The following is a 288,358-nucleotide window of genomic DNA, read 5'->3' as shown; positions in this document are numbered from 1 at the left end:
TGGAGACCACAATGGAAGCCACTGGAAAACTCTAGAAAATACACTAGAAAACACAGGGGATGTGGATGCTAGCATGTGGATGTGTTGCTCGAGCTCTGAGCAACCCACATGCTAGTCATGTAAGACGGAACACCCCCACTGTCACTGGCTGGAAGCTGGAAGCTGGCAGCTGCACACAGAGGCAAGACCCAGTGCTGGAGCATCGAACAGGTACATGTGACAAAGGCTCTTATGAGGGATATGATTGGAATATACAAATCTTTCAATGGTGGCTGCAGTATTTTGAGAAATTTGTGTAATCTAAGGTCTCTGAAGGAGACACGCTACCACACAATGAAATTGAATAAGAAGTGGTTTGGTCATAAAAAGGGTTATTTAAACTCCCTTCCACAGTATGTGGTAGCAGCAGAGAGAATAAATAATAAAAAAAACCTATTGCTCAGTGAACACAATATACAGGGATGTGGAAATTCATGGTCAAATACACACACACATATAGGTTGAACTGGATGGACCTGTGTCTTTCGTCAACCTTGCTAACTATGTAAATATGTAAGGCTGGACATGTCCTTGTTTCAGTAACTGAGATTTGCTATATGTAGTTAGATATATTCAACTACACTTGTTCTGTTATGATGAAGATGTTTCACCACTTGTCCAAGCAGATTCCTCGGTTCCATACAGAACTTAGAACTATAGATCTTAGAACTTCGAACTGAGGAAGTTGCTTGGATGAGCGGTGAAACATCTTCATCATAACAGAACAAGTCCAGTTGAATGTGAAATGTGACTACTACCCATACCATGATCTGTGTAAATGAGAACCTGTAAATGAGCATAATGACTGAATCCTCACATTTCTTTTCACCTGTTCTGTCTAGATTAATACTACTTTGGAAAAATATTGGATCCATGTAAGCTCAGATGGATGCAGACTAGCACTGATCTGGAAATATGGAGGCATTTATATGGACTCAGACATCATTTCAATACGGCCTATACCCCTTATGGACTTTCTAGCAGGTGAATCACATCAGTATTCCAGCAATGGTGTTTTTGGATTTTCTCCCCAGCATAACTTTACCTGGACGTGCTTGGAAAATTTTGCTAAGAATTATAATGGAAACTCATGGGGAAATCAAGGGCCTCATCTCTTTACTCGTGTTTTGAAAACGGTATGTGCTTTACCACGTTTCAACAATACAGAGGATATCATGTGTGGCAACATTTCCTTTTTAAATCCTCAAAGATTTTATCCCATTAAGTACCCGGCTTGGGGAAAGTTCTATGAGGTCTGGACCAAGTTGCCAACTTTCAATGAATCCTATGCTTTGCACCTTTGGAATTATATGAATCATAACCATAAAGCTATGATACCAGGGAGCAACACTTTGGTGGAACATCTCTATGAACAGCATTGCCCTTCTACATATGCAACACTTCAGAGGAATGAAAGTATTTATACCTAGTGATGGCAATGAAGAGAAAGTACAATGCTATCTGTGCTAACTTTGTTTTAAAGTATGTTTTAAAGCGTATACATTCTTGAACTGCTATTTTATATCACTTTTTAATAGTTTATCTTATTTTTCCCTTTTCCAATAAACACAAAAATGCATTAAATGCAGTTTGAGTGTTGGTAGCTTCAACCAAACTGGCCAGGGACACCTCCTATCGTCTCCATGCTGAGGAACTAAAGCTGGCCATCCATGGAATTAAATTCAGTAAGGACACTGTCACGTACCTGATTGGAGACTGAAATGATGAGGTCGGCCTCACTTGTGTCACTAGCCCTGACCCCACTGGAAGTGGAACAGAGGGTGTCTAGGGACCGGGGGGACAAGAGTGCCAGCAGATGTTGTTTGCAGCTCTTGCAGTTGGAGACTTTGGAAGGCTTATGAACCTCTGATTCAGGTACCGTAGTAATATGCAGAGCTGGTATGGTAGATCGCCAGGTGTGCACCAGAGCAAGGCAGGAAGCAGGGATGGGAGACAGGAGCAGTGTCAAAGAAATAGCCAGGGTCATCAACGGGCGGACAGCGAGGTACCAAATCATAAGCAAGCCAAAGTCAGGAGCAGAGCCGAAGTCAGGAACCAGTACCAAGCAGGGGAGTAATCAGAGTCAGGTCAGGATCAAGCCGGGTCAGCAACAAGGAAATCACACACAGGAAATAGCAGGAAAAGGGAGCAACTGAAGACCAGTCAGCACTCAGTACAGGCAAAGGCACCTTTTAAATAGTCCGTCTGGCGCCAATCTTTACCGTGCCTGCGCACGTGCGTGTGCGTGCATTTCTGTGCACATGCGCACGTCTATTCACCAACCATCTCACAAGAATTCCCTTACATTGCCCCCCCCTTAGGGGCAGCCTCTGGATGCCCACTAAGGCTCGTTTTTCAGGGTGAAGATGGAGATAGGCTCGAACTAACCGTGGAGTATGGACATTAGCGAATGGTTCCCAGGAATTATCCTCTGGACCGTAGCCTTTCCATTTGATGAGAAATTGGGTATGACCTCCCCTCTTTCTACAATCCAGTATAGCCTCCACCTCGTATTCTTCATTACCGTTGACTAGCAGTGGAGCAGGAGTCTCTGGATCTCGATTTGGAAATCCACTTGGAATATGTGGTTTTAACAGGGAGATATGGAATACCGGATGAATCATATTTTTAGGTAGTATTAACTCGAAAGCCACAGGGTTAATTTTTCTCTTAATAGTAAATGGTCCCAGGTACCTTGGACCAAGCTTCTTTGAAGGACAGTTCAATTTTAGGTTTGTCTTAGATAACCAGACTTTATCTCCTGGTTTCAGATTTAGGTTGCCCCTTCTTTTTCTGTCAAAGAACTTTTTGTTACGCGCTCGAGCCTCTACAATAGTCTTTTGCATTATTTGACCGTTCCTACTGAGTAAATCCATCCTTTCTTGTACTGCCGGGACAGCGGGTTCCACTGGTATTTCAGGAAGGAGGGGTGATATCCATAGTTGGAGTAAAAAGGGGACTGTTTGGTAGCAGAGTGAATGGAGTTGTTGTATGCGAATTCCGCTAACGGAAGGAGAGACACCCAGTCATCCTGCGAATAAGATGAAAAACATCGGAGGTATTGTTCCAGAGTCTGGTTTGTCCTCTCCATTTGTCCATTTGTTTGTGGATGGTATGCAGAAGAGCAGCGAAGTTCAATTTCTAGTGCCTCACGCAGAGCTTTCCAGAACTTAGACGTAAACTGTACTCCCCGATCGGACACAATATTGTTAGGAATGCCATGCAATCTTACTATCTCTCTGATGAAAGCAGAAGCAGTTTCAGCGGCGGAAGGAGTCCCTTTCAAGGGAATGAAGTGAGCCATTTTTGATAGGCGGTCAATCACGACAAAAATAGTGGTGAATCCCTCAGGTGGGGGAAGCTCTACAATAAAATCCATAGAAATCAAAGATTCCAACAGGCCCCAGGTCTTGGCTTTATCAGACTTGTTTCGAAGACATACTGAGCAAGATCTAATATAGTTCTGGCAATCTTTCATTGAGTTTGGCCACCAGAAAGAACGGGAGACCAAATTTGAGGTCTTGTGAATCCCGAAGTGACCCGCTAAAGGATGATCATGACATCTTTTGAGGATGAGAGTCCTGAGTTGTTCTGGTATGAAAATTTGTTCCTTGTGAAGGTACAGACCATCTCTTAGCTGAAGATGCATCTCTAAGGGGGGTGGATGATCATCTACCACTCCTCTTATTTGCGCTACAAGGTCTGTTTGCAGAAGTAAAAAGTTCTTAGCTGGCAGAATCGTGTCAGGTTCAGATGGAACAATTGGATCGTGAAACATACGTGAGAGTGCATCCGGCTTACCATTCTTTGAAACTGGACGGTATATCAAATGAAAGACAAAGCGGGAGAAGAACAGTGCCCATCTTGCCTGTCGTGGCCTTAGATGTTTTGCCGTTCTCAAGTATTCTAGATTCTTGTGATCCGTAAAAATGAGGATAGGATGGGAAGCTCCCTCCAGCAAGTAGCGCTATTCCTCAAGTGCTGCCTTGATGGCTAACAGCTCTCTGTCTCCCACGTCATAATTCCTTTCAGAGGAATTTAGCTTTCTAGAGAAGAAAGCAACAGGGTGAAGAAGGGATTTGAGTCCCTGTCGTTGTGACAATATGGCTCCCACAACAAAGTCTTTAATTGTTCAAAGGCTGCTTGAGCCTCTGGAGTCCACCTGAAAGGAGCATGTTGCCTGGTTAGCTGTGTTACTGGTGCAATGATCTCTGAAAAGTTCTTAATGAATTTTCTGTAGAAGTTAGCAAATCCCACAAAACGTTGTACTGCTTTCCTGTCTCTTGGAACGGGCCATTCTAATACGCAGGTCACCTTTTGGGGATCCATAGCAATGCCATCGGGGGTGATCACAAGTCCAAGGAACTGAATAGTCTGTCTCTCGAACTCACATTTTTCAGCTTTGGCATAGAGGTGATGTTGGCGTAATCTATCCAGAATCTTCTTTACATGATCCCGGTGTCGTTCAATTGAGCTGGAAAAGACTAGGATGTCATCCAAGTAAACGATAATAAATAGATCCAGATAGTCCCGAAATATATCGTTCACAAAGTGTTGCAATGTTGCTGGGGCATTACAGAGACCAAATGGCATCACCAGGTATTCGAAATGCCCAAAGCGTGTTTGAAAGACTGTCTTCCATTCATCACCTTCGCGAATTCTAACTAAATTGTAGGCACCCCTCAGATCCAGTTTTGAAAAGACACATGCTCCTCGTAGCCTTTGGAATAATTCAGGAATTAGAGGAAGAGGATAGCGATTCTTGACAGTTATTTTATTCAGATCATGATAGTCAACACAAGGTCTGAAGGTATGATCCTTCTTTTTAACAAAGAAGATTCCAGCTCCCGCTGGTGATGTAGAAGGCCGAATAAACCCTTTTTCCAAGTTCTCATCAATATAACTCCGGAGGACCTCTAATTCCAATTCGGAGAGGGGGTAAATTCACCCTAAAGGAATTTCGGCACAGGGCAGAAGCTCAATAGGACAATCATAAGGGCGGTGTGGAGGAAGAGCTTTGGCACTCTTCTTGTTAAATACATCTAGGTAATCATGGTAAGCAATAGGAACCAGTTTCATTGTCTCAGAATCAGGATGAATACTAAGAAGAGGGGTTACTGTGCCTGGTTCCTCAGGAGTGCAGTGATTCAGACAATATTCGGAAGGGAAAAGGATCTCCCCAGATAACCAATTGATGGATGGGTGTGTGCTCTTAGCCAGGGCATGGCGAGAATGACCGGAAATATTGGAGAAGTTATGACATCCAGACATAGAAATTCCTGACAGTGAGGTACCAAATCATAAGCAAGCCAAAGTCAGGAGCAGAGCTGAAGTCAGGAACCAGTATCAAGCAGGGGAGTAATCAGAGTCAGGTCAGGAACAAGCCAGGTCAGCAACAAGGAAATCACACACAGGAACGAGCAGGAAACCGGGAACAGCTGAAGACCAGTCAGCACTCAGCACAGGCAAAGGCACCTTTTAAATAGTCCGTCTGGTGCCAATCTTCACTGTGCGTGTGCGTGATCATGCATTTCTGTGCACATGCGCACGTCTATTCACCAGCAGTCTCACGAGGAATTCCCTTACAGACACAAGAGTACTGACCTTCTGAAAAGTAGCAAGATAAAGACAGGAACAATACACACAATGATGTGTAGTCAGGAAGGGTACTAAACCCTCGATACACTGCAGAACTCCAAAAAGCTGTAGAAGATGATGCATGTCTTAGTAGACCTGACACATCTCCTCCACTCTCGGAACTAACAGAAAGTAGATAACCTTGTCAGCAGAGTGTTTAACTTTTAATGTATATTAATGTAGTGTTTTCTCTGCAGATGCTGCTCGGTAGATTGGGTTCTCTGTTCTTCTGCTTCGACTTTGACCTCAACAACCTCAGCCCCACTGACACATCAGGTTAAGCAAATTTATACTGCACTGCTACTGGGAACAAAAATATAGATACCCTGCACACAACTAAGGTTCATATCAGAAAGCAAATATCAGACCAGTTAGTAGTAAATGAACCCAACATATTGCCATGTGTTGCAGTAAATAGCAGTATGCACATAAATGAGTAAGTAAATGATTATGGATTCAGACTTAAGCAGCACTGGCATTAATAGGGTAAGGGGATAGCTCCTTGTTGGGTGAAAGTTTGATAAATAACCGCAATGGTGTTGCTAATAGTGGGGTGTCCTTTAGGGGTCAGGAATGTTTACCTGGTCAACAGAAAAAAGAAAAAATACTCTACGGCATATTGTGAATCATGAATTAAAAAGAGCTGCCTATCCTATGTGTATAAATACATTAAAAACAAAATAGGAAAAAACGGAGGCGTTATATGAAGAAAGTGCTTAACCTCTACCCAATACTATATACTAAAAACCAGTGTATAGTAGTGCAAGTATTCACATACAAATATGAAAACCAGTCCATGCAAAATAAAAATTAATCAAATACATATGTGCAAATATATAAATGCTTTCATGTAAACAGTCCTTGAATATAAATAACAGTTTCTTCCAGCCAGCGTTCATTGGTCTAAAGCTTCTTCCAATAATTTTCTTCCTCCATAAACATGCAAGTGTATCCGGTATAATCTAAGGGTAAATCACTCACAAGACCACCATAACCTCTTTAGTATTACGAAGGTCACTCAGTGCTTCTGTTTGAGATCCTTTGCACCCCAAGGGGGACATGGAATCTGTATCCAGTAGTTACTCCTGCCACTCCATCATTCTACCACAGAAAACTAGGGAAAAAACGCTAATATGCTGTAGTACCTTATTTGATAAAAAGTGGTAAAAAAAATATGTAGTACAAACTGCTCACATTAATAAGTGCAAAAACCAGAACTAAACAACCTGCCTGTGTATATTGTTGAGAGCGCTGCCACTCCACTCATGTCCTGAAGCCGCCGTGCGCTCCAACTACCGGACGGGTAGTTGGATGTTCCAGAATGGAAGTGATATAACTGGAAGTTCCGCCTCGCTGCGCATTTCGTTACTCATAATGTCATTCTTTGTTTTTGTTTTTTGCTTTGTTCATATTTAGTTTCTAAATTTTACAACCACTTTAATGGAAAAAAATTAAAGCATACCATACAAGGCTAATAACACATGCAGGGAGGAAAAATGGAGGATCATAAGCATAAGCAATGATCATATGTTCTGTAGTAGAAAGGGATAGTCCCTAACAGTCGCAGACTGACCATTCGAGCACTCGGGCACTGCCCGTGGGTCTGGGGTCAGTAGGGGGCCCCATGAAATGCCCCTGGTACCTTTTTTCTTGTTCAAACAATTTTATTAACAATAAATCAGAGTGGAACAAACAAAGAGACATTGCTAATGTACACTGGACATTGAAGTGGCAATAGGACTTAAAAAAAACAAACAATATGAATGAGGGTCATAGTACAATTGTCTATACATTACTAGCGGAAACAGGTAGGTAAAAGTTGACAACAAAAGACATTATTGTTCCAGCCAATCAAAGTGATGTCTCCCAAATGCATTAAAGAAATAGGGGGAAGTTTGAAGGGGGGTCAGACAGGGGTGGGAGGGGAGGGGAAGAGGAACAGCAACAATGACTCCATGAGCGTTCAGCAAGTGTACAATAACCCCTACATGTTGCGTACAAAGGGCTAATGACAATATCTTTATCGCATAGTACACAAATCAGGGGAGAAGGAGTGATTCGTCAAAATTAGGCGGGAGGAAGCGCTCTACCCAGGGGCTCCATATGCGCAAGAATTTAAGAATCGTGTCGAGAATTGTGGCTTCCACCTTTGCATGTATCATGGTTTGCGTTATTCTGGTTTTGATAGCCGCGACACTTAGGGTGGGAGATTTCCAGGATTTCGCTATAACCTGTTTAGCGCTGTCGTAACTTGCATGATGAGCTTAAATTGCGAATTGGAGATGCCAGGGGGGCATTGATCGGGTTGTAGGGTGATAGTGCTAAGTGTAGATATCATGGCGAAAATTTCATCCCAAAAGATTTGGGCTATTGGGCAGTTCCACCACATATGGTAATGTGTTCCTGGGTCTGTACAGCCTCTAAAACAGTTGGGCGAGTAATTAGGGGTGAATTTTGCGATTCTCGCCGGGACCAAGTACCAGCGGGTTAAGACTTTATAATTCGTTTCCAATGCTATAATGTTCTGTGAGGATGATTTTGTGTTGGCCCAAATGCGGTCCCATTCAGACAGAATTCCATACCCAAATCCACTTCCCACTTGTGGGTATACAGAGGGTGGGACGTGGTAATCGAGGTAGTGAAGAGTGAATATAAGCAGGAGATAAGCCCACGTCTATGAGGGTCTTTGCAGCATGCTCGTTCAAAGAGAGACATGGTGTCTGGCCGATTGGTTATTGTGGTGTAGGGGGCGTAAAAGCTGCAAGTATCGAAATATCTCGGAGGCTGTGAGGCCATGCGTTTCCTGCAGCGAGGCAAAGGATTTAAACTTATTCCTCTGTAGGAAATGACGTGTACGGAATAAATTAGCAGAGGACCAGGCTTTGAATAAAAGGTGTGTCTGCCAGGCCGGGGGAAAAGCTGGGTTTCGCAGGAACGAGAGCATAGGATTATGTGGAGATTGGAGGAGATAACGGGTTTTCAATTTGTCCCATAAGGATAGGAAGTGAGAAGTGATGGGGTTGGATATAGTGCGGCGGTCTATTGGCCTCAACCAGAGCAAGTTAGCTGTAGATAAGGGGTCACATTCTATCGATTCAAGCACAACCCATTGAGGGATTTCAAAAGTTGCATGATATTTAGGTAACTGGGCTAAATGCGCTGCTAGATATTTGCTAATATCGGGTAGGCCTAGACCACCACTGAGCTTACAGCGATAGAGGGTGGAGCGGGGCATACGAGGGCGAGTATTGCCCCAAACATAGGAAAAGATGCGACGCTGCAGTGTGTGGAGGTAATGAGGGGGGACTGGGACTGGGAGGACTCTAAACAGATATAGAATTTTTGGGAGGATGGACATCTTAATAACTGCTATTCTGCCTAGCCATGCGAGGGGAAGGGAAGACCATTTGGTCAGAAGGGCAGAAAGGTGGTTTAGCATTGGAAGATAATTAGCTGCGTAAAGGTCTGATAGCTTAGGAGTCAGTTTAATTCCCAAGAAAGGGATATGACACTGTGACCATGGGAATGGTAAAATCTGCTTCAACTGCGCCAATTCTATAGGGGGGAGAGAAATGTTGAGTGCTGTTGATTTATTGGGGTTTATTATTAGACCCGAGAGCTCTCCAAACTTCTCGAGAAGCCGGAGTAAGGAAGGAGAGGAAGTCAATGGAGATGTGAGAAAGAGCAAGACGTCATCCGCAAAGAGACATAATTTATGATGTGTGCCCCCTATTTCGAGTCCCCTAACATCCGGGTTAGCTCTGATTAAGAGGGCTAGGGGCTCTATAGCCAGGACAAAGAGCAGGGGGGACAGAGGACAGCCCTGTCTTGTGCCTCTAGAAATCGGGAACTGAGCTGACCTGTGCCCCAGATACAGTACCTAATTCTGACTGAAGGCTCTTGATACAGCGAGAAGATCCAGGTTAAGAAGCGTGGGCCAAAACCCCAACGATGCAAAATATAGTTGAGGTATGGCCATGAGACTGTATTGAATGCTTTCCGGATATCTAGGGAGAGGAAACAGGCAGGAATATTACGAGACCTGGCTAAGTTTGCTAAAAGAGATGCACGCCTGATGTTATCTCCCGCTTGTCTACTTGGGATAAAGCCCACTTGGTCGTTATGAATGAGAGAACTAATACACAAGTTATGACGTGAAGAGAGGATTTTTGCTAACAGTTTGATATCAATGTTGAGGAGAGAGATTGACCTATAATTGGACCACTGCGTGTCATCAGAATTCGGCTTTGGGATCACTGAAATGTTCGCTTGCACTGTTTCATGGTTGAAGGTTTGGCCAGATAGTAAAGCGTTAAAAGCATTAGTAAGGATGGGTGTGAGGAGATGAGCAAATTTCCTATAATAGGTAGCTGAGAAGCCATCTGGTCCTGGGCGTTTCCATAATTTTAGATTTTTAATAGCGTCTAAGGTTTCGGCAGGGGAGATGGGTCGCTCAAGCGCCGCTAACTGGCACTCTGAGAGTTTCGGGAAGGAAATGGAAGTTAGAAGGGTACCAGCTTGTGCGGGGTCAACAGGTGTGGAAGAAGAGTAAAGCTGTGACAAGTGTTTATGGAAGGTCTGTAGAATATGTTCTGGGTTACTAGTAAGGTTGCCAGAGGAGGTGCGAATCCGGATAGGTTTAGTGAGCTGGTCGAGCCTACAAAGTGAGAGGGCGAGGAATGTATTGGGTTTATTCGCCCTAGTATAATATTTATGTCTAGATCTACGAAGTGAGAGTTCTGCTTGATCTGTGAGAAAGAGATCTAGAGCCAATCTAGATCGCTCCAAGGCTTCACGATTGGCAGGCGTAGGAGCTGTCTGAAAGGTTTGATGGGAACGATCATAGGTTTGCTCCAGTGAGAGACGTTGTTGCCTTTTGGTGTTATTTAAGAATGATGCTTTGCTAATGCAGAACCCTCGCAATACCAGTTTATGCGCTTCCCATAACAGGAGAGGGGATATATCGGGCGACTGGTTAAGAGTGAAATAGTCTTTTAAGGCTGCTTCGATTTCTAGACAGTGAGCTGGGTTTGCAAGCAGGTTATCGTTAATGATCCAAGAGGATTCAGTGGGGGACGGGGCTAACGAGGCCATAGCCGTGAATACGGTGCAGTGGTCAGACCAAGGGATTGGAATTATTTCAGAGGTCAGAAGCCGAGGGGAAGAGGCGGTGGTAATGAAAATATGGTCTATCCTGGAGAATGACTGGTGGGGATGAGAATAGAAGGTGTATTGGAGTTTAGTCGGATTGAGTTCCTGCCATGTGTCTATCAAAGAATAACATTGTAGTATGGCTTGGAAAGTTTGTTTAGAGGCAGGGACGGGGGATGGTTGAGGAGATTTGTCGAGAAAGGGATATATTACACTGTTAGAGTCTCTGCTAACAATTAAAGTTCTGCGCTTATGGTGGTCTATAACCGATAGTATGTGGGAGAGGAATGGTAAGGGGTCTTGGTTTGGAGCATAGTATGCAACGATGGTAACATCTACATCTAGGAGTTTCCCTACTAACAGAAGGTAACGACCCTCCGGGTCTTTGATTTCGGTGCATAGCGTGAAAGGTGTTGTGCGGTGGAAGGCAATCAGTACCCCCCTGCGTTTGCTGGCGGCAGAGGCTGTATAGACCTGAGGATATCGAGGGCCAAAAAACATAGGAGTGGAGTTGGGAGTGAAGTGTGTTTCCTGTAAGCAGACCACGTGAGCTTTAAGTGTAGCAAAGGTTCGGAAAGCCTTATTCCGTTTCGGTGGAATATTGAGACCCTGTACATTCAGGGTAAGGATATTTAACGAGCCCATGGGTAAAGTGCATAGTGGTTTGAATAGTATGGCACTCCCGCTCGGGATGTAGCCTGACGATTACTGCAGAGGATGAGAGCATTACGGAGTGTGTTCCGCAAAGTCATGGAGTCATGTTGGAAGGAAGGAGGAGGGGTACGGTATGAGAAAGAAGGGGTGTAGAAGGCCATTAGTGGCCTAAGAGGTGGGTTCCCAAGGACACCCTGAATCAGGGTGGGCCAGGGAGCAATAGTAGCCCAAGAGTTAATAAATAACCAATAACACAGGGGCTAGGGTGGAGTGTGCAGGTACGCGGACCGCGAGGATGACAGCAATGTGATTAACAAACGGTGGCGAGGTCCTGGTAAAAAAAACAGGTACATAAAGAGAACATTCAAGAAAATCAAGGATCCTAGACTCAGACGGCACTAATAGTGCTGGTGAGACACCATCGGCGCAAGGGTGTGGCATCCCATGTCGCTGAAGTCCAGGATCCCAAATATAAACTACAATGTAGCCCAAGAGGGGGGGTGTAGAACAATCCCCAGGTAGTGGGGCAACCAAAATTCAACAGGTAGAGGGAGAAAGGATAACAACGGTATTAACCGCCCTTATAACCAAACGAGTACACCGTACGGTGTGTGTGGCAAAAAAAGGGAAAAGGAGGAATAAATGTAGGACAGTGTTCAGTCCATGGTATCTTGGGAAGATAGTCCGGGAGGTGAAAAATGCCCCCGCTTGTGGAAATTGAATTGACCTTCAGTTGCACGTGCGGGGAGGGACTTTCGCGGCGAGCAGGATGTGGACCTCCGCTTGGCGCTTTCTGAAGGCATCGCTGGGGGATATGGTTTCAGGACCCGTAGGGTATCTACAAGATCCTCCGGAGTTTTGCAGGTGAAATCTCGGGACTGGTATCGGAATCGCACTGCAAAAGGGAAGCTCCACCTATATTGTATAGCGTGTTGTTGAAGTACTTGTAGGTGGGGTTTCATAGCCCTGCGCTTGGAGATAGTTGTGGGGCATAGATCTTGGAATAAGTGGTAGGTATGACCTTCGAACTGTAGAGATTCCGCATTACGGGCAGCTTGTAGAAGTTGCTCCTTGGTACGGAAAAAGTGGAGCTTGGCTATAATGTCGCGTGGTGGACCATCCGCGCGTCGTGGCGCTAACGCCCTGTGAACTCTATCTAATTCCAATCTGTCGATTGGGATAGCTGGGGCAAGCTCTTGGAACAGAGCTGTTATCGTTGACTGGACATCAGCGATCGTTTCTGGAAGGCCACGGATACGTAGGTTTGAACGCCGCGCTCAGTTTTCAAAGTCCTCCAGTCGCGTTAATAGTGTTGCGTTTTCGCCAAGCAGAAGATCAAGGTCATCCGTGTGTGTCTGAAGCGAGGCGTCAAGACCATCTACCCTCTGTTCTAGGTCCGCTGTGCATTGTCCTAGCTCATGGATTCCCTAGATAGCGTGGCAGTGATGTGGTCTGAGGTTTGCTTCAGAACTTTGTGTAGCATTTTTTCAAAGCGTGATAATAGGTCAGGGGATATAAGGTCAGGCGTCAGGGCTTGTGCAGGGACATCTGTTTCAGTGTCAGACTCACCCTCAGACGTGCAGGGATGGCAGGGCTGCGGATCCTGCAGGGCTGCATATGCCCCTGCTGCTTGCTTGCTTCCACATGCTGGGGTGGTGGCCATTTTGGTGGAGGCCTTTGCCAGGGCCTCTTTTATGGTTTTGGTTGATGGGGGGACCTGGTGCCGGGGTGCCCCTTTAACCATTTTGCCGCTTGTCGGGGGGGGCTGTTATAATGAACTCAGCCCCCCCTGCTCTCTCCCTCTTCAGCCTCGGCGAGCTGTGTGCAATGGTGAGCTGTGTGTAGCAGTGGGCGGGCCTGCGCACAGCTCACAGCGGGGACCGAGTCCCCAGTCAGAGTTCTCTGACCTGTTGCGGAAGATCCGCCGCAGACCCGGGCGGATCAGACTCCGGGATGGTTGCCTTGGGGATCGGATCCCCTTAGAATGTATTACGGGCCGGGACCCACTGCTTCTGGGTGCCGTCACCCGACGGGAAAGCGGAGCCTCATCGGGACATGTCCGTCCTGCCGGCCGCGCATGCGCATGCGCACTCCCCTGGTACCTTTTTGACAGGCTTTTTTGAGTGTGGGCAAGGACACAGGGGCCCCATGATTCCCTATTGCCTGGGGGCCCCATGAGTTGTCAGTCCTCCCCTGATCCCTAAAAATTTGGGTCAAATCTCATCTTCCAAACAAGTGGTTCAAGGGTCAAGATAAAGATTATTGAGGACAACAGGCAGAATTTTAATGCAGAAGAAACATACTATGGAGGAGGAGATTTACTAAAATTAGACACTCAGGATCTGGTGCAGCTGTGCATAGTAGCCAATCAGCTTCTAACTTCAGCTTCTTCAACTAAACTCTGACAATAAAACCTGGAAGCTGATTGATTCCTATGCAGAGCTGTACCAGATTTTGCACCATACAGTTTTAGTAAATAACCCCCTATGTATCTCCTGCATTAAAATTCCATTTCTTGGCTGCATGCCTTTGCACTGGGCTTCATACGCATTACAGAGATGTGCAGCATATACACTTTAGGATAAATTTCCTATTGTACTGGGAACTACAATTTCTAAACTACTAGTCCCATGCATTGATTAATGTATTTTTCAGTTCATGGAAAATATTGTAACAGGATCTAACAGCTAGTTACAGGATTTAATCTTTCATGCATTGAGGTGTGTTGACAGCCCTTTTATAATGACTGCTTATAACCCAACCTGCTTCAATGTATAGAAAACTTGTTAGATAAAGTACATTGTGGGGTGAATTGGTTCTAACTAGATGACATTCAACTTAAATAAAACACTAAAACACTGTGTATCATAAAGATTTACAAAGTTTTTTTTCTTTCATCAAATTCTGTTTTAACTAGAAATACATGTGTTAATGTGTTATGGATTTTTCTGCTGGAGACACTAAACACAAAACTAAAAGTGCAATTGCAGAGAATAGGTAAAATAGATACAGACTGGGAAACAGATTCTGTCAAAGTATTGTACAGGACCCCACGGAAAGGTCCTAGACGAGTGCTATGTGTCACCAATATTTGGGTTGTGGTCCCTTTGACTACTTGTCCTCCTGAAGATTTACTCCCCTTCCTGACCAGGCCATTTTTTCCAATACAGCGCTGCATCACTTTAACTGACAATTGCGCAGCCATGCAACACTGCACCCAAGTGACTCGGTGATCACTGAGTGCCGGCAAGAAGTCACCGGTGATTGACAGCCGAGGCCGCGAATGGGGGCGTGGGTAGGGCGTGTGCACGGTGCACACGTGCCCCCTACCTGGAACTGCAAAATCACGTATATATACGTGATTTTGCGCACCTGTGCTGCCCTGCAGCAGTATTTCTGCTATAGGGCAGCATAGAAGCGGTCAAGGGAAAAGCTTTGTGTGCTCAAGGGCCTCGCCCATAATGGGTGAGACATTCCAGGATAGAGGAGTAGAGTAGAGGAGAGGACTGACTCGCAGTCCTCTTGGCATTGGTAAACGTTTATTTGGGAATATGAATTTTGCAGGTCCAGAGTGATATTCGGGGGAGAAAAGGACCTGCACTTCTTACTATGTAGACTCTGGTCCCTGGAGGTTTAAGCAGCCTCCAGGAAGCAGCACATAAAACTGTAAGCTCTCAGTGCTTGGTGTGGGGGTGTAGGAGTTCAGAGGAGACCTGGCTGTGTACTGAAAACTGACAAACATCTGAAGCTGAACACTGATAACTCCGGGGTAAAGCACATACTTGAACTTTGTGTATCTAATATTTTGGTCTGTGCTGAAGATAAGCAGACTTTTTTTGCTTTTTCTGAGGTTTTGTTTTGCTGCTGGAAACTATATTCTGTTTGCCTTAAAGATAAAACAAATAAAAACTTTTATGTTTAAAGCAGGGCTCCACCCAAAAGAGGAAGTTCCACTTGTTTGCACCCTCCACCTTCCATTGCCACATTTGACACTTTTTGAGGGGGCGGGGAGTGGGTACTTGGTTTTGACAGGTACCTGCTCCCACTTCCGGCTCAATTTGCCGCGGTGACACATCACAGGTCTCAGAAGAATATGGGACCATTCCCAAAATGCAGCTCAGTAGGAATCTGGCTGTGAAGCTACAATGCTTCACTTTTGGTTTCCCTAACTTGCTATGTTGGGGCTAGGAACCCAAAGGCTAGTAAAGAACTAGCCTGGGTGAGGGCGGAGCTGTACCCCTGGACAGGTAAGTGGCATTATATTAAAAGGCAACAGTATTTGTAGTTGCTGACTTTTGATTTTTTTAGGGGGAGCCTGGAGCTTCTCTTTAAGATAAACGCACAGTGGCTAAATGGTAGTACTTCCACCTGGCAGTACTAGGGTCATTGGTTCGAATCCCAGCCACAGCACCACCTGCCTGGAGTTTGCATGTTCTCCCTGTGCCTGCGTGGGTTTTCCCTGGGTAATCCGGTTTCCTCCACTCTATAAAGACATGCTGGTGAGTTAATTGGTTCCTGTCCAAATTGTCCCTAGTATGTGTATGTATGAATGTGCGTTAGGGACCTTAGACTGTACACCCCTTGAGGGTTAGGGATTGATGTGAATGTAATTATATATATTTACAGTATATATATATATATATATATGTAAAATGCTGCGTATATTGGCATCGCTATATAAGTACCTGTAATAAATAACATGATCCCAAGGTGCTACACCCCCCTGAACCTCAGGGGACACTAGATTGAATATCTAGTGCATCTTTTTATAAAACAACTTTTGTTGAATTGACAAATTTTCCACAATCCATTAAACTTGGTATTGTGAAAGTCATAAAATATTCTCCATTGCCTGGCTAGCAGACTGATATTTGTGACATCTGCATTTCTTCATTCAGCCTAATCTGGGTCAGATTTCAAGTCTCTTCAATTAGAATGTTCTAAAGTATGCATTAATCTGCTCAACTAACCAAAGAGCTAGCCAGATTTAAGACCCACCTAGTCCTAAACCTTCTGTTTTTGGTGGACACTGTAAGGCTGAATCATCTACTTGCTTTTATATTATATACTGTCAAGGGACTTCAGTGAAAAGCTATCCATGGTGGAGATCACATTTCTGCATCTCTATCACACTCATACCACTACCCTAACTATAAGGGAAATCCATTTTTCTTGAGGATTCTGCTGTATGACATGCTTTCGATCCAATGTTAGAGCTAGGAATTGATATGCGTAGCTCTTACCCTTGAAGAAGTCACCGTTTTTTAAGTTCCTCTGTTCCTAACACTATAAGCGGAACCCAGGGCTAATGCTACCACTAGGCAAACTAGGCAGCCACCTAGGGGGCATTGCTATCTAGGGTGCAGCCACAGCTGATTGTTTCCCTACTCTCCTCCATGGCTGGATCTAGGGGGTGCTGGGGTGGAGCTTACAGGTCAGGGGAACTGTAGACAATGAAAAGGGGGAGGGGTAACAATCATTTGTGTTGAGATTAATGGTTTGTGCAGGAGGGGGTTGGGGTCTATTTATGGTGGGAAGAGTAATGGGGATGATGGGGGATATGTGCTAGGAGGGAGGTTTGAGGGGGTGGGATTTGAGCTAAAATGGGGGTGGGGAGGAGTAAGTAAGGTGGAAGGATTTTATGCTGGGAGGGGTTTTAGCTAGGTTGAAGGAAGAGGATTGGTGCTGGGAGAGGGGACTGGTGGGATTTGTGCTAGGAGGGGGGGATTTGTGCTAGAAGAGGAGATTGGGAGGATTTGTTTTAGGAGAGGGGATGGGGGGTTTTGTGTTAGAAGGGGAATTTGTGTTAGTAGGGGGAATTGGGGGGGACCTGTACTAGGAAAGTGAAATTGGGAGAATTTATGCTAGGAGATGGGATTAAGGGGAGTTGTGCTAGGATGAAGGAATGCGGGGATTTGTACTAGGAGGGGGGATTGGGGTGGGTTGTGCTAGGAGGGGGGGATTTGAGGAGGGAATGTGTGCTAGGAGAGGGGATTGGGGGGAATGTGTGCTAGAAGAGGGGATGGGGGGATTTGTACTAGGAGAGTGGGATTGGGGGGGGATTTGTGTTGGAGTGATTGGAGGGAATTCTGCTAAGAGGGGGATCGGAAGGGGTTGTGCTAGGAGGGGGGATTTGGAAGGATTTGTGCTGGGAATGGTAATATTGAGGGGGTTGTGCTTGGAGGACGGATTGAGGGGAATTTATGCTAGGAGGTGGGATTTGTGGGGGAGGATTTGTGCTAGGGTGGAAAAATTGAGGGAAAAGAGTATGTGTGCTAGGAAGGGTGGAGTGGAGGTAAGGGTGAAGATTTTTTTTTTGGGGGGGGGAGAGGGGTGCAAGTAGCTGGTCTTGTCTAGGGCACTGGCCCTGGCAGCACCATACTTCTTGACACATCAAGGCTGAAGTAATATGTATACTGTGTATACATATATATATATATATATATATATATGTGTGTAAGTGTAGTCCCAGAACAAGGTCAGTCAGTGGTCAGAGCAAAGATAGCAAACTGTGCCCCTGCACACCACACCCTTGAAGACGCTGATTGGTGGAGAAACATGTCGAGCAGGGACTAGTTGATGATGTCACATGTATGTTGAGATCAGGATCTCGGCATTTGTATTTTATGTGCACTCTTGTATCTGCCGAATTTGTAAGTACCTGTCTGTTTTACTAAAAGCAAGTTTTAATGGTTTAACACTATTGCGGCTCCCTTGGCTTCTCTATGGTGGGATACTGGATTGTTGAGGCTGCGAGAGAACAAAGTTCACTTCTTACCTGGTGTATCATGGCTGTGAAATATTGGATGGCTAATGACAGCATAACCAGCATTGCTTAAAAGCATACATCTAAGTGCATATTGATCTTTGTGTTGGGATCAAGAGATCGGGTAAGAGGCTGAAAATTTGTGGTGGAGGAATCACTGGGAACACGTGTGTTGGGAGGCTTTCTTACAGGAGTCATTCAGATGTAGTATATGAACTGAGCACTTTTGCATTCATCATTGTCTCAGACTTCAGAATAATCTATTTTTACATTGGATTAATTGATGCACTTTACATTGAATATATTTCTGTCTGCACATGTTAAAAAAGCAATGTTTTGATGGTTTATATGCTGAGTAGTTTTACACTTAATGAACAATTAGTGTACTGCACTTACATATAGAACATACAGGGGGTGAAATGAGCCAGTGTATCAGTACTGATAAGTGAAAGTAACTTCCCAGGAAGAAAGGTAGAATGGCCCAGGAAGGAGATCAAGTTGACAGGAGTGAAGAGATCTTTGAGAAGGAGGAAAGGGATTATTGAGTTGCAGTCAGTATAAGAGCTGGGGAATCCAAACATCATGGGAAAATGACGTGTGTGTGTGTGTGCCAACCAGAAAAAATGGACACGGCAAAAACACCTCAAACTATATATATAAAAAAATAAAAAATTTAAAATAGTACAAATACAAAGTATGAAATACAGTTGTCAGACAAATATATCTAAAGTAGTAAATAGAGTATACAGTTGACAGTAAGCCAATGTTCCAGAGAATGACCCCTAAACCCTTTACTAGTGAGGGATCTGTTGAAGGAACATTGTTACAATAACAATCTGTCAATTTTTAATAACCCTATCCCTGCTGGCAAGCTTGTTGAGTCCCATATTCGATGTTACTGTGGAGTGCTCAAGATAAGTTCCTCCTAACCCGGGTATAAGCACCTGCATTGTGTCCCAAACAAACAATACTGTTGCTCTTTAATGGGGTGCAGTAGGGTTTGGCCAGTGGCCTCACACCAACTCCTAGGGTGAAAGATGGTCTCCCTCTATTCTTTTTTTGTGGGTTAGTGAAGTTAGTGGCAGCAGTGTTCTCCCCAATAAACAGGCAGGACCAGTCATTTACCAGGAGATGTCAACTACTCCCCCTTTCTGTGTCCCTGATGCAATTGCAAAATGTTATGTTAACAGCTTGTAGCACGGTCTGCCTCCCAATGTGTCCTCACCACATCTGTCTTGAACCCAGGAAAGACCTTTGTTCTCCTCTCCACAGAGCTCCAATCATGCTGGTATGTGTAATTCCATTACCAATCTGTAATACAGGCTCAGTCTATCTAAGAACTACATCTCCCACAAGTCATAGTTGTTCCCGGCAGGCTCTGTGCTTCCCACAACCCTCATCAGCTCAGTTTCATCTTCCTCTCTATGATCTCAGGAGGTGGGAAGGGTTTTCTTCTAGCTTTCTCTATGGCTGCATACAGTCCTTAGCAGCTTAAGAGGAGGGGAGGAAGCACAGTGCAGCAGCAGTGAAAGATCTCGCACAGCAATTTCAATTTAACTTATCAGTTGTGGGAGCGCCTAACATTTTACTTGAGTAAATCTCAAGGCAACAATTATTCAGTAAATGTTGATATTCTTGCTGGCTAAGCTGTTTAAAATGATATATGGTAATTGCATTGCCTACAGCTTTGAGAGAAAGGGACAAAAAACTTTTTTTTTTTTGCTCTGCTTTTCTATTACTTCCAAATAGAGGTACCCCTGTAGCAGACTAACTTAGGCAGAGCCTCCTTCTCCTCCCTAAAGGTGCACCAGAAGCCCGAACATCACCCTTGCAAGATCATTTTGAAATTATCAAAAGAGAAAAAGGGGCACATGAGCAGGGCAATATTCAAAACAATACAAAGGGGATCTCTAGCAAAAAAAAAAAAACATGCTGAAAACAAAGGTTTTTGTTGCATATATTCAAAAATGCATATTGAAGACACACTGCCACTCCAAGGCATATGGTTGTAACATATATTTAGAAATATGCGTCAGTACTAAAAAATTTCTCCCAGCTGTCAGTTGAATGGAGGTAAGCCAATGATAAGTCACACAGGATGCTCAGAGAGAAAGTTGCACAACAAGAACTAAATGTTGATATTCTTGCTGGCTAAGCTGTTTAAAATTATATATGGTGATTGCATTGCCTACAGCTTAGAAAGAAAGGGACAAAAAACTTTTTTTTTTTTGCTCTGCTTTTCTATTACTTCCAAACCAAGGTACCTCTGTAGCAGACTAACCTAGACAGAGCCTCCTTCTCCTCCCTAAAGGTGCACCAGAAGCCCACACATCACCCTTGCAAGATCATTTTGAATTTATCAAAAGGGAAAAAGGGGCACATGAGCAGGGCAATATTCAAAACAATACAAAGGGGATCTCCAGCAAAGAAAAAAATAACATGCTGAAAACATGCATATATTCAAAAATGCATATTGACACACTGCCACACCAAGGCATCCCTATAAAGTGTAGCTTCAAACATTATTTGAGACCCCAATTATGGGGCATATACTTTATAACAATGCACAAATTGAGAGAAAGCTCATCTGCAGGTAGCCCTCTACTCTGTAATGGTAGGGCAATATGCTAGAAACCCAAACATCCTCTTTGCATGGCAGTTGGGGATTTCCACACTTTACAGTGTTGCCTTGGCAAGATAGAGTGGTTGTAACATATATTTATAAATGTTCCATCAAACACCTCTGTGCTTGTTTTTATCTAGGCTATACCATAGTGCACTAATCTACTCCAACTTCCTTTATCAGTAAACTGCTGATGCCGAGAACACCTGCTTGCGATGCCGGAGAGCAATTCACAAACATGCCCTTTGTAGGTTCCTTGCTGCCTCTACCATAGAAAGTCTCATGTAAAACAAACGTTAGTACTAAACAATTTCTCCCAGCTGCCAGTTGGATGTAAGTAAGCCAATGATACGTCACACAGGATGCTCAGAGAGAAAGTTGTACAACAAGAACTAGAAAGAAAACACTTCCTGCATTCTTATGCGGTCATCAGGATTATCGAGAACCAACTTTATTGGAAATAGAGTGGACATTCCAATTTTTAACATAGTTCCAGTGTTTGCTAGATAGCATTAGTAGTTATTGGATTCAAGTGTTGCTTGTAACTGCTCTTTATAGTAAACTTGATACCAACTTGAGTGATTTAAACTAATTATACAGTATAATGAAAAAAAAGTGCAGAGGTCAGCTTTAGTAAAAATACAAATCAATATGTCCAGTGAATCCAGCCATATAGGCAACTAAAATGACATGTAATTCTCGTATTTAAGTTCAGCTCTACCTATGCCAGCTCCAAAGTCTACCTAATGGTCTTTTAATGTGATCAGTGATCGCACTGACCATATAGGGAGGCTTGGGGCATAGGAAGTAGGATTTAGGGAGAATAAAAGTGATCTTTACAGGAAAATAGACCTCTACTTCTATTTTTTATCTTTCTTTTTCATTTTATGTTCATTTCAAATTGCTCAGGTGTGTAATAGACTTAATTTAAAGAAAAATGTTTTAAATTGGCTGTGATCCATGAAGCCATCTTATAATGTGTTATTTTTAAATGTTTACTGTTTGATTCATATATTCTTCCTTGTCACTTTTTGAAAAGGATATGACCACAGGAACTAATGTTTCAATATTTGGATTGTTACAAGGATATGCATTCATCATATGATACACAAAGGCTTGTTAAAACAAACATAACAATTCCACAAGTCTTACACAATGTAAATAATCATCAATATACAAAAATTAAATAGGACTTTATAACATTCATCTATATTTTATGTAATCGGAATCACCGTTACTGAATTGTGCAGGCTTTAAATGCATTTTTATGGTTAACATTTCCTAAATGCAGTTCCCTTTTCTCATCACAAGATGGATAGACCTGCATTGGTAGCAGGATCTGTCAGTTCCAGAGAGCGGGGTGATCAGCTGAATACCATTGGACTAAGATAGAGGCAGGGTGCTACTGATTGCTGTGGTTGAGTTCTGTACTGAGGCCTATCGCTTGTGCTGTCAAGGAATAAGAAACACAGAATCCAGACTAGCTGCTGTTGCCGCTGCCACACAGGGCCCAACTGGAGACCGCTGCTGTGTCACAAAATCCCCCATTCATCTGATCACTGAAGCCTACCTGGAACCAACTTCATCTTAAAAGGCCCCCCCCCCCCCCTCTGTGGAAAGGAAGCCTGCTTCAACTAACACAATGGAGCTGGTGAGTGGGTTATTGACCATTAGTATTCCATTGTTTGACTGCCTTTTCACCTAGATAATTTATATTCTTTTACCTTTACTTACATCTCTTATCTGCTTGCTACTGAATACCATTAGTCCTGCTGGCCTGAGTATACACCTGTCATCATACTTCAGAGTCCTAACTCTATGGCCCCTCCCATGTCAGTGTGTTAAGGACTTCATTGCTTCCTAGAACTGGCTCACTGTTTGCAGGGATATTCCCCTTCCCCCCCAACAAGCACACCAATATCTTCAAGGGCCCCAACGTAGTTGACAGAAGACTAAGAGACTGTATATAGTTTACTTACTATTGAATGCAGTTCTCATCACATTACCAATTCTCTTTGCAAAGGCCTAGGCTTAGCTCACTTACTGTAATAGCCTATAGGCAAGTTAGCCATTATCTACTGTATGTCGGTACCAATTATATTGTTGCCATGTGCTGCTCATTTGTAAGGAGAGCTACAGTTTACACTGTTCAAGTTGGAATTCATGGTATTACCTGACTACATCAAGTGAGGCTTTGTTGTGTTATATACGGAAAAAAAATAATTTTAGCTGCAAATATTTGTTCATGTGAGCGTTATTTGATAATATACTTTGTTATTTGCTATAAGGTCTTGAGTCTCATTTCAGGGTGACCCTAAGGTATCAACAGAGAAAATTACTAAATTATCTCTAGTAATGTGTGTACATGAGATGTCAGTGGTGCTGAGGCATTTGCCAAGGTCAAAGGAACAAAGGACCCAACATAACCAGCAGCTCCTGCGGGGGTAGGAGGATTTTAAAGGGGTAAAGGATAAGTTCACCTTTCGTAACATGTTGCATTTTACACCCATATTATTATATATATTCAGGGTGTAACATGTAACCATTGGACAGGTCCCCGCACCCCCCCCCCCATCCCCATTGTGCCTGTCCAGCCGCATCACTCATTCACAGTGTTCTGTGAATGGGAAAACTACAAGTCCCAGCAGCCTTTGCGGCAGTCAGCTTGTAGTTTCAATGAACTACCATGGCATGCCACAGGGCTGTGGTAGTTCATTGAGCCTTCCTGTCAGTAAGTATCTGCTTGCCCACAAGGGATGTACGAGCAAGCAGATACACTGACAGGTCAGGGGGTGACCTGCATGGCACCTGTGATCTGCTGATCCACAACCTGGCTCCACAAACAAAAATAATGCACCTGCAAAAAAATGTGCATTTATTATTTTTTGTTAAAAGGTGAACTTATCCTTTAAGGAGTTTTGCTTTTGCTCTTTGAAGTAATAAAATAGAGCTTCGGTATGTTCAGAAAGGGAAAATACCTCCATCCTTTTGAAAAATTTTGGACACTTGTCCCAAGTTTGGAAACTCTTTGTATCCTTGCAGCTTGTAAGAAGCACCCTCAGAAGAAAAATGTTGCAGTGTAGGTAGCAAACCTCTCAGCCAGTATATTCCAAGTGACTAGGTACTGCTCTCTGTCTTCTATAAAATGACACACCTTCCCAACTTTACAGTCATTCATGTGCAGTCATACAGGATAGCAGCAAAGAGTGTACTGCTGCTATGGTCAAATGATTTGCCCTGATGTCATCAAGACTCAAGGCAGATTTTGTGAGGCTTTCCAGGTCACTGCCAAGACCTTTTGTCAATGTTAGGGCCTGAAAGGGGAATCACCTACGCTGCTTTAGCACACACAGGGGTTGATTTTCTGAAACTAGAGAATGCAAAATTTGGTGCAGTTCTGCATAGAAACCAATCAACTTCCAGATTTTATTTTCAAAGCCTAATTGAATGAACTGAAGTTAGAAGCTGATTGGCTATCATGCACAGCTGCACCAGCTTTTGCATTCTCCAGTTTTAGTAAATCAATCCCAGAGTGTCCATACTGCTTAGCTGACCTTTGCAAATGATCTAAAAGAAAGGGGGAGGCTAAAATAAGAAAATAAAGGCTGTCCAATTGCTTGCTTTGTCTATTGCTATGTTTTCTTTACATATTTGCATAAAATGTGTCTATATTTTCTTTTGCTTTGTTAATTTTTTTAAAGGTGCAACAAACCAATAAAGACTCCATGAAATAAAAAAAAAGATAATGAAAAAAAAAAAAAAAAAAAAAAAAAAAAAAAAAATATATATATATATATATATATATATATATATATATATATGTCATTTGTCCTTTGTTTGTTAGCCAACTTAAGTTGTTTTAAATACTTCATATATAATTTTCAAGACATACAGGAAAACTCAATCCAGGCAGCTTTGTAGAATGAAACACATTGCTTTCAAGAATCATTATGTAGATTTGGAAACCAGATACAAATTTTCTATGACAAGTCCAGCTAGCATGGAGGTAGTGATTGATCTAAGGTATGCAGCAGAGAGCAAGCACATCTGAATGTGCAACATTCAAGGCTCCAATGCAATATGGTTGAGAAGTTTTCAAACTAATCAAATAACAGAAAGAAAGAGGGAGGAAAAAAGGAGGGCTAATAAAAAGGGGTACGGGGACACGATGTGAATGAGACAGGGATTAGGCAAACCAGAAGCAGCTCAGAAAAATCCCTTGTACCATGCTAGGTTATGGCTTGTGGGTTCAAGCTTGACAGCCTAGAATATCACAATATTCAAAATCATGCAGGCTCCACCTCCGCAACATCTCCAAGATACGTACATTCCTCACCCCAGACACTACTAAACAACTCGTACACTCCCTCATCATCTCACGCCTGGACTACTGCAACTCCCTTCTCACTGGCCTACCCAAACAAATGCTATCCCCACTCCAGTCTATCCTGAACTCAGCAGCTAGACTCATCTGCCTCACCAGCCGCTCCACATCTGCCACCCCCCTCTGCCAATCCCTTCACTGGCTCCCGATTGCCCAGCGCATCAAATTCAAATTACTAACTCTGACCTACAAAGCCATTCACAACCCCGCCCCAAACTACCTAACTGACCTGATACCCAAATACCCCCCTAACCGTGCCCTTCGCTCCTCACAAGACCTCCTACTCTCTAGCTCCCTGGTTTCCTCCTCCCACGCCCGACTACAGGACTTCTCCCATCCTCTGGAACTCCCTACCCCAATCCATCAGACTGTCACCTACCCTCCTCACCTTCAGGCACACCCTGAAAACCCATCTCTTCAGAGAAGCCTACCCCACCCTCACCTAACAACCGATCTCCTCCACTCCTCCCACCACTCCATCCCCCACAGCCCCTTCCTCCCGTACCACTATCGCCTCCCTCCTAGATTGTAAGCTCGAAAGAGCAGGGCCCTCGAACCCCTCGTGTATTGTATTGTTACTATATTGTCTCATGTTCTGTCCCCCTCACTATTGTACAGCGTTGAGCAAACCCTTTGGCGCTATATAAATACTGTATAATAATAATAATAATCTGCAGAGTCAATAGCTAAAATGCAATGCAAAGTGTCGATGCAGTGGTGTAAAGCACGTTGCCACTGGACTCTAGAGCAGTGGAGATGTGTTCTTTGGAGTGACGAATCATGCTTCTCTGTCTGGCAATCTGATGGATGTGTCTAGGTTTGGTGGTTGCCAGGAGAACTGTACTAGCCTGACTGCATTGTGCCAAGTGTAAAGTTTGTTGGAGGGGGATTATGGTGTGGGGTTCTGTTTCAGGGGTTGGACTTGGCCCCTTAGTTTCAATGAAGGAAACTCTTAAGGTGTCAGCATACCAAGACATTTTGGACAATTTCATGCTCCCAACGTTGTGGGAACAGTTTGGGGGTGGCCCCTTCCTGTTCCAATATGACTGTGCACCAGTGCGCAAAACAAGGTCCATAAACTCCATGGATGGAGTTTGGGGTGGAGGAACTTTCCTGACCTCACAAATGCGCTTCTGGAAGAATAGTCAAACATTCCCATAGACACACTCCTAAACCTTGTGGACAGCCTTCCCAGAAGAGTTGAACTGTTATAGCTGCAAAGGGCAGGCCAACTCAATAATGAACCCTATGGACCAAGACTGGGATGCCATTAAAGTTCATGTGCATGTAGGCAGGCGTCGCAATACATTTGATATATGGTGTGTGTGTGTGTGTATATATATATTGTGAAGTGTGGCGATCTGTCACCCTGGATTCTCGACAAGGCAGGTTGAGGGGCTCCAGGGTAAAGGTTTGATATGGAGGAAAGTGGCTTTTCACTTTCCTCCTTTGTTTGTAAGGTCCATTTTGGGAGCTGGAGCCTAGAGATTTCGAAGCGATTTTGGAGGGATGAAATCTCCAATCCTGGGACCAGGTTTTGGGAATGGCCAGGAGACTGATTGCACAGGTGTGTGCGGGCCTTTTCATAGAGTCAGGACCAGGGTTCTGGGCTCCACCCCGGCAGATAGGAGTCACGAGGGCTCCACCTGGAAGACAGGAGTCAGGAGGGCTCCACCAAGGAGAGGTGGAAGCCAATAGCAGCAAGGGGCTGCTAGAGACTAGCTTTGTGCTAGTGGCCAGCTGTGTGCGAAAGCCATGTTTTGAAAGAGTCTGCAGGAGACAGACGTAAGCCCGAAGAGGAAGGCCAGTGGAAGAGTGTTTATATTTGAGAGAGCCAGGAGGCTGAATTGTTTGTGTATGTGGATGATCGATACCCCTGTGTGGGAAACTTCTGATGTTTTGAACTTTCATTTAAATAAAAGTGGGCTAAAAAGGCTTTAAAAAAGCAAGTGAGTTGCTGTGTGCGTTACAAAAGCTCTACCACTTTGAAGCGAGTTCCCACAATATATATATATATATATATATATATATATAAAATTATTATTATACAGGATTTATATAGCTCCAACAGTTTGCGTAGCGCTTTACAAAATGAAGGTAGACATTACAGTTACAATACAATTTGGTACAAAAGGAAACAGAGGGCCCTGCTCGTTAGAGCTTACAATCTATCAGGGGCGGACTGACCATTCAAGCACTCGGGCATTGCCCGAGGGCCCAGGGTCAGTAGGGGGCCCCATGAGATGCCCCTGGTACCTTTCATAGGCTTTTTGGGTGTGGTTTGAGTGTGGGCAAGGACACAGGGGCCCCATGATCCCCTAATGCCCGGGGGCCCCGTGATTTGTCAGTCCGCCCCTGCAATCTATATATATATATATATATATATATATATATATATATATATATATATATAAAAAACACCCTGCTAAAATTCAGACTGCAGGATGTTAAAAGAGACACAAGGTGTCTCACTGGGAAAAGAGACATCTCAGAGCTGAGGTTTTTGGGTAAATTCTGAATTGCAAGACATCCAGGACTAATTGAGATTTTTGTGGTGTATATTGATTTTTGTTTAAAATTACTAAGAATGATAACTGTTATTATTTGCACACCTATTAATTTAGGTTGCTTTACTGTGCTCACATTCAAATCCAATATAGACAAAATATTAGTTCACTCTAAACTGTGCATGAGTCTGTTTTCTGGTAATAATCATAGGGATTACACTGGCCAGAGGTGTATGGTGGTGTCAGCAGGGGGAGTGATGTCAAAAGAGCCAAGACGCCTCAGAATAATTCAGTGACTTCTGTGACGGACGTGAGATCGCTGCCACCAATATGTGACAATCCCACGATCGCTGTCCCTGACCTTCTCACCAAACTTGTGACTGAAGGACTGGCCAATCTGAAGCCACGATGTCATGTGCGTAACAATGCCACACCCAGCCGCACCCTGAACAACGATTTTCCAGCTAATGGACCACAATCGATGTACCGGCAGCCTGTGTCAGGGTCCGCCGCAGCATCGCGCCCGATGCATGCGCGGTCTTGTCAGCTCGTGCCGGGATACGGGCACTAGGTCCCGGCCGGCCGCGGCTGAGGGAGACTCGCGCATGCGCAGTAGGCGCCGCGAGTCCCTGCTGGGCGGCCAATGACAGCGCAGGGCGCGGTATTTAAAGATGCCCTGCGCTGTGATGAATTGCCGCAAGGTCTCTTCCTGTACCTGAGTTCCTGTGTTCCTGTGCCTGTACCATTATTGACCCGGATTGCCCTGACTACGCTGCCTTCTCCTGATATTGACCCGGATTGCCCTGACTAAGCTGCCTTCTCCTGATATTGACCCGGATTGCCCTGATTACGCTGCCTTCTCCTGTCCTGACCCCCGGCTTGTTTTGACTTCTCTGCGGACTGACCTTCCCTTACTGACCCTGCGTGTGACCTGACTATCCTTTGCCTGACGTTTCTGTACCTCGCTGCCCCCTCGGTGACAACTGGCTAGTTTGACCACGATCCGTCCCTCCATCCCTCCATCCATCCATCCTGCCTGGGCCTGCCGGCCTCCTCACATCTGGCTCTCCTCCTGTATCCATCCCCGGAGGTTCCCTCTGCCACGGGTGGGATTGCTCGGAGGTCGTGACCTGGTCCTGGCCTGCTTCAAGTCCATCCCCACCATCAGGGGCCCTGGTGAACATGCAGACCGGGACTTAGACTCCACGCTCTGGGTAATCCTGCCTAGTGGGCTGCCAGAGGCACCACCAGGCAGATTCGTAACAGCCTGATTCTTACTGGGTCAGGTTAACTACGCAATTAACCCTTCACACTGCCACCACCTCCTTTTTGTACAGAGAAAGAGGAAACTCTGCGATATCCGCAATCACACTATAATGGTTGAGGTAATCATCTGTATAACACGGTCACCGCAGGCCGGTTATACAGAGGGTTAAACAAACACAGTAGAGTTCTTTTTAGAGGCAGGAATTCGTAAATTGCAATTAAGAGCTATAGAAACTGTTCAACACTTTCATAAGGAAAGATTTATTACTTAAAAGTCAAAAAGGGGTGCAATAAAAATATTTACAGAACAAAGATGTAACCAATATATATAAAATATACAGAGAACAACAGCACAGCAAAGAAATAACAGAGAGAGGTTAAAGGGTTAAAGTACTTGCTAAAGTCCTGGGTTAGCAGATCAAGTTTCAGAGTGAAATGGTACAGGCAGGGGCAGACTGACAACTTATGGGGCCCCCAGGCAATAGGGGATCATGGGGCCCCTGTGTCCTTGCTCAAACTCAAAAAAGGTACCAGGGGCATCTCATGGGGCCCCCTACTGTCCCCGGGCCCTCAGGCAGTGCCCGCGTTTCTAAATGGTCAGTCCTCCCCTGGGTACGGGTCTCCCCAGGTGGTATTGATGTTAAATGGGAGAATTCTTCAACTTAACTCTCTTAGGCCTGACAGCCCATTTTGTATTCCCCCAGCAGGGGGTGTCTCTAATGCCAAGGACCAATGCCTCATTTAGGGAGGGGTGGTCTGGGTGGATACCTCAACTAGAGCCAAAATCTCTCATACTCATATTTTGGCTCATAACTTTCCATATGCATAAGTGACATTCCACCCGCGGGTAGATTATTATGCAGACACGTCTGAGGATTGATTAGATATGAATTATGAAATGATACACTGAATGGTTCCCAAGATCTACTTTTCTGCTTTCCTATGTATTCGAGACAAGGACAGTGATCCATTAAATTGTTCGTCTCCTCTTAGCCAATCTGACGATATGTCTTGTTTTTATGTAAGTCTCTCATATTCCAAGATATGAGACATAGGAGAAAAATGGATTTTGAAAAGTGTTTATCTGATTCGTGCTTCGTTGTAATGTCTTGAACTCCTGGGAAAGCTTGCCTTATCATATACGAGGTGTTATATGGTACAGCTCGCCCAGACAGCCAGGCACCTAGCTGAAAAATGTTTTATAGCTCTGGGGTTCCCTGCTGTGCCCTAGCCTGCCTGTGACCCTTCCAACACATATATGTCCCTGTGGATTAACAAAGAGGAAAGAGGGAAAAATGAGGGACAACATGGAGATTCTTAACAAAATGGAGGACTGCGTCTGTCTCCGGGTATACGCTTGTTACAACTCCTAAGGGGGCAGTGCTATATATACACACACACATATATATATATATATATATATATATCAGGGGCGGACTGACAACTCATGGGGCGGCCCCCGGACAATAGGGGATCTTGGAGCTTCTATGTCCTTGCCCACACTCAAAGCACATCCAAAAAACCTAAAAAAAAAAAAGGTACCAGGGGCATTTCATATATATAGTAAGTTTCAGAGTTGAGACGTGAGAAATTAATTATAAATTTGACCACTAGGTGTCTCTAATATCAAGCTATTAGTCTCATTACAAACTGAATATGGGGATTCAGAAACGTCTTTACTCCACTTTTTTTTGTATAAGTTGTGAGTCCCACTTTTCATACTAGGAATTTGGAGGTAATTAAAGAGGAATTACAGTTGTATGTATAAAAAATAATTGATAATAAACACGTGACGCTCCCTATATGCAACTCTATTCAATTCAATATATCCACTACATGTGCATAAATCACAAACATAAATCATATATCATATAATAAATCATATAATAAACCTCTGTGAATAATCATATAATCAAAACACATAAATGAACAGACTATTGTAATTCTCGTGATAATAAAAAGTACCAATCAAATTGCTGTGATATCAATATTAACATGATCTTCCTCAACTCAGTGATCCATTAGCTGCTGATTTTTAATGAACAAACACTCACCAGCCTAGACTTCTAGTGCTGTCTTCACCCAGGCCAGTTCTTCGCAGGTCTTTGGATCCCCAACACCACCATCTTAGCTGTGACTTACTGCAGTTTCACAGTCGACTCTCCACTGCACATGTGTAAGATTGCGCTGCACTATTAGATTGGTGCCACAGCCTCCTGGGACGTGTGACGTGTCCTGGAATGATGAGAGGCTGGTTGGGTCAGACTTCCATAATTCTCACCTAAACAAAAACAGTGGAAGTTGTAACCAGTATCTGTAAGGGATCGCCGCGGCGCTGGTCCCGGCGCAGGTGCAGTGCGCCGCCTTGCATAGGGATGCGGGCTCTAGGTCTGAGCCGGGCACGGCGACGGAACTCGCGAATGCGCACTAGGATCCATGGGTGCGCGCCTGGCACCAATGACAGCGCAGGGCGCAGTATTTAAATCCCCCTGAGCTGTCACTGGTTGCCGTTTGGTCTTTTTATGTTCCTGATCCTGTGTATACCTGAATTCTGATTGTTGCTGACCCGGGAGCCTCTGGCGTGCGCCTCTACCACTGGTGGGTGTACCCAGTAGTCGCAACCTGGTCTCGGTGCGCTCCAAGTCCATCCCCACCATCAGGGACCCTGGTGAACATGTGCTCCGGGACTTAGACTCCACGCTCTGGGGAAACCTGACCAGTGGAGTGCTAGAGGTACCGCCAGACGGTCCCTTACAGTACCAAACGGTCATGACTGAGCCTGGAGGAGGGTCCTCCCTGCTTGAAGACATATGCCGGCACTTGGCGGCCCTGACCCAGACCGTTTTGGCCCTACAAGACAAGTATACACATCTGGAAAATCGTTTCCAGACCTTAACGGTATCTGACACTACCTCACAGGCCCCAGTTTCTGCTTCCCCGTCTGGGGAAGCTCCTGGGCCAGCCACGGGGGCTTCTGCCACACTACCTATGGCCGAACCCCGTGTACCCCTGCTGGAACACTTCCGTGGAGACCGTACACGTTTCAGGGCCTTCCGGAACTCCTGTCTCCTATTTTTTAATTTACAACCATGCACATTCACGACAGAGTCGGTTAAGGTGGGGTTCATAATTTCGTTACTCCAGGACGAACCCCAGGACTGGGCCCATCGTTTAATGGAGAACCATGACCCACACCTTGAGACGGTAAAAGATTTGTTTGAGGCTATGGCCATTCTCTATGACGATCCGCAGCGGGCAGCTTCCGCCGAATCGGCGCTATACTCCCTTAGACAAGGCCGCCGGGCGGCGGAGGAATATGCTTCCGAGTTTAGACGATGGATGGGAGACACATGGTGGAACGATGCCACCCTACGCCACCAATTCCGCATTGGGCTCTATGAAGCTCTCAAGGATGAGCTTGCCCGAGTGGGCCTGCCTGAGTCCCTGGAAGATCTTATCGCCCTAGTAATCCAAATTGACCGTAGATTACGGGAGCGCAGGTTCGAGAGGTCCTGCCAGGGTCATGCAAGTACATGGGCTCCGGTCCAGGGTGCAGGCCAACCTACAGTAATGGATAACCGGACTCCAGCCCCTGTGGACACCCCGGAACCCATGCAGCTGGGCCTGGCTCGGCCTACGCTATCCCCCGAGGAACGCCAGCGGAGACGATCCAAGAACCTTTGCCTCTACTGTGGTGAAGCCGGTCACATGGTATGGTCCTGTCCTCTGAAAGCGAGTAAGTCTACTTCTTCCTTTTCTTCCTTGTCTGTTGGGGATGTTAGACAGTCCAGTTACTTAGCTGTACCCCTCTCCTTCCAGCTTCCAGGAAGAATCGTGGAGGTGACAGCCATAATTGACTCGGGGGCATGCAGTTGCTTTTTGGATCTAGACTACGTTCGCCAGCAGGAGATTCCCCTACAGCCCAGAAAAAGGGGTCTTAATATATTTCTGGCTAATGGTTCCCAGATTAGGTCAGGATTGGTTGATCAGGAGTCCTCCCTTATTCCCACTACAATAGCTGGCCAACATCGGGAACTCCTTCGTTTAGACGCCATCACGTCACCCCTTTTCCCAGTCATTTTGGGGCTCCCTTGGTTGCGGGCCCACAATCCCCAAATTGACTGGGAGACCGGGTCTGTTCTTTTTCGCTCATCATACTGTCAGGAACACTGTCGCGCTTCAGGCCCCGTGACTCCCCAAGTCCTCCTGTACTCTGAAGGGGACCCCAACTTAAAACAGGTCATTCCAGCGGCCTATCATGGCTATCTGGACGTTTTTAGCAAACGAGGGGCAGATTCCCTGCCTCCTCACTGCCAGTATGACTGTCCCATTGACTTATTACCCGGTTCTGAAATTCCATTCGGCCAAATTTTTCCGTTATCCGAATTAGAATTGGGGGTTCTCAAGGACTACATTGACGAGAGCCTCCAAAAAGGGTTCATCCGCCCCTCCACCTCTCCGGCAGGGGCTGGGATTTTCTTCGTAGAAAAGAAAGATAAATTCCTGAAACCCTGCATTGACTACCGCGATTTAAATAAGGTCACGATTAAGAATCGCTATCCTTTGCCCCTGGTCCCGGAAACACCCTCACTTGAGACTCATAGAGATCATGTGGCAAAGGTATTAGAGCGGTTGCGCCTACACGGGCTATATGCCAAGGCTGACAAGTGCAGTTTTGAACAGTGCAGTATTGTTTTTTTGGGACTGATCATCTCCACCACCAGGGTCGCGATGGACCCTCAGAAAGTCTCGGCAATTCTGGATTGGCCAATTCCCACAGATAAGAAGGGTGTCCAACGCTTTGTTGGATTCGCGAATTTTTACAGAATGTTTATTAGGAACTTCTCAGGTCTGGTCTCCCCCATAACGCAGTTGACCAAACAAGGAACCCGTTTTAGATGGACACCTGAGGCCCAGGAAGCCTTTGAGTCTCTGAAAAAGTTGTTCACCACGGCACCCATTCTCGGTCATCTGGACGCTTCTCTGTCTTATGTTCTGGAAGTGGAAAGGCACCAAGGAACTTCTGCACCCTGTGGCATTCTTTTCAAGGAAGCTTACTCCGGCAGAGAGGAACTATGACATTGGCGACTGAGAATTGTTGGCCATTAAAACGGCACTGGAGGAATGGAGATATCTATTGGAAGGAGCCACGCATCCGATCTTGATCTTCACCGACCATAAGAACTTAGAGTATCTGAGGATGGCAAAGCGCTTACGACCACGCCAGGCGAGATGGGCGCTCTTTTTCTCTCGATTTTCTTTTCACATAACGTACAGACCTGGTTCCAAGAACACGAAGCCCGACGCGCTCTCACGCATGTTTGAGGATCCCAAGGAAGAGCCTAGGCCTGATACCATCTTGTCTTCAGGGAACTTTCTGGCCCTCCAAACAGAGCTCTGTTCTAAATTACAGGACGCATCCATGGCGATGTCAGCCCCACCTGGGGTGTCCCTCCAGAACAAAGGAGGACTCTTATGGAAAGAGGGGTTAATCGCGGAGCCTGAAGAAGTCCGAACACTGGTCCTGGGACATTGCCACAATCATTCGATGGCGGGGCACTTCGGGCTGGCAAAGACTCTGGATCTTCTCAAACGCTCATTTTGATGGCCAAGCATGACCAAGGACTGCGAATGTTATGTCAAATCTTGTGCCATCTGTCAAAGAAACAAACCTCCTAGAAGCAAGGCCTGGGAGCTGCTACGCCCACTACCTATACCCGATCGGCCATGGCAAATGATCCCAATGGATTTCATAGTTTAACTTCCTCCGTCCCAGGGCCACACCGCGATTCTCGTAGTCATTGACCGTCTGTCAAAAATGGCCCTACCCCTGAAGAATACACTGTCGGCGTTTGAGACCGCACAAATCTTCATACGGGAAGTGGTAAGGTTACACGGAGTTCCGGAAGACATCTGCTCGGACCGAGGAGTTCAGTTCACCTCCAAATTTTGGAAAGCTTTAGCAAGGCATTGGGTATCAAATTGTCCCTCTCCTCCGTTTTTCACCCACAGACCAATGGGCAGACGGAAAGGACTAACCACTGGACACTGGAGCAGTATCTGAGATGCTACACGTCCTTCCTGCAGGATAATTGGCTGGCGCTTTTGCCTTTGGCAGACTTCGCCTACAATAATGCAAATCATTCAGCCACGGGGCAATCTCCGTTTTTTGCAAATTACGGGTTTCATACTATTTTTCTTCCCGATATGGTCACCGAGAGTTCAGTTCCAGCTACGCAAAGCACGCTCACCTTCTTCTCTACTAATAATAAGCTACTTCAGGAAGCTATCTCTAGAGCCCAGGAAGATAACAAAAGGGCCTTTGATAAGAAGCGAAGGGGGGAGCTGGTGTTGCAACCTGGGGACAAGGTCTGGTTGGCAACAACAAACCTAAAAATGTTGTGTCCTTCGAAGAAATTGGGACCGAAGTTTGTGGGTCCTTTCTGTGTGAAGCGAATGATCAACAAAGTGGCGTATGAGCTCATCCTTCCAGAGACCTTCAAGATTCACCTGGTATTCCATGTATCCCTGCTGAAACCAGTTATCCCGGATCGGGAGTCCAGACCCCCGGAAGCCATAACTATTGAAGAGCAGGAAGAATTTGAGGTAGAAGCGATCCCAAATTGCCGAAGGAGGGGGGGGGCCAGACCCAGTTCTTGATTAAATGGAAGGGCTATGGTCCGGAGGAAAATTCCTGGGAACCGGCCCAAAACGTTCATGCCCCTAGACTTGTCCGGGTGTTTTTTCGTGACCACCCACGGTGGAGAGATCGGTTGGGCATCTGGAGGTTGCCCGTGGGGGGGGGCAATGTCAGGGATCTCTGCAGCGCTGGTCCCGGCACAGGCGCAGTGCGCCGCCTTGCATAGGGATGCGGGCACTAGGTCCGGGCCGGCCGTGGCGACAGAACTCGCGCATGCGCACTAGGATCCACGGGTGCACACCTGGCACCAATGACAGCGCAGGGTGCAGTATTTAAATCCCCCTGAGCTTTCACTGGTTGCCGTTTGGTCTTTTTATGTTCCTGATCCTGTGTATACCTGAATTCTGATTGTTGCTGACCCGGATTGTCCTTGACTGTGCTGTACTCTCCTGCTCTGACCCTTGGCTTGCCTGACCTCTCTCCTGGATGCCACCTGTTGGATCTGATCTACTGTTGCTGACTTGGCGTGTGACCCAACTATTCTCTGCCCGCTGCTTTGTACCGCACCGACCCCACGGCTCCCGACTCGGCTTGTTTGACCCTGCATTTGCTCATCCATCCCGTCGGGATCTCCCGACCTCCTCATATCAGGCTCTTACCCTGCGGGAGCCTCTGGCGTGCGCCTCTACCACTGGTGGGTGTACCCAGTAGTCGCGACCTGGTCTCGGTGCGCTCCAAGTCCATCCCCACCATCAGGGGCCCTGGTGAACAAGTGCTCCGGGACTTAGACTCTGCGCTCTGGGGAAACCTGACCAGTGGAGTGCTAGAGGTACCGCCAGACGGTCCCTTACAGTATCTGTCAGAAAAAAGGTACCCGCTCCTAAAAAAATCCAGAACTTCCAAGTATGGTAGAGGAGAGAGGCAGGAGCCAGATTAGTGACACTTTCACTTTTAAAGTGATTTTAAAGGCTTTTGTTTTTTTTTAATAACAAACATATCAAACTTACCTTCTTTGTGCAGTGGTTGTGCACAGAGCAGCCTGGATCCTACTCTTCTTGGGTCCCCCGCCTTCGCTCCTGGCCCCTCCCTCCCGTTGGGTGCCCCCACTGCAAGCAGCTTGCTATGGGGGCACTTAAGCATGCACTCTCCCCAGCCACTGCTCCATGTGTACATTCACACAGGGAACTGTGGCTCGGCTCCACCCCCTCTCTCTTCTCATTGGCTGTGACAGACAGTAGCAGGAGCCATTGTCTCAGACAATAAGGAGAGGGAGTCCTGGGATAGCTGGGACTCCAGTGCACTTCACTGGATCAAGAGGGGGGCTTGGGTGATTATTACAGGAGGCTGGGGGGGGATGCTGCACAAAGGTTTTTCATATAATGCATGAAGGTAAAAAACCTTGAGCCTTTACAAGCACTTTAAGTGAAGGTCTGTTTCAAGAACAGCCTGGAGCTGTACTGCTTTTTCCACTTCACACCAGCATAACACATATATGTGGCCTCACTGGCTTGAGCTTTTTGCCGTGGGGCAACATATATGCATATTTGTCTTTGTGCTGGAAGCACGCCACACAATGTAGAGACCGAGCTGTTACCTAGAGTCCTGGGTCCTGTACTAACAATCGGGATACGGAACTCCCGATCTCAGGTCACCTGATCGCTGTGGTAGCCTCTGATTGACTACCATAGTGATCAGTCACTCTGAAATGAAGAGGAAAGATACATTGGGGTTGATTTACTAAAGGCAAATAGACTGTGCACTTTGCAAAGTGCAGTTGCACTCTGCAAGAGCAGTTCCTCCAGAGCTTAGTAAATGAACAGAAGCTCTACTGACTTCCATTGTCCAATTACATGCAAGCAAAAATGGTGTTTTTTTTATTTCCCCTGCATGTGTTTCGGTATTCTTTGAAAAGTGAAGCTGTACCTCATTTACTAATCTCTGGACACTGCAAAGTGCAGTGTTTATTTTCCTTTCGTAAATAAACCCCATTGCAACTTTCTCTCTCCTTGCAGAGAGAAAAAAAAAGTGTGTAAAAAAAATAAATAATGAAAAAAAAAATAAAAAATAAAAAAAAAATACCTAGATCAAGGTTTGATCTATGTCAGTGCCAGGGTTAATGTTTGGGTCAGTAAATTTTGGGCAGGATATTTTTTTATCACTGTCAGTTCATGTCAATGTGTTTTAAAGCGGAGCTCCACCCAAAAGGGGAAGTTCCACTTTAAGTACTGCTCCCCCGCTCCCCATTAGGGATTGGCACCTTTGGGGGGGGGGGGGGGAGCGGGTACCCGAATTTGACAGGCGATCGGAAACGGAAGGTATCCTCCCTCCCTCCCTGTAGTCTTTTGGGACACGTGACAGGTCCCAGAAGACTGCAGGACCATGCGCAGTGGGCACCCAGCTGTAAAACCACAAGCTATCACAGCGGGGTAACCACACTGAAGATGCCGGCCTCCTGGAATACAGGACGGCTGGTGAAACAAGCTGCGGGGAGGACACCATCAGACTGAGGGACAGGTGTCTGTTTTTTAAAAGTCAGCAGCTACAGTTTTTGATAGGTCGAGTGGAACTCCGCTTTAATTTGGACCAAAAAAATGCAAAATGCTCACTATTGTTTCTGGGCTGTACTACAGGCACAAACAACAAATAACATACACATATGTGGTACGAGGTGGTCTCAAAAAACTTGAGTTTTGTACCATGCCAACAAATGGCAGCACAAGGCTACTCACACAGTCACTGATGTTTCATCACGGACAGCACATTAGAGGAAAGAGCAAACGTAAAATACTGTGTGAAGCTCGTACACCCATGTTTCGTCACTGGTAATGATTCTTGGCATGAAGGAAGGGTCATCCAGGGCACGCTGGTGGTGTTCTTGGCAAACTTCAATGCGGTGTTCCTTCTGCTCCTGGGTCAGCAGCCTGGGGACGAACTTGACAGCAACATGGTGCATGTTCAAATCACACATGATGATTGCCTGGACTTTTCCGTATGACATACCGACAATGGCAGCAATGTTGTGGATTGTTCTTTGACGATCATCATGCATAAGTTTTGAAATGGTTTTGAAATTTTCAGTGGTTGAGCTCGCTGAAGGTCTTCCTAATCTCTTGTTGTCGTCTGGTAATATTCTTCCATTCTTGAAGCGCGAATGCCACTCAAAACACCTTGAACAACTCATTGCAGCATAAGCGTAACTTGCCAATTCAAGTCAAACGCCTCTGTAGCAGATTTGCCCAGAATTGCTGTCTATGATGAAACAGCAGATGTGGTACCTGGTCAGAATAGCACCAATTGCACAGTTCTCAAGTATACAGGACAATGGCACACTGACTTATGAAGGTTGGTTCTCCCCGTGACTGTGCATGCAGCCCTGTGCTGCCATCTGTTGGCGCGTTACAAAACTAGTCTTGAAACGTTTTGATACCACCTCATATTGTAGTGATTGTCAGGAGCAGGGAAATTTATTTTGGGTTGTTCTTTGGTGGTAGATTATGATAGTAACAAGAAATATACAGCAATATACAGCTAAATTTAATTTTTTTTTTCTTACTATTTTGGGCCAGCTTTCCTTTGATAATAAAAAAAATCAGGAGCTATCCATTACCATTTACCATCAGATAAATGCCCCTTCGTGACCAGGCTATTTTTTGTGATTTGGGACTGACAATAGCGCGGGCATGCAATCCTTCACCCAAATTACATTGATGTCCTTTTTTTCCTACAAATAGAGCTTTCTTTGAGTGGTTTTTGATAGCCTGTGCAGTTTTTATTTTTTGTATGACTCTGCTATGCAGAGCCATACAAAGTAGTGTGCAGGAGCTGACAGGGGAAAGATGTTTAGACATACAGGTCTCTCCCCCATCGGAAATCCTCGGAGATCGCCAGGTGCCGGTGGGGGAATCACCAGCCGGGACCTGGTGATTGACAGCTGAGAACAGCGCCCCCTACCTGGAACTGCAAAATCACGTATATACGGTCGGCAAGTGGTTAATTATCATGCTTGTTGGTTATGTGTTAGAGAAGACACTAGTAGCTTTTGATGAGGCAGAACTTGGTTTACTTGTGTGGCTTAAGTTGCAAACATACAAAACATTTCAGCAAACTGTAACAGCAGACATCTTGGTTATTAAGAGAGAGAAAGAAAAAAAAAAAGAACCAACATGTTTTACAGATATGCACAACTGGTAACCTTAGTGTACAGTGCCATCTACTGGTCAAGTGATATTAACACACAATACTGTATATAGTACATGCTGTTGCATCCACAACACCCCTTCTCAACGGCATGTGCATAATTATATGACATTTAGTCTCTTGTAGAAAACAGTGACGTTCCCTTGGCAAAGGTTTGGTGAGTGCATCTGCAGTACTGCAGTACTGGATGTCGATAACCCCTTGTTCTTGCATGTCTCTGAGCAGATGATATCTTACATCAATGTGCTTGGTTCTTGGGTTAATCTTCTCAGAGTGTGTAAGCTTTATGCATCCCTGATGGGCTTCAAAGATGGGTGTGGTTTGTGACATATTCAGTCCCATGTCTAGTAGAAGTTGATGAATCCTAATGGCTTCTTGACATGCATGTGCTGCTGCTATGTATTCTGCTTCAGTTGAAGAGAGTGCAACAGTCACTTGTTTCTGAATAGACCAGCTTATGGTTCCTTGTCCATACTGGAAGATGTAACCACTTGTAGATTTGCGATCAGTGGTGTCTCCTGCCCAATCGGCGTCCACATATCCAATCAGTTTTGGGAGTTGACGATGCTGGAAGTCGCAGCTTCATCCGATTTGTTCCCTTTAGGTACTGCATTACCCTCTTTACTGCATTCCATTCGCGTTGACACGGTGTTGCGACTTTCCTGCAAAGTATTCCCACTGCTACGGCGATGTCTGGTCTTGTCATGGTGGCAATGTATAGCAATTTTCCGATTGCCCTGCGGTAATAATCATTGTTAGGTAACAAGTTTTCTGTTCCATTGTTTTTTTGATAATCTGGTTCCATTGGTGTTTTCGCTTCCTTTGCATCTTGCATGTGAAACTGTTCTAACATTTCTATAATTTTCTGACTTTGGTTAAGAAGATAGCTTCCATCCTCTTCCCGCTCTATTTGAATTCCCAGGTAGTGAGTAATGTTCCCCAACTCTTTAATTTAAAAATTTTGTTTCAATTTGTGAACTATTTGGTCATAGTCCCCTTCTTGTTCAAAACACGTCAAGATGTCATCGACGTATATTAGGATGTATGTCCATTTGTTCTCTTGATTCTTTGAATACTTTTTGAGAACCCTTCTTTTCTGAGCATTTTGTTCACTTTTTCATTCCATGCTCTCGCCGCTTGCTTGAGCCCATAAATGCTCTTTTACAGTTTGCATACAAGGTTCTTTTCTTTCTCAAATCCTGGTGGCTGTTCCATGTACAGATCCTCCTTGATGTCTCCGTACAAAAAGGCAGTTTTGACGTCTAGGTGCTTTACTTGCATTCCCTTTCCGGCAGCAATACTAAGGAGTGTCCTTATGGTGGAATGTTTCACAACTGGAGCAAATGTCTAATCGTAATCTTCTCCATATTTCTGGGAGTATCCCTTGGCAACTAATCTTGCTTTGTATCTATAGATGTTTCCTTCTGTATCATATTTCAGTTTAAATGTCCAGATGCTTCCGATGGTTTTGCGACCAGGAGGAAGTTCTATTAGTGACCAAGTTTTATTTTCTTGAAGTGATTTTATTTCTTCTTCAGCTGCTTTTCTCCACTGATCGGCTTCCCTTCTCGGCAAAGTTTCTATGTCTTCCCAGGATGTTGGCTCCTGTGTTTGATGTGTTTTAGCAGCATATGATACCTGCGGAGTGGTATCCCTTTTGTCATTCCAGAGGATCTTCTGATTTCTTGTTGTTCAGTGGGTTCAATTGGCTCGTTGATTGTAAGTTCCACTTCTTGTTCTGGCTCTTGTCCTGCTTCGCATGGGTCAGTGTCTCTTGCCGATTTCAGCGCGTAAATCCTCTCTACATTTTTCAAGAATTGTATTATCTGGTGCTTCACTTTCATCAAAATAAACACTGCGGCTTACTGTGACCTTGTTGGTCTTTGGACAAAGGATTCTATATCCCTTACTCTGCTCACTGTAGCCCACCAGAATGCCTTCTATGGCTTTGTTCTCCAACTTGGAGCGTTTCTGACTTGGAATGTGGGCATATGCTTTACAGCCAAACACTCTGATGTGTCCTACATTAGGTTTTGATCCATTCCACATTTCATATGGTGTACTCTCAATAGCTTTTGATGGGAGCCTGTTTTGTAGGTATGTTGCAGTCATTATTGCTTCTCCCCAGTATTTGTTAGGTAAGGCAGCGTCCGAAATCATACATCTGGTCATTTCTACAAGAGTGTGATTCTTTCTTTCCGCTACGCCGTTTTGCTCAGGAGTGTATGGTACAGTTGTTTGGTGCATAATACCTTTTTTCTTTAGGTATGATTTCATCTCTTTATTCATATATTCCCCTCCATTGTCATTGCGTATTATTCCAGGTTTCCTTTGAAACTTGTTGCTTGTCATAGCTACAAACTCTTGAAGTTTTTCTAATGTCTCACTTTTGTGCTTCATTAGATACGTTATTGTGTACCTGGAATAATCGTCGATGAAAGTCAGTAAATATCTGTTCCCGGCAGGTGTGATGGTTTTCATTGGTCCGCACACATCACTGTGTATCAGTTCTATGGGTTTAATGGTTTTACTCTGACTGGTCTGTGGAAGAGGGGTTCGGGTGGCCTTTGCTTTGATGCAACACGCGCACTTGCTGAGTGTGTGGCAAGGCAATATTTTCATGTCTTCTGATAGACCTCTCTTTGCAAAGTCCTTTATAGCTTCTGGGTTTCGATGCCCCATTCTTCTATGCCACACGTGGATGCACTTGTCATGTGGGTTATGAATTGCCGCATTAGCCTTCTCACTTTCAGTGACGATTTTGTACAGATGTTCATTTAACCTTCCTCTTGCTAGAATTTGCTTTCCATTTTGAATTGTGCATTCATTAACTCTGAACTGGACAGTGAGTCCATTGCTTGAAAGAATTTTAACTGATAGGAGGCTTCCTTCTAGGCTTGGAACATATAGAACATTCTTTACAAGGATGCTCTGCTTGCTCCCTGATGGCGTTTTGCAGTTCAGAAATCCCTGACCATTACCTTCCGCTGTAATACTTTTCCCATTTGCTAGGAAGACTTTATCTTTTACACTAAAATCAATTTCTGTGAAGAATGTCTCGTCGCTTGTCATGTGACTTGTTGCCCCTGAATCAATGTACCATCCGTGTGAGGTACTATTCTGAGTCACTTTAAAAGTACCACTCCATGATGCACTTTCATTTTCTTTCGTGACCGCTTTAGCTCTTTCTCTTGTGGGTAGCTCCCGCTTTCGCTGCTCAGCTTTCCAGATTGAACAGTTCTTTTTCAGGTGACCAGCCTTTTTGCAGCGAAAACATACCCTGGTTTCTTTGCTTTGTCTTATGCCTTCATGCACCTTCAGAGCTGCCTCTGGTCTCTCGTTCTCTTCACTATGCAAATTTTCCTTTCTTCTGCTGTATTCATCAATTAATTTTCCCTTAACATATTCTAGCGTCAGTTCAGTTTCCGGTCTAGTTTCTAGAGCATTTATAAGGGCACTGTATGATTCTGGAAGGCTGCATAGCAGTAGTGCTACTACATGATTGTCTTTCATTTCTTCACCTATTGCACCCAGCTGGTCCACAATTTCTAGCATAGCATTTACATGTTCACCCATTTCCTGCCCTTTTTCCAGCCTCATCTTATACAGTTTGCGCAGCAGATATAGTTTACTGTTTAGGTTTGCACGTTCATGCAGTTTTTGTAATGCAGTCCACATACCTTTAGCTGTGTTTTCTTTCCTTATATGAATGAGTTGATCGTCCTTCACTAACAGGCTTATGACTGCTTTTGCTTGCCTGTTTTTTCTGTCCCATTCTTCCGGGTTGTCATTGGGTCTGTGCGTATCTAGTACCTGCCACAAGTCATCTTTGGATAACAGCATTTCAAGCTTAAACTTCCATAGCTGGTAGTTGGTATTTTTGAGCTTTGCTATTGTAAACTTCATATCTGATGCACTTGCCATTTTTCAGTGAACTGGATACAGCTCTTGTTTCCTCACACATGATTTGGTAGGATTGTAAATGCAGCACTTGCTTGTAGTTTTCCTTTTTCCAGTGTCTGGAGCTGGGCCCATAACCTGTTGGTTATGTGTTAGAGAAGACACTAGTAGCTTGTGATGAAGCAGAACTTGGTTTACTTGTGTGGCTTAAGTTGCAAACATACAAAACATATCAGCAAACTGTAACAGCAGACATCTTTGTTATTAAGAGAGAGAGAAAAAAAAAGAACCAACATGTTTTACAGATATGCACAACTGGTAACCTTAGTGTACAGTGCCATCTACTGGTCAAGTGATATTAACACACAATACTGTATATAGTACATGCTGTTGCATCCCCAACAATGCTATGCTACAATTAGCTTATACTGATAAAAGGAGCCTTCTTAGTTTCCAGCCTAAAGTTAAAGTGATTGTAAAGCTTTAATTTTTTTTTTTAGTAAAATAATAAAGATGTCATACTTACCTGCTCTGTGCAATAGCTTTGCACAGAGTGGCCCTGAACCTCCTCTTCTAGGGTCCCCCACCAGCGCTCATGGCTCCTCCCCCTGCCAAGTGCCCCTATAGGACCTCCATTACTAAGCCCCAAAAGGGCCATGACTGAAATTCCTTTCCTTGCTCTGCGGATTACATAGAGTCAGTGCAGACTCTAGCCTGACCTTCACCCTCAGTGGAATATACTGGATGGGGGACATAGATGCTGGAACAGAGACCCTGAAGTTGATTTATGCCCCCAAAGAAAGCTGCTTCCTATAAGGGCAGCCATACATGCTAGATCCCGAGCTAGGCTGCTCACATCTATTCAAACACACCGCTTGGCTCAGCCCCACACATTGCTCTCTGCTCACAGGTTTTGACTGACAGCAGCAGGAAGCAATGGCTCCCACTGCTCTTAGCCAACCCTGTGACAGCGGGGAGAGGGGAGAAGAACAGCTGCAAACATGCACAGTGCTGGATAACGATTGGACTCAGGAAAGCCATTGGTTCTAAGGTCCAAGGTTATTTACCTTAATGCATTCTATGTATTAAGGTAAAAAACGGTTGGCAAGCAGCTCCCCCCCCAGCCCCACCTTATACCTACCTTAGCCTGATCATGATCCAGCGATGTGCAGTGTCTCTCTCTCTTTAAATGTGTACCTTTAAAATCACTTTAAGTATAGTTAATTTAAGTATAACAGAAAAGTAGTGTGGGCACCACGTCCCTGTATTCATAAAAAAAACAACAGCAAAATATTGAATATCTAAGGTACCATAAAGCAACTAGATCAATAAATAAAATCACTAAAAAAAAGTCTGCATACCTTAAAGTGTATGTAAAACTACCAATAACATTCTCTTTGAAAGGGTATAATTACATCTGTTCAACAAGTGCAAATAAAACATGTGGTCATCCATCCCTTGTCATGGAGAATACAGGATGGTGTTAGGAAGTCTTAACACAGTACTATACACTCCTAGAAGTCCTGAAGAAAGAAGGACAGAGGGGATTTCAAATCCCTAGACCACTGAAACAGCTATCTGGGCAATGTCAGCTCAACAGTCCTGGAGGTAAGTACAGCAGGGATGGGGGTGGGGAGGGTGTCCAATGTTACTTCAACTTTGCATTTTTTTTTAAAAGTTAACATTTTTAGATATTTTACACAAAAATATAAAATCCAAATAGCAACTTTTAACATTTACCGCTGGTTCACACCATAGGAACGCAGTCCAGATGAGTTTTCACATGTGCGTTTTTGATGCATTGTTGGCGCATTCCAGTGTGTTTTGTATGCATTTTGTATGTGTTTTACAGCATTCCAGTACAGTTCTGTGTGGAAAAATGCGGCATGTTCTACTTTTTTTTCTGCAACTGGAACGCACTGGAACTGCAAATACTGATGTGAACTATGACATTGACAATCATATAACCTGTTTTCTGTGCGTTTTGGATACAAAAAAAAGTACACTGAAACACATGTAGTGTGAACTGGCCCTTAAAGAGACTTCAACAAAAGCATGCATCCAGTGTTAAAACTGCAAAAGTTGCTATTTCAACCCTTTATTTTTAGTGAACCTAAATGGTAGTAAATCGCAAATTATAAAACAAAAAAATCTCCCTACAAGTTAAGATCATAATGTGCTAGTATACATCCCATACTAGCACATTCTGAAAGACTTCCCTGAAAACGAAGCCCTCCAGTAAAGTGCTGTCACAACTCCGTGGGGCTTCCATCTTTACCTGGCCTTACTTCGCGGGTTGTGGCTGTTTGACTGGCTCAGCCGACATGATGTCACTCCCGTGCATGTCTGCAGGAGTCTCGGCTGCGGCAGGGCTCTCTCAATGAACAGCACGCCATTAACTGAGAGTGCAGTGAGAATGCGCAGATGACATCACCGGCGCTGCTAAAGTAAATATCTCCTAAATGGTGCACGTTTAGGAGATATTTGCTGTACCAACAGGCAAGCCTTTACCACCAGTTTAATGTATTAGCTACAAAATACTTATTCATTGCTAGGTGATCTGACATTAACAACCCATTGTTTCTCCCTAATCTGTGTATCTGCATACTCCTCTGTGATTATTATGCATGCTCTGCTTTTTGTTTTTTCCTCTGGCCAGTCCAGTACTATTTATAATTAGAGCAAGGAGACCAGCAGAAGTGGAGAACATGCAGCAGGAAAGTCCAACAAGGTCTTTGTTCACTTCCAAATTCACATGAAACCTTACTGGTAGACCCGGACCTGTGCAGCGATGCAGTTATACGCATATATATTACAATGCTGGCATTTAGGAATGTCCTTGATGTTCAAGTCGCACATAATTTCAACTCAAACATCGAGTGTTCATGTATTCTGTGAACACGCAAATGGTTAGGGCATTCGGTGGGCTATTAGCCAGCAGTGCCCCACAATGCACTACACTCTGACAGTGCATTGTTATTGGCCAAAGCAATGCACCGGACCACAGTTCAGGTGCAATGCTTTGGCCAATCACAGCACAGTGCACTGTGAGAGCAATGATTGGCCAAAGTCCATGCCTCCCACTATGTAAGGCTGCTTACATAGGAGCCTTGTGTAGTGTGTTGGAGTTAGTAGTGAGGTTAGTTACTTGTGTGTTAGGAGACAGTGTAGTGCAGTCAGTGACAGTGTAGTGTGGTGTTGAGAAGAGCAGTGTAGTGGTGTCATTGAAGTGTCAATGTTTTTACAGAACTTCTGCATCACCGCTGTTCCCATTTACTTTTTTTTTTTGTTAAAAAAGAAAATAATAAAAAAAAAATGTTTTTGCAGCATCAGGTTCTGTTGCCGCATCATTACTGTTCTCCCTGCTGTGTCGCAGGTGTACCTCCTTCTGCATCAGTAGTCTGTCTGCTTCACCCCATCCTCTTCCTCTATGGCCTCTTCTGCTGAATTGTCCTCTGAACTAGCAATGCTCCCTAAGCCTTTAAGGGGCTATGCAAGCAGTCAGGCTAAAAGATGCTATGTGGTGTTTGAGCTGGTCTGTCTAGGGGACAGGAGCCACACTGGGCCAGAGATTCTATCAGCTCTGCAGGGGAAGGCTCAGGGGTGGTTGGCACTACTGCAGCTTGAGCCAGGAATGGTTGTATGTGACAACGGTACCAACCTTCTCTTTGCTCTCTGACAGGGACACATGACACATATTCCATGATTGGCACATGTCCTGAATTTGGTGGTGCAGCATTTTTTGAACAGGTACCCAGGCTTACAAGATCTTCTGAGGCAGACAAGAAAAGTCTGTGGCCATTTTCGGCAGCCATACAAGGTCAGTGTTTAGCTGGCTGACATTCAGCGGGAATTCAACATGCCTACCAACCGACTCATTTGTGACAAGCCCACCAGGTGGAACTCAACATTTGCAATGCTGCAGCGGCTGCACATGCAGCAGAGGGCCACCAATGAGTACCCATGTGAGTATGGCACAAGGACAGGCCCAGGGGAGCTTAGTTTCTTAAGCCACGCCAGTGGCTGATGATAAAGGATGCATGCACTGTCATGTCACCATTTGAGGAGGCCACAAGGATGGTGAGCCTTGAAAATGCATGAATCAGTGATGCTATCCGTCTAGTCTTCATGCTGGAGCACATGCTACGTGGATTCATGGACAGGGCACTTGAGGCAGAACAGCGGGAGGAAGAGGAAGATTTTAAAAGTGCATGGGGTTCCCCCCAAAAGCCCTACCCTTTAGGCCTGGTAGGACTTTTAAGTGGAACCCCACCTCCCAAAAATGAGGGTAAATGTGTGGGTTTCCCCCTAAAAGCCATACCAGACCCCTGATCCGAGCACAGGCCTGGCAGGTAAGGAAAGAGGTGGGACGAATGAGCACCTCCCTTCCCTGTGGCTTTCCAGGCCACATAAGGGGTACCCCTACCCATTCACTAAACGGATAAATGTAATAAAAAATAAAGAGCCCAGTCTTTTGAAAAAATCCTGAACATTGAACAAAAAAAACTAAAGTTTTTGACAAGTCCTTTATAAAAAAGAAAAAAAAAATCGGGGTCCAGCATTGTCACAATGATGCTGACTGGCAGAAATTTTTTTTAGAAACCCGACACCCACTGACCTTTCCACACCCGCCAAGCACTCGCCGCATTTGACAGGTCTGACATTTGTGAGTCAGATGTAAACAATTGGGCAGAGCTAAATCCACCCAATTGTTTACATCTGACCAACAAATATCAGAGCTGTCAACAATTGGGTGGTGACATGACCGCACAATGGTTAATGATAGTTCTGACAGTTGTCCGTCAGATACAGCAAGTGCTCGGCGGGTGCGGAAGTGTTTTTTTAAATTTTTTCTCAAGTACATAATAATTAAAAAAAAAGAAAAAATTTGCAATTGCAATAATACTCCCAAGCTTATATAAAGTCACTTAAAATAGTTGTAAACTTTAGACGTGAAATATGAACTCTCAGTCTCACTGGTGGTAAGGGCCGTGTCCTTTCTGGTGTGGGCACAGACAACCCAATGGTGCACCTACACTCTCTGGTCCCCATTCTGCAAGAACTCTGGCACCTATCTTTACAGCTCTGCTTCCTTGCACAAAAGACCTAGATTTCTCCAGAATTGCCTGGCAAAGTCATATCTTTCCACATCTGTTATGCAGCCTCCTTTCACTTGCAATGAACTGTGCCCCTTTAAATACTCCATTTCCCAGAATCCATGGTAAATGCTGCATAGCAAGTCATTAGCAGAGCTTCTGCTGAATAGTCAGCGGTACACACAGACAGAAAGTCGGACGGTTCCTGCCGAACCAGTTGATTTTCAGTCTGTGTATACCCTGCTTAAATTAGAACTATATGCATTTTTTTATTTTGAATAAGGGAGTAAAAGGAAGGAAGTAACACCTGTCATATTTTTTTTTGCCATCTGTGTGCCATTGGGGAGATTTACCTTCATTTCCTGTCTCATAGCCAAAACAGGAAATGAGAAGGAATCCTTGCAAATTAGGGGATTCCCTTGGGGCTCCTTGGTTCACTAGATTGGAAGATTTCCCCTCTATTACTGTTCTGGGGATAACGCAAAATTTGGGATTTTATTTTTATTTTCACTTTTGGTGATAACTGTATACAGGACAAGTAGAGAAGGTGAATCTCATTAATGAAGGCATGGGTAGCAATAAAAAACCTAACCGCTTTATTAATCCCACTACAAAAAACGTTTTGCCTTTAGTTATACTTTCAAACGAAGAGAGCTTTCTTTTATAAAACATAGCCAATAAAATCAAATGTATTCATAAATTTAGGCCAAATAGTATTCTGCTACGTGTCTTTGATAAAAAAAATCCCAATAAATGTATATTAATTAGTTTCGGTTATAAAGATATAGCGTCTACAACCTATGGTATATATATTTGAAAATTGATCAGTCCTGATTGATGTACTATCTCATTTCTTGAGGCCCCTAAAAAGCTAGGACAAATACCCCCAAATGACCCATTTTAGGAAAGTTATTACAGCATGGCAAGTTTTTTGAAGTGGTAATTTTTTGTCACTTTTTTTTTAAATGAAGTCATTAAATAAAATATTTTCGTTTTCATATTTATTTTACATACTGTCACCAGTGCAGTACAGCATCATCATATGACTGGTGTGGTGGTGATCAGGATCACTGACTGGTGACGGTATGTAAACACAATTTTTTTTAACATATTTTCATCAGAGTAGTTCAGTATCACCCTAGTGACTCTGTACTACTCTGTGGGGATGAGCAGGGATTTTTTTTACTCTGTGATTGCTGTTATATTGATTAACACTGTAACAGCAACCATTTGAACTGTCAGAAATGGGTTTCCATTCATGGCACCTTGCTTTCTGTTGACATGCTGTGATTGGCTACAGCTAATCATATGGAACAGGGTGCTGTGATTGGCCGAGGTACCATATGATAGCTGTGGGACAATTGCAGCACCTCAACAGAAAGCACATCTATTATGAATGAAACTCATTCATAACAGTTGTGTACACATTGTGATCATGTGATCACCCACCAGCGTTAAGTACGTAGCACGCTGCGGTCATGTGCGATACAACTTATTCATACATTGCTAAGCCTGCCCGTGATGCCCGCCCACAGTAAAAGTACTGTGGGCGGCCTTAAGGTGGTTACGTTGGCCTCTGTTTACACTGGTTGCCTTGTTAGACCCTGACATGTCACCTGACAAAATATTTTAAGGCCTTATTTAAACAGGTTTTTAATATAATTATACCACCTCCCTACACTGTATGGCATGTATGGAGGTAGGGGGGTATATACATGTCACAGACATGATGCTTTGCACTGTGGCACATCAAAAACGATCGTCTTCAACACATTCAGCGGGCAGTACCACCCCTGAACATTAAAGTGCATGGGGCGACACCACAAATGGCGGTTGCAGCGTGGTGGTGTGGGCATTTTTTGGGTTAAAATAGGCGGTGAGGAGGCAATATAATATATCATCACCACATGTCAAATGCCCTCTTGAAAGCAATCCACTGCAGTTCGCTCTTCAGAGAGCTAATGTAAGCAGAAACAGCCCATGAGCCCTGGGGAAGGGTGTCAGCTGGGTTTCTCTTTGAAGAAGGTGAAGAGTGTAGGAGATCATTCGTTCTCTTATCACAAGGAGGATTTGTGAATATTAAAGATGTCTTGTGCTCTGTTACCTGCAACCACTCTTTTTTGTAGGAAAGAGCTGTGGTTAACCTCTTCCTGATACTAAAGGCATTATGTAAAAAAATGCACTTAGAAGAGAATAATGACAGAGCTCTAATGGAGAGAACACCATCAATTTACATACAAGTGCTGATACAGCTGATGTGAAAAAATAAAGTAAAGTACCACAAAAACACTTGGACCACAATATAAGTCCATAACAGGATGCATTTAAGATGGGAAAATGAGTCAGGCAGAAGCCAGTTTAATATGTTTGAAATATCCATACTTTGCTAAAGCTTTTATGTTTCAATTTGATGGCACAGAAAAAAAACGAGATTGCTAAACCACCAATATATACTACAGCATAATATATGGAAAGTCTGATCACTTATTTACATGGAAGGTTCAGAGAATAGATGGACACCTGCCCTTATGAAGAGACTGTCAGAAGGATCAGAGGCCTATTTATCTCCACTGAAGGCTTCATAGATTTTGGTGGTAAATTTGATATCCTCAGTGGTGTAAGTGATAACGCATCAAAATAAAACCACACAATAGGACATAATGATAGGGAATATAGGTCATGATGCAATAGATCACACAGGGCTAATGTGTAAGGTAAGGTCCAAGAGCTTGGAAAAATCTGTATGTAAATGAATAGAACACTGGCTAAAAGATCGTATTCAGAGAGTAGTGGTTAATGATTCATACTCTGCATGGTCTAGGGTTGTCAGTGGTGTACTCCAAGGTTCAGTGTTGGGACCCTTACTTTTTAATATATTTATAAACGATATAGGGTCTGGGATTAAAAATCCCATTTCAGTCTTTGCAGATGACACCAAGCTGTGCAGTGGAATAACGTCCTTACAGGATGTCTTCAATTTACAAGCCGACCTCAATGCACTGTTTAATTGGGCAACTATGTGGCAAATGAGGTTTAATGTTGATAAATGTAAGTTATGCACTTGGGGGCTAAGAATATGCATGCATCATACATACTAGGGGGAGTACAACTGGGGGAACCAATGGTGGAGAAGGATCTGGGGGTTCTGGTAGATCACAAGCTTAATAATGGCATGCAATGCCAAGCTGCAGTTTCTAAAGCAAACAAAATCCTCTCTTGTATTAAAGAGGTATAGACTCCAGAAAGAGAGATATCATTTTACCCCTGTACAAATCATTAGTAAGACCTCATCTGGAATATGCAGTTCAATTTTGGTCACCAATTCACAAAAAGAACATTGGGGACCTGGAGAAAATACAGAGAAGGGCAACCAAACTGATATAACTGGATACTAACATGTATAGGTAAAGTTGATCCAGGGAATATCCGATTGCCTCTCGGGGGGATCAGGAAGGAATTTTTTTCCCAGCAGAAGCAAATTGGATCATGCTTTGCTGGGGTTTTTTTGCCTTCCTATGGATCAACTGTGGGTATAGGATTATAACTTTTTTATTTATTTTTTTTTATGGTTGAACTGGATGGACTTTTGTCTTTTTTCAGCCAGACTAACTATGTAACTATGTAACTATGAGATCAGTCAGCTGGCGTTGTGAAGGCCTCTAGTACACCTCGTCATCTTAGATGCCGGAAATGGATGGTGTAATGTCACAGTCATTTGACCCTGGTCTCTGGAGGAACTGGACCACATGAGTAAGAATTTTTCAGAATCTGAGATGGGACATGCATGTGTATAAAGTAACACCTATTGTATATACAAGATAAAGCATCTAATGACTATTTACACTGCTTCATCATGGCAGATTTAAACTTTATGGTGAACCATTCCCCTAAACCCTATCAGTTTAAAACATTAAGGCTAGGGTAGACTTATTTATAATCTCCTTTATGGACTGCTGTGACCCCATTGTCATGTGAATTTCAGTGCAACTTTGCAGTGTGACTTTCATGCGACATTAGAGTTCATGGGACTTTAAGTCGCATTTAAGTTGCATCTAAGTAGTGCAAGAACCTCTTATGAAGTTGAGTCACATTGAATGGAACAGCTACATTTGCAATAAATGTGTTTTGACATTCAGAGTATCAGAGTAAAGGGAGCTGAATACAAATGCACGCCGCACTTTTGAGATATTTATTTGTAAAAAAATTTTGAAAACCATTTATCATTTTGCTTCCACTTTGGAAGGGAAATGATAAATGTGACACTTTGACCCTGATTTACTATTGTGCCTAGGCGCATTTCCGTGGGCTAACATCTACTTTTTAATAGCGACCGTCTACTTTTAGATGGCAAAGACATTTACTAAAGAAAGTGTCAACAAGTAAACGCCAAATTGAATTTACTAACCAGGCACAATCCAGGAATCAGACTCAAAAAGCAGACTTGCTAAGAAGTATGTCTAACACCCTGAAAAATCACTGCAGAGACATGTTCACATTGAAATTTGCTTTGCCAAATATCAGGACTTCACTTTAAACAATATCTGACATTAAAAAAAAAATTTTAAAATGTGTAAAAAATTGTTTTTTAAAAGCATGTCGTGACAGTGAAGAACGAGGCACTTTTCCAGCGTCTATGGCCGGATATAAATGCTCATGTGCAGAACACATTTTAGACATCTGCCGTGGGCGCTTTCTTTTTAGACGCTGTTCAATAGTAAATCTCTGTGTGGAGTCCACTGACAGTTGGCACTTGATCGTGTCTACTGTGTTTAACAAACAGCACTATTTGTAGCTAGGCATATCTTTTTGTATTCTAATTTGATTTCCTTAGTTCTATTGATTCTGTTTTTGTTTCTTATGCTTTATAATTATTTCTGTAATGATTTTACTTATTTCAAAGGTCTCGATAATATATATTTTGACAGCTGAATCTAAAAATAAATGTCTGCAATTAAAAGAAAAAAAAAAACTGCGTGTGGTCCCCACTCCCATCCATACCAAGCCCTTTGGGTCTGGTATGCATATTAAGGGGTAACTCCACGCCAAAATTAAAAAAGAAACGGTATGGGGTTCCCCCCAAAATCCATACCAGACCCTTATCCGAGCATGCAGACCGGCAGGTCAGGAAAGGGGGGGACGAGTAAGCGCCCCCCCTCCTGAACCATACCAGGCCACATGCCCTCAACATGGGGGGTGCTTTGGGGCAGGGGAGCTTCCCCCCCAAAGCACCTTGTTGTTGATGGGGACAAGGGCCTCTTCCCCACAACCCTGACCGGTGGTTGTGGCGGTCTGCGGGCGGGGGGCTTATCAGAATCTGATCCCGGCCCCCCCCCACGTGAATGAGTATGCGATACATGGTACCACTACTAATTCACAAAAAAACAAAAAGTGTAGTGTAAAAAACCACAAGACAGGGTCTTTGACAAGTCCTTTAATAAAAGAATGTCCCCCGAAGTAGATCCAACGTCAATCACGGTGTCAGGCTCCTGCGACCCAAAAAAAGAAAAAAAAAAACATTCCGCTTCCGACGGTGGCTGCCAGCCTTCTGCTGTGAGTCTCGCTGACAGCTCTTAAATATGTAAAGGGCAGGGCCAACCGGGGACATCATCCGAGTGACCCCACCCCATGTGACATCATTGATGTCACATGGGGTGGGATCACATGCTTGATATCCCCGGGTAGCCCCACCCCTTACATATATAAGAGCTGTCACCCAGGCTCACAGCAGCAGAAGGCTGGCAGCCACCGTCGGACGTGGAACCTTTTTTTTTTTCCGTTCGCTGGCGACGGGCTTCGTGATTGACGTTGGATCTACTTCGGGGGACATTCTTTTATTAAAGGACTTGTCAAAAATCATGTTCTGTTTTTTTACACTACACTTTGGCTTTCTTTGTGAATTAGTAGTGGTACCGTGTACCGCATACTCATTCATATGGGGGGGAGGGATCTGGGGGCCCCCTTTTAAAGGGGGTTCCAGATTCGCATACTCATTCACGTGGGGGGGGGCCGGGATCAGATTCTGATAAGCCCCCCGCCCGCAGACCGCCACAACCACCGGTCAGGGTTGTGGGGAAGAGGACCTTGTCCCCATCAACAAGGTGCTTTGGGGGGGAGCCCCCCTGCCCCAAAGCACCCCCCATGTTGAAGGCATGTGGCCTGGTATGGTTCAGGAGGGGGGGTGCTCACTCGTACCCCCCTTTTCTGACCTGCCGGGCTGCATGGTCGGATAAGGGTCTAGTATGGATTTTGGGGGGGACCCCACACCGTTTTTTTTTTTAAATTTTGGTGTGGAATTACCCCTTAATATCTATACCAGACCCGAAGGGCTTGGTATGGATGGGAGGGGGGACCCCACGCGAGTTTTTAAATTATTTATTTAATTTACGGAAATTATTTAACATTCAGCTGTCAGTGTGGAACCCGATGACAGCTGAAACATTAACACATCGTTGTTGCTACTAAAATCCTGCATGAGTTATTCTATCAACTCATGCAGCGTTTTAGTAGTGAAAACTAATGCAGCGTTCATGTATCAGCTGTCGGCGGAGTTCCCCACTGACAGCTGAATGTAAAAGCTTTGCAGGGAATTAAAAAAATAATTTAAAAAAAGGCGTGGGGTCCCCCCTCCCATCCACACCAAGCCCTTTGGGTCTGGTATGGATATTAAGGGGTCACTCTACGCCAAAATAAAAAATAAAAAAAACGGTGTGGCGTTACCCCCAAAATCCATACCAGATCCTTATCCGAGCATGCAGCCCGGCTGGTCAGGAAAGGGCAGGATGAGCGAGTGCCCCCCCCTGAACCATACCAGGCCACATCCCCTCAACATGGGGGGATGCTTTGGGGCAGGGGGGCTCCCCCCCCAAAGCATCTTGTCCCCATGTAGATAGGGACAAGGGGCTCTTCCCCACAACCCTGGCCGGTGTTTGTGGGGGTCTGCGGGCGGAGGGCTTATCAGAAACTGGAAGACCCCCACGTGAATGAGTATTGGGTACATGGTACCGCTACTAATTCACAAAAAAACTAAAAAGTGTAGTGTAAAAAAACACAGGACACGGTATTTGACAAGTCCTTTAATAAAAGAAAAATCTCAAAGAATGATTGTGTGTTTATTATCTTTGCATTGTAATCCTAACACATGTCAATTGCTCTGCTCTTCCAAGTTTGCTTTATTTAGACTGAAATGCAGTTTTCCAAAAAGAGCTCCTGGCTCATCTTCCACCTTTTTGCAGGCCCGAATCAAAAGGCTTTCAAACTACTTCAGAGAATTTCTCCTTTGGAAACAGTAACTTTGCCTGAGTTGTATCGAGGACTAATTGTAAGCACTCCAGATGTTCCAAGGTACCTGGTCCTACTTCAGTAGGTTCAGCAACCAAACCTTTCCAGGACCTGTATCGTCTGCTGGAAATTTTATGTCAGCTTCTAAGCCAATTCCTCCCTGAGGATAAGGTCATTCAAGTACTCCATAATGAGGATACCCTGGTTCCTTAATAACCTGAGAACCAGAGCCAACACCTTGGTAAACACCCCAGGGGCTGTGGACAGGCCTATAGCAAACACCACAAAACTGACACTGGCAATCCACTGCAAATTTCAGAAACCAGTAGTGAGGCTGGAAAATCTGGAGGTAGGTATCTTTGATATCCACTACTGCTAGGAAGTCCCTAGCAATCAACAATGAGGTGAATTCCGTCCTGAATTTCTAAACTTTAAGAAACATTTTAAAAACCCTGATGTCCAAAATAGGGCAGTCATCTCTGCTTGGCTTAGGAACTGTGAACAGGTTGGAGTAGAAACTGTGACACCTTTTTCTTTTGGGTATGGGAGTGATGACCTCTTGGGACAGCAGCCTTTCCCCAGCCCCCAAAAAACTGCTCTTTTGCTGTGGCTAAAAGGACACCCTTGAATGCATAATATGTGGAGGGGTAATCCGAGAAACTTCAGCTTATAGCCTCTGAAAACTCCGCTATAGACCCAGTCATCTGTGACTTCCAGGGTCCAGGCAGCCATGAAGGTCAGTAGATATCCCCCTACTTGTAGGAGTGGGATGCCCCTTCATTGTGAGGATTTGCCTCTGGAATCAGAGTACTCGAGGGTCCAGTTATTCTTACAGAAATGGGATGAAGGTTTTTTGCTTAGTGCCCGGGGATTTTTGCGTATGACCTCTTTCTGACCTGTCAACTAAGCCTTTTTCTTTAGAGGATGAAGGCTTCCAAGGATGGTCCAAACAAGCCCTCAAAGAGCAGCAGCTCAACCAACACTTGAGCAATAGGATCCCTCTCATGTAGATAGACATGGTGGCCACCCTTGAAAACTTCCATATGGAATCTTCCAAGGTATCTATGGTGAAACTCTAGGCGCTCAGAAAATCTTCCAGGAGCTGCCAAATGGCAGCATCCTCCAGGTCTTATTCTCTGGAATGGAGCATACACTTCCGCCCAGGCTTCAAAGGCCTGTTCACACTGTACAGATAGCTGCCAGAAAGTAAACTGCAGCAGTTACCTGTCTGACAGTTGTCTATTCCAACTATGGTAGGGGGCAATGTGGTGTGCAATTCAGTGCATTGCACGGCTTTTTTTTTGTACACTGAACTTTACTTGAAGTGTACACAAGTGTACACCAATGTACAGCAGTGTAATGCACTGCTATGTGCTGCTGTACAGTGACATGCAATTCTGTACAGTGTGCTACGATAAAATGCAACATGTTGGTATTTAATCACAGCTCACTGCAGCACAGTTCCAGGCTGGGTTGCAGTGTGAATAGGACAGAAAATTATTGTTTTACACTGCAGTAAAAATATTGTGATTTGGCCCTTAGGGCTTGGCAGGCTCCCATCACAGGCTACAGAGCTGCTCCTCCCTGAAAGAAGGAATCTTTAAGGAAGACTTAAAGAGGGTCTCTATCCTCCTTTCCTATGGTGTTTTTAAAGACCAGGACCTCATCCACTGGGAACATCAGGGCCTTTTCCAAGTAGGAAATGACCAGGTCAGCAGCTGGTGAATATGATTTCTTGCAAAATTCCTGCTCCATGGAGTACTGTTGAATAAAGGGCTTTGGCGATAAAAACACCTTCTCCAGGGGAGGTCAATCAACATAACTTCCTGCAAGCAAGGGTTCACTGAAAAGGATTTGATTTGTTTTGACCCAAAGCCGGCATCTACCAGTCAGTGCACACCCATCCACCAGGAAGCCCACCATGGTCTTTTGTGTCTGAAATATTTCCTAGCAGGTCTGCAATGGATTCCTGATCCTGGACAGCTACATCTTCATCCTCATCTTGAAGGATTAAATCCAAAGCCTCATCCTTTTGAAAAAGGGCAGGAGGGGAAGAAGAACACCCATGCTTGGTTCCAGGCATTCCAAACCAGTTAGAACCTCTGAGAGCTGATCAGGCAAACCCATAAAATGGCTACAGTAAACTCCCCACTTGGCATGATGGATGGAGGATTGTGTACCTGTGTAACAGTGGAAATAACAGATAAGAGCAGGGATTCAAATCTAATCTGAGCCTTCAGAAAGCCACTGCAGGACGAACTGTGCAGGGGTCCTCCCTAACTCATTGACAGATTTAGGAGCCTACCCTCCCTCACTCTGCTTGAATGAAGCAATGGCTTGGAGAGAGGTAATAAGTCTGTGAAACCCTGTAAGGGTGCAGCCACCCAGCTAAGAGGAGTGTCGGCTGAAGCCAGAACACCTCTATATAGGCAAGTTTAACAATACTTGATGAGCCTGGTGCCTATTGTAAAGGTTTCTTCAGCTACAGTAGTGTTTTGCTGACCTGCTGGAGTCATTCTATGTTGTGGTGTACCGAGAACCTGTGATTGCACGTGTTTCTGCTCCATGAAAACCAGTAAAATGGTGCCTGTAGGTGCACCGCTCCACAACTATTGAGCTATGCCACCGCTTTATAGTGTTCTGCATAGATATCTGCCCATATCGCCACCCACATAGGGAACCCTTCTTGGGGATAGACTGACATGTGCTCCACCATATCAGAGGCATTCACTACTCCTGCTGCAAGGCCAAAAGCATCAAACTTCACCCTTATGGAGGGTGTCCCCACGGGGGCCTTCAGGGACTTGTATTAAAGGTAGTTATTAAGAGGTTGTCAAATGAATTATCATGTCACCCAATATTTGGTCTCCATTCAGTAGCCAAAAGAGGCATTCAAAAAAAGGGGATTTGTGAAAAGAAATTCACAGAAAAAGCGGCTACATTATGAACAGAACGTGACACTCAGAAAAATTTCCAAAAATTATGCTTTATTACACATATATAAATATGACATATGGGCATTCGCCCTGGTTTACCATCACCTCAGTATGAGACAATACACACAGACCTAAAACCATATAAAATGACACCAAGACCGGTCTAAATGCATGTGCAACAGAAAAAATGACTGCAGGAGTCTAATGTCCCTGTAGCACAGACACATAGGTGAACACTTCCCAAAAGAGGTGTATCCAAAAATTATACCATAGGCATACCATAATATTGAATATTATAAATAGAACAATACCATTATGGTGAATCCCAATCAGGGAATCCAAAAATTGTACTATGGATATAAATATCACATGTATGCAATGCAGCAAGCACAATATGCGTCAAAAAGAGAACAACAAGCCTCAGGCCTGTATGGAGGGAGACATAAATGTCAAATATATGATGCAATACATTCCTGTGCCGGCACAAGTGGTTGGGGCCCATTCATCTGTAATATAAACAGCTGTATCCTAGAGCTCTTGAATGAAAATATGCCCCATTTATTCCCAGGGTGGAAGAAAAGATGCAAAAAGCAGCACTCTGCTTGAAATGGTATCTTCACCTATATATATAACCTATATATATTGGGAATACTAACAAAAGTATGGATGATCTTATGGTATGAGCTTCAATATAGCTCTAAAAAATGTAAAAGGATTGATTGTCTGGTTAATTGTCCCTTAGTACCTCCTCTTTTTGAATAATAACCACACCATAGGATGGTTGCCTGAGAATTGGGGTATTTTTGTTGTAATGACCCTTATGAGAACTCTCAGGTTATGTTGCCATCTTGTGGTGTCTTTTGGTAATTTACATTGTCTCCTAAAAAACCTGATTCAATGAATAGAATTGTTGATTCTCTGATTTATATCGCCATCTTCTGGTTAAAATGTGATAAAAGCGTTAATTGACTGGTATATTTAATTCATGATCTTTTGATCAATATATGCATTGTTAAAATTGCTAAGCCTCTCCCCTCTCTGTTGTCTCCAGCCGTCTGTCTTTTTAATTATATTCAACAAAGACCAGCAGCTGTGCTAAGTATTTAGCCCCCTTTTTTTTTCTTCCATTAGGAACAATTGCAGGTTAGCTTTTTTGCATAAATGGGTGGGTCTTTACCCACTATAAATAGGAAATTGAAATGCAGTTGTTTCATTGGTCCTGACGAAGCTGAGTGAGATACGCCCATCGGCGAAACGCGTTGACGTCATACGTCAGATACGTCACTTCCGGTCATGCGCATTAGGTGGAACGCACGCTGACCCATAAGGAGGAAGCCATCTTCACATGCCATGAGGCAAGTGTGAGCAGCACAAGCGCCAAGAAGGGGCTGGAACCCGCGGTATATCGGCGGATGTCAGCGGTGGTTCCTAGGCCTCTGTGGCCGTGTATGGCAGTACCCATGAAGGACATCTCTTTCATTCCTAATACCCACAGCACAGGTGGTGAGTGGACTGTTACAGGACATTAGATATATGGTCCTCTGAGATCTATATGACCTATATATCTTATTGAGTGTAAACTCTGTCAGTGACTTCCCACATATCATTTGTCTCACTACAGGATGGGGACATCATGGTGCTTTGTATAGGATACAGGATATACCACATATATCTCAACAGGCAGAAGATCTTTTGGGATATGTCCTGTTTTCCCTACGAAAGGTGGTGTGTAGTCCACATATAGTGGTGAAGATACCATTTCAAGCAGAGTGCTGCTTTTTGCATCTTTTCTTCCACCCTGGGAATAAATGGGGCATATTTTCATTCAAGAGCTCTAGGATACAGCTGTTTATATTACAGATGAATGGGCCCCAACCACTTGTGCCGGCACAGGAATGTATTGCATCATATATTTGACATTTATGTCTCCCTCCATACAGGCCTGAGGCTTGTTGTTCTCTTTTTGACGCATATTGTGCTTGCTGCATTGCATACATGTGATATTTATATCCATAGTACAATTTTTGGATTTCCTGATTGGGATTCACCATAATGGTATTGTTCTATTTATAATATTCAATATTATGGTATGCCTATGGTATAATTTTTGGATACACCTCTTTTGGGAAGTGTTCACCTATGTGTCTGTGCTACAGGGACATTAGACTCCTGCAGTCATTTTTTCTGTTGCACATGCATTTAGACCGGTCTTGGTGTCATTTTATATGGTTTTAGGTCTGTGTGTATTGTCTCATACTGAGGTGATGGTAAACCAGGGCGAATGCCCATATGTCATATTTATATATGTGTAATAAAGCATAATTTTTGGAAATTTTTCTGAGTGTCACGTTCTGTTCATAATGTAGCCGCTTTTTCTGTGAATTTCTTTTCACAAATCCCCTTTTTTTGAATGCCTCTTTTGGCTACTGAATGGAGACCAAATATTGGGTGACATGATAATTCATTTGACAACCTCTTAATAACTACCTTTAATACATGCGTCTTTTGGGTTCTTATGGACCTGTTCTTATAGAGGTTATTTGACTTTGGTAATTTGGTTTGCCATCACCCCAGTTTATGAGTGTTTTATTTATTAGACGGTTGGAGCACATTGAGTGGAGAGGCTTGTATTCATGGCATTTATACCGGGAGAGGAGGTAGAGTTGGAAATGCATCGAGCCTTTGTAGCAGAAGGCCCAAATCTATCCACTGAAGATGAGGATATTAAGATTAAGTTCAGGGAACATAAAAAGCTTGTTATTAAACGTCTTAATCGGAAATGGGATGTATGCTTCTTGGAAGCTTATATTAGACAGAGTATTATCCCACGTGGTTTGAGAAGTAAGGTAGTTCCAGCCGAACATTTACATAATGAAAGGTTTTTGGAGAAATGGAAAGTGCTGTGTATAGAACATGGGATTAATGGTATGAAACTCATTGTCGAGGAGGAAAAATTACAACTTGAAGAATTGGATCAGGCTATTAGTAAAAGTGCATTAGATTTAGATCCCTTCAAAAATCAGGAGAACTTTGAAAAATATAATGAACAACTGAAAAAGGAAGTTGAAAAAGTACAAAAAAATCTTAGAACTACTAAACAAACTAAATTTAGACGTGATCTAAAAGATTGGGAAACAGGTGAGATATTTGATCTCACTACAAAAAGAAGTAGAAGTCGATCTAAACGAAGAGTATTTCGTTCACATTCTAGATCAATGGGAGAAACCATGTCCAGTGAAAGTGATTCTGAAAATCTTGGAAAATCTGTCTCTTTTTTAGACCAACAAAATGGAGAACCTCCTCATATCCATCAATCACAGATGGGAAGAGGATCCAAAAAGAAAGTAGAGGAATCCTTAAAAAACAAACATCAGGAGGACAAGGGCAGAACAAGAAGTCAAAGGAGGTAGTAGAAGAGAATATCCATGACAATAAGGTAATCTTTGGCTAATTTTCCACTCAGAAGGGAACATATTTCTTTATTGAACAAAGGTATGTCCTTCTCACCAGTGACCCCCATGGACGAGTTCGAGGTATTTAAAGATGTTAACTTATTTCTAAGAAAAGTTTTCTTGAGAATGATACATGGTAATCCCACTATTTTGGAGGATATGGCCTCTGACCCGTCCATTGAGGACCGCAAGATGCTAGATATGTTGATATCTCTCATAGAGGAAAATGAGGATGGTGATGAGAGTGTAATAGACCTGGACAATTCCAATAATATAAATAGGAAGGTTGATCTGAATATTAGATCGACAAAAATGCCGAAAATTCGCTCCAATATGAGGATCTCGACATTTCTAGATTTTGTTGCTGATGACCTTAAAAATCTTGAGTGGAAAATGCCAATTGGTGATAATCTTACCAAAAAAGAAAGAAAAGCTCTTAAAGAACTAAAAGAGACCAAAGATATTGTTATTAAGAGAAGTGATAAAGGGGGTAATGTAGTGATTTTGAATGAACTAAACTATGTCAGGGAGGTGAAGCGCTTATTGAGTGATTCATCCACATATAGGAAAGTGACTGCGAATCCTTTCCATATGGTGGTAAAAAAACTAAATTCCATCTTAATACTAGGAAAAGAAGTGGGTTTGTTAACTAAAAAAGAATATGACTATCTGAGAACTGAAGAATTTAATCACCCTACTTTTTACATTATCCCTAAAATACATAAAAATCAAGAAAATCCTCCAGGTAGACCTATTGTTTCAGCCATTAATGGTCCCCTAGATAAAACAGGGAAATATATAGATTTGTTCCTTAAAGATATGGTTCCTAATCTCCCCTCCTATGTAAGGGACACTAAAGATGTGTTGGCTAAGATTGAAAACATGATCATTAATGATAACTCCATTCTAGTGGGAATAGATGTGGAATCACTTTACACCTCTATCCCACATGAATGTGGTGTGAGATCAGTCTCCTATTTTCTTGATAAAACATATCCTACTTTGGGAGGACAGAACGAATTTATTAGTGAGTTATTGGAGTTTGCATTAAAACATAACTTTTTTCAATTTAACAATACCTTTTATCAACAAACTAGAGGTACCAGTATGGGAGCACCGTGGGCTCCAGCCTACGCATGTCTCCACTTGGGGTTTTGGGAGGAGCAGGTTGTCTTCAGATCATCAAGATTTCTTGCTAATGTCCAGATCTGGTTAAGATATATAGATGATGTGTTCCTTGTGTGGCGAGGAACATCTGAGGAATTAAAACTATTTTTGGGAGAGTTAAATCAGAACTCCTTCAACATTGGACTCACGTATATATTTGATGAAAGATGTATTTCTTTTCTGGATCTGGAGATTAGACTTGAGAATGGAAGACTCCTTACAAAGACATATAGAAAACCTACTGCTGCCAACACCCTACTAGAGGCAAGAAGCTATCATCCACGTTCACTGATTTCAGGGATTCCAGTGGGACAGTTTTTGAGATGTCGGAGAAATTGCTCAAACATCAATGACTTTAGAATGGAGGCTCAGGACCTCTATAGAAGATTTAGAGAAAGGGGATATTCCCACTCCCAAATTAGAAATGCTCGGAGACGGGCATATCAAACTGACCGCGAGGACTTATTATCTCCTAAAAAGGATGTAAAGGCTAAACCGAGTGATCAACCTGTTAGAATGATAACCCAATTTGGAGCCCAATGGCAAGATGTAAAATTGATATTAGAAAAACATTGGAAGATTCTAACTCAATGCCCTAGGTTGAGTAAGATTGTAGGTGAGCGCCCCCAGATGGTAGCAAGAAGAGCACCAAATCTTGGTGACCTCCTTATTCATTCAGATTATCAACCATTAAAACAAACAACATGGTTAAAATCACGTACCAAGGGGATGTTTAAATGTGGAAAATGTCAAATCTGCAAATATGTGGATCGTACGGATTCCTTTTATGACTCAGGAAATAACACTCATTATAAGATTCAGAGTCTCATAAACTGCTCCACAGTGAGAGTATTATATATCTTAACTTGTCCCTGTAAAAAGATGTATGTTGGTAAGACTAAAAGACAACTCAAAGTACGAATAGGTGAACATCTTAGAGATATTAGATCAAATGACCCTGACAGTAATCTTGCCCAACATTACGCCAAATATCATGGAGGTAAACTGGACGGTACAAAAGTAAAAGGTTTCTATGCACTGCACTTCCCACAAAGGAGAGGTGATTTTGACAGAGAACTGCTTAAAAAGGAGAAACATTGGATATATAAACTTGATACACTGTACCCTAAGGGGTTAAATGTGGAATGTGACCTCCAAGTGTTTTTGGAAAAATAGGTTTATAGGACTATGTACCTGTTTATTGCCATGCGGTGGGCAATTTACGGCATTTTTTTGTCTTTATAAAGGGTTGGACTTTAGATTAAATAACCCCAAAATAAACCTATATATATTGGGAATACTAACAAAAGTATGGATGATCTTATGGTATGAGCTTCAATATAGCTCTAAAAAATGTAAAAGGATTGATTGTCTGGTTAATTGTCCCTTAGTACCTCCTCTTTTTGAATAATAACCACACCATAGGATGGTTGCCTGAGAATTGGGGTATTTTTGTTGTAATGACCCTTATGAGAACTCTCAGGTTATGTTGCCATCTTGTGGTGTCTTTTGGTAATTTACATTGTCTCCTAAAAAACCTGATTCAATGAATAGAATTGTTGATTCTCTGATTTATATCGCCATCTTCTGGTTAAAATGTGATAAAAGCGTTAATTGACTGGTATATTTAATTCATGATCTTTTGATCAATATATGCATTGTTAAAATTGCTAAGCCTCTCCCCTCTCTGTTGTCTCCAGCCGTCTGTCTTTTTAATTATATTCAACAAAGACCAGCAGCTGTGCTAAGTATTTAGCCCCCTTTTTTTTTCTTCCATTAGGAACAATTGCAGGTTAGCTTTTTTTGCATAAATGGGTGGGTCTTTACCCACTATAAATAGGAAATTGAAATGCAGTTGTTTCATTGGTCCTGACGAAGCTGAGTGAGATACGCCCATCGGCGAAACGCGTTGACGTCATACGTCAGATACGTCACTTCCGGTCATGCGCATTAGGTGGAACGCACGCTGACCCATAAGGAGGAAGCCATCTTCACATGCCATGAGGCAAGTGTGAGCAGCACAAGCGCCAAGAAGGGGCTGGAACCCGCGGTATATCGGCGGATGTCAGCGGTGGTTCCTAGGCCTCTGTGGCCGTGTATGGCAGTACCCATGAAGGACATCTCTTTCATTCCTAATACCCACAGCACAGGTGGTGAGTGGACTGTTACAGGACATTAGATATATGGTCCTCTGAGATCTATATGACCTATATATCTTATTGAGTGTAAACTCTGTCAGTGACTTCCCACATATCATTTGTCTCACTACAGGATGGGGACATCATGGTGCTTTGTATAGGATACAGGATATACCACATATATCTCAACAGGCAGAAGATCTTTTGGGATATGTCCTGTTTTCCCTACGAAAGGTGGTGTGTAGTCCACATATAGTGGTGAAGATACCATTTCAAGCAGAGTGCTGCTTTTTGCATCTTTTCTTCCACCCTGGGAATAAATGGGGCATATTTTCATTCAAGAGCTCTAGGATACAGCTGTTTATATTACAGATGAATGGGCCCCAACCACTTGTGCCGGCACAGGAATGTATTGCATCATATATTTGACATTTATGTCTCCCTCCATACAGGCCTGAGGCTTGTTGTTCTCTTTTTGACGCATATTGTGCTTGCTGCATTGCATACATGTGATATTTATATCCATAGTACAATTTTTGGATTCCCTGATTGGGATTCACCATAATGGTATTGTTCTATTTATAATATTCAATATTATGGTATGCCTATGGTATAATTTTTGGATACACCTCTTTTGGGAAGTGTTCACCTATGTGTCTGTGCTACAGGGACATTAGACTCCTGCAGTCATTTTTTCTGTTGCACATGCATTTAGACCGGTCTTGGTGTCATTTTATATGGTTTTAGGTCTGTGTGTATTGTCTCATACTGAGGTGATGGTAAACCAGGGCGAATGCCCATATGTCATATTTATATATGTGTAATAAAGCATAATTTTTGGAAATTTTTCTGAGTGTCACGTTCTGTTCATAATGTAGCCGCTTTTTCTGTGAATTTCTTTTCACAAATCCCCTTTTTTTGAATGCCTTCAAGGACTTGACTGCACTCCTGGGGGATCATTATCCTGGACCTCTTAAGCATCCTGCCAGCAAGGTCACCGAATACCTTATACCCCAAAGATCGCTGCCCGCAGGATCAAGCACAAAATGGCAACATTGCAGGCTGTCCCTGTTCTTGCATGCAGGGTTCAGTTACAGCACTTCTTAGCCATAAGGCCAAAGCAATAAATCCAGATTAAGACCTTCTTTACCCGAGTAAGGGTGTTAGGAGTAGGCTAGGAACTAAGCCCCCTGAAATGAGACCTTCCGAGAGACTCCTGTGGGCAAATCTGTCTCCAAAGGACATGAGCTAACAAATAAGGCCTAGTTGAGCTTGGAGGGTTATGTCAGGTCAGGTGGAGATTCATGCATTTTTTTGGCCAGTGCCCATGCAACTGAAGGTGACAGCATAACCCAGGTAGTCCTGTGGGTCTTGTAATATATATTATTATTTTTTTTTTCGACCCCATATTTCTGGCCAGGCCCGAACTAGCCATAGGGCACATGGGGCAATTGTCCGGTGTTACGGGGCTTAAGATGCCGCACCGTGGGAGGTAAGCGGCGACCGTAGTCTGGACGGGGCTAATACAGACCGCGACCGCTGCTCACCTCCCGTTGTGCGGCTATGCCCAAAGCAGGGCCGACAAGAGGAGCAGTAGTGATGGCTCCAGAAGAGAAGCAGGAAGCACGGCTGACACCTCAGGTGGCCACTGCACTGAAGAGAACGGCAGCCTCTCTTCTTCACCCACGGCCACCAGCACACTGTGACAGGTCTGTAGCAGCGGTGGATGGGGCTGTCTCTTTGCTGGATGGGCTGTCTCTTTAATGGACAGGCTGTCTCTTTACCCAGTTGGGTCCAGCAAAGAGACATCCCAATCCAGGAAAGAGACAGCCCAGTCCAAGAAGGGACATCCCCTTCCAGCAAAGAGACATCCCGTCTTTGCTGTATGAGGAATATCTCTTTGTTGGATGGGCTGTTTCTTTGCTGGACAGTGTCTCTTTGCTGGACTGAGCTGTCTCTTTGCCCAGTTAGGTCCAGCAAAGAGACATCCCAATCCAGCAGAGAGACAGCCCAGTCCAAGAAGGGACATCCCAATCCAGCAAACAGTCATCCCTGTCCATCAAAGAGACAGCCAAGTCCAAGAAGGGACATCCCCATCCAGCAGAGACATCCCTGTCCAGCAAAGAGACATCCTGTTTTTGCTATATGAGGATATCTCTTTGCTGGATTGGGCCATCTCTTTGAATATATAAGGGGCACTGTGATTACATCTCTAGGGGCACTGTGATATAAAGGGGACTGCACTGTAAAGGGGCACTGTAATCAATACAGTGCCCCTGTACAGTGCGGTCCACTTTATATCACAGTGCCCCTTTATATTACAGTTTGGAGGACCCCCACCCCCTAAAAATGGCTGCTCAGTCTAAAATGCCTGGGCCTATTTTTTGTTTCTGGCTGACTGTTTCTGGCTTTCACTTAGATGTACTGTACATACCCAACCCCACCCCATCTCTACTGCCTCCTGGGATACTGATGCCACGCATCCCAGGAGGATTTCAGTCATTCTCTACTGCACTGTGCATGTGCCAAGCAGTCCCTGTCATATTGTATACGTGCCTCTGTGATCATTGGGTGCTGGCTCAAAGAAACTGGAAGAGACAGCCACCTCCTTCAAGATATCAGAATATCAGAATACCCTAGATTGGCCAAGCATGTGAGTATATTTTTGGTGGACAACTTAGGTGACAAGGTAAGAGGTGAAAAAAGTAAAAGGGGAGTAAAGTTTCAATTTTGGCTAAATGCTTGAAATGTTAGGGGTTATAATTTGATGAATGAACTGATTGTCTGAAACATTCACAAGTGGAGTGAAATCACACTAGCACCTAGCCCGAGGGAATCACTCACTTGGTTTGTTTGCTCACAGTACTGCTACCCTATAAAGAAAAATACGTTTCATAAAATCAAACACATATGACTATATTAGCAATTTTTTTTCAGGCCTGTGTGTGGATATTTACAGTGCATAGAACAAGTACCAGTCTGTCGTTTAACCTCCCTGGAGGTATTCCCGAGCTCGGGGTAAAGTTTCAGCACCGCAAGCGATAACCCCGAGCTACACTCGGGAATACCATGCAGCGCTGCTCCGGGATCTGTTCTTCTCTTACCTTGTCCTGCGCTCCCATGATGTCCCTCCTGCAGTATCCCCTGCAATGTCCTCCGGCCGATGCCGGCATCTGTCTTCTGGGTTCCGTCCCCTGCGACGTCGGGACGTACAGGGGACGGAACTGGCGGGAAATTTGAAAGTTGTAAAAGTGACATTCACTAAATACACTAAAATCACACAGTAAAACATTACTGTATCAAACCATTTCACATACATTTTGTCCCGAGTGCTTTGTCCTGTGCCCTGCCTGCATTTTTACTGTTCTTTCTGCCTTGAAACTGAGAAACGTCCATGGCGTCCAAAAAGCGTCCCTTTAGGTCAAAAGCGGTTTTAGACCAGCTAGAGAACAGCGATAATAAATTAGAATCACTTGCAGAATTGAATGATAATGATTTGTGGGGAAATTTGTCATTGGACACTGAAAACGATTTTGCGACTTTGCTCAGTGATGTGCGAACTTGGCGCTATATTTAAAATTTCAGTGTTTTTGGTTTGATTATATTATTGAATTAAATTTATTATTTTTATATTATTATTTGTTTATGATTATTCATTAAATTATAATTTATGATTTTGTGTTTCAAATTTTAACATACCCGGGATGTTTACTAGACTCTTGTTCGGACAGATTTCAGTGAGTTATTCCTAAAAAGTACAGGCCTACAATAAAAAAAATACATATTTCCATGCAAAAAAATGTACCGCTTTGAGCACAGAAATATGGACATAATCAGACCGCTAGGGAGGCTACAGCAGCTAATTCAAATGAATGGGCAGCCAATGTCCAACACATAGCACATGCACCATTTCTGTGGGTGTGTTATCTTAGCATGTTAGGGGCCAATAGAATGTCACCTCAATGCTCTGACACATGTGCGTAAATTGTGCACTGCATTAACATATACAATACTTCACTGCAATAGTGGGAAAAGGCTGTTAAGGTTATACAGAACCTGTGCTTTGTCTATGCAGTATTAGCAATCAGTTGCTTGTTAAAAATCTAATGTTTACTGTATAGTAAGAGATTAGGAAATTAACTGATTTAAGGCAGATCTCCATGTTACAAAAATAATATCCAATATTGATAAATTTTTATAAGATTATGTTTTTTATTTCTGTACCTTCTTGGACTGTATTTTTACCTTTCCATTTTAGTGAAATCAAAAATAATACCACTTGCTGCATTTTTAGTGCAGTTTCCAGCACAGCCAACCATCCACAGGAATGAATGATAACTTACATAAAACCCAGCATACTGCAAAGTACTAACTACATGAACAATGCTGGGGTGTGAACAGAGCCTCACTGCTGTGCAACAGGTACAAATAAACTGTATATACACAATCAACAGAGCAAACACAGCCATAGGATATACTGTTGAGCCCAGTGGGGTAAAGTATAATATAATTTCATATGTAGTATGAAAACAGAGGCATAAAACAAACAAAAAAATGCATGCCAAAAGACTGATGGAAAATGGACAGAAAACAAATTTCAGCTTTATAGAACGACTTTTCTTACTTTTTTGGTCGGCTATTGAATCTTGTAAGTCAAAAAATATTGCTAGATGAACAAACCAAAAATTGCCCCCAAGGCTGCTATCTATTGTCTATGCACTGTTCGGTCTCATGTCTCTCATCTTTCTCTTGGCAATGCCCCACAGATTTTTTATGGGGTTCAGGTCAGGCGAGTTTGCTGGCCAATCAAGCACAGTAATCCCATGGTCATTGAACCAGGTTTTGGTGCTTTTGGCAGTGTGGGCAGGTGCCAAGTCCTGCTGGAAAATGAAGTCGGCATCCCCATAAAGCACATCTGTGGAAGGAAGCATGAAGTGCTCCAAAATCTCCTGGTAGACGGCTGTGTTGACTCTGGACTTAATGAAGCACAGTGGACCAACACCAGCAGATGACATGGCTCCCCAAATCAACACAGACTGTGGAAACTTCACACTGGACTTCAAGCATCTTGCAGTGTGTGCCTCTCCATTCTTCCTCCATACTCTGGGTCCTTGGTTTCCAAATGAGATGCAAAATTTGCGCTCATCAGAAAAGAGGACTTTGGACCACTGAGCAACAGACCAGGTCTGTTTTTTTTTAGCCCAGGTAAGACGCTTCTGATGTTGTTTGTTGTTCAGGAGCAGCTTGACAAGAGGAATACGACATTTGAAGCCCATGTCCAGGATCCGTCTGTGTGTGGTGGCTCTTGATGCACTGACTCCAGCCTCAGTCCACTCCTTGTGAAAGTCCCCAACACTTTTGAATGGCCTTTTCCTGACAATCCTCTCCAGGCTGCGGTCATCCCTGCTGCGTGTGCACTTTTTTCTTCCACACTTTTCCTTTCCACATAACTTTCTATTAATGTGTTTTGATGCAGCACTTTGGGAACATTCAACTTCTTTTGCAATTACATTTTGAGGCTTTCCCTCCTTATGGAGGGTGTCAATGATGGTTTTCTGCACAACTGTCAGGTCAGCAGTCTTTCCCATGATTGTGATTCCTACTGAATCAGACTGAGAGACCATTTAAAGGCTCAGGAACCCTTTGCAGGTGTTATGGCTTAATTAGCTGATTAGAGTGGGACACTTTGAGCCGAGAATATTGCACCTTTTCACAATATTCTAATTTTCTGAGTCTATGGATTTGGGGTTTTCATGAGCTGTAAGCCATAATCATCACAATTATGACAAATCATGGCTTGAACTATCTTACTTTGCATGTAATGAGTCTAACTCATATATTAGTTTCACCTTTTAAGTTGCATTACTGAAATAAATGAACTTTTGCACGATATTCTAATTTTTCGAGTTTCACCTGTATACATATATATATATACATACACACACACATATACACATACATACACATACATATAGATTATGTTGCCAAAAGTATACCTCCATGGCCAAAGGTGTATAAAATCAAGCACCTAGGCATGCAGACTGCTTTTACAAACATTTGTGAAAGAATGGGTCACTCTCAGCAGCTCAGTGAATTCAAACGTGGAAATGTGGTACCGTGATAGGTTGCCACCTGTGCAATAAATCCACCCATGAAATTTCCTTGCTACTAAATATTCCATGGTCAACTATTAGTGGTATTATAACAAAGTGGAAGCAAGTGGGAACAACCTCATGTCAGCCATGAAGTGGGAGGCCACGTAAAATTACAGAGCGGGGTCAGCGCATGATGAAGCGCACAGTGCTCAGAAGTCGCCAACTTTCTGCAAAGTCAAAAGCTAAAGACCTCCAAACTTTGTGTGGCCTTCAGATTAGCTCAACAACAGTGCGTACAGAGCTTCATGGAATGGGTTTCCATGGCTGAGCAGCTGCATACAAGCCTTACATCACCAAGTGCAATGCAAAGTGCCACTGGACTCTGGAGCAATGGAGACGTGTTCTCTGGAGTGACCAATCACACTTCTCTGTCTGGCAATTCAATGGATTTGTCTGGGTTTGGCGGTTGCCAAACAGTACTTGCCTGACTGCACTGTGCCAAGTGTAAAAGTTTGGTGGAGGGGGGATTATAGTGTGGGGTTGTTTTTCAGAGGTTGGGCTTGGCCCCTTAGTGCCAGTGAAGGGAACCCTTAAGGCATCAGCATACCAAGATATTTTGTGCAATTTCATGCTCCCAACTTTGTGGGAACAGTTTGGGGATGGCCCCTTCCTGTTCCAACCTGACTGCACACCAGTGCACAAAGCAAGGTCCATAAAGACATGGATGAGCGAATTGGTGGAGGAATCTCACAGTTCTTATTGGATACCTATATTCTGCACCCCAACACCTCTTTGTGACACAATTATTACTTGAACAGGAGATATATGATTGCCTCTTACGGGGATCAGGAAGGAATTTATTCCCCTGCTAGAGCAAATTGGATCAAGCTTTTTTTTTTGCCTTCCTCTGGATCAGCTGGGGGTATAAGATTGTGTATATAGGATTGTATAAATTTTTTTCCCTTTGGTTGAACTAGACGGATTTGTATCTTTTTTTCAACCAGACTATGTAACAAAAAGCACCATTGTACATTGTGTTTGCATTAAATTGTCACAGGTAGACATTAACCAAATATACACCTTAGTTACTCCTATCACATTATTATACTCACTTACCCCTCTTACATCACAAGTGCCACAAAACTCCATTCTCGTGGATTCATTCTGATTGCAGGTGGACAGACACTCCTCTCCTTTTAATACAGCCAGGTATTATAGATATATTGCATACACACCTGTAATTATGTAAATAACCACTAGGTGGCAGACAACATTCCCAGTAATATAGGTGGTACCTACATTTGTATGAAGGAGTACCCTCAGCTTCCAAATATAAGGGTATATAGAGTTCATCCTAACGGGAAAAACTGATCACCAATGCTGCTGTACAGGGAGACAATATCAATCCACAAACTTCAACTCCCAAAGACTATGAAGTCATCTATAAGTAGTGCTTTATTCACACCATGTACAGAGAGGTGCATTTTTCCTACTGTAGGACACAAAGAAAACAATTGTGTTCTACGTGTCCTATTCACACCACAACACTTGTGCTATGTGCATATATTTTCTGTAAAGGAATAGGCACCATGTATGCATTTTTTGCAATGTATGTCCTTGAAAAGACCTACATTAGGAAAAATGCACCTCTCTGTATATGGTGTGAACAAACCCAAAATATTCTATGCAAGTCAATTCAGTTTTTCCATTGGATTTTATGCACGTATAGTGTGAATGAGACCTCAAGGTCCTTCAATGCAGCATCATCTACCTGCCCTCCAATGCCATCTGTAGATACCCTAAGGACTTGTGAAGTCCAGCCACAACTTATTGCAACCGTTTCTTTTTTCTTTATTATTGATTGTAATTTTATGTTTTTTTCAAGTTTCATGCTCAACTTTTTCAACCTATAGGTGATTTTTTAACCTAATAAAAAGGTGTTTAATTTTATCTATTGTCTATGCATTTCTACTATACTTCTATTGTTATGGTGTGGTACCTTTAAAGCCCCACTAGCTTTTCTGGTTAGGGTTTTTTGAGCCATTTTCCTTAGGGGTATGGTACTAGTTAAATCAATATACAAGGTTCGGTAGAGTTGTTTTCTCTCCATCTCCTACCCTCTCCATATTCAGTCTATAATTACTTAAAGAGTTACTAAACCCAGGGCCCTGCATTCACTATATAATTTTCATTTTGCTCTAGGAGGATGCAGAACCCCTGACCTCTCTCTGGACAGTGCTGATGGGCCCTGTGCTGATCACATGCACTCTCCGAAGAGAAAAAAAACCCTCTCTAGCAATACACACCAAACATGGTATGTGCGGAGTGACTGCACACGATATGTCTTATCAGGAGATTAGAGGGGGGCACTGGAAGAAGGGGAGGATCAGAGAAGTCAGGATTAACCCCCTAGGTTTCACAGTGAGTATAACAAGCATGCTTTTCTGCATATACAGACTGATTTTACAGTGGTGTGTTTAGTAACACCTTAACAAGGCATCCCTCTAGACAACTAACAACAATTGTCTAGTTATATATCAAAATAATATTAATATGAGCAGCAATTGTATATCAACAACCCTGCTGTACATGGATCATATACTATAAACATATCAAGACTCTTAAATAACATTCCAATACAGAACTCCAGCCATACAGAGGGAGTAATAGGATGACATTTTACTAGGAAGGCACACAGGGGGTTATTTACTAAAGCTTGGGAGTGCAAAGCCTGTTGCAGCTTTGCATAGAAACCAGTCAGCTCCCAGGTTTTATTGCCAAAGCTTAATGGAACAAGCTGAAGTTAGACCTGACTGGCTACCACGCACAGCTTCACCAGATTGTGCAAATGTTTGTAACTCCAAATCAATTAACATATTATCATAACAATAACAGTTAAAGTTAAAGAACCACATTTTCCTGTTCTACAGTTTCGGTGAATAATCAGGAAAGCTTTCATTGAATCATCGTTAGTCTATAACCAACTATAGGAAAGAGTTAAAACTTATGGTTTCATTTAGACTAGGGGGAGAAGTGGCCTTTTACACATGAATTCAGGGTGTTTCTCTTTCCAGAACTCTTATCAAGGTTACCATTTGTCAGATTCTCATGTATCCTGTCTAGTGCCCTGCAACTGATAGAGCCAATGTCATAATTATGCAGCAGATCAACGTTTACTGATTGGAGCACACAATTTCCAGTTCTCAGTAAGTTACAGCTGATCATAAGTCCTCCGACCAAAGGGTTGTTTTGACGTCACATTATAAAATGACCCATATTTACAATACATTAAATAAATGGCCCTTTTGTTATTGCAGTCCACATGATGCCATGGTCTATGATGTATGCTGTTTGGTAGAATCACAAACTCATCTTGACATATCCATGGACAGTGATTACATGAGTCACACTTAAAGTTTCCTTTTCTCCTACATGGGCCCTCCAAGGGCCACTTAAATAGTGATTGCTTACTACCTGATCTCGAATGGATCATAATTTCTGATTACTACTTCCATGTAGTTCTTTACATATTTACTTAGAGTCATGTTGCTCGTAAAAAGATACCAGTATGTTTTGTAAAACGTCCCTCATTTCTGAGTGCTACCTGGAGCATACGGTGATAACTCTGACTATATTTTGTCCTTTGGTTATCTTTTTATTAAAGAGCTGTTCCTATCTTGGTTTAAGCCTGGCCTATTCAAGGTTTTTTCAACATGGTGCTGTAACCCCTGTATCAGAATGTCAACTTAAAAGCCTGCTCCTCCAGCAGAAAATTATCTTCACTCAGAAACAGCACTTTTGCTTGAGTCATGGGTATTGGCTGTACAGAATGCTTCATAGCAAAGGGTGAGGATATGGGTTTCTGGTATTAGGTGGTACCTAAGGTTCCATCACCCTAGACAACAATCTCCACATCCAGGAACATCACCCTTTCTTGACTGCATGACATTGTAAACCTCAAATTGAAGACACTGTTACTTATTAAAACATAACATCTGATAACTGTGCCACGGTACCCATCCCAAGCAGCAATATTGTCTATGTACTCAGCATACATGTTGTCCGAGAAAAGAACCTGTTCTCACCTCATAGATACAGGTTGGCATACAACGGATCACATGTGACCACTGCAATAAATAACTTTTCCAATATTCCTGAACCGACTCATCCTTATCTCCTTGTAATATAAGAGTTTCGTTATGCCACATTAAAGAAGATATATTACTGAAACAACCTGAGAAGGGAACTTTCATTCCTCTGACTGCATGAATATCAGTTACCATACACAGAGTTTGTGGGGCTGTTTCTACCATCATTTCAGAAGATATAGGTAGAATGGTCCATTTACATATATTTACAGTGTTCTGTAACAAACATGGCTCATATACAGAAGACTGTAACTTACAAATTTTCCCCTCAAGAGTATGATCACAAAATGAGAGATCATGAGTTTTGTTATTATTGTCTACATGGGTGCCATAAAACTCTGGACTCCAATAATGCTGGGCACCAGGTGCACCAATAATCAAAGGCATTACAACAAATTTACACATAATCTTGGTTTTAGTAATATTATACATTAATATCGTTCCAAAACAAGTAGTGTTGTTTCAGATCATTTTCTGAGCTTCTAAATGTATCCACATATTTACTGGGATACCTTTGTTAAATGTGGTCCTCCACACTAATTCATTTCCCGTCATTAACATAGCCTGCATATTAATTTTCTGTTGTTGCTCATATATGGTCTGCAATGTACAGTACATACCGTCCAATTAATAAACCTTGTAATGTTAGTATCAAAATCTGTTAAAAAATCATTTGAAGCATCTACTGAATGGAGTATCACATCATCTATTTCGGCAGCTATACTAGCCGGACGGAATATAGTAGGCATCCATTTAGCTTGCATAGTTAGAGCATCATTAATCTTACTCCCAGCATTAGACATTCTATTTCCTAGTGTAGATAATATCAAACCCATTTAAGGTTCCTGTTAGGGAGTCATAACCCCCAAGCAATGTATCATACCATGCTCTCTTTTTTTCGTTTCATACAGCTTTTTACAGTACTTGGGAATGTTATTTGAGCATGTATCACAGTTTTCTGTGCGTGTTGACCCACTTTTTCACATGTAGAAGGCACTCTTTTAATATGTCCGAGGTTGATATGAGTAGTGTTTGAATTTACAAAGATTAAGTACTGACCCCACCATGATCTTCCTTGGATTTCACTAGCGTTGGTACAAGTCATAATGATTGTCTCATTAAGAGCAAACTGAAAAACAGTACTTGGTTTAGTCTTAGCGGTACAGTTTTTTGTTACGGACCTCCTAAATGAAGCTTGCTTCCTGTTGGCAACAGCAAATGTTAACTTCAGAGCAGGGGTGGACTGACAACTCATGGGGCCCCCGGGCAACAGGGGATCATCGGGCCCCTGTGTCCTTGCCCAAACTCAAAAAAGCCTATGAAAAAGGTACCAGGGGCATCTCATGGGGCCCCCTACTGACCCTGGGCCCTCAGGCAGTGCCTGAGTTTCCAAATGGTCAGTCCGACCCTGCTTCAGAGGTTACATTTATCACACCTTCATTTCCATGAACCGTATATGTTGGCTTGTAACCCTCTATCGGTGCTCCTGTCCCTACAGTACCATTAAAGGTTAAATTTAGAATGGGGCAGGGCCGATTAGCTGGGTGTATAAAATCATCTTGAGTTCTATTTGTACTCATGCTTTTCCAACCCCAGCTCGCTCTGGCATTGCCGGTATCTGTTACTTTAACTCCCGGCGTCCACACTCCAACCTCTAATTCGAACAACCACACGATACCAAGGATTCCAAGACCGAAGGTAAGTACATCGTTGCTCTGTGAAAGACAATACAATGTGAATCATTCTTGCAAGAAACATTTTTCTTGTGGGACATATATCCAAAACCCAAATAGTCCAATATAGAACTGTGCCTCCTGCTTGGATTTTGGTGTCTGAAATTCAAGAATTTTTTTTTTCTCTTGCTTTGGGCAAGATCTCCCTGTGCCCCTTATTCCACTGTATCCCCAGGAATTTCACTACCTGAGACAGAGCTTGCATTTTGGCCGGATTGATTTCCCAGCTTTTATGTAAAATCTTCCAACCTTATTTGGCTCCTGGTTATGGAAGTGGGTTCCATAACACGCAGTCCCTGGGCATCTTCTACTGGTTGCCCTTGTACATCTTTTACCCTAGGTGGCCCGTCTTCTGTGGTCTGCTGTCTTCTACTTATAGGGTTAATACTTTTAGGTGGATCTGTTACAGAGTCTGGGCAATCCGGTCCTCCGGGGCAATCATCCCATTCATCGCTAGATGATGAATCCTACACATCAGCATCCCATCTATCTGGATCCAAATCAACTGTGGCTGCTACTATTGCCCGATAGACTTTTCCACACTTCACCCTTCCCCTTCTTTTCCTATACTTATTTTGGGCCACTTTTACTGCTGCTGTCTCGGCTATATTTTGATAGTGTTCTAATTTATCCTTCAATAATTTTTGCCCACATTGCAGAAGAACAATTTTACCTTCTTGTTCTATGGTCTTCTGCTCTAGTTGATGGTAATCCTTTATAACCTGATGTAATCTCTTATGAATCTTCCTGTATGTAGTTAGCAAAATCCAACTGCGTCTGCCTAAAGCTACTGCATCACCTGCCTTGGCAGGGACCCCCTCAAGTACATATACAGCATCAAGGGGTTTGATACCTTTAAACTTACTATCCCACGATTCTGCCAACCCTGCACCTGACAACTCCTGTGCTAAAATATCATATGGAGCCTCAGTCCAGCTGAGAATCTCCACTTTAACCTTGCGTTTTATCCTTATTTTTTTTTTAAACGTGTTAGGTTTGTTAGGATGCCAGGTATACAAAAATCTCCAAAACTTGGCAATCAGCCAAATAACCAAATTTTGCACAAAGATCCCCGGGCACTTGGGGATCAACCCCCCAAAATCAGTTTTTAGATATCACTTTCTTATCTTAAAATATATTATCTTCAAAAATGTGGCAAAATGCCAAATGGCAATATTTTATACAGAGGGTCCCCTATGCCTGAGGACCAATGTGTAAATATGACTTTTTCAAACAACCTTTCTTAATAAGAGGTATATCTACGTGGAATCCTGACGACTATGTCAAATTATGTTTTGCCTCAAAACAAAGTGTTTTTAACACTACTACAATCGCTCACTAACACACAGATTAGGCTTAATAAATATTAAAGCTAAACATGATTTATTGAATAAGTTCTGTTAGTATAATAACATAGGAATTGTCAGAATTGCAAATCATATTTAGATCGTATTATAGCAAGAATAAAGCATCAATACATCACCGGATATTGTAGCATCACCCATTGCCCACCGATTGGGGGACTTCAGCAATCAGCACGGGGAATCCAGGAAATCACCGCAAAAGTCATGTCTGCCACGTCTTCAGTAAGTCCCAAATTCCCCTAGAATCCCCCTTCTTTTATATACATATTTTGAAGTGTCATTATCTACTGCCATGCACAGTATCTCCTTGTTATATAACATCAAGTATGATTCTGCGTAGTAATTAGTGTCAAAGCGTGATAGGTTTGTGGTTTTATATTTATTTATGTGTATTTACATATTTTAATTAAATGTACATCTGGTGAATATGAGTCATAGCTCTGGTTTCAACTGGTTTTATCCAGTTTAATGTATACTTCCAACTTGTTGTTTTGAACTTCAGTTACCTCTCCAATGGTTATAATCGCTAGCATTATGACAGTTGAGTGTCAATCACTCCTCTTCCATACATCCTATATACTCGTGTCACATATGTATCACACCCCATTATCCATCATCACAACATTACCCCCACCATCAGAGGTTTTTATAACAATGTCCTTATTTGATTTTAAATTAGAGCCTTGTGTTATGCGTATTATAAATTCCTTGGGGAAGGTATCCTCTTTGATAACTGTTCTATTTCCTTTGTGGATTGCACTAGGAAATTCCCAGATTTTTTAAATACTTCGTAATGAAGCATTACCTATAACGCTACCACCTCCCCCTCTCTCCCCCTCTCTGTTGGGGTCCCCCAAGGCTCTGTCCTCGGGCCCCTTCTCTTCTCCATCTACACCTCCTCCCTCGGAAAACTGATACACTCCCACAGCTTCAACTATCACCTCTACGCCGATGACATGCAAATTTACCTCTCCACCCCTCGCCTCACCCCTTCAGTCTCCGCCCGTATCACCCACCTACTGAACGACATATCAGACTGGATGTCACTCCATTTCCTCAAATTGAACCTTTCCAAAACCGAGCTCTTGATTTTCCCCCCAGCCCGTGCCCCCCCCTACCCTCTCAATCACGACCAACAAAGCCACCATCAGTCCCACCCCACAAGCCAAAGTCCTAGATGTCACTCTAGACTCAAATCTGTCCTTCCAACCCCATGCCCAATCATAGGCAAACTCATGCAGGCTCCACCTCCGCAACATCTCCAAAATACGTTCGTTCCTAACCCCAGACACTACTAAACAACTCATTCACTCCCTTATTATCTCACGTCTGGACTACTGTAACTCCCTTCTCACCAGCCTACCTCATCGCAGACTATTCCCCCTTCAGTCTATCCTGAACTCAGCGGCCAGACTCATCCACCTTACCAACCGCTCCGCTTCTGCCACCCCCCTCTGTCAGTCCCTCCACTGGCTCCCGATTGCCCAACGCATTAAATTCAAACTACTAACATTGACATACAAAGCCATTCATAATGCTGCCCCAAACTACCTCACCGACCTGATACCCAAATACCACCCTACCCGTAATCTTCGCTCCTCATAAGACCTCCTACTTTCTAGCTCCCTGGTCTCCACCTCCCACGCCCGACTGCAGGACTTCTCCAGGACTTCCCCCATCCTCTGGAACTCACTACCCCAATCTATCAGACTGTCACCTACCCTCCTCACCTTTAGGCGCAAAGTGAAAACCCATCTCTTCAGGGAAGCCTGCCCCGCCCTCACCTAACAGCCGATCTCCTCCACTCCTCCCACCACTCCATCCCCCACAGCCACTTCCTCCTGTACCACTATCCCCTCCCTCCTAGATTGTAAGCTCGAAAGAGCAGGGCCCTTGAACCCTTCGTGTATTGTTTTGTTACTGTATTGTCTCATATTCTGTCCCCCACTATAATGTACAGCGCTGAGCAAACCTTTTGGCGCTATATAAATACTGTATAATAATAATAATAATAATAATAATAAAGGAAACTTTTCTAAGTTCTTTTCAACATAGGGATTGCATGTAGTACCCTCTAGTGGCGCTAGAGAATAAAGAAAATATAATAGTTGGAGTGACCAAGTTGGAATCACACAGATATGACCGCTGTAATTGCGGACAATGGGGTGCGACTTGGCATGCAATTTGAAGGTCGCATAGCATTCAAACTGCATGCCAAGTTGCACCCAGTGTGACTGGGGTCTTAGTGCCAAATTTGCAAATTGAAATCGCACCTGAGATTGCGTCTAATGAATGTGAATGGCAGTGTTTTAACATGTGAAATTTTCTGCAGTGTGATTTCTAAAGTAGTTCTTGCATTACCTTTTTTGCAGTTTTGTTGCTATTTCACATACATAGAATATAATGGAAATTGCACTGCAAATTGCAAGAAATCATTGAAAATCTTCACAAGTAGCAATAAAGTCTTCAGAAATAGCACCTGAAGTTGTGCTGATATTACACACAAATCGCGTGATTTTAAATCGCAGCAGTGGGACCAGTGACTTAGTGTAGGCTAGTTCAAGAAGAGTGGAAGGGGAGGCTAAAAGATTTTAGGTTTAAAAACAACAGTTGTCCTAAAGTGGGATAATCCCAAATGCAAACATTTAATATATTGCAGCTTAACATTTTTTTAGATGTGATGGCTGCATTCGTTTTATATTTCAGGCTTTCTTTCTTCTATTTTCATCTGGTGATCCTGCCAGTAAGTCTGTTTTTCAGAAGAACAAGCTCTCCAGCGGAATGTATCAGTTGCAGAGATGAGACAAACCATTTAACACTGACAAGGGTGCTTAGAATGATCAACTTTATTTATTCATGTAAAGCATCATCCCAAAAGGAAAACAAAACTGTTTGCTGTAACTGCTTATAAAGTGTTAGCTGGAGTTTGGCTTCAATTAGTTAGTGCACTTAATCTGCTTGTACACCTAACAATCCCCTCCCCTGAGGTTGATAATACCGCTGTCCAAAAGTGCCCCCTGTGTTCATTCATCCAGAATGGAGGCACTGTAATACAGGAGGTGTGTTACTGGCCAGATCACCAGATGAAAACAGAGAAGGAAAGTCTAAAAATGAAAACTAATGCAGCCACCACATCGAATGATTGGTAAACTGCAATATATTACATTTTTGGGTTTGGGTTAAATACCTCTTTAAATAGTAGGAGGCAGTGTGTTGACAATAAGAGTAATTAGGTAATAAATATGATTGGGACAAAGAAAAGAAAGACACAAAGATCATTGACATATTACAACAGGGCGAACATCACATACAGCATTGAGAGGAACAAGATCCCAACACAGACAAATTGAGATGAAGCATGTGTACCAAGTTTGTGTATCAAAAACTAGCAGTGTTCAGCAGATCGGGATCAAGGACGTAAAAAACTAAATCATGTGGGGATATAGTGTCTCAGCACGACCATAATGCCAGCAGATGATAATAAAAAGGGTCTGTAGGAACTGATCTCATTCAGGCCTGGTGGTGAGGACGCTCAATCCTCAATGTTTCACGCTGAAGAATTCTGTGGTCCCAGTCACCCCCTCAAGGATGACTTTGAAGACCATGAATTGAACCATAGATGTGCTACACCTATGATGTATGCCTATATTTCTACCGACTAGAGTTAAGATTGTCCCATTGGCTGGATAGTAAACACGTTCACCAATCCATTTATGCAATTGTTGAATGGTTTTACCCACATAGTAGGCCTTGGACTGGCATGTCAAAAGGTAGACCACCCCACCAGTTTTGCAATTAGCGAACCTACGCAGGGTGAACATCTCACTATTAGGGAGGATATATGTGAACCCTCATGAATCCAAGGGCATCGAGGGCACCCACCGCATTTATAGGTACCAGGGGGTTCCAAAGGCCCCACCGTTGTCTCCACATAGCGGCTCGATGTTAATCTGTCTATCAAAGATGTTCTTTTGGTTAAAAATGTCAAAACTGTAGAAAGAATCTTTTCTCTCTGGGCAGTTTCATTTTTGACCATTGGATTCAACTAAAAGACTCCTAGATTTCATATAAGCAGACCAGAAAAGAATAGTTATATGATTATATTACAGACAGCAATCTGTACAAAATATTTTAAAGTGGTTTTGTATGTTGTCAGCATTTTTAATGTTACATGTTTATTCCTTCTATAGTAAGATTGTCGGTGGGCGGTCCATGGACTCTTTCGATCCGGCTGGACCTTCTATTCCAGAATCCAATATCTCTTTTACGGTTGCTGAATTTGACAGGCTGGCTGTTGAAGCCGAAATCCTGAAAGATCTGGAAGTCTCAGGACAATTTGTTTTTATTTTCTCAGAAACTGGTTGCTTTACAGTCCTTGATACGAGCTTTCATATAGGGTGTGGTTCGTTTTGCTCCGCCTGTCAAACCACCTTTGTGCCCTTTGGACCTGAATTTATTATTGAGGATCCTGCTGGAACAGCCCTTTGAACCTATTCAGGAAATCTCACTGGTGTTATTGGCAGGAAAAGTACTGTTTGTGATTGCAGTGACTGCAGCAGGAAGAGTGTCGGAGCTTGCAGCTCTTTCTTGCAAAGAGCCGTTTTTGGTTTTACACCAGGATAAGGTGTTGCTGCGCCCTTATCCATCTTTTTTGCCTAAAGTTGTTTCTGGTTTCCATTTGAATCAAGACATTATCCTACCTTCTGTTTTCCCAATCCTCTGTCTGCAGCAGGAAGACGGCTGCATTTATTGGATGTAATGCCAGACACCAGGGTCTATCTGAAGAGGTCAGAATAGATCAGAAGTCCTTGTTTGTGTTGCCAGAAGGGCCCAGCAAGGGGCATCATCAGGCGTCAGTGGCCCAGGTTTGCAAGGCCGCCACTTGGTCTTCTGTACATACATTCACAAGGTTTTACCAGGTGGATGTTAGGGCTGCGGAAGATATGGCCTTTGGTCGTATTGTATTAAGGGCAGCAGAATTGATCCTTCCCTGTTGGCGGTGTTTTTTTATATGTGTCTCTGTCCACTCAAGTATATTATTTTGGGACATCCCAGATAGTAATGAATATAGCCTGCTTTGTGTCCAGTGATGTACAATGAAGAACATTGGATTTGTTTCTACATACTTACCTGTAAAATCCATTTCTTGAAGTACATCACGGGACACAGTGATCCTGCCCCTCTTTCAGAGATTTAATTGCTACAAAACTGAGGTACTTCCTGTATGGGAGGGGTTATATAGGGGAAGACTTCCTTTTTGGTCTGCTATTGTCCGTTCACCTATAGGTGGTGCATAATCCAGATAGTAATAAATGTAACCTGCTCTGTGTCCCGTAATGTACTTCAAGAAATGGAGTTTACAGGTACCAGTAAGTATGTGGAAAAAAATCCAATTTTCTTTAGATTCTAAAGTTTAGAATAATGGCAGACACTGTCTGACCATCTGACTCTTTGCGGAAAGCTTCCCTCCATTGTGTAGTGTTGCAAAGTACCATACACAGACTAATGCAGGCCATAGATGGGTCGAAAATCCAATTTTCTTTAGATTCTAAAGTTTAGAATAATGTCAGACACTGTCTGACCATCTGACTCTTTGCGGAAAGCTTCCCTCCATTGTGTAGTGTTGCAAAGTACCATACACAGACTAATGCAGGCCATAGATGGGTCGAAAATCGGCCGATTTTCGGATCATTAGTGGATTAATAGGTCAGCTGTTTTTCGGTATTTTGGCAGATTTTTTTTATCAGTAAAGTTGGAAAAAGATTAGCCGATTTTGCCGATCGGCCGATTTTCGCGGCAATTATGGGCAAATCGGCCGAACTTTTTACTGATAAAAAAATCTGTGCATGAGCAGTGACCTGCAAGAGGAAGACAAAAAGAAGAAAGAAGAAGAAGAGGATGAAGAAGAAGAGGATGATGAAGAAGAAGAAGAGGAAGAAGAGGAGGAAGAAGAAGAGGAGGAAGAAGAAGAGGATGAAGAAGAGGATGAAGAAGAGGAAGAAGAAGAAGAGGATGAAGCAGAAGAAGAGGAAGAAGAAGAGGAAGAAGAAGAGGAGGAGGAAGAAGAAGAAGAGGATAAAGAAGAAGAGGAGGAAGAAGAAGAGGATGAAGAAGAGGAAGAAGAAGATGAAGAAGAGGATGTAGAAGAGGAAGAAGAAGAAGAAGAAGATGAAGAAGAAGAAGAAGGAGAAGAAGAAGGGGAAGAAGAAGTAGAAGAAGAGGATGAAGAAGAAGAAGAAGAAGAAGAGGATGAAGAAGAAGAGGATGAAGAAGAAGAGGATGAAGAAAAGGATGAAGAAGAGGATGAAGAGGATGATGAAGAAGAAGAGGATGATGAAGAAGAAGAGGATGAAAAGGATGAAGAAGAAGAGGATGATGAAGAAGAAGAGGATGAAGAAGAAGAAGAAGCAGAAGAGGAAAAAGAGGATGATGAAGAAGAGGATGAAGAAGAGGATGAAGAAGAAGAGGATGAAGAAGAAGAAGAGGATGAAGAAGAAGAAGAGGATAAAGAAGAAAAAGAGGATGAAGAAGAGGAAGAAGAGGATGAAGAAGAAGAGGAAGAAGAAGAATAGGATGAAGAAGAGGAAGAAGAAGAGGAGGAAGAAGAGGATGAAGAAGAGGAGGAAGAAGAGGATGAAGAAGAGGAAGAAGAAGAGGATGAAGAAGAGGAAGAAGAAGAGGATGAAGAAGAGGAAGAAGAAGAAGAAGAAGAAGAAGAAGAGGAAGAAGAGGAGGAAGAAGAAGAAGAGGAAGAGGAAGAAGAGGAAGAGGAAGAAGAAGAAGAAGAAGAGGAAAAAGAGGAAAAAGAAGAGGAAGAAGAAGAAGAAGAAGAAGAGGATGAAGAAGAGGATGAAAAAGAACAGGATGAAGAAGAAGAGGATGAAGAAGAAGTAGAGGAAAAAGAGGAAAAAGAAGAGGAAGAAGAAGAGGATGAAGAAGAGGATGATGAAGAAGAGGATGAAGAAGAGGATGAAGAAGAAGAGGATGAAGAAGAAGAAGAGGATGAAGAGGATGAAAAAGAAGAAGAAGAAGAAGAAGAAGAAGAAGAAGAGGATGAGGATGAAGAAGAGGATGAAGAAGAAGAGGATGAATAAGAGGAAGAAGAGGATGAAGAAGAGGATGAAGAAGAGGATGAAGAAGAAGAGGAAGAAGAAGAGGACGAAGAAGAGGAAGAAGAAGAGGAAGAAGAAGAGGATGAAGAAGAAGAAGAAGAAGAAGAGGAAGAAGAAGAGGAAGAGGAAGAAAAAGAAGTAGAAGAAGAAGTAGAAGAAGAAGAAGAAGATGAAAAAGAGGAAGAAAAAGAGGAAGAAGAAGAAGAGGATGAAGAAGAGGATGAAGAAGAAGATGAAGAAGAAGAAGAGGATGAAGAAGAAGAGGATGAAGAAGAGGAAGAAGAGCATGAAGAAGAAGAGGATGAAGAAGAGGAAGAAGAAGAAGAGGATGAAGAAGAAGAAGAGGATGATGAAGAAGAGGATGAAGAAGAGGATGAAGAAGAAGAGGATGAAGAAGAAGAAGAGGATGAAGAGGATGAAAAGAAGAAGAGGATGAAGAAGAGGACAGTTCCTTGACATTTATAGCGGCTGCAACAATGTATCTATTTCCGAATAAAAACATCTGTATCCGAAATGGATACAAATAGATACAATGTTGCAGCCGCTATAAATGTCAAAGAACTGTCAAAGAAATAGTGGAGCTCTCTGCAGAGACACTTTTTGCCAGCTGTAGATGGGATGAAAATCGGCCAATTTTTTTTAGCGTTCCTGGTAACGGCGGCCGATTGAACGACCGATTTTTCTTTTTCTTAAAGAAATATCGGCCGGTTTTCTCCCCATCTATGGCCTGCATTAGTTTAACCTTGCAAAACTTTTTCTTAACTCCCAAGTGAGTCAAATAGGAAATTAATTTCTGCAGTGTCAAGAATTATAGAAAACCTGATTCCAGAAAGTAAACATGTGATTAGCACTGAATTTTACAACAGATAGTTTTTCCCAGAGTTGACCAACATTATTATTGCCTTTCAGTACAATCTTTCAAAAATTGCTTGAACTGTTTCTACAATAATCAATCCATTATTTACTGCCTTCAAAATGCATTAGCTTTCCAATCCAAGAATGTTTAAATTCCAGTTGAAGTGAAGATAGATAGGAAAGTAATTTTGTTTCAAATAGAATCTTCCATGTAGACTACAGTATTTCCTAAAGTATTTAATGGCACTCATGAAATTTTAGCAATTCCATCCAGGGAACGTGGAAAAAAAAGGGAAAGAAAAAAAAAACATCACAAAGAAATAGTAAGGAACATAAAACACAAGGGAAATGAGATGTTGGCAAATAAATTATACAAGGTCAAACAAAGGGATGACTACATAGATTCTAGAATAAATGGATTCTATATATTATCTGATCCCCTGCAGATTTTGTAAGTTTGCCCACTTACAAAGAAATGAAGGGTCTATAATTTTTATCATAGGTGTACTTTAAATGATAGAGACAAAATATTACCCAAAAATCCAGTAAACGCACACCACACATGCAGTTCAGTGAGTAAAATATGTATTTGATCCCCAAGCAAAACATGACTTAGTACTTGGTGGAGAATCGCTTGCTGGCAAGCCCAGAGGTAAGATGTTTCTTGTAGCTGGTTACCAGGTTTGCACACATCTCAGGAGAGATTTTGGTCCACTCTTCTTTACAGATCTTTTCTAAATCCTTAAGGTTTCTTGGCTGTCACTTGGCAACTTGAAGTTTCAGATCCCTCTATACATTTTCTATAGGATTAAGGTCTGGAGACTGGCTAAGCCACTCCATGACCTTAATGTACTTTTCCTGAGCCACTCATTTGTTGCCTTGATGGTAGGTTTGGGTCATTGTCATGCTGGAAGACCCATCCACGACCCATCTTCAGTGTTCTGGCTGAAGGAAGAAGGTTCTCATCCAAGATTTTACAATACATGGCCCTGTCCATTGGCCCCTCAATGTAGCAAAGTTGGCCTGTACCTTTAGCAGAGAAGCAGCCCCAAATCATAATGTTTCCACCTCCATGCTTGACTGTAGGGATGGTGTTCCTAGGCTCATAGTCAGCATTTTTTTTCCTCCGAACACGGCGAATCAAGTTAATGCTAAAGAGCTCAGCTTTTCAGGTTTCATCTGACCACAGCACTTTTTCCCAATCCTTCCCTGAATCATTTAGATGTTCATTGGCAAACATCAGATGGGCCTGTTCATGTGCCTTCTTGAGGAGGGGGACCTTTGGGGCGCTGCAGGATTTCAATCCATGGCGGCTTATTGTATTACCAGTAGTTTGGTGAATGTGGTCCCAACTGCCTTGACATCATTCACAAGCTTATCCCATGTAGTTCTGGGTTGATCCCTTACTTTTCTCATGATCATCCTTACCCCATGAGGCGAAATGTTGCGTGGAGCTCTAAACCAAGGGAGAATGATGGTTATTTTGTATTTCTTCCATTTGCAAATATTCACTCAAACAGTTGTCTCCTTCTCACCAAGCTTCTAGCTCATGGTTTTGTAGCCCATTCTAGCCTTGTGCAGGTCTACAATCTTGTCCGTGACATCCTTTGACAGCTCTTTGGTCTTGCCCATGGTGGTACGCAAGAAAGAGATTCTGTGGACAGGTGTCTTTTATACACATAGTGAGTTGTCGTTAGGAACACCTTCTTAAATTGACAGGACTAATCTGTGCATCACATGAGCACATAGCAAGTCTGTGGAAGCCAGAAATATTGTTGGCTGGTAGGGGACCAAATACTTATTTTACTCAATGAACTGAAACTCAATTTATAATATTTGTGTAGTGTTTTTTCTGGATTTTGGTTGATATTCTGTCTCTATAATTTAAAATACATATATGATAAAAATTATAGACACTTAGGGGTTTATTTACTAAAGCTGGAGAGTCCAAAATCAGACTCCCTTCTGCATAGAAACCAATCAGCTTCCAGGTTTCATTGCCAAAGCTTCATTGAACAAGCTGAGGTTAGAAGCTGATTGGTTTCTATGCAGAAGGGAGTCTGATTTTGGACTCTGCAGCTTTAGTAAATAAACCCCTTAATTTCTTTGTAAGTGGGCAAACATACAAAATCTGCAGGGGATCAAATAATTATTTTCCCCACTGTGTGTGTATATATATATATATATATATATATATATATCGTATTTTTCGCTCCATATGAAGCACCTGACCATAAGATGCACCTAGGTTTTAGAGGAGAAAAACAAGAAAAAAAATATTCTGAACCAATGGACTGCAGACATAGTACAGGAAATGACCAGAGACTGCAGACACTGTACAGGAGATGACCAGAGACTGCGGACATAGTACAGGAGATGACCAGAGACTGCGGACACAGTACAGGAGATGACCAGAGACTGCGGACACAGTACAGGAGATGACCAGAGACTGCAGACATACTACAGGAGATGACCAGAGACTGCGGACATGGAGCAAAAAATACGGTATAAACAGTATATATATATATATATATGTGAGGGAGAGAGCATGCACATATATTTATAGATATCACTGATCTCCTGCACACATAAGAAGTGAAATACAGGAGGAGAGACAATCAGATAGCTTTCCCCTCATTACATACAGCTCACTTCCCAGTATCCACACCATCTGGGACATTGCATCCACCCTCTCTCCCCAAGTACACACAGCTTACCACCTAGTATCCACACCACCAGTGAGTTCAATTCTCCAGTACATACAGTTCACTCCTCAGAATCCACACCTTCAGTGAGGTTGCCACCCAATTGCATACAGCTCACTCCCCAGTATCAATGTCACCAGCGAGATCTGTACTCCAGTTCAGTCCCAAGAATCATCACCAAAAACAAAACTGCCCCTTTATAACATAAATGTAAGGTTCGAGTAGTTGAGATGTGATCAGTAGCAATGTAATTGTAGATTTAGTTTCATTACATGTTATTCAAGATGTATTTGGGCAGAGACATATGTTCACCAATTAGCATCTGAAAGGACAGAGCATCTTCTAGGCTGGAGGTGACACCTAGATGCCAATAAGACTTGTCACCTACATAGTCAGACTTTGTCGCCTTCTAAAAATCTAAAAAGAAAAGCGCTAGCCATTTCGGCTTCAGAAGCAGTGGGAGACCAAGAGAGGACTCTGATCTGTCTAGGAGCAATAAATTATATTAGCAGATCAAAGGAATATATTTCATCTCTCATAAAAGCTAAAATATTAGTTGCAGAGAGATGAAAATACTTCCTTCTGATTGGACACACTGTAGGCTATATCTGCATGTAAAAGTTTATTTGTAGCCTATGTAGAATCCCAGCGAAATGCATAAAACGGTTATATGGGGCCTGATTGCGACAGCTGAACAGTGATTGGTACTGTCACGATCGGACTGATGAGCTGGTGTCATAAATTCAATCCCTGATTTGGTGATTCAAACCGTTCCTGGATTTTGGGCATTTCAGTACCCAGAATGTCCTGTGGGCTGGTACAGGAACACCGCCCAGAGTTGATTGGCCAAGGGCTAATGTCCAGCCTATGTCCATATTTCCATAAATTGAGGACCTGAGATATGGACAGTGTGATTCGTACGGAGCCCGTTCTATTGACTGGCAGATCGCAGACTTTCTCTGACTTGCTCCAGTCGCAGCATAACTCTTGGTGAAAGTTTTATTTCTGTTTTTATCCCCTTTTATTTTATAGTGAATAGCCAATTGTGTGTCTTTTTGTATTTTCTGTATTATTTGTAAATCTTTATACTTTGTACATATTTTATGCACTGCCCACTTTCGGGATATTAAATTATAAAATTAATAAGTAACTTCTGGGTACTTTATATGCTCGGTCAAGTTCATTGCCTATCTGTATGCAATTGCACTTTGTGTTGGCAGATTGCATGCAGATTGTAAGGTAGCAGATCTGCCAGACGAATTTCTGTGTGTGTGTGATGGCCCAGCAGACCAGTCTGTGGACAAACTGTTGGGTGGTGGCAAGCTACCGTTTGTGGTGTGTCTGGTGTGGGGGGTGTGTGGACCATGGAAGAGTGTTTAACACCGGGGTTCTAGCTTGTAGGATAGCTGGAGGAATCCTAGAAGGGTGTGCCAATTGCTAGCCTGCTCCCCAACCCTATTAATGCACCAGATTGTATGTAAGATCGTAGCTGCCTGTGTTTGCGGTCAGCCAGCTTGATTGGAGTGGAGTCTCCCTCTAGTGGTGGCCAGAGGTAGTGCGGGCTGTGAAAGTGTATCAGTGTATATTCAAAGTAAGTCCCCCTTATTCCCTCTTTATCCCAAGTCATGGCCGGACGTGCGTGCTCGTTCATTTCTTTTGTCATTTAGTATGTACATAATCAGTGACATCTGCACCCCCCCATCCCTAACTACATACAGCTTACCATCCAGTACTCTCACCACCAGTGATATGTACTCCAGTACACACAGAACATTCTCCAGTATCCATGCCATCACATACCCATACCATGTGATTTACCCCCCCCCCCCCCACACCCAGTACATACAGTTCACTTCCCAGTATTCACACTACCAGTGAGGTTTGTACCCCCAGACCACTAAGCCCACTCCTCAGCGAAATCTGTACTCCAGCTCAGTCCCCAGTATCCATGCCTTTCTAAGGACTAAGCTTGTTGCTATCTCTGACCTTAGATTGTATGCCCCTTGAGGGTTAGGGACTGATGTGAATGTACAATATATATATGTAAAGCGCTGCGTAAATTGATGGCGCTATATAACTACCTGTAATAAATAAATAATAATCACTGAACACCAGACAATCTCTCCACTAGTTTCCACTCCTCCAACAAATGAAATTCCAAACACTAACAACAACATTCAAGCCATCCTTCTCTCTGCCCATAGCTATATCACCAACTTCATCTCAAAATATCATATAAAACAATCCCTTCACTCCTCCCATCATCTGTGCTTTACCTTCCTCATCACCTCCTTCCATGCTTGCCTTCAGGATTTCTCCAGAGCTTCTCCCATCCTCTGGAACTTCCTATCTCAATCTGTCTGGCTATCATCTACTCTGTCTGTGGGCAGGGCCAATTGGTTGATACCCAAAGGGGAGAAAAAGTACACTGAGACCAAGTGTAATGGCAGAGTTATTATTGGTTAAGTGGAAGTAACAAATAACAGTTGGAGAACAGTGGCAAGGTATTTGTCCCACTAACACAGACGTCACAGGTACAGGAACTCTTAGCAATGTTATTGGCAGTGCAGACTAGTTGCAGCACTTATAGTGTCACCTTGATAAAGCTTAGATTACCAGAACAGCATCTGGTGGAAAAGGAGCAGCTTATGACCAACTCTAAAGTCCAGAGGTAGCCGAGCCAGCAGAGGCATTTTTATTCTGTCTCTCCTCCTCAGGAACCTTTCCCTAGGACTAGATGATCTGTCCCTATCCAGCATGAATCTTGTCCCTTGCCTATCCATTTTGCAAATGTGTGCCAACTGCAGTGGGGCAGTGCTATTTATTAGCACTGCCATAACCATTGATGGTCGCAGAAGTCATCCAGTGTTGCAGTGTTTAGTCAGACCATTGTTCCCCTGGTGATACCTACAAAGACTTCAGAAAAATAAAGTTCCTCTCATCCTCAATTCCCTCTGAACAGCAGTCAGCAACACAGCACCACCAACAAAGGGAAGGGTGAACGGCACCTCCCTACATGCCTGCATTTAGGTGATCCTTGAAAACCAATTTCTTCCGGAAAGCCTATTCCTCATCTACCCAACAATAAAACTTTTACTTTCTCAATCCCCACACAGTTATTACCTATTGTATCACTTGGCCCTCGCTTTTAGATTGAAAGTTTTGATGACCAAGAACTTCCTAAGTCCATACATGAGTCAGTTTTTTTGTACAACCAGACTGACTTGAGTCCTCCATTCACACACTTGATGTGGATGGTGGAATACCCCTCCCCCCCACTGAGCTATTATATTCTGACAGTGAGGAGATCCCGGCTGTCAGAATACACTGATAGGTATTGCAGGATATGGTCTGCAGCACTGATCAAGTGAGGAAAATCTGACAAGGTAAATCAACTTCTGTAGAACCACTGTGCCCATACACGGATTGAAATTTGACTGGTTCTTGCTGAACTGGCCTAATTTCGATCCATTTATGCCAGCTTTATCCTCTTTCCTCTTATTGAATTGTACTTTAACTACCGTATTTGCCGGCGTATAAGACGACTTTTTAACCCATGAAAATCTTCTGAAAAGTCAGGGGTCGTCTTATACGCCGGTATACAGCGAGCCGGTGTCAGGGCAGCACTTTTTCAAGGGGCGGCGCGGTGGCGGAAGGGACACTAAGTACAGGGGCGGGCAGGGGGCTGCTGTACCTTACCTGGCTCCGGTCCCGGTCCCACGACGATCCAGTCCAGGAAGCGCGGCTCCTCCTTCTTTCAGTTCGGCCGCTCTATGGTCGCGCGGCCGCTCGGCTCCGCCTCCTCACCGGTGATTGGGCGCCAGCACTGGAAAGGCACACAGGTGACCAATCACCGGCGAGGAGGCGGAGCCGAGCGGCCCCGCGAAAATCGAGTGAGGGAGCTGCCAGTAAGTGTGCAGCAGCACCATGCTGTGACACTCTTGGCACTATTCCTCTCCCCCACTGACACTAACGATGGGGCACAGTTCCTCCCCCACTGACACCAACGATGAGGCACTGTTCCTCCCCCACTGACACCAACGATGGGGCACTATTCCTCCCCCACTGACACCAACGATGGGGCACTATTCCTCCTCCCCAGTGACACCAATGATGGGGCACTATTCCTCCCCCACTCACACCAACAATGAGGCACTATTCCTCACACACTGACACTAATGATGGGGCACCATGATTTTTGTCAGTGGGAGGAATAGTGTCCCATCATTGGTATCAGTGGGAGGAATAGTGCCCCATCATTGGTGTCAGTGGATTAAATAGTGCCCCATCATTGGTGTCAGTGGGAGGAGTAGTGCCTCTTCATTGGTATCAGTGGGAGGAATAGTGCCCCATCATTGGTGTCAGAGCGAGCAATCGTGCCCCATCATTGGTGTCAGTGGGAGGAATAGCACCCCATCATTGGAATACCATACTGAAATAGCATACCATATTGAAATCAAATCTGATGTTTTTTCATTTTTATTTGGTGTGCGTTGGAAGAGGGGTAGTCTTATACGGCGAGTATAGCTCAAACCCTATATTTTAACAGGAAAAGTAGGGGGTCGTCTTATACGCCCAGTCATCTTATATGCCGGCAAATACGGTAAATAATTTTAAATAAAATAGTATCAATGCCTGAAACATTTGCATTAAAGCACTTATAAACCCCAAAGCAAACATTTATTATATTACAGCTTACCAGTTCTTAGGTGTGATGGCTGCATTAGTTTTATTTTTCAGGCTTTTTCTTCTATTTTCAGCTGGGGATCCAACCAGTAAGTATGTTTTTCAAAAGAACAAGCTCTCTTCCAGATGTATCAGTTTACAGAGATAAGGCAAACCATTTAACACAGACAGGGGTGCATACAATTATCAGCTTTTATTTATTCATGAAAAACCTTTATCCTAAAAGAAAAAAACAGTTTACTATAACTGATTATAAGGCATGATCAGGAGTTTGACTTCAATTTGTTATTGTATTTAAATTTGCTAATACATTTAACACAACTTCCCCCCCTCCACCCTCCAGATTGACATTGCTGCTGTCTGCTGTGTTTTGTGCTCATTCCTCCAGGGTGGTGTCTCACTAATACAGGAGGTTTGTCACTGGCCAGATCAGCAGGTGAAAACGGGGAAAAAGCCTAAACAAAGACAACTAATGCAGCCACCACATTTAATGACTGGTAAGCTGCAATATTTAACATTTTTGGTTTTGGGTTTAATACCACTTTAATGCTAATGAGAAACAAACACATACATTTTGAAGCTAAAAAGAAATGGGTTATGACCTAAGCCAATACTAATTTTACTGCTAAATGATCTGCTTGTAGAAAGTTGTATTAGCATGACGCTGCTTTCAGTGAGCTGCAGATGAAGTGACTGCTAACAAGTGGTTAACACACCACACACACACACACACACACACACACACACACACACACACACACACACACACACACACACACACACACACACACACACACACCACTTTACTAAGTGCTATAGTTTGTTCTCAGTGTCTAAATAATTCACATGCATTATTTGTTAATATTTACACAATACATATATTTTTTTCAATTAAAGGACTTATCATATGGATCAGCTGAATTTACTGAATGCATTTTATTTTTTTTAAATGTTGCCTTATTTTTTATGTCAATTCTGATTCATTAAAAATAAAGAACAACCTAACCACTCCCTAAAATATCATCAACCTCTTACTGGCATTAAAGCATACCCAATCCCAAAATCCCATATGTAATATATTGTAGTCCATCAGTCTCTAGATGTGGCAGCTACATTAGTTTCCTTTTCCCATGGAATTTTACCAGTTGATCCTACCAGTAACATACTTGCTGTCTCGGGGTGACAATGCTCAGTGATTGCACTGTAACTATGAGCCCCAGTTCACACAGGTTTGAAATTGCACTACTCCAGCACAATTTCAGAGCCACATGTCAGTGCGATTTGCACTGCCGATTTCATTGCTGCTTGCAACTTCATATAACAGAAGTCTACGCAAGTCGCAATCAAATAGACAAAAAGTAGTGCAGGGACCCTTTTCACAATCACTGTGACATAAGTCACGGCAATATGAACGGTTCCATTGCTGACAATGGGGTGCAACTTGTCATGCGATTTGGAACTGTGAAATTGAATGACAAATCGCACCAGTCTGAACTGGGGACTTATGAGGAGTGTTGTCACTCTGATCAGCTCTTATAATTTGAACTAAAAGCGCCTCCTCTATTACTATATTTTATAGTTCACAGACGATATCTGGGAAAGCTGATAACATAGTTTTCCCTCCAGAGGATTTACCTCTCTTCCTGACCAGGTGACTTTTTTTGTTACAGCGCTGCGTTACTTTAACTGACAATTGCGCGGTCATGCAACGCTGCACCAAAACTAAATGTATGTCCTTTTTTTCCCACAAATTGAGCTGTCAGTGATATTTGATCTCCTATGCGGTTTTTAATTTTTTTGCGCTATAAAAAAAAGCCTGACAATTTTTTTAAAAAAAAAACAATATTTTAGACTTTTTGCTATTAACCATTAGCCGCCTGGCCAATGGCCAAATGGTGACCGGCAAAATACATTAGCGTTCCTGGTGGACGCCATATGGCGTCCTCCCGGGCATGCACAGCTTGCATGCCTGCAGAGCCACGCAGTGGCGTGATCTGTCATCGGGCCGTGTACCTCGGACATGGCCGATGACAGATCTGAGTACTGACCCCGTTGCCGATACCATGTGACCTACTGTGACCAATCACAGCAGGTCACATGACTGCTCTATACAATTGATGGCTTCATTCATGCCATCCATTGTATACTAGTGTGTGTAGCTGTGATTGGTCACAGCGATCACATGTACAAGCTGGGCTAATCACAACCCAGCTGTGTCATGTGATTAGCTGTGGCCAAATCACAGCTAAGCACAAAAAAAAAACCAATGAATGAATCGATGTCATTCAGGTAAATGCTTGCTTATAGCAAAGTAATTGTTTGTAAAAAAAAACAATACTATAAAAAAAAAAAATACTGATCACTTCCCCAAAGTAGTACAATGTTACTATGGTAACATTGTACTACTTTGGTCATAGTGAAATATGAAAAAAAATCGTAAAACAAAGAAAAAAATGTAATAAAAATTAAAAATAATAAAAAAAAATGTAAAATTAAAAAAAAAATTATATATATTTTCATACTGTCACCATTCAGTGTCCCTGATCACCACCATGCCAGTTATATGATGACGCTGTACTGCACTGGTGACAGTATGTAAAAAAAAATAGTGAAAATAATTTTTAAAATTTTTTCATTTTCCGAAAAATTATGACAAAAAAAATACAACTTCAAAAAACTTGCCATGCCTCTTATGAAGTACGTCGGACTGTCTACTCTGCAAAAAGGGGTCATTTGGGGGATATCTGTACTGTTCTGACATTCTTGGACCTCAAGAAATTAGATTGGCTGTCAGTACTTCAGGATTGATCAATATTCAGATCTATACCATAGTTTGTGAACTCTATAACTTTCCTACAAACTAAATAATACATCCTAATTTGGGTTATTTTCACCAAAGACATGTAGTAGAATACATTTTGGCCTAAATTTATGAAGAACAATTATTTATTTGCAAACGTTTATAACAGAAACAAAGAAAAACGTGTTTTTTAAAAAAAAATTTTGTCCTTTTTTTGTTAATTTAGCAAAAAATAAAAACCCCAGCAGTGATTAAATACCACTAAAAGAAAGCTCTAGTTGTGTGAAGAAAATGATAAAATTTTAGTTTGGGTACAATGTTGTATGACCGCGCAATTGTCATTCAAAGAGTGAGAGCGCTGAAACCTGAAAAATGGCCTGGGCAGGAAGGGGGTAAAAGTGCCTGGTATGAAAACAGTTAAACATGTCCTGTAAAAATTTTTTTAAAAATCAACTTTTGTCATAAATTTAGGCCAAAATGTATTCTGCTACATGTCTTTGCTAAAAAAAAATCCCAATGCGTGTAAATTAATTGGTTTACGTGAAAGTTATTTACAAATGGCGGTATATATACTGGGATTTTTTTTACTTTTACTAGTAATGGCGGCTATCAGCAACTTATAACGGGACTGCAAGACTGCGGTTGGCATTCTGACACTGGGGAAAGTGACGTGGTGTCACTGACATCCCCAGTGACACCAATACAGTGATCAGTGTTAATAAAAAGCACTGACACTGTACTAAAGGCACTGGGCAGGAAGGGGTTAACATGTGGGGTGATCAAAGGGTTAACTGTGTGCAGTTTTACTAGGGGCTGTGTGTTAGTGTTGTGTTAGATAGCCAGAACCCGGAAATTCAAAATCACACACATATATATATATATATATATATATATATATATGTGTGTGTGATGTTGTGCACCCCTCCCGATCTGTAGCAGTATATCTACTATAGGGTGGACAGGAAGTGGTTAAGGTGTAACTTCCCTCTATGTCAACATTGACTATTTCTAACTCCTATGCTGTTAGCATTAGTAAATAGATAGGAAAGTATATCATATTTACTTGTTTTAGCCTTTTGTTTTGTATTCCTTCATTTACTTCCGGGTTCCCATGCCTAGGCAAATTACATCATACATCACATGAGTCTTCAGGAGGGGAGGGTTCTCACCCCAGCCAATGCCTGAACTAAAGACAGATGGATTCCAGGAAGTAACTGCTACATGAATCATCTGCCCTTACTTAAGATGGCCACTGCCAGAAATGCCAGGAGGTGTTTTTCAAAATGATTTCTCAGCAAAATAAAGCATGGAGACATGGATGGATGGAGGAGTTTGTTTTGAATATTAAAAATGAATTATATAGCATTTTTAATTTGCGGTACTCAGATGCAGTGCAGTTCCACTTTAAGTTCAGTTCACAGGAAGTTACGAGGACACTGGAATTCATATAAACTCTTTTTGTATTTGTAGAAAATGTACCTAGCCTGTAAAAATGCAAACAAATGCAATCACCACATCCAAGGACTACAATAGAGCTGCAATATATTATGTTTTATTATTGGGTTTACATACTGTATCCTTTACTTTGATAGTCTGTAAGAGGTCCAATGAAGAGAGCAGAAAAAGGAGCCATCCGAGGTACTGTCAAGTTTCATAAATAAATATATGCGCAAGGCAATGGCCTCCAGATGCTCCTGAAATATATCCACACTGGAAGGTTATGTATTGCTGGCACTACACAACAGCTCGGTTGGCCACAATCATTCCACAATATCCACCGACCTGCTTTAGGGGATGCCCTCAGCTGGGGATGATGGTCCAAATATGGTGGTCTTGCCCTAAGGCGAGGAGATTATGGATCCAGGTTTATGCATTCTTATGTACTATATTTACCTCAAACATAAAAAAGAACCCTTGTGAGAACCCATCGAATCACTTTTGCAGGCAGAATGCGAGTTAGCGATGCATCTTTTTAATGTTGCAAAGCTTACAATAGCGAAAGCTTGGAAAACTCCTGCTCTCGGTTTCAAAGCGGTAAAACATTGCATGAACAATATCATGGCCAGCGAGAAATTGATGTCTATTCTTTTTTATTCTCACAACCGATTCTTCCAACCAGTTCCTGCTTGTTTGGCAACCCTGGTTTTCATAATAATTCCAATCACGTTTTGATCATACATTATTAACATTGTGATTTTTTTCTACTTCTTCTTATTTGCCTTTCCCTTTCTCTTGATGACTGTTCTTGGGGTCGTCGTGTCTCTCCTGTTTATAAACTCTACCTACCCTAGCACCATTTTTGTGACACAACTAGGAAATAATTGCAACTTTCAACCAGGGTGTGGATGACTATTCTTCTTCTTTTACATTAATCTCTCTTTCCTTTTCTTCTCTTTTCTGGTTCTTTTTTAATTTTTTTTGCTGACTCTTCTTTAATACAAAGTATTTCTTTGTCTTGGCTTCTCACAATTATATTGGCTTTAGGGTCAAATAAGCACAATAACTCCATGAGATGTTATCTTTTTCTTGTATGGTAGGGCTTGTTGCCCGTAGGTTCTACTACAATTATCTTAAGCTGTTACTGGTTTTTATGCTTGAATTTGAAAATAATGTCAGAAAACCATTTTTCGGTCCTTTGCAATCGCCGCTTGTATAATGTCGCTTCTAATATTTTGTCATGACTTGCTGCTGTACTTTGTACTACAATGTACAAATTTTTCCAATGTTTTAGTTATTTTTCTCTTTATCTCTGTGTGCCATTTGTCAATAAAACCTTTTGTTAAAGAAAAATATGGGAGAGACAAATGTGCTTTAGGCTCTATTCACACTTGTGTGACTCCAAAGGCATGCAATTTCCATTGCGACTTTGATGCAACTTAGGATGGGTGTGATTTTAATGCGACTCTGGCTTTGACTGTTGTACAGCTGTCAGATTGATAACATTAAAATGCAACTTTCACTTTTGAAAGTTTACATTGCAGTCTATGACTCTCAATTCTCATGAAATCACATCAAAGTAGTGCAGGAACCTTTTTAAAGTTGCTTTGACTTTAAGTAGCATAGATTTGAATGGCTTCCATTGAAATACATGGGCTGCGACTTGTCATGCGACTTTATGCATGACAAGTTGCACAAGTGTGAATGGAGCATTTAAAAGCTATTTCAGGCATAAAAATATTTTTTTAAAAACAAAAACAGAACCAAATATTCATGTGATTAAATGACAAACACAGTTAAAAAGAAAGTCCTGCCATCACAATGGTATAATATTAATTTATGGTGTATAGAAATGTGGTCGATTAATACTGAAAATCCTTTTAGGTTTGTTTTATTCGTCAATGTTGGCAATCAATCTAAAGATATTGTGCTGATACACTAAAAGAGTTGGGAAAGTTTACTCAAAAGTTGTGTAAATATTCACTTCAATTCTCCAATCTTGCTCAGATGAAATGGGTAAACAGGAATTGGCTTTTCCCATAATTGGGCAGTTGGAATGAATTGTCACACATTTTATTGTGTGAACATTCTCAATTCCTTTAGTAATTCACCCTTCTTCTGTCTGTGGCATATTTTTAACCAATAGTAAAAGATTTTGTGTTGTAGAATACTGAATAATATAGGATAATAGAATAGAATAAAACATTTTGGCCAGATTATTAATAGAACCATTCCCCAAAAAATAATTCAACCCCCACTTGTGGAGTAACTCGAGTGTGTATACAATGAATTTACTAATAACTGTGGTTTGCTATAGATCAGGGGGTTCCAAACTTTACAACCAATTGACCAGTTTACTGTCATTCAGATTTTACAGGGGCCGGACCATAGCCACCAGGAGTAGAAAAAGTACTCGCGCCAATGGGGGGGGAATTATGCCCCATTGTTGGTATCACTGGATGAAATAGTACCCCAAGGGCAGAATAAAAGCAAGCAAAGGGCCGCATCTGGCCCCTGGGCCTCAGTTTGGCCTGAGCTTCAGACCAATGCTAAATAATTTATACTCCAGCATCTAAAGTTATGCTGGCTAAGTGGTGGTGTGTTCATTTTTTTAAAAAAGCGGAGCAGTGAGATTCAAAATAAACGATTGGCTGAAATTGACTTTGTGCTATGATATCTGACTAAACTCCGTTAGAATGTTATGAGCTTGGTAGAGTGAGCTATCTGGATTGGTTAACATCAGGATAACATTGTCTGCGAAAAAATTAATTTTATGGGATTGACCTTGTATCTGAAGGACAGTTACTAATGAATGGGATCTTATGCGCTCTGCTAAAGGCTCAATCATCAGATTGAAATTTAAAGGAGATAATGGGCAACCTTGGCGAGTGCCATTGGTGATAGAGAATGGCTTGAAGAGTAGACTGGAGGTGTACACTTGGGCCGAAGGGGACAAATATAAAGCTAGTATGGCAGATAGAATTGATCTTCTGAAGCCAAATTTGTGCAGTACCTGTGTCATATAGCCCCAATGGACACAATCAAACGCCTTCTCCGCATCTATAGACAGGAGAAAAGAGGGAGTCCAATCCTGCCCTGCATAGTGAATAATATTCATAAATCTTCTAGTGGCATCCGAGGTTTGTCTACCAACTATAAACCCCTTTTGGTCAGATTTAATCAGTTTAGGGAGAAAGGTTGATAATCGAAATGCTATGAGCTTTGCATACAATTTTATGTCTGAGTTAAGGAGGGAAATGGGTCGAAAGTTCAGGTGAGGTAGGGTCTTTTCCGGGTTTGGGAAGAGTCACAATATGTGCCTTTAACATTTCTGGTGGAAAGGCTGAGCCATCAGCTGCTGCATTAAATAATGCTGCTAGATGTGGAGCCAGCTGTTCCCCAAATGCCAGATAATATTAATTGGAGAACCCATCGGGTCCCGGGGATTTTCCTTTTGGTAGTGATTTAAGGACATGGAGAATTTCTCTAGTGGCGAAAGGTTGGTTAAGGTCAGTCAGATCAGATGCTGATAAAGAGGGAAGTTGGAGGTGATCTAAAAAAGCTTTAATCGCCATAGAGGAGGGCTGAGGTGTGTTAGGGTCTGTTTGTAGATTGTATAATGAGGCATAAAAATCTGCAAACGCATCTGTGATATGTTGAGGATTGTGCAGTTTTTGTTTAGTGGCATATTGAAACAAATAGGGAAACTTAGATTTGACCCTCTGCGCCTTTATGCGGGAAGCCAGAAATTTCCCTGCTCGGTTACGATGGACATAATATTTAAGTTTTAGCCGACTGAGTAACCAGTCATGGTCGTCATTCAAAAGGGCGCAAAGTTCTAGTCTGAGATTAGAGACCAATTTAGCTGTGTTCACGTCGGGAGTGATTTTATTTTGCGCATCTAGAGAATAAATAGATGACAAAATTTTCTGAAGTTTTGCAGATTTGCGTTTCTTTTCTCGAGCACCTAGTTTTCTCGAGAATTAGTATGCCACGCATGAACACTTTATGCGCATTCCACAAGGCAAAAAAAAAAATGTCTTGGGAGAGATTAAAACAAAAATAATCGTGGAGTTGTTGGCTGATTAATTTGCTAGTCTTTGACTCTTTAAGAATTCGGTTGTTGCATCGCCATAGGCGGATAAGATGACATGAATTTGCTTCTGAAATTGTTATAGAGACAGCTGCGTGGTCTGACCACGTGAAGTCAGCAGTATTAGAGAAGGAGACTCTTTGCAGTAACCATTTGTCTACCAAAAAATTATCAATAAGTGAGTACGAATTGTGGCATGGTGAATAGTATGTGTAATCCCTTTCCATAGCATGTTGGCATTGCCAAACATCATACATATGCTCTAAACGCAAAAAGGAATGTAATGCATAAGAGCAAAATTTTTGTTTGGAGGGAGAGGACAAATCCAGGTAGGGATCCACAACAGAATTGAGATTGCCACATACTATAAGGCTACCAATTTTCATCGTATTTACACGAGAAAAAAGTATAAGAAAGAATTTTCCTTGATGAGAGTTTGGAGCAGGGGCGGACTGACAACTCATGTGGCCCCCGGGCAATAGGAGATCATGGGGCCCCTGTGTCCTTGCCCAAACTCAAAAAAACTTATGAAAAAGGTACCAGGGGCATCTCATGGGGCCCCCTACTGACCCCGGGCCCTTGGGCAGTGCCCGAGTTTCCAAATGGTCAGTCCGCCCCTGGTTCGGAGCATACACACCGACAACGGTATATCTGATATCATTAACATCACATACTAAGATGATATACCATCCTCCTTCATCAATAAAAGAAGACTGTAAGGTAAAGGATACTGAGTTCTTGATAGCTATGATAACCCCACGTTTTTTTTAGGAAAAAGTGGCAGAAAACATATGGGAAGTCCTTATGTAGGCATTTTGGAGCAGCTGATGCTTGAAAATGAGTTTCTTCAACAACGAGGATATCGGCGGCAGACTTGGTGGCTTCTTTCCATAGAGAAAACCTCTTGGCAGGATGTTTGAGGCCGCAGACGTTAATTGAAAGGATCTTAAATGTTACACGAATAAAAAGCCAGTATGTTCTTCATTGATAGATATTCATGTCACCAAATAATGTATTGGAGGGTTATGGAAAAAAGACCTGTATTCATACGTGTGCACCAGAGAGGGATGATGTTGAGGAAGACATTCTGAGAACCAAGAAGACTGATGTGGAAGAAAACTTGCAGAGACCAGTCATAGAAGGATAACAATGTAAACACCATAGGAAGATTAAGAGCACAGTCCTCCACAACGAGACAAAATAGAAAACATATTAAAAAAAGATAGTTCTGCAGGGAACCAATAGCAGTATACTGCTTTTCTTTCGGGGGTATAGTAAAGAAGCTGTAATCTTATAATAGAAAAGAGAAAGCACTTTCAAGAGAAGCCATTTGGATGGTAAAGTTTACTTCAGGTGTTGTGACCCAGCTCTGGACGCTGTTTGGAGGAGTGCTTGTAGGGAACTTTCCGCCATTCCGGTTGGGATTTTGAAGGTGGATGTCGGACGTCTGGATCTGGAGGAAATTCTGGAATAATGTTCCAAGATCTAAGTTTGTGAATACTATCTTCCACAAACTTGATCAAGAAGGACGAGCCATCACAGATAATTTTTAGTGTGGCCGGGTATTTCCACTAGTATGGTATATCATGGTTTCGTAAAGCTTTGGTTATGGAGATTAGATTCTTGCGCTGCTGTAGAGTATGTGCTAAGAGATCTGGGAGCACCTGAAGAGAATTAGCTCTTTCCGATAGATTATCCTTTTTGCGAAATGCGGACAGGATACGCTCTTTGACTTGATAGTAGTGTATATGCATTAAGACATCCCTGGGAACCTCTTCTGGCAGGAAGGACGGTTTAGGAATTCTGTGAATTATATCGATGGTGAGGTCTTCAGATGTCAAAGATGGAATTACCACTTTGAAAATTTCTCGTACATAGTGAGGTAGTTGAGAAGGCTGAATCGATTCAGGGATACCTCTAAGTTTCAGGTTGTTGTGTCTGGAGTGATCTTCCAAATCTGCTAATTTAGACTTAAGCCAGACAATATCATCGCTATGTTTGTCATCAGCATCTGTCAGGCCATTATATGATGATACACAAGAGCTTAGATTATCCTCCAAGTGGTGGACCCTCTCCACCAGATTCTGGACTTCTTCTGTGTATTTGTGGAGACATGCTAGCATGTCAGACTGGAGGGAGGACCGTAGAGATAGTAACATGTCTTTTAGTATAGTATCAGAGACTGGCTGACCTGATGTAGGAAAGGAGGTGAACGGATCTGGATTGCAGGCCTCGGAGTTTGCACTGTCATCATGAGAGCTGAGATCCATACAAGGATCCGGTAGATGGGCAGAGAGAGAGTCCCTCCTGGGTCGGGACTTTGCCTGGTTCCGGGTGTTGGGAGAAGATAGGGGTGAGCAGCTCTCATCTTCCGTGTGGCCCATTTGCTCTGCAATGGCCGCCGAAGATGGAAAGGAGGCAGGCGTTAGAGGACTGGAGGTGGAAGACCCGGATGGACTCCGTCCGCCATTTTGTTGTAGCTCTCTCATCCGTGGAGGAAAGAAATCGGACAATTTCTGCAGAGCAGATGAGTCCTTTCGGCAGCAAGACATCGCCGTGAGTTCAGCAGGATGTCAGAGTGGTGGGGATGTGATGTGGATGCCGGTGGGTGTCCGTGGATAGGGGTTTCTCCCGGAGTGCTGGTGGAGCTAAAGTGTCATGCGGCCACCTTGGTGAGTGGTCACCATGCCCCTTTTGATGGATGATTTTTTAACCCTCACCTCTCCTCCCTAGTTGTCCTTGCTGCCTAAAGTTAGGTTCACACTGAAGCAGTTTTGATCTTTTCTTTGATCCATTAAGCCTTTCTTCAAATGATCCTTTCTTTGATTGATCCTTTGATTGATGGAAGGATCAAAGGAAGGGTCGATCGAAGGAATGATTTTAAGGAAGACATGATCGATCAAAGTGATGAAGGATTGAAGGAAGACAGGATTGATCGTTCAAAGGAAGATAGTATCGAAAGAAGGGTTGATCAAAGGAAGGTTAAATCGAAGAAAGGTTCGATTGATTGAAGGAAGGATCAATTGAGCAAAGGAAGGATCAATAGAAGAAAGGTTCGACTGAAGGAAGGATCGATCGATTGAAGGAAAGGTCAATCAATCAAAGGAAGGTTTGATCAATCGATTGAAGGAAAGGTCAGTCAATCAAAGGAAGGTTTGATCAATCAATAGAAGGAAGGATAGTTCGATTCAAGGAAGGGTCAATCAAATCGAAGGAAGGTTTACAAAGCAGTGATCGGTGTCTTTGCCTTCTTCTCATTGCTTCCAAAACATTTCAGAACTTATCACCCTGAAATCTAGATGATGAAATGTATACATAATCAAAAAGCCTTACAGCCAGATACAGATCTTAGCATTGTGGCATCAAATAATGCCATTGTAAGGAATCAAGGAGCACACTACTCTTCAAATTTCAAATATGATATGCTGCAGAGTGTGATTCAGGTATGTTAATATATACTAAGCCTGGGTAAATGCCCCCCCCAGCACCTGCCTGTCAAAATACTGCCTCCCGGGTAGGTGAGATCACCGTCTCTGAACTACTCTAGTCACTGGTTGTACACATCTGCAGAAGACTCCTATATGGCAAAGTCAGAAATATGTGTCTTCACCATCAAATAACCACTTCAGCTCTCACTCCAAAAAACTATCCTCTCTGGGTGATCAATGCACATTGCAAGGATTTTAACAAACTTTTTTGCAGAGACCTATCTGTTTCTCCACTTAAAGTGGTTGTAAACCCTTACATATGCCCAGTAAAGTGACTGGCCTCAGGTGATACACAGATATGAAACACACCTTCCTACATAGGTTGTATCTGTCTATCTGCAGTCTTATCTTCTCTACATTTGTTCAAAGTCCAGAATTTATCATGCTTGTCTAAGCTGTTAGAAAGCAGGGGGCAGGGAGCTGAAATTACACACTGTAGAGTTCAGTGAGAAGAGCTCTGAGAGCTGATTGGAGGAAAGGGACACACCCCCCTCCACACAGCACACAGGCACAGACCTGAGGCTATCAATCACAGGATGTGTGCTGGAGCTCCCTTCCTGTCACCTTTTTTCTCTTGGTTTCAGGAAAACTTATCAGAATAGATTAATGTAGATAGAAGAGGAATGAAGCAGCAGAGAGAAATGAGAGTTAGTGTTCTGGATAGAGACAGTAGAGTACTCACTATAGAGGTATATGCTTTGTTCATATTTCATGTCTGAGGTTTACAACCACTTTAAGGAATAACTGTTTCTTCTTTTGGATACTGATTCTATTGGCATTACTTTTTCATTATTGATCAACTTACACACTTGCAGGGCTCTTATGTAGAAAGCTACAGTGCCTGAATATATTTAGAAGTGATCACCTCTTTAGGAGCATCTCACCAAAAATGATTGTTGTTGCAGAGAATGCCTAAAATCTGGCTTGTATTTTAAGCTAGGTTTATACCTATGCAGTTTGCGTTTGATCCATTTCTGGAGTGCTTTTTTATGCGTTTTGCATTTTCCATGTTTTTTTTTTATACGTTTTGCATTTTGTATTTTTGTGGGGTGCTTTTTTGGTCAACTCGGGTAGATTAACTACTTCAATACCGGGCACTTATACTCCCTTCTTGCCCAGGCCAATTTTCAGCTTTCAGTGCTGTCGCACTTTGAATGACAATTGCACGGTCATGCAACACCGTACCCATATGACATTTTTTAGAATTTTTTCATACAAATAGAGCTTTCTTTTGGTGGTATTTAATCACTGCTGAGTTTTTTATTTTTTGATAAATAAAACAAAAAAAAATGAAACTTTTGAAAAAAAACGCACTTTTCTTTGTTTCTGTTATAAAAATTTGCAAATAAATAACATAACACCTGACAAATATGATGTGAGACATTTTGGCAGTCTAGCCAAGTACAGGACCCCAAAATTCAATAAGCACCTTCAGGCTTTTAAAGGGCTTTATTTCCTCATTACACTTCCTGACTACCTATCACAGTTTCGGAGGCCCTGAAATGCCAGGATAGCACCAAACACCCCCCCCCCAAATGACCCCTTTTTGGAAAGTAGACACCAAAAGGAATTTGATAAGAAGCATGATGAGTATTTTGCAGATCTCGTTTGTTGCCTCAAGTTTTTGGAAAATGAAGAAAAAAAACAAAAACATACTTTTTCTCTTTTTTTTATACTTCAAAACCTTGTGAGAAAAAATTAGATCTGCAAAGTACTCACCATGCCTCTTTTTAAATTCCTCGGGGTGTCTACTTTCCAAAAAGGGGTCATTTGGGGGGGGTTTGGTGCTATGCTGGCATTTCAGGGCCTTCGAATCTGTGATAGGTAGTGAGGAAGTGAAATGAGGAAGTTAAGCACCTTCAGGCTTTCAAAGTGGTCATTGGACTTCAGGCTCCTGTATTTGGCTAGGCTCCCAAAAAGTCTCACACATGTGGAATGTAATTTGGGGTGTAATTCCACATATACCCATGGCTTGTGCGAGAAAAATATAATTTAACCTCTTCCAGTCCGGACACTTTTACCCCCTTCCTGTCCAGGCCAATTTTCAGCTTTCAGTGCTATCACACTTTGAATGACAATTGCGCAGCCATGCAACACTGTACCCATATAAATTTTTTTGCATTTTTTTTAGAAAGATAAAGCTTTATTTTTGTGGTATTTATTCACCACTGGGATTTTTATTTTTATTTGCTATGTAAATAATGTCCAAAAAATTTGAAAAAAAGTGTTTTTATTATAAAATTTTGCAAATAAATAGTATTTCATCATAAATATTGGCCAAAATGTATGCCGTTATCTTTTTAGTAAAAAGAAAAAAATAACCCAAATTAGTTTATAACTATAAATTATAATTTTTAAACTTTTTTTGGCATTTTGTTTATTTTTTTATATTATTATTTATGTTTTTTTTCCATACTGTCACCCTAGCAGTACAGTGTCACCATGGGGGGGTGATGAAGATTTTTTTTTTTTACACTGATTGCTTTTACACCCATAAAGGCTGTAAAAGCAATAATTACTTCTTCTCTCTAGCTGCATTCCTGCAGCCATTGTGAACTACTGTGTGAGCTGTGATTGGTCGCAGCTTGTCACATGGTACAAGGCTGTTGTGAATTGCCTTGTACCATGTGACCTCTGTGATCATTCACAGATTTCACACGTAGTAAGCAATGATGTCACAAGTGACATCTTGCTTACTACTCTGCATGTGATCACTGATTGGCCAATCAATGATCACATGATCAGGACCTCGCACAGAGGTCCCATATGACGATCGGTGTTCCACTGTGTCCAGAGGACACAGCGGGCACTGGATCGCGGTGCTGCACGCTCCCAGGGAGCACGCACAAGCAGGGTGTGGGGAGGCCATTTATAAACGGCCACCCGACCCTGCACTGCCACCATCCAACTGTTTATATACATGGGCCGGACGGGAGGTGGTTAAATTATTGTTATTATGCAAGATTTATATAGCGCCAACAGTTTGCGCAGCGCTTTACATTATAGGGGGAATATAGGGGGTACCTTAAATAAAATGACAAATAAGGGTCTTATGTGGTTAACATCCAAAGGCATAAATGAGCATATAGTAAGGAAGTTAAGAAACATCTCATCTTGCATATTCTTAAGGCAGATAAGGCTACAGTTGCATAATGTACAACATACTAAACTGCCAAACAAATTATATTTGTGCAAAAACATTTCACTGTTTTAGGTATGAGTGGGCAAAGACCAACTTTTTGTAAAATCATATTTATACTACTAAATTCCACACATCTGAGGGCAGAAGCGCAAATAAAAATCTGCCAATAAAAAAAGTTTCATCTGGTGTACCATTTCAGGAATCACATTCTAAATATATAAAACACAATGCTAAAAAAAACAACAATATTCGGCTATAAATTGCCTGTAGCCAAAAAAGGCGATGCAATAGAATTTTGCAAGGAGGTAGTGTGTACCTATGTTTTGCAAATATTTAATTCTGTATTGTAAGACATCATTAAATCTATATTGAAATAAGTACCTATATTTTTTTGAGATTACATGTGGCAGTATAATGCAGAAAGGAGAAGTAGGGATTTAGTTTTCTACAATATAAAATGTATTGCTGGTCCTGTAGAGTCTTTGGGTTTAAAAGTTTAACATAAATCTGTGTGTTTACTGGATTCTAGGGCCTAAGATGCTGCCCAAGTTGAAATCAAAGTAAATCTAAACCATAGTTTACACTGGAAGCTCATGAAACACAGTGACAACACCGAAAGGGATTTAGGAGACAGGCACAGAGGGTTATCGCACTTTAGCAGCAAGTGCCTGAACAAGAACCATCATGGCAGGATTACAAGGCATTTGTTTATGAAACCTGTAGATTGAAACATTTGAAAACGCCTTTTGAAATTACACTTGTTAAAGTTTATATGATACTTACATGTTTGGGTTTCTATCCACTTTAAAGAGGAACTGCACCCTTGGGAATTCGTCTACCACTGCTTCTCTTTGGTGCTACCATCTTCAAATATCTCATGCATGCACAGATCTGCCACAGGTCTCTTCCAGGTATTTTGGACCTGGCAGAAACCAGCAGAATGTATGAACACGAGAGAGATTCCCACACATGTGCAGACATGCAGCTGGTTTCTGGAACCTTGTATAATCTATGCGGAAGAATAGCCCACATGTGCAGCGGGGTCTCTGCTAGGTTAACAAAATGGAATTTTGCAGCTCACATGCACCCATCAGTAAAACATTGCCTCCTTGGATGTGTGAAGTGAACATCCCTTTGGTCACCTCACCCCTCCGCATTCTCCTGGGATATTTTACATGTCCAATGAGGTTGCAAAACCAGCCTCACAGTGATGCCATGTATTGCGCAAGTGCGGTGTGGAGCCAAATGTGAGACATCAGAAAGACACAGCCAGCTCGCTAATACAAGATGTCCGTACCAGACAGTTGAAGTTCCTCTTTAAGCACTATCTTTGCTATTCTACTCTTACATAAGCAAATACAAATGGGGACTAGAGACACTAAAATTGGAATGTCATGCTAACAATCCTGTTGCTGCTGACAACTCACCAGCAACAGTATCTCTATGAGAGCAAAAAAAATACTCCCGTTTCTATTTTTACTTCCTCACTGGCCAGACCAGCATGGTGTTGCTCAAAAACTGCTCCATTGCTGGTGAGTACATTGAAAAAACCATATGGAAGCAGATGAGTGTTTAGTCGTTGCTTATACTATATGTTGAATATCTTGTGAGCCCATGCATTGACATATGCTGCATTAACTCAGGTATAACACATTTTCAGATATTCTACATTTTTGCATTCTACTGACTTCAATGGAAAAACAGTGATCAAAAATCCAACATCCCTCAACACAATAAATTGGTACACGTTGGCACTACAGTTAACAATGAATTTTCATATGAGTAAAAAAATACAGTGAGCGCTCCAATGGTCAGCAGCTGAACATTCAAGGAAAACACATAAAAGTCCCAAAAATATATATATAAAGAAATTGCAGCACTGTGTGATGTTACTATATCGCAGGCAGATATAAATAATAAATGAAACCAAAGCAAATGAATAAATGAATCAATCAATAAATAAATCACAGTCCAGTAATGGTGCTTGCTGATTCCCAGTGCAAAAGTTAGAAATGCGCACTAACCAGAAACGTATTAATAATACGCATGTGTATATGATATCATGGAGATTCCCCCCTCTTTTCTGGTCTGGTAATGGGCAGGAGCTGAAGATAGTAGAGATGAAGCGCCCTCGTGTGGCGAAATGGAGGTCCAGCAGGTCACAGAAATCCTTACAGAAGTGTGTGAAGTGGAATATTCCTCCTCTCAAAGGCTGGTGCAGGGATCAATCTAGGTCTGCAGAAGCTGAAAAGGCTCATCGCAGAAGACACAGGAAAGAACCCATAGTGTAGTAGGTTGATGAAAATGATTTTATTCAAGAAAAACAGGAGTGTTCAGAAAAAACTCACAATGGTGCCAGGTTTAATCAAATGACTGACCCTTTAAGATTAAAGATGGCCACCGGGCCTCCACGTGGCTCCGGTGGTGTAGTGTCAGTTCTTCAGAGGTAGAGCTAAGGATCCTTTCGTGCGCACGCACTTCTTCAGAGGTAGAGCTAAGGATCCTTAGCTCTACCTCTGAAGAAGTGCGTGCGCACAAAACGCGTCAGGTAGAGCCCAGGACTCCATTGACACTACGCCGCCGGTGCCACGTGGAGGCCCAGCGGCCATATTTAATCTTAAAGGGTCAGTCATTTGATTAAACCTGGCACATTGTGAGTTTTTTCTGAACACTCCTGTTTTTCTTGAATAAAATCATTTTCATCAACCTACTACACTATGGGTTCTTTCCTGTGTCTTCTGCGATGAGCCTTTGCAGCTTCTGCAGACCCAGATTGATCCCTGCACCAGCCTTTGAGAGGAGGAATTTTCCACTTCACACACTTCTGTAAGGATTTCTGTGACCTGCTGGACCTCCATTTCGCCACACGAGGGCGCTTCATCTCTGCTATCTTCAGCTCCTGCCCATTACCAGACCAGAAAAGTGAGGGGAATCTCCATGATATCATATACACATGCATATTATTAATACGTTTCTGGTTAGTGCGCATTTCTAACTTTTGCACTGGGAATCAGCGAGCACCATTACTGGACTGTGATTTATTTATTTATTTATTGATTGATTCATTTATTCATTTGCTTTGGTTTCATTTATTATTTATATCTGCCCGCAATATAGCAACATCACACAGCGCTGCATTTTCTTTATATATAATGAATTTTCATATGTCAATGCATTTTGACTGTGCAAAGTAAAGTACATGACAACCCATTCTGTATGAACAAGCCCTTAAGCGCAGTTATAAAATCTGCATACTAGGTTATCATCTTGAAATCCAAGTTGGATGCAACTAAACTATGTATAGTTCTAATTCTGATATTAAGGTGGACCTATTCATTTAGGGCAAGGTCTGCTTATTTACTGGAGTCTCCCTCCCCATGCACAGATGCTGCAGAAAAGTAAAAAAAACAAAAACAACAAAAAAACAGAGTAAAACACACTAAATATACTTACCTCTGGCTTCCATACTGCAAATGGTGATATACCACCCTTCCGGTAAGAGAATGCTGAGTAGTCCAGATCTTGCAAAATAACTCTCTAGTATGACAGTCATCTTGTAAGGTTTGAGCTACTCCTAGGGATCTTATCAATAGGGATGTTGTATCACCCTTGTCTAGACTTCACAGATGGGGTGAGGGGTTAGTTACATACATTTATTAACGTTTTCTCCCCACAATAGGTTATTGCGGGTGGCAAGGCCACTCTAACTCACCTCTTACATTTAGACTGTTTCCAAAAAGAAAAATACGTGTATTTCATATTTTAAAAAACAAGGCAAAGCTACCTACGCTGCATAGAACAATTAACTGAAAAGGAATAGTAAAACTGAATTATAAATTCTCCATCTTTGTACTATTTAGAGCACAGTCTGTACTCATATTCATGAATGTTCAAACCCACACTGCATAACGTGAATAAAATACACAAAAAAAAACCTGGTAAATATATGCACAAATGTGCATATAAAAATGTATTCTATAATGCATATCATGACAACTTTGTGTAAAAAAAGTTTTCCAGAAACTTATGGAAAAAAAATAAATCTTCCATGGACTCAATATGCCTCTCAGCAGATAGCTTAGGGTGTCTACTATCCTGGTATATTAGCACCTCAAGAAATGTGATGGGCAATCAGAAATTAAAAGCTGTGTAAATTCCATTATCTATACCATAGTTTGTAGATGCTATAACTTTCACACAAAGCAATCAATATACACTTATTGGGATTTTTATAACCAAAAACATGTAGCAGAATACATTTTGGCCTAAGTTTATGATGAAATTTTAGTTTTTTTGGATATTTTTATGGCAGAATTTAAAAAATATGTTTTTTTAAATGTTATTTTCTTCAAAACTTTTTTGGTTTATAGCGCCAAAAATAAAACACGCACAGGTGATCAAATACCACCAAAAGAAAGCTCTATTTGTGTGAAAAAATGACATAAATTTCATTTATGTACCATGTTGCATGACCGCGCAATTGTCAGTCAAACTAGTGCAGCGCTGTATAGCAAAAATATGTCGTAAATTGCAGTATCTATATTATAGTTAGTAGATGCTATAACGTTCACACAAAGCAATAAATATACACTTATTGGGATTTTTTACCAAAAACTTGTAGCAGAAGACATTTTGGCCTAAATTTATAACTAATTTTGAAGTTACTATATTTTTTTTAGCCAAAAGTAAAAAATATTGTTTTTCTTCAAAAGTTTCATTTTTTTTTTTTGTTTATAGCGTGAAAAATAAAAAGCGCACAGGTGATCAAATACCACCGAAAGAAATCTCTGTTTGTGGGAAAAACAGGACATAAATTTGGTTTGGGTACAGCAGTTGATGACTGCGCAATTATCAGTTGAATTAGTGCAGCGCCGAGTAGCAAAACGTGGCCTGGTCATTAAGGGGGGGTAAATCCTCTGGAGGGCAAGTGGTTAAGGTGCACAACAATAGAAGTCAATGGAGGCAGTTGCAAACCTTAAATGTCTTCAGCAGCATTATTTTTGCCCTACCATAACCCTATGCATGTGTACAGTTCTGTTGGCTCCCTGTTTAAAAATCAATGGAGAGCATTGCTAGGCATTTAGGAAGGGGCAAGGACCCCGCCAAACCACCTAAATGGGGGCACCAAGCGTCCATTGACACACACAACACAGCTAGGCCACGCCCCTTCTCTCTCCTCACCAGTTGTGATTGACACCAGCAGGAGCCAATAGCTACTGCTGGTGCCTCCATTGCCAATGAAGAGAGAGAGAGCTGACAGAGATGCTGCTTTTGGGGACAGTGCTGGGTTGAGATTGGGCTCAAATAAGGGGGGCTGCGGAGAAGTAGAACACAGAGTGTTTTTTTTTCCTTATAGAACCATCTTAATTGTGCACAGTTTGCTCCTGCGCTGAAATTGCTAACTCTGACTTCACTGCACACAAGTGAAGCTGCAGCAAGACAGTTAGAGCCTGTCTCATTTTCTGGCTGGAGGACATCCAGCATCATCTAGACCCTTCTCATTCCAGACTGACTGTCCCTGTGTGCATCCTTTTAGAAATATTAAACCCTTGAGGAGTATCTCACCAAAACTAAAATTTCTATTGCAGGAGGTGCCTAAAATTTGATTTGTATTAGCACAGGTGTCTTCGGAAATCAGTGAGTCAGTCACACAAGCAGGAAATTACATTTCTGGGAGCTTTATGTACAACAAAAGTGTACAGAGCATCTCTAGGATACCATACTGCATTTCATTTTACAGAATATCACAATGGCTGCAGATTGAAATAGAAAGGTCAGGGGGCGTTGCCTGATGTGCAGAGAAGATGGCGGCTTAATACCCGAACTCCGTGTCCACCAGAGAGTATTTCAGGACATTGACTGCACGATGGGCAAGGTAGGCTGGTCTCTGACTTTCACTAATACCTCGCACTCCCGCCTGGGCAAAAATCTCCCGGAGATTATCCATACCCATCCCATGAAAACATAGGGGCCTTCGCCTCCTCCCACAAGCGGGGAGGTTGATGAAGCCTTGGTCTTGCCTAGCGTCTCTGGACCGCGTCCTAGCAAGGGGGGCACAGAAGCAATGCTGTCTATCATTAAACAAGTGCCCAAGATATCAGATCTGCAACCCATAGCAGCAGACATCAAAAAGGCCTCAATGGAAGCGGTGACAGACCTCAAGGAGGACCTCAGGGGTGTTTTGAACAGGCTGATGGAGGTGGAACAGGTGGTGGGAAGACACAATGCAGACATAAGTGAACTACAACACCATGCAAGTCGATATAATGTGCATTTATGGGTGGGGAGCAGTCAGGCAGGCAGGCTGGTGGTCATTACCCTGGTGCCTTGCACTACCAATGCTGCTGTTAAAGATGCTTGATGACATTTTTTATTCTTCGAAAACAATTTTCTATTCATGGTCTGACATTCAGACATGGTACATATGAAAAGATTCAGCTAGCTGGCTTCTACAATGCAATGGCCAATTTATTACAATGTAATGTATTTATTGTGTAATTATATCATTATTACAGGTACTTATATAGCACTATAAATGTACACAGCACTTTACATATATATTGTACATTAGCATCAGTCCCTGCCCTCAAGGAGCTTACACTCTAAGGTCCCTAACTCACATTCATACATAATGTACACATACTAGGGTTAATTTAGACAGGAGCCGATTAACCTAGATTGGTTGTGGACAAGATTTTGGCAACAGGTTTTAAGGCTGATGATATCTTTGCTGTGATCAGTCCTGTAGGCTCCTATGAGTATGATCTGTCCTTTGTTCACCCGAATCTCTCAATATTTTCTGGGAGAAGTATGAACATGTGTATAGGGGTCTGCCAGAGTGGAAGGGACTCATCCCAAAACTTGTCTCATGTCAACCTCTGGTTAAGAATGTCACTATCCTAGTAAGGAATGAATCAATCCCTTCTGCAAACTTGGCTGTCTGGCAAAACGATTTGGGGAGCTTCTAACCCCTTTGAAGAAGATTGTGGATGAAAGGAGGATATTGACTGGTGGGTGGTGGGTGGAGTTGAGGCTGTATGTGTGTGGGAATGTGGTCCAGCATCTGCCCTCCTCAGTCTTCATTGGGAAGGATAGGATTGTTGTGTTCTACTGTGAACAGTCCAAGTTCTGTAATAAGTAAAGTTATCGGAGTCATTTCCCTTCCTTATGTCCAGAGATGAATTGCTCTCTGTGTCAGGATCTGGGGCATCTGGCTAAAGATTGAAATTTTATAAGATGCAATCTTTGTAATAAGGTTGGGCATGCGTACAGCCAGTGCCCTGAGGCCATGCATAACCAGTCAGCTTTAATGGAGGAGCTTTTTTGTGCCTGGACATAGAGGAGGAGAGAGGGGCTGTGCCAGAGGTCCCCAATGTCTCTGCCCCTGTTGTCTCTGTGGTATCAGTGCCTGATGGTCCATCCAATGTTATGTCATCTCCTTGTGTTGTGTCCCCTGAGTCGGTGTCAGTGAATGTTGTATCTGACCATTCTGCGTCAGTCTCCCCAGGTGTAGTGGGGGATATGGGGGGAGCTGGACCAATGTGTATGGTTGCACCTACCCCCGGTCCCCAGTGTTTGAGGATCCGAGGGCATGAAGCGCCAGGTTGATGGAGTGAATGATGGTGGGGGTATTGGAGTGAAAGTTAGGGGGACCCCTGTGGTGAGTGGAGAGTGAGGTGGATGATAGTGGAATGGAAGGGGAGGGGGAGGGAGCTTTGCAGTTGGGGTTGTCACATGATGATATGGAGTGGTTGGAGGCAAAAAAAAAGTTTGGGAAGAAGAAGAGGAAGAAGGATGTGTGTGTACCTGAACCTGGGAGGGTGGAGGTGTCCTAACACATTTGATGTATTATCTGAGATGAAGGGTAAGGGTTCTTCAGGTATTGAGTCGGTGATTTCCATGGAGGAGGAATCACAGAGAACATTGAAATGTGCAGGGTCTCTGAGTAGGAAGGGGGGTAAAGATACTAAGAAATGTTTATGTCAATCATCCTGTTAGCGGTTCCCACTCCTTTGAAGGTGGTGACCATTAATGTCGCCAACATAAAGTCTGTATGTGCTCTTAACATGGCCTTATTTTTGCTCAGCAGGTTTGATGCTGATATTTTCTTTTTGCAAGTGACCAGTTTGTCTAGTTTGGCCAATATTCATCTAGAGAAGGAGTGGAGGCGCTGCCCCTCCTGGTCTTTTGTGGTACTTTTTTCTGGCATGGTAATCTGTCGGTGGATTATTGAGGTAGAAATAGGGAGATGCATGGTCTTAGATGTCTCCATTGGGGTGGCAGGACCTGAACCTGATCAACATCTATGGGCCCCAGACAAAGTGGGATAGGAAATGCCTCTTCATGAAGATCAACCCTTTTCTTTTTATAGCCCAGCAAGTTGTCTTCGGTGGTGATTTTAAAACCATCAGTAGGACAGGACAGGTACAGCAGCCAGGCTGGACTGTCATTGTTTTTTTTTTTAACAAAATAGCTAGAGAGGCATGTCTGGTTGATGTGCACATTCATTGCTGCCCAGATGACACGGGGTTCACCTTTCAGCAAGGGAGTAGTCAGAGTAGAATAGATAGGGTTTTTTTTTAAAGAACTTTGCCTTCTCGGCCCAGTGTGTCAGGCGGTGGAGTTTTCTGATCACTGTATTCTGTCTGTGACTCTGAGTGGCCCGATACACTGCCTAGAGGGAGTGGTACCTGGAAGCTGAATTTGGTGCTCCTGCATGATGAGAAGGTGAGTCAATCCTTTGAGGATTTTTTTCAGGCACAGGTATTGATCATGGATTTTGCAGCAGTAAGTCAGAGTGGTAGAAGCTTACAAAACAAAGGATCGTTGGGTTTTTCAAGGCCATAGGAAGAAATAACAGTTTGACAAGTATGTCACCTACCAGCATCTGCAAGGAAGCTTGATAGGCTTGTCTTGAATAGATCAAGGGGATGATCTCTGAGGCTAAACACTTGCTCAGGAAGTGTCAATATGACAGGCATGCCTCTTTGGTTCTGGAAAGGGATTATGGGATACATCACTCACCCAACCATTATCAGAATTGCAAACAAGGTAGAGTTAAGTCAGTTGTACACCTGGTTGACAGTATGGGTTCCCTGACAAAGTTCAAGTCCTGGAAACCGCCAGGTCATAATATGCTGACCTCCAGGGTAGGAGGGACCTCGATCAAGCAAGCATGTCAAGTTTTCTGGATTCTACTCCAGGACTGGGAACTGGCAGTTCTCTTGTGAGTTTGACAGAGGACTTCACAGCAGATGAGGTGGTTAAAGCTATTGATAGGTTTGCCATTAAGAAGTCGCCTGGGCCAGACAGATTGACAGCCGAGTTTTATAAACACTTTAAGGTTACTCTGGCCTCATATTTGGTGCAGGTTTTTAATGGCTGTCTGAGAGAGGGTTTGCTCTCTCCCTCCATACGACAATCTGCAGTGAATCTTCTGTCAAAGGGTAAAGACTCCTTGATAATTGAGAATTGGTGGGCCATTAGCCTTCTCAATGTTGATAGGAAGTGTTTTGCTACCGCACGTATTTACTTGGTTCTATCTAAGATTATAAATGTAATAAGTGATTACAACCTTTTGTCTATACATGAATTTAGCCAATCCTGATGTGGCTAATACCAATAATGTTAATACCAAATGAAAACAACTGTGCAAAAATAAAGATCTAATTTATTTACACAGAAGAAAAGTAGTTACTAATCAAATCAAACAAAAGATATATTACAAAAAAATTATTGATACAGTATAACATACAGTATATTATCAGTATAGAGAGATGACTATAGGAAAGAAAGTTAGAGAAAAGAAATAGAGCAAAGCTGATACATTAAACAGATATCCTGATGTTCTGAGGTCTGGGATCCGGAAGGGACAAAAGGACAAAGAGGCAGAACTTTATACACCCTCTCCCTCCCTTCCAGGTAGTCCCACCCTTCAATAGGTTCCAGTATTTTGCCATTTCTGTTCAAAGGGGGGCTCTGTGATTTGTGAAAGACATTGGCCAACTGTAGTTCATCATATGGAATTTAGGATGGGCCAATGTCCAGGAAGCACACCTCCTTTGCAGCCAGTTACTCCCTACGAGGTGTTAGAAATGACGGCTCCAGGGCTTATTCAGCCAGATGGCCTTACTGTCATAAACCTCTACAGGAAACCTAAGGGGGGTGTTGAGGTGATGCAACAAATGGTAAATAAGGTACAGGAATTGAGACCCCTATCAGAAGTACACAATAATATTAAAAATTATTGTAGGCCCAAAATATCTATCACATTTCCCCCTGAAGTTCATTGGTGAACTTATACCCTCCCTCAATGATTTTGTACCCACCTATGACCACCCAGAAGGCCCAACCCCCCCAAAAAAGTCCTGGTGCCTCCGAGACCTCACATTCGGACCATGAATGCCTGTGCTGCGATGTTTCCTCGCCCCTCTGCCTTGGAAGGATGGAACTCCAACATCGTTGGCGGGATCCTGGTATCTTTAGTCCCGTAGCTTGGGAACACTGTACGATGTTTAAAAAGATTGGATCAGACCGCGAAATGGCACTATTCAGCATGGTGAAAGATAGTTGAGGAAGGTCTAGCTTTTGCACCTTTGTCTCAAGACATGACGTGGTGGTTGTTGTTTCTTCAGGTGGTGGTAGGGCAGGCCTCCAGACAATCATACATGGATACAAAAAAAAAAAAAGAAGGAGAATGTTATTGGGGGGAAATCAAGCGTGAAGCAGCTGTTTGGCCTTTAAGATTGTTAAGCATAGGGGTCTTAATGTGGGCAAGTAAAGTGGGATCCCCACAGGATGCAGAGTCTGAGCAACAGCCGGTATTTACCAGGGCCCCTGAAGGTGGGGATGGCGGATGCTGCATGCTATTGTCAGGTCTCAGTCCCTTGGTTTTCCCCACCCACTCACAGGGCTCGGGTTGAAGCCATAGGCAGATTGAGGGATGTCTGCAGGAAGCAATTATAAGCATGTGGATCCCCGTCGGACTCTTGAAGCTGAGTTGGGCACGAATGCCACAGCCTTATAATTTACAGCTCATTTATCTAAAAAGTTATATGCTAATGGAATATTAAACAAGGAGAGGAAAAAATAATAAAATCAAAAACAAACAAAATGATATAAAAATAAAAAAAAATTTAATGCTCCTCCAACTACGACTTTTACTTTACATATTTCACTTTAGGTTGGTAAACAACAATGAATCTGTATTCATACAAAAAAACTTAAAAATGAGAAAAGGTGGAAAAAAAATCCAAAAAAAGAAAAAAATATATATATACTATATATATAGTCGCCTTGAAAAAAAAAACTATTGGTAACTGCATGAAAATGCAAAAACATTGCAAAAATTGCAGCAGTTACTTGACAATAGAAAACTCCTCCCCCATACTAGTAATCAACAGTATATTTGCAGGTCAGGTACAGATACTGGCAAATATATATTTTTGTTCCCATTTATCGTCTGTCGCAGGCAATTTACTGTCTCGCCATCAGCACTGTTCGGTTCAGGGTAGATGAACTTTTTCAGTATTCGTTGTCCAGGAAGCCCTGGAATGGTGCAGGGCTGCAGGCTTGGGAAAGTTCCTGCTGGCATTGGATCAGACTAAAGCTTTTGATCGGGTCAGTCATGAGTACCTATGGCTCCTTCTTGACAAGTATGGCCTGGAGGGGGTCCTTATTGATTGGCTGAAGACTTTATACAGGGGGGGGGGGGAAGCTTCATGCTTCTGGTTGGATCAGATGGCCCTTTGAGGTTGGCTTGGGTGTGCATCAGGGGTGTCCTTTGAGTCCTCAGCTATACGCGTTCACAATCGATCCCTTCATCCGGAGGCTAGAGAGCGGACCATTGTGCAGAGAGTGTCTTTGGGTATTTTTGGTGAGTCTCCTCTGAGGGTCATGGCCTATGCTGATGATGTGTCTGTTTTCATCTCTGGGATGCGGGAAGTGGTCTTGGTGATAGAACAGTATGCTGAGGCATCTGGCTCAAAGATCAATCAGGATAAGAGTGAGGTCTTCTGGAAGGGAGAGGAAGGTGGAGGCGTTGAGCTACCAGATGCCTTCCCAGAGCCCCAACAAGAAATTAAAGTTTGAGGTATCAGACTTGGTAGTTGCGATTACAGTCTTACAAATTTGGTAAGCTGGGTATAAGATGCCGATGCCAAGGTTGCCAGCTGGAAACTTTCTTAAAGGGAAAGTATTGACCTGATTAAAACTTACCTCATCCCGGTATTTCTGTATGGCAGCTTTGTCTGTGTTTTGCCAGTGTCTTTCTATGCAAAGATCTACAGCTGTTTTTTCCAGCAGTTATAGGGGAACAGACTGAACCTCATTAAGAGGTTTGTGACCTACCTTCCCAGGTGGATGGGTGGCCTAGGTATGGTCACCCGTTGGTTTTCTTTTCTCATGTTTTTGAAACATAATTCTGGTAGTATGCTGGCAGAGGAACTGCCTGGGTGGGTTGGTATTTTTCAGTCCTGGTTTAGGTCTTTTCTACGGAGCTGAGAAAATAGTGTCCCAGTGAAAAGACTGAGGGTTCAACATGGTAAGCTCCTGGCTTATGTTGCGTCGTGCCTGAAAATGCTTCAGCAGTGGTGAGTGACCGCGGAGAGGAGGGTGGTTGAATCTGCCTTTAGTGAGCCACTGGCATTGAGGGATTGCCCAGGCCTTGTTATGAGGGAGGGTCTGTGTTTGATTAATCTGGAGAGAATCCCTTTAAAGTTTTGGGATTTGGCCTGGCTCTCATTCCATGGCCTACTATATGTGAAGGGCAACATGAAGCATCGCTCTGAGAGCAGCCGTGGTTATCCAAGAGTGGAGTGTGGTAGGGTGGAGGAGACAATGGACCATTTCTTGCTTCAGTGCTCCTTCAATATAGAAGTTTATAAGCAGGTGGGTTGGGCTCTGGGTATCCCTTTCCTTTTCCGCTTGAGTTACGCAGAGTGGTCTTAGAGAGCCTTTTAAACTCACTGGGATTTTGATTTTGAGACACTTTTTCTAGTTAGCTTAGTAGTCCGCCAGGTTTCCATTGGCAAAAAATGTCCTTCCTGTTGAGGTTGTGAAGCACAACATTCTGGGTGAGATTGGGAAGATTCAAGGTCTTGAGAAGGATAGGTGGGAGCCAGGACAAAGGCTAGGAGGAATGTCAGGTCCCCGTAGTTGCTGTCAGTCAGGCTCTGGGTGTTACAGCTTTCCTTTCTGTCCTTTCGTGTCCCCTAGAATTTTATAAGATCAAACTTTTGAAAAAAGGCTGTATGTATGGGTTCAACATTTAATCGTTTCTTAGCCTGAGGGTGTGTTTAGCTAGAAGATAGGGTTTGAGGTGCATTACAATGATAATAACAATACTAAATATGTTTTGATTTGTATATTTAATTCTGCTTATGATATTATTGGCAAAAAAGCTGTTTCCTGTTTTCTATGCTGAAGTAAGCTATTTTTGTTTATATATATATTTTTTTTCTTTTTTTATTTGGTATTTATGTAAATATGTTTTTATTATGCTGTTTGTTTGTAAATTTTTAATTATTAAAATTCTTACAATCTAAGCTCCCTAAGGCTGGCCATAGATGGAGCAAATTTCCTGAAACCACAATAGCCCCATTAACACAGACAGTGTTGAAAGAGAAATCCCTCTCACAGAGCCATTGTGTTCTCCCAGCGAGGATAGCCGTCCCCACAGGGATAACACAGTGATTATTGCTAGCGGCTATAACAGCCACTAGCAATAATCACATGTAAAATCCAGCAGGCTGGTTGTACCCAAGTTTATTAATCAACCTATCTCATGTGGTTCAGCAGGAACTGGACGAGATTTAAATCATATATGGCCAGCTTAACTCACATTCATTCACCGATTTAGACTGGAGCCAGTTAACCTACCGGCATGCCTTTGAAGTGTGGTAGTGATTTGGCTGGGATTTGAACCAATGACCCTAATGCTGCTAGGCAGAAGTGCTAGCCACATTACCTATGCCTTCAGGCAAACATGTACAATAAACATTAACACCTTTCTAGTAATTTGGGTGGCTAGACTATATGTGCACATGCTGTACTTATAATATATATAAAGTGCTGTGCTAATTGATGGTGCTATATATGTTCACATCTGTCCCTAACCCTCAAGGGGCATATAATCTAAGGTCTCCAACTCACATTTATTGTAGGGCCCATTCAGGCAGGAGCCAATTAACCTACCAGCATGTCCTTGGAGTGTGGGAGAAAACCCACATCAGTACAGGGAGAATATGCAAACTCCAGGCAGGTAGTGCCGTGGTTGGGATTCAAACCAACAACCCTGGTGCTGCCAGGCAGAAATGATAACCACTTAGCCACTGTGCTGCCTATGGATTTCCTGAGCTCGTATGGCTTCAGCATGCGATGTCTTGGTGCAACTGCAGATTTAAAGCAAAACTCCAGCTTTAGCTATCTTCTCACAGACACACACACTTTTCCTAAAGTCTTTTTTTTATTCTTTCTCAGTGGTTCCAGTAGGTGATCAGTCCGATTGAGCATTACTCTCCCATCATCACGTAAGTGTCACTAGGAGAACTGTTAGCTCAGGATGCATGATTATGCATCCCCATGGGGTGAGTCCATGACAGTCTAAGCTCTTAGGAAGAGGGTTGAAGGGTGCTGGACATCATTTAACCTGGCAGAGACTGCCAATGCAGGATGGAGGAGGGAGTGGGGAACAGAACTGAAGGGGCGAATATTACTGAGGGCTCCATGCAGAGCCACTTTATGCTGTGTCAGCATCCACCTTACAGCCACAAGCAGGCAGCCCATAGAAGTGGATGCAGGCTCAGCGGCTGCACGGACACAGTCACAAGTCAAAATCTGACATGCAGGAGCAGGTGCATGGATCAAAACACACAAGGTATGCATTTGGATCTGCATGAAGGACGTGGGGGGGGGGGGGGGGAATCAGTGCCCTCTAGCACAGTGGCTAAATGGTTAGCACTTTCACCTGGCAGTGCTAGGGTTGTTGGTTCAAATCTCAACCACAGCACCTTCTGCCTGGAGTTTTGCATGTTCTCACTGTGCCTGCGTGGGTTTCCTCCGGGTACTCTGGTTTCCTCACACACTCCAAAGACAGGCTGGTAGGTTATTGGATCCTGTCTAAATTGGCCCTAGTATATGAATGTAAGTTAGGGACCTTAGACTGTATACCCCTTGAGGGTTAGGGACTGATGTTAATGACCAACATATATGTAAAGCTCTGCGTAAATTGACGGTACTATATAAGTACCTGAAATAAATAAAAATAAAATAAATAAATCTGAATGAGCCATTAAACACATTTATTTTCAAACCAAGACTATAGATAAAAGGAAAAAAATACTGTGCTTCCTGTTTAATAGGTTTCCAATTTTCATTAGGTTAGCGCATCAGCATTACAGGACTGGTTTGAGGCTTGGTTAGTGTACTGGTATAGCTCTTACCCCCGCAGGAGCCGTTGAGTTTAACTGGTTCTTCTCCATTACAGCATAGAGGCAGCCAGGCACACATCAACAGTCTATTCACTCTGGCTCATTAAAAAATCTAAGGGTTGTCTTTTTGAAATGTAATGCTTATAGAACTTGTACTGTGGAGAGAGTAAAGGAGTGCGAGATACTCTAAAACAATTAAACACAGTAGATAGAGGACACTCTTCTTTTTGATGTCTTCAACATTGATGATGACTAGAGTTCTCGCACACTAGAGACAAAGGAAGGGCAGAGATAAGGACCATTCAGGAAAGGAACTTCTTGACCCAGCTATCCCAATAGTACACAGTCACCAGGATCTTGTAATAAAGTCAGTGCTCACAAGGGGAGCAGCTGTGACCATGCAGCTTCCTCCAGATACCTTCCAGTGAGGCTGTGCAGATTGGATCCACAGCTGAGACCTCAATGAACATCAGCTTGAATTAGTAGAACTGCTGGGGGAAAGGGTAGCCACCCCTACCCAAATGGGTGGAATCCCTTCAATGTGAAGACCCTGCTGTTCTAAAGCTCAGACTATGTATCAGCCCCTTCAGCTACCTACTGGGCACACATCCCCAGGGTTTGGCCAAAGTATAATAAATATCCAAGCTGTTCATTTGACTTTCCCACTCTCTATGTCCTAGAAGCCTCTAGAATGCAGGGGGAAACAATCAAATCTGTATCCTGTGAGGTCCAGAACAGTCAAAAGCAATAGTTGCTCCAATGAGCCAAAAAAAAACTAAATTTACCTAGCATCCTAGCAACTTATCTTGGAGGGTGCCACTCTAGTAGAGCTTAATGTGGCAGACATTGTATACGCACAGGCTCCTGAGTTTACATGTCAAAAAACAACAAACCAAATTTTCCAGCTTTTGCCAGCCAATGTGCAACAAACTGTATTAACCTGCCCGACAGTTAATGTTAAAAACAAGGGTTTTCATTTTCACACATTTGCAAATATATGCATAAGCTGCATTGGTAACGGCACGGCACCCCAGTGTCCTAACTCTCTCATTTTGAGAGTTTTTCGAGTTGGAGCACATGTAAAACAATGGATAGCTTAACCACTTCCAGACCGGACACTTTTACCCCCTTCCTGACCAGGGCAATTTTCAGCTTTCAGCGCTATCACACTTTGAATGACAATTGCGCGGTCATGCAACACTGTACCCAAATTAATTTTTTACCATTTTTTTGAGACAGATAAAGATTTATTTTGGTGGTATTTATTCACTGCTGGGATTTTTATTTTTTTTGCTATGTAAATGAAAAAGTCCAAACATTTTGAACAAAAGTGTTTTTTTAATAAAATTTCGCAAATAAATAATATTTCATCATAAATCTTTGCCAAAATGTATTCTGTTATCTTTTTAGTAAAAAAAAAAAAAATTAGTTTATAACCAAAAATTATAATTTTTAAACATTTTTTTTTTACATTTTTATTTTATTTTTTTATATTATTATTTTTTTATTTATTTATTTTTTTTACATACTGTCACCCTAGCAGTACAGTGTCACCATGGTGACACTGTACTACTTGTGGGGGGTGATGAAGATTTTTTTTTTTTTTTTTTACAATGATTGCTTTTACACTCATATAGGATGTAAAAGCAATCATTTCTCTTTCTCTCTGAGAAGCACCGAGTGAGCTGTGATTGGTCACAGCTTGTCACATGGTACAAGGCTGTTGTGAATAGCCTTGTACCATGTGACCTCTGTGATCATTCACAGATTTCACAAGTAGTAAGCAATGATGTCACAAGTGACATCTTGCTTACTACTTTGCATGTGATCACTGATTGGCCAATCAGTGATCACATGATCGGGACCTCGTACAGAGGTCCCGTCCAACGATCGGTGTTCCACTGTGTCCGGAGGACACAGCGTGCACCGGATCGCTCCCAGGGAGCGCGCACAAGCAGGGTGCGGGGAGGCCATTCATAAACGGCCACCCGACCCTGCAGTGCCACCGTCCGGCCGTTTATATGCAACGGCCGGTCGGGAAGTGGTTAAGGCCAAGTATACCTGGATTGAGCCCATCGCTCCTTAAAGGTACAGAGATGCACTGGAAAACAAGCAATTGCACAGTGGCAGCGAAGGTATTCAGTATTTTACCAACCTTACAAACTGTACTGTTCCTGAGTTTACATGGGTGGACAGAAGAAAGGCAGCAAAACTGGTGCACTCAGAATATGGTGCAAATGTGCATGCTAGCCAATCAGCTTCTAACTTCAGTTTGTTCAATTAGGCTTTAGCAATAAAACCTGGAAACTGATTGGTTTCTATGCCAAGTTGCACCAGATTTTGCAAGCTTTAGTTTTAGTAAATAACCCCCATTGCCTTTGGAAAGTAATCCCCCACAGACTGCTTTTTAGAAGGGCTGTAGTGATGGCTGCAAGTGTACGTAAGCCTTAAAACCACCCCAGTTCTCCCGTCTCACCCATACATTAATACAAGTAGGCTTCCTGCTCCCCCTCCCAGTGTGATTTCCTATATACCTCTATTAGGAAATGTTCTGTTCCACATGCAACACAGGATGAGCTGTTGTAAGAGGCCTGCATAGAAGGTTACAGATTGAAGGAAGAGGACATAGAAAAGAGTTCTATTTACTCATTTGCCCCCACCTAACTCCGCATCGTAATATACAGTACAATTATGTATTATAGTAATAATGTAGCATATGAAATGTAATGCTGGCACACAGTAAAACTACAAGACTACACACGCACACCATTGATTTTATCTTTAACTGCTTCTATGTACTTCCTAAAGAGGTCGATCTAAGCACAACACATAATGACCATGCTGTGTTCTTCCTGAACATACAGTTCAGTGGTTTCCTGCAACTCCTTTACAGGCAGAGTTTCTGCAGTCCAGGTATGGCACTCCTGCATGTATTTAAGACTGTTACTTTGTAGTATACTGTGTGTAGTAGCTTGTAGTTTGTAGTATAGGTGTGATTCTAAGGTTTTTGTTAATTTGCAAGAGCTTAGCAGCCTTTCTGGAGTGGATTCCTCATGCGTCTCTTGAGATTGAGGCTTGGCATGTATGTGTGTGTGACTTTGCACTGGCGGATTGTGTTTGTCAAAGCTTAGGTGTAGATTACATTCACACAGCCATAGAAAAAGTATTTTTTGTTTACAGATCTGAACACAGCTGCATTGTTTTCAGTGGAGACATTCAGTGGTGCATAAACATGCACTATGTTCAAATCCGTAACACAAAATCCAAAAATCTGCATTTGAGGACATGCATATGCATGTATACCATGCATTCTAGTATTAAAAAAACATAAATGTGCCATTCTCTTCAACAGTTGGTGATATCATCAGGGAGTGTAACTAAATTTAAAGAAGAGTTCCACCTGAATTAAAAAAATAAAAAAGTCAGCAGCTACAAAAGCTGTAGCTGCTAACTTTTAAAATAGAGCCACTTACCTGTCCCTCTGTCCAGTGGTGTCCTCACCACTGCTGGTTTCACCGACTGTTTTTTTTCCCTGGCGTCGGCATCTTCAGTGTGGGCACCCGGCTGTGACAGCTTGCGGCTTCACAGCCGGGTGTCCACTGCACATGTGTGAGAAGTGCTGCACTTTGTGAATGGCCCTGTGGTCTTCTGGAACCTGTCATGTGTCCCAGAAGACTAGGGGGAGGGAGGGGGGAGGACAACTCCTGCTTCCGTTTGCCTAGGTCATCGCAGCGGAAGTGGGAACCTGTCAAATTCGGGTACCTGCCCCCCCACTCCCCAAAGGTGCCAATCATTAATGGGGAGCGGGGGACAAAGGCTTAAAGCGGAACTTCCCCTTTTGGGTGGAGCTCTGCTAAAAAAACCAAAAAAACGCAATGCACAGGGATACGAAAAGTAGTAGTGACATAAACACACACAGGTAGACACGCACACACTCTCTTTCTCAGTTTGCACTGGATGCACTGGTGTTTTTAGTCATCCTTATCAACTATGTGTCAATATGTGTTGGCCTTTTTTTCCGAGCAGGAAGTACGGTAATTAGTGTGCAAAAAAGTCACCATCAGCTGTTTTCAATAAGCATTCCCAAACCTGTGTCACAATATCCCTATTTATGAGAATCTTTTTCCAGAAGTAACTCTGCAAGTCATCTTAGATTCCTGACTCCAGTCTTCTTGTGGAAAGGGATGTTTGCCGAAAGCTAACTGAAGGTTTCAGTTATTGTTACACATTGTGATTGTAAACCTGGCCATAGATGGTTTGAATCTTGACTGGTTCAGCAGGGGCTGTCCAAGATTTAAACCATGTATGGGCAGGCTGAATGTTGATCGATCAATCAGCTTGTGTACAACCAGCCTGTCAGATTTTACATGCAATTATTGCTAATGACCATTACAGCTGCTAGCAGTAATCACTGTGTTCTCCCGGAGCGGACAGTTCCCCTCACCTGGGAGAACACAACAGCCCCACAATGGCTGACTGTGTTAATAGAGGAATCGAGCAATTTTCTTTCCTGCAACCCGTACTTGCAGGAAAGAAAATTGTTCTATCTATGGTCAGCTTAATGCTGTTGGTCAACTAGCCGGGGCCGCCAATAGAAATCATGGGGCCTTTCACAGACTATCTAATATTTTTCCAACCCAAACTGTGAAACTGTACTATAAATCTGACACACACCTGGGCTGCTTCACATGAGCGGACTGGGACTCTTGGACCCACAAGAGAAGAAAGAAGAAGGATCCTTTCATGGCACACATTGTTTACCTTAGGCCCCTTTCACACTTGCATTCCAATCAGGTCCATCGGTCAGTTTTTCAGGTGGATCCAAATGGAGAGGCTATGGAGCCCTATGAACAGATGGATATTAATGGACTTGTGTCTGTTTACACCTGCCAATCTCTGGGTTCATTCAGATCTGAAAAATAGAAAAGGACTGTGTTCTTTTCCATTTTTTGGACCAGATAGGAGGTAGCCTAATGTAAATGGACTATGGAATCCATTTACTCCAGGCCACCCATAGAGCCGACATGGCCTGTGTCCACCAGGTAGAAACTAAATGGGTATTGGTTGTCAAAACACTAAAATTCATCCCATTGGGCCCCAATCAGCAAGGGATCTGCTGACAGAACCCCTGCTGATTGGAGTGTGAAGGTGGCCTTGGGTGATCTTTTGCTCATCTGTGAAGGGTTTCATTCCAGTAAACATTTCAAACACTCTTCTGTTTCTGCAAAGTTGTATCAATTCTGTAAGGCAGTTCACTAATAGTAGTTCATTCATTACAGTGTTGGTGGTGAACACAGGAATCTCAATACAATTTGCAGAGGCCTACCTCATATTGTTTCCCTTACTGGTCAAATGTTCTTGGCCTATAGTGTTAAACTATTTTCTTTATTGGTTGAATGCTATTTTTTCTTAGGAATGAATATTAGGCTATGTCACATTCATCCTGTAAAAGGCAACAGATAGAAAGTTACATTCCAACATACTACAAACATTAAAGTTGTGTAAAGCCTGAAGGTTTTTTCTATCTTCATTCTATGTATGAAGGTAAAAAAGCTTCAGTATGCATCTCCCTTGCAGCCCCACCTACTGCTTATCCAAACCTGATCCTGATCCAGCGATGTGCATGAGAGCAGCTGCTGTCCCGGCTGTCTGCCTCCTCATTGGCTCCCGCTGCTGTCAATCAGAGCCATTCAGAATGGAGCAGGGTGGGGCTGATCCCTGTTCTGTGTGTTTTATGGACGCAGAATGGGGCTCGGGAGTGAGCACGCATGAGTGCCCCCAAAGCAAGCGGCTTGCTATGGGGACACTCAGCAGGGTAGAGGAGTCAGGAGCACCAGAGTGGGACCTGAGAAGAAGAGGATCAGGGATGCTCTGTGCAAATCTCTTGCACAGAGCAGGGAAATATAACATGTTTGTTATTTGAAAAAAAAAAGCCTCTAATATCCTTTTAATTGTAGTAGTCGTAATTTGTTGCACAAATGCTGATAGATTTGGCCGTAATTTATTTTCATTTCATTGCTGGTTAAAGTGAAACAGGAATCAAAACCTCTTCAAATTAGTTGTCACCAGAACAGGTGTTCCCATTAGTGATTTCATTTTGCTTTTCTGTTACAGCAAGAAATGTTGCCACTTTGAATCTCAACCAAAGCACTACCTGCCTGGAGTTTGTATGTTCTCCCTGTGCCTGCACAGGTTTCCTCTGGGTATTCCAGTTTCCTTCCACACTCCAAAGGCTTGCTGGTTGGTTAATTGGCTCCTGTCTAAATTAACCCTAGCATGTGTACAATATGTATGAATCTGAGTTAGGGACCTTAGATTGTAAGCTACTTGAGGACAGGGACTGATGTGAATGTACAATATATATGTAAAGTGCTGCGTAAATTGATGGCGCTATATAAGTACCTGAAAAAATAAATAAAAGCTGACATGTATATTATCATTTCACTATTTTATTCTACAAAAAAGCAAAAAATAAATTGGCTTTATAAATACTTTTATACTCTTATAATTCTACAATAATTTAACCCTTTTGCTGCCAGGACCTGACAGCAAGGGGTTTTATACACAATTCAGTGACTGCAGCCACCGGGATTGTGCATAAATTGTGTATAAATGGCTGCAGTCACCAGGATTGTGAATAAATTGTGTATAAATGGCTGCAGTCACCAGGATTGTGTATAAATCTGTAAGGCAGACTTCTGCCTGTCAGGTGGAAGCAGTCCGGCGGCTCCGCTGCTACCGGTCGCTTCCACAGCCCCCCGGTTCAGGTGCCCCCTCCCCCATGGGTGTGCTCCTGCCATGTAACCGGGCTCTGCTTGCCCATCTGTGGGCCCGGGGAGGGCCATGGCAGGTACCAGTGGGTGGAGGGGAGAGAGGAGAGCAGACGAGCGTCTGCTGCCTTCCACTTCTTTATGCGACCTAAAAAGCGACGTCCCCGACGTCACTTCTGGGTCACAGCTGTCACTTTCCTGGCTAAATTGTAGATGTATGCACGGTTAGCATTGCAGTACAACTAATGGAGCCCAAAGGAGACATGTCTCAATAAAGATAACCTGTCACCAAAAAAATCATCACATAGGGGAACTTTGTGTCTCCTATGTGATGAAAAGAAGAAAAGGTAAGTTAATTTTTTTTTTGTTAAAAAAAATAAATAAAAATACACCCAAACACATAACTCCCCCCCTCCCAAATTTTGGACCCCCCACCCCCACATACACAGAGGTACGACCATAAATGCATGTGTTAGAGCACATATGTGTGAAAATGTCAATTGTGATACACATGTTACATATCATCGAGCAAGCCGGAGTGAGAGCAATAATTCTAGCAAAAGACCTCCTCATTAATGCTAAACTGATGACCTTTAGTGGCTTCTGAAAAGTCATCTATAGAAAATATAGGGTACTGACATTTGACGTAATTTCATAGTCTCACACAAAATTAAGATTTGACATGTTGGGTATCTATTTACTCGGCACAACCTCATATTTTATATTTTAGCAAAAAGTTAGGTAATTTATTGCATTTTGTTTGCTCTACAATTCACTTTAATGTGTTTTTACTGAAATTTTGCATTTCCTAGACCTTTGCAATAATATTGTGTGACATACAAAATTGGAACTACCGCTATTTTATTTTCTAGCGTGTCTGTTTTCAGAAAATATATAATGTTTTTGGGGTTTTGTGTAATCTTAAGACCTAAAATGAATTTTTAAACGTGTGCAAATAATGCAAAACTGTCTCTGGCAGCGAAAGGGTTAATAGTTGTGTAATAATTGTATATGCTAGATTGTAAGCTCCAAGGAGCAGGGCCCTCCTGTCCCTCTTGTATTGAACTGTATTGTTGCTGTATTGTCTCCCTTTATATTGTAAAGCGCTGAGCAAACTGTTGGCGCTATATAAATCCTGTATAATAATAATAATATGCCTCTCCCTATGCCCAACGTTTGTCCAAAAGATAAGTAACAACTAGACAATCTACAATTTCTGGGGAAATTGTGTAAAGTGTTCTTGCCGCAACCTTTACCAAATGATTGATGAAATGTAAGCAGTGCACATTGCAAGCCTGATAGTGAGAAATGCATTTCAGCTTGTATTTTGAAGCTCACAGTCCAGCCTCGTGAGTCATCTGCCTCTTGAGTGACCTTTGGTTGCTGCACCTGGAGAGGGCGGAGTAGGCTCACTGTGCTGAGACAGCTGGGTTGCTATGACAACTCACTCTGAGAGGAATGTCAGCATGTGTGTTCTAAACAGGCTTTTTAAACTTGCCAAGTTCAATTGCGTGCTAAAATTAGTATTAATTAAATATTAAAGAAAAGAAACATAGTGTCTTATCCGGGATATCAATTATTTATTTTTTTTTTTATTTTAATTTTTTTTTATTTTAATTTTATTTTAATTTTAATTTTTATTATTTTATTTTATTTTAAATTTTATTTTTATTTTATTTTAATTTTATATTTATTTTTATTTTAATTTTATATTTATTTTTATTTTAATTTTAATTTTATTTTTATTTTAATTTTAATTTTATTTTAATTTTATTTTTATTTTAATTTTATGTTAATTTTAATTTTATTTTTATTTTAATTTTATTTTATTTTTAATTTTATTTTTATTTTTAATTTTATTTTTATTTTTATTTTAATTTTATGTTAATTTTAATTTTATTTTTATTTTAATTTTATTTTATTTTTAATTTTATTTTTATTTTTAATTTTATTTTTATTTTTATTTTAATTTTATGTTAATTTAATTTTATTTTAATTTTTATTTTAATTTTATTTTTATTTTAATTTTATGTTAATTTTATTTTGATTTTAATTTTTTTTTAATTTTTATTTAATTTTTATTTTAATTTTTATTTTTATTTTATTTTTAATTTTATTTTAATTTTAATTTTATTTTTTTTTTATTTTAATTAAATTTTTATTTTATTTTATTTTTTTATCCAGACTGAATAATAATACCATCTCATTTATACAGAAGGAACTGTCATTCCCACTGCAAATATTTTTTATTTATTTTAATTTTTATTTAATTTTAATTTTATTTTAATTTTATTTTTATTTTAATTTTATGTTAATTTTATTTTTATTTTAATTTTAATTTTATTTTATTTTTAATTTTATTTTTATTTTTAATTTTATTTTAATTTTAATTTTTAATTTTATTTTTATTTTAATTTTATTTTAATTTTTATTTTTATCCAGACTGAATAATAACACCATCTCATTTATACAGAAGGAACTGTCATTCCCACTGCAAATATTTTTTATTTTTTATTTATATTTTTCATTCATAGTTTTTGTTTTTTCACATTGATAAATTAATTTATTTTATATATTTACACAAATCATATATTTAAGTATAATTAATTGATGTAATTATTTGATGGTGGTACACTTATGAATTCATTATATCACATAAGGTAGAATATATTGGAGCGCGGTACACTACTGGCATTCGTGAACATTTTTAGTGACAGCAGGGTTAGCTGAACGTTTTGATATAAGATATGTGTAGGTTTGCTTGAAAATGGCAGAGTGATGGCAGTTTACAAATCATGTTCTGATTTTTCTGATTTTTCCTTTGCACACTCTAGCTGTGCTGTGCTGCTCAATGCATTCCTATGGGAAAATTTCGCCGCAAAAACCGCGATATTTCTTGAACGATTCGGCGAAACGTTCTACAAAGTAATAGCAATCCGATCGGGATCAATGCGCACGTTTTGATATATTACTTGTCTTTGTAGTGTAAAAACTGTGGGAGGAGTTAGCGTGGCAAATATGGCTATAATAAGAATAAGAATTAGATTTCAAATATGGCAGAGAAGAGCGGTTAAAAACAAACTGCTTCAAATTGCTTACTTCACTGGCGTCTTCACAATTTCTGTGGAAATTGTGTGGTGTTCTGGCCTCCACACAACTGGAGTGGGCAGGTTAGCTTTTGTCTCTCTGCTTCCTGCTCACACAGCTGGGTTCCTATGGCAACTCCCTCCACACCAAGGGCAGAGTCATGGTTATAAACAAACTGCTCCAAGTTGCTGACATCACTGGCGATTGCCATCTTCAAACGCTTGTAGATTTAAAAGTATAAATGCTACCGTGAAAAGGCTTATATTGTGACAATCACAAGAAACAGACCTAAATTTTGATGTATAGTATGTCTCTGCAATATTAAAAATGAAGGCACAGTCGCAGTTTAAAAACGTCCCTTAAAATTTCTTGTGTCTAAAGTGGAGTTTCAATGAAAGTCAATGGGAGGAGTGAGGTGCAAACAAATGGTCATATTCTGAAAACTATCAGGAGTATGTCCTAGCCGTGAACATTTTTAGTGACAGCAGGGTTAGCTGAACGTTTTGATATAAGATATGTGTAGGTGGGCTTGAAAATGACATAGTTATGGCAGTTTACAAATCATGTTCTGATTTTTCCTTTCACACTGTAGATTTCTCACTCTAATGTGACTCAGCTGCCCCCTGAGTGACCTTTGCTTGCACCTGTTACCTCAGTCAGTCACAGGTGTGTGAGAAGCTCTGCTGAAAACAGGCTGTTTAAACTTGCCAAGTTCACTGGCGATTGCCATTTTCAAACACTTGTAGTTTTAAAAGTATACATGCTACCGTGAAAAGGTTTATATTGTGACAATCACAAGAAAAAGACCTAAATTTTGATATATAGTATGTCTCTGCAATTTTAAAAATGAAGGCACAGTCGCAGTTTAAAAACGTCCCTTAAAATTTCTTGTGTCTAAAGTGGAGTTTCAATGAAAGTCAATGGGAGGGGTGAGGTCCAAACAAATGGTCATATTGTGAAAACTATCAGGAGTATGTCCTAGCCGTGAACATTTTTAGTGACAGCAGGGTTAGCTGAACGTTTTGATATAAGATATGTGTAGGTGGGCTTGAAAATGACATAGTGATGGCAGTTTACAAATCATGTTCTGATTTTTCCTTTGCACACTCTAGCTGTGCTCTGCTGCCACTCTAGATGCACCATTCATTCCTATGGGAAAATTTTGCCGCAAAAACCGCGATATTTCTTGAACGATTCGGCGAAACGTTCCACAAAGTAATAGCAATCCGATCGGGAACAATCCGCACGTTTTGATATATTACTTGTCTTTGTAGTGTAAAAACTGTGGGAGGAGTTAGCGTGGCAAATTTGGCTATAATAATAAGAATAAGAATTATTTTAATTTTTTTTTATTTTAATTTTATTTTAATTTTAATTTTTATTATTTTATTTTATTTTTAATTTTATTTTTATTTTATTTTAATTTTATATTTATTTTTATTTTAATTTTATATTTATTTTTATTTTAATTTTAATTTTAATTTTATTTTTATTTTAATTTTAATTTTATTTTAATTTTATTTTTATTTTAATTTTATGTTAATTTTAATTTTATTTTTATTTTAATTTTATTTTATTTTTAATTTTATTTTTATTTTTAATTTTATTTTTATTTTTATTTTAATTTTATGTTAATTTTAATTTTATTTTTATTTTAATTTTATTTTATTTTTAATTTTATTTTTATTTTTAATTTTATTTTTATTTTTATTTTAATTTTATGTTAATTTAATTTTATTTTAATTTTTATTTTAATTTTATTTTTATTTTAATTTTATGTTAATTTTATTTTGATTTTAATTTTTTTTTAATTTTTATTTTATTTTTATTTTAATTTTTATTTTTATTTTATTTTTAATTTTATTTTAATTTTAATTTAATTTTTTTTTTATTTTAATTAAATTTTTATTTTATTTTATTTTTTTATCCAGACTGAATAATAATACCATCTCATTTATACAGAAGGAACTGTCATTCCCACTGCAAATATTTTTTATTTATTTTAATTTTTATTTAATTTTAATTTTATTTTAATTTTATTTTTATTTTAATTTTATGTTAATTTTATTTTTATTTTAATTTTAATTTTATTTTATTTTTAATTTTATTTTTATTTTTAATTTTATTTTAATTTTAATTTTTAATTTTATTTTTATTTTAATTTTATTTTAATTTTTATTTTTATCCAGACTGAATAATAACACCATCTCATTTATACAGAAGGAACTGTCATTCCCACTGCAAATATTTTTTATTTTTTATTTATATTTTTCATTCATAGTTTTTGTTTTTTCACATTGATAAATTAATTTATTTTATATATTTACACAAATCATATATTTAAGTATAATTAATTGATGTAATTATTTGATGGTGGTACACTTATGAATTCATTATATCACATAAGGTAGAATATATTGGAGCGCGGTACACTACTGGCATTCGTGAACATTTTTAGTGACAGCAGGGTTAGCTGAACGTTTTGATATAAGATATGTGTAGGTTTGCTTGAAAATGGCAGAGTGATGGCAGTTTACAAATCATGTTCTGATTTTTCTGATTTTTCCTTTGCACACTCTAGCTGTGCTGTGCTGCTCAATGCATTCCTATGGGAAAATTTTGCCGCAAAAACCGCGATATTTCTTGAACGATTCGGCGAAACGTTCTACAAAGTAATAGCAATCCGATCGGGATCAATGCGCACGTTTTGATATATTACTTGTCTTTGTAGTGTAAAAACTGTGGGAGGAGTTAGCGTGGCAAATATGGCTATAATAAGAATAAGAATTAGATTTCAAATATGGCAGAGAAGAGCGGTTAAAAACAAACTGCTTCAAATTGCTTACTTCACTGGCGTCTTCACAATTTCTGTGGAAATTGTGTGGTGTTCTGGCCTCCACACAACTGGAGTGGGCAGGTTAGCTTTTGTCTCTCTGCTTCCTGCTCACACAGCTGGGTTCCTATGGCAACTCCCTCCACACCAAGGGCAGAGTCATGGTTATAAACAAACTGCTCCAAGTTGCTGACATCACTGGCGATTGCCATCTTCAAACGCTTGTAGATTTAAAAGTATAAATGCTACCGTGAAAAGGCTTATATTGTGACAATCACAAGAAACAGACCTAAATTTTGATGTATAGTATGTCTCTGCAATATTAAAAATGAAGGCACAGTCGCAGTTTAAAAACGTCCCTTAAAATTTCTTGTGTCTAAAGTGGAGTTTCAATGAAAGTCAATGGGAGGAGTGAGGTGCAAACAAATGGTCATATTCTGAAAACTATCAGGAGTATGTCCTAGCCGTGAACATTTTTAGTGACAGCAGGGTTAGCTGAACGTTTTGATATAAGATATGTGTAGGTGGGCTTGAAAATGACATAGTTATGGCAGTTTACAAATCATGTTCTGATTTTTCCTTTCACACTGTAGATTTCTCACTCTAATGTGACTCAGCTGCCCCCTGAGTGACCTTTGCTTGCACCTGTTACCTCAGTCAGTCACAGGTGTGTGAGAAGCTCTGCTGAAAACAGGCTGTTTAAACTTGCCAAGTTCACTGGCGATTGCCATTTTCAAACACTTGTAGTTTTAAAAGTATACATGCTACCGTGAAAAGGTTTATATTGTGACAATCACAAGAAAAAGACCTAAATTTTGATATATAGTATGTCTCTGCAATTTTAAAAATGAAGGCACAGTCGCAGTTTAAAAACGTCCCTTAAAATTTCTTGTGTCTAAAGTGGAGTTTCAATGAAAGTCAATGGGAGGGGTGAGGTCCAAACAAATGGTCATATTGTGAAAACTATCAGGAGTATGTCCTAGCCGTGAACATTTTTAGTGACAGCAGGGTTAGCTGAACGTTTTGATATAAGATATGTGTAGGTGGGCTTGAAAATGACATAGTGATGGCAGTTTACAAATCATGTTCTGATTTTTCCTTTGCACACTCTAGCTGTGCTCTGCTGCCACTCTAGATGCACCATTCATTCCTATGGGAAAATTTTGCCGCAAAAACCGCGATATTTCTTGAACGATTCGGCGAAACGTTCCACAAAGTAATAGCAATCCGATCGGGAACAATCCGCACGTTTTGATATATTACTTGTCTTTGTAGTGTAAAAACTGTGGGAGGAGTTAGCGTGGCAAATTTGGCTATAATAATAAGAATAAGAATAAAAATAAGAACTAGACAATCTACAATTTCTGGGGAAATTGTGTAAAGTGTTCTTGCCGCAACCTTTACCAAATGATTGATGAAATGTAAGCAGTGCACATTGCAAGCCTGATAGTGAGAAATGCATTTCAGCTTGTATTTTGAAGCTCACAGTCCAGCCTGGTGAGTCATCTGCCTCTTGAGTGACCTTTGGTTGCTGCACCTGGAGAGGGCGGAGTAGGCTCACTGTGCTGAGACAGCTGGGTTGCTATGACAACTCACTCTGAGAGGAATGTCAGCATGTGTGTTCTAAACAGGCTTTTTAAACTTGCCAAGTTCAATTGCGTGCTAAAATTAGTATTAATTAAATATTAAAGAAAAGAAACATAGTGTCTTATCCGGGATATCAATTATTTATTTTTATTTTTATTTTAATTTTTTTTTTATTTTAATTTTATTTTAATTTTAATTTTTATTATTTTATTTTATTTTTAATTTTATTTTTATTTTTATTTTATTTTAATTTTATGTTTATTTTTATTTTAATTTTAATTTTATTTTAATTTTATTTTTATTTTAATTTTATGTTAATTTTAATTTTATTTTTATTTTAATTTTAATTTTATTTTTATTTTAATTTTATGTTAATTTTAATTTTATTTTTATTTTAATTTTAATTTTATTTTATTTTTAATTTTATTTTTATTTTAATTTTAATTTTATTTTATTTTTAATTTTATTTTTATTTTTATTTTATTTTTATTTTAATTTTAATTTTATTTTTATTTTAATTTTATGTTAATTTTATTTTAATTTTTATTTTAATTTTATTTTTATTTTAATTTTATGTTAATTTTATTTTGATTTTAATTTTTTTTTAAATTTAATTTTATTTTTATTTTAATTTTTATTTTATTTTTAATTTTATTTTAATTTTAATTTTTTTTTTTTTTATTTTAATTAAATTTTTATTTTATTTTTATTTTTATCCAGACTGAATAAGAATACCATCTCATTTATACAGAAGGAACTGTCATTCCCACTGCAAATATTTTTTATTTATTTTAATTTTTATTTAATTTTTATTTTATTTTTAATTTTTATTTTGTTTTAATTTTAATTTTTAATTTTATTTTTATTTTAATTTTATTTTATTTTTATTTTTATCCAGACTGAATAATAACACCATCTCATTTATACAGAAGGAACTGTCATTCCCACTGCAAATATTTTTTATTTTTTATTTATATTTTTCATTCATAGTTTTTGTTTTTTCACATTGATAAATTAATTTATTTTATATATTTACACAAATCATATATTTAAGTATAATTAATTGATGTAACTATTTGATTATCGGTGGTACACTTATGAATTCATTATATCACATAAGGTAGAATATATTGGAGCGCGGTACACTACTGGTATTCGTGAACATTTTTAGTGACAGCAGGGTTAGCTGAACGTTTTGATATAAGATATGTGTAGGTGGGCTTGAAAATGAAAGAGTGATGGCAGTTTACAAATCATGTTCTGATTTTTCTGATTTTTCCTTTGCACACTCTAGCTGTGCTGTGCTGCTCAATGCATTCCTATGGGAAAATTTCGCCGCAAAAACCGCGATATTTCTTGAACGATTCGGCGAAACGTTCTACAAAGTAATAGCAATCCGATCGGGATCAATGCGCACGTTTTGATATATTACTTGTCTTTGTAGTGTAAAAACTGTGGGAGGAGTTAGCGTGGCAAATATGGCTATAATAAGAAAAAGAATTAGATTTCAAATATGGCAGAGAAGAGCGGTTAAAAACAAACTGCTTCAAATTGCTTACTTCACTGGCGTCTTCACAATTTCTGTGGAAATTGTGTGGTGTTCTGGCCTCCACACAACTGGAGTGGGCAGGTTAGCTTTTGTCTCTCTGCTTCCTGCTCACACAGCTGGGTTCCTATGGCAACTCCCTCCACACCAAGGGCAGAGTCATGGTTATAAACAAACTGCTCCAAGTTGCTGACATCAGTGGCGATTGCCATCTTCAAACGGTTGTAGTTTTAAAAGTATAAATGCTACCGTGAAAAGGCTTATATTGTGACAATCACAAGAAACAGACCTAAATTTTGATATATAGTATGTCTCTGCAATATTAAAAATGAAGGCACAGTCGCAGTTTAAAAACGTCCCTTAAAATTTCTTGTGTCTAAAGTGGAGTTTCAATGAAAGTCAATGGGAGGAGTGAGGTGCAAACAAATGGTCATATTCTGAAAACTATCAGGAGTATGTCCTAGCCGTGAACATTTTTAGTGACAGCAGGGTTAGCTGAACGTTTTGATATAAGATATGTGTAGGTGGGCTTGAAAATGACATAGTTATGGCAGTTTACAAATCATGTTCTGATTTTTCCTTCCACATTGCAGCTTTCTCACTCTAATGTGACTCAGCTGCCCCCTGAGTGACCTTTGGTTGCACCTGTTACCTCAGTCAGTCACAGGTGTGTGAGGAGCTGTGCTCTAAACAGGCTATTTAAACTTGCCAAATTCACTGGCGATTGCCATCTTCAAACGCTTGTAGTTTTAAAAGTATAAATGCTACCGTGAAAAGGTTTATATTGTGACAATCACAAGAAAAAGACCTACAGTTTGATGTATAGTATGTCTCTGAAAGATAACAAATGAAGGCACAGTCGCAGTTTAAAAACGTCCCTTAAAATGTCTGGTGTCTAGAGTGGAGTTTCAATGAAAGTCAATGGGAGGGGTGATGTGCAAACAAATGGTCATATTCTGAAAACTATCAGGAGTATGTCCTAGCCGTGAACATTTTTAGTGACAGCAGGGTTAGCTGAACGTTTTGATATAAGATATGTGTAGGTGGGCTTGAAAATGGCAGAGTGATGGCAGTTTACAAATCATGTTCTGATTTTTCCTTTGCACACTCTAGCTGTGCTCTGCTGCCACTCTAGATGCACCATTCATTCCTATGGGAAAATTTCGCCGCAAAAACCGCGATATTTCTTGAACGATTCGGCGAAACGTTCCACAAAGTAATAGCAATCCGATCGGGAACAATCCGCACGTTTTGATATATTACTTGTCTTTGTAGTGTAAAAACTGTGGGAGGAGTTAGCGTGGCAAATTTGGCTATAATAATAAGAATAAGAACTAGACAATCTACAATTTCTGGGGAAATTGTGTAAAGTGTTCTTGCCGCAACCTTTACCAAATGATTGATGAAATGTAAGCAGTGCACATTGCAAGCCTGATAGTGAGAAATGCATTTCAGCTTGTATTTTGAAGCTCACAGTCCAGCCTCGTGAGTCATCTGCCTCTTGAGTGACCTTTGGTTGCTGCACCTGGAGAGGGCGGAGTAGGCTCACTGTGCTGAGACAGCTGGGTTGCTATGACAACTCACTCTGAGAGGAATGTCAGCATGCCTGTTCTAAACAGGCTTTTTAAACTTGCCAAGTTCAATTGCGTGCTAAAATTAGTATTAATTAAATATTAAAGAAAAGAAACATAGTGTCTTATCCGGGATATCAATTATTTATTTTTATTTTAATTTTATTTTTATTTTAATTTAATTTTAATTTTATGTTAATTTTAATTTTATTTTTATTTTTATTTTATTTTAATTTTAATTTTATGTTAATTTTAATTTTATTTTTATTTTATTTTATTTTATTTTATTTTTAATTTTAATTTTATTTTTATTTTATGTTATTTTAATTTTATTTTTATTTTAATTTTTTTTTATTTTAATTTTAATTTTTATTTTATTTTATTTTTAATTTTATTATTATTTTAATTTTATTTTTATTTTTATTTTATGTTATTTTAATTTTATTTTTATTTTAATTTTTTTTTATTTTAATTTTAATTTTTATTTTATTTTATTTTTATTTTATTTTTACTTTTATTTTAATTTAATTTTAATTTTATGTTAATATAATTTTTTTTTTTATTTTAATTTTATTTTTATTTTAATTTTATGTTAATTTTAATTTTATGTTAATTTTGATTTTATTTTTATTTTATTTTAATTTAATTTTATTTTTAATTTTATTTTTATTTAATTTTTTATTTTAATTTTAATTTTTTTATTTTAATTTTTATTTTTATTTTTAATTTTATTTTAATTTTAGTTTTATTTTTTTTTTATTTTAATTTAATTTTTATTTTATTTTTATTTTTATCCAGACTGAATAATAATACCATCTCATTTATACAGAAGGAACTGTCATTCCCACTGCAAATATTTTTTATTTATTTTAATTTTAATTTAATTTTTATTTTATTTTTCATTTTATTTTTATTTTAATTTTAATTTTTAATTTTATTTTTATTTTAATTTTATTTTATTTTATTTTTTTATTTTAATTTTATTTTATTTTTATCCAGACTGAATAATAACACCATCTCATTTATACAGAAGGAACTGTCATTCCCACTGCAAATATTTTTTATTTTTTATTTATATTTTGCATTCATAGTTTTTGTTTTTTCACATTGATAAATTAATTTATTTTATATATTTACACAAATCATATATTTAAGTATAATTAATTGATGTAATTATTTGATTATCGGTGGTACACTTATGAATTCATTATATCACATAAGGTAGAATATATTGGAGCGCGGTACACTACTGGCATCCGTGAACATTTTTAGTGACAGCAGGGTTAGCTGAACGTTTTGATATAAGATATGTGTAGGTGGGCTTGATAATGACATAGTTATGGCAGTTTACAAATCATGTTCTGATTTTTCCTTTCACACTGCAGCATTCTCACTCTAATGTGACTCAGCTGCCCCCTGAGTGACCTTTGCTTGCACCTGTTACCTCAGTCAGTCACAGGTGTGTGAGAAGGTCTGCTCTAAACAGGCTGTTTAAACTTGCCAAGTTCACTGGCGATTGCCATTTTCAAACGCTTGTAGTTTTAAAAGTATAAATGCTACCGTGAAAAGGTTTATATTGCGACAATCACAAGAAAAAGGCCTAAATTTTGATGTATAGTATGTCTCTGCAATATTAAAAATGAAGGCACAGTCGCAGTTTAAAAACGTCCCTTAAAATGTCTGGTGTCTAGAGTGGAGTTTCAATGAAAGTCAATGGGAGGGGTGATGTGCAAACAAATGGTCATATTCTGAAAACTATCAGGAGTATGGCTTAGCCGTGAACATTTTTAGTGACAGCAGGGTTAGCTGAACGTTTTGATATAAGATATGTGTAGGTGGGCTTGAAAATGAAAGAGTGATGGCAGTTTACAAATCATGTTCTGATTTTTCTGATTTTTCCTTTGCACACTCTAGCTGTGCTGTGCTGCTCAATGCATTCCTATGGGAAAATTTCGCCGCAAAAACCGCGATATTTCTTGAACGATTCGGCGAAACGTTCTACAAAGTAATAGCAATCCGATCGGGATCAATGCGCACATTTTGATATATTACTTGTCTTTGTAGTGTAAAAACTGTGGGAGGAGTTAGCGTGGCAAATATGGCTATAATAAGAATAAGAATAAGAATATATATGTGAGATAACAATAAGTGTTCCTTGCTATGCAAGAACACTTAATAAAAATAAGAACTAGACAATCTACAATTTCTGGGGAAATTGTGTAAAGTGTTCTTGCCGCAACCTTTACCAAATGATTGATGAAATGTAAGCAGTGCACATTGCAAGCCTGATAGTGAGAAATGCATTTCAGCTTGTATTTTGAAGCTCACAGTCCAGCCTGGTGAGTCATCTGCCTCTTGAGTGACCTTTGGTTGCTGCACCTGGAGAGGGCGGAGTAGGCTCACTGTGCTGAGACAGCTGGGTTGCTATGACAACTCACTCTGAGAGGAATGTCAGCATGTGTGTTCTAAACAGGCTTTTTAAACTTGCCAAGTTCAATTGTGTGCTAAAATTAGTATTAATTAAATATTAAAGAAAAGAAACATAGTGTCTTATCCGGGATATCAATTATTTATTTTTATTTTTATTTTAATTTTTTTTTTATTTTAATTTTATTTTAATTTTAATTTTTATTATTTTATTTTATTTTATTTTATTTTTAATTTTATTTTTATTTTTATTTTATTTTAATTTTAATTTTATGTTTATTTTAATTTTAATTTTATTTTAATTTTAATTTTATGTTTATTTTAATTTTAATTTTATTGTAATTTTAATTTTATTTTAATTTTATTTTTATTTTAATTTTATTTTTATTTTAATTTTATGTTAATTTTAATTTTATTTTTATTTTAATTTTAATTTTATTTTATTTTTAATTTTATTTTATTTTTAATTTTATTTTTATTTTTATTTTTATTTTAATTTTAATTTTATTTTTATTTTAATTTTATGTTAATTTTAATTTTATGTTAATTTTTATTTTAATTTTATTTTTATTTTAATTTTTATTTTTATTTTATTTTTAATTTTATTTTAATTTTAATTTTATTTTTTTTTATTTTAATTAAATTTTTATTTTATTTTTATTTTTATCCAGACTGAATAATAATACCATCTCATTTATACAGAAGGAACTGTCATTCCCACTGCAAATATTTTTTATTTTAATTTTTATTTAATATTAATTTTATTTTTAATTTTTATTTTTTTTTTAATTTTAATTTTTAATTTTATTTTTATTTTAATTTTATTTTATTTTTATTTTTATCCAGACTGAATAATAACACCATCTCATTTATACAGAAGGAACTGTCATTCCCACTGCAAATATTTTTTATTTTTTATTTATATTTTTCATTCATAGTTTTTGTTTTTTCACATTGATAAATTAATTTATTTTATATATTTACACAAATCATATATTTAAGTATAATTAATTGATGTAATTATTTGATTATCGGTGGTACACCTATGAATTCATTATATCACATAAGGTAGAATATATTGGAGCGCGGTACACTACTGGCATTCGTGAACATTTTTAGTGACAGCAGAGTTAGCTGAACGTTTTGATATAAGATATGTGTAGGTGGGCTTGAAAATGGCAGAGTGATGGCAGTTTACAAATCATGTTCTGATTTTTCTGATTTTTCCTTTGCACACTCTAGCTGTGCTGTGCTGCTCAATGCATTCCTATGGGAAAATTTCGCCGCAAAAACCGCGATATTTCTTGAACGATTCGGCGAAACGTTCTACAAAGTAATAGCAATCCGATCGGGATCAATGCGCACGTTTTGATATATTACTTGTCTTTGTAGTGTAAAAACTGTGGGAGGAGTTAGCGTGGCAAATATGGCTATAATAAGAATAAGAATTAGATTTCAAATATGGCAGAGAAGAGCGGTTAAAAACAAACTGCTTCAAATTGCTTACTTCACTGGTGTCTTCACAATTTCTGTGGAAATTGTGTGGTGTTCTGGCCTCCACACAACTGGAGTGGGCAGGTTAGCTTTTGTCTCTCTGCTTCCTGCTCACACAGCTGGGTTCCTATGGCAACTCCCTCCACACCAAGGGCAGAGTCATGGTTATAAACAAACTGCTCCAAGTTGCTGACATCACTGGCGATTGCCATCTTCAAACGCTTGTAGATTTAAAAGTATAAATGCTACCGTGAAAAGGCTTATATTGTGACAATCACAAGAAACAGACCTAAATTTTGATGTATAGTATGTCTCTGCAATATTAAAAATGAAGGCACAGTCGCAGTTTAAAAACGTCCCTTAAAATTTCTTGTGTCTAAAGTGGAGTTTCAATGAAAGTCAATGGGAGGAGTGAGGTGCAAACAAATGGTCATATTCTGAAAACTATCAGGAGTATGTCCTAGCCGTGAACATTTTTAGTGACAGCAGGGTTAGCTGAACGTTTTGATATAAGATATGTGTAGGTGGGCTTGAAAATGACATAGTTATGGCAGTTTACAAATCATGTTCTGATTTTTCCTTTCACACTGTAGATTTCTCACTCTAATGTGACTCAGCTGCCCCCTGAGTGACCTTTGCTTGCACCTGTTACCTCAGTCAGTCACAGGTGTGTGAGAAGCTCTGCTGAAAACAGGCTGTTTAAACTTGCCAAGTTCACTGGCGATTGCCATCTTCAAACGCTTGTAGTTTTAAAAGTATACATGCTACCATGAAAAGGTTTATATTGTGACAATCACAAGAAAAAGACCTAAATTTTGATATATAGTATGTCTCTGCAATATTAAAAATGAAGGCACAGTCGCAGTTTAAAAACGTCCCTTAAAATTTCTTGTGTCTAAAGTGGAGTTTCAATGAAAGTCAATGGGAGGGGTGAGGTCCAAACAAATGGTCATATTGTGAAAACTATCAGGAGTATGTCCTAGCCGTGAACATTTTTAGTGACAGCAGGGTTAGCTGAACGTTTTGATATAAGATATGTGTAGGTGGGCTTGAAAATGACATAGTGATGGCAGTTTACAAATCATGTTCTGATTTTTCCTTTGCACACTCTAGCTGTGCTCTGCTGCCACTCTAGATGCACCATTCATTCCTATGGGAAAATTTTGCCGCAAAAACCGCGATATTTCTTGAACGATTCGGCGAAACGTTCCACAAAGTAATAGCAATCCGATCGGGAACAATCCGCACGTTTTGATATATTACTTGTCTTTGTAGTGTAAAAACTGTGGGAGGAGTTAGCGTGGCAAATTTGGCTATAATAATAAGAATAAGAATAAAACTAGACAATCTACAATTTCTGGGGAAATTGTGTAAAGTGTTCTTGCCGCAACCTTTACCAAATGATTGATGAAATGTAAGCAGTGCACATTGCAAGCCTGATAGTGAGAAATGCATTTCAGCTTGTATTTTGAAGCTCACAGTCCAGCCTGGTGAGTCATCTGCCTCTTGAGTGACCTTTGGTTGCTGCACCTGGAGAGGGCGGAGTAGGCTCACTGTGCTGAGACAGCTGGGTTGCTATGACAACTCACTCTGAGAGGAATGTCAGCATGTGTGTTCTAAACAGGCTTTTTAAACTTGCCAAGTTCAATTGCGTGCTAAAATTAGTATTAATTAAATATTAAAGAAAAGAAACATAGTGTCTTATCCGGGATATCAATTATTTATTTTATTTTTTATTTTAATTTTTTTTTATTTTAATTTTAATTTTATTTTAATTTTAATTTTATTTTAATTTTATTTTTAATTTTATTTTATTTTTAATTTTATTTTTATTTTTATTTTATTTTTATTTTATTTTTATTTTTATTTTAATTTTAATTTTAATTTTATGTTAATTTTATTTTTATTTTAATTTTAATTTTAATTTTATGTTAATTTTATTTTTATTTTAATTTTATGTTAATTTTTATTTTAATTTTATTTTATTTTTAATTTTATTTTTAATTTTATTTTTATTTTTATTTTTATTTTTATTTTAATTTTATGTTAATTTTATGTTAATTTAATTTTTATTTTAATTTTATTTTTATTTTAATTTTATGTTAATTTTATTTTGATTTTAATTTTTATTTTTATTTTATTTTTAATTTTATTTTAATTTTAATTTTATTTTTTTTTTATTTTAATTAAATTTTTATTTTATTTTTTTTTTTTATCCAGACTGAATAATAATACCATCTCATTTATACAGAAGGAACTGTCATTCCCACTGCAAATATTTTTTATTTATTTTAATTTTTATTTAATTTTAATTTTATTTTAATTTTATTTTAATTTTATGTTAATTTTAATTTTATTTTTATTTTAATTTTAATTTTATTTTATTTTTAATTTTATTTTTAATTTTATTTTAATTTTAATTTTTAATTTTATTTTAATTTTATTTTATTTTTATTTTTATCCAGACTGAATAATAACACTATCTCATTTATACAGAAGGAACTGTCATTCCCACTGCAAATATTTTTTATTTTTTATTTATATTTTTCATTCATAGTTTTTGTTTTTTCACATTGATAAATTAATTTATTTTATATATTTACACAAATCATATATTTAAGTATAATTAATTGATGTAATTATTTGATTATCGGTGGTACACTTATGAATTCATTATATCACATAAGGTAGAATATATTGGAGCGCGGTACACTACTGGTATTCGTGAACATTTTTAGTGACAGCAGGGTTAGCTGAACGTTTTGATATAAGATATGTGTAGGTGGGCTTGAAAATGAAAGAGTGATGGCAGTTTACAAATCATGTTCTGATTTTTCTGATTTTTCCTTTGCACACTCTAGCTGTGCTGTGCTGCTCAATGCATTCCTATGGGAAAATTTCGCCGCAAAAACCGCGATATTTCTTGAACGATTCGGCGAAACGTTCCACAAAGTAATAGCAATCCGATCGGGAACAATCCGCACGTTTTGATATATTACTTGTCTTTGTAGTGTAAAAACTGTGGGAGGAGTTAGCGTGGCAAATTTGGCTATAATAATAAGAATAAGAATAAAAATAAGAACTAGACAATCTACAATTTCTGGGGAAATTGTGTAAAGTGTTCTTGCCGCAACCTTTACCAAATGATTGATGAAATGTAAGCAGTGCACATTGCAAGCCTGATAGTGAGAAATGCATTTCAGCTTGTATTTTGAAGCTCACAGTCCAGCCTCGTGAGTCATCTGCCTCTTGAGTGACCTTTGGTTGCTGCACCTGGAGAGGGCGGAGTAGGCTCACTGTGCTGAGACAGCTGGGTTGCTATGACAACTCACTCTGAGAGGAATGTCAGCATGCCTGTTCTAAACAGGCTTTTTAAACTTGCCAAGTTCAATTGCGTGCTAAAATTAGTATTAATTAAATATTAAAGAAAAGAAACATAGTGTCTTATCCGGGATATCAATTATTTATTTTTATTTTTTTTTTATTTTAATTTTAATTTTATTTTATTTATAATTTTATTTTTATTTTAATTTAATTTTAATTTTATGTTAATTTTATTTTTATTTTTATTTTAATTTTATGTTAATTTTAATTTTATTTTTATTTTATTTTAATTTTATTTTATTTTTATTTTAATTTTAATTTTATTTTTATTTTTATTTTATGTTATTTTAATTTTATTTTTATTTTAATTTTATGTTAATTTTATTTTTATTTAATTTTTTTTTTAATTTTAATTTAATTTTAATTTTTATTTTTATTTTTAATTTTATTTTAATTTTAATTTTATTTTTTTTTTATTTTAATTTAATTTTTATTTTATTTTTATTTTTATCCAGACTGAATAATAATACCATCTCATTTATACAGAAGGAACTGTCATTCCCACTGCAAATATTTTTTATTTATTTTAATTTTAATTTAATTTTTATTTTATTTTTCATTTTATTTTTATTTTAATTTTTAATTTTATTTTTATTTTAATTTTATTTTTTTATTTTAATTTTAATTTTATTTTATTTTTATCCAGACTGAATAATAACACCATCTCATTTATACAGAAGGAACTGTCATTCCCACTGCAAATATTTTTTATTTTTTATTTATATTTTGCATTCATAGTTTTTGTTTTTTCACATTGATAAATTAATTTATTTTATATATTTACACAAATCATATATTTAAGTATAATTAATTGATGTAATTATTTGATTATCGGTGGCACACTTATGAATTCATTATATCACATAAGGTAGAATATATTGGAGCGCGGTACACTACTGGCATTCGTGAACATTTTTAGTGACAGCAGGGTTAGCTGAACGTTTTGATATAAGATATGTGTAGGTGGGCTTGAAAATGACATAGTGATGGCAGTTTACAAATCATGTTCTGATTTTTCCTTTCACTCTGCAGCTTTCTCACTCTAATGTGACTCAGCTGCCCCCTGAGTGACCTTTGCTTGCACCTGTTACCTCAGTCAGTCACAGGTGTGTGAGGAGCTCTGCTCTAAACAGGCTATTTAAACTTGCCAAGTTCACTGGCGATTGCCATTTTCAAACGCTTGTAGTTTTAAAAGTATAAATGCTACCGTGAAAAGGTTTATACTGTGACAATCACAAGAAACAGACCTAAATTTTGATGTATAGTATGTCTCTGAAAGATAAAAAATGAAGGCACAGTCGCAGTTTAAAAACGTCCCTTAAAATTTCTTGTGTCTAAAGTGGAGTTTCAATGAAAGTCAATGGGAGGGGTGAGGTCCAAACAAATGGTCATATTGTGAAAACTATCAGGAGTATGTCCTAGCCGTGGACATTTTTAGTGACAGCAGGGTTAGCTGAACGTTTTGATATAAGATATGTGTAGGTGGGCTTGAAAATGACATAGTTATGGCAGTTTACAAATCATGTTCTGATTTTTCCTTTCACACTGCAGCTTTCTTACTCTAATGTGACTCAGCTGCCCCCTGAGTGACCTTTGCTTGCACCTGTTACCTCAGTCAGTCACAGGTGTGTGACAAATTCTGCTCTAAACAGGCTGTTTAAACTTGCCAAGTTCACTGGCGATTGCCATTTTCAAACGCTTGTAGTTTTAAAAGTATAAATGCTACCGTGAAAAGGTTTATATTGCGACAATCACAAGAAAAAGACCTAAATTTTGATGTATAGTATGTCTCTGCAATATTAAAAATGAAGGCACAGTCGCAGTTTAAAAACGTCCCTTAAAATGTCTGGTGTCTAGAGTGGAGTTTCAATGAAAGTCAATGGGAGGGGTGATGTGCAAACAAATGGTCATATTCTGAAAACTATCAGGAGTATGTCTTAGCCGTGAACATTTTTAGTGACAGCAGGGTTAGCTGAACGTTTTGATATAAGATATGTGTAGGTGGGCTTGAAAATGGCAGAGTGATGGCAGTTTACAAATCATGTTCTGATTTTTCTGATTTTTCCTTTGCACACTCTAGCTGTGCTGTGCTGCTCAATGCATTCCTATGGGAAAATTTCGCCGCAAAAACCGCGATATTTCTTGAACGATTTGGCGAAACGTTCCACAAAGTAATAGCAATCCGATCGGGATCAATGCGCACGTTTTGATATATTACTTGTCTTTGTAGTGTAAAAACTGTGGGAGGAGTTAGCGTGGCAAATATGGCTATAATAAGAATAAGAATAAGAATATATATGTGAGATAACAATAAGTGTTCCTTGCTATGCAAGAACACTTAACTAGACAATCTACAATTTCTGGGGAAATTGTGTAAAGTGTTCTTGCCGCAACCTTTACCAAATGATTGATGAAATGTAAGCAGTGCACATTGCAAGCCTGATAGTGAGAAATGCATTTCAGCTTGTATTTTGAAGCTCACAGTCCAGCCTGGTGAGTCATCTGCCTCTTGAGTGACCTTTGGTTGCTGCACCTGGAGAGGGCGGAGTAGGCTCACTGTGCTGAGACAGCTGGGTTGCTATGACAACTCACTCTGAGAGGAATGTCAGCATGTGTGTTCTAAACAGGCTTTTTAAACTTGCCAAGTTCAATTGCGTGCTAAAATTAGTATTAATTAAATATTAAAGAAAAGAAACATAGTGTCTTATCCGGGATATCAATTATTTATTTTTATTTTTATTTTAATTTTTTTTTTATTTTAATTTTATTTTAATTTTAATTTTTATTATTTTATTTTATTTTTAATTTTATTTTTATTTTTATTTTATTTTAATTTTATGTTTATTTTTATTTTAATTTTAATTTTATTTTAATTTTATTTTTATTTTAATTTTACGTTAATTTTAATTTTATTTTTATTTTAATTTTAATTTTATTTTATTTTTAATTTTATTTTATTTTTAATTTTATTTTTATTTTTAATTTTATTTTAATTTTAATTTTAATTTTATTTTAATTTTATGTTAATTTAATTTTATTTTAATTTAATTTTATTTTAATTTTTATTTTAATTTTATTTTTATTTTAATTTTATGTTAATTTTATTTTGATTTTAATTTTTTTTTAAATTTAATTTTATTTTTATTTTAATTTTTATTTTTATTTTAATTTTATTTTAATTTTAATTTTTTTTTTTTTTATTTTAATTAAATTTTTATTTTATTTTTAATTTTATCCAGACTGAATAATAATACCATCTCATTTATACAGAAGGAACTGTCATTCCCACTGCAAATATTTTTTATTTATTTTAATTTTTATTTAATTTTTATTTTATTTTTAATTTTTATTTTGTTTTAATTTTAATTTTTAATTTTATTTTTATTTTAATTTTATTTTATTTTTATTTTTATCCAGACTGAATAATAACACCATCTCATTTATACAGAAGGAACTGTCATTCCCACTGCAAATATTTTTTATTTTTTATTTATATTTTTCATTCATAGTTTTTGTTTTTTCACATTGATAAATTAATTTATTTTATATATTTACACAAATCATATATTTAAGTATAATTAATTGATGTAATTATTTGATTATCGGTGGTACACTTATGAATTCATTATATCACATAAGGTAGAATATATTGGAGCGCGGTACACTACTGGTATTCGTGAACATTTTTAGTGACAGCAGGGTTAGCTGAACGTTTTGATATAAGATATGTGTAGGTGGGCTTGAAAATGGCAGAGTGATGGCAGTTTACAAATCATGTTCTGATTTTTCTGATTTTTCCTTTGCACACTCTAGCTGTGCTCTGCTGCTCAATGCATTCCTATGGGAAAATTTCGCCGCAAAAACCGCGATATTTCTTGAACGATTCGGCGAAACGTTCTACAAAGTAATAGCAATCCGATCGGGATCAATGCGCACGTTTTGATATATTACTTGTCTTTGTAGTGTAAAAACTGTGGGAGGAGTTAGCGTGGCAAATATGGCTATAATAAGAATAAGAATTAGATTTCAAATATGGCAGAGAAGAGCGGTTAAAAACAAACTGCTTCAAATTGCTTACTTCACTGGCGTCTTCACAATTTCTGTGGAAATTGTGTGGTGTTCTGGCCTCCACACAACTGGAGTGGGCAGGTTAGCTTTTGTCTCTCTGCTTCCTGCTCACACAGCTGGGTTCCTATGGCAACTCCCTCCACACCAAGGGCAGAGTCATGGTTATAAACAAACTGCTCCAAGTTGCTGACATCACTGGCGATTGCCATCTTCAAACGGTTGTAGTTTTAAAAGTATAAATGCTACCGTGAAAAGGCTTATATTGTGACAATCACAAGAAACAGACCTAAATTTTGATATATAGTATGTCTCTGCAATATTAAAAATGAAGGCACAGTCGCAGTTTAAAAACGTCCCTTAAAATTTCTTGTGTCTAAAGTGGAGTTTCAATGAAAGTCAATGGGAGGAGTGAGGTGCAAACAAATGGTCATATTCTGAAAACTATCAGGAGTATGTCCTAGCCGTGAACATTTTTAGTGACAGCAGGGTTAGCTGAACGTTTTGATATAAGATATGTGTAGGTGGGCTTGATAATGACATAGTGATGGCAGTTTACAAATCATGTTCTGATTTTTCCTTCCACATTGCAGCTTTCTCACTCTAATGTGACTCAGCTGCCCCCTGAGTGACCTTTGCTTGCACCTGTTACCTCAGTCAGTCACAGGTGTGTGAGGAGCTGTGCTCTAAACAGGCTATTTAAACTTGCCAAGTTCACTGGCGATTGCCATCTTCAAACGCTTGTAGTTTTAAAAGTATAAATGCTACCGTGAAAAGGTTTATATTGTGACAATCACAAGAAAAAGACCTACAGTTTGATGTATAGTATGTCTCTGAAAGATAACAAATGAAGGCACAGTCGCAGTTTAAAAACGTCCCTTAAAATGTCTGGTGTCTAGAGTGGAGTTTCAATGAAAGTCAATGGGAGGGGTGATGTGCAAACAAATGGTCATATTCTGAAAACTATCAGGAGTATGTCCTAGCCGTGAACATTTTTAGTGACAGCAGGGTTAGCTGAACGTTTTGATATAAGATATGTGTAGGTGGGCTTGAAAATGAAAGAGTGATGGCAGTTTACAAATCATGTTCTGATTTTTCTGATTTTTCCTTTGCACACTCTAGCTGTGCTGTGCTGCTCAATGCATTCCTATGGGAAAATTTCGCCACAAAAACCGCGATATTTCTTGAACGATTCGGCGAAACGTTCCACAAAGTAATAGCAATCCGATCGGGAACAATCCGCACGTTTTGATATATTACTTGTCTTTGTAGTGTAAAAACTGTGGGAGGAGTTAGCGTGGCAAATTTGGCTATAAGAATAAGAATAAGAACTAGACAATCTACAATTTCTGGGGAAATTGTGTAAAGTGTTCTTGCCGCAACCTTTACCAAATGATTGATGAAATGTAAGCAGTGCACATTGCAAGCCTGATAGTGAGAAATGCATTTCAGCTTGTATTTTGAAGCTCACAGTCCAGCCTCGTGAGTCATCTGCCTCTTGAGTGACCTTTGGTTGCTGCACCTGGAGAGGGCGGAGTAGGCTCACTGTGCTGAGACAGCTGGGTTGCTATGACAACTCACTCTGAGAGGAATGTCAGCATGCCTGTTCTAAACAGGCTTTTTAAACTTGCCAAGTTCAATTGCGTGCTAAAATTAGTATTAATTAAATATTAAAGAAAAGAAACATAGTGTCTTATCCGGGATATCAATTATTTATTTTTATTTTTTTTTTATTTTAATTTTAATTTTATTTTATTTATAATTTTATTTTTATTTTAATTTAATTTTAATTTTATGTTAATTTTATTTTTATTTTTATTTTAATTTTATGTTAATTTTAATTTTATTTTTATTTTATTTTAATTTTATTTTATTTTTATTTTAATTTTAATTTTATTTTTATTTTTATTTTATGTTATTTTAATTTTATTTTTATTTTAATTTTATGTTAATTTTATTTTTATTTAATTTTTTTTTTAATTTTAATTTAATTTTAATTTTTATTTTTATTTTTAATTTTATTTTAATTTTAATTTTATTTTTTTTTTATTTTAATTTAATTTTTATTTTATTTTTATTTTTATCCAGACTGAATAATAATACCATCTCATTTATACAGAAGGAACTGTCATTCCCACTGCAAATATTTTTTATTTATTTTAATTTTAATTTAATTTTTATTTTATTTTTCATTTTATTTTTATTTTAATTTTTAATTTTATTTTTATTTTAATTTTATTTTTTTATTTTAATTTTAATTTTATTTTATTTTTATCCAGACTGAATAATAACACCATCTCATTTATACAGAAGGAACTGTCATTCCCACTGCAAATATTTTTTATTTTTTATTTATATTTTGCATTCATAGTTTTTGTTTTTTCACATTGATAAATTAATTTATTTTATATATTTACACAAATCATATATTTAAGTATAATTAATTGATGTAATTATTTGATTATCGGTGGCACACTTATGAATTCATTATATCACATAAGGTAGAATATATTGGAGCGCGGTACACTACTGGCATTCGTGAACATTTTTAGTGACAGCAGGGTTAGCTGAACGTTTTGATATAAGATATGTGTAGGTGGGCTTGAAAATGACATAGTGATGGCAGTTTACAAATCATGTTCTGATTTTTCCTTTCACTCTGCAGCTTTCTCACTCTAATGTGACTCAGCTGCCCCCTGAGTGACCTTTGCTTGCACCTGTTACCTCAGTCAGTCACAGGTGTGTGAGGAGCTCTGCTCTAAACAGGCTATTTAAACTTGCCAAGTTCACTGGCGATTGCCATTTTCAAACGCTTGTAGTTTTAAAAGTATAAATGCTACCGTGAAAAGGTTTATACTGTGACAATCACAAGAAACAGACCTAAATTTTGATGTATAGTATGTCTCTGAAAGATAAAAAATGAAGGCACAGTCGCAGTTTAAAAACGTCCCTTAAAATTTCTTGTGTCTAAAGTGGAGTTTCAATGAAAGTCAATGGGAGGGGTGAGGTCCAAACAAATGGTCATATTGTGAAAACTATCAGGAGTATGTCCTAGCCGTGGACATTTTTAGTGACAGCAGGGTTAGCTGAACGTTTTGATATAAGATATGTGTAGGTGGGCTTGAAAATGACATAGTTATGGCAGTTTACAAATCATGTTCTGATTTTTCCTTTCACACTGCAGCTTTCTTACTCTAATGTGACTCAGCTGCCCCCTGAGTGACCTTTGCTTGCACCTGTTACCTCAGTCAGTCACAGGTGTGTGACAAATTCTGCTCTAAACAGGCTGTTTAAACTTGCCAAGTTCACTGGCGATTGCCATTTTCAAACGCTTGTAGTTTTAAAAGTATAAATGCTACCGTGAAAAGGTTTATATTGCGACAATCACAAGAAAAAGACCTAAATTTTGATGTATAGTATGTCTCTGCAATATTAAAAATGAAGGCACAGTCGCAGTTTAAAAACGTCCCTTAAAATGTCTGGTGTCTAGAGTGGAGTTTCAATGAAAGTCAATGGGAGGGGTGATGTGCAAACAAATGGTCATATTCTGAAAACTATCAGGAGTATGTCTTAGCCGTGAACATTTTTAGTGACAGCAGGGTTAGCTGAACGTTTTGATATAAGATATGTGTAGGTGGGCTTGAAAATGGCAGAGTGATGGCAGTTTACAAATCATGTTCTGATTTTTCTGATTTTTCCTTTGCACACTCTAGCTGTGCTGTGCTGCTCAATGCATTCCTATGGGAAAATTTCGCCGCAAAAACCGCGATATTTCTTGAACGATTTGGCGAAACGTTCCACAAAGTAATAGCAATCCGATCGGGATCAATGCGCACGTTTTGATATATTACTTGTCTTTGTAGTGTAAAAACTGTGGGAGGAGTTAGCGTGGCAAATATGGCTATAATAAGAATAAGAATAAGAATATATATGTGAGATAACAATAAGTGTTCCTTGCTATGCAAGAACACTTAACTAGACAATCTACAATTTCTGGGGAAATTGTGTAAAGTGTTCTTGCCGCAACCTTTACCAAATGATTGATGAAATGTAAGCAGGGCACATTGCAAGCCTGATAGTGAGAAATGCATTTCAGCTTGTATTTTGAAGCTCACAGTCCAGCCTCGTGAGTCATCTGCCTCTTGAGTGACCTTTGGTTGCTGCACCTGGAGAGGGCGGAGTAGGCTCACTGTGCTGAGACAGCTGGGTTGCTATGACAACTCACTCTGAGAGGAATGTCAGCATGACTGTTCTAAACAGGCTTTTTAAACTTGCCAAGTTCAATTGCGTGCTAAAATTAGTATTAATTAAATATTAAAGAAAAGAAACATAGTGTCTTATCCGGGATATCAATTATTTATTTTTATTTTTATTTTTTTTTATTTTAATTTTAATTTTTATTTTATTTTATTTTTAATTTTATTTTTATTTTAATTTAATTTTAATTTTATGTTAATTTTAATTTTATTTTTATTTTAATTTTATTTTTATTTTAATTTTATGTTAATTTTTATTTTATTTTTAATTTTATTTTTATTTTAATTTAATTTAAATTTTATGTTAATTTTAATTTTATTTTTATTTTAATTTTATTTTTATTTTAATTTTATGTTAATTTTAATTTTATGTTAATTTTAATTTTATTTTTATTTTATTTTAATTTTATTTTATTTTTAATTTTATTTTTATTTTATGTTATTTTTATTTTATGTTATTTTAATTTTATGTTAATTTTATTTTTATTTAATTTTTTTTTTAATTTTAATTTTATTTTATTTTTTAATTTTTATTTTTATTTTATTTTAATTTTATTTTAATTTAATTTTTATTTTATTTTTATTTTTATCCAGACTGAATAATAATACCATCTCATTTATACAGAAGGAACTGTCATTCCCACTGCAAATATTTTTTATTTATTTTAATTTTTATTTTAATTTAATTTTTATTTTATTTTTAATTTTATTTTTGTTTTAATTTTAATTTTTAATTTTATTTTTATTTTAATTTTATTTTATTTTTTTATTTTAATTTTAATTTTATTTTATTTTTATCCAGACTGAATAATAACACCATCTCATTTATACAGAAGGAACTGTCATTCCCACTGCAAATATTTTTTATTTTTATTTATATTTTTCATTCATAGTTTTTGTTTTTTCACATTGATAAATTAATTTATTTTATATATTTACACAAATCATATATTTAAGTATAATTAATTGATGTAATTATTTGATTATCGGTGGTACACTTATGAATTCATTATATCACATAAGGTAGAATATATTGGAGCGCGGTACACTACTGGTATTCGTGAACATTTTTAGTGACAGCAGGGTTAGTGGAACGTTTTGATATAAGATATGTGTAGGTGGGCTTGAAAATGGCAGAGTGATGGCAGTTTACAAATCATGTTCTGATTTTTCTGATTTTTCCTTTGCACACTCTAGCTGTGCTGTGCTGCTCAATGCATTCCTATGGGAAAATTTCGCCGCAAAAACCGCGATATTTCTTGAACGATTCGGCGAAACGTTCTACAAAGTAATAGCAATCCGATCGGGATCAATGCGCACGTTTTGATATATTACTTGTCTTTGTAGTGTAAAAACTGTGGGAGGAGTTAGCGTGGCAAATATGGCTATAATAAGAAAAAGAATTAGATTTCAAATATGGCAGAGAAGAGCGGTTAAAAACAAACTGCTTCAAATTGCTTACTTCACTGGCGTCTTCACAATTTCTGTGGAAATTGTGTGGTGTTCTGGCCTCCACACAACTGGAGTGGGCAGGTTAGCTTTTGTCTCTCTGCTTCCTGCTCACACAGCTGGGTTCCTATGGCAACTCCCTCCACACCAAGGGCAGAGTCATGGTTATAAACAAACTGCTCCAAGTTGCTGACATCACTGGCGATTGCCATCTTCAAACGGTTGTAGTTTTAAAAGTATAAATGGTACCGTGAAAAGGCTTATATTGTGACAATCACAAGAAACAGACCTAAATTTTGATATATAGTATGTCTCTGCAATATTAAAAATGAAGGCACAGTCGCAGTTTAAAAACGTCCCTTAAAATTTCTTGTGTCTAAAGTGGAGTTTCAATGAAAGTCAATGGGAGGAGTGAGGTGCAAACAAATGGTCATATTCTGAAAACTATCAGGAGTATGTCCTAGCCATGAACATTTTTAGTGACAGCAGGGTTAGCTGAACGTTTTGATATAAGATATGTGTAGGTGGGCTTGATAATGACATAGTTATGGCAGTTTACAAATCATGTTCTGATTTTTCCTTTCACATTGTAGCTTTCTCACTCTAATGTGACTCAGCTGCCCCCTGAGTGACCTTTGCTTGCACCTGTTACCTCAGTCAGTCACAGGTGTGTGAGGAGCTGTGCTCTAAACAGGCTATTTAAACTTGCCAAATTCACTGGCGATTGCCATCTTCAAACGCTTGTAGTTTTAAAAGTATAAATGCTACCGTGAAAAGCTTTATATTGTGACAATCACAAGAAAAAGACCTACAGTTTGATGTATAGTATGTCTCTGAAAGATAACAAATGAAGGCACAGTCGCAGTTTAAAAACGTCCCTTAAAATGTCTGGTGTCTAGAGTGGAGTTTCAATGAAAGTCAATGGGAGGTGTGAGGTCCAAACAAATGGTCATATTGTGAAAACTATCAGGAGTATGTCCTAGCCGTGAACATTTTTAGTGACAGCAGGGTTAGCTGAACGTTTTGATATAAGATATGTGTAGGTGGGCTTGAAAATGAAAGAGTGATGGCAGTTTACAAATCATGTTCTGATTTTTCTGATTTTTCCTTTGCACACTCTAGCTGTGCTGTGCTGCTCAATGCATTCCTATGGGAAAATTTCGCCGCAAAAACCGCGATATTTCTTGAACGATTCGGCGAAACGTTCTACAAAGTAATAGCAATCCGATCGGGATCAATGCGCACATTTTGATATATTACTTGTCTTTGTAGTGTAAAAACTGTGGGAGGAGTTAGCGTGGCAAATATGGCTATAATAAGAATAAGAATAAGAATATATATGTGAGATAACAATAAGTGTTCCTTGCTATGCAAGAACACTTAATAAGAATATACTTGTGAGATAACAATAAGTGTTCCTTGCTATGCAAGAACACTTAATAAGAATATATTTGTGAGATAACAATAAGTGTTCCTTGCTATGCAAGAACACTTAATAAGAATATATTTGTGAGATAACAATAAGTGTTCCTTGCTATGCAAGAACACTTAAATAGATAATATTTTCACCCTCTGATATTGATACGGTATATGGTTTACAGCAAGCAAGAGTCTGCACATTTATTCAATAGTATATATAAGGGAAGATTTAGTAAAACGGGTGCACACAAATCTGGTGCAGCTGTTCATGGTAGTCAATCAGCTTCTAACTTCAGCTTGTTTGGTAAAGTGGTTGTACACCTCAGACATGAAATCTGAACAAAGCATATCCCTTTATAGTGTGTACTTGTCTCAATCCAGAGCATTCAGTGTCATATCTGTCTGCTTCCTCCTTCCTCTGCTATCAGCATTAATCACTTCTGAAAACTTGTCAGAAGCGATTCATGCTGATAACAGAGGAACAAAGCAGCAGACAGAAATGACACTCAGTGCTCTGGATTGAGACAAGTACACACTATAGAGGGATATGCTTCGTTCATATTTGATGTCAGAGGTTTTCAACCACTTTAAAACAGTTTAATTTTTTAATTTAATATTTTTTTATTGAAAGATTTTAGTACAAAACAAGGTACATTAATATGGTTCACAGTTAAGTACAGCAATACATTTTGCATGAAATAAATTCCCCACCATTTGGCTGGGGACGGTATAAACGTTAGTTGCATTGACCTGAGAGGTATGTTCGGTTTGGTGTGAACCATATATGGGTGGAAATGTTGTATAAAGTGGGTAAGGAACATGGGGGGGTAAAGGGGGGGTGATGAAAAAAACAGTCTAGGGCAGAGGGTCTTAGTGTTATATATTTATATTATCATTTTATGGGATAATTTGGGTTCTGTAGCCATCAAGACCATTGGTACTTGAACTTGTGGTGGGAAGAGTTGTTGAGGGCTGATCTTCTTTCCATATCACATTGGAAGTTAAGGTCTGTTATAAGGGAAGAGAGAGAAGGAATTTTGGAAGATTTCCATAATTTAGTAAGGTTGGTTTTAGCAGCTGCTAATGTGTGGATAATGATGGTGAGAGTCTTTAGGAAATTTGCCAATTCCAATGTGGAGGAGTGCGAAAGCAGGGTTTGGTGCCATTGGGGCTCCAGTGACTGTTGAGATCAATTGGAAAACGCTGTTCCAGTAAGATCTGAGAGATTTGCATATCCAAAGTATATGTAGAGTTGATCCTGTTTCTCCGCATTGTCTTCAACAAGCGGATGAGTGTTGAGGGTAATATAAAGAGAGTTTAACAGGTATTAAATACCATTGGTGTAAAATTTTCATATATGATTCCCAATGGGAGCTACATCTAGATGCTTTGTGGGTGATGTTGAAGGTTCTTTCCCATGTGTGCGGTAGTATTGGTTGTGGGAGAAGTTTCTCCCAGTTGGATAGAGAGGTAGTTTGTAGGGTGAATTGTAAGCTGATTATGAGTATGTAGAAAGTCGAAATCCCTTTCTTTGGGTATTGTATTTTGTTAAGGAATTGATGCGCAGTGGTAGGAATTTTCAAAAGATGTGGAACGTTTATTTTTTGTAGGGAGTGAGCTATTCTCATGTAGGTGAAGTTTTCATTGTCGGGGAGGTGAAATTTTTCCTGAAGAGTCAAGAAGGAGTCTAATTTGTGGTTTGTATAGAGGTCTTGTATAAGACATATACCTCAATTTTCCCACTGTAGTAGGTTTAAAGAAGGGATAATGAAGTGTAGTGTGGTGATTGGGGTAGGTATAAGTTTGGTATTTGTCAGGTTAGAGGTTAAGAGATCATACCAGGCTTGTAGGGAGGCTTGAATGCATGGATGTTTGGGTAGAATTTTGGATTGAGGTGCTTGTGGTAAGAACAGTATGTTACGGGATGGAAACGGGAGATGTGGGAGTGTTTCCATGGTAGACCATGATTTTTTGTTAGTTTGGTGCCACCAAAAATAGAGTTGGTCTAGAAGAGTTGCATTATAGTATGATTTTAAATGTGGCAGACCGGTTCCTCCTCTAGAAGTTGGGCGTATTAAGAGATTTGTAGTACATCTGGGTTTTTTTGAGTTCCAGAGAAATTTGGCAAGTACTGCTTGTAATTTGGAGAAGAAGGTATTGGGGACAGGGATGGCGAGTGTGTGGAATATGTAAAGGATTTTGGGTAGTATGCACATTTTCAGGGTAGCTACTCTTCCCACTTTCGATAGTGTTGACGTGCAAAGATTGTTAAGTTCTTGTGGGATGGATTCGAGTAATAATTTGTGATTTGAGGCGTATAGTTGATCTGTCGTAGTGGTGAGTTTAATTCCTAGGTAAGGGATGCTGTGATATTACTAAGAGAAGGGGAAATGTTTGAAGTACTTTCTGGATCTTAGTGGGCGTATGGAGATTTAGGATAGAGGATTTGGGATCATTGAGTTTATAGTATGATACTTCCGAGTAACTTTGAAGATGTGTACGGATCGTTTGAAGTGATTTGTATGGATTGATTATCATTAGTATGATGTCATCTGCAAATAGGCTAATTTTGTGTTCTTTTTTGAGGTGGGTGATTCCTGTGAATGTTGGGTCATCTCTGAGTTTTGAAGCTAAGGGTTCGATGAGTATGATAAAGATTATGGGGGATAAGGGGCAACCTTGTCTGGTACCGTTGGAAATGTGGAAGGTATGTGAGAGTGTGCCGTTTGTTAATACTCTAGCTGAAGAGTTGGAATAGAGGGAAAGAATTGCAGACAGCATCCAGTCTGTAATTCCAAATTTTTGAAGTGTTAGTGTCATAAATTGCCAATGTATTCGGTGTAATGCTTTTTCAGCTTCTAGGGATAAGAATAAGGAGGGTTGTTTGGTGGTTTCTAATTTGTGCAGGAGCGATATGAGTCTTCTAGTTGCGTCTGGTGCTTGGTGACCATGGATAAATCCCACTTGGTCTGGGTGGATTAATGTAGGAAGGTGGGGAAGCAGTCTTTGAGCTATTATTTTGACGTAGAGTTTTATGTCTGTGTTTAGTAGTGAGATCGGTCTGTAGTTAGGGAAAAGTTGGGGGTCCTTGCCGGGTTTTGGAATAGTTGCGATTATGGATTGTAGCATTTTGTTGGGGAATTCACCCGTAGAAGCGGCATGGTTAAAGAGATCGGTTAAATGTGGTGTAAGATTTGGGGGCAAATGTTTTGTAGAATTCGTTCGTAAAGCCGTTGTTTCCTGGAGATTTATTAAGAGGTAAGGTTTTTATAGTTTTTTCTATTTCTGTGGGAGAGATTGGAATAGAGATAGAGGTGAGTTGTGATAGAGTAAGTTGGGGGAGATTAGTGGTGGTTAGGAATTTTTGTATGGATACTGTTGTTGGTTGGGTTGTGTCCGGGTCATCCTTGATATTATACAGTGTTTGGTAGTAGGTCGCGAAAGCGTTAGCTATGTCTTGCGGATTCGTAAGAGATGTGTAAGTTGTTGGGTGTTGAATTAAAGAGATTTTAGATTTAAGACGTCTTTGATTATTTTTGTTAATAGTGAATTTGCTTTGTTACCTAGGGAATTAAATTGTGTTTTCGATTTTTGTAGGTTGATGTCATATTTGTAGAGTAGTAGGGTTCGGAGTTTGTTTCTGTCTGAGGTTAGGGATACAGATGTGGAGGTGTTTGGGTTCTTTTTATTGATTTCTTTGTTTAGTTTTATGGATGTTAGAAGTTGGTCAATTTGTTGGGATCTTTGTTTAGTGATTCGGGAATTTAGTTGTATGAGGATACCTCTCGTGTATGCTTTGTAAGCGGGCCACAATGTGGTTATAGAGATATCAGGTGTAGCATTAAATTCAAAGAATAGGTTGTGAGCTTCTAGCAGGGATTTGTGGTTATCTGGGTTCTTCAATATCGCAGAATTCAGTCTCCAGATGTGAGGGATTGCAGAACGTTGATTGTCGTCTAAGGTTATGTTGATTGGAGCGTGGTCTGACCAGGTTATGGTACCAATTTTGGAGGACGTTACGTGTTTAGGGGTCCATTTGTCCGTAATAAAAATGTCGAATCTGGAGTAGGATAAGTGAGAAGGGGAGTAGTAGGTGTAGTCTCTTTCGATGCTGTGTTGGCATCTCCAAATGTCATAAAGGTCGTGATCGTGTAGGAAACGGTTGAAATTATCTTTTGTTGGAGAAAGAGTCTAGAAGTGGGTTGCCGATGATGTTGAAGTCTCCGCCAATGAGAAGCCTGTTTTTAGAAGAGATGATGGAGTGGAGTTTGTAGTAGAATTGCATCTGGTTGTTGTTGGGACCATATACATTTACTAGAGTATAAGGGATATTGTTGATTTTACAGAAATAAAATATGATAGCGACCTTGAGGGTCTGCTATTTCTGACTTGTGGTGGAACTGTGTAGAGTCTTTTATGGCTGTAATAACACCATTTTTTTTCTTGGAGTTAGTGGCCATATAGATGTGGGAGAATCGATGCAGCTGTAGTTTGGGGGTCTTGGTTGTTGCGAAGTGTGTTTCCTGTAGGAAGAGTATGTCAGCATGAAATGCCCGAGTTTCCTTTTGGAACATCCATCTCTTAAAGGGGGAGCATCGATCTCTTTAAGCCACAAACATTGAGAGATGTTATGTTAATCATAATGTAGATCTTTGGTTTGGTTAGTGGAGTAGTTGAGTTGTTGTTTGAGATGTTGAGTGAAGTTGGATGGATGTGGTCGTGAGAGGGAGTGTGGTAGTGTGGTATTGGCTCGATCGATGAGTCAGGGGGTGTTGCTGCTAGGAATTAAGGTTTGGGTATTCTGTGAGCTCGATCTATGGCGAGCTCCATATCTGAGAGAGATGGGATGAGGTGTTTCATATTTTGTTGGATATATAGTAGTAGTGCATCGTTGGTGATATTTTCAGGAATACCTCTGAATTTGATGGTATTGTATCTTCCGCGATCCTCTAAATCTGCTAGTTTCAGATTTATTTGTTCGATGTCAGATGTATAGTCAGCATGTGCGTCAATTAGGTTGTTATGCGCTATAATTATTACTCCCATTCTTGTTTCAATATGGCGTAATCTGTGTTCTTGTTGCTGAACCATGTTTGAAATCTGGGCTAGTGATGACGTTAAATCACTATGTAGTGTTTGTCTCAGCGATAAGAGCATGTTTTTCATGCATATTTCGGTGATAGGTTGGTCAAAGGCAGGGAACGATTCTATCACAGGTGGGTCAGTGCTGTGGTGAAGTGATGGAGGGATGAGGGTCTGGCAGGCAGATATATGGTCAGAATCCAGAAGGGACTAGATTTGGCTGGGCTGCTTGTAGTAGGGGATAGGGGAGGAGTTAACTCACCAGAGTCCCCAGGGTACAGCGGATATCGCAGCCTGGCATCTGCATGCTAGGATGTGTTATCCCCCTCATGGCTTCTGTGTTCTTCATTAAGGCAGCCGGCGCCATCTTGGAACCCTGCTGTGACAGCAGGGAAGAAATTAGTTAATTCCCCTGGCTGTACAGGGGTTTTGAGGCGGCGGGGCATCGTTGCTGAGGGTTGTACACCTTTTAGATGTCAGAATCTGACACTTATATCCCTCGGGGCCAGGGTGTGCCGTGCTGAGTCTGGCGGGTGGATGGAGCGGTGCTCAAAGAGCCTCCATCCAGTAGCCGGCCGCGCATGCACCCCCAGTTTCATTTTTTGAAACAGCTTTTCACACGGGCGCTCCGTATGTCTGTTTATCATCTGTCCATTTATGGATGAAAAACAGACACCCATGTATTTCTGTGTACTGGCATATTAAACAGATGATCATCCATTTACATCTGTTATTGTCTGCATCTGTTAACATCCGTTTTTTTGAACGGAAGAAAATACGGAACAGACAAAAAATGGATGTAAACAGATGTAAATGGACATATGGTCCATTTTTGCATTGGTAAAGGATGTAAAAAAACGGATGTAAACTGATGAAAAATTGATGAAAAATGGATGTAAACTGATTCAATTATGTGAACTGATACGATTTTTCTTGGAAAAAATGTGACTGAGCTGATAAAAAAAAACGGAATGCCTGTGTGAAAGGACGGATTCATGCACACACGCACATGACTATTGCACCAGAGATAGGCTCGTCCACTTTCCCATTACCACCATTACCGTTCCGCACCAACCCCCTTCCCCTTAACCAATTATACTAACAAAAGACATAACACCAATTTTGGAGTAAATGGCCAACATGGCCTTTTATTAACAACTCAAGTTACAATACACCAACCATTCCTTATAACAAAAACCCACAGAATTGTTGTTGGTCTTCGAAGGCACCCCAAAACGATCCGAAATGCACCTGCGGACAACCATATACACTAGGCCTCCAGCCGCAACCAACCAGCTCGGAGACAACCATACCGTCCGCAGTGCAGCACCACCACCTTCCAGTTAAACCTTGGTTAACTGGGAATGTCCCCGGGCATCCCATACCACGGATGGGTCCCACACCATTGTTGTTTACCTTCCAAATAAGAACCGCCTCCAAAGACCAACAACCGCCACCAACCATTCCCTACAACAGAAACCCACAGAATTGTTGTTGGTCTTCGAAGGCACCCCAAAACGATCAGAAATGCACCTGCGGACAACCATATACACTAGGCCTCCAGCCGCAACCAACCAGCTCGGAGACAACCACACCATCCGCAGTGCAGCACCACCACCTTCCAGTTAAACCTTGGTTAACTGGGAATGTCCCCGGGCATCCCATACCACGGATGGGTCCCACACCATTGTTGTTTACCTTCCAAATAAGAACCGCCTCCAAAGACCAACAACCACCCATGAACCAACATAATCCCCCCCTCTACCTGGAGGGACCCAAAACTCACGCCAAACAGGGAGGGCGGGAGGGAAGCTCACACTCTTGCCGTCCAGCTAACTGACGCCCCTTCACAGAACCTCCCACCCTAAGATGCAGCAAAACCCCACCTACACCAACTTCTACCAATCAGCTACCCCCCCACTAACAATAACAAATCCCCCTGGAGCTACCTTAACCCTTTCTGCTCTTCCTTCCCCCACTCTGGGCCTAGTCATGTATGCCCTGCGCTATTTCTTCTTTATTTCGCTACGGGCATTTCTTTAGGGGAATACAATGTAAAATTCTTGTGTTTTTTCCACAGCAGGGAAACCCAGGTGCTGCGCACAAATGCTATAGATATGCATAGCTGTGTCTGGGGCTGCATGGTATACCTGCTGAGTGGATGTATTCCCTGAATGCAGACTTTGTGCGTTTGGGCAGTATGTTCATATGGGTGGAACTCGGAGAGCACAGTTTTGGCAGCATGTGAGTAGCTTCACACAGATCTCACCCTTACGTGATGATGTCATGAGCCTCATCTACTCAATACATTTTGTCATCAGACGACTTGCTTAGGTTCGCCATATGTGAGGTCACTCTAGCAACCCTCTGTATGCAACGCACCATTTATTTCCCTCCCCCTATTTGCTTAAGGCTGAACTTTGTAATAAGTAAATATTGTCTAATTGTTACTAATCTTGGCATGCTTTGTATATTTCTTCCAGATCTGGGCAGTAATCCACTTTGTCTCTGTGCAGGAGCTTCCTGTAATAAAGACTGGTCACTGCTGTCTCTCTTTGTGCAGGGTGACTGGTCTTGTCTCCACCCCCCCCCCTCCTGCAGGTTTCTCTGTGCTGGAGCTTCCTCTAATAAAGACTGGTCACTGCTGCCCCTCTTTTTGTGCAGGGTGACTGGTCTTGTCTCCGCCCCCTCCCCTCTTGCAGGTTTCTCTGTGCAGGAGCTTCCTGTAATAAAGATTGGTCACTGATGTCTCTCTTTGTGCAGGATGACTGGTCCTGTCTCCACCCCCCCCCCCCTTGCAGGTTTCTCTGTGCAGGAGCTTTCTGTAATAAAGACTGGTCACTGCTGTCTCTCTTTGTGCAGGATGACTGGTCTTGTCTCCGCCCCCTCCCCTCTTGCAGATTTCTTTGTGCAGGAGCTTCCTGTAATAAAGATTGGTCACTGCTGTCTCTCTTTGTGCAGGGTGACTGGTCTTGTCTCCGCCCCCCCCCCCCTTGCAGGTTTCTCTGTGCAGGAGCTTCCTGTAATAAAGACTGTTCACTGCTGTCTCTCTTTGTGCAGGGTGACTGGTCTTGTCTCCGCCCTCTTCTTGCAGGTTTCTCTGTGCAGGAGCTTCCTGTAATAAAGACTGGTCACTGCTGCAACTCTTTTTGTGCAGGGTGACTAGTCTTGTCTCTGCCCCCCCCCCTTGCAGGTTTGTGCAGGCAGCCTGTAGTGGGTGGAGACTGCTGGTTCTTTCCCTTTAGCTCTGCTCTCCGCATAGACTATGTCCAGCACAGTGATGACATCCCTATTATTTTTACAAGGTAATATCTGGGTTTGCAAAAGCATTTGGTGATCACAACATGGATTTAAATCTTTTTTGGCTATTGAGGAATATATTTTTTTAAGTTTTGTGCCTGATGCTCATCTTTAAGCCATTAGTCAATTAAAGTAGATGTTCAATGTGTGCATACCTGGCTCCTGCCCCCTCCCTCTACTATAATTAAATTTTTTAAGAGCTTTTTTTGTGTGCTGTTTCCACTTTCTTGCCTAGACAAGAATGGTATTGTACGTGCATGCTCAGATGTGCCAAAGGGCTCTTCTGTGCTTTAGAACAAATAAGACATGCCAGTGCTCAAATCCCAATAGTTAGTACATTCATTTACATGTGAGGAGCTAAAGGGGTGTAACCGCATATTAACACTAGAAATTCTGAAGGACCCTCTGCACACTGGTATATACCCTTTCCAGCAAACATTGCAATAAAATACAGGGATATTTAGTTCACACATATTGCAATACATGTTTAAACTGCCCAACTGCGTCAAAGTAATCCCTCTATGGCCAGTCCTACTCTTCTCTACATAAATGCTACTGTGGCTTTAGGACCAAGTAGGGATGTCACCTCATCCCTTTAAAACTGAACACATATTAATTACACAGGTTCTGAGGCTAATGTAATGCAGGTAAGGCAATAGGTGAGTTTAACCCCTTCATGCCTAAGGGTAAAACAAATCTAAATGCCTAAGCACAATTTTGCAACGTTGATATGTAATAGTAAAACCGTACATATCATCACAACTACATTGTACATCCAGGTGAATGATACCGTGTTTTTTTCAGGACAAATTTGGCTTTCATTTGGTGGTAAATGAAATGGATATCTCCTGTTTTTTTTTATTATCCAAGGAAAACTGGGCCAAAATAGTAAAAAAAATTTTTTTTAATTTAGCTGTGTGTTTCTTGTTAGTACCATAACCTACCACCAAAGAATAACCCAAAATAAATTATTCAGCTCTTGACGATCGCAGCGATACCATACATGTGTATGTTATTTGTTGTTTGTACCCAAAGTACAGCTCAGAAACAATAGTGAACATGTTGTTTTTGTCTTTTTTTTACCTAAAACAAACTGACATTGACACCAAATTTTTTTAATCAGGACCTTTGACCCTGTCCTTTAATCCTGACCTTGACCTGAACACTAACGCTGGCACTGAACTAGATCAAACCTTGATCTAGGTATTTTTTTCTTTATTTTTAATTTTATTTTGTAATATTTATTTATTTATCTTCTTTTTTTTTTTGTTTAACAAACAATTTTTTCCCCTCTATGCCAATATATCTCTCTCCTCCATTCATAGAAAGAGAAAAAAACAAGGGGGCCAAGCTGTACAATGACTGATCACTGTAATAGCCAATTAGAAGCTATCACAGAGATCATGTGACCCAGAATCTGGGAGTCCTGGGTCCCGATCGTTAAACGGGACCCGTTGCTCTCAGTGACACCGCGGTCTTTGTGCTGGGAGCACGCTGTGTGGTGCACTCCCAGCACAAAGACAGGTACGCAAATATGTGGCCCCACGGAAAAAGCCCAGTTCTGTGAGGCCACATATTTGTGTTACATCGGCGTCAAGGGGTTAATTACTGCTTAACCACCTCCCGCCCGCCATATAGTAATATGACGGACGCAAGGTGGTCCTATCGTTCTGGGAGGCATATGACGTCCTCCCATTCTCACCACGCATGCGCGGCTCAGGGAGCGAGCAGTGCGGCGATCGGCAGTGCGCTGTGTCCCTCAGACACAGCAGATCATCGAACACGGAAAGAGCTGAAGATGTCTGCTCGATCATGTGATCAGCTGTGTCCAATCACAGCTGATCACATGTAAACAGGGAAATGCCGGTTATCGGCATTTCTCTCTTCTCGAGCTGTCACGCTGACAGCTTGAGAGGAGAGGAGAGGAGAGCCGGTAATCGGCATTCCACGGAGGGGACATGTACACTGATCATCAGGGCACTGATGATCAGTGTGTCTTGATGATCAGTGTAGCCCCAGCAGTGTCCATCAGTCAGAGCCGGTAATCGGCATTCCGCGGAGGGGACATGTACACTGATCATCAGGGCACTGATGATCAGTGTGTCTTGATGATCAGTGTAGCCCTGTCAGTGTCCATCAGTGCCTTGTGCCAGTGCCCATCAGTGCCACATCAATGCCACATATCAGTGCCTACCAGTGCACATCAATGGCACATATCAGTGCCCATCTGAGCTGCCTTTCAGTGTCACCCATCAGTGCCAATCAGTGTTGCCAATCAGTGCCAGTCAGTGCCACCTATCAGTGTGCATCAGTGCCGCCTATCAGTGCCAGTCAGTGCCGCCTATCAGTGCCAGTCATTGCCATATATCAGTGCCATGTATCAGTGCTGCCTTTCAGTGCCCATCAGTGATGCCTGTCAGTGCCCATCAGTGCCACCTATCAGTGCCCATCACAGCAGCCTCATTAGTGCACATCAGTGAAGGAGAAAAATCACTTATTTACAAAATTTTATAACAAAAACTAAGAAAAAACTTTTTTTTTCAAAATTTTCAGTGGTTTTTGGTTTAAGAAAAAATAAAAAAAAAACAGAGTTGATTAAATACCACCAAAATAAAGCTCTATCTGTCACAAAAAATGATAAAAATGTCATATGGGTACAGTGTTGCATGACCGCGCAATTGTCATTCAAAATGCAACAGTGCTGAAAGCTGGAAAATGGCTTGGGCAGGAAGGGGGTATAAGTGCCCGGTAGGCTTGTGGTTAATCACCCACAGAACCTGTGTAATTAATATGTGTTTGGGTTTAAAGGGATGAGGTGGCAACACTAGGACTGAGACAAGACCCTTGGCACCGTGCTACTTTCTTCCTGTTTGTGGGTTATAGTTTGCTTACCCACCTGTAAGGTAGAATGCACTGCACCTTCCATACTTCCAAGTCACGTCTTTGTTCCTTTCATAGCAGGCTGTTGCTGTTTTTTTAGGTAGACTTCACCCACTACTTTTACCAGCACACTTCTCAGCTCTCCCATCTCATTCTCCTCCTCCTCCTCTTCCTCCTCCTTTTTCCTTGTGGTCTGGTTAAAAATAACTTGATGTTAATCAGTAATGTAATGTCAGGACAGTTATCTTGTGTCATGTTCAGTGAATTGTTGGACACTGCTACAAGGGGAACATCTCTAAATTTGAAGACGGCTTTATCAGTGGACTCTACCCAAGCAGCTGCAGTGAAACTTTGTGAATGTTTCCCGAGTTATGTGGATGAGGTAATGCTTCTGGTGATTGTAGCCATATTGGTGCATTTAAGTACGGTTCGCAATACATTCTTTAAATCTGTACTAACCGTTCCGTTCTCAGGACAAACGATCAGGGTGTACGCCCTTCTTCTAATGTCCTTGCAGTACACCCTGAATCCAGAAAAAGGGGGTAACTGCCAGAAGCTTGTCCTGAAAATAGATCTTCGTACAAATGAGCCTGTTGCCACCGGCTGTACGCATATATGCGGCCTCTGATGTGTGGGCTTTAATGCCAAGCAACCACATATAGGCATCTATAAGGAGCAGCTTTCTGTGCTGGGAGTGTTTACTTGTGTTCCCAGAATAGTAACTAACAGGTCACAGAATGCTCCCGATGTCTACTTGTGATTGGGAGCTTCCGATCATGTGACCGCTGTGACAGCCAATTTATTATATTTTTATCACAGCGGTCACATAATCAGAATTTAGATTCCCTCAAAGAGCCTGAGGGGAGGTGGTGGAAGGGGTTAAAAAAAGTATTACAGAAAGTACTCAACTGTTTTGTGAATGAGATAATACACCTAATAATTGATTAATAATAAAAGAGATAATACACCTAATAAATGATTTTACTGAGCTGTTTTAGTGGCACAACAAAGTTATTTTAAGATCTGCTATTGTTAGCTGTTCTATGCATATAGCCTATTACAGTTCAAAATACGTGTTATAAGCAAATTTATTATCACAGTGATATGATTACATTTTTTTTATAGATTATAAATCATCAAAATCAAAAATGTTTTTTTAAGTAAAAAAGAACCTGTTGCTGTACCTGCTTAAAGGAATTGTACATTTTGAAAAGTTTTTTTGCTGTTCTAACTAGGTATATTCCCTGTGCCGTTTGTTTTTTTTAACTTGTGATGATATTGTAGCTGCAGTCCGTAGTTTGTTACAGCTAACTTGTCCCTATTCATCAAAGGGACAAAACAACTTCCTGTTCCGAGTCATGCAGCATCCAATGCATACATTGGCAATCACTGTGTGTGTCACATCACAAATGTAATCATTATTACTATACAGTATTTATAAAGCTCCAACAGTTCGCTCAGCGCTGTACATTACAATGGGGGACAGTACATGCAACAGTTCAGTAACAATACAATGCAAAACACGAGGAGTTTGAGGGCCCTGCTCTTTCGAGCCTACAATCTAGGATGAAGAATTAACTACTTGCCGCCTGCTAACAATCCATTTACTGCTAGCAGGATGCACAGCCAGGTTCAGCAACAGATTGGTACGTCACTCAGCACATGTGCACCGGTGTGCCCCTGGGGCATACAGCAGCATGGTCCCGTGACCACTGTACACAGCAGATCACAGTGCTCAGTACCCATTTGATTGCTATGACCATATGATAATTACATAACTGTCATGAATGCCTGCCATGTTTACTATTGTGATGCTGTGATTGTCCCACAGCTATCACATGGTACCTGGCACCCTGTACCATGCGATTAGCTGTAGGCAATCACAGAATCACAACAGTAAGGAAGCTGTCATGAATAAAAGTCATTCATGGCAGTCAAAACTATTGCCTATAACAGTGATCATCACTGTTATATGTAACAAGAGTGTAAAAAAAAAAAATCCCTGGTCACTTCCCCCCCCAGAATAGTACATAGTGACACTGACCTGCTCTGATGAAAGTATGTAAAAAATATAGTACGAAAAAAGGGGGAAAAAATAAAAAAGATATTTTTGTTTTAAATTGAATGAATTATATATCTGTTTTTAAATAAACTGTCACTAGTCAGTAACTCTGATCACAGCCATATGATGAAGCTGTACTACCCTGATGACACTATAACAAAAATAGTGAGAAAAAAAATTAATTTCTTCATTTTCCCCAAAAAATTGTGACAAAAAATTATAACTTCAACAGACTCGCCATGCCGGTTACTAAATACCTTCGACTGTCTACTTTCAAAAGGGGCATATTTGTGCTGTCTTGGCATTTTAGAGCCTCAAGAAATCAGTACTTCAGAATTGATCAGTTTTCAAATATCTATACCATAGCTTGTAGATTCTATAACTTTCACACAGACTAAATAATATACACTGATTTGGGTACTTTTTGCCAAAGAAATGTAGCAGAATACATTTTGTCCTAAATTTATGAAGAAAGATTATTTGTTTACAAAATTTTATAACAGAAACCTAAGCAAAACCTGTTTTTTTTTCAACATTTTCTGTATTTTTTAGTTTTTATGGCAAAAAAATAAAAAGCCCAGTGATTAGAGATGAGCGAAGAAATGAAAAATTCGATTCGACTGATTCGGCGAATTCGTGGACAATATTCGATTCGAGTCGAATAAATTCGCTGTGAATTTAACTTAAAAAAGGGTGTTTCTAGGCTTCAGAGAGACTTAATATTAGTGCAGAACACTGTACCTTTAATTTAAATGCCCTTGGAGTCTGCTGGGGAAGAGAAATAATACTGTCTGTCAGTATGACATGCAGATGAGTGCCGTCGATCTTAGAATCACTGCACACTTCACTCCTTTGGCCAGTCACGGGGCCAAAACCAGTGTTTGGAGCCACAGTGTGGCGGTGGAGGCAGCAGCAATGGGAGGCCATACAGCAACCTATGACAAAATGGAAACCAGCAGGAGCGTGAGGAGACCTGAAAGTGGCACATGGCAGAGTGGGAGCAATGGGAGGCGGTACAGGGACCCAGGTCACACTGTGGGCCCAGCAGCAGCGTGACCAGGCGGTACGGGGGCCCATGGCCGATATGGGGCTTGGTGGCACCTATGGAAGGCCTGTAATCTGCCAGCAACCTATGACAAAATGGACAACCGCAGGAGTGTGAGGAGATTTCAAAGTGGCACATGGCAGAGTGGAAGCAATGGGAGGCCGTACAGGGACCCAGGTCACACTGTGGGCTCAGCAGCAGCGTGACCAGGAGGTACGGGGGCCCATGGTCGATATGGGGCCTGGCGGCACCTATGGAAGGCCGCTAATCTGCCAGCAACCTATGACAAAATGGACAACCGCAGGAGTGTGAGGAGATTTCAAAGAGGTACATGGCAGAGTGGAAGCAATGGGAGGCCGTACAGGGACCCAGGTCACACTGTGGGACCAGCATCAGCGTGAACAGGCGGTACGGGGGCCCATGGCCGATTTGACCTCATTCATCCCATAGTCCTGCCGACTCACGAATAGCGTGGCCTCCTCAAAGGGCCTGAGCAAGCGCAGGTGTCACACATGAGCTGACAATGGCTGACATCTAAGTTACACAGGGAGTACCTTTATCCGCTTTTAACATCAGGAAATCTGTGATGGCCTTTAGCTGTTCGTAAAGGCGGTCTAACATATGTAGGGTTGAATTACACCTTGTTGCAACGTCACAGCATGAGGAGTCGGTACGGGGGCCCATGGCAGATTACATGTCTGGCAGCAGCAATGGGAGGCCCGTAATCTGCCAGCACCCTATGTCAAAAAATTTAACACACCAGCAGTGTGAAGAGACCTGAAAGTGGCACATGGCAGCAGAGTGTGGCGATGGAGACAGCAGCAATGGGAGGCCGTACAGGGACCCATGAGAGACTCTGGACTTGGCAGCAGCATGAGGAGGCGGTATATAGGGGCCCATGGCAGATTAGGGGCCTGGCAGCAGCTATGTGAGGCCCGTAATCTGCCTGCACCCTATGTCAAAAAATTAAACACACCAGCAGTGTGAAGAGACCTGAAAGTGGCACATGGCAGCAGAGTGTGGCGATGGAGACAGCAGCAATGGGAGGCCGTACAGGGACCCATGAGAGACTCTGGACTTGGCAGCAGCATGAGGAGGTGGTATATAGGGGCCCATGGCAGATTAGGGGCCTGGCAGCAGCTATGTGAGGCCCGTAATCTGCCTGCACCCTATGTCAAAAAATTAAACACACCAGCAGTGTGAAGAGACCTGAAAGTGGCACATGGCAGCAGAGTGTGGCGATGGAGACAGCAGCAATGGGAGGCCGTACAGGGACCCATGAGAGACTCTAGACTTGGCAGCAGCATGAGGAGGCGGTATATAGGGGCCCATGGCAGATTAGGGGCCTGGCAGCAGCTATGTGAGGCCCGTTATCTTGCAGCACCCTATGTCAAAAAATTAAACACACCAGCAGTGTGAAGAGACCTGAAAGTGGCACATGGCAGCAGAGTGTGGCGATGGAGACAGCAGCAATGGGAGGCCGTACAGGGACCCATGAGAGACTCTAGACTTGGCAGCAGCATGAGGAGGCGGTTTATAGGGGCCCATGGCAGATTAGGGGCCTGGCAGCAGCTATGTGAGGCCCGTAATCTGCCTGCACCCTATGTCAAAAAATTTAACACACCAGCAGTGTGAAGAGACCTGAAAGTGGCACATGGCAGCAGAGTGTGGCGATGGAGACAGCAGCAATGGGAGGCCGTACAGGGACCCATGAGAGACTCTGGACTTGGCAGCAGCATGAGGAGGCGGTATATAGGGGCCCATGGCAGATTAGGGGCCTGGCAGCAGCTATGTGAGGCCCGTAATCTGCCTGCACCCTATGTCAAAAAATTAAACACACCAGCAGTGTGAAGAGACCTGAAAGTGGCACATGGCAGCAGAGTGTGGCGATGGAGACAGCAACAATGGGAGGCCGTACAGGGACCCATGAGAGACTCTGGACTTGGCAGCAGCATGAGGAGGCGGTATATAGGGGCCCATGGCAGATTAGGGGCCTGGCAGCAGCTATGTGAGGCCCGTAATCTGCCTGCACCCTATGTCAAAAAATTAAACACACCAGCAGTGTGAAGAGACCTGAAAGTGGCACATGGCAGCAGAGTGTGGCGATGGAGACAGCAGCAATGGGAGGCCGTACAGGGACCCATGAGAGACTCTGGACTTGGCAGCAGCATGAGGAGGCGGTATATAGGGGCCCATGGCAGATTAGGGGCCTGGCAGCAGCTATGTGAGGCCCGTAATCTGCCTGCACCCTATGTCAAAAAATTAAACACACCAGCAGTGTGAAGAGACCTGAAAGTGGCACATGGCAGCAGAGTGTGGCGATGGAGACAGCAGCAATGGGAGGCCGTACAGGGACCCATGAGAGACTCTAGACTTGGCAGCAGCATGAGGAGGCGGTATATAGGGGCCCATGGCAGATTAGGGGCCTGGCAGCAGCTATGTGAGGCCCGTAATCTGCCTGCACCCTATGTCAAAAAATTAAACACACCAGCAGTGTGAAGAGACCTGAAAGTGGCACATGGCAGCAGAGTGTGGCGATGGAGACAGCAGCAATGGGAGGCCGTACAGGGACCCATGAGAGACTCTAGACTTGGCAGCAGCATGAGGAGGCGGTATATAGGGGCCCATGGCAGATTAGGGGCCTGGCAGCAGCTATGTGAGGCCCGTAATCTGCCTGCACCCTATGTCAAAAAATTAAACACACCAGCAGTGTGAAGAGACCTGAAAGTGGCACATGGCAGCAGAGTGTGGCGATGGAGACAGCAGCAATGGGAGGCCGTACAGGGACCCATGAGAGACTCTGGACTTGGCAGCAGCATGAGGAGGCGGTATATAGGGGCCCATGGCAGATTAGGGGCCTGGCAGCAGCTATGTGAGGCCCGTAATCTGCCTGCACCCTATGTCAAAAAATTAAACACACCAGCAGTGTGAAGAGACCTGAAAGTGGCACATGGCAGAGTGTGGCGATGGAGACAGCAGCAATGGGAGGCCGTACAGGGACCCATGACAGACTCTAGACTTGGCAGCAGCATGAGGAGGCGGTATATAGGGGCCCATGGCAGATTAGGGGCCTGGCAGCAGCTATGTGAGGCCCGTAATCTGCCTGCACCCTATGTCAAAAAATTTAACACACCAGCAGTGTGAAGAGACCTGAAAGTGGCACATGGCAGCAGAGTGTGGCGATGGAGACAGCAGCAATGGGAGGCCGTACAGGGACCCATGAGAGACTCTAGACTTGGCAGCAGCATGAGGAGGCGGTTTATAGGGGCCCATGGCAGATTAGGGGCCTGGCAGCAGCTATGTGAGGCCCGTAATCTGCCTGCACCCTATGTCAAAAAATTTAACACACCAGCAGTGTGAAGAGACCTGAAAGTGGCACATGGCAGCAGAGTGTGGCGATGGAGACAGCAGCAATGGGAGGCCGTACAGGGACCCATGAGAGACTCTGGACTTGGCAGCAGCATGAGGAGGCGGTATATAGGGGCCCATGGCAGATTAGGGGCCTGGCAGCAGCTATGTGAGGCCCGTAATCTGCCTGCACCCTATGTCAAAAAATTAAACACACCAGCAGTGTGAAGAGACCTGAAAGTGGCACATGGCAGCAGAGTGTGGCGATGGAGACAGCAACAATGGGAGGCCGTACAGGGACCCATGAGAGACTCTGGACTTGGCAGCAGCATGAGGAGGCGGTATATAGGGGCCCATGGCAGATTAGGGGCCTGGCAGCAGCTATGTGAGGCCCGTAATCTGCCTGCACCCTATGTCAAAAAATTAAACACACCAGCAGTGTGAAGAGACCTGAAAGTGGCACATGGCAGAGTGTGGCGATGGAGACAGCAGCAATGGGAGGCCGTACAGGGACCCATGACAGACTCTAGACTTGGCAGCAGCATGAGGAGGCGGTTTATAGGGGCCCATGGCAGATTAGGGGCCTGGCAGCAGCTATGTGAGGCCCGTAATCTGCCTGCACCCTATGTCAAAAAATTTAACACACCAGCAGTGTGAAGAGACCTGAAAGTGGCACATGGCAGCAGAGTGTGGCGATGGAGACAGCAGCAATGGGAGGCCGTACAGGGACCCATGAGAGACTCTGGACTTGGCAGCAGCATGAGGAGGCGGTATATAGGGGCCCATGGCAGATTAGGGGCCTGGCAGCAGCTATGTGAGGCCCGTTATCTTGCAGCACCCTATGTCAAAAAATTAAACACACCAGCAGTGTGAAGAGACCTGAAAGTGGCACATGGCAGCAGAGTGTGGCGATGGAGACAGCAGCAATGGGAGGCCGTACAGGGACCCATGAGAGACTCTAGACTTGGCAGCAGCATGAGGAGGCGGTTTATAGGGGCCCATGGCAGATTAGGGGCCTGGCAGCAGCTATGTGAGGCCCGTAATCTGCCTGCACCCTATGTCAAAAAATTAAACACACCAGCAGTGTGAAGAGACCTGAAAGTGGCACATGGCAGCAGAGTGTGGCGATGGAGACAGCAACAATGGGAGGCCGTACAGGGACCCATGAGAGACTCTGGACTTGGCAGCAGCATGAGGAGGCGGTATATAGGGGCCCATGGCAGATTAGGGGCCTGGCAGCAGCTATGTGAGGCCCGTAATCTGCCTGCACCCTATGTCAAAAAATTAAACACACCAGCAGTGTGAAGAGACCTGAAAGTGGCACATGGCAGCAGAGTGTGGCGATGGAGACAGCAGCAATGGGAGGCCGTACAGGGACCCATGAGAGACTCTGGACTTGGCAGCAGCATGAGGAGGCGGTATATAGGGGCCCATGGCAGATTAGGGGCCTGGCAGCAGCTATGTGAGGCCCGTAATCTGCCTGCACCCTATGTCAAAAAATTAAACACACCAGCAGTGTGAAGAGACCTGAAAGTGGCACATGGCAGCAGAGTGTGGCGATGGAGACAGCAGCAATGGGAGGCCGTACAGGGACCCATGAGAGACTCTAGACTTGGCAGCAGCATGAGGAGGCGGTTTATAGGGGCCCATGGCAGATTAGGGGCCTGGCAGCAGCTATGTGAGGCCCGTAATCTGCCTGCACCCTATGTCAAAAAATTTAACACACCAGCAGTGTGAAGAGACCTGAAAGTGGCACATGGCAGCAGAGTGTGGCGATGGAGACAGCAGCAATGGGAGGCCGTACAGGGACCCATGAGAGACTCTGGACTTGGCAGCAGCATGAGGAGGCGGTATATAGGGGCCCATGGCAGATTAGGGGCCTGGCAGCAGCTATGTGAGGCCCGTAATCTGCCTGCACCCTATGTCAAAAAATTAAACACACCAGCAGTGTGAAGAGACCTGAAAGTGGCACATGGCAGCAGAGTGTGGCGATGGAGACAGCAGCAATGGGAGGCCGTACAGGGACCCATGAGAGACTCTGGACTTGGCAGCAGCATGAGGAGGCGGTATATAGGGGCCCATGGCAGATTAGGGGCCTGGCAGCAGCTATGTGAGGCCCGTAATCTGCCTGCACCCTATGTCAAAAAATTAAACACACCAGCAGTGTGAAGAGACCTGAAAGTGGCACATGGCAGAGTGTGGCGATGGAGACAGCAGCAATGGGAGGCCGTACAGGGACCCATGACAGACTCTAGACTTGGCAGCAGCATGAGGAGGCGGTTTATAGGGGCCCATGGCAGATTAGGGGCCTGGCAGCAGCTATGTGAGGCCCGTAATCTGCCTGCACCCTATGTCAAAAAATTTAACACACCAGCAGTGTGAAGAGACCTGAAAGTGGCACATGGCAGCAGAGTGTGGCGATGGAGACAGCAGCAATGGGAGGCCGTACAGGGACCCATGAGAGACTCTGGACTTGGCAGCAGCATGAGGAGGCGGTATATAGGGGCCCATGGCAGATTAGGGGCCTGGCAGCAGCTATGTGAGGCCCGTTATCTTGCAGCACCCTATGTCAAAAAATTAAACACACCAGCAGTGTGAAGAGACCTGAAAGTGGCACATGGCAGCAGAGTGTGGCGATGGAGACAGCAGCAATGGGAGGCCGTACAGGGACCCATGAGAGACTCTAGACTTGGCAGCAGCATGAGGAGGCGGTTTATAGGGGCCCATGGCAGATTAGGGGCCTGGCAGCAGCTATGTGAGGCCCGTAATCTGCCTGCACCCTATGTCAAAAAATTTAACACACCAGCAGTGTGAAGAGACCTGAAAGTGGCACATGGCAGCAGAGTGTGGCGATGGAGACAGCAGCAATGGGAGGCCGTACAGGGACCCATGAGAGACTCTGGACTTGGCAGCAGCATGAGGAGGCGGTATATAGGGGCCCATGGCAGATTAGGGGCCTGGCAGCAGCTATGTGAGGCCCGTAATCTGCCTGCACCCTATGTCAAAAAATTAAACACACCAGCAGTGTGAAGAGACCTGAAAGTGGCACATGGCAGCAGAGTGTGGCGATGGAGACAGCAACAATGGGAGGCCGTACAGGGACCCATGAGAGACTCTGGACTTGGCAGCAGCATGAGGAGGCGGTATATAGGGGCCCATGGCAGATTAGGGGCCTGGCAGCAGCTATGTGAGGCCCGTAATCTGCCTGCACCCTATGTCAAAAAATTAAACACACCAGCAGTGTGAAGAGACCTGAAAGTGGCACATGGCAGCAGAGTGTGGCGATGGATACAGCAGCAATGGGAGGCCGTACAGGGACCCATGAGAGACTCTGGACTTGGCAGCAGCATGAGGAGGCGGTATATAGGGGCCCATGGCAGATTAGGGGCCTGGCAGCAGCTATGTGAGGCCCGTAATCTGCCTGCACCCTATGTCAAAAAATTAAACACACCAGCAGTGTGAAGAGACCTGAAAGTGGCACATGGCAGCAGAGTGTGGCGATGGAGACAGCAGCAATGGGAGGCCGTACAGGGACCCATGAGAGACTCTAGACTTGGCAGCAGCATGAGGAGGCGGTATATAGGGGCCCATGGCAGATTAGGGGCCTGGCAGCAGCTATGTGAGGCCCGTAATCTGCCTGCACCCTATGTCAAAAAATTAAACACACCAGCAGTGTGAAGAGACCTGAAAGTGGCACATGGCAGCAGAGTGTGGCGATGGAGACAGCAGCAATGGGAGGCCGTACAGGGACCCATGAGAGACTCTAGACTTGGCAGCAGCATGAGGAGGCGGTATATAGGGGCCCATGGCAGATTAGGGGCCTGGCAGCAGCTATGTGAGGCCCGTAATCTGCCTGCACCCTATGTCAAAAAATTAAACACACCAGCAGTGTGAAGAGACCTGAAAGTGGCACATGGCAGCAGAGTGTGGCGATGGAGACAGCAGCAATGGGAGGCCGTACAGGGACCCATGAGAGACTCTGGACTTGGCAGCAGCATGAGGAGGCGGTATATAGGGGCCCATGGCAGATTAGGGGCCTGGCAGCAGCTATGTGAGGCCCGTAATCTGCCTGCACCCTATGTCAAAAAATTAAACACACCAGCAGTGTGAAGAGACCTGAAAGTGGCACATGGCAGAGTGTGGCGATGGAGACAGCAGCAATGGGAGGCCGTACAGGGACCCATGACAGACTCTAGACTTGGCAGCAGCATGAGGAGGCGGTATATAGGGGCCCATGGCAGATTAGGGGCCTGGCAGCAGCTATGTGAGGCCCGTAATCTGCCTGCACCCTATGTCAAAAAATTTAACACACCAGCAGTGTGAAGAGACCTGAAAGTGGCACATGGCAGCAGAGTGTGGCGATGGAGACAGCAGCAATGGGAGGCCGTACAGGGACCCATGAGAGACTCTAGACTTGGCAGCAGCATGAGGAGGCGGTTTATAGGGGCCCATGGCAGATTAGGGGCCTGGCAGCAGCTATGTGAGGCCCGTAATCTGCCTGCACCCTATGTCAAAAAATTTAACACACCAGCAGTGTGAAGAGACCTGAAAGTGGCACATGGCAGCAGAGTGTGGCGATGGAGACAGCAGCAATGGGAGGCCGTACAGGGACCCATGAGAGACTCTGGACTTGGCAGCAGCATGAGGAGGCGGTATATAGGGGCCCATGGCAGATTAGGGGCCTGGCAGCAGCTATGTGAGGCCCGTAATCTGCCTGCACCCTATGTCAAAAAATTAAACACACCAGCAGTGTGAAGAGACCTGAAAGTGGCACATGGCAGCAGAGTGTGGCGATGGAGACAGCAACAATGGGAGGCCGTACAGGGACCCATGAGAGACTCTGGACTTGGCAGCAGCATGAGGAGGCGGTATATAGGGGCCCATGGCAGATTAGGGGCCTGGCAGCAGCTATGTGAGGCCCGTTATCTTGCAGCACCCTATGTCAAAAAATTAAACACACCAGCAGTGTGAAGAGACCTGAAAGTGGCACATGGCAGCAGAGTGTGGCGATGGAGACAGCAGCAATGGGAGGCCGTACAGGGACCCATGAGAGACTCTAGACTTGGCAGCAGCATGAGGAGGCGGTTTATAGGGGCCCATGGCAGATTAGGGGCCTGGCAGCAGCTATGTGAGGCCCGTAATCTGCCTGCACCCTATGTCAAAAAATTTAACACACCAGCAGTGTGAAGAGACCTGAAAGTGGCACATGGCAGCAGAGTGTGGCGATGGAGACAGCAGCAATGGGAGGCCGTACAGGGACCCATGAGAGACTCTGGACTTGGCAGCAGCATGAGGAGGCGGTATATAGGGGCCCATGGCAGATTAGGGGCCTGGCAGCAGCTATGTGAGGCCCGTAATCTGCCTGCACCCTATGTCAAAAAATTAAACACACCAGCAGTGTGAAGAGACCTGAAAGTGGCACATGGCAGCAGAGTGTGGCGATGGAGACAGCAACAATGGGAGGCCGTACAGGGACCCATGAGAGACTCTGGACTTGGCAGCAGCATGAGGAGGCGGTATATAGGGGCCCATGGCAGATTAGGGGCCTGGCAGCAGCTATGTGAGGCCCGTAATCTGCCTGCACCCTATGTCAAAAAATTAAACACACCAGCAGTGTGAAGAGACCTGAAAGTGGCACATGGCAGCAGAGTGTGGCGATGGAGACAGCAGCAATGGGAGGCCGTACAGGGACCCATGAGAGACTCTAGACTTGGCAGCAGCATGAGGAGGCGGTATATAGGGGCCCATGGCAGATTAGGGGCCTGGCAGCAGCTATGTGAGGCCCGTAATCTGCCTGCACCCTATGTCAAAAAATTAAACACACCAGCAGTGTGAAGAGACCTGAAAGTGGCACATGGCAGCAGAGTGTGGCGATGGAGACAGCAGCAATGGGAGGCCGTACAGGGACCCATGAGAGACTCTGGACTTGGCAGCAGCATGAGGAGGCGGTATATAGGGGCCCATGGCAGATTAGGGGCCTGGCAGCAGCTATGTGAGGCCCGTAATCTGCCTGCACCCTATGTCAAAAAATTAAACACACCAGCAGTGTGAAGAGACCTGAAAGTGGCACATGGCAGAGTGTGGCGATGGAGACAGCAGCAATGGGAGGCCGTACAGGGACCCATGACAGACTCTAGACTTGGCAGCAGCATGAGGAGGCGGTATATAGGGGCCCATGGCAGATTAGGGGCCTGGCAGCAGCTATGTGAGGCCCGTAATCTGCCTGCACCCTATGTCAAAAAATTTAACACACCAGCAGTGTGAAGAGACCTGAAAGTGGCACATGGCAGCAGAGTGTGGCGATGGAGACAGCAGCAATGGGAGGCCGTACAGGGACCCATGAGAGACTCTAGACTTGGCAGCAGCATGAGGAGGCGGTTTATAGGGGCCCATGGCAGATTAGGGGCCTGGCAGCAGCTATGTGAGGCCCGTAATCTGCCTGCACCCTATGTCAAAAAATTTAACACACCAGCAGTGTGAAGAGACCTGAAAGTGGCACATGGCAGCAGAGTGTGGCGATGGAGACAGCAGCAATGGGAGGCCGTACAGGGACCCATGAGAGACTCTGGACTTGGCAGCAGCATGAGGAGGCGGTATATAGGGGCCCATGGCAGATTAGGGGCCTGGCAGCAGCTATGTGAGGCCCGTAATCTGCCTGCACCCTATGTCAAAAAATTAAACACACCAGCAGTGTGAAGAGACCTGAAAGTGGCACATGGCAGCAGAGTGTGGCGATGGAGACAGCAACAATGGGAGGCCGTACAGGGACCCATGAGAGACTCTGGACTTGGCAGCAGCATGAGGAGGCGGTATATAGGGGCCCATGGCAGATTAGGGGCCTGGCAGCAGCTATGTGAGGCCCGTAATCTGCCTGCACCCTATGTCAAAAAATTAAACACACCAGCAGTGTGAAGAGACCTGAAAGTGGCACATGGCAGAGTGTGGCGATGGAGACAGCAGCAATGGGAGGCCGTACAGGGACCCATGACAGACTCTAGACTTGGCAGCAGCATGAGGAGGCGGTTTATAGGGGCCCATGGCAGATTAGGGGCCTGGCAGCAGCTATGTGAGGCCCGTAATCTGCCTGCACCCTATGTCAAAAAATTTAACACACCAGCAGTGTGAAGAGACCTGAAAGTGGCACATGGCAGCAGAGTGTGGCGATGGAGACAGCAGCAATGGGAGGCCGTACAGGGACCCATGAGAGACTCTGGACTTGGCAGCAGCATGAGGAGGCGGTATATAGGGGCCCATGGCAGATTAGGGGCCTGGCAGCAGCTATGTGAGGCCCGTTATCTTGCAGCACCCTATGTCAAAAAATTAAACACACCAGCAGTGTGAAGAGACCTGAAAGTGGCACATGGCAGCAGAGTGTGGCGATGGAGACAGCAGCAATGGGAGGCCGTACAGGGACCCATGAGAGACTCTAGACTTGGCAGCAGCATGAGGAGGCGGTTTATAGGGGCCCATGGCAGATTAGGGGCCTGGCAGCAGCTATGTGAGGCCCGTAATCTGCCTGCACCCTATGTCAAAAAATTAAACACACCAGCAGTGTGAAGAGACCTGAAAGTGGCACATGGCAGCAGAGTGTGGCGATGGAGACAGCAACAATGGGAGGCCGTACAGGGACCCATGAGAGACTCTGGACTTGGCAGCAGCATGAGGAGGCGGTATATAGGGGCCCATGGCAGATTAGGGGCCTGGCAGCAGCTATGTGAGGCCCGTAATCTGCCTGCACCCTATGTCAAAAAATTAAACACACCAGCAGTGTGAAGAGACCTGAAAGTGGCACATGGCAGCAGAGTGTGGCGATGGAGACAGCAGCAATGGGAGGCCGTACAGGGACCCATGAGAGACTCTGGACTTGGCAGCAGCATGAGGAGGCGGTATATAGGGGCCCATGGCAGATTAGGGGCCTGGCAGCAGCTATGTGAGGCCCGTAATCTGCCTGCACCCTATGTCAAAAAATTAAACACACCAGCAGTGTGAAGAGACCTGAAAGTGGCACATGGCAGCAGAGTGTGGCGATGGAGACAGCAGCAATGGGAGGCCGTACAGGGACCCATGAGAGACTCTAGACTTGGCAGCAGCATGAGGAGGCGGTTTATAGGGGCCCATGGCAGATTAGGGGCCTGGCAGCAGCTATGTGAGGCCCGTAATCTGCCTGCACCCTATGTCAAAAAATTTAACACACCAGCAGTGTGAAGAGACCTGAAAGTGGCACATGGCAGCAGAGTGTGGCGATGGAGACAGCAGCAATGGGAGGCCGTACAGGGACCCATGAGAGACTCTGGACTTGGCAGCAGCATGAGGAGGCGGTATATAGGGGCCCATGGCAGATTAGGGGCCTGGCAGCAGCTATGTGAGGCCCGTAATCTGCCTGCACCCTATGTCAAAAAATTAAACACACCAGCAGTGTGAAGAGACCTGAAAGTGGCACATGGCAGCAGAGTGTGGCGATGGAGACAGCAGCAATGGGAGGCCGTACAGGGACCCATGAGAGACTCTGGACTTGGCAGCAGCATGAGGAGGCGGTATATAGGGGCCCATGGCAGATTAGGGGCCTGGCAGCAGCTATGTGAGGCCCGTAATCTGCCTGCACCCTATGTCAAAAAATTAAACACACCAGCAGTGTGAAGAGACCTGAAAGTGGCACATGGCAGAGTGTGGCGATGGAGACAGCAGCAATGGGAGGCCGTACAGGGACCCATGACAGACTCTAGACTTGGCAGCAGCATGAGGAGGCGGTTTATAGGGGCCCATGGCAGATTAGGGGCCTGGCAGCAGCTATGTGAGGCCCGTAATCTGCCTGCACCCTATGTCAAAAAATTTAACACACCAGCAGTGTGAAGAGACCTGAAAGTGGCACATGGCAGCAGAGTGTGGCGATGGAGACAGCAGCAATGGGAGGCCGTACAGGGACCCATGAGAGACTCTGGACTTGGCAGCAGCATGAGGAGGCGGTATATAGGGGCCCATGGCAGATTAGGGGCCTGGCAGCAGCTATGTGAGGCCCGTTATCTTGCAGCACCCTATGTCAAAAAATTAAACACACCAGCAGTGTGAAGAGACCTGAAAGTGGCACATGGCAGCAGAGTGTGGCGATGGAGACAGCAGCAATGGGAGGCCGTACAGGGACCCATGAGAGACTCTAGACTTGGCAGCAGCATGAGGAGGCGGTTTATAGGGGCCCATGGCAGATTAGGGGCCTGGCAGCAGCTATGTGAGGCCCGTAATCTGCCTGCACCCTATGTCAAAAAATTTAACACACCAGCAGTGTGAAGAGACCTGAAAGTGGCACATGGCAGCAGAGTGTGGCGATGGAGACAGCAGCAATGGGAGGCCGTACAGGGACCCATGAGAGACTCTGGACTTGGCAGCAGCATGAGGAGGCGGTATATAGGGGCCCATGGCAGATTAGGGGCCTGGCAGCAGCTATGTGAGGCCCGTAATCTGCCTGCACCCTATGTCAAAAAATTAAACACACCAGCAGTGTGAAGAGACCTGAAAGTGGCACATGGCAGCAGAGTGTGGCGATGGAGACAGCAACAATGGGAGGCCGTACAGGGACCCATGAGAGACTCTGGACTTGGCAGCAGCATGAGGAGGCGGTATATAGGGGCCCATGGCAGATTAGGGGCCTGGCAGCAGCTATGTGAGGCCCGTAATCTGCCTGCACCCTATGTCAAAAAATTAAACACACCAGCAGTGTGAAGAGACCTGAAAGTGGCACATGGCAGCAGAGTGTGGCGATGGAGACAGCAGCAATGGGAGGCCGTACAGGGACCCATGAGAGACTCTGGACTTGGCAGCAGCATGAGGAGGCGGTATATAGGGGCCCATGGCAGATTAGGGGCCTGGCAGCAGCTATGTGAGGCCCGTAATCTGCCTGCACCCTATGTCAAAAAATTAAACACACCAGCAGTGTGAAGAGACCTGAAAGTGGCACATGGCAGCAGAGTGTGGCGATGGAGACAGCAGCAATGGGAGGCCGTACAGGGACCCATGAGAGACTCTAGACTTGGCAGCAGCATGAGGAGGCGGTATATAGGGGCCCATGGCAGATTAGGGGCCTGGCAGCAGCTATGTGAGGCCCGTAATCTGCCTGCACCCTATGTCAAAAAATTAAACACACCAGCAGTGTGAAGAGACCTGAAAGTGGCACATGGCAGCAGAGTGTGGCGATGGAGACAGCAGCAATGGGAGGCCGTACAGGGACCCATGAGAGACTCTAGACTTGGCAGCAGCATGAGGAGGCGGTATATAGGGGCCCATGGCAGATTAGGGGCCTGGCAGCAGCTATGTGAGGCCCGTAATCTGCCTGCACCCTATGTCAAAAAATTAAACACACCAGCAGTGTGAAGAGACCTGAAAGTGGCACATGGCAGCAGAGTGTGGCGATGGAGACAGCAGCAATGGGAGGCCGTACAGGGACCCATGAGAGACTCTGGACTTGGCAGCAGCATGAGGAGGCGGTATATAGGGGCCCATGGCAGATTAGGGGCCTGGCAGCAGCTATGTGAGGCCCGTAATCTGCCTGCACCCTATGTCAAAAAATTAAACACACCAGCAGTGTGAAGAGACCTGAAAGTGGCACATGGCAGAGTGTGGCGATGGAGACAGCAGCAATGGGAGGCCGTACAGGGACCCATGACAGACTCTAGACTTGGCAGCAGCATGAGGAGGCGGTATATAGGGGCCCATGGCAGATTAGGGGCCTGGCAGCAGCTATGTGAGGCCCGTAATCTGCCTGCACCCTATGTCAAAAAATTAAACACACCAGCAGTGTGAAGAGACCTGAAAGTGGCACATGGCAGCAGAGTGTGGCGATGGAGACAGCAGCAATGGGAGGCCGTACAGGGACCCATGAGAGACTCTAGACTTGGCAGCAGCATGAGGAGGCGGTTTATAGGGGCCCATGGCAGATTAGGGGCCTGGCAGCAGCTATGTGAGGCCCGTAATCTGCCTGCACCCTATGTCAAAAAATTTAACACACCAGCAGTGTGAAGAGACCTGAAAGTGGCACATGGCAGCAGAGTGTGGCGATGGAGACAGCAGCAATGGGAGGCCGTACAGGGACCCATGAGAGACTCTGGACTTGGCAGCAGCATGAGGAGGCGGTATATAGGGGCCCATGGCAGATTAGGGGCCTGGCAGCAGCTATGTGAGGCCCGTTATCTTGCAGCACCCTATGTCAAAAAATTAAACACACCAGCAGTGTGAAGAGACCTGAAAGTGGCACATGGCAGCAGAGTGTGGCGATGGAGACAGCAGCAATGGGAGGCCGTACAGGGACCCATGAGAGACTCTAGACTTGGCAGCAGCATGAGGAGGCGGTTTATAGGGGCCCATGGCAGATTAGGGGCCTGGCAGCAGCTATGTGAGGCCCGTAATCTGCCTGCACCCTATGTCAAAAAATTTAACACACCAGCAGTGTGAAGAGACCTGAAAGTGGCACATGGCAGCAGAGTGTGGCGATGGAGACAGCAGCAATGGGAGGCCGTACAGGGACCCATGAGAGACTCTGGACTTGGCAGCAGCATGAGGAGGCGGTATATAGGGGCCCATGGCAGATTAGGGGCCTGGCAGCAGCTATGTGAGGCCCGTAATCTGCCTGCACCCTATGTCAAAAAATTAAACACACCAGCAGTGTGAAGAGACCTGAAAGTGGCACATGGCAGCAGAGTGTGGCGATGGAGACAGCAACAATGGGAGGCCGTACAGGGACCCATGAGAGACTCTGGACTTGGCAGCAGCATGAGGAGGCGGTATATAGGGGCCCATGGCAGATTAGGGGCCTGGCAGCAGCTATGTGAGGCCCGTAATCTGCCTGCACCCTATGTCAAAAAATTAAACACACCAGCAGTGTGAAGAGACCTGAAAGTGGCACATGGCAGCAGAGTGTGGCGATGGAGACAGCAGCAATGGGAGGCCGTACAGGGACCCATGAGAGACTCTGGACTTGGCAGCAGCATGAGGAGGCGGTATATAGGGGCCCATGGCAGATTAGGGGCCTGGCAGCAGCTATGTGAGGCCCGTAATCTGCCTGCACCCTATGTCAAAAAATTAAACACACCAGCAGTGTGAAGAGACCTGAAAGTGGCACATGGCAGCAGAGTGTGGCGATGGAGACAGCAGCAATGGGAGGCCGTACAGGGACCCATGAGAGACTCTAGACTTGGCAGCAGCATGAGGAGGCGGTTTATAGGGGCCCATGGCAGATTAGGGGCCTGGCAGCAGCTATGTGAGGCCCGTAATCTGCCTGCACCCTATGTCAAAAAATTTAACACACCAGCAGTGTGAAGAGACCTGAAAGTGGCACATGGCAGCAGAGTGTGGCGATGGAGACAGCAGCAATGGGAGGCCGTACAGGGACCCATGAGAGACTCTAGACTTGGCAGCAGCATGAGGAGGCGGTTTATAGGGGCCCATGGCAGATTAGGGGCCTGGCAGCAGCTATGTGAGGCCCGTAATCTGCCTGCACCCTATGTCAAAAAATTTAACACACCAGCAGTGTGAAGAGACCTGAAAGTGGCACATGGCAGCAGAGTGTGGCGATGGAGACAGCAGCAATGGGAGGCCGTACAGGGACCCATGAGAGACTCTGGACTTGGCAGCAGCATGAGGAGGCGGTATATAGGGGCCCATGGCAGATTAGGGGCCTGGCAGCAGCTATGTGAGGCCCGTAATCTGCCTGCACCCTATGTCAAAAAATTAAACACACCAGCAGTGTGAAGAGACCTGAAAGTGGCACATGGCAGCAGAGTGTGGCGATGGAGACAGCAGCAATGGGAGGCCGTACAGGGACCCATGAGAGACTCTGGACTTGGCAGCAGCATGAGGAGGCGGTATATAGGGGCCCATGGCAGATTAGGGGCCTGGCAGCAGCTATGTGAGGCCCGTAATCTGCCTGCACCCTATGTCAAAAAATTAAACACACCAGCAGTGTGAAGAGACCTGAAAGTGGCACATGGCAGAGTGTGGCGATGGAGACAGCAGCAATGGGAGGCCGTACAGGGACCCATGACAGACTCTAGACTTGGCAGCAGCATGAGGAGGCGGTTTATAGGGGCCCATGGCAGATTAGGGGCCTGGCAGCAGCTATGTGAGGCCCGTAATCTGCCTGCACCCTATGTCAAAAAATTTAACACACCAGCAGTGTGAAGAGACCTGAAAGTGGCACATGGCAGCAGAGTGTGGCGATGGAGACAGCAGCAATGGGAGGCCGTACAGGGACCCATGAGAGACTCTGGACTTGGCAGCAGCATGAGGAGGCGGTATATAGGGGCCCATGGCAGATTAGGGGCCTGGCAGCAGCTATGTGAGGCCCGTTATCTTGCAGCACCCTATGTCAAAAAATTAAACACACCAGCAGTGTGAAGAGACCTGAAAGTGGCACATGGCAGCAGAGTGTGGCGATGGAGACAGCAGCAATGGGAGGCCGTACAGGGACCCATGAGAGACTCTAGACTTGGCAGCAGCATGAGGAGGCGGTTTATAGGGGCCCATGGCAGATTAGGGGCCTGGCAGCAGCTATGTGAGGCCCGTAATCTGCCTGCACCCTATGTCAAAAAATTTAACACACCAGCAGTGTGAAGAGACCTGAAAGTGGCACATGGCAGCAGAGTGTGGCGATGGAGACAGCAGCAATGGGAGGCCGTACAGGGACCCATGAGAGACTCTGGACTTGGCAGCAGCATGAGGAGGCGGTATATAGGGGCCCATGGCAGATTAGGGGCCTGGCAGCAGCTATGTGAGGCCCGTAATCTGCCTGCACCCTATGTCAAAAAATTAAACACACCAGCAGTGTGAAGAGACCTGAAAGTGGCACATGGCAGCAGAGTGTGGCGATGGAGACAGCAGCAATGGGAGGCCGTACAGGGACCCATGAGAGACTCTGGACTTGGCAGCAGCATGAGGAGGCGGTATATAGGGGCCCATGGCAGATTAGGGGCCTGGCAGCAGCTATGTGAGGCCCGTAATCTGCCTGCACCCTATGTCAAAAAATTAAACACACCAGCAGTGTGAAGAGACCTGAAAGTGGCACATGGCAGAGTGTGGCGATGGAGACAGCAGCAATGGGAGGCCGTACAGGGACCCATGACAGACTCTAGACTTGGCAGCAGCATGAGGAGGCGGTTTATAGGGGCCCATGGCAGATTAGGGGCCTGGCAGCAGCTATGTGAGGCCCGTAATCTGCCTGCACCCTATGTCAAAAAATTTAACACACCAGCAGTGTGAAGAGACCTGAAAGTGGCACATGGCAGCAGAGTGTGGCGATGGAGACAGCAGCAATGGGAGGCCGTACAGGGACCCATGAGAGACTCTGGACTTGGCAGCAGCATGAGGAGGCGGTATATAGGGGCCCATGGCAGATTAGGGGCCTGGCAGCAGCTATGTGAGGCCCGTTATCTTGCAGCACCCTATGTCAAAAAATTAAACACACCAGCAGTGTGAAGAGACCTGAAAGTGGCACATGGCAGCAGAGTGTGGCGATGGAGACAGCAGCAATGGGAGGCCGTACAGGGACCCATGAGAGACTCTAGACTTGGCAGCAGCATGAGGAGGCGGTTTATAGGGGCCCATGGCAGATTAGGGGCCTGGCAGCAGCTATGTGAGGCCCGTAATCTGCCTGCACCCTATGTCAAAAAATTTAACACACCAGCAGTGTGAAGAGACCTGAAAGTGGCACATGGCAGCAGAGTGTGGCGATGGAGACAGCAGCAATGGGAGGCCGTACAGGGACCCATGAGAGACTCTGGACTTGGCAGCAGCATGAGGAGGCGGTATATAGGGGCCCATGGCAGATTAGGGGCCTGGCAGCAGCTATGTGAGGCCCGTAATCTGCCTGCACCCTATGTCAAAAAATTAAACACACCAGCAGTGTGAAGAGACCTGAAAGTGGCACATGGCAGCAGAGTGTGGCGATGGAGACAGCAACAATGGGAGGCCGTACAGGGACCCATGAGAGACTCTGGACTTGGCAGCAGCATGAGGAGGCGGTATATAGGGGCCCATGGCAGATTAGGGGCCTGGCAGCAGCTATGTGAGGCCCGTAATCTGCCTGCACCCTATGTCAAAAAATTAAACACACCAGCAGTGTGAAGAGACCTGAAAGTGGCACATGGCAGCAGAGTGTGGCGATGGAGACAGCAGCAATGGGAGGCCGTACAGGGACCCATGAGAGACTCTGGACTTGGCAGCAGCATGAGGAGGCGGTATATAGGGGCCCATGGCAGATTAGGGGCCTGGCAGCAGCTATGTGAGGCCCGTAATCTGCCTGCACCCTATGTCAAAAAATTAAACACACCAGCAGTGTGAAGAGACCTGAAAGTGGCACATGGCAGCAGAGTGTGGCGATGGAGACAGCAGCAATGGGAGGCCGTACAGGGACCCATGAGAGACTCTAGACTTGGCAGCAGCATGAGGAGGCGGTATATAGGGGCCCATGGCAGATTAGGGGCCTGGCAGCAGCTATGTGAGGCCCGTAATCTGCCTGCACCCTATGTCAAAAAATTAAACACACCAGCAGTGTGAAGAGACCTGAAAGTGGCACATGGCAGCAGAGTGTGGCGATGGAGACAGCAGCAATGGGAGGCCGTACAGGGACCCATGAGAGACTCTAGACTTGGCAGCAGCATGAGGAGGCGGTTTATAGGGGCCCATGGCAGATTAGGGGCCTGGCAGCAGCTATGTGAGGCCCGTAATCTGCCTGCACCCTATGTCAAAAAATTTAACACACCAGCAGTGTGAAGAGACCTGAAAGTGGCACATGGCAGCAGAGTGTGGCGATGGAGACAGCAGCAATGGGAGGCCGTACAGGGACCCATGAGAGACTCTGGACTTGGCAGCAGCATGAGGAGGCGGTATATAGGGGCCCATGGCAGATTAGGGGCCTGGCAGCAGCTATGTGAGGCCCGTAATCTGCCTGCACCCTATGTCAAAAAATTAAACACACCAGCAGTGTGAAGAGACCTGAAAGTGGCACATGGCAGCAGAGTGTGGCGATGGAGACAGCAGCAATGGGAGGCCGTACAGGGACCCATGAGAGACTCTGGACCTAGCAGCAGCATGAGGAGGCGGTATATAGGGGCCTATGGCAGATTAGGGGCCTGGCAGCAGCTATAGGAGGCCCGTAATCTGCCAGCACCCTATGTCAAAAAATTAAACACACCAGCAGTGTGAGGAGACCTGAAAGTGGCACATGTTTGAGGCATGATTCATGGCGGATTTAGTCAGTTGTGTCAGGAACTGGTGGTTTGAAATCCAGACTAATCCACGCCTGATTCATTTTCACAAACGTGAGTCTCTCCACACTTTGGGTGGACAGTCGTGTCCTCCGCGGAGTTACAATACCTCCTGCCGCACTAAACACGCGCTCCGATGCCACGCTACTGGCCGGGCATGACAGCCTTTCAAGGGCAAATTCAGCTAGTTGGGGCCAAAGGTCAAGTTTCGTTGCCCAGTAGTCAAGGGGATTGTCTACCTCGGTTGGCAGGGTGCTGTCCAAGTAGGCCCAAGCCTGTTGTTTGAGCTCCTGCTCCAGGTCCACCTGATGCTGCTGCTGCTGCTGCGGCTGGTTAGTAGTTTCCTCACTGCGCTGGTGAAGAAAGCTACTCATCATCGACTGCAGACTGAGGCAGCCGCTGCTGGTGGAGCTGCCACTGCTCCTACCACCCCACCCCTCCCCTGCTGCCATGCCAGCGGAACGCGAGCGCACAGGGCCCACAGTGTCTGAGGATGGACGTTGGCGCACAAAGGCAGAGACCAACTGACTACATAGGTGGTTTTTATAGTACGTAATTTTGGCCTCCCTCTCAGCAGGTGTGAAAAAGGCCACCATTTTGGACCGGTAGCGAGGGTCCAACAAGGTGGACAGCCAAAAGTCATCCCTCTGTCTGATGGTTATTATTCGGCTGTCGCTACGCAAGCAACCGAGCATGCTATGGGCCATTTGTGCCAAGGAATGCGAGGGACTCCCTGCCTCCATCTCCACAGCATACTGCCACGGTGCGTCTGGGTCCTCTGTCTCCTCCTCCTCCTCCTCTACCAGATGCTCCTGCTCCTCCACTCCTGTCCGCTGAGTGGAAAAACCACCCATTTCACTCAATAATTCCTGAGCACAAATGTCCTCCTCTACCTCCTCCTCTTCTTCCTGTCCTGCCCCCACAGGGGTCATGTGGCGTTGAGATCTGTGCGCCACGTCTACCGCACCCTGACCAGCCATTGTTAACAGCATTTGTTCCAGGACGTGCAACAGAGGAATGACGTCGTTCATCCCATAGTCCTGCCGACTCACGAATAGCGTGGCCTCCTCAAAGGGCCTGAGCAAGCGGCAGGTGTCACGCATGAGCTGCCAATGGCTGACATCTAAGTTACACAGGGGAGTACCTTTATCCGCTTGTAACATCAGGAAATCGGTGATGGCCTTTCGCTGCTCGTAAAGGCGGTCTAACATGTGTAGGGTTGAATTCCACCTTGTTGCAACGTCGCAGATCAGGCGATGCTGTGGAATTCCGTTCTGCCGCTGCAGCTCAATGAGGGTGTTCTTTGCGGTGTAGGAATGGCTGAAATGCATGCACAGTTTACGTGACATTTTAAGGATGTCTTGCAGTGGGATGGTGGATTTTAGGAACCGCTTGACAACCAGATTGAACACGTGAGCCATGCATGGCGCATGGCACAACCTTCCTTGACGCAGAGCAGACACCATGTTCTTTCCGTTGTCAGTCAACATGGTTCCGATTTTTAGTTTGCGCGGAGACAGCCATCTGTCGATTTCTCTGTTCATTACACTCAGCAGTTCCTCCCCTGTGTGACTACGTTCGCCAAGGCATACCAGGTGCAGCACAGCGTGACACCGTTGCGCCCTGCACATGTGATATGCCGGTCGGGTAATGGGACTTGGCACGGGGGTGGCGGCTGAGGACACGGCGGAAAAAGAGGTGGTAGAGGCGGACATGCTTGCTGGACCAAGGACGTGCAAACGTGGAGGCAAAAGCGTCGTGACCTGTCCAAGTTGCTGGTGCGGCTGTGCCGGCACCACGTTCACCCAGTGGGCCGTAAATGACATGTACTGTCCCTGACCGTAGTTACAGCTCCACACGTCGGCGCTGCCGTGCACTTTGGCAGAGACCGACATGCTCAAAGACTGGCCCACCATCTCTTCTACATGTGAATGCAGGGCTGGCACTGCCTTTTGGGCAAAGAAATGACGGCTTGGCACTCTCCACCGCGGCGCGGCACAAGCCATCATTTCTCGGAAAGGTGCTGAGTCCACCAGTTGGAAAGGGAGGGACTGCAGCACCAGCAACTTGGACAGGAGGACGTTCAGCTTTTGCACCGTCGGGTGCGTGCTCGCAAACTGTTGTCTCTTGGATACGGATTCCAAGAAAGACTGTTGACGGAATCCGAGAAGAGGAGTAGCAGGAGAAGGAGCATCTGAACGAGCGGAAGATGCCAACGAGCGACAACTCCCCTCAGCAGAGGTGTTGGAGCCTTGACTGGCTGATAGAGGGCGATTGACGACGTCGGGTGACGGAGCAAGTAACGGAGCGGGTGATGGAGCGGGGGCTGGGGCAGGCAGAACCGCCGTATGTTTATCACGGTTTTCCCAGGCCACCGAATGGTGACGCTGCATATGCTGACGCAACGCTGTAGTCCCAACATGGGCCCCCTGGCCACGCTTGCATTTCTGGCCACATAGTCGACATACGGCTACGTTTACTTCCTCGGGCGGCTTGAGGAAAAATTGCCACACCACCGAGTAGGAAACTTTGCCCCCGCTACTCTTCACTGGCTGACTGCTACTTCCTCCGTGCGCACCGGCACCACTACTGGCCGTGGTGGTAGGCTGCAGTGGAGCTGGTGCTCTACTCCGTGGACGTTTGGCTCCACTGACACTGATGCGACCCTGCTGCTGTCTCCTGGGCAACCCACCGACTGTTTTGCTCGCTGCCAAGCTGCCACCCTCTTCTCCTGATGATGCGGAAGAAATTGCCTGATGACGACGAGGCTGCCAAGTGCGATCAACCTCCTCATCATCAAGTAGGGTCTCCGCCTCACTACTAGCCCCCTCGGCTGCGTCTGGGTCAGGAGACAGACCTGTCTCTAGACCGGCTACCGAGCCACTCTCCTCGCCAGTACTTGTTCGCTTGGCTGCTGAAAAGGCCGATGTCTCCCCCCGTTCCTGACCGCCCTCTGTTAGCTCTTCCTCACTGTACAGTGGGGCTGAGCCCACAGCATGCGATACTTCGCTTGGTGAGGGAACAGCAAAGGACAGGGGCAGGTAGAGGACACGTGATTTCAGTGGGCTTGCTCCCGGGCCATGCCAACTAACGGTTGTGTCTGACGTACCCACCGACCGTTGGCTGTAGGTGTCAGAGGTGACCTGGGAAGAGGAAGACGACCGAGCCAACCAATCAATGACGGCAGGGTTGTCGGTGGAGACACGACCGCTGGATGACACCGGGAGCACTGGCCTCTGGCTGCGAATACTGCTGCCTCGACCCCTTCCTCTGCTGCCACGTCTGCTCGCTCCTAAAACATTGCCTCCTCTGCCACTCCTCTGCATGTTGTCTGACATACTATTTAATTCAACGATTAGGTGTCCCTGAGTAACAATTCTCTGGCACTCAGTAACAATTCTGTCTGTCCCTGAGTATGAATTCTGTGGCCCTGAGTAACAATTCTGTGTCTGTGCGAGTAACAATTCTGTGTCTGTGCGAGTAACAATTCTGTGTCTGTGCAAGTAACAATTTTGTGTCTGTGCGAGTAACAATTCTCTGGCACTCAGTAACAATTCTGTCTGTCCCTGAGTAACAATTCTCTGGCACTCAGTAACAATTCTGTCTGTCCCTGAGTAACAATTCTCTGGCACTCAGTAACAATTCTGTCTGTCCCTGAGTATGAATTCTGTGGCCCTGAGTAACAATTCTGTGTCTGTGCGAGTAACAATTCTGTGTCTGTGCAAGTAACAATTTTGTGTCTGTGCGAGTAACAATTCTCTGGCACTCAGTAACAATTCTGTCTGTCCCTGAGTAACAATTCTCTGGCACTCAGTAACAATTCTGTCTGTCCCTAAGTAACAATTCTCTGGCACTCAGTAACAATTCTGTCTGTCCCTGAGTATGAATTCTGTGGCCCTGAGTAACAATTCTGTGTCTGTGCGAGTAACAATTCTGTGTCTGTGCAAGTAACAATTTTGTGTCTGTGCGAGTAACAATTCTCTGGCACTCAGTAACAATTCTGTCTGTCCCTGAGTAACAATTCTCTGGCACTCAGTAACAATTCTGTCTGTCCCTGAGTAACAATTCTCTGGCACTCAGTAACAATTCTGTCTGTCCCTGAGTATGAATTCTGTGGCCCTGAGTAACAATTCTGTGTCTGTGCGAGTAACAATTCTGTGTCTGTGCAAGTAACAATTTTGTGTCTGTGCGAGTAACAATTCTCTGGCACTCAGTAACAATTCTGTCTGTCCCTGAGTAACAATTCTCTGGCACTCAGTAACAATTCTGTCTGTCCCTGAGTAACAATTCTCTGGCACTCAGTAACAATTCTGTCTGTCCCTGAGTAACAATTCTCTGGCACTCAGTAACAATTCTGTGTCTGTGCGAGTAACAATTCTGTGTCTGTGCAAGTAACAATTTTGTGTCTGTGCGAGTAACAATTCTCTGGCACTCAGTAACAATTCTGTCTGTCCCTGAGTAACAATTCTCTGGCACTCAGTAACAATTCTGTCTGTCCCTGAGTAACAATTCTCTGGCACTCAGTAACAATTCTGTCTGTCCCTGAGTATGAATTCTGTGGCCCTGAGTAATAATTCTGTGTCTGTGCGAGTAACAATTCTGTGTCTGTGCAAGTAACAATTTTGTGTCTGTGCGAGTAACAATTCTCTGGCACTCAGTAACAATTCTGTCTGTCCCTGAGTAACAATTCTCTGGCACTCAGTAACAATTCTGTCTGTCCCTGAGTAACAATTCTCTGGCACTCAGTAACAATTCTGTCTGTCCCTGAGTATGAATTCTGTGGCCCTGAGTAACAATTCTGTGTCTGTGCGAGTAACAATTCTGTGTCTGTGCAAGTAACAATTTTGTGTCTGTGCGAGTAACAATTCTCTGGCACTCAGTAACAATTCTGTCTGTCCCTGAGTAACAATTCTCTGGCACTCAGTAACAATTCTGTCTGTCCCTGAGTAACAATTCTCTGGCACTCAGTAACAATTCTGTCTGTCCCTGAGTAACAATTCTCTGGCACTCAGTAACAATTCTGTCTGTCCCTGAGTATGAATTCTGTGGCCCTGAGTAACAATTCTGTCTGTGCGAGTAACAATTCTGTGTCTGTGCAATAACAATTTTGTGTCTGTGCGAGTAACAATTCTCTGGCACTCTGTAACAATTCTGTCTGTCCCTGAGTAACAATTCTCTGGCACTCAGTAACAATTCTGTCTGTCCCTGAGTAACAATTCTCTGGCACTCAGTAACAATTCTGTCTGTCCCTGAGTAACAATTCTGTCTGTCCCTGAGAATGAATTCTGTGGCCCTGAGTAAGAATTCTCTGGCACTCAGTAACAATTCTGTCTGTCCCTGAGTAACAATTCTCTGGCACTCAGTAACAATTCTGTCTGTCCCTGAGTAACAATTCTCTGGCACTCAGTAACAATTCTGTCTGTCCCTGAGTAACAATTCTCTGGCACTCAGTAACAATTCTGTCTGTCCCTGAGTATGAATTCTGTGGCCCTGAGTAACAATTCTGTCTGTGCGAGTAACAATTCTGTGTCTGTGCAATAACAATTTTGTGTCTGTGCGAGTAACAATTCTCTGGCACTCAGTAACAATTCTGTCTGTCCCTGAGTAACAATTCTCTGGCACTCAGTAACAATTCTGTCTGTCCCTGAGTAACAATTCTCTGGCACTCAGTAACAATTCTGTCTGTCCCTGAGTAACAATTCTCTGGCACTCAGTAACAATTCTGTCTGTCCCTGAGTATGAATTCTGTGGCCCTGAGTAACAATTCTGTGTCTGTGCGAGTAACAATTCTGTGTCTGTGCGAGTAACAATTCTGTGTCTGTGCAAGTAACAATTTTGTGTCTGTGCGAGTAACAATTCTCTGGCACTCAGTAACAATTCTGTCTGTCCCTGAGTAACAATTCTCTGGCACTCAGTAACAATTCTGTCTGTCCCTGAGTATGAATTCTGTGGCCCTGAGTAACAATTCTGTGTCTGTGCGAGTAACAATTCTGTGTCTGTGCAAGTAACAATTTTGTGTCTGTGCGAGTAACAATTCTCTGGCACTCAGTAACAATTCTGTCTGTCCCTGAGTAACAATTCTCTGGCACTCAGTAACAATTCTGTCTGTCCCTAAGTAACAATTCTCTGGCACTCAGTAACAATTCTGTCTGTCCCTGAGTATGAATTCTGTGGCCCTGAGTAACAATTCTGTGTCTGTGCGAGTAACAATTCTGTGTCTGTGCAAGTAACAATTTTGTGTCTGTGCGAGTAACAATTCTCTGGCACTCAGTAACAATTCTGTCTGTCCCTGAGTAACAATTCTCTGGCACTCAGTAACAATTCTGTCTGTCCCTGAGTAACAATTCTCTGGCACTCAGTAACAATTCTGTCTGTCCCTGAGTATGAATTCTGTGGCCCTGAGTAACAATTCTGTGTCTGTGCGAGTAACAATTCTGTGTCTGTGCAAGTAACAATTTTGTGTCTGTGCGAGTAACAATTCTCTGGCACTCAGTAACAATTCTGTCTGTCCCTGAGTAACAATTCTCTGGCACTCAGTAACAATTCTGTCTGTCCCTGAGTAACAATTCTCTGGCACTCAGTAACAATTCTGTCTGTCCCTGAGTAACAATTCTCTGGCACTCAGTAACAATTCTGTGTCTGTGCGAGTAACAATTCTGTGTCTGTGCAAGTAACAATTTTGTGTCTGTGCGAGTAACAATTCTCTGGCACTCAGTAACAATTCTGTCTGTCCCTGAGTAACAATTCTCTGGCACTCAGTAACAATTCTGTCTGTCCCTGAGTATGAATTCTGTGGCCCTGAGTAACAATTCTGTGTCTGTGCGAGTAACAATTCTGTGTCTGTGCAAGTAACAATTTTGTGTCTGTGCGAGTAACAATTCTCTGGCACTCAGTAACAATTCTGTCTGTCCCTGAGTAACAATTCTCTGGCACTCAGTAACAATTCTGTCTGTCCCTGAGTAACAATTCTCTGGCACTCAGTAACAATTCTGTCTGTCCCTGAGTAACAATTCTCTGGCACTCAGTAACAATTCTGTGTCTGTGCGAGTAACAATTCTGTGTCTGTGCAAGTAACAATTTTGTGTCTGTGCGAGTAACAATTCTCTGGCACTCAGTAACAATTCTGTCTGTCCCTGAGTAACAATTCTCTGGCACTCAGTAACAATTCTGTCTGTCCCTGAGTAACAATTCTCTGGCACTCAGTAACAATTCTGTCTGTCCCTGAGTATGAATTCTGTGGCCCTGAGTAATAATTCTGTGTCTGTGCGAGTAACAATTCTGTGTCTGTGCAAGTAACAATTTTGTGTCTGTGCGAGTAACAATTCTCTGGCACTCAGTAACAATTCTGTCTGTCCCTGAGTAACAATTCTCTGGCACTCAGTAACAATTCTGTCTGTCCCTGAGTAACAATTCTCTGGCACTCAGTAACAATTCTGTCTGTCCCTGAGTATGAATTCTGTGGCCCTGAGTAACAATTCTGTGTCTGTGCGAGTAACAATTCTGTGTCTGTGCAAGTAACAATTTTGTGTCTGTGCGAGTAACAATTCTCTGGCACTCAGTAACAATTCTGTCTGTCCCTGAGTAACAATTCTCTGGCACTCAGTAACAATTCTGTCTGTCCCTGAGTAACAATTCTCTGGCACTCAGTAACAATTCTGTCTGTCCCTGAGTAACAATTCTCTGGCACTCAGTAACAATTCTGTCTGTCCCTGAGTAACAATTCTCTGGCACTCAGTAACAATTCTGTCTGTCCCTGAGTATGAATTCTGTGGCCCTGAGTAACAATTCTGTCTGTGCGAGTAACAATTCTGTGTCTGTGCAATAACAATTTTGTGTCTGTGCGAGTAACAATTCTCTGGCACTCTGTAACAATTCTGTCTGTCCCTGAGTAACAATTCTCTGGCACTCAGTAACAATTCTGTCTGTCCCTGAGTAACAATTCTCTGGCACTCAGTAACAATTCTGTCTGTCCCTGAGTAACAATTCTGTCTGTCCCTGAGAATGAATTCTGTGGCCCTGAGTAAGAATTCTCTGGCACTCAGTAACAATTCTGTCTGTCCCTGAGTAACAATTCTCTGGCACTCAGTAACAATTCTGTCTGTCCCTGAGTAACAATTCTCTGGCACTCAGTAACAATTCTGTCTGTCCCTGAGTAACAATTCTCTGGCACTCAGTAACAATTCTGTCTGTCCCTGAGTATGAATTCTGTGGCCCTGAGTAACAATTCTGTCTGTGCGAGTAACAATTCTGTGTCTGTGCAATAACAATTTTGTGTCTGTGCGAGTAACAATTCTCTGGCACTCAGTAACAATTCTGTCTGTCCCTGAGTAACAATTCTCTGGCACTCAGTAACAATTCTGTCTGTCCCTGAGTAACAATTCTCTGGCACTCAGTAACAATTCTGTCTGTCCCTGAGTAACAATTCTCTGGCACTCAGTAACAATTCTGTCTGTCCCTGAGTAACAATTCTGTCTGTCCCTGAGAATGAATTCTGTGGCCCTGAGTAAGAATTCTCTGGCACTCAGTAACAATTCTGTCTGTCCCTGAGTAACAATTCTCTGGCACTCAGTAACAATTCTGTCTGTCCCTGAGTAAAAATTCTGTGGCCCTAATAACGTTTCTGTGGCCCTAAGTAACAATTCTCTGGCACTGAGTGAAAATTCTGTCTGTCCCTGAGTATGAATTCTGTGGCCCTAACTAGCGTTTCTTTGTCCCTAAATAACGATTCTGTGGCCCTCATTAACAAGACTGTGTCCCTGAGTAATGGTTCTCTGTCCCTAAGTAACTTCTCTCTGTCCCCAATTCTCGTTTCTGTGGCCCTAACTCTGTCCCTGTCCCTAGTACAGAGCGGTCTGCCTCTGTTCAATGACTGCAGGCAAATGAAGATTTCCAAAATGGCCGCTATATATACCTCGACCATTACACAGTGCTGGCTGGCTGGCTGCTGATTGGCTGATGCGATCACATGTCGTTGAGGAATGCATTATGGGGCAGCGCGCCTTGTCTGCGCGCCTTCCCCGACATCCCCGCTCCGTCGCCGCACATGTCAGCCGCCATTTTCGGAAAAATTTCGATTCGCGCGTCCGAATTAGGCTGTTTTTCGGATTCGGCACGAATCGAAATTTTTCCGATATTCGACTCGAATTCCACTTCGGATACTTCGATTCGCTCATCTCTACCAGTGATGATTAAACACCATCAAAAGAAATATCTATTTGCGTGGGAAAAAAACGTGTTTGGGTACAATGTAGCATAATGGAGCAATTGCCAGTTAAAGTAGTGCAGTGCTGAATAGCAAACAAAAGTCCTGGTCATGAAGTGGGTAAAAACTTCTGGAGGTCAAGTGATTAATGTATCAGTTCACTGTTTGTTTATTTTGTTTGTCTGAGTGCTTGATAGGCAACTCCTCCTCTTGAGCCCCCTCTGTCTTCATAATTAATCACATTAACCAATTTACATATAGCCAAATGACTGTCCAGTTCTGGGAGGGCGCCATATGAGGTCCTCCCAGAACGTGGCGCGCACCCTGCGCTGTCAGTGATCGCTGTGTCCTAAAGACACAGCTGATCACATGACATGGTAAAAGGCCATTCACAGTGCCTTTTACCACGTGATCAGCTGTGTCCAATGACACAGCAGATCACAAAGTAAATACAGTTGCAGATTATCAGCAGCACTTTCCTCACGCTGTCACAGTGTGAGGAATGCACTGCAGATAACCAGCAAATGTCACAGAGAACACCCGCACTGATTATCAGTCCCGCCCGTCAGTGCTGTCAGTCAGTGCCCATCAGTGCCAAACATTGCTGCATATCAGTGCGGCATCATCAGTGCCTCCTCATCAATGCCCACCAGTGCTGCCTCATCAGTGAAGCCTATCAATCCCCATTAGTGCTTCCTATCCGTGCCACCTCATCAGTGCTGCCTATCTGTGCAGCCTCATCAACACACATCAGTGAAGGAGTAAAATTACCTGTTTGCAAAATTGTATAATAGAAACAAAGAAAAACTTTTTTTTTCAAATTTGTTTGCTCTTTTTTTGTTTATAGTGCAAAAAATAAAACACCCAGTGGCGATTATATACCACCAAAAGAAATCTCGAATTGTGTGAAAAAAGATAACAATTTCATATGGGTACAATGTTGCATGACCGCACAATTGTTATTCAAAGTACAACAGCACTGAAAGCTGAAAAGTGCCCAGTAGGCAAGTGGTTAATGTGATAGCTGACGTGTAGGCAGGGCCTTCCTCCCTAGCTACTACAGATCAGGACGCAGTGGCTTGGCAGCGTTGAGTGAATGAAACGCCAACCCTTCTCTCAGCAGTAGTCTGCATAGAAGGGAGTGTGAGGAAGAGTCCATCCTGAGTTTGCTGGTATCTTTAAAAAAAAAGCAGGAAAGCTGTAAATGGTTAATGTAATTTACTGGTTAGAAGCAAGAAGACCAGGGATTTCACTCAAAAAGAGCAATACAAAGAGAATAGGATAGTTTGTCATACAAGTACATGGTACAGCAGGCACATATCAGGAATATGACATTTTAGGTTTACTTAGAATGCTTCAATGGAAGCTTACTGTATAAATTCTGCCATGTTTGAAGCTGGCTACATCTTCAGTCCCATACTCAGTTATACGTCTGTGTCTCCCTTCAGGGCTCTTTCCCTATAACTTTTATATTGGTTCCTTTTCTAAATATAGGCAGTGAAACAAAGAGAGATGCAAATATACAGTATAGGATAGTTTTCCTGAAAAAAAGATAATAACTTCCGTGGAAAGAAGATATAACCTGGATTACCTGCAACATCTGTAGAATCTGTAGCACACCGCCCTGCCCTCAATGTCACTGAGTTATGAACTTGTGCCCAGTAGTGAAAAATGAGAACAAAAAACAGCGTTGGGTCCCCCCTATACATACCAAGCCTTTTCGGGTCTGGTATGAATTTTGAGCAGAACCCCCACGCTAAAATTAGGAAAAAAAATGGCATGGGGGATACCCCCCAAATCCATACAAGACCCTTATCCGAGCATGCAGCCTAACCGGTCAGGAAAGGGGGGGGGATGAGCGAGTGCCCCCCCTCCTGAGTCATACCAGGCCACATGCCCTGTGACCTGTCAGACAGCCATTCGTTTGTGTGTTCAACTCGAACATGAAGCCCAACCCTAGTGGCCAGTACTTTGTCCCACTGGGAACTGAACACTGTAAGAAAGTTATACTTCATTATAATGTAAAACTAAACACCAATTAAAAAATAACCCTTAGCATAATGTGCAGCACCTTTTGTTTGTGTACATATTCCTGTCATAATAGAGTCCTACCTATTCACTATATCATAAAATATTATAAATACACTTCTTTGGTTGATGAATGCTGGGAGAGACAGACTGCTTCAACCATGCATTTCACTGCAAGATCCACTTCATGAGGATAGGAAACCACAACAACCATTCTATGTGAATCAAAAAGAAGCATCAACAAATAGTTATAATATATTTAAAAATTCAAAAGGGATTTTACATATTAATCATTATTTTAAAGTGGAACTGTACCTAGTTTAGAACAAAGTCAAGTGACTAAATATCTACAAATCAAATGAATGGAAAATTTGTGAGTTAAAGATTCTATAGAAAACATTTATGATTCCCTTATCAAGAAAAAAGTATCACTGCCACAAAACTGCCAGGGTGACATAGCCAAAAGCAATACAAGTTAAAAGTCATGCAAGTATGCACATTTGCAGGTCTGTGTTGTCTGTCTTTATTCATATTTTATTAATATGTCTTCTTGCAGAGTCTGTGTCCACTGCCTCTCCTTAGCATTATTGGCAAGTGCTACTGAGTTGGATTTCAACTGTGTAGCTGTTTGCTTGGTACTTAGCTTTCCATGATTTGCATTTTTTGTTGGTATACCATAACTTGTGGTGACTGTAGCCATATTAGTGCATATGCAACAAAAACAACTGAGTACAGTTTGTAATATTTTTTTTTCTTTGCACTAACATTTACATTTGCATTTACATTTACATTTGCAGGACACAATATTTTGCTGTTCCCTTGTTCTCACTGCAAGCAGTACTGATACAGAAAATTTTACTAAAATGTAAAGTAGAATAATCTCTCAAGAAAAGGAGAAAAAAATAAAACAAACACACACAACATAATTAAAGTGATTGTAAAGTCACATTTTAATCAGTTGCCCTCCACATGATTTACCTCCCTTCCTGACCAGGTCATTTTGCGCAATACAGTGCTGTGTTAATTTAACTGACAATTGCGTGATCATGCAGTGCTGCACCCAAATTAAGTTTATGTCCTTTTTTCCCTTCACTAGAGCTTTCTTTCAGTGGTATTTGATCGCCTCTGTGTTTTTTATTTTTTGCGCTATAAAAAAAAAGACCTACAGTTTTGAGAAACAATATTTTTGACTTCTTTCTATTAAACATGTCCAGTAAAAAAATCTAATTTTGGCATAAATTTAGACCAAAATGTATTCTGCTACATGTCTTTGCTAAAAAAAATCCCAATACGTGTAAATTAATTGGTTTACATGAAAGTTATAACGTCTACAAATGGCGGTATATATACTAGAATGTTTTATATTTATATACTAGTAATGGTGGCGATCAGCGACTTATAGCGGGACTGCGGTGGGCATTCTGACACTGGGGGGAACTGACTGTCACTGACATCCCCAGTGACACCAATACAGTGATCAGTGCTAATAAAAAGCACTGACACTGTACTAATGACACTGGGCAGGAAGGGGTTAACATCTGGGACCATCAAAGGTTTAACTGTGTGCTGTTTTACTGTGTGCTGTGTGTGTCTTTCACTGTGTCAGCATACTGATTTGTATTGCACTGCTATGCAATACAAAGCAATGTGCAGGAGCTGACAGGGGAGAGATCTGTATTGTTTACATACAGGTCTCTCCTCCGTCAGTTATACTTGGCAGGACCCGGTGATCGACAGCTGAGGCTGCCAATGGCTGAGTGGGTAGGAAAATGCTAAATCAGGTATATGTGTGTGTGTATGTATATATATATATATATATATCTGTGTGTGTATGATTTTGTGCAGCCCTACCGCCTGGTAGCAGTATTTCTGCTATAGGGCAGCAGGAAAGCAGTTAAAGTGATTGTAAAGTCACATTTAAATAAATTTAAATAATGAAGAGATTAAGGCCTCCTGCACATAGGACATTTTTAACATGTTCCTTAGGCACATTTACAGGCATTACACACTTGGGCATTAATTCATTTAATTGGCCATTGAAATTAATTAACGCTCTAGTGCTAAATGCACCTAGTATTAACATGCATTTAGGCAGGCCAAGCATTTTTCTGTCAGAACGCTGCTGCCCCCGTACGAACTGGGTGATTGTGTGTTTGTGTGCATTTCCATGTAAAGAGTAAAAATCATCACTGATAATCAATAATTAGAATGTGTATACTAAATAATGAGATGACCAAATCAGCTGAACATTATTAAAAAAAAAACAAAACACATATATAGTGTGTGTGTATATGTTTTTTTTTTAATAATGTTCAGCTGGCTTGGTCATCTCATTATTTAGAATACACATACTATTTATTGATTATTACTGATGACTTATCTTTTACTCTTTAAATGGAGATATATTTTTATATCTTTTTACATTTTTGTTTTTTATTTATAGTTTTTAATCTTGTACTATTTAAAATATCTAGAAATATAGTACAGATGACGGCACTATATAACAGCACAGATTTTTGCTTTGCACTTTGTACAAATTCTATAGACTGGCTATGGATTACCATGTATCTTTCTCTCTACATACTAGCCCTGAAGAAGGGAGAGGCAATTCCCCCGAAACTCGTTGGCTCCACTTGTATACCTTTTTTATCTTTTAATAAACAACTATAAAAATCATCAAGTGAGACATTTTATTGGACACCGGGCGCTCTACTCCACTTAAAGAACCAAAGCACTCTTTTCTTCCACACAGCGTCTTGGTTGTGAAAAATGTCCTGTTTCACCCAAAAAAATCTTTGGTTGCTTTTTGTGCATTGAATTGAGGCGCACAATATTGCGAGTGGTATAGCTGTACAATCCTGTAATACCGAGAGTTCCTTTTTGTGTAGGACGCTTTTGACTAGTTTATTTATCTGCACTGCTTGCAATGTTTTATGCTGCTAGACTTGTTTTATTGTTTGTGTCCCTGTAATCAAAATGAAGTTTCCTGCTGATTAATTTCTGTCTGAAGTCAGTTGTCTGAAGGCCAGCATTGTTTTCATGGGTTGCAATGCTTTGATTATCTGTCTTATCCCCTCTAGTGCTGGATTGTATGTGATTACTAGATGTACACGTTTATTTGTGGGGTTTTTTTCTTTGAATTTTTAAGGCAGTGGTTTTTAGTGCTGGTGATTTTGTTCTTGTACCTCCTTATGGAAGGATTCTGCTAGTATTCTAAAATGTCTGCTTCTGGGCATATTTGGTGGTATCTAGTGGCTTGGCTGTGTATGATGGCTTGTTTGGTGTGTGGAAACAAGATGAGATAGTTGAATTGGACCGTGGGTTTCCTGAATATTGAGTTTGCAGTTTGTCAATACAGTGCTGAAGATGTTATACAGCTTATTGACTTAATTCCAACACACAACATTTTCGATAATGACATGTATCTTTAGTGTATGGATAATGCTATGGGAAGTAAAGTGGAACCCCAATACGCCACCTTATTTTTTGCAGACCTGGAGGACCATGTTCTTAACAGAATACAACAGAAGCTATATACTGTATATTGTATTAGTAAATGTTAGCACTATATTTATATTATTTTCAACATATGGACAGAATGTGAATAAATTATTTAAAAAATTAATTTATTGCTTAATATGTTTTACTCTTCAATGAATAAAAAACAAAAAATGGAATATTCAAGGATGATAACTCGTTTTGATCTTATTTACTCATTTCCTCACCTTAATGGCTATTCTAATTTAATTGCCATTGCTGTGTATATGTTGGTATTTTGTGTTTGTATGTGTGTGTTTTTTTTTTTAGAGATTGTTCTAATTAGCATTTTGCTAAAACGTAGTGTAACAGTGATGCTTGGACTGAGAAGAAGGGACCATCCCAAAAGCTTGTCTTAAAATTATAAATGTTAGTACAAGTAAAAAAAAATGATCACATGACAAATCTTGGTTGTATTAGTATAGGAATCAATATGGAGTCGGTACTTTAAACATAGATCTATGCTCAGATGAAAAAAAGTTTAAAAATATGTATAAGAAAAATGAGCAGACTTGATGGACCACTAGATCTTTTGCTGCAGTCACATTTCCATGTTTCTCAATAACACATTTTATTTTTTTTGTAGATTAGATATGAGACTCTGCAATCATGTGGATAAAGTTAAGGAACGTCAAGGTGATAATAATAACGGTTATAGTTCTTCTTGCAATAATATGTTTTAGACCAAAAAATCAACAGGTCACAAACAAACTTACTTCAGATGTTTCAGCATCCATTTCCATTGACAGGCAATCTCACAGACTGAAAAATGTAACCTCTAAACCTATAACAGCATATACCATTCTAAGCAAAGGAAATGGAATCTTATTTGTGGAGACCACAGAAAGAATGGAACCACCATCCCTGGTCTTATGTGCTATTGAATCAGCAGCCCGAGTCTACCCTAACAGACCAGTTGTCTTCTTTATGAAAGGACTGGAGGATATCATGACAGAGGAAGATGAGCAGAGAATTCGCAAACACTTTCCAACTCTTTTACCTTTTGATAATATCTACTTCTTTCCATTGAAAATGGAGGAGCTTTTCATGTATACACCACTTATGACTTGGTATAAAAAGGTGAGTGTACTTAGGGGGGAATATGTATCTGACTGGGTTGGAGAAACCATCCCATACCAAATAGTGTAGAAATAAAGATGTACATAGTATAACTATCAACGGCCATGAGACTTCAGAATGTGGCTGGCAAGGTAGCTTTTTGGTGAATTCAAAGTAGAAAATAAAATAGGATTTTTAAACTCGCTGCAAAAGCTTTTTTTGGAGTTCAGGACACAAGATTCAGATACATTTGGGTCATACTGCTACCTATGGGACGATTTGGACACTGACCACTGACTCCTACTCCCAGCATGCCTCAGTTTTGAGATCATAAACACAGAGGGGTCCCTTAATGAACTCCAAAGAAAATGATTTTAAGCTGAACAAAAAAATCCTATTAGCTTTTTTCATGTTCATTGAGGGACACAGAATTCAGAGACATTTGGGGTGTCAAAAACAGTCAAACTGAGGGAAAAGCAACACAGAAAGCACAACATTAACAGGTCCACTTAAAAACAACAGAAAAAAAACAGACTGGCTGCAGCTCAAGGAACTGCTTGAAGGGCATTGCACCCCAAACTGGCAGAAGATGGATGTGCCCTGAACAAGAGAAGATAATGTAAAAACAGAGGACATGGTAGCAGTCTTGCAAACCTAGTAAACAGTTGCCTAATGCCAAACAGTCCAATAAGCACTCAATTATCTAGTAGAGTATGCTTTCACATATAACCTGTTTCTGAGGACCATAAGCTTGAATAATAATTTGATTGATAATAATGGTGTCTAAATGTTCTCATAAAAGAGTATCTTCCTCTGCTCAGCCCACACAGCCTACTCTTAACCATGGAGGTGTGTATTCAGGTACTGTGACCGCTGTGATTGGCCATCACAGTGGTCCCATGAACGGAAAGCTCCCGATCGCAACTATGCAACGTGACCTCACCGATCCCCACCGGCTAGGACGATGGGAGCGTACAGGGAGCATGCTTACGGTCAGGTTCAATCAGTTTTCAGAGTCAGGGTCACACCACAGGCTATGCCACAACTCTAGACCTGAAAAGTGCTCACAGCTAACTGACACAGTATACAAAGGTCTATAAAGCTCCACAATGCAGAGCTCAGTGCCCAAAGATTACATTCCAGTAAGGCCCTGCAATCATCCACTCCAGTGTGGTCTGGATATGCTGAAAGGAGTATTTGTGAGGATTTACTGATCCAGCGAAAACTTGTTCCTTTTGTGGTTCTTCTGTGCATGCTCAGGAATCCCCGGGTGGTTAAACTGAGGTACAGGTGCAAAAAGGGAGCTGGAGGAGTTGTCTTTAACTTGAATAGCTGTAATTCTCAGAGTCCCTATAGTGGCAACAACGCCCCCCCGCCTCCTGACAGCAACAGCCCCCCCCCCCGATAGATTCTCTGCAGCAACAATCGATCCCTCAGTAATAATGGACCACCCAGAACAAAATACCAGCCCCCAGCAACAACATAACACCCGACAGCAACAACAGATCTCCCCACAGCCATCAATGGACCCTTCAGCAGCGAGCAACAATAGACCCTGCAGCACACTCCGTCACCCGTGGCCATTATATATATTCAGTACTGGAGGTGCCGGAACTGCTTCCCCCCTGAAAAAAAAGCCCTGCATAAAACATATACTGCATACAAGGGCATATAGCAGCCATGTTTTTGGCATGCTAATGAGCCTTTTCCTTTTCCTCATCATGGCTGCAAATTAGTCATTTCTCTGAACTCCTAATACAGCCTGCCCCATCTTCCCCTGCCCTAACATACAAAAATCCTCCTCTCCCCCCACCATCAAAAAATTCCAAGCCACCTGACCTAAGTTCAAATGCCAGCAAGTTCATTATTGGTAATAGGTTGTTATAGGTTTGTCTTGCAACCATCCTTGACCTAAACCCAGAGTTCATCCCTATTTATTTATGAATACCAGGATACATTTTTTGTGTATTTTTTATACCTGACCAGAGTTCAGTTTTAAAGGCCAAAGTTGTTTGGAGGTTTATGTAGCGCCACCCCCTGCAGTAGATTTATACAGCATCTTTCCCAATCATAGAGACAGCCACACACACAGCAACAACAGTCCATTCACTCCAGCTCATTGATCAGTCCATGGGTTGTTTTTTGGAAGTTTATTTGCTGGTAAAAACTTTGGAGAGGATTTCGGGTGGTGCAGGATTCTCCAAAATGAAATATATTGCTTGTAAAAGACAGTTGTGTTACTAGTGTAGGTAGATTGAAAGAGTCCATAGATCACTGCTGGGGATCTCACTCACTCACTGGATCCTAGTACATAGACAGTCCATAGGGGAAGCCTCTTGGAAAGTAGTCCAGTAATAGGAAATACAGGACTTGTTAACGCGTTAAACACGATCTTGATTAAGCACAAGATCGTGTTTGACGCGTTAACAAGTCCTGTATTTAAGTCCTGGTGTTTTGTGTGTCCTACGGATCAATAAATACACACTATATTCATCTATCCTCTGGTGTGCGGCTGACCCTTCCTCCTAGTGCATCGTGTGTGGTGGTGAGCCAGAGCCTGCACCTGTTGTGGATCGATCTGGATTGTTTGCCTGAGCAGTATACCTTTTGTTCTTTGAAAGTAGTCCAGTATTCAGTCCATAGGGCTCCAGAGGCAGGCAGCCCCTCTCCTGTCAGCTCACTGAACCCTCCCCACAGGGGGAAAAAATGTCCTCAGGTCTCTAGACTCTTTACCAGCAACCTAGCCCCCATCTGGCCACACTCCCCAAGTATTGGCTAGGCCCTGCTGAGTATTCAGGCTGGACATTTGAATTCTCCCACCCTAAGCTCTAGAAACGTGTTCTAAAGGCAGGGAAAGAAATCAAACTTTCAGTTTGTGAAGCCCTGAGCAGAGCAAACCAAACAATCACTGGTCCTGTGATTACAGCAGAAGCCAACAATTAAATGTGCCTAGCAGCCTAACTCAGGGGGCACTACAGCTAAGAGATTGGGCCATGATATTGTAGTGTGCATTTCTACATTTATCTTTATTCATTATTATATTTATACATTTCTGTAGTTACATAAAAAGCCTATTGTGAGACGAGGGCTGTAGTCTACAGTATATAGTTGTCATTTCATGTCTTAGAAGTAGGAAATAAATTTGTTTTTTAATAGAAACCTCAAAATATAATAACACTGCTTTTTTTTACTGGTAGCTGTTCATAATACTTATCTGAACCCCATATCGATCCAGCTTCAGCTCTCCTGGGGCTCTCTCTCCTTATTGGCTGAGACACAGCAATGGCTTCCACTGCTGTCAATCGCAGTCAGTGAGGAGGGAGCAGGGGTTGGGAATAAGCCATGCTCTGTGTGTCCCCTAGACACAAAGAGGCAGCTCAGGAGCGAGTATGCTTGAGTGCCCCCAGAACAAGAAGCTTGCTTTGGGGGCACTCGGCAAGAGGAAAGGGATAGAAGCACGAATGGGGGACCCAACAAGAGCCATAGACAAAGAGGTGGCTCGGGAGCAAGTATGCTTGAGTGCTCCCAGAGCAAGAAGCTTGCTCTGGGGGCGCTCGGCAAGAGGAAAGGGATAGAAGCACCAATGGGGGACCCAAGAAGAGGAGGATCAGGGCTGATCTGTGCAAAACTACTGCACAGAGCAGATAAGTGAACAATGTTTGTTATTTTAAAGAAAAGATAACTAAGCCTTTAGGACCACTTTAATGCATCAGCAAATGTATATTTTTAAATGCAAGTAGTGGAAATACTTGAATTTGCCTTTGGTATAAGCCTCTTGCAATCTCCTGTACAACAAAGCCCAGAATGGAAGATGGAGAAGCAAAACATGGAGCCAATAAGAGCATAGTGACAAAGAGATGAGCTCATCAGTATGCTGCTTCTGGCAGAAGTGTAGCAAAAAAAGACACATAAGGTGGCATATACCCATTGCAGGCACTGTCCCAAACATAACCATATAAAACTGATGTTTTTTTTAAAGGCTCCAACTAAAATGTTTGAAGCTTGCCAAAAAGCTTTACAGATGCTTTGCAAAACTTGTTGTACACACTGCTGTCATACAAACTGAGGCCTGTGTGGGAAAAAAAGCTTGAAAATATAATATATCCAATTGAAATTCTTCTCTTGTATGGAAAAGAACCAGGCATGCTTTATAAATTGTTTCCATTGGTTTATCATTTCTTTTTACAGGGTTAAATGAAAACTTTTAGCATTCGATACTTATTACTGCTTTTCTATGTGTTTTTCAATATATTTCCAGGTAAACCCCAAAAAAGAAAAGTACTGGACCCATGTAATTTCTGATGCCAGCAGGTTTGCTATGATGTGGAAACACGGTGGAATTTATATGGATACTGATGTCATCTCCATTCGCCCAATACCTAAGGATCATTTTGTAGCAGCTGAATCTTCCGGAGTTACCAGCAGTAGTGTTTTTGGGCTGCCCCCCTTTCATAACATGACCTGGGAGTTTATGGAAAACTTTGTAGTGGAATACAAAGGATGGAAATGGGGACATCAAGGACCAGGAGTGTTCTCACGTGTCATAAAAAAGTTGTGTGGAGAGATAGTATTTACATTTTTGGTAGATACTGTATGTAAAAATGTATTCTACTTTCATCCCCATTGTTTCTACCCAATTTTATATACATCCTGGGAAAATTTTTTTGAAGTTTATGAACATGTGCCAACTTTCAGTGACTCGTATGGCCTACATCTATGGAACTTTAAAAACAAACTTGGTCTAACTATGGTTCCTGGAAGTAATACATTAGTGGAACACCTCTATAAAAAATACTGCCCTTTCACATATGGAGCAGTTCTGAGAAATGAAAGAATTTATCTTTAAATGAGAACTTCGCTCAACATTGAGTATTTCGGAGTACACAAAGAAAATGATAAAGTGCCTTGTTGCTGCCACCACTAAAAAGATGTTAAGGACAGTGGGTAAAAGGAACTCCGTGCACCCCTATTCATCTGTTTCCTACCTTCTGTTGCAGCCAACACTAAAATCCCTAATGTCCCCTAGGGTCAGGCACTAAGAGTAATAGTTACGGTAGGTCACTCCATTGGTGATGTAACACCGCTGGGGCCTAGCAATCAGCTGATTCAAGCACTCTCATAGGGAAAGAGATCACATGCACTGAATGTTGTCTTAAACTGCAATGGAAGTAGGAGCAGAAAGAGAACACTAGCAAGGTGAGTAGGGGTTTAGGAAGGGTGCCCTGCATAAGACTGTGTTTCTATAAGTACAATCATTACAATGCAATCATTCAGTTGTCCAATGACTCCTCCTGAACATGGCAAACATTGGAAACATTTACAATTTAAAAAAGATGAGAGATAATACTCACCAGCAGGGAAGAAGTAGAAATGATCTGTAAAGTATTTTCACTGCCAGTTCTGGATAATAAGAATTGGTTTTATCATATTTCTTCCCAAACACCCTCCTGGTCATTATCATTTTACAAATGTATTACTAAAATAACTTTGAAGTTGGACTTTAGTTTTTGGATAGAGTGAGAAAATTCTGTCAGACTGTTATTGTTGTCTAGTCTACACAGAGATTTCCACTTTTTCTTCTGTCCTACAGCGAGGGTTAGGCCTGGTGTATTCGATGAGAATATTAGATGAATAATCCTTTTTTTTTTTTGCATGCTAGTCTCATATTGAAAACAAGTAGGTTACTAGAGTTACCAAAATTCTTGTAAGACAGAATACATCTTCCCACGATGATATAATGTATTGTTTTGTAATGTATTTATTCATTTCCGAGCATGCACGGTCTTAGTCACTCGATTTTTTACGGATGAATACTGTACTGATTAAATGAATATTGTTCGTTCTGTTATCTTATGAGAAAAAATGTCATGCTTGTCCCTTTGGATAATTTTGCATGAACTGTCGTGATTGGCTATCGAAAGCTGTGTACTAACGATCAGATTATCGGACGATAGCTCTGAAAATGTTTTTTCTTTCATCTGATTTACTCATCATGTGTACTTGGCATTAGGTTAGGGTAATATAATCTTCAACAGTCACTGGAACAAGTGTCCTCATTGGAAGATTTTCCCTCAGCTCCTGTTCTGGTAATCTCTGTAAGGCTCTTGTTACATCTATACAAAATGAATGCTCAGCACAGTATGTGTTGAATGTGCATTATGATACATCAACCCCAATGTTAAATGGCATCTTAGTGCACATATACAATATGAATAAATGTCCCTGTCCTTTAGTGTACCACAATGCACAGCTGTGAATGCACTGTTTTGTGCGTCACTGCTCAAAACAAATGCAGGGCTTTGAGGCTTGTTGGGGTATTTGTAAAGTCACTAACATTTACTTATACTCACACTCCCTTAATAATTTGCCTACATTATAATAAGTAACTGTAAATACTTTTATAATATAATATATAATATAACCTTTTTTTTATTAGCAGTGATCACACGTTTGACTGTTTGGTCCCGATTTCTCTCATTAGCTGTGAGAGTTTGAGGTGGTGACTCAAAAAAGGCACTGGAGAGAGATGGAGACCTTTCAAGCATCCCCCGACTGTAGGTGAACCTCTGTTACTCAAACTGTGATGGGCCAGCTGAGTTGGAGGGGTTGTGCCTGCAGTAATATGACTTTAGAACTACAGACACACAAACACACAAGCCAAGATCTTACAGAGAGCATTACAAATCTGAGGTTCTAACCATTTGCCACCCTATCTAAAACCACTAAGGTTTTACTTAAAGCAGAGTTCCACCCAAAATGGTAAGTTCCACTTTAAAGACTAGTCCCCCACTCCCCATTAAGGATTGGCACCTTTGGGGAACAAGTGGAGGGGCAGCGTGTACCTGAAATTGACAGGTACCTGCTCCCACTTCCGCTGCGATGGGAAGCGGAAGTTGTCCTCCTCACCTCCACGTAGTCTTCTGAGACACATGACAGGTTCCAGAAGACTATGGGACCATTCAGGAAGTGCAGCGCTGTGGGCACCCGGCTGTGAAGACGCAAGCTGTCACAGCCGGGTGCCCACACTGAAGATGCCTGCACCTGGACCACCAGATGGCTGGTGAAACGGGCTGTGGGGAGGACATCACAGGATCGTGGGACAGGTGAATGGCTGTTTTTTAAAAGTAAGCAGCTACAGTTTCTGTAGTTGCTCACTTTTTTTTGCATTGAACAGATGACCTGATATAGTGCCAAAGCCATTCTTTTTTTGCCAATCAGTTGATCACAGATGCAATGCTGAGTAGGCTAACATGAATAACATTAGATTTGCAAAGTAATGTAAGTGTTTATTTTGTAAACTAAAAGATAATCCTGTACTCAAGGCCTTATCCTGTAACGTGACACATGAGTGTAAAAAGGAGAACTGTGCCACAAAGGATACATATGGCTTAATTATTTAAATTCTTTTTTATCTGTATAAAGCAATGGATCCTCTGTGAACCCAATTCATACATGTAATGCTGCATCTAGTGCATATGATTCAGTCTACACACCAGTAGAAAATCATTCAAAGTAGAAAATGAGGTGGAATTGGTGTTACAAATGTCAGATGACCTAAACCAATGTTTTTCAACTCCATTCCTTGGGAACCTTCAACAGTTTGTGTTTTCAGGATTTCCTTTAGCTGTGGTAATTACTAAGCCAGTGATACTCCTACCCAGTGTTGGTGGTCAGTGGGATCGAAACAATGGCCTAGCAATCCCCAGCAGTATATATTTCTCCTTTTTTGTGTCAGTGGATGAAATTGCACCCCATCAATGGTTTTAGTGGAAAGAATTTAATTCATGCTTGGTGTCAGTAGGAAGAATTATGCTTTACCATTGGTTTCAGTGGAGGATAAGTGCCTCATTGATGGTGTCAGTGGGAGGAATAATGCCTCAACAATAATGTCAGTAGGAGGAATAGTGTCCTATTGTTGGTTTCCATGGGGGTAATAGTGCCCCAAAGACTGGATAAATGCAAAGGACCACATTTGTCCACGGAGTTTGGGGACCACTAATTTAAAATATATTTAAAGCCTAAACGTTTTGTTTTACTTTAAATAAATAAAGTTTTTTTAGTTTTAAATAAAAGTAGTGGGGGCTTTGAACCTCTGTCCACTAGAAAGAATGACCCTCTAAATTTGCCCTGGTGATTCACTGTCACCAGTACTGAAATTGAAAATCCCAAATTTTGAGTTGCCACCAGAAAAGGAATAGAGAGGACACTTGGCCCAGTGACAATTGTCCTAGCAGAGATTTTGGGGGAGATATATGTGCACTCAGAATTTTATGCAGCTGTGTATAGTAGCCAATCAGCTTCCAGGTTTTATTGTCAAAGCTTAATTGACCAAGCTGAAGTTAGAAGTTGATTGGTTACTGTGCACAGCTGCACTAGAATCTGTGTGCACCAGTTTTAGAAAATCTCCCCCATTTCCTCATCTCAGATTCTTTCCCTTGCAACTACTGCACAAGAAGTGAGGGCAAATCTCTAAAATGGGACACAGTTGGTAAAAAAAAAGTCTGAAAAGTGTTTTAACCAAAACCTAATAATAACAAACAGTGGGGTTGATTTACTAAAAGCAAAGAGGCCATTCACTGTACTAGAGAATTTTCCCCAGTGCTTAGAGATGGTAGTGAAGTTTCATTTTGCAAAGAATATCCAGTCATATGATAATAGATGCCAGTAGAGCTTCACATCATTTTCGACAGTCGGGGGAAAGTTCTCATGCAAAATGCAACTTTCCTTACAAACATAGATACATTAAATAAGGGCCGTTGGATTTGATTGGGTCCCCCTAAGCTTTGCACAGTCAGGCAACACACTTTCAGAGTCAGTAAAACAGTCTTTGGGCTGGTTTTTCATTGTTCTTTTTTTAGGGGTTAACAACTTGGTTGGAGTATAGGGGTATATGGGATGCCCAAGGAACTGTAGAACTTGAGGACAAACTTCTTAGCAACTATGTACAAAAAGGGAGGAATGGCAAAATAAAATGAATATAGCACTGTCCATTTTTTTTCCTCTTGGTGTACCTTCTCAGATCCCAAATGAATCCCCCTGTTCACCCAGCTGCGCTGAAGGTATAACTGAGCAAGGGGGTCCCAAGAGCTTGCAGGTGAAGACTAGTTTGGTATTGCATTTGCCCGCCCTCTCCCTTTATCTAGCCCAGGGAGTGTAAGAGTACTCACACTGTCCTGTCCTGTCAGTGTGGTGGGTTGGTAGTTGCTTTCAGGTCTTTCACTGGGCTGGCTCCTTCCCTGCTGATCAGGATATCCTCCTCAGGAAACTCTAGGCAGTGGAGATCCTCCTGTCCAGCAACCAGCCTGTAGGTAGGCTCCCCTCCCTGGGGCCCTCTCCTAGGCTCCACACTCCTGGTCACAATACCCAGCCTCCTGCTAGGGGGTTGGCCAAGGTCCCTTAAACATGCCATTCTTATTTCTTATTTTTGCTCTGCTACTAGTTTTTTGATCTTGAATAATTGATTTTTGCTTTGCATTTTACTTTTTCATCTGGCTGATTTGACCTTGTTTACAAAAAAAGGTTTAGCATAGTCTAACAGGATAGGGCAATGCAGAGGAGGTACTCTCCCTGAAACACATTCCATACCCGTAATGTCTTACCTGGAAGTGGGCGGAGCCAAGTGAGCTGTTATTGTACCCCACTGTGGATGCTTGGCAGCCCTTTACAGCCTTTGGGACTTTGCTGTTACTTTCAGCGCCATCAGTGGTGCTGGTGTTTCTGAACACAATTTTTTATCTTTGCCAAAAAAAATCTGAATTCTTATATTACTACAATATGGTGGTGTCTGTGCTGCTCTTTCATGTTTTTGCACATTAAGCATTGTGTGTATTTATTTTTACCACTGTTGAATTCATGAGATAGCTATGAATTGATGTTCGCTTTGTATGGAATATGTATTTTATAATTTCCTGGTTCTTTTCTTACCCCCACCCCTTCTTCCCCTGTCTTTTTGATCTGAGTGCCATAGAATGTTGGTATTAACAGAGCTTCCAGTCTATAGTGTCCCCAATTTTCAATACCAGCTGTTTTCAGGATTTGCTGTAGGTACTGATATCGAATTAGCTCATACTACAACTGGCAACAGCAAGAAAATGTGGGAATGCCTACTTGAACTGATCATCCCCTTCCATACTAATGATTTAGCAGGTCATAGAATGCCTCCAGCAAACAGAACTGTCAGACATGTCCAGTGCACTTCCCTTAGAATCAATACCCAGTCACATTCCACTGTTCAACTGGCAGCCACATTTTATACCTAGAGCACTGGTTACAGTCTCTCCCCCATAGTTATAGACCCCCCCCCCCCAAGACTAACAAGAACATCTCTCCCCTCCTGCATGCAGAGTTCAGCGTACCTTGTTCAGACGTTTGTAAACAGGTAGGCAAGAAGGTTTTATTGCAGAAGAAACATATGGGATATTTCTGCTGAAGGGTTCAGTATCTTCACCATTGCACATGTATGTGTGAACTAGGTGCATAAAATTTTTCAATGTGCCCATACGTTGAGCCCGTGTTGATCAATGCTGCTCCTAGGACATGGTGTAAATGAGCCCTAAACAATATATGCAATTTCAATACAACCAGTACTAAAAGCACTAGAGCATAATACCTCATAGGTATGGGTTCATATAGGTAATCTTTGCTAGCCGCGTGACCATATGTAAACATTCACTAAAGCTTTGGTATAATCTATAATGAGTAAATCGGTCAGGAGTGAAATATGTAGGCTGCCATTGCTGATTGCCTTATGAAATACTACTTGCTTGGCTGTTATGCTGACCCCAGGCTTTAGTATCTTTGGAGCCTCTTTCCCAGAACAAACATGCAGATTATGGCAATTGGAAAGAATGTCAGATGCAAGCTTTCTCTGGGTCATTGAATCATTAAAGTAAGAGTAATTTAAGACACTACTAGCTTTTTCAGAAGCCTTGATGTACCTTAACTGATAGATTCCCTAAAAGAAAGCATATTCACCTTTCAAAGAATTTAGAGCTATACCAATAAGCAGCATACCTTAGGTATCTTGGTGCCATCTAATGGACAAAGTGCAGAATGCAAATCTCATCAAATCCAAACTAAAAAGCCATCTTTTTACCATTATGATGAAACATTTTTGAAAAGATTAAACCATTTGGAGAATTCAGTAAAGTAGGTAAAATTACAGTTTAGTAATTTACAGGCTCACAACTATACAGAGGGAATGGGAGATCTCCTCCCAGAGTCCAGAGCTGGGACAACTTGGAGGTCCTGCAAATCCTGCAAATCATTGCTTTCAAAAATGGAAATATATTTTGGTTGGAGTTCCATTTCACCTGCACAGCACATTGTAGATTACATAAAATAGCACAGGTTATTTGTAATATTGTACATTATGGAACACTTTCAACTGTGCTATTCTCAAGGCTCCTGTCACAACTCCAGCCAACATCCTTTCTTCTGGACCCGTGACACCCCTTTTTTGCCCACTAGACCAGCCTTTCTCAACCAGGGTGCCTTGAGGTTTCCTCAGGGGTGCCTTGGCAAAATATCTAAAAAATGCTCAAAACCTGTATACAAGCCAGCGGGTGGAACAAGCCTGCCTTTTAATTACACAAAGCCACAGGTTTTCATTGTGCACCATTACGACCTTCTAGCTGCCAGAATCCCGACAATCAATGACATCAGTTGATAAGGAGGATGTCAGCTGCCTGCACATCATCCTTGTTTGACCCTACCCTGCCCCTCTCCATTAGTGCTGGGGTCACATGAGCTCAGTGATGTAGAAAAACTGAGGGAGAAGAGAAACACTGGAATACTAGTCAGCACCAGTGTGAAAATGTATATTCGCTTTGGAAGAATAAATCACCTCTAATGTTGGGTATCCTACATGTGTGGATGTTGCTGTGTTATATAAAGCTATTAGAATAGTTTTTCACATTGTAAAATGGGGTGCTCTTTTAAAATTATGGACAGTCTTGAGGCACCCCATTTTGGAAACACTGCACTAAACAGCCACTGATTAAACAACTTCTCCACATGTGCATCCAGCGCTAATCTCGACATGCAGTGTACACAGAAAAGAAAAGATGGATATTAGCTGGGGGAAACATTTTTTGTCATAAGAAACTATGCATGACTCTTTTCCAAACAACTCTAAATCCTAGAGATTTTATTGAAAGACTTTAATTCAAATTTAGCATGCAGCCAGCATAAGGCAGTGCAAAGCAATGTTGATATGCAGCAACCTGTAAGAAACAGAAATTAATTTATTGCTCTAGCAAATTCATATCTGATGGGCTCTTATTGGTTATACAGAGGTTCTCTTCACATTCATGATTTCAGTTGAAATTTTAAAATGATAAACCTTAAAGTACACTAAATTAGATATGTTGGATATAATAGGATGCTGCCCAGTGTGCTGGTTGCCACAGCATACTTGAGCGAATGGAAGGCCGAAAGGCAAAATCCTGAGTAAGGCATATGTTATACAGAAATAAAAAAATATAGTATAACAATGGAAACTGTTTACATGCTTTAACATTATCTGCACCTAATGCTTAACAGAACTCAATGTCAGCCAATAGCAGCCACACAAAGACACAAAATCAAACTGTACAATCTGTTGTAAAATATGATTTTACCAAAGTCGTAAATGTATATTGCCTCCAGTAGAATTGAATGTATTTGTTAAAAATGGGATGATATTGTGTGAAATAGTGCTAGGATAGATACACTATATTGCCAAAAGTATTAGGACACCCCTCCAAATCATTGGATTCAGGTGTCAATCACCTACATGGCCACAGGTATATAAAATCAAGCACCTAGGCATGCAGACTTCTTCTACAAACATTTGTGAAAGAATGGGTCGCTCTCAGCTCAGAGAATTTAAGCGTGGTACCGTGATAGGTTGCCACCTGTGCAATAAGTCCATCCGTGAAATTTCCTTGCTACTAAATATTCAACGGTCAACTGTTAGTGGTATTATAACAAAGTGGAAGCAACTGGGAACATCAGCAACTCAGCCACAAAGTGGTAGGTCACATAAAATGACAGAGCGGGGTCAGCGCATGCTGAAGTGCACAGTGCACAGAAGTCACCAACTGTCTGCAGAGTCAATAGCTAAAGACCTCCAAACTTCATGTGACCTTCAGACAAGCATACCAGCAGTGTGTAGAGAGCTTTATGGAATGGGTTTCCATGGCCGAGCAGCTGCATCCAATCCTTACATCACCAAGTGCTTCGGATGCAGCGGTATAAAGCACACTGCTACTGGACTCTAAAGCAGTGGAGACATGTTCTGTAGAGTGACGAATCACCCTTCTCTGTCTGGCAATCTGATGGACGTGTCTGGGTTTGGTGATTGCCAGGGGAATGATACTTGCCTGACTGCCTTGTGCTAAGTGTAAAGTTTGGTGGAGAGAGTATTATGGTGAGGGGTTGTTTTTCAGGGGTTGGGCTTTGCCCATTAGTTCCAGTGAAGGGAACTCTTAAGGCGTCAGCATACAAGACATTTTGGACAATTTCATGCCCCTAACTTTGTGGGAACAGTTTGGGGATGGCCCCTTCCTGTTCCAACATGACTACGCACCAGTGCACACAGCAAGGTCCATAAAGACATGGATCAGCGAGTTTGGGGTGAAGGAACCTGACTGGCGTGCACCTCAACCCGATATAACACCTTTGGGATGAATTAGAGTGGAGACTGCGAGCCAGGCCTTCTCGTCTGACATCAGTGCCTGACCTCACAAATGTACTTCTAGAAGAATGGTCAAACATTCCCATAGACACACTCCTAAACCTTGCGGACAGCCTTCCCAGAAGAGTTGAAGCTGTTATAGCTGCAAAGGGTGGGCCAACTCAATATTGAACCCTAGCCTGGGATGCCATTTAAGTTCATGTATGTGTAAAGGCAGGCGTCCCAATACTTTTGGCAATATAGTGAAAATGCTAGCCAATTTTTTCAAATTTCGACCTGCTTTCAGCTAAACAGTACAGATCATTGCTACAGACTTCTATTCTACACACAGAGCTTAATTTACTAAAGGTGTTGAGAATCTTCTCCCAGTACATTGAGTAAAAAGTAAACTCTTGTTGATTTCAAATACCTATCATATACAAATGAAATAGGTAAACAGGCATTTACTTTCACGTGATTCCATAATTTACATTCATTCAGTTTATTGAGAATTTATTGAGTAATGATTCTTAGCTCCTTTAGTGAAAATCATAGTAAGCGCTACCACCTTTTTTTTTAAATGTGCCCCCTGCAGTGTTATAGCATTGCATACTAGCACATTGTGAAAGACTTACTGCTAAAACAGAGCCCTCCAGTGCTGCGCTGTCACTACTGCCTGTGCTTTCATCTTCACCGGGTGTTCCTTTCGGGTTCATGGGCTTCTGCCATTTTGATGGTTGGGCTGCAATGACATCACTCCTGCAAATGCACATGAGATTCATCATCTCAGCATGGCATTCTCTGAATTCAGGGTACACTCAGTGTGCGCAGTGACATCATCAGCTTCAGCTGATGTGAATGTCTCCTAATCTGAGCAAATCATGTATATATTCACGTTACCTAAAGGAAAGCCTTACTATAAATTTAAATCAGACATTACTACCACTTTAATCAGTCTTGTAATATAAGTAAAAATACATATTATTATCTATTTTATGTTGCCCCATCCCCCTAAGACATTTTTGTAATAAATTACATTTGCAATGAAGTTACTAATATGAATCGATCAGTTGTAATCTTCTAATGGAAACCTTTACTAAATACAATAAATACAAATACAACTAGAACCAAACAGAACGCAGTGGGGTTGATTTATTCACAGAGTAGAGGCTGCTACAGACAACAGTATCTGGGCACCTGAAGCATACAGGGTGAGAAGTGTATTATCTGCCCTGTAAAACATGTCCACAGTCCACTAAAGGTTTCTCTTTCTAGATGTATAGGGTGCATAAATTTTCTAAATTTATCAACCATGTACAAGGGTGCTAAATGTGCTAAAGAGGGGCGTATCATCAAATCAGTGTGCCCGTGTGCAAGATCAAAAGTGGGCCACAGTGAACGTGGTTTAAATTGTGTATTAATTAGGCATAGCTTAAAGGGGGTGTGGTTAAATAGAATATACCATCTGCCCCCACAGAGGACCCCAGACATCCAGATATCAGTGTGGGTATGTCACCCCACTCATTATCTTTCCTTCTCTTTCTGACTGTCCTTGGCACTGCATTAGTTCCAGAGCAGAAACAGGGGCCCACCTCCGTCCCCCAACCATAAACAAGTAGACAGTAATGATTTCCCAGTTTGTGTATTGGTGCTTTGGGATGTTTGCCAACAGAGGGTGTCCCATAGCTGGCAGGTAGTTAAATCAACATGGCAGAGAGGGAACCATTTTTGTGTAGTACACACAGATACATTTCAGAGCTGAGTGCCTATTGTTTTGGATCTAACCAGAACCTGGAACAGGGACACTGCCTGAACCAAAGGGACCCAAAGACTTTTTTGAAATATTGGGACAGCCCCATGGGATCCAAGAAAGTCACACAGGATCCAGAATGGTTTGGAGTATGGAGATGTACTATAACTTCAAGTACTCTTGCCAGTTACGCTATAGAGCCCAGAATCAGTCCCCCATCAGTGCCACTCACCACCATGTCAAAGGGTCTCTTTCTCTCTTACCAAAGTGTGCGTGTGTCATTGTCACACAGCCACTCAGAGAGGTACTCCCGAGCCCCAGATTCAGTCTGCCACCAGTGCCAATGCCACCAACAAGTCCAAGGGTCTCTCTCTTACCAAAGGGTGTGTGTGTGTCAGTGTCACACAGCTGCTCCGCTCAGACAGGTACTCCTGAGTAGAGTTGCAACGTCATCCCTTTAAAACTGAACATATATTAATTACACAGGTTCTGTGGCTGATTATTTTGGTAATTAAACTCACTTAGTGCCTTATCTGCATTAAATAAGCCTCAGAAATGGTGTAATTGACATGTGTTTGTTTTAAAGGGATGAACTCCAGAGCCCTGTCGTTCATTCCCGCCACCTGACTTCAGTTGAAGCACTTCCAATCCTCTTGAGCGACGCCTCTCTCACACTCTGCACAAGTCCACCCTTAGAATTTATAGAGTGCAGGCACAGCACAGCTAGCTGAAAAGGCAGATCACTCCGCCAAGTACTTGTTCCAGTGGCTGTGGGCAGCAGCAGCCAAATCTATAGATTAGGCATTGGCAAATGTGGCAGGTGCTCTCCGTGTTTATTAAAAAAATGTCCCAAAGCTGACGGCCTGTTTTTAAATGTGCCAGCGCCACCAAGACCCAGAAATGTGCATTTTATTTTTTCAAATCTTACTCCATGTGGGCAGAGTGTGCAGGGCACAGTGGGCCCCCCTGCCTTTGAGGATCCTGTGCACCGTACACCCTGCAGACATGGATGCTACGGTGCTAAATCATTAGGTAATGGAAAAGGCAATAGCTTCTTCTGACCAAAGTCTGTTGTGCCACTTCAAAGAGCAAAAGCTAACCTTTTGAAACCTATAGAAGATATTAAGTTGTCATTTTCCATCCCTCTGATGAAAAGTAAACAATAGAGCTCTGTGAATGAATGAACTACATGTACTGTCAGTCTCTGCAGACAATAGCTTGTACTTCTGAATGAACTGGGAGGGCGCTGGTAAGTGCTTTTGTAGTTAATTGATTCAACCCATCATTCAGTCACTGTCTGCCGATATGGTGCTGATGGTGGCTAAAAGTTGCACCTGCATCGCACAGCTATCACTGTCTGATCACTGCAAAAGCTCATCTGGAATCATTTTCATCTTAAAGGGGGCCACATGCATCACTAAAGGAGACCCTCTATTACCAGTGTTGTGGAGTTGGTGAGTGGATATTAACTCTTTGTGACATATTGACTAACCCTGTAGTGAAATTCATTGGAAGGCCATACTGCACTATCCCTCTTAAAGGCATCCTCTTTTACCGATTAACTTTCTGGAACTTCCCTGCTGCTCAAAACTGTATCCCTGGACATCTGAGAGATATCTAATATTATACCTCTGACAATTAACCCCTTGCTGGACACGTCTCCACTCAGTGCTCTTAGGAACCTGTTTCCTTGTTGCAGAAACTATTTCCTCTAGTGCTCCAACATCTTTAGCGCTCCAACATGGCCGGCTGAAGAATTACTTTAAGGGTTGAGTTAGAGTACCTGTTATCCTGTATAGTCAAGAGTTTACAGTTCTCTTGCAGTTACTGTATTATAGCCAAGGCCCTAGCCCTCTCACCATAAGTGACTCTAGGTGACTTAGCCATTATTCTATTGATACCAAGTTCACTGTCACCTTATGTTGCTCATTTCCAGTGGATAAAGCTACAGTTTATGCTGACCTTACCAGAACTGAAAGTGGCACCGCTACATCTTTGTTAGTCAAAACTGTATACAGTATGTCAAAAAGCATTCTGCATTGAAATCTTCTGTCATTTTTGAGTACTTACATTCTCAATATATTTTGTCATTATAACCCACAGTGTCAGGGCTCCCAGGTGTGACCAGAGGTGTGTGACTGATGCAGGGAAACGCAGACTTCAGATATGTGATAAACAATATAATTTATTAACACTAACCATACAAACATAAACGCAGTGCAATACTAAAACATAATACAGTGCAAACAAACCAAACCAACCACCCACAGATAACAGTACATACAAGCAAGCGTCGTCAGGCAGGCCGGGTCAATATCAATAGGGCAGGTAGGTACAGGGGGAGCAAGCGGAGATGGGTCGGGGTCACAGGCCAGGTTCAGCAGGTAGCTAGCAGCGTAGTACAGAGGGTCAGGCAGAGGGATGGTCAGGGTCACAAGCCAGGGATCAGAACAGGTAGCAAGCAGCGTGGTACAGAGGGTCATTCAGAGGGATGGTCAGGAGCGAGCCGGGATCAGAGCAGGAGAAGTCAGCAGCGGTTCAGATCAGGCAGGGTCAGCAAAGGAACAGAAACAGGATGCAGGACAGATACAGGGCCCACGACAAACACAACACCAAGGCAGAGTCTGCAAGTCTGGCCATCCCTTAAATACACCAGTATCATCAGTTCCAGGTGTTAGCTGGCTGAAAGGTTGAGTCTCTGATTGCTGGGAGCACCCGCTGGCCAGCCCTGGTACTGCAGATCAAAAGGCAGGTGAGTCCCACCATTGCTGGCCAGTCCATTCCTGACACACAGTCTCGAGTCTCATTCGAGGGTGACCCTGAGGCACTAGCCAAAGCTTATCAGTCTGTGTCTATTGATGTGTATATCTGAGGTGTCAGAGGTGCAGAGGTCTTTGTAGAGGTAAAAACAGAGGCCCCAATGCAACCAGTGGCTCCTGTGGGGTTTAGCAATAAAAATAAGATCCAGACGTTGAATCCAATGCAGTTGCAGCACAGAGTATGTTTTCCAGTCTTTTAAAGTGTACGAAAGCAATACATTTCCTAAGCCCTGTCTGTGAAGTGCTAACACTGACTGTGGGAACATGGAAGAAATGGAAAGGGTCTAGCTAGGACTAAACTACCTAGTGTTACACAGGAGGGGAGGACCAAAGGAGATACCAAAAACAAGTTGTAGTGCTCAAAAAAGAAAATGCCACTAGATGTCAGCATACTACAGAAAAATAAAAGACTGCAGTTCAATACAGTACAGACAACAACCTAAAAGAGGGGCAGAACAATCCTCATTAGCAAATAATACAAATGATTGTTCAATATTTGTGACAGTCATTAGGGTCAGTTCACAAAGTTTAACAGCAAAGATAAGGATCTTAATTTTAGCTACATGATTGCAATATAAAAAAAAAAGGATCTTTACCCTTGTTAGGTTGTTTTCTTTCTGAAATAACCTTGTGATTTATTACAGATAATTTGCTGTTCACCTGCTTAACTGCTTTGGGACTGCCTGTCGCAGATTAACTGCGCCAGAGAGGCCCCGCTGTGCACATGTACATGATTTGGAATTTCCGGGTAGGTGCACCCCTTCTGTGCTCTCATTCACTACAACACAAACTGATCAGCAGGTCCTGGTCAATAATTTATGACCGGGACCTGCTGATCGGCTTATCCAATGACAGTGCAGAGCCCTGTGTTTACTTAGAACACAGAGCTCTGACAAGAGATCAGCTACTGTGCCTTGAAAAAGTATTCATACCCCTTGAAATTTTCCACATTTTGTCATGTTACAACCAAATATGTAAATGTATTTTATTGGGATTAAATGTGACAGACCAACACAAAGTGTCACATAATTGTAAAGTGGAAGGAAAATTATAAATGGTTTTCAAATTTTTTTATAAATAAATATCTGAAAAGTGTGGTGTGCATTTGTATTCAGCCCCCGGAGTCAATACTTTGTAGAACCACCTTTCACTGCAATTACAGCTGCAAGTCTTTTTGGGGATGTCTCTACCAGCTTTGCACAACTAGAGAGTGAAATTTTTGCTCATTCTTCTTTGCAAAATAGCTCAAGCTCTGTCAGATTAGATGGAGAGTGTCTGTGAACAGCAATTTTCAACTCTTCCCACAGATTCTTAATTGGATTTAGGTCTGGACTTTCACTGGGTCATTCTAACACATGAATATGCTTTGATCTAAACCATTCTATTGTAGCTCTGGCTGTATGTTTAGGGTCGTTGTCCTGCTGAAAGGCGAACCTCCGCCCCAGTCTCAAGTTTGTTGCAGACTTTAACAGGTTTCCTTTTAAGATTGCCCCGTATTTGGCTCAATCCATCTTTCTATCAACTCTGACCAGCTTTCCTATCCCTGCTGAAGAAAAGCATCCCCACAACATGATGCTGCCACTACCATGTTTCACAGTGGGTATGGTGTGTTCAGCGAGATGTACAGTGTTAGTTTTTTGCCACACATAGCATTTTGCTTTTAAGTTAAAAAGTTCCATTTTGTTCTCATCTGACCAGAGCACCTTCTTCCACATGTTTGCTGTGTCCCCCACATGGCTTCTCGCAAACAGGACTTCTTATGGCTTTCTTCTTGCCACTCTTTCATAAAGGCCAGATTTGTGGTGTGCACAACTAATAGTTGCACTGTGGACAGATTCTCCCACCTGAGCTGTGGATCTTTGCAGCTCCTCCAGAGTTACCATGGGCCTCTTGGCTGCTTCTCTGATTAATGATCTTCTTGCCTGGCCTGTCAGTTTAGGTGAACGGTCGTGTCTTGGTAGGTTTGCAGTTGTGCCATATGCTTTCCATTTTCAGACGATGGATTGAACAGTACCCGGTGTCATGTTCAAAGCTTGGGATATTTTTTTAAAACCTAACCCTGCTTTAAACTTCTCCACAACTTTATTCCTGACCTGTCTGGTGCGTGCCTTGGCTTTCATGATGCTGTTTGTTCACTAATGTTCTCTAACAAACCTCTGAGGGCTTCACAGAACAGCTCTATTTATACTAAGGTTAAATTAAACACAGGTGGATTTTATACTAATTAGGTGAATTCTGAAGAAAATTGGTTCCACTAGATTTTAGTTGGGGGTATCAGAGTAAAGGGGGCTGAATACAAATGCATGCCACACTTTTCTGATATTTATTTGTAAAAAAAGTTTGAAAACCATTTATCATTTTCCTTCCACTTCACAATTATGTGACACTTTGTGTTGGTCTATCACATAAAGTCCCAATAAAATACATTTATGTTTTTGGTTGTAACATGACAAATGTTTAAAATCTCAAGGGGTATGAATACTTTTTCAAGGCACTGTATAAGCTTTTTTTTTTTTAGGAACAGAAAATAAACACATTGCTTAGTAAAAGCAGCGCACATTACAAAGTGTTAGGCACAGTTAACCCTTTGCTTTCCCCTAGATGTTAACCCCTTCCTAGCCAGAGTCATTAGTACAGTGACAGTGTATGGCATTGTTCACTGTATTAGTGTCACTAGGGATGTCAGTGTCAGTTAGTCAGTTCCCACCAAGTGTCAGTTAGTGGCTGAATTCCCACCACACTATCACAGTCTCACTATAAGTAACTGATTGCCACCATTACTAGTATAAAAAAAATACAAATTCCAGTATATATACTATTGTTTGTAAACACTATAACTTTCACACAAAGCAATCAATATACATATATTGGGATTTTTTACCGAAGACATGTAGCAGAATACATTTTTGTGAAGATTTTATTTTTTTAGATATATTTTATAGTAGAAAGTAAAAAAAAAATTTTTTAGAAAAATGGTCTTTTTTCGTTTATATAATGAAAAAAACAGTGGTGATCAAATACCACTAAAAGAAAGCTCTATTTGTGTGAAAATAATTATATAAATTTGATTTGTGTACTGTGCTGCATAACCAAGCAATTACCAGCTAAAGTAACGCAGTGCCTAATAGCGAAAAATGGCCTGGTCACGAAGGGGGTGAAATCTGCTGGATCTTAAGTGGTTAATGAAGATATAAAAAAAATAATACCCTAAGGACCAGTTCACACTTCACAAACACACTCCAGATGTATTCAGTTCATACCACATGCAGTTCCGGTGCAGTTTTGATGCAGTTTGCTATGTTCCAGTACGGTTCTGTGCAGAAAAAATGCAGCATGTTCTACTTATTTTCTGCACCAGAAACTGGCTGGAACTGATTGCACTGGTGTGAACTTGGGCCATTGGAATACATGGAAAACACTGTGCATGCATTTTTGATGCAGAAAAAAGCTGAACTGCATCTAGTGTGAACTAGCCCTAAGGGCCAGTTCACACTATAGAAACGCAGTCCAGTTGTTTCTGCCTGTGATGCATTCCAGTGTGTTTTTGATGTGTTTTTGACACATTCTAGTGTAATTTTTATGCATTCCAGTTAATGTTCCCCCTCTCTTCAATTTCAAATAGGGACATGTGTGTTCCAGTGCATTTTTTGTTGCATTTTGGTGCGTCCCGGTGTATTTTTGATGCATTTTACTCTAGAACAGTTCTGTGCAGACAAAATGCCACATATTCTACTCTTTTTTCGGCAACCAGAATGTACTGGAACTGCAAGCATCAATGTGAACTACGACATTAACAACCATATAACCTACTTCGAATGCAGAAAAAAAGCTACTGAAATGCATGTAGTGTGAACTGGCCCTAAGAGTTTACTCAATAATAATTTTACATAACATACACAAAATCAGTCCAGAACTTCTTAAGCGGTGTCTCTCCAACACATCCACTTTGGGTCCTCATGGAAGAGGATAATTCTAATTTTGTTCTATATTTGAAGATGGGGTTCTAGCTTCTGAGCCCGTGGGACAGCAGCCTGCTGCCTATGGGACTAATCCCGAAACCACGGGACTTTGAACAGCAAGCTTGTGAGACAAATGGCAACATGGCACTTTCTTGCAGGAATCGAGGCACTTGGCCAATAATCTTTAATCTTATCAAAGCCTGTTAATAACTACAAGAATTATATATAGAAACAGTTTGGTCTCTTCCCAGACTATAGATCTATTCAATAAAACATTGCAAAGTCTACAAGCAATGTTCAATATCCCATAAAAAACAATCAGATTCTTGCTGAAGTCAGAACTCTGTGACTCCTGATTGGTTGCTGAATTATTGTATAATTGATGAACCACATTGTGTGCAAACAAAAGTTTGATTAGCTGTATACAGATGTCAAATGTAGTCTATTATTATTACTATACAGGATTTACAGTAAATGCCAACAGTTTGTGCAGCACATTACAGCATGAGAGCAGTCCGTACAATTACGATACAATTCAATACAGGAGGAATCTGAAGGTCCTGCTCGTTAGAGCTTACAATGTAAAAGAGAGGGTCCAGTGATACAAAAGGTAATAACATTGGGGGATGAGCTGATGGAGAAAATAAAAGTACAGTTATTCGGCAGAGGCATGATAGGCTTCTCTAAAGAGAAGGGCATTCAGGGATTGCCTAAAAGTGAAAATAGTAGGAAATTATTTCCTACTATATTTTTTTGGAATATTATTTTAATTCTAAACAGGGCATTGCAAAATGAGAATCAACTGAATCATTTTAAAAATATTGTATACTATGTGTATAAGTCTGTGCAAGTCTGAATTATGCAATTTTATATTACAACCAGAAGATGTCACTGTAGTCTACAAATAGGTCAAAGCTATGCCATAATAAGGAATACATATGGCAGCCTTTAAAGTAAGCAGTGACTGTCTCGCTGTATACTAATTCTAAGTGTTGATCAGAGGTATGCTGAAAAGTTGCTTTCTCATTATCATTGTTATTATTATTCAATATTTAAAGGGGTTGGACAAAAAAATGGAAACACTACATGATTTGCAGGTGTCAAAGCAACGACATGTTTTGTGGTGAAAGCAGAAGTGATGCGACATTCTTTTGCTTCCGCTGTGTGATGAGACATCTGGATAACAGGTGGGAACCCTCATTGTCATTCACTATCGGGTCTTACTGAGTTTCGAAAAGGGCATATTGTTGGTGCCCGCTTAGTTGGTGCCTCTGTGACTGAAGCTGCCAATGTAATATCTAAGGTTGTAACAGCATATATATTTTCTGGCAAAACGTCATCTGATAACAATAAGTGCAATCGACATGGTCAACTGACTGAAAAAGACAAAAGGACATTGCACAGGATTGTGACCCAGAATAAGAAAACAACTACTGCAAGAGTGACTGCAGAGCTCAATCCCAGTCTTCCAAAGCCTCTGACAGCAAAAGCTGTGCTGAGGGAACTCGACAGGCAAAACATTAACAGGCATGCTGCAATTGTCAAACCACTAGTGACCAATAATAATGCTCAGAAGGGAAGAGAGTCGTGCAACACCCAAAAATCGTAGACTACCAATCAGTGGAAGACTACAATATGGTCCAATGAATCGAGCTTCATACTGTTCCCAACCACCGGACATGTTTGTGTACAGTAAACACAATCACAAATTTATGACTAGGACTGTCTTGTGCCAACGGTAAAGCTTTGTGGTGGCGTAATCATGGTTTGGACAGCCATATCTTGGTATTCTGCAGGCCCCATCATCACCTTGAAAGGTAGAGTCACTGCCAGCGACTATGTACACATTTTGGAAAACCATGTGCACTCCATGGTGCAGACATTGTTTCCTGAAGACAAGATGATAATGCTCTGATTCACACAGCTGGCATTGTCAAATCATGGTTTAATGAGCATGCAGATGAAGTCTTGCATCTTCCCTGTGCACCACAGTCTCTGTACCTCAATATCATAGAAACACTATAGTCAATTTTGGAGAACAAGGTTTGAGCTCGTCTCTGCCAGACGTGGAATGATATTTACATGAAGAGTGGTATCAGATTCCATTATCCACCATCTAGGAATTATATTTCTCAACTCCCAGGAGAATTCAGACCAAAGGCGGTCCAACGCCATATTAGGTAACAATTTTGTTATTTTATCTGGTGTTTCTATAACTTTGTCCAACCCCTGTATATAACACCAACCGTTTGTGCAGCACTTAACAAAGTAAAGGAAGGCAGAAGGGTTCAGAGAGCCCTGCTCATGCTAGCTTACAATCTACTAGGGTTTGATGTGGTGTTTTACAATGCATGTAGCATATAATGTGCATGTCAGATACTTTCAGCTTAGGTCAAAAGCTTTTTTGCAGAGGTTAAAATCAAACAGGCCATCAAGGTCAAACCAATGGAAGCTTTTATCAAATTCAGTTTCATTTAATAAAATTTGGAGGGCTTCATTCAGCTTCCTAATTTATAGTAAAATGCTTTATTGTGATCTCCAAGTTTGACACACGTTGTAATAATTTTAGTAATTTCTGTTGCAAATACCTATTTCCTTCTTTTCTTTAGAAATTGGGATGGGTAATTCCAGATGAGATAGTAAGTACAAGGGTCTGGCTCTAGTGTATCAGTGAAAAATCCTAGTATAGCTAATCTCTGGAGTTTTTGGGGATGCCACATTGCATACAATAGACTGCCCCTAAATTGCCCTTACTGTGAGTTCTTTGCATATTTTAGGGAACTGAGCTAACATGATCTGAAAAATTACAATTAGGCAGACTCCTGTCTGAAAAATATTTACTGTTGCCATGGTTGCAAGAAAGGGAAATTAATTTTTTTTGACTGCTTCAAAATTATAGCTGGTTTCTGTGTGAAATAGAGAGGTAAACTGTCATAACAGATGTTCACGATCTCATAGCAGGTGCTCACTGCAGGTTCAAGATGTTATTAGAAAGGGCCAATGTGTAGCTAAAAGATATTCTCCAGTAAACCCCAATGCATTGCTGACTCACATGCATTTAAAATAAGCTCTTCACCTTAAAGAGTATGGAAACTTTCAAAATCAGTTTTCTAAAAGCGAACATCACCACAGGGCATGGCTGTACTAGGTACAAGGACGAGGTAAGTGTATGAGGACGAGGGAGAGGGTTGGGTTAGATCGGCTCTTTGAGGGGATGAGTTTTTGGAAAACTTTATTTAATGTTTGTTTACCCTTTAGTTGATATCAACAAGCCATGAAGACCAGGAACAAATCAGGGAACATTCCTTCACTCTAATCCTGTCCATACACTTTACACCTTTTTACCAGTTTCCAACATATTAACCAGCTTTTAAATGCAAACGAGATATATATATATATATATATATATATATATATATATATATATATATATATATATCTATATGCAGTGCTAAGCATAAATGAGGACACCCCTTTTGAAAAATAAGATTTTAATCAATATCTCAATGAACACAGGAACAATTTCCAAAATTTTGACAAATTTTATAGAACATTTGTTTAGCTAAATGAAGCCTATAAACTGGATGAGGGTAAAACACTGAACATTTATTGGAGACTGCACCTACACCACCACCAGAGGAGCTTCCTAATCCAATCCTTGCAGTATGTGACCTCACTCAACATGGATTTTCCTTGAAAGTTCTCACAGACCTTCAGTCATCTGCCTCTGTAGTTATACAAAGATCCTGGGTAAAGTAGGAGCATTCACTCTCAGAAGTCTTTGTAGTTCCAATTGGCAAGCATGCTGATGGATAGTCTGTTGTGCCCAGGTCTCTATTCCCTTGCCTGGCCTCTATGTCACACTGTGTGACATAAGTGTTTTTAAAGGAGGGATGGTTGATTTGATACAGCATCATTAGTACGCCCTGCTTTACCTTAGTTGCAACCACGCACTGTCATATGTCTGAATCTTAAAGGGCTAGTTCATTTTTATAAAATAAAATACAAAAACACTATGCAGTCACACCATAGCAGCACCCAATGTTGTTCAAATCTTACAACCATGCCTCTCCTCTGGTAACACACCTATAAATAATATTCATTATACCAAACTCCTGCTGAGAAAACTGCCACTGATTTACATGGCTTCACCCCATCTTACTACTATGACTACTGCTACAACAAGCACCCCGTAGAGCTATAGGAAGAAGCACCATCATTTTCCTAGATCTAGACTTCTCATGCCCAGTGCACTTTCTCTCTCCAAAAAGTAGCAAAAGCTCTACTCCTGCGCTGGACGATAGACTCCACAGTAACTAGGACCACACATGGGATGCCTAGAAGATGCATGCCTTGCTGCCCTCAATGGACCAGGGGAATCCAAATGAACTGCATGCAAAAAGACAAAACAGAGGGCGCACCGGCCTTATTCATTACCTTTAAAAATTAATTTATTGTATAAAAAATGGTAATATACTTACAAAGGATAACATATCAGACACATCATATGAAGTACAGCAAGGTCCAATCACACTGTATGATATCTGTAATGGGATTATTAGACCTCCAACTGGCTGACGCATTTCTCTATCACCTGTCTGAGCTGACAATGCTCAAGAAACGGACAGCACACTCTTCTATGTCTCTAACAGCTGCTCCATCATAGTATTAAGTCGGACCAGAGTCATTGACCCTTTTTTTTCAGCACATGATTTTTTGGAATAAAATAGCATATCTTTTTTGTTTTGATATGGCATATTCTTTGGGCCTAACCTAGGAGGGGTGGGGTTACCCATTATGAAAAATGAAAAAGTTTTACCTTGAAGAAGCACATGATTAATGAAACCTCTGATGCACATGTAGAAATCTCTTTAGAGCTTTCACGTATACTATACGTAGGGTAGTGTCCTACAATAGAGTAGCAGATTATTATTTGATAGCTGTACTAGGAGGTGTGTGCTTTGTTTGATAATAAGTGCTGTACTTACATTTCTGATTATTCCTTACCCGGGAATGCAAAATCACGTATATATATATATGTGATTTTGGGCACCCGTGTTGCCCTGTAGCAGTACTTCTGCTATAGGGTGGACGGAGCAGTATTAAACCCAAAAACAAAAATTAATCAAATTGCAGTTTACCAACCGTTAGCTGTGGAGGCTGCGATAGTTTTCTATTCCTAGGATTTTTTACCTTTATTTTCACCTGGTGAGTCAGACACTTTGAGAGAGATTTACTAAAACAGGAGCACTCAGAATCTGGTGCAGCTGTGCATGGTAGCCAATCATCATCTAACTTCAGTTTGTTCAATTTAAATTTGACAATAAAACCTAGAAACTGATTGGCTTCTATACAGATTTTGCACTCTCCAGTTTTAGTAAATATTGTAACCCCCTTCCTGTCTTAGGGTGTCTCCATTGTGAATGGAGGAGCAATGGAGTCCCTTCTGGACAGTAGAATTATCAATATGGTGGGATGAGAGTGTTAAATGCACTAGTGGCTAGAAGAATTAAATAAGCTTGACTTACAAATAAAGTCAAACTTCACTTAACATCTTTAAGCAGTTACAGCAACAGATTTTGTTTACTTTTGAGATTTTTAACAGTTTAGTCTGTTAACGCTCCATTCACACTTGTGCAGCTTCAAAATTGTGCAATTTTCATCGTGACTTTACAGTGCGACTTGATGGGACTTTGATGCAACTTTGATCTGACTTTGGAAGAGTGTGACTTTGGTGCGACTTTGGCTTTGACCAAGGATTATTGTTTGTGCTCCACAAAGTCGCACACACGTTGCATGTATATCATTCAGGTGCGAATTTCATAAGACTTTGGAGGGTTTACTTTGAAGTCTATGGCTCTCAAGTTGCATGAAAGTCGGACCAAAGTAGTGCAGGAACTACTTTCAAGTCTCTGCGACTGGAAGTCGCACAGATATGAATGGTACTTATTGGGAAACATGGGGTGCGACTTGTCGTGCGACTTTGGACCCCAAAGTCACTTGGCAAGTCGCACAAGTGTGAATGGGCTCTAAAGGAAGTTGTAAAATAATAGATGACCAGCTGAAAATACAGGAAAAAAACCCAAAAAATGAAAATGAATGCAGCCACTAGGCCTTATAATTGGTAGGCTTCCATAAAATAAATTTTTCTAAATTTAATACCAGTTTAAATCTCTAAGTTGCACAGAATGTCCAACATTTGAACCCCGTATATATGGCAATAAATGGAGTGAACGTTTCTCAGTGGGTGACCCTGTTTACTGCCTCTTGACCAACATCCCTAGATTGAAAAATTTAAGAACCCAGATTGGATAAAAGCTGAATAGGGACTGCATTCAATCAGATGCAGTTGTTCTTTGAGTATTTGGACAGTTGGTGGGGGGGCTAGAAAGATACGTCCATGCACGCTGTATAGCATTGATGGAGGAATCTGTTAAATCCTATATGTGTATTGGCAGCTTTGGGTTTTTACATGCTGAACATTGAAGGCTCTGTTTTTAGGCTGACTGTAACCACAGCAATAAACAACATTCAGAAAGCACATTCCTGTTAGAGATCTATCTAACCGTTTTTATCCAGAAGCACAGAGCCTTAAAGGATTAGTTCACCTTTACCAAAAAAATGGCTATGCAGGTAAGTTGCATCTGTAGAGAAACACGAACTGTGCAATTTTGACTAAAGTTGGATAATGCCCTTGCTATAGTTGTAGGCCATCTAAGTACCTCGCAAAGCCTGACTGAAAATCTCCCCGAGATGGCATCGTCTCATCCTGCCCTGTTGCTAGGATGTTGCTACGACAAGCCATTGCTGCCTATCCCCACCATCACAGGAGCAAACTTTAAAACTACCACACATGTATGGGCCACCATCTCCTCCATTGCAGCACCGCTAAGATCAGAGCTACTGTTATGGGGAACAGAGAGCACATATGAGGGGGGGGGGGTTGAATCAGAGAATATATATGGTGGAGTGAGCAGTATCAGCTGGGAGTGTCTCAGCAACATTGAAGAACATAACAGGACTTGAGGATGCCATCTCTAGGGATTTTTCAGCCAGGATTCGGGAGCTCTGTAAATGACTTACACTTATAGCAAGGGCATTCTTCAACTTTGGTCAAAGTCACAGTTTGTTTTTTAATCTACAGACACCCCTTGCCTGCATAAGACATTTTTTGTAAAGGTGAATTAACCCTTTAAAGCTCAGCATTGGACATTCTCACAGAGTGACCCCCCCCATTGCCAATCCCGCAGGCAGATTTTTTTTACTCTCCTTCACTGAAGTTGATCATGTTACCTGTTCTACTCTTCTCCAGGCTAAGCATTCCCCTATCGGCACAGCTCTCTGCACCATTACACAGAGAATGCAGGGTGCTATAATGTTAACTCCTCAGGCAGGTCCCTGACTCCTTGAACCCCCCCCCCCCAAAAGGTCCCCCAGGCTTTATTTTTTATGCTTTAGTATGCTATTTTTATCCACATTTACCAAAGTATTCAGTGTATTTACATCTTTTATGGTCCTCTTCTTTTTTTCCTCTTCTCCAAGGCTGGTCAGCCCTAAACAATGACAATACCTCTCTGCACCATTTATTGCATGGTGCTGTGGTTGCATCCTTATAGACAGGTTATTGTGTTGTTTTAATACAAGCTGGAAAACTGGGGTAGAGTTTTTAAATTGTACTATAAAGAATTCCTGCTTCCTTTTCTCCTTATACCAGTTATCTCTCCTGTGGTTTGTAAAGTAGAGCCCTGTCCATGTCTGTTCCTCATTTTTTTGTGGTAGAGATCCTGCCAATTCGCACCCTGAGTAAAAGGACGCATCCTCTTTTGTAATATAACTTTTTAGACAGAACTTTATTGAACCATCATTGCACTCATAAAAAAACCCATATTTGCTTATCTGCCATGAAGAAAGAATATCTAGAGAATGACAACCAGCTTGTCAGTGCTAGAACTGTGTGTTGGAAACCCAATGCATAGCGAACATTGTTTCTTCTTTAGGGGGAACATATTGGCTTTATCTACATATTTTGATACCAAAACACTTTTCTAATGCAAAGTCTACACAGTGATTGAGCAAAGTAACTGAACCACTATTTATAAAACAATAACTGATTTTTAAAAAATGATCTAAAGCTGTTTTTAAAGATTTTTTTTATTGTCACCCACACAATCACTTTCTTATAAATCACAGAGAAACAATTTCAGCTTTTTACAATCTCAGAGTTTCTCTGACCTTATGTCCTAGAAGCCTGTGACAGATTAGATTTAAAAGGTATTTTAGATGGAGTGTGGTACAGGCTATAGGATTCAGTACAGTCAGCACAAAAGCACCAACGATTGTTTGCTTGATTTGGTGTATTCCTAAGGCTCTGTACCTCTGTATATCCATTTTGCAGGTTAACAGACATTAGCATAGATAAAAGAATTTTAAGTGCAAAATGTCAGTTAGGTGTCCTTCACTCTATGATACCATGTGTAAGGTATTTTTTATGCATTCTGTATTTATTGATTTCTGCACATTTAACACATCAGACAGTATAAAGCATTGAAGGACATCAGTTGTTCAGTGAAAAACAGCCAGCATTCAGGGAATACAGCTATTGACACAGGTTAAAGTTAATAATCCTTACAGGGAACATGGCTCCAATTGGACAATGATTCACAGATGCTATTGTGTATGGTAACTCAACCTAACAGTACCCTTTCCAGTCCAGTCCTATAAAGGTGTGAGCAGGGGGCCGAACATGAGTGAAAAGAGGAAATATAGAGAGAAAATGGCCAACTCCATATGATGTGGTCATGAATGGAGTGTAGTATGCTTCTAGCAGGGCCAGAGAGAGCATAAAAGAAAGGAATCAAGAACAAAAACAAAAAAAAATAAGGGGAGGGGAAATGAAATCGGTGCACAGCCGATGGCCAACCAGAACCTTTGCCATGTATAGACGATCACAACGAGGTAGCCATTAGTGTGTACCATGTAACTACAGAGTCTTCAGATCACGCAGATATCAGTTGTTTAAATTTGTCCTTACAAGTGAAATCAAGTTGAAGTAAATTTAGATGTGTGTTTTTCAGTAAGACAGTACGCCTTCCCATTATTCTATTGTCCTCCACTTTTGAATGGTCGGTGGGGAGATGGATTTCCAAAATGCCGTTTTGCCCTAGTGGTTAAACCAGGCTGCATGAATAACAATTATAGCTCTGATAGTTCCATCACATGCCTCATGCAGGGGCATGAAGCCCGCCTGATCCCAATGAATAAGCTTTTGTAAATTCAGCAGTAGTCTATTATTATTATATATATTAAATATTTTTGCAAATAATGTTAAGTTGGTGTTGAGGAGGGAGATAGGCCTATAATGGGCACAGTATTGTGGGTCCTTTTGGGATCATGGAAATGTGAGCAGTCAAAATGGAGGGGCATAATGGCGACCGTTGGAAAAATAGTTAAATGCTTCCAGGAAGTGGGTAGTCAGGGAGTGATAAAATACCTTATAATAATACGGAGTAAAGCCATCTGGGCCCAGGGTCTTACCAATATGGATACTCTTAATTGCTGTAAGGAATTCCACTGGGTCAATAGATTTTTCCAAAAGTTAAATTTAATAAAAAGGCATCATTCTACTTTGTTCCGATATTTTTCTATAGTGGTTCAGGGAACGCTATATGAATAGCTATAAGAATGCAGACTTCTCAGGACTATTTGTCAGGGGAAAGCGAGTGGACCTAGGATAACTCCTGTCACTCATGCAAGGGACTCAGTTTGAAGCAAGATGTGTTTCTTGCAGAAAAGCTATTAGAATGATCTTAACTAGAGATGAGCGAAGAAATGAAAAATTCGATTCGACTGATTCGGCGAATTCGTGGACAATATTCGATTCGAGTCGAATAAATTCGCTGTGAATTTAACTTAAAAAAGGGTGTTTCTAGGCTTCAGAGAGACTTAATATTAGTGCAGAACACTGTACCTTTAATTTAAATGCCCTTGGAGTCTGCTGGGGAAGAGAAATAATACTGTCTGTCAGTATGACATGCAGATGAGTGCCGTCGATCTTAGAATCACTGCACACTTCACTCCTTTGGCCAGTCACGGGGCCAAAACCAGTGTTTGGAGCCACAGTGTGGCGGTGGAGGCAGCAGCAATGGGAGGCCATACAGCAACCTATGACAAAATGGAAACCAGCAGGAGCGTGAGGAGACCTGAAAGTGGCACATGGCAGAGTGGGAGCAATGGGAGGCGGTACAGGGACCCAGGTCACACTGTGGGCCCAGCAGCAGCGTGACCAGGCGGTACGGGGGCCCATGGCCGATATGGGGCTTGGTGGCACCTATGGAAGGCCTGTAATCTGCCAGCAACCTATGACAAAATGGACAACCGCAGGAGTGTGAGGAGATTTCAAAGTGGCACATGGCAGAGTGGAAGCAATGGGAGGCCGTACAGGGACCCAGGTCACACTGTGGGACCAGCATCAGCGTGAACAGGCGGTACGGGGGCCCATGGCCGATTTGACCTCATTCATCCCATAGTCCTGCCGACTCACGAATAGCGTGGCCTCCTCAAAGGGCCTGAGCAAGCGCAGGTGTCACACATGAGCTGACAATGGCTGACATCTAAGTTACACAGGGAGTACCTTTATCCGCTTTTAACATCAGGAAATCTGTGATGGCCTTTAGCTGTTCGTAAAGGCGGTCTAACATATGTAGGGTTGAATTACACCTTGTTGCAACGTCACAGCATGAGGAGTCGGTACGGGGGCCCATGGCAGATTACATGTCTGGCAGCAGCAATGGGAGGCCCGTAATCTGCCAGCACCCTATGTCAAAAAATTTAACACACCAGCAGTGTGAAGAGACCTGAAAGTGGCACATGGCAGCAGAGTGTGGCGATGGAGACAGCAGCAATGGGAGGCCGTACAGGGACCCATGAGAGACTCTGGACTTGGCAGCAGCATGAGGAGGCGGTATATAGGGGCCCATGGCAGATTAGGGGCCTGGCAGCAGCTATGTGAGGCCCGTAATCTGCCTGCACCCTATGTCAAAAAATTAAACACACCAGCAGTGTGAAGAGACCTGAAAGTGGCACATGGCAGAGTGTGGCGATGGAGACAGCAGCAATGGGAGGCCGTACAGGGACCCATGACAGACTCTAGACTTGGCAGCAGCATGAGGAGGCGGTATATAGGGGCCCATGGCAGATTAGGGGCCTGGCAGCAGCTATGTGAGGCCCGTAATCTGCCTGCACCCTATGTCAAAAAATTTAACACACCAGCAGTGTGAAGAGACCTGAAAGTGGCACATGGCAGCAGAGTGTGGCGATGGAGACAGCAGCAATGGGAGGCCGTACAGGGACCCATGAGAGACTCTGGACTTGGCAGCAGCATGAGGAGGCGGTATATAGGGGCCCATGGCAGATTAGGGGCCTGGCAGCAGCTATGTGAGGCCTGTAATCTGCCTGCACCCTATGTCAAAAAATTAAACACACCAGCAGTGTGAAGAGACCTGAAAGTGGCACATGGCAGAGTGTGGCGATGGAGACAGCAGCAATGGGAGGCCGTACAGGGACCCATGACAGACTCTAGACTTGGCAGCAGCATGAGGAGGCGGTATATAGGGGCCCATGGCAGATTAGGGGCCTGGCAGCAGCTATGTGAGGCCCGTAATCTGCCTGCACCCTATGTCAAAAAATTAAACACACCAGCAGTGTGAAGAGACCTGAAAGTGGCACATGGCAGAGTGTGGCGATGGAGACAGCAGCAATGGGAGGCCGTACAGGGACCCATGACAGACTCTAGACTTGGCAGCAGCATGAGGAGGCGGTATATAGGGGCCCATGGCAGATTAGGGGCCTGGCAGCAGCTATGTGAGGCCCGTAATCTGCCTGCACCCTATGTCAAAAAATTAAACACACCAGCAGTGTGAAGAGACCTGAAAGTGGCACATGGCAGAGTGTGGCGATGGAGACAGCAGCAATGGGAGGCCGTACAGGGACCCATGACAGACTCTAGACTTGGCAGCAGCATGAGGAGGCGGTATATAGGGGCCCATGGCAGATTAGGGGCCTGGCAGCAGCTATGTGAGGCCCGTAATCTGCCTGCACCCTATGTCAAAAAATTAAACACACCAGCAGTGTGAAGAGACCTGAAAGTGGCACATGGCAGAGTGTGGCGATGGAGACAGCAGCAATGGGAGGCCGTACAGGGACCCATGACAGACTCTAGACTTGGCAGCAGCATGAGGAGGCGGTATATAGGGGCCCATGGCAGATTAGGGGCCTGGCAGCAGCTATGTGAGGCCCGTAATCTGCCTGCACCCTATGTCAAAAAATTTAACACACCAGCAGTGTGAAGAGACCTGAAAGTGGCACATGGCAGCAGAGTGTGGCGATGGAGACAGCAGCAATGGGAGGCCGTACAGGGACCCATGAGAGACTCTGGACTTGGCAGCAGCATGAGGAGGCGGTATATAGGGGCCCATGGCAGATTAGGGGCCTGGCAGCAGCTATGTGAGGCCCGTAATCTGCCTGCACCCTATGTCAAAAAATTTAACACACCAGCAGTGTGAAGAGACCTGAAAGTGGCACATGGCAGCAGAGTGTGGCGATGGAGACAGCAGCAATGGGAGGCCGTACAGGGACCCATGAGAGACTCTGGACTTGGCAGCAGCATGAGGAGGCGGTATATAGGGGCCCATGGCAGATTAGGGGCCTGGCAGCAGCTATGTGAGGCCCGTAATCTGCCTGCACCCTATGTCAAAAAATTTAACACACCAGCAGTGTGAAGAGACCTGAAAGTGGCACATGGCAGAGTGTGGCGATGGAGACAGCAGCAATGGGAGGCCCTACAGGGACCCATGACAGACTCTAGACTTGGCAGCAGCATGAGGAGGCGGTATATAGGGGCCCATGGCAGATTAGGGGCCTGGCAGCAGCTATGTGAGGCCCGTAATCTGCCTGCACCCTATGTCAAAAAATTAAACACACCAGCAGTGTGAAGAGACCTGAAAGTGGCACATGGCAGAGTGTGGCGATGGAGACAGCAGCAATGGGAGGCCGTACAGGGACCCATGAGAGACTCTGGACTTGGCAGCAGCATGAGGAGGCGGTATATAGGGGCCCATGGCAGATTAGGGGCCTGGCAGCAGCTATGTGAGGCCCGTAATCTGCCTGCACCCTATGTCAAAAAATTTAACACACCAGCAGTGTGAAGAGACCTGAAAGTGGCACATGGCAGCAGAGTGTGGCGATGGAGACAGCAGCAATGGGAGGCCGTACAGGGACCCATGAGAGACTCTAGACTTGGCAGCAGCATGAGGAGGCGGTATATAGGGGCCCATGGCAGATTAGGGGCCTGGCAGCAGCTATGTGAGGCCCGTAATCTGCCTGCACCCTATGTCAAAAAATTTAACACACCAGCAGTGTGAAGAGACCTGAAAGTGGCACATGGCAGAGTGTGGCGATGGAGACAGCAGCAATGGGAGGCCGTACAGGGACCCATGACAGACTCTAGACTTGGCAGCAGCATGAGGAGGCGGTATATAGGGGCCCATGGCAGATTAGGGGCCTGGCAGCAGCTATGTGAGGCCCGTAATCTGCCTGCACCCTATGTCAAAAAATTAAACACACCAGCAGTGTGAAGAGACCTGAAAGTGGCACATGGCAGAGTGTGGCGATGGAGACAGCAGCAATGGGAGGCCGTACAGGGACCCATGACAGACTCTAGACTTGGCAGCAGCATGAGGAGGCGGTATATAGGGGCCCATGGCAGATTAGGGGCCTGGCAGCAGCTATGTGAGGCCCGTAATCTGCCTGCACCCTATGTCAAAAAATTTAACACACCAGCAGTGTGAAGAGACCTGAAAGTGGCACATGGCAGCAGAGTGTGGCGATGGAGACAGCAGCAATGGGAGGCCGTACAGGGACCCATGAGAGACTCTAGACTTGGCAGCAGCATGAGGAGGCGGTATATAGGGGCCCATGGCAGATTAGGGGCCTGGCAGCAGCTATGTGAGGCCCGTAATCTGCCTGCACCCTATGTCAAAAAATTTAACACACCAGCAGTGTGAAGAGACCTGAAAGTGGCACATGGCAGCAGAGTGTGGCGATGGAGACAGCAGCAATGGGAGGCCGTACAGGGACCCATGAGAGACTCTGGACTTGGCAGCAGCATGAGGAGGCGGTATATAGGGGCCCATGGCAGATTAGGGGCCTGGCAGCAGCTATGTGAGGCCCGTAATCTGCCTGCACCCTATGTCAAAAAATTTAACACACCAGCAGTGTGAAGAGACCTGAAAGTGGCACATGGCAGCAGAGTGTGGCGATGGAGACAGCAGCAATGGGAGGCCGTACAGGGACCCATGAGAGACTCTAGACTTGGCAGCAGCATGAGGAGGCGGTATATAGGGGCCCATGGCAGATTAGGGGCCTGGCAGCAGCTATGTGAGGCCCGTAATCTGCCTGCACCCTATGTCAAAAAATTTAACACACCAGCAGTGTGAAGAGACCTGAAAGTGGCACATGGCAGCAGAGTGTGGCGATGGAGACAGCAGCAATGGGAGGCCGTACAGGGACCCATGAGAGACTCTGGACTTGGCAGCAGCATGAGGAGGCGGTATATAGGGGCCCATGGCAGATTAGGGGCCTGGCAGCAGCTATGTGAGGCCCGTAATCTGCCTGCACCCTATGTCAAAAAATTAAACACACCAGCAGTGTGAAGAGACCTGAAAGTGGCACATGGCAGAGTGTGGCGATGGAGACAGCAGCAATGGGAGGCCGTACAGGGACCCATGACAGACTCTAGACTTGGCAGCAGCATGAGGAGGCGGTATATAGGGGCCCATGGCAGATTAGGGGCCTGGCAGCAGCTATGTGAGGCCCGTAATCTGCCTGCACCCTATGTCAAAAAATTTAACACACCAGCAGTGTGAAGAGACCTGAAAGTGGCACATGGCAGCAGAGTGTGGCGATGGAGACAGCAGCAATGGGAGGCCGTACAGGGACCCATGAGAGACTCTGGACTTGGCAGCAGCATGAGGAGGCGGTATATAGGGGCCCATGGCAGATTAGGGGCCTGGCAGCAGCTATGTGAGGCCCGTAATCTGCCTGCACCCTATGTCAAAAAATTTAACACACCAGCAGTGTGAAGAGACCTGAAAGTGGCACATGGCAGCAGAGTGTGGCGATGGAGACAGCAGCAATGGGAGGCCGTACAGGGACCCATGAGAGACTCTAGACTTGGCAGCAGCATGAGGAGGCGGTATATAGGGGCCCATGGCAGATTAGGGGCCTGGCAGCAGCTATGTGAGGCCCGTAATCTGCCTGCACCCTATGTCAAAAAATTTAACACACCAGCAGTGTGAAGAGACCTGAAAGTGGCACATGGCAGCAGAGTGTGGCGATGGAGACAGCAGCAATGGGAGGCCGTACAGGGACCCATGAGAGACTCTGGACTTGGCAGCAGCATGAGGAGGCGGTATATAGGGGCCCATGGCAGATTAGGGGCCTGGCAGCAGCTATGTGAGGCCCGTAATCTGCCTGCACCCTATGTCAAAAAATTAAACACACCAGCAGTGTGAAGAGACCTGAAAGTGGCACATGGCAGAGTGTGGCGATGGAGACAGCAGCAATGGGAGGCCGTACAGGGACCCATGACAGACTCTAGACTTGGCAGCAGCATGAGGAGGCGGTATATAGGGGCCCATGGCAGATTAGGGGCCTGGCAGCAGCTATGTGAGGCCCGTAATCTGCCTGCACCCTATGTCAAAAAATTTAACACACCAGCAGTGTGAAGAGACCTGAAAGTGGCACATGGCAGCAGAGTGTGGCGATGGAGACAGCAGCAATGGGAGGCCGTACAGGGACCCATGAGAGACTCTAGACTTGGCAGCAGCATGAGGAGGCGGTATATAGGGGCCCATGGCAGATTAGGGGCCTGGCAGCAGCTATGTGAGGCCCGTAATCTGCCTGCACCCTATGTCAAAAAATTTAACACACCAGCAGTGTGAAGAGACCTGAAAGTGGCACATGGCAGCAGAGTGTGGCGATGGAGACAGCAGCAATGGGAGGCCGTACAGGGACCCATGAGAGACTCTGGACCTAGCAGCAGCATGAGGAGGTGGTATATAGGGGCCCATGGCAGATTAGGGGCCTGGCAGCAGCTATGTGAGGCCCGTAATCTGCCTGCACCCTATGTCAAAAAATTTAACACACCAGCAGTGTGAAGAGACCTGAAAGTGGCACATGGCAGCAGAGTGTGGCGATGGAGACAGCAGCAATGGGAGGCCGTACAGGGACCCATGAGAGACTCTGGACTTGGCAGCAGCATGAGGAGGCGGTATATAGGGGCCCATGGCAGATTAGGGGCCTGGCAGCAGCTATGTGAGGCCCGTAATCTGCCTGCACCCTATGTCAAAAAATTTAACACACCAGCAGTGTGAAGAGACCTGAAAGTGGCACATGGCAGCAGAGTGTGGCGATGGAGACAGCAGCAATGGGAGGCCGTACAGGGACCCATGAGAGACTCTGGACTTGGCAGCAGCATGAGGAGGCGGTATATAGGGGCCCATGGCAGATTAGGGGCCTGGCAGCAGCTATGTGAGGGCCGTAATCTGCCTGCACCCTATGTCAAAAAATTTAACACACCAGCAGTGTGAAGAGACCTGAAAGTGGCACATGGCAGCAGAGTGTGGCGATGGAGACAGCAGCAATGGGAGGCCGTACAGGGACCCATGAGAGACTCTGGACTTGGCAGCAGCATGAGGAGGCGGTATATAGGGGCCCATGGCAGATTAGGGGCCTGGCAGCAGCTATGTGAGGCCCGTAATCTGCCTGCACCCTATGTCAAAAAATTTAACACACCAGCAGTGTGAAGAGACCTGAAAGTGGCACATGGCAGCAGAGTGTGGCGATGGAGACAGCAGCAATGGGAGGCCGTACAGGGACCCATGAGAGACTCTGGACCTAGCAGCAGCATGAGGAGGCGGTATATAGGGGCCTATGGCAGATTAGGGGCCTGGCAGCAGCTATAGGAGGCCCGTAATCTGCCAGCACCCTATGTCAAAAAATTAAACACACCAGCAGTGTGAGGAGACCTGAAAGTGGCACATGTTTGAGGCATGATTCATGGCGGATTTAGTCAGTTGTGTCAGGAACTGGTGGTTTGAAATCCAGACTAATCCACGCCTGATTCATTTTCACAAACGTGAGTCTCTCCACACTTTGGGTGGACAGTCGTGTCCTCCGCGGAGTTACAATACCTCCTGCCGCACTAAACACGCGCTCCGATGCCACGCTACTGGCCGGGCATGACAGCCTTTCAAGGGCAAATTCAGCTAGTTGGGGCCAAAGGTCAAGTTTCGTTGCCCAGTAGTCAAGGGGATTGTCTACCTCGGTTGGCAGGGTGCTGTCCAAGTAGGCCCAAGCCTGTTGTTTGAGCTCCTGCTCCAGGTCCACCTGATGCTGCTGCTGCTGCTGCGGCTGGTTAGTAGTTTCCTCACTGCGCTGGTGAAGAAAGCTACTCATCATCGACTGCAGACTGAGGCAGCCGCTGCTGGTGGAGCTGCCACTGCTCCTACCACCCCACCCCTCCCCTGCTGCCATGCCAGCGGAACGCGAGCGCACAGGGCCCACAGTGTCTGAGGATGGACGTTGGCGCACAAAGGCAGAGACCAACTGACTACATAGGTGGTTTTTATAGTACGTAATTTTGGCCTCCCTCTCAGCAGGTGTGAAAAAGGCCACCATTTTGGACCGGTAGCGAGGGTCCAACAAGGTGGACAGCCAAAAGTCATCCCTCTGTCTGATGGTTATTATTCGGCTGTCGCTACGCAAGCAACCGAGCATGCTATGGGCCATTTGTGCCAAGGAATGCGAGGGACTCCCTGCCTCCATCTCCACAGCATACTGCCACGGTGCGTCTGGGTCCTCTGTCTCCTCCTCCTCCTCCTCTACCAGATGCTCCTGCTCCTCCACTCCTGTCCGCTGAGTGGAAAAACCACCCATTTCACTCAATAATTCCTGAGCACAAATGTCCTCCTCTACCTCCTCCTCTTCTTCCTGTCCTGCCCCCACAGGGGTCATGTGGCGTTGAGATCTGTGCGCCACGTCTACCGCACCCTGACCAGCCATTGTTAACAGCATTTGTTCCAGGACGTGCAACAGAGGAATGACGTCGTTCATCCCATAGTCCTGCCGACTCACGAATAGCGTGGCCTCCTCAAAGGGCCTGAGCAAGCGGCAGGTGTCACGCATGAGCTGCCAATGGCTGACATCTAAGTTACACAGGGGAGTACCTTTATCCGCTTGTAACATCAGGAAATCGGTGATGGCCTTTCGCTGCTCGTAAAGGCGGTCTAACATGTGTAGGGTTGAATTCCACCTTGTTGCAACGTCGCAGATCAGGCGATGCTGTGGAATTCCGTTCTGCCGCTGCAGCTCAATGAGGGTGTTCTTTGCGGTGTAGGAATGGCTGAAATGCATGCACAGTTTACGTGACATTTTAAGGATGTCTTGCAGTGGGATGGTGGATTTTAGGAACCGCTTGACAACCAGATTGAACACGTGAGCCATGCATGGCGCATGGCACAACCTTCCTTGACGCAGAGCAGACACCATGTTCTTTCCGTTGTCAGTCAACATGGTTCCGATTTTTAGTTTGCGCGGAGACAGCCATCTGTCGATTTCTCTGTTCATTACACTCAGCAGTTCCTCCCCTGTGTGACTACGTTCGCCAAGGCATACCAGGTGCAGCACAGCGTGACACCGTTGCGCCCTGCACATGTGATATGCCGGTCGGGTAATGGGACTTGGCACGGGGGTGGCGGCTGAGGACACGGCGGAAAAAGAGGTGGTAGAGGCGGACATGCTTGCTGGACCAAGGACGTGCAAACGTGGAGGCAAAAGCGTCGTGACCTGTCCAAGTTGCTGGTGCGGCTGTGCCGGCACCACGTTCACCCAGTGGGCCGTAAATGACATGTACTGTCCCTGACCGTAGTTACAGCTCCACACGTCGGCACTGCCGTGCACTTTGGCAGAGACCGACATGCTCAAAGACTGGCCCACCATCTCTTCTACATGTGAATGCAGGGCTGGCACTGCCTTTTGGGCAAAGAAATGACGGCTTGGCACTCTCCACCGCGGCGCGGCACAAGCCATCATTTCTCGGAAAGGTGCTGAGTCCACCAGTTGGAAAGGGAGGGACTGCAGCACCAGCAACTTGGACAGGAGGACGTTCAGCTTTTGCACCGTCGGGTGCGTGCTCGCAAACTGTTGTCTCTTGGATACGGATTCCAAGAAAGACTGTTGACGGAATCCGAGAAGAGGAGTAGCAGGAGAAGGAGCATCTGAACGAGCGGAAGATGCCAATGAGCGACAACTCCCCTCAGCAGAGGTGTTGGAGCCTTGACTGGCTGATAGAGGGCGATTGACGACGTCGGGTGACGGAGCAAGTAACGGAGCGGGTGATGGAGCGGGGGCTGGGGCAGGCAGAACCGCCGTATGTTTATCACGGTTTTCCCAGGCCACCGAATGGTGACGCTGCATATGCTGACGCAACGCTGTAGTCCCAACATGGGCCCCCTGGCCACGCTTGCATTTCTGGCCACATAGTCGACATACGGCTACGTTTACTTCCTCGGGCGGCTTGAGGAAAAATTGCCACACCACCGAGTAGGAAACTTTGCCCCCGCTACTCTTCACTGGCTGACTGCTACTTCCTCCGTGCGCACCAGCACCACTACTGGCCGTGGTGGTAGGCTGCAGTGGAGCTGGTGCTCTACTCCGTGGACGTTTGGCTCCACTGACACTGATGCGACCCTGCTGCTGTCTCCTGGGCAACCCACCGACTGTTTTGCTCGCTGCCAAGCTGCCACCCTCTTCTCCTGATGATGCGGAAGAAATTGCCTGATGACGACGAGGCTGCCAAGTGCGATCAACCTCCTCATCATCAAGTAGGGTCTCCGCCTCACTACTAGCCCCCTCGGCTGCGTCTGGGTCAGGAGACAGACCTGTCTCTAGACCGGCTACCGAGCCACTCTCCTCGCCAGTACTTGTTCGCTTGGCTGCTGAAAAGGCCGATGTCTCCCCCCGTTCCTGACCGCCCTCTGTTAGCTCTTCCTCACTGTACAGTGGGGCTGAGCCCACAGCATGCGATACTTCGCTTGGTGAGGGAACAGCAAAGGACAGGGGCAGGTAGAGGACACGTGATTTCAGTGGGCTTGGTCCCGGGCCATGCCAACTAACGGTTGTGTCTGACGTACCCACCGACCGTTGGCTGTAGGTGTCAGAGGTGACCTGGGAAGAGGAAGACGACCGAGCCAACCAATCAATGACGGCAGGGTTGTCGGTGGAGACACGACCGCTGGATGACACCGGGAGCACTGGCCTCTGGCTGCGAATACTGCTGCCTCGACCCCTTCCTCTGCTGCCACGTCTGCTCGCTCCTAAAACATTGCCTCCTCTGCCACTCCTCTGCATGTTGTCTGACATACTATTTAATTCAACGATTAGGTGTCCCTGAGTAACAATTCTCTGGCACTCAGTAACAATTCTGTCTGTCCCTGAGTATGAATTCTGTGGCCCTGAGTAACAATTCTGTGTCTGTGCGAGTAACAATTCTGTGTCTGTGCGAGTAACAATTCTGTGTCTGTGCAAGTAACAATTTTGTGTCTGTGCGAGTAACAATTCTCTGGCACTCAGTAACAATTCTGTCTGTCCCTGAGTAACAATTCTCTGGCACTCAGTAACAATTCTGTCTGTCCCTGAGTAACAATTCTCTGGCACTCAGTAACAATTCTGTCTGTCCCTGAGTATGAATTCTGTGGCCCTGAGTAACAATTCTGTGTCTGTGCGAGTAACAATTCTGTGTCTGTGCAAGTAACAATTTTGTGTCTGTGCGAGTAACAATTCTCTGGCACTCAGTAACAATTCTGTCTGTCCCTGAGTAACAATTCTCTGGCACTCAGTAACAATTCTGTCTGTCCCTGAGTATGAATTCTGTGGCCCTGAGTAACAATTCTGTGTCTGTGCGAGTAACAATTCTGTGTCTGTGCAAGTAACAATTTTGTGTCTGTGCGAGTAACAATTCTCTGGCACTCAGTAACAATTCTGTCTGTCCCTGAGTAACAATTCTCTGGCACTCAGTAACAATTCTGTCTGTCCCTGAGTAACAATTCTCTGGCACTCAGTAACAATTCTGTCTGTCCCTGAGTAACAATTCTCTGGCACTCAGTAACAATTCTGTGTCTGTGCGAGTAACAATTCTGTGTCTGTGCAAGTAACAATTTTGTGTCTGTGCGAGTAACAATTCTCTGGCACTCAGTAACAATTCTGTCTGTCCCTGAGTAACAATTCTCTGGCACTCAGTAACAATTCTGTCTGTCCCTGAGTAACAATTCTCTGGCACTCAGTAACAATTCTGTCTGTCCCTGAGTATGAATTCTGTGGCCCTGAGTAACAATTCTGTGTCTGTGCGAGTAACAATTCTGTGTCTGTGCAAGTAACAATTTTGTGTCTGTGCGAGTAACAATTCTCTGGCACTCAGTAACAATTCTGTCTGTCCCTGAGTAACAATTCTCTGGCACTCAGTAACAATTCTGTCTGTCCCTGAGTAACAATTCTCTGGCACTCAGTAACAATTCTGTCTGTCCCTGAGTAACAATTCTCTGGCACTCAGTAACAATTCTGTCTGTCCCTGAGTAACAATTCTCTGGCACTCAGTAACAATTCTGTCTGTCCCTGAGTATGAATTCTGTGGCCCTGAGTAACAATTCTGTGTCTGTGCGAGTAACAATTCTGTGTCTGTGCAAGTAACAATTTTGTGTCTGTGCGAGTAACAATTCTCTGGCACTCAGTAACAATTCTGTCTGTCCCTGAGTAACAATTCTCTGGCACTCAGTAACAATTCTGTCTGTCCCTAAGTAACAATTCTCTGGCACTCAGTAACAATTCTGTCTGTCCCTGAGTATGAATTCTGTGGCCCTGAGTAACAATTCTGTGTCTGTGCGAGTAACAATTCTGTGTCTGTGCAAGTAACAATTTTGTGTCTGTGCGAGTAACAATTCTCTGGCACTCAGTAACAATTCTGTCTGTCCCTGAGTAACAATTCTCTGGCACTCAGTAACAATTCTGTCTGTCCCTGAGTAACAATTCTCTGGCACTCAGTAACAATTCTGTCTGTCCCTGAGTATGAATTCTGTGGCCCTGAGTAACAATTCTGTGTCTGTGCGAGTAACAATTCTGTGTCTGTGCAAGTAACAATTTTGTGTCTGTGCGAGTAACAATTCTCTGGCACTCAGTAACAATTCTGTCTGTCCCTGAGTAACAATTCTCTGGCACTCAGTAACAATTCTGTCTGTCCCTGAGTAACAATTCTCTGGCACTCAGTAACAATTCTGTCTGTCCCTGAGTATGAATTCTGTGGCCCTGAGTAACAATTCTGTGTCTGTGCGAGTAACAATTCTGTGTCTGTGCAAGTAACAATTTTGTGTCTGTGCGAGTAACAATTCTCTGGCACTCAGTAACAATTCTGTCTGTCCCTGAGTAACAATTCTCTGGCACTCAGTAACAATTCTGTCTGTCCCTGAGTAACAATTCTCTGGCACTCAGTAACAATTCTGTCTGTCCCTGAGTAACAATTCTCTGGCACTCAGTAACAATTCTGTCTGTCCCTGAGTAACAATTCTCTGGCACTCAGTAACAATTCTGTCTGTCCCTGAGTATGAATTCTGTGGCCCTGAGTAACAATTCTGTGTCTGTGCGAGTAACAATTCTGTGTCTGTGCAAGTAACAATTTTGTGTCTGTGCGAGTAACAATTCTCTGGCACTCAGTAACAATTCTGTCTGTCCCTGAGTAACAATTCTCTGGCACTCAGTAACAATTCTGTCTGTCCCTGAGTAACAATTCTCTGGCACTCAGTAACAATTCTGTCTGTCCCTGAGTATGAATTCTGTGGCCCTGAGTAACAATTCTGTGTCTGTGCGAGTAACAATTCTGTGTCTGTGCAAGTAACAATTTTGTGTCTGTGCGAGTAACAATTCTCTGGCACTCAGTAACAATTCTGTCTGTCCCTGAGTAACAATTCTCTGGCACTCAGTAACAATTCTGTCTGTCCCTGAGTAACAATTCTCTGGCACTCAGTAACAATTCTGTCTGTCCCTGAGTAACAATTCTCTGGCACTCAGTAACAATTCTGTCTGTCCCTGAGTATGAATTCTGTGGCCCTGAGTAACAATTCTGTGTCTGTGCGAGTAACAATTCTGTGTCTGTGCAAGTAACAATTTTGTGTCTGTGCGAGTAACAATTCTCTGGCACTCAGTAACAATTCTGTCTGTCCCTGAGTAACAATTCTCTGGCACTCAGTAACAATTCTGTCTGTCCCTGAGTAACAATTCTCTGGCACTCAGTAACAATTCTGTCTGTCCCTGAGTATGAATTCTGTGGCCCTGAGTAACAATTCTGTGTCTGTGCGAGTAACAATTCTGTGTCTGTGCAAGTAACAATTTTGTGTCTGTGCGAGTAACAATTCTCTGGCACTCAGTAACAATTCTGTCTGTCCCTGAGTAACAATTCTCTGGCACTCAGTAACAATTCTGTCTGTCCCTGAGTAACAATTCTCTGGCACTCAGTAACAATTCTGTCTGTCCCTGAGTAACAATTCTCTGGCACTCAGTAACAATTCTGTCTGTCCCTGAGTAACAATTCTCTGGCACTCAGTAACAATTCTGTCTGTCCCTGAGTAACAATTCTGTCTGTCCCTGAGAATGAATTCTGTGGCCCTGAGTAAGAATTCTCTGGCACTCAGTAACAATTCTGTCTGTCCCTGAGTAACAATTCTCTGGCACTCAGTAACAATTCTGTCTGTCCCTGAGTAACAATTCTCTGGCACTCAGTAACAATTCTGTCTGTCCCTGAGTAACAATTCTGTCTGTCCCTGAGAATGAATTCTGTGGCCCTGAGTAAGAATTCTCTGGCACTCAGTAACAATTCTGTCTGTCCCTGAGTAACAATTCTCTGGCACTCAGTAACAATTCTGTCTGTCCCTGAGTAAAAATTCTGTGGCCCTAATAACGTTTCTGTGGCCCTAAGTAACAATTCTCTGGCACTGAGTGAAAATTCTGTCTGTCCCTGAGTATGAATTCTGTGGCCCTAACTAGCGTTTCTTTGTCCCTAAATAACGATTCTGTGGCCCTCATTAACAAGTCTGTGTCCCTGAGTAATGGTTCTCTGTCCCTAAGTAACTTCTCTCTGTCCCCAATTCTCGTTTCTGTGGCCCTAACTCTGTCCCTGTCCCTAGTACAGAGCGGTCTGCCTCTGTTCAATGACTGCAGGCAAATGAAGATTTCCAAAATGGCCGCTATATATACCTCGACCATTACACAGTGCTGGCTGGCTGGCTGCTGATTGGCTGATGCGATCACATGTCGTTGAGGAATGCATTATGGGGCAGCGCGCCTTGTCTGCGCGCCTTCCCCGACATCCCCGCTCCGTCGCCGCACATGTCAGCCGCCATTTTCGGAAAAATTTCGATTCGCGCGTCCGAATTAGGCTGTTTTTCGGATTCGGCACGAATCGAAATTTTTCCGATATTCGACTCGAATTCCACTTCGGATACTTCGATTCGCTCATCTCTAATCTTAACAGATTTACATAAACCCAAAATTCAATGTATTTCTTGAATTATCAGACCCTTCACATTGAGGGACATAATCTTGAGAGTCAACATGGCTATAATAAAGGAAGTTTATAACTGCTAAGAGTGTGATTTTGGAGACTGACACGTTGCACAGATAAGGTTGAGCTATACTGTAGGCTGCATCTCTACGGGAAAAAAACAAAACAATGAGATATGAGAATGGGAAGGGGGAAGCGAGGGAACAAATTAGAATAGAACAGTTAGAGAAAATAAACAGAAACAGAATGGATATATCTCAAGGAATGGAAAGATAAGAGAGGGAGAAAAAAATAGGAGATTCTGATCACACCACCTGGGAACCAGTTTAAGCCTAGATAGGGGAAAGTCAAACCATGGGGGTGGGTGCAGGAGGTCCAACCTGCAGAATGTATAAACATGAATAAAGTCAGCATAATTTATTGGGCCACAGTACCCAGCAAAAGAATGTCTCTTCCAGAAAGGCTATACAATATACATAATTTCTCCAGAGCCAGGGCAGGAAGAAAGGAAGTTCAGTGAGCAATAAACCACCTTGAATGTTATATGTGTAGGCAGGTGCTTTCAAAAGGTCTTGTATGTTAAAAGTTTTCTTTTGCTGTGTTATATGCTCTGAGTTTGATTATTTCAACTGTGTTTATATGGGGAATTCAATTGTTGCAATGTAGGTTTAGTGTCTTTGGTTTTGTCCTTGGTTAACCTGTTAAGTTGGTGGGTCCTGAGAAGGGTGGGTTAATGCTGCTGGTCAGGTTTTACCACTCTTTTCATGAACCTTATCGCTCCCTTTCAGGTCCTACCCTATAAATAGGGGCCCATTATTGCCCTTAAGGTTTGTCAAGGGAAAAGGATACCAAGATGTAGCCATTATGTTGTTGGGATGTGCCACCCCTTGGGGGAGCCCAGTCGGGTTTCCCACTGGGGTATGGAGCCTGTGGATCTATATGGACATATGCTACCTAAACTGGATGATTACTACCTCATATGGATTACTGTCAGTTATGGAATTTTGCACTGAAAAGGACTCTTCCTATGGGACTTACTGCCTAATTAAAGTATGACTATCTAATGGGGCACTACTTTGGGGCACTTAGAGAACTTTGTACAGATATGCGGAAGATGTCTTTGAGAACTGTACCTGTGTTGTCCTTAACTCCTTCAGTAAAAGTTCTTTATTGTTGATCTAATCTGCCTGGTCTGAAGTCTCTAAAGGGGTACATATAAGGCATATCAAAAGAACAGGGCTTACAAAAGGGTACTGGAAAGGTTAGAGAAGATATATGAGAACAAAGTAAGTCTGATCGGCTGCACTCCAAACAATCCACTTTATTGAACCAAGATAAAACCAATACAGACAGTGGAAATACAGTGGGGGACTGGCAGGTAAATGCGTTTTATACTAAAGGCAGCACTTATTCATTACCATATTAGAGAAGATTTAGTACCAAAGTCTAATGAGCAGAGAAGTTATCCTGAGGAAGTTATATTGCCATTGCTAGTGACTAATGTATTTGTGTCAATTGCTAAATCAACCAACCAGCCAGGAAACGGGTGGCATGACAAGGGTGATGGATGGTAGTGACAGGGTGTTATGCTTGCCTTAAGCCCTGGACCATAAAATGCCGAAAGGTACAGTTTATAAATACCCATAATAAAGTATCATGCTGTTGGTGATCAACTTCAGTGTTAAATGTATGAGTCCTCCACGTAGTGGCTTAGGACTCCCCTATCAGTGGACTATGCCTAAGGAGCCCAAAGGCAGAGAAGTGACACTTTGGTAGCGGAAGTATCCCTAAATAAGCACCATTCCATAACATAACAAAAAAAATTGAAATACAAAAATAGTCAAGAAAGAAGTGAACAAAGGGGCAAGTCTCCAGGAAACAACCCAATAAGGCTATAGTCTTTTTTGGGAACAAAGGGACGTATTGTAGCTCCACTGTAAAAGCATGGTGGGGCGAGTAAAGTAAGAGAGCACCTGGCATATGTAGGGATTTTACAACATTGTAGTATCAATTGTCAAGTACCTCCGTAGGAGTCTTTCAGCTCTGCTCCATAAGTATAGAGAGGCTACACCTGCTATGTCTACTGGTAGATAAAGACAATAAGATCATATTGAACCCAAACATAGGAGTACTTGACACCAAGATAGGGTAAGGAGTGGTGAATGCAGCCACTCCATCAGCAGTTAAACAAATATTAATAGGTTCCCAAGGTGTAGGAAAGACAAAAATGACCACACCTCCCCCAGTATTTATACCCTGAAGGGTAGTGTAGTAAATGCAGTACAGGAATCCCTTAACATCCAGAAAGGAGATACAAGTAAGGTAAACCCTCCTTCAGTAAATGCAAGTGTATAATAAACAATAAACATCCAGAAAAATGATCGTACATCCCTGATAGAGTCTGCAAAACAAGAGGGGGGAGAGAGGGGCACCCAACAGCTATATACTATTTTTTTTTTTAAATAAATCCTTTTATTAATCCCTTTATTTTTTCATATAATTTTGTACTCGTTTGCCATATTCTTTTTTCACATATTTCATTCTGAACCAGCTCCCCCTCTCCTGATAAGGACATACAGTTGTGCTCAAAAGTTTGCATACCCTGGCAGAAATCGTACAATTTTGGCATTCATATTGAAAATATGACTCATTATGCCAAAAAATGCTCTTTTATTGAAGGATGATGATCATATGAAGCCATTTATTATCAAATACTTGTTTGGCTCCTTTTTAAATCATAATGATAACAGAAATCACCCAAATGGCCATGATCAAAAGTGTACATTCCCTGGAATGTTTGGCCTTGGTACAGGCACACAAGGTGACACACACGGGTTAAAATGCCAATTAGATGTTAATGTCCCACATCTGTGGCTTTTTAAATTGCAATTAGTGTTAGTGTATAAATAGTCAATGAGTTTGTTAGCTCTTAACATAGAAGCACTAACTAGGCTAGATACTGAGTCATGGGGATCAGAAAAGAACTGTCATAAGTCCTGCGTAACAAGGTAATGGAACTTTCTAAAGATGGAAATATATCAATGCCAAAATTTCACAATTTCTGCAAGGGTATACAAACTTTTGCTCACAACTGTACATGATTCATGCACTCTAGGGTTGCTAACCTGTTATTGACTGTCACATAGCACCATTAGAGTTTGTTTGACATAGCTCTCTCTAGGCATTCTTCCTCTGGCTTCTCTTTTTACTTTGCTAGTGTCTGAAAGGATGTTTTTTTTTGTGTGTGTTGCTTATGTTAGGAAGAGGCAGGAGTGCTTGATGTGCCCCACCACAGGCCATATATGACACATAAAAAATATAGCTCAGAAAGAAATTGCGGTAGTTAGGCGAAGCATATGAATGGATGCAGTCTCCACACTGTGTCTCTTTTGCTCAGACAAACGTATCCCTTAGGAATCGTGAAACAAGTGAGCCTGTGAGGAAAGCATGGTAAATATGACTCACAACTGTGCCAACTAGCGCAAGCACATTCAGGGGCTACATGATAAGGCACAATTCTTGTACCAAATTCTAAAAGGAATTTGCCCCACTTTGAGAAACAAAAGGAATAACAGTAGGTAACAAGTCAAAACATGTCACTGAACTTAGAGTGGCTTATCTGAACAGAAAAGTGATTTAGAGATCAGTCCTGATGCAAACTTAGAATTCATTGTGACTCCAATCGGAGGTGCTGCGGCTGTTGGCTCTGAAGTCAGTGGTCTTGAGCGGTGTGTGCTATCTCTCCAAGGTTGTGTTGGCAGCATGTCTGGAAAGACCTCCAACCAGTTGCTCTCCTGGAAGGAGAGTTGAGACTCCAATGCCTATACTGGTGTATGTTGCTGTATTGGTTCTTCACAGCCATCAACTAGCATAGAAAACAATAGTAGATTGTTGTAGGGAGGATATGTCATGCCTGAAAGACTTCTCCAGGCATAGAACATAGAGTTGGAATGAAGAGCAGCACTTCCCTTATATCTGCAGGGGGGTTTGCCGCGCTATCTCCCGACTGCAGGACAGTTATTTGTGAGCTGGCTGGAGTGGCATTCTGGTCTAATTGCTATGCTGAAAGTACAAGGAAGTCATGGAGGGAGCTGTCATCTGACTCTCAGGGATCCAGGGAAGGCATCTGTTCCCATTTAGTATCCCGAGCAGAGGTGGATTGGAAGGTGCCATTTTGGCTGTGGTGCCATGTGTGGAGTCTGAGGGCTGGTGATCCTGCTCCTGCTTCTTCTTGAGCATACCGATCTCGTTTTTTTATCTTTTAGGTCACTTTGCAGTAAAGCAAGGAAGCATAAACCTCTATAGTATATTAATGTGTAACAAGAATGCTGTATATACACAACTACTATGTAACAAATGTTGGAAAACAATACAAAACATACATATTACAGTTATAGATGCAACACATGCACACACTACCTATCATTCCTAGCAAATGAGTAGGGTCAACGGTCTATATACAATAGGAGCAAACTATAAGTCACTTAGCTTGGGTTATAACGGCTTCACAATCTCCATAGCAACCAAGCCTCCAGGCTCTATTCAATTAATTGCAGAAATCAGACACTAGTGTCATCCCAAGGTGAAGTTCCTTCTTTAGTCTTGTTAAGTTTCCTCTAGTCTTGTGTTGTAATGGAGCCCTGCTTTTTACTGCCAACCTTTAATTTAGGAAGTTTAACCAGTCCCACATGGGTGTGGCTCTTTATACCTACTTCCTTTACATCATTTTCTGTGAGTGAAACATTTCCCAACTTAAACTCTAGATGGCACTGTTGTATCATACATGCCATAGGTCAAATATATCAAATATATCAAAATATCAAGTTATTGTTGACCTTAATTGACAAAGCAGCAGCAAAAAATGTGTATGTTACCTAAATACTGTATATAACAATAGCATCTATTTCCCTTTGTATTACAGGACAATATATATAAAGTATATTTATTTATTTCAGGTACTTATATAGTGCTGTCAATTTACACAGCGCTTTACATATATATTGTACATTCACATCAGTCCCTAACCCTCAAGGGGCGTACAATATGGCATAACACAGATGGTGACAACAGTGGGCTATACCTGCATAATGAGTGTTTAGAAGGCTACCTGTAGTCTCAATACAGTACTGTTTTATGCATTTTTTCTTTATTAGTGGACTGGAAGAAGACTTCTACAACAGTCTTTCTGTCAGTATTAAAGAACAATTGAAGTCTTACACCATTTATATTGCTATACCCACACATTTTATTATTTGGGACTGATTTTGCTTGGAAAGGCCTTCAATTACTTTTTTCTCTCAGTTAACCTGTTACTTTCTGCCTTCCCACTGCAATGCTCTGTGCTGGCAGAGCTGAGTAACAGCCACACCCCTCAGGACATGTCCTCACTCAGACTTGTAGGGAATGTGTTTGATAAGTTCTAATACATGAAAGTAGGTGCTGCTACCTCCCAGTGTTCTAATTCATCCTTATCACCAGTGCTCTGGCAGAGGCAGCTGCCTCTTCAGCCACATGATCTGTATAATCATGCCAGACATTTGTGGCTGTCATTTGTGTAAACACAAGAATGTGGAGTATATATCGGCATGCTGGCTTTTCTTTGTATATACGGATTGTCTGATAAGTTCTGTTAGGCCCCATTTAGACATGCAGTTGGGGGCAATAAAAATGTGTGGTTGAGCCACAGTTTTGCTGTCCCACCCCTCTAAGCTGCAGTAGGCAGTGGTGTTTACATGCTGCAGTCATGATGCTTTGCTCATGGCAAAATCTACTCAACATGAAGCAATCAGAGAACCCACCAATTGTGACACATTTAGGCTAATGGGGAAGTGCTGCAAACGCACCACATTTGTCAGTAAAAATGGGGTTAAATCTGATGGCAAGGAGGGATCACATTGCCTCCTCATTACTTGTCAATTGCCTCTGAAGCATGAGCTTAATGCAGATTGTGCTTCAGAATTAAGGTAGATTTAAAAGCACGTCTAAACACAGATACAATATCAAAAATAATAACGTGACTCTGCGCCAGGGAAGTGAATAATTAATGATAAATATTAAAAAATGTGGAAAAAAAATATATATGTGAAGTGTAACAAATAACAGAAAGCAGCCTCCCTAATGTGCAGGAATACACTGTGACAAAAATACAAAAAGAGGGCAGCTATACTCAATACTTAATAGTACCAATTTATAAATCACTATGTATAACTCAAAATGTGAACATAAATAGATCATATATCTACATATTAGTGTCCATTATGTCCATATTGTCTGTAATAATTCCAATATATAAAAGGATTTCAGTGCTTTAAACGATAAGTTTACCTTTTACCAAAAAATAATAAATGCACATTTTTTTGTTTCTGGAGCCTCTAAAGTTTTGCACCAGCAATCAGCAGATTGCTGGTGCCATGCAGGTCTCCTGCAGACCTGTCAGTGTATCTGTGTGCCCATACATTTCATACGAGCAAGCAGGTACAGACAGGAAGACTCGATGAACTACCACGGCACTCCACAGTGCCAGGGTAGTTCAATGAGAACTACAAGCCGACAGCCGCAAAGGAACTTGTAGTGTTCTCATTCACAGAATACTGAGTGTTTTTTAAATTGTGACAGCTAGCAGGGGGGAGAAGATCCCCCTCTAGCTGTCACAATGGGGATCGAGAGGTTGAGGGGGCCCGTCTATTCATAACATGTCACATGTTCCGAAAAGTGAACTTATGCTTTAATACTAGTGCTCTTTCACCATAAAACTATTATTGCACCCGATGCTCACTTATGGAAAAAGAAAGTCAATGTACGTTTTAACTTTAAAATCCTTTATATGATTTAATTATGTTAAAATTTTGAGTGATACATAGTGATATATATATATGTATGTAAAGCGCTGTTTAAATTGGCGGCGCTATATAGGTACCTGAAATAAATAAATATATATATATATATAAATTGGGGATATTGAGCATAGTGCCCCTCTTTTTGTATTTTTAAGTCATAGGTAAATTCTAATGCAAAAAGTTTCCAGCACTCAGAAATCTTCTTTATTGTGCCAAATCTTCTGTATTATGTGAGCATAATGGTACCGTAGTATGTGTAAAAAGATGTGGCGATCCCAAGGTAGCTCACGAACAACAGACAGACTTATACTGTAAGTGATATTTAGCTATGGTAATTTGTTAATATTAAAGCACATAAGTGGAAGCTGAATCAGAGCGAAATATTGCAGTTAGTATTGCTGAGCCAGGGAGACCAATGATGTTGGAACCTTTTATGGGTGAGATGAGCTTTGGCAAACAGGTATTCAAGATGAGCATGAACCAAATGGATTTAATGAATATTGTTAAAATAGAAATGTAAAGTTTTTATATTTCAGCCTGGTTTAAAATGTTGGCATCCTTAAAATCCTGTTTTTTTTATTCTGTATATTTACTTTACATGGAATGTGGTGCCTCTGGGTTTCCCCTTACCCATTTGTCTGTGTACATGAGCCAAACTGGGTTCCCTTTTAGTAGTTCAGACTGTCATTGGCTAACTTCAAACATTACTGTAAGGTAGAAAAAAAGAGACATCCATTCAAAGAAAAGGCACCAGTTCATAGAAAGAATGTTCTGGAACTGGAATCCCAACCTAAACAGTGCAGTTGCATACCTCACAGCATGTATTGTGATAAAACTTATATATGTTACTAGCACTCCTGCATTGCAAATTAATCAATTTATTTTCTCACATCAAAGTTACAAATAGATCCATTTGTGACTTTGAAGTTAGCAAGCAAATCGATTGAACTGAATTGAAGGGAAGCTGCTGAAATATATCAATTCTAGAGCTGGAAATAATGTGGAAAAGGAAACTAAATTAATAAGAAGCACGAAAGGTCTCATCTATGAGGAAAGATTAACAGAACTAAATATATCCACCTTTGAGAAAATCAGTTAAGGTGCATATGATCCCTTTTCTTTCAGTTGTATCATCTTTCATCATATAGAAAATTCAGCTGGTAAGTATTTACTTTAAAGTTGAAGATTTATCTTATTTTCTGCCTTTCATCTGCCTCCATGCACTATACATGCTTAAAATTTTTAGATAAAACCTTTTCGGTTTTCATCACATCGTATTTTAGGCCCAGTGACGTAATCACTAGATCTCTCTGTTTCTCTATGCAAGCAGATAATGGGTGGTGGAAGCGGCTGCCAGAGTGCTGTAAGTACTTTCCTGAAAATGTCACAGCATTCTTACTTGCTGGAGTACTCCTTTCATGGGCACCCAGCCCTGATGTAAGCGGAGGGCTGCCTCTTGGAGATGTACAAGTATCAATATGCCTTAAAGGATAGGTGTCAGTTTTAAGGAGTGATAATTCCTAGACAGACAGCATTTATATGCAGACTGACCTAGGTATTGCCTATAATATATGACTAATATAACTAGAGCTCGATTGATAAAAATGTGCATGTCATAGACAATCAGGCTGCAGAGAAAAGGACTAAAAGCTGGATGTTCACCATCCTGGAAATGAGATGGGATCTGCCTGAGTTCCTTCAGAGTCTAATGCATCCTGTGAAAATAAGAAATTTCAGTACAGCAGGGGAGCCATAGAACTGTGCAAAAAAGTAGGTAAAGCTGGAGTTCAGCTTTAAGGTCACTAATAAGAATAGAATACAAACAGGCACTTTGGAAGAAAGTAAATTAAACTTTTGAATATGGAAATAGTTCTTTGATGCAAGAGCTTTGAAGATGTGCAACAGCCTTCTATAGCAACTGGAAATAACAGATTCAGTAGATTGCTTTGAGCAAGGGTTGAATGTTTTTGTAGAAGCACAGAATATAAGCAGCTGCTTGTACTTATAAAGAAACATTTCTAAAATCTTAATCCAGAGAGTTACCTAGGTGTCTTTGGGGATTACCATGAATTTGTAGAAGCAAATTGGACCAAAGGCCTCTGCCATAGAAGAGGCAATAGACACTGGATGCTGCAGAGGTGAATATAAATGCTCTTCTATGGCAGGGAATTTTAATTTTGAGTTATTTTTAACCCGACAGAGCCATTTTAAAGGATCTTGAGGATGTACATTTTTTTTTTGTTTCTTTTTTTTTTTCGTTATGGGTGAGCTCAATGGATATCAATACCAAAGAAAGGAGACATGAAAGACTGTGCAAGCTATTGAAAACTGTCCTGATATTACACCCCAGCAAGAATATGCTAAAGATTATTCAGCAAACCCTGGAACCTTACATTGACAAAGAGGTATCAAACTTTTGTACATTTACAAAAAGGCAGATGACCTAGGGACATTATTGTAGATGCATGCTAGTGTAACACCCTCTAGTTAGTTTTTTTGTGTATAGTTAGAGGCTTGCTAGAAGCCTGGGTGTGAGTCAGCAAGGTTACTTCAGTTTAGGGCTGGAGGGCTCTACAGGTCAGTCCTCTGGTACCACCCCCTGCTCTAGAAATTGAAGAAGTTTCTAGAAGCTAGTAGGCAGAGGTGAGGAGGAGCTGATCTACATATTTATGGGAGCCTGACTGTCAAGGTCCTACCTTTTACCAGAGGTTATGCTGCTCCATGTGCTGGCATTCATCTTGGGTTTCTGCAAAGCATAGTGGGAGCCTTTTATGCTTTCAGGCCTCTGCGGTCCATCCCCCAGAGGGGTGTGGTTGAGCATATTTAAGCCTGCTGTCTGCACATGCTCTTTGCATTCGTGTCCTGTCTGATAGTGTTGTTGTAGCTCTTATTCTACTCTTGTGGCTCTCCTGGAAACTGACTCAGCTTTGTCTAGACTATTATCAGCCTTATCCCTTTATCTGACCTCCCGTTGCTGAACCCGGCTTGTGACCTGTGTATTCTTGTCTACCGTTCTGTACTGTCTGTCCCGCTGTTATCGACCCGGCCTGTCCGACTACGCTATCGTTGTTATCTGGTTCCTATCAGCTATACGCCATTGGTGGTGGCCATTACCACAGCTGGGGTTTCTCGGGGGCCATGACCTGGTCCCTGGCTGCGTCAAGTCCATCCCCACAATCAGGGGCCCTGGTGAAGGGCAGCCTGGGGCTTAGACTCCGCGCCCTGAGGGACTCCGGTCTGTGGGTGGTGGTTGTCGTCAGTCGGTGTGTGACCCTGCCATTAGGCCTGCCTGTCCATTCCACAGTTCCTGCCCTGACACTGACTAATTCCAGGCAGGAGGTCTGGCAGTGTGGGAGATCAGCCCTAAATATGACAGAGTCTGGCCTCTGGCCAGCAGAGGAGTAAGGTAGAAGATGGATTGAGGAAGCTGATGCTGGTGTGGAGTCTGGGAAGGGGCCCTGAGGTAGTAGGGTCTACCTACAGGCTGGGAGCTGGAATGAGGGACTATGCGTTCACCATGTGAAATAATGAAATGTCCTCTGGAAAAAGGGAAATAGGGACATCTTATTGTCCTGATGGGGAATATCTACACTGGTTAAGAAGCCATAGTCATGGCAGAAAAGAAAACACATACTGTTTCATAATTGGCAAAAGAGTAAAGCTGACCATATGCTGTTAGGTTGTTTTTTTGTTTTTATGGCCAGCGGACAGATTCTTCCATAGACTCAGATGAGGTGGATGGAGGAATCCCTCCCACTTGTAAGCAGGTGCTTCCAAAAAAGGTGACTGTTATATGTAATTTTCAGCTTATGTAATATGTTGTGGCTGTATTGCCTGATACACTGTTTGATTAATGTTGACCCACTTAGCTGGTGCCTTCTGAGAATCAAGTAAAAATCAGTATTTTTGCTAGAAAACTACTTAGAACCCCAAACATTGCATTTATTTAGCAGAAGCCCTGGAAAATAAAATGGCGGGTTTTACAATTTTTTATATTACACAGTATTAGCGTAGCATTTTTTTTAATACAATTTTTTGGGAAAAAATAAACTTTAATGAATTTTATTGCACACAAACACAATATAATACCATTTTTTTAAACTATATAAAATATGGTGTTGCGCCAAGTAAATATAAACCAAACAAGTTATGCTTTAAAAGTGTGCACGCTTGTGGAATGGCAGCCACAGGCGATGCGGTATAAGCTTTTACAGGTTACCACTTTAGAGTTAAAGAGGAGGTCTGGTGCTAGAATTATTGCTCTCACTCTGATGTTCGCAACAATGCCTCAAATGTGTGATGCGATTGTCGTTTACATATGTGTATGGAACATATGTGTTCGCCTTTGCACACGAGCATGGGGGATGAGGATGCTTTAAATTTATTATTATTATATATATATATATTTTTTTACACTGTTTCTTAAAAAAAAAATTATCACTTTTATTGCTGTCACAAGGAATGTAAACATCACTTGTGACAACAATCGGCAATGACAGGTACTCTTTATGGAGAGATATGGGGTCTATTAGACCCCAGATGTCTTCTCTGCCCTAAAAGCATCTGATCACACCAAAATCAGTGTGTTCAGATGCTTTTCCCATTTAATAATGGCACTGTTTACATCTGGGAAACCGGAAATGATGACAGCACTTGTCACTTCCAGTTTCACACCATAGAGGTCATTGGAGACTTTTTCGGTCTCCATGGTCTATATGGTAATCCAGCAGAATTGCCAGCTTCAGTTCTGGGATCTCTGGTGGGATGGAGATCCCAGAGAGTATGCAGCGGGTGGAAGGACACCGACAGATGTTGATGTTGCAATTGGACACTGACAGATGCTGATGTTGCAATGCGACACTATTGCAGATGTTGATGTGACACTGGTACACCGTGACAGATGTTGATGGGACACTGGTTCACTGTGACATATGTTGATGGGACACTGTGACAGATGTTGATGGGACACTGGTGCACTGACAGATGTTTTTGTGCACTTGTACACTGTAACAGATGTTGATCGTCTATCGGTAGACACCTATTGATGTTGATGGTCCACTAGGGACACTGACAGATGTTGACATTGCAATGGGACACTGTTGCAGATGTTAATGGGATACTGGTACACTGTGACAGATGTTTGTGTGCACTGGTACACTGTGACAGATGTTGATGGGGCACTGATACACTGTGACAGATTTTTTGTGCACTGTACACTGTGATAGATGCTGATGGGACACTGGTACAGATGTTGATATGCACTGTGGACAGGGACAAATTGTCTAATGAACAGGTAAACTAATCAGAGAAGGCTACATTTCTGTTGCTAATGACTACAGTACTGGTGTTGATGTGCATATAGCAGCCAGCTGGTTAGGAAGCTGCAGAAACTTGGTATAAGTGACAGAAGGCCCCAGTACTAAAGGAGCTTGTGTGCTTAGGCTCCTTACCTAGCACTCGGCACCCCAATTTGGGGCCATCTTGATGTCCTACAGAGCCAGCCTGTATGTCACGGCAGATGGAGTGAGGCCTTAATGGGAGAGTAAGCAAAGTTTCTAAGGAGTTAAATCACTGTCTGTCCAGAGAAGTGCTGCTCATTTACGAATAGCACCACCTTAATTCCATACCTGTGTTTCAGCATATGCCTCTGTCAGCCTTTTTGGTGCATTAGTGAGCACTCCTCCCTGTCTCTACCTGCATCTCCGCAGCACCACCCACATGCCAAGACATTGAATTCTGACAGCAGGACCCTCCAAATGTCTCTTCAACAGAAGTGCATCTAGCAATTGACTTCTGTCATATGGGGATGGCCCCACACCTATCTGTGTGGCCTGTCTGTGATGAACTTGCTAAATCTCAGTCAGTGCATAGCCAGCTTTAGACAAGGCAGCATACTCTAACTATACTTTTTTAACCTGTATGCAAAACATATAATGAAAGGAGGGCTGGATGAAGGATAGAGATTTCAGGGTGGGTGGAAGAGACATCAGCAATCTTTGATTTGTTTTTAACACTATACTCATAGCTGAAAATATACAGGACCTCAAGAGCCTCAAAGAATAATTTAAAGAACAGAGTGAAAATATGGAACTTTGGCTAAATATCAAGTAAAAACTGATTAAAAGATGGGACTTCAGCTAAAATAAAGTCATTATAACAAAAAAGACAAGTAACTTGAAAGTCGGTGTTGAAAATACAGAAATGGTACACAGCTAGTGCCTCCTTGGATCAATTATTAACAAGAAAGGATTCAGCAGTCAGGAAACATGATACAGACTGGCCCTTGGAAGAGCTAGCATGAAAGATCTTCAAAAGTAAGTACAAAGATCAAAATTGTAAAAGCTATGCTATTTGCTGTCATTCTCTATGGATACAAAAGCTGGACAGTGAAGAAGTAAGAGAAAAAAGTACTGATGCCTTCAAACTTTGGTGTTGGTGAAAAATTGTAAGAATATCATAGACTGCAAGACAACCTTTCACTAGAAGTCCAGATGGTTAGACTAAAGCTTGTCTTACTTTGAACATACTGTATAATGAGAAGACTCAATGTGCCAGAAAAGGCAATCTCGCTTTGAAAATTTGAATAAATAAAGAGTCATTGTCAATAAAGTGGCTGGATACGGTAAACAAAATGATAAACATTTCCATTTTTGTTGAAACTGGTGATCAGGACAATTAGACAAAGTAAGGCCACACTTGATGAGGCAGAGATAGCTGCACAAGTGATCTTCAGCCAAATAAGAGGCCCTCCACTTCCAGAACCAAGCAGGCAGCGTGGCCAGACCCTGATACCATGCAGCTTCTCCAGAAGAACCAGCTACTCTGTGGAGGGCTTCTCCAATTGCTACCAGGATACTTTAGTTCCAGTGGGGTGACCCTATGTCATTTTGGGGCCTGGGATTGCTTCATTTGTTTTCCCATGCTGTCTATGCTGCTCTGGTATCCTGTACCCTCACCCTGGGAGGGATGCTGTTTATGAGGATAATTGCAAGTAGGTGTGTTATGTACTGTTTAGAGATGAGCGAATCGAACATGGCGAAGTGGAATTTGTTTCGAAGATCAGGAAAAATTCGATTCGCGCGAATCCGAAAATTAGCAAACTTCGGATGCACGAATCTAATTTTCCCAAAAATGGCGGCGACATGTGTGGCGACGGAGCGGGGATCTCTGGGAAGGCGCGCAGACAAGGCGCGTTGACCCATAATGCATTCATTCATGACATGTGATCGCATTAGCCAATCAGCAGCCAGCCAGCCAGCACTGTGTAATGGTGGAGCTATAAATCGCGGCCATTTTAGAATTCTCCATTAGCCTCCGGTCATTCAAGAGAGACAGACCTCTGTGTATTAAGGACAGAGTTAGGGCCACAGAGACTTTAGGGCCACAGAATCGTTACTTAGGGACACAGAATCGTTACTTAGGGACACAGAATCGTTACTCAGGGACAGAGAATTGTTACTCAGGGACACAGAATTGTTACTCAGGGACACAGAATCGTTACTCAGGGACAGACACAGAATTGTTACTCAGGGACACAGAATTGTTACTGAGGGACACAGAATCGTTACTCAGGGACACAGAATTGTTACTCAGGGACACAGAATCGTTACTCAGGGACACAGAATTGTTACTCCGGGACACAGAATTGTTACTCAGGGACACAGAATTGTTACTCAGGGACAGACACAGAATTGTTACTCAGGGACACAGAATTGTTACTGAGGGACACAGAATTGTTACTCAGGGACACAGAATTGTTACTCAGGGACACAAAATTGTTACTGAGGGACACAGAATTGTTACTCAGGGACACAGAATCGTTACTCAGGGACACAGAATTGTTACTCAGGGACACAGAATCGTTACTCAGGGACACAGAATCGTTACTCTGGGACACAGAATTGTTACTCAGGGACACAGAATCGTTACTGAGGGACACAGAATTGTTACTCAGGGACACAGAATTGTTACTCAGGGACACAGAATTGTTACTCAGGGACAGACACAGAATTGTTACTCAGGGACACAGAATTGTTACTCAGGGACACAGAATTGTTACTCAGGGACAGACACAGAATTGTTACTCAGGGACACAGAATTGTTACTCAGGGACATAGAATTGTTACTGAGGGACACAGAATCGTTACTCAGGGACACAGAATTGTTACTCAGGGACACAGAATTGTTACGCAGGGACAGACACAGAATTGTTACTCAGGGACACAGAATTGTTACTCAGGGACACAGAATTGTTACTGAGGGACACAGAATCGTTACTCAGGGACACAGAATTGTTACTCAGGGACACAGAATTGTTACTCAGGGACACAGAAATGTTACTCAGGGACAGACACAGAATTGTTACTGAGGGACACAGAATCGTTACTCAGGGACACAGAATTGTTACTCAGGGACACAGAATTGTTACTCAGGGACACAGAAATGTTACTCAGGGACAGACACAGAATTGTTACTCAGGGACACAGAATTGTTACTCAGGGACACAGAATCGTTACTCAGGGACACAGAATCGTTACTGAGGGACACAGAATCGTTACTCAGGGACACAGAATTGTTACTCAGGGACACAGAATTGTTACTGAGGGACACAGAATTGTTACTCAGGGACACAGAATTGTTACTGCGTGACACAGAATTGTTACTGAGGGACACAGAATCGTTACTGAGGGACACAGAATCGTTACTGAGGGACACAGAATTGTTACTCAGGGACACAGAATCGTTACTCAGGGACACAGAATTGTTACTGAGGGACACAGAATTGTTACTGAGGGACACAGAATTGTTACTGAGGGACACAGAATCGTTACTCAGGGACACAGAATTGTTACTCAGGGACACAGAATTGTTACTCAGGGACACAGAATCGTTACTCAGGGACACAGAATTGTTACTCAGGGACACAGAATCGTTACTCAGGGACACAGAATCGTTGAATTAAAGAGTATGTCAGACAACACGCAGAGGAGTGGCAGAGGAGGCAATGTTTCAGGAGCGAGCAGACGTGGCAGCAGAGGAAGGGGTCGAGGCAGCACTAGTCGCAGCCAGAGGCCAGTGCTCCCGGTGTCATCCAGCGGTTGTGTCTCCACCGACAACCCTGCCGTCATCGATTGGTTGGCTCGGTCGTCTTCCTCTTCCCAGGTCACCTCTGACACCTACAGCCAACGGTCGGTGGGTACGTCAGACACAACCGTTAGTTGGCATGGCCCGGGAGCAAGCCCACTGAAATCACGTGTCCTCTACCTGCCCCTGTCCTTTGGTGTTCCCTCACCAAGCGAAGTATCGCATGCTGTGGGCTCAGCCCCACTGTACAGTGAGGAAGAGCTAACAGAGGGCGGTCAGGAACGGGGGGAGACATCCGCCTCTTCAGCAGCCAGGCGAAGAAGTACTGGCGAGAAGAGTGGCTCGGTAGCCGGTCTAGAGACAGGTCTGTCTCCTGACCCACACGCAGCCGAGGGGGCTAGTAGTGAGGCGGAGACCCTAATTGATGATGATGAGGCTGATCGCACTTGGCAGCCTCGTCGTCATCAGGCTATTGCTTCCGCATCATCAGGAGAAGAGGGTGCCAGCTTGGCAGCGAGCAAAACAGTCGGTGGGTTGCCCAGGAGGCAGCAGGGTCACAGCAGTGTCAGTGGAGGCAAACGGCCACGGAGTAGAGCACCAGCTCCACTGCAGCCTACCACCACGGACAGTAGTGGTGCCGGTGTGCACCGAGGAAGTAGCAGTCAGCCAGTGAGGAGTAGTGGGGGCAAAGTTTCCTACTCGGCGGTGTGGCAATTTTTCGTCAAGCCGCCCGAGGAAGTAAACGTAGCCGTATGTCGACTATGTGGCCAGAAAGTCAAGCGTGGCCAGGGGGCCCATGTTGGGACTACAGCGTTGTGTCAGCATATGCAGCGTCGCCATTCGGTGGCCTGGGAAAACCGTGATAAAGATACGGCGGTTCTGCCTGCCCCAGCCCCCGCTCCATCACCCGCTCCGTTACTTGCTCTGTCACCCGACGTCAATCGCCCTCTATCAGCCAGTCAAGGCTCCAACACCTCTGCTGAGGGGAGTTGTCGCTCGTTGGCATCTTCCGCTCGTTCAGATGCTCCTTCTCCTGCTACTCCTCTTCACGGATTCCGTCAGCAGTCTTTCTTGGAATCCGTTTCCAAGAGACAACAGTTTGCGAGCACGCACCCGACGGTGCAGAAGCTGAACTTCCTCCTGTCCAAGTTGCTGGTGCTGCAGTCCCTCCCTTTCCAAGTGGTGGACTCAGCACCTTTCCGAGAAATGATGGCTTGTGCCCAGCCGCGGTGGAGAGTGCCAAGCCGGCATTTCTTTGCCAAAAAGGCAGTGCCAGCCCTGCATTCACATGTAGAAGAGATGGTGGGCCAGTCTTTGAGCATGTCGGTCTCTGCCAAAGTGCACGGCAGCGCCGACGTGTGGAGCTGTAACTACGGTCAGGGACAGTACATGTCATTTACGGCCCACTGGGTGAACGTGGTGCCGGCACAGCCGCACCAGCAACTTGGACAGGTCACGCCGCTTTTGCCTCCACGTTTGCACGTCCTTGGTCCAGCAAAGATGTCCGCCTCTACCACCTCTTCTTCCGCCGTGTCCTCAGCCGCCACCCCCGTGCCAAGTCCCATTACCCGACCGGCATATCACATGTGCAGGGCGCAACGGTGTCACGCTGTGCTGCACCTGGTATGCCTTGGCGAACGTAGTCACACAGGGGAGGAACTTCTGAGTGTAATGAACAGAGAAATCGACAGATGGCTGTCTCCGCGCAAACTGAAAATCGGAACCATGTTGACCGACAACGGAAAGAACATGGTGTCTGCTCTGCGTCAAGGAAGGTTGTGCCATGCGCCATGCATGGCTCACGTGTTCAATCTGGTTGTCAAGCGGTTCCTAAAATCCACCATCCCACTGCAAGACATCCTTAAAATGTCACGTAAACTTTGCATGCATTTCAGCCATTCCTACACCGCAAAGCACACCCTCCTTGAGCTGCAGCGGCAGAACGGAATTCCACAGCATCGCCTGATCTACGACGTTGCAACAAGGTGGAATTCAACCCTACATATGTTAGACTGCCTTTACGAACAGCGAAAGGCCATCACCGATTTCCTGATGTTACAAGCGGATAAAGGTACTCCCCTGTGTAACTTAGATGTCAGCCATTGGCAGCTAATGCGTGACACCTGCCGCTTGCTCAGGCCCTTTGAGGAGGCCACGCTATTCGTGAGTCGGCAGGACTATGGGATGAACGACATCATTCCTCTGTTGCACGTCCTGGAACAAATGCTGTTAACAATGGCTGGTCAGGGTGCGGTAGACGTGGCGCACAGATCTCAACGCCACATGACCCCTGTGGGGGCAGGACAGGAAGAAGAGGAGGAGGTAGAGGAGGACATTGGTGCTCAGGAATTATTGAGTGAAATGGGTGGTTTTTCCACTCAGCGGACAGGAGTGGAGGAGCAGGAGCATCTGGTAGAGGAGGAGGAGGAGACAGAGGACCCAGACGCACCGTGGCAGTATGCTGTGGAGATGGAGGCAGGGAGTCCCTCGCATTCCTTGGCACAAATGGCCCATAGCATGCTCGGTTGCTTGCGTAGCGACAGCTGAATAATAACCATCAGACAGAGGGATGACTTTTGGCTGTCCACCTTGTTGGACCCTCGCTACCGTTCAAAAATGGTGTCCTTTTTCACACCTGCTGAGAGGGAGGCCAAAATAACGTACTATAAAAACCACCTATGTAGTCAGTTGGTCTCTGCCTTTCTGCGCCAACGTCCATCCTCAGACACTGTGGGCCCTGTGCGCTCGCGTTCCGCTGCCATGGCAGCAGGGGAGGGGTGGGGTGGTAGGAGCAGTGGCAGCTCCACCAGCAGCGGCTGCCTCAGTCTGCAGTCGATGATGAGTAGCTTTCTTCACCAGCGCAGTGAGGAAACTACTAACCAGCCGCAGCAGCAGCAGCATCAGGTGGACCTGGAGCAGGACCTCAAACAACAGGCTTGGGCCTACTTGGACAGCACCCTGTCAACCGAGGTAGACAATCCCCTTGACTACTGGGCAACGAAACTTGACCTTTGGCCCCAACTAGCTGAATTTGCCCTTGAAAGGCTGTCATGCCCGGCCAGTAGCGTGGCATCGGAGCGCGTGTTTAGTGCGGCAGGAGGTATTGTAACTCCGCGGAGGACACGACTGTCCACCCAAAGTGTGGAGAGACTCACGTTTGTGAAAATGAATCAGGCGTGGATTAGCCTGGATTTCAAACCACCAGTTCCTGACACAACTGACTAAATCCGCCATGAATCATGCCCCAAACATGTTATTATTTTTAACATAGGCCTCTGTATGGCCTTCAATTTAAGCTGCTTACGCTTCGCCACTCTGCCATGGGCCCCTGTACCGCCTCCTCTTGCTGCTGCCAGGTCCAGAGTGTGTCATGGGTCCCTGTACGGCCTCCCATTGCTGCTGTCTCCATCGCCACACTCTGCCATGTGCCACTTTCAGGTCTCCTCACACTGCTGGTGGGTTCCATTTTGTCATAGGGTGCTGTATGGCCTCCCATTGCTGCTGCCAGGCCCGTAATCTGTCATGGGCCCCTGTACCGCCTCCTCATGCTGCTGCCAGGTCCAGAGTGTGTCATGGGTCCCTGTACGGCCTCCCATTGCTGCTGTCTCCATCGCCACACTCTGCCATGTGCCACTTTCAGGTCTCCTCACACTGCTGGTGGGTTCCATTTTGTCATAGGGTGCTGGCAGATTACGGGCCTCCCATTGCTGCTGCCAGGCCCGTAATCTGCCATGGGCCCCCGTACCAACTCCTCATGCTGCTGCCAGGCCCGTAATCTGTCATGGGCCCCTGTACCGCCTCCTCATGCTGCTGCCAGGTCCAGAGTGTGTCATGGGTCCCTGTACGGCCTCCCATTGCTGCTGCCAGGCCCGTAATCTGCCATGGGCCCCCGTACCGACTCCTCATGCTGCTGCCAGGCCCGTAATCTGTCATAGGCCCCTGTACCGCCTCCTCATGCTGCTGCCAGGTCCAGAGTGTGTCATGGGTCCCTGTACGGCCTCCCATTGCTGCTGTCTCCATCGCCACACTCTGCCATGTGCAACTTTCAGGTCTCCTCACACTGCTGGTGGGTTCCATTTTGTCATAGGGTGCTGTATGCCCTCCCATTGCTGCTGCCAGGCCCGTAATCTGCCATGGGCCCCCGTACCGACTCCTCATGCTGCTGCCAGGCCCGTAATCTGTCATGGGCCCCTGTACCGCCTCCTCATGCTGCTGCCAGGTCCAGAGTGTGTCATGGGTCCCTGTACGGCCTCCCATTGCTGCTGTCTCCATCGCCACACTCTGCCATGTGCCACTTTCAGGTCTCCTCACACTGCTGGTGGGTTCCATTTTGTCATAGGGTGCTGTATGGCCTCCCATTGCTGCTGCCAGGCCCGTAATCTGCCATGGGCCCCCGTACCGACTCCTCATGCTGCTGCCAGGCCCGTAATCTGTCATGGGCCCCTGTAATGCCTCCTCATGCTGCTGCCAGGTCCAGAGTGTGTCATGGGTCCCTGTACGGCCTCCCATTGCTGCTGTCTCCATCGCCACACTCTGCCATGTGCCACTTTCAGGTCTCCTCACACTGCTGGTGGGTTCCATTTTGTCATAGGGTGCTGTATGGCCTCCCATTGCTGCTGCCAGGCCCGTAATCTGCCATGGGCCCCCGTACCGCCTCCTCATGCTGCTGCCAGGCCCGTAATCTGTCATGGGCCCCTGTACCACCTCCTCATGCTGCTGCCAGGTCCAGAGTGTGTCATGGGTCCCTGTACGGCCTCCCATTGCTGCTGTCTCCATCGCCACACTCTGCCATGTGCCACTTTCAGGTCTCCTCACACTGCTGGTGGGTTCCATTTTGTCATAGGGTGCTGGCAGATTACGGGCCTCCCATTGCTGCTGCCAGGCCCGTAATCTGCCATGGGCCCCCGTACCGACTCCTCATGCTGCTGCCAGGCCCGTAATCTGTCATGGGCCCCTGTACCGCCTCCTCATGCTGCTGCCAGGTCCAGAGTGTGTCATGGGTCCCTGTACGGCCTCCCATTGCTGCTCCCAGGCCCGTAATCTGCCATGGGCCCCCGTACCGACTCCTCATGCTGCTGCCAGGCCCGTAATCTGTCATGGGCCCCTGTACCGCCTCCTCATGCTGCTGCCAGGTCCAGAGTGTGTCATGGGTCCCTGTACGGCCTCCCATTGCTGCTGTCTCCATCGCCACTCTCTGCCATGTGCCACTTTCAGGTCTCCTCACACTGCTGGTGGGTTCCATTTTGTCATAGGGTGCTGGCAGATTACGGGCCTCCCATTGCTGCTGCCAGGCCCGTAATCTGCCATGGGCCCCCGTACCGACTCCTCATGCTGCTGCCAGGCCCGTAATCTGTCATGGGCCCCTGTACCGCCTCCTCATGCTGCTGCCAGGTCCAGAGTGTGTCATGGGTCCCTGTACGGCCTCCCATTGCTGCTGTCTCCATCGCCACACTCTGCCATGTGCCACTTTCAGGTCTCCTCACACTGTTGGTGGGTTCCATTTTGTCATAGGGTGCTGGCAGATTACGGGCCTCCCATTGCTGCTGCCAGGCCCGTAATCTGCCATGGGCCCCCGTACCGACTCCTCATGCTGCTGCCAGGCCCGTAATCTGTCATGGGCCCCTGTACCGCCTCCTCATGCTGCTGCCAGGTCCAGAGTGTGTCATGGGTCCCTGTACGGCCTCCCATTGTTGCTGCCAGGCCCGTAATCTGCCATGGGCCCCCGTACCGACTCCTCATGCTGCTGCCAGGCCCGTAATCTGTCATGGGCCCCTGTACCGCCTCCTCATGCTGCTGCCAGGTCCAGAGTGTGTCATGGGTCCCTGTGCGGCCTCCCATTGCTGCTGTCTCCATCGCCACACTCTGCCATGTGCCACTTTCAGGTCTCCTCACACTGCTGGTGGGTTCCATTTTGTCATAGGGTGCTGTATGGCCTTCCATTGCTGCTGCCAGGCCCGTAATCTGCCATGGGCCCCCTTACCGACTCCTCATGCTGCTGCCAGGCCCGTAATCTGTCATGGGCCCCTGTACCGCCTCCTCATGCTGCTGCCAGGTCCAGAGTGTGTCATGGGTCCCTGTACGGCCTCCCATTGCTGCTGTCTCCATCGCCACACTCTGCCATGTGCCACTTTCAGGTCTCCTCACACTGCTGGTGGGTTCCATTTTTTCATAGGGTGCTGTATGGCCTCCCATTGCTGCTGCCTCCACCGCCACACTGTGGCTCCACACTCTGGTTTTGGCCCCGTGACTGCCCAAATGAGTGAAGTGTGCGGTGATTCTAAGATCGACGGCACTCATCTGCATGTCATACTTACTGACAGTATTATTTCTCTTCCCCAGCAGACTCCAAGGGCATTTAAATTAAAGGTACAGTGTTCTGCACTAATATAAAGGCTCTCTGAAGCCTAGAAACACCCTTTTTATAAGTTAAATTCGCAGCGAATATATTCGACTCGAATCGAATTTATTCCGCGAATTCGCCGAATCAGCCGAATCGAATTTTTGAATAATTCGCTCATCTCTAGTACTGTTATACTAAAGTAGCAATTCTTCACTAGGCTCTGTGTTGGTTTTATAGAGTGTTATGAGAGATTATTCCGTGAAGACACGTCATGCTGATTGCTGTGCAGGATCCATGTTTGTGCAGCTTTCACATTCTGCTTTTCATTACTCTGCAGTGAATGTATGCTCTTTGCCTTCTCAAACTTGTTTTGCATTATTGCTTCTAACTATTGAGTAAACTGCAAGTTACATGTATGTATGATGTATACACGTGTATGTATGTTGTATGCATGTGTATACAGTGTGTATGTAGGTTGTATGCAGGGTATATATATGTGCACAGGTGGTATTGCTTGCTATATACAGGCAGAGTGGTGGTGAAAAGCATCTGTCAGGAATGGACTCACCAATGGTGGTGGGACTCATCTGCCGTGTGGGCTGCAGTACCAGGGCTGGCCAGCGGGTGCTCTCAGCAACCAGAAGCTCACTCCTGCAGTCAGCCATCACCTGAGGCTGATTACAGGAGGTGTATTTAAGGAATGGCCAGACCTGCAGTCAGTGCCTTGGTGTATGTTTCCCATGAGCCCCTGTACCTGCATCCTGTCTGCTTCCTGCCTGATTCCTGATTCTGCTTTGATCCCGACTCCTAATGAACTCCGCCTGTCCTGACCCCGGCTATTGCTGACCACTCTCCAGCCTGCTCCTTTGGTAACTTGTCTGCCTAATTGTTCCTGACCCGGCCCATCTGACTACGCTCTGCCTGCTCCTTTGTGTCTTGTCTGCCCGATGGTTCCTGACCCGGCCTGCCTGACCACTCCACCTCACCAGCCCTGACTGCTCTTGTCTGTGTACATTCCGTTATCAGTCGGAGGTTTGGTTTTGTTATATTGTGCGTGTTATATTTGTGTATAACCTTTAGTAAATTATATTGTTACACCATACTTGGGCCTGCGTTTCCCTGTGTCAGTTCACACATCTCTGGTCTTACCGGGAGCCCTGACAGCATCACAGAGGGTGCTGTGCCCTGGGCTGTATATACCTCTGTCTCCTAAACTATATATGTTACATACACCTGACCCCTGAACTCTGTGCATTACCCACTCCTGACCACAGTACTCTGTATTTTACACACCTAAATCCTCCACTATGTATGTTACTCACCCCAGACCCCTGCACTGTGTACATTACCAAAGCCGGACCCCTGAACTATGTATGTTACATACTTCTGACTACTGAACTCTGTATGTAGGGTCAACTTTTAACCCCCTCCCACTATTAACACAATTTTACCACACCCACCATTCACAGCAATTGTCTCTACCCACCACTCCATTCCTACTCCATCCCCCAACATTAGGAACTCTGATTTTCAGAAGTTCATAGTTATGGTGATGAGTACCATTGTGTTTATAAACATATACAGAGATATCTAAGCTGGGTCCGCTGGGTCATCCTGCCTAGTATCATTTCACCTTTGCTGCTCCTAGCTACAATAATTATTAGTCAGACTGTGTATGTATTTTATTTACAGCATCTTCAGGCATGCATTTTTATTTATCCACCTCTCTTCCACATTTGAATTTGTTAAAGAATATTTAAAATTTCAGAAAATCACATTTTTCCTGGCACAATAGTGTGAATTATGATAATGGCAGCCAGCCACATAATGATCTGAGGATTTGTAGCATGTTTAGAATACGAGCATCAATTATAATCAGGTTTAGTATTCCACACAAAGAATTCTTGCATTAGACTGTAATGCCCAGCTTGCAAACATTCACTTGCTTTACATTTCAGAAGGGAATTTCAAGACAGACATTTACAACCCGAGCTTCTGTTCAGCATTTCTCTGAATACAATGCAAAGTAGAAACTTATTTTAATTCATCCACTTTACCGTTAAGTGTACACCAGAAAACATAACAAAGACAGGTAAGAATTGGTTCAAAAATAAATAATAAACTTGCAATTACAGAAATACATTTAATGCTATTACTGACCTCTTCTAAAAATAATAGTAAATTCTGATCCTCAGTCTTCTCTGGTTGGTGGTTCACGTGTCTGAGGCAAATATTCAGGTCAAGAGTTCTGAATTTGCCAGTTGCATATTGTATTTGATTACCTGTGCTAAAGGAAATGTATTTTCTGTCATTTTTGATCTCCTTCTGAACATGTTAGCTGCCTCACTGTGTATGGTTTCAATGCTTTCTGAGTTACTGGTCCAAAACAAGAATGCAAAAGTCAACAGTGGCAGCCTTCACATTCCTGTCATAACAGGTTTCTTTTTAAGCTATTCACAACCTTATTTTTCAATTCATGTACAGGTAGTGAATAAAAAATACATTATTCAAGTATATGTTGTATATATAACTGCTTGCAATCAGCTACAGAAGTACACACGTACATGATAAAGCTGATTTTCTGGGATCCCCCCACTTCCCCAGTATTACTTTACACACACCCCTCTAGCTAATCACCCAATTCAGTTTAAAAAAAATGAAATATGAGCCTCATTTCATACCTGAAATAATTCATTTCCTGAGTTCAGAGTCTTACTTCCTGGCTGCAGGGTAGGGGGATCCTTCTTTGCGTGCCACCTCGAATGTTGCTGCCTGGTGATGAGGACACTTTCTGTTGGTAGCAAGAAGTCCATCAGGTAGCTCCACACAGGGACCTGCAGACTTCAGGTTGGTGGTTTTGTGATGTCACAAAGCAAGGGGCGGCGACAAGATGGGTCGACTGCAGCATTGGAGCACAAAACTTTACTACCGGAAGATGCCATTACCATAAAAACTTTTAGGAACCACTTTAACTTACCTGAATCTCCTGTCATGTGACATTCTGAAGTGAAGTGAAGCAAAGTTAAAATGGGTCTTAGGAGTTTTATGGTAATTTTGAATCAGTAGGTGCACCTTGGGTGGAAGGATTTAGGAGCTTCTTCTGTGCCTGAAAATAGGCTACAAGGTTTACATGATGTTATTAGAGACAAGCTTCAGCATTACAATGCAGATATCAAACTATATATATATATGGCTAGTAATGCCTTTTTCTACAGCTCAACAGGCCTGAATCCCAGGTTGCTGTGCCCTGCAAGTCTCAACAGCTCCAGTTTCAGTTACTGTTCATTGAACCCTTCTTTTAAAAGCCCATCACTAGAATGGGTGCCACTACTGCCGTTTGCTTTTTTTTTTAGTGTGTTTCAAGGCTTCACTCAAAAAATTCATGTTACAGATGACAATGATGTTCATGACACTCATTAGATCTGCAGATACATCTTCAAAATGATAGAACAAGTCTAGTTGAATGTGACATACTCTAACTAGATATAACATTAACTGGATAATTAAGGGCCCTTTCATGTAGCCATTCTGATCAGGTCTGTCTGTCAGTTTTGCAGTTTTCCTGGCAGGTGGAAGGTCCATTTATCCCTAGGGCCAGGACTTGTGTGTTCACACCTGCCTGCCTCCAGGTTTTCTAAAAAAAATGGAAGGGGATCCATCCTCTTTTGTTGAAGTGGAGCAGATTGGAAGGCAGTCAGGTGTAAACAGAAAGCGGAGTTCGGACCCAGAATTAGTGGTTTCTACTTCAGTGATTTCCAGCTTCCAGGTGCATCAGTCAGGTATGGTATATACATACTTACGTTGGTTCAAGCTTGACCAATATAACTATGTATAAAATATTCAGACCTGGAATTCTTCTTCATCTTCCTCATCGACAGACAATGGTGTTCAAGCCTGGTGACTGGCTGCTCAGGCCCAAACACTGATGACATGCTTGTTCCAAACCCAGAGGAGTGGGTTGGGCAAAGAGACAGTTTATTTTAAATTTACTGTTAAAATTATCTACATATAATTGTAAAAGAAATTAATAATACCTAAGTTACGCTCGATGCTGATTTGCAGAGAGCTGCTTACATTACTGTAGAAAAGAAGATGGGTTCCCTTTAAGGTAAATACAGCATTTCTTCCTAGCAATAAATGTTCCATGCTGTGTTTTTATGGAAATGCTTTGCTGGACATTGTGGCAATGTTCAGATTAGAGAAGAAAAACTGAACTGTGCCAAGATACGTTTTATAAACTGGCTGCCATATAATCAGATTAGTCAGATTTTCAGAGAAACATTGAGATCATTTGGTACAGAGAACACAAATCCCTCCGGTATTTAACCAACGGCCAATTCGCTCTCCGTACTTAAGAGATGCAGCAGATTCGGGAAATGTGAAGAATAACTCAGAGATATAACTGGAATGGGGCTAAGGAGTCTCTGAATGACTAGCTTCATTATTCTCCTGTCAGCCAACGAAACGGTACTGTTTTTATCTGGCCAGACAAGAAATTTCATTGGGCAAAAGATAATGAGCTGAGTATTTCAACATGAATTGCAATGCATACAGCTGCTGTATGATGTGCTTCATCTGCCTTGGAGAAGATGAACTTCAAAAGAGAACTGCCTATAAGAACAGACAGGCCAGCTTAGATAGCATGACTCCACTGTAGTGATGTCTTTAGCTTACAAAGCAATATATGAATTGCAGCTGACTTGCCCATATATAGAGAGCAATGAATAAATTGACACCAAGTATATCTTGGCGATAGTTCTATTCTCCTTAAAGGTACAGCAACAGACCAGAAGCCCAACATTGCTGAAGGCAGCTGAAGACCCTAGCATGTGTCTGCCCCAAATTCAACAAAGCAATGGCAGGTGATTGGATCAATTTATAATTAGCAATAGGAAAGGCGCACCTGGGCAGAGCAATTTATAAACAATTCTCAGCTGATCAGCAATAAAACCTAAATAAACTGTTTCAACCACGCACACACCGGCATCTAGGAGGGGTGGAGAGAAAGGAGGTCACGTTATGAGGAAAAGCCACTTCCGAATAAAGTGATCGGAGTGACCGGAGAGAGCTATCCTAACCTCCACAGAGGGAGCCTCCACAAGACCCAGAGGGCTGCACCCACCTATCCCATAAAAGGGAACTCTGGATTATCCTCAAACAACTAAATCCACATCTCAGGACCCATCTACCCATAAAGGAAGGGCATAGGATTCCTGTTTCACCCCATGATGACCAATTGATGACATCAGGATATATTAACGCGCATTAATTTGCGCTTTCTGGTGAGTGCGCATTACTTATACACTTGTATGCACATCCACCATTTCCAGGAAACCACAGGAATAACGAGCACCACAGTCACCTGATGAACTTATATATGATTTTTATATACTATAAACTGTGTACTTTGAATGTTATTTATATGCTAGTCTTTTGTTTATACCTTTTCAATTTTAGCGCTGCATATAATTTTTATACAAACTGTTTCAACCGTTTAGGTAAAAACACAGGTATTTGTTGTATACATTTATGAAGTTGCATAGGTGTTAATTTTTTTTTTTTTTTTTTTTTAAGTCCGCAAACGTGCAACTATAATGAAAAAACCCGTAAGTGTTCACAAAAAATGTGCAAGTGCAAAACACCACACGAAAAAGTGCACTTAGGGGTGTGTTTGTCCTACCCCCGGAAGGGTTGGACCGTTCACCCGATCCCCCGGGGCACGAAGCTCCTGACAGGGACAAGGTTCCCATTTGGTCCTCCTGGCCAAAAGGCCTGGTGGACCACCGTTCCTTATGCCCAGCCGAAGCCGGACATCCAGTACTAGGCAAGGGGGTTCTCCCGAAGAGAAAACCCCCTAGGGATCAGGGGAGGAAGGAACCGTAGGGCCACACATCCTCCCCCTAGACTTCAGGTAAGGCCCGAGGACCCACACCCTCCATCCGTGAAAAACACACACATAAGAACAGAAAAAGTGACAAGACGTGGGAGTGGTTAAATTAAATAAATAAATAAAATAAATAAATAAAAAATAAAAAAGTGGTACCGTGCCAAATAGTGCACAGACCAGGCCCTGAGGCCTGTAGCAAAAATTGCCCCGGACTTAGCCAAAAGACCTGGTCCTTAGGGCGCTGTGCAAAAAGAAGTGAAAAACAGTGGCCATGTGTCATTTTCACACCGTGGGGTCCCACACCCAAGTGTTACTAGTGACACCCCTGAGAGCGTCTTCCCCAGGGGGCACTGAGTTTGCGGACTTTTTGCGTCCCCAGCCCCAGGCCAGACCAAGGTAGATCCGTCCGAATCAGGATGCATAGGTGTTAATTGGTCCTATAGAACCAAACAAAAGCCTCACCAATGCTAATTAAAATCTATACTATTCAGAGGGAACATCTAAGATCTTGGTGAGCAAGCTAGGGGGACCAGAAACTATATCTGCATGTTTAAATTCAGTTAGGGGTGTTCAAAAGACTCAATTCACATAACCTTAATACAAGGATATGGATTTTTACTTTCAATCTCATTAGCTTTATCTGAAGCTAATTAAAAACAACATGGTATGCTTTAATGCAAAACTAGGCTTTGTGTTTATTCATGTTGTAGCATAGTGTCTAAAGGGAGCCTGGGTAAGTCCTGTTCAGGATTTACACATTTGCCAGACTCCTCCCTTAGGATTTTAGAGATCTAGATTCTATATCCAGTTCTTGTTTTGCACCTCTCCTATTTGGCAATTTATGTTCAGCCTGTGGAGCAGACAAGTCGTGTCTGTGAGAGCTGCAAAGTTGGTGGAAGCTGTAAAAGTGTATGTGGAGACTGACAAGAATTAGGCTTGCTCAGCCTGTTAGTTACGACATGGATGTGTGTACTTAGTTCTGGGCCAAGGCTGGGTTTTTGTTTTGAGTATTTTCCTTAATTTGTGGAACACTGTACAGCACCTGTAAGCAGACTTGTAGATAGCACCAATAAACACTGCACTGATTGTCACTACATCACTGTACTGGTATCTATGCCTGAAAGTGTTCTCACCCCAGGGTGCTTTGTACCTATTACCTATCCCCAGCTCAAAATATGCATAGCACAGTACAAATGTACTCTTATGCTATGGAGGCTAGCTATTATATGCAAGCTAATTAGCATGATATATTTATAATTATGAACCAGAAATATTACAGTGTACTGTATATATATATAAATAGCCAAAACACTATTTTTAAGTTTTGAATAGAATAGAAAAGGGTAAAATGTTAGTGTACTGTATATATACCCCAAACACTTTTTTAAAAAGTTTTGAATAGAATAGAAAAGGGTAAAAACCCATCAGAGAACTCATACAGATAACATAAACTCCACTTTTCATTTCCTCTCCCAGAGACATAACAAAAAGTTAAAGAAAATCTCCCAAACTGTAGATGTATTGGGTATCGGCTGACGGGAGCCCCTCCACACTCCATGTTCTTTGTAGAGACACACAAGTGGCTGTACACTGATGATGTCACTTGTTTTGTTTCCATTTCCTTTGTTAAGTAAATGTTTTCATTTCGTCATATTAAATAAGTTAGAGTGATTTGTTTTTGGAATTCATTTAGTATAGTTGGATGAGTTTTGTACATTTTGTTTTTCTGAATCTATTTGTATTTTTGGAAGTTATTAGGAAGATTGGCTATATTCTTTTTAACTTGTTAATTCATTATTTTGGGAGATTATTAACAGTACGTACTTAGTCATCCCTGCTAGTCTAACCCACAAAGATAAATGGAATTTTATTGACTAGAGTCGCGTGCATCCGAAAGTAATGAACGGACGAATTTCTTATTTGTTATGTTATGATTCAGAGATTCTGATGGATCCACTTCCATCCAACCCAAATACAATAAGTAGGACTATCATACTTTACTGTATTTACTGAAATAAGTTTCAATTTCGTGTGCAGTGCATTTTTTATAATAATAATGCAAAATAAAAACTAAATGGATCCGAATCAATATTATTATATTTTTTTGGATGCAAAAAGGCCCAAACTATTGCATCATGTCATCTGAATGAATTTGAATGAATCCATTGTCTTGGTATAATTTATTTTGGATTTTTTGAAATTCATTACTATTTTCATTCAGAGATTTGGATACATCCAAATAACATTTTTTTCTGAATCTTGTTTTGAAATGAAACAAATTGCATATGTCTACTTATAAGACATATTTAATGAGCCAGCACAAAACACACTGAGGATCCCATTCTACAGGCCGCCATTCAGAGACACATTTCACCTTCACAGGCGTTGTTGTATCTCAGTGAGTAAGCCCTGTAAAGGTAAACCATGTCCTGTAGGTGTGGACTCTCAGTGTGTATTGTGCTGGATCAATAAAGATATATCATTAATGACATCATAGGTGTAAAACTGCTTTTTTCTTCTCTGCAAGGTTTTCGTATATGTTATGGAAAGGATTCTTTAGTGGAAGAGCTTTCCACAGGAACTGCCTCCAGCCATCAAAGTAGAGGCACTGTTTTAAATTACATATAATTGCAAGTCTATCACAGATTTTCACATTTGCCTGCAATCGGTAGCTGAAAATGGATCCTTGAATCTCATGGTATACTCTAGACCAGTGGTGGGCAACCTTTTTTTTCAACTGAGCCAAATCTCGCCAAAACCATGATTGAAA

General features: G+C 42.6%; 2 protein-coding genes and 1 pseudogene across 4 annotated transcripts in view; 2 read left to right on the top strand and 1 right to left on the bottom strand.

Moving 5' to 3' along the window:
• LOC149467762 (alpha-1,4-N-acetylglucosaminyltransferase-like) overlaps nucleotides 1-1,627 on the top strand; it is a 9,745-nt gene extending 8,118 nt beyond the window's left edge. Inside the window, exon 2 of the mRNA XM_089671260.1 lies at nucleotides 882-1,627. Within this exon, the coding sequence (XP_089527386.1) occupies nucleotides 882-1,469 (588 nt within the window). The 3' untranslated portion in view covers nucleotides 1,470-1,627. The remainder of the gene's footprint in view (nucleotides 1-881) is intronic.
• Nucleotides 1,628-76,540: 74,913 nt separating this feature from the next.
• Nucleotides 76,541-77,332, bottom strand: LOC149467761 (uncharacterized; annotated as a pseudogene).
• Nucleotides 77,333-77,663: 331 nt separating this feature from the next.
• Nucleotides 77,664-223,095, top strand: LOC149467760 (alpha-1,4-N-acetylglucosaminyltransferase-like). Of its 3 annotated transcripts, none has more exons than XM_089671249.1 (3): nucleotides 77,664-77,772; nucleotides 210,123-210,616; nucleotides 214,854-223,095. In XM_089671249.1, exons 2-3 carry the CDS (start codon nucleotides 210,146-210,148, stop codon nucleotides 215,439-215,441), a joined length of 1,059 nt encoding a protein of 352 aa, XP_089527375.1. In that variant the 5' UTR covers nucleotides 77,664-77,772; nucleotides 210,123-210,145; the 3' UTR covers nucleotides 215,442-223,095. The 3 variants fall into 3 exon arrangements, with proteins under 3 accessions (XP_089527375.1, XP_089527377.1, XP_089527374.1); XM_089671251.1 differs by lacking the exon at nucleotides 77,664-77,772 and adding an exon at nucleotides 127,738-127,830; XM_089671248.1 differs by lacking the exon at nucleotides 77,664-77,772 and adding an exon at nucleotides 172,286-172,449.
• The last annotated feature ends 65,263 nt before the right edge of the window (nucleotides 223,096-288,358 follow it).

This window comes from Staurois parvus, unplaced genomic scaffold (assembly GCF_062004578.1).
Source record: "Staurois parvus isolate SC_StPar_1 unplaced genomic scaffold, SC_StPar_1.0 ptg000102l, whole genome shotgun sequence".
Taxonomy (NCBI): domain Eukaryota; kingdom Metazoa; phylum Chordata; class Amphibia; order Anura; family Ranidae; genus Staurois; species Staurois parvus.
Note: the sequence above shows the minus strand (reverse complement) of the source record. Positions and strands in the feature narration are given on the sequence as shown.

Excerpts from the sequence above, each read along its gene's own strand:
- LOC149467760 (XM_089671249.1), top strand. The coding sequence starts at position 210,146 with ATGTGGATAAAGTTAAGGAACGTCAAGGTGATAATAATAACGGTTATA. Across the intron at positions 210,617-214,853 it reads TTATGACTTGGTATAAAAAG|GTAAACCCCAAAAAAGAAAA; the intron begins GTGAGTGTACTT and ends ATATATTTCCAG.